Below are 288,358 nucleotides of genomic sequence, written 5' to 3' on the forward strand. Positions count from 1 at the left end.
AGTTCTGGAGGCTGTGAAGGCTAACATGAAGGCACTCTTGGTTTGGTGATTCTGATTTTAAGATGGTACCTCGAACACTGCATCCTCAGGAGGGGAGGAACACCATGTTTTCACATGGTGGAAGGTAGGAGGAAAAAAGACAAACTGGGGTGTAACTTGCCCTTTTATAATGGCATTAATTCCACCCAACCCTCACGGCCTAATCACTTTTAAAGATCTCACTTCTTGGCTGGATGTAGTGGCTCATGCCTGTAATCCCAGCATTTCGGGAGGCCAAGGTAGGTGGATCGCAAGATCAGGAGTTCAAGAACAGCCTGGCCAATATGCTGAAACCCCATCTCTACTAAAAATACAAAAATTAGCCAGGCATGGTGACAGGCTCCTGTAGTCCCTGCTACTCAGGAGGCGGAGGCAGGAGAATTACTTGAACCTGGGAGGCGGAGGTTGCAGTGAGCTGAGATTGAGCCACTGTCCTCCAGCCAGGATGACAGAGCAAGCCTCCATTAAAAAAAAAAAAAAAAAAAAAAAAAGATCCTACTTCTTAATACTGTTAAAGTGGCAATTAGATTTCAATATGAATTTTGGAGGGGACAGACATTCAAACCATATTATATAGCAATAAACTGCGATTTGTGACATACTTTGATCATCTCTTTATTTCTACCATACAAACCGCCCCCCTCTTCCCACATTTTTAAAAATGACATTATTTGTAAGGCATCTACCCATGCGAGGCTATGCAGTCCTCACCTATTGTTTCTCACTACTGCATGCTGCTTTGCTCCATTCAAATACCGCATTCTAGAGGAACTCCCATAGCAGAGTGATTAAGCTCGTAGACTTTAATGTAAGACTGTGGGCTTAAATTGTGGCCTCCCTTCCTGAGTCCGAGTGATCTCATTGTTCAGTTCCCACCTATGAGTGAGAACATGCGGTGTTTGGTTTTCTGTTCTTGCGATAGTTTGCTAAGAATGATGGATTCCAGCTGCATCCAAGTCCCTACAAAGGACTCAAACTCATCCTTTTTTATGGCTGCATAGTATTCCATGGTGTATATGTGCCACATTTTCTTAATCCAATCTGTCACTGATGGACATTTGGGTTGATTCCAAGTCTTTGCTATTGTGAATAGTGCTGCAATAAACATACGTGTGCATGTGTGACGAGTTGATGGGTGCAGCACAGCAACATGGCACAAGTATACATATGTAACAAACCTGCACGTTATGCACATGTACCCTACAACTTAAAGTATAATAATAATAAATAAATTTAAAAAAAAAAAAAATTGTGGCCTCCACTATTTACCAGCAAATCATGAACATCTCGGGGCTCACTTTCTCATCTATAAAATGGAAGTAATAGTCATGTCTTCCTCATAAGTTTGTTGTAACGATTACATGATTTAATCATATAATAAGCAAAACATTTAGAACAACAAGGGGACATAGTAAATCTTGCATAAAATATTATGATTATTACTTATCTAGTCACACGGTCATCAATATGTAGGCTAACTCTGTGGTTAGTGTTATAATAAACACATCTGTCTGAGGACTGCCATGTGCATTTCTTTTTTTTCTTTTTCTTTTTTTCTTTCTGTGTTTTGTTTTTGAGATGGAGTCTCGCTCTGTCGCCCATGCTGGAGTGCAGTGGTGCAATCTCAGCTCACTGCAACCTCCGCCTCCTGGGTTCAAGCGACTCTGCTGCCTCAGCCTCCCTAGTAGCTGGGAGTATAGGCGTGCACCACCACACCCGGCTAATTTTTGGTATTTTAGTAGAGACGGGGTTTCACTATGTTGGACAGGATTGTCTCAATCTCCTGACATCGTGACTCGCCCACCTCGGCCTCCCAAAGTGCTGGGATTACAGGCGTGAGCCACCGCGCCTGGCCGTGCCTGGCCGTGCATTTCTTTTAGATCATGGTTCTCAAAGGTTTTGCATGTAGGATCTTTATATTTTTCAGAATTGTTGAGGACCCAATTAACTTCAGTTTATGTATACTCTATCTACCTATACTTATCAAATTAGAAATTAAAATTTAAATTAAAATATATTTATTTGTCAGTTTATTTAAAGATAAACCTATTGCATGCTGTCATAAATGATATTTATTTTTTAAAATCTGTATTTTTCAAAACTTTGAGAAGGTTGCCGTTGGTTTGATATCATTTTAACATTTATGTTTTAATGTAATTTAACATTATAATGTCTGGTTTAGTAGAAGATAGTTGGACTACCATACCTGCTTCTTTATTCAATCTGTTGAGATATTTTGTTTTGATTGAAGTAGATGAAGAAAGCTGGGACGTATACACATATGTAGTTGGAAGAGGCAGACAATTTCAATTAGCTTTCAGGAAATTCTGTATACTTTTCTTTGAGATAACGCCAAAATTTTGGTAGCATCTTAAAAGTTATTTACAATGTGAAATCTGAAACCATATTGGTAAATCTTTTGTGCTTTATTACGGTAATACTGCTGGTCTATCTTGCATTTTGAATGGATATTTTATTCTTTCCTAATTTTGTAACCTCGTGTATTGGTAGTTGGAAATATTAGTTCCCTGAGTTTGAATATCTTCCAATGTCTGTGTATTTGTATTATATGTATCATAATCATATATCAATTATATAAATAATAAGTTGCTTTTGTTTAAAAATGTCAAATTATTTAAAGATGTTAAATTATTTAACATTGCAAAGAATCAGATGTTAATAGTGGTCCCCTCTGGGTGGTGAGATTATGAATGATTTTCTTTTTTTTCTTTATACATATATATTTTTTTATGCATTTTCAAAATTTTCTACAGCCATCATGCATTAGTTATAAAAGTAGACAAAAATAAATATTAACTGAGATTTCTCCATTAGGCTGATGTGTTTTTAAATACATACATAATTCTTCAACACATGCTTTAAGAATTCTTTGCCAGAACCTCCACCCCTATGCTTTGCCAACTGTCTCAGCATAGAGAGGAAGGAGCTGATCGAGGGCTTGCTTGTAAGCAGGGGCGTAGATGCGAGAGAAACCAGAGAGTGCCACTCATTTGGCATTTTCTACCTGTATAAAACAAGACAAATGTTGTAACCTCTTGTTTCTTTGCCTCAGTTTCCTTAGCCTCATTTTTACCTCACAGGGCATCCAAAGTACTGAAAAAGATACTTAATGTAAAATGCAGCATACAGACCCTGACGTGTTGTGTGCACACAGTAAACACTACAATCATTATGTAGAGCCATGTCTTAAAAGGTATAGAGATGAAGGCTCAGCTGAGGGCTGGAAACCATAAATGTGAAGCACAGCAATTGGGCATAACTCTAAGGCCGTCGTCCTCGATATGCTTTAAACATGGGAGCGGTAGTGACAAAACAAACGATTGGACTTAACATAGAGGATCTGTAAAATGTCCAAAAGAAGCAAGAATCAAAAGTGGCCGTGAGGTTGCCTGTCACTGAGGTCATTTTGTTTGGATAGAGAAAAAGCTGAAGCTAGGAAAGTGATAGGGAACTGAGGTCAGGGTCAAAGTACTGAAGGTCTCAAGGAGGAGAAACTTTTATGAGTTATATTTAAACAATCAGTCAACAGAATGTAATTGAAATATGCCCTTGGAGTGACAACCCAGGCAGTAGTCTACCGTCTCTGCCAAGAGTGCTGCCTGTTAAAGGGGGACTTGGCTCTCTTTTACTGGACATAAAGAGGGTCTTATGGGAAATCTATATGCAGGTCGGTCATTTGGGGATAATGGCTTTATTCTCTGTTGAACATGGCTACCACATTTTTCCTAGTAATAAACATGGCTGCATCTATTCAGAACTTTCAAACTCATCATAGTAAATACATTAAGCAGTGAAAGGGCAGGTTTTGATTTCCACAGGGAGAATTAAACATGTTTTTAAAATTAACTTCTTGGTTTATTTCTATTAAATATGGACAGGTTTCTGTCTGTGAAGTTCACGCCTCAAGATCCGTCAGCGCTGGGAAAAATCACCAAGTTTTTTTCTCCCCAGTCCTCCTAAGATGACAACTGATAGTAAAATGGAGTTAGAAGAACATTAGCAAAAGTCACAAAGTCACTTTGTGCTTCTATTTATTAAAAGCAAGTGGAAGTTGCACTGTTTTTGACTGCGTTACAAGAGTTAAAAAACAGTACTAGAGAAATGAAAATCAAAGTAATAGTAGAAAAGACTGCAGGGTTCTCAGGGTTTATTTCATATCTACCAGGTCACAGAGGATACAAGGCCGAGAGAGTTCGGTGACTTTGCCAACATTACAATTGGAAAAAAGCCAGAGAATAACATCAGATTTCCTTGAATCCAGGATCATTGTGATTATTTTTCCACTACACCAATCTGGCACTCTTCCTTTGCCTCACATAATTACTGATTTGCAAATGTGAGAGAGAGGATACAAACTCTGCTCATTTTTATATTAACAAAGGGTAATACAGTTTTTTTTCAATCGTTTTTTATTGTGATACTAAAATTGTCTGGATATGATTTAGCAAAACAATTTTTCAAATATTTTTAAAGAATTTCTTCAAATCTCCTTGACTGTATTTTGCTGAACACTGTTCTTTATTTAATTGATATATTTAACAACTATTAATCGACTACCTTTTGTGTGTCAAGCCTTCTGGTACATGCCGGAAGTGTACTAATTTGTTCCTGTCCTTACTAGATTCTACACTAGTAGAAGAAACCCGGAAGAAATGAGTATACCAAAATAGTAGTAAAAACAACTAAAAATGAACAGTGCTATAGATAAAATGAATAGGATGTAATATTAGAGAATAATTTATCAAGGTTCCATGTATTAGTCCATTCTTGCACTGCTATAAAGAAACACCTGAGATAGAATAATTTATAAAGAAAGGCCTAATTAGCTCACAGGTCCACAGGCTGTACAGGAAGCATGGCTGGGGAGGCCTCAGGAAACTTACAATCATGGAGGAAGGCGAAGGGGAAGCAGACACTTCTTACACTGCCGGAGTAGGAGAAACAGAGAGAGAGCAGGTAGGTGCCACACACTTTTAAACAACCAGATTCTGTGAGAACTCAGCTGGGAGACAGCACCGGGGGATGGTGCTAAACCATTAGAAACTGTCATCATGATCCAATCCCTTCCCACCAGGTCCCACCTCCAACATTGGGGATTACAGTTTGATATGAGATTTGATCGGGGACATTGGTCCAAACCATATCACTCCACCATCTAGAGTAGTTGGGGAAGACTCTCTGAAAAAGTTAAACATGATGAATAAACTGGCCATAGAATAGTTGAAGGCAAACCATTTCAGGTACAGGAATACCATAGACAGAAGTCTAAACACTTTGATGTTTGTTTTTTTTCATTCTTTATCTAGAGTGTAAATTATTTGAAAATATGTAATCTGTCCATGACTAAATATTGCTAAACCTGGAGCAGGACTGTATTCTTTATTTCTCCATCTATCTTTCTCTACCACCTTCTGAATTATTTGGTTTCCAGTTAGACATCAATGGAGTAAATTCCACATTTATTCTATTTAAATGAATATGTATTGAGCCATGCCCCATGAATCTGTCTTTTCTGTACGTAATGCATTTCAGATAGATTTGAATATTTTGATCAATATATCTAGAGTGCTAGAACAGAGCCCTGAGGACTTTAAGGTCAAAACTTAATAATAGTTAATATGTATAGTGCATGTATGTGTCAGATGTTATACTATGTTATTTATATTTAGTATTTAATTGAGTCCATATAACCAAACCCATGAGTTTTTCAGAAATTAAATAACTTGAAAAGAGTCATATGGCTGATAATCCCAGAGTTGGCCAGAAGTAGTTTTATCATCAATTTATTCAGAATGGAAGGAGATGGTGCACCCAAAGCCTAAGAGCTGTGGCAACTTGCATATGTATTAATATTAACACAGTTGTGAAAAGACGGTGTCAGCTAAAAGTGTCAGCATAGAATAGGGTTAAGAGAGAAATGAATTTTCTCAGTGTGAGTAGTCTGTCTTTCAAGGGAAAGGAGATTACTGTGAACTAGAAGAACTTTTCTGAATTTTCTGTAGTTTAGATGAATAGTCATTTATTTACCCATCATGTATTTACTGCACTCCTATTATAAGAGGGGGTAAGAATTGTAGGACGTGCTGGAAAGAAAAAACAGAAGAAGAGAAATCCCTTCAACAACATAAAATGTATATTCTAGTGTGTTTGGGGAACAGACAATACACACCTAAATAATGAAGGATTTTCATGTCACATGACAATAAGTGATGTAAAGAAGAATAATGAAGAGAAAAGGGATAGGAATATGGGTAATGTTGTCACAATTTGTATATGGTGGTCAGGGAAGGACTCTCTGAAAAAGAGTTAGAGGGAGGAAAGATTTTCCTTCTCTACCCTCGTAGGTTTGATAGCTGAGGCTGTGAAATAAACTGAAAACAGAAAAGTTAACAGGAGAAAAAGAATGTACGTTTCTTAGTTTTTAGTATTATGTGTGCATACATTGCAGAGAAAAAGTGAATACCCAAAAAAAAAGAAAGCAGTGAGATTCTGGAGCATATATACTACATACAAAGGAATATAATATATAGGGGAATACAGGGAAATAGAGGGGGGATAGACAACTTAGGAAAGGGTAAATAATTTTTAAGAAAGGTGAGTGGACTTTGGAGGAGGAAGGAGTGGGAAATATGACAGCTTGTGAAGAAGTTCGTCTGGGTGTGGTGTCAGTCTCTAGTCCCCTCTCCTATGATGAGTCAGTCTTTCCTGGTTGATGAAACTCCTGTAAAAGTGATTGATAACAAGTGTTTCATATGGAGGATTTATCTTTATGTAGATAAAGGGAGTTCAGCAAATGTTTCTCCCTGCCTTTGCTATTTTTCAAGAGCCTTCAGCTAAAAATAATCCATATACTAAAGCAGTATATTGTGAGGTATCATGTTCAGAATTCCTTCAGTGTGTTTAAGAAAACACCTGAGAGACGAGAGCAAGCAATATGGTTATTTGGTAATATTCAAGGGAACCCTGGCATTTAAACTTGCAGAACAGGTGTTAGAATTTGGAAGAAATCCAAGACCACAGCGCTTGTTTAGACTTTGTACAGAAGTTTTATCCTGACTAAAGTCTAAACAAGTGATCTAAATAAGTACAAAATAACACATCTCGTAGATAAGAAAGCATTGTTGGTTATAGTTTAATTTGTAGTATTTTTTTTTCTTAGTAGTTCACGAAATAATGATAAGGCTTCCAATCATTGACATCTTAGATTCAAGGAATTATCGTATTAGGAACAGCAGATGGAATTCAGTCAAGGATAATGATTGATTAAAAAAATCATTTCAAATTAAGGCTAATATCTTTTAAGTATAGAAGTAGACGCAGTAAAATCATTTGTACTTTAAAGGTTTAAAAAGAGGTCACAACAGGTTGGTGCACAATTTCAATCTCATTTCCAGCCCCCTCCTTGGTCAATGTTCTCATACTTCGACTCATCATCGATCTTTATATATTAAAGCAAGGGTGGTAGTTGTGGACACAAGAATGGAGTCATTATCTTCCCATTAACATTAACCAGATGAATTTATGGGATAAGGATGAGCTATACAAGGAAGAGTTTCATTAATTTGGCTTTCAAAATGGCACATTAATGAACAGAGAGAGAAGTCAGAAAAGTCTTTAAATTCTTCCAAGACTACCAAAGTGATTGACCTTCATTATGGTAGATTCCTATAAAAATATAGATACAATTTCTCCCTCCAATGATTATTAATTGAGAATTAATTTAAGGATGAAAAAACTTTCCAAATTTGAACAAAAAGAAAGAGAAATCTGAAAACCTATATTATTTAATTTGTTGAATTTCTCTCTTTGAAATAGCTGAAGCAATTAATTAAAGCTCACATTATTTTGAACTTAGCCAAATATACTTACATTTATATTTGGAAATTATAATTATATCCATGAATATATTAAGCAAATTGCCTAAATGTATTACCTCCTATTTTATAAATTAAAAAACATTTAAAAACATTAAAAAGAGCAAAGAAAAAGATCGCCTAAACTCTATCCTCTTCTCCACCCCATGACAACTCTCTGTGTAATTTTCTGTGCTCCAGTTCTTAAATAAGCTCTATTATTGCATTTAGTTACAACTTTACCATGTTTACATTTGCTTTTTTCCATTTGAGGTTTCACAAATAGTTTTTCCTGCATTATCCCCATAATTATCATTAAAAGTAACTACCTAATATTTTATTATGCTAATGTAGCATAATTTAAATAATGTCAATTATTCAACATTTTATTATTTCCGAGTTTTTACTATTACATAAGCTTCTTTGTGCAGAAAGTGTTTTTACTCACTTCTTTTTTTTTTTTTTTTTTTGAGATGGAGTCTCTCTCTGTCGCCCAGGCTGGAGTGCAGTGGCGCGATCTCGGCTCACTGCAAGCTCCGCCTACCGGGTTCCCGCCATTCTCCTGCCTCAGCCACCAGAGTAGCTGGGACTACAGGCGCCGCCACCTCGCCCGGCTGATTTTTTTTGTATTTTTTTTAGTAGAGATGGGGTTTCACCGTGTTAGCCAGAATGGTCTCGATCTCCTGACCTCGTGATCCGCCCGTCTCGGCCTCCCAAAGTGCTGGGATTACAGGCTTGAGCCACCGCGCCCGGCCTACTCACTTCTTCTGATTACTTTGAAATGAATTACAAAGAATTACTAGTTCAGAAGGTTTCAGCATTCTAATGGTTCTGCTTAACCTTTGGCAACATTATCCAAAAGCATACTAGTAACTTACATTGTCTCCAGAATGTTATATATCTATAAATTGATAAATTTATTTCACTTAACATTACAATCATCTTCCTGCTATATGGGTAATAATGACAGTGATGATGACATCACCACCACTAATAATAAGGTTATCTAGTCTAAAACATGCTGAGGACTCTTCTAAGTAATTTATGTAGAATTTTAATGAACAATTGTAGGTTTTATATTCAAATCAATTTGTATTTGATTCCTTGCTCTTCTGCTAATTAACACTGTGGCCCGGGCAGGCCATTTAACTTTTTTCAGATAAACTTTCCCAGTCATACCACGCAAATAGTACTAAAAATCTTGCAGAATTTTTGAAAAGATTGGTTTTCTTAACATTTGATTTTTTAAAAATTGCCCTTTTAATCTTTCTAGAATTTATTTTAAATATGTTAAAATGTGTGCATCTAGCATTTTCTGAACAATTCATTTATCACATTATCGAGTAAATACTATTCAGTGCACCAATATTTAATGTGTACTTCCTTATATTCTAAATTATCATAATCCACTGTCTATTTCTGAACCTTCTTCAGTTCACCAATATTTAATGTGTACTTCTTTATATTCTAAATTATCATAATCCATTGTGTCTATTTCTGAACCTTCTATTTTTTCATTGATATAATTTTATGCCAATATAATAAATAAGATTTCAGTGATTATTGCATCAAAATATGTTTAATTCTTTGGTAGACTATAATTTCCTTACTGAACTTTCTCCTTAGTTCAGCTACAAATTGGGTTGTTGTCACAGGACCAGGAAAGATTAGGCTCACAGACACTTTGAAGGGTGAGGGGATTATAGGATTTTTTGGGCAAAAAGGAAAACAATACAGTAAAGCGAGAGGGGTTCCTGTTAACAGGTCCCCATTTCACAAATAAAATCCCAGGTTACCACACAGGAAGAGGAGGGGTCTAGGTTCCTTCCCCCTGCAAATGGGGGGAACTTCCCAAGGCTCCACTCTGTCTGTCCTCCCAGTGCACAGGCCGGTTGGAGATTCTCTGGGGAGCCCTTTGTAATTGGCTGTCTCAAAGTTGTCAAGGCTTTATTGACGTGTTCTCAGTGTAGCACAGGTGCAGCAACCTCCGTAAATGAAACTGTTGGGAAGTTTCAGGGGTCCCATTAAAGTTGCCTTGAACAAACTTTTAGAACTCAAATGAAACACATGTCTGATTGTAGCTACAGAATCAACGGAACTATATGGTAGGATGCCTTATTTGAAATCCATGAGGTACGAGTTCTGAAATATTTATTATATTTTAATACAAAATTTGGAACTATATTTAAATTTCAAGAATATAAATATTGATCTGTTGAATCTGAATGTGTCATTCAGAGAAAAGAATGAGTAAATTGTCTGACTTACAAATTAAATCCTGATTTAATTGAAATCCATTCAAATGTAATTAAATATACTCTCAGTGTCATGCTATTTGAATGGAAGATAGCGTTGCATTCTATAACAAAGATGATTCCGTAGATATTTTAAAAACAAAAAAGACAAATTTACTGTAGATGAAAGGTCCAAATTACACATTAAAATTTCGATATTTTAGACATGAGTTCACAAAGTTTCACATTTGTTAAATAATGATAATATAATTAATATTGCTAGCATTTATTTAGGACTTACATGCTATGCGTATTCCCAGTGATTTGTTTGTACTCATGTTATCTTAGAGCAAAGTTATGAGGAAGAAACCATTATTATCTGCATTATACAGCTGAGGAAACAAAGGTTCAGAATAAAATCTAAGAAATTTGTCCCAGATCATACAGAACAAGCATTGGAATCCAGATTTTTTTTCTCTCCAGAGTCTGTGCTCTCAACCATTTTGCCAAAAACATTTAAATCCTTTTACGTTATGACTTTTCTTCTACTTTGCTTAGCAAATGATTTTTATTATCTACAGCTTTGTAAATTTAAACTGAAACCCTTTACAGCATCTTGACTATTCAATTGATGGAACATTCTCTATAAAAGATCAAACAGGGTGCTCTTGTTTAGGATTAAAGAATAACACTAGGAAAAAACAGTGTGTGTAGTGTGAATTTAAAACACAGCACACCTTTCAAATAACTTCTAAAATTAAAAATATGATATATGACTATAAATTTTTGCCTTCGTGTTCACAACACTTTCCGATTTAGTTTCAGACTATGTTTATTTTATGATTTCATAAAAACTTATCAGTAAAGGGCTATAAAAGCTCTAAGATAATGGTTTGACCTTTGTTCTTTCAATACCAAAAGTAAAACAAGCAATACCATCCAGTTTCAATATATAGGCAGGGGGCTGTCCAGCTGGCATTAGCAATTGCAAATGCAGACTTCACCTTTCCAAGGCAAAGGAGGATGGCTGGCTGTGGGAACAAATCATCTTGGAATAGCCTGTGAGACTGCCTAATCATCTACGAATGTTACTTTGGCACCATCTACTGGACACATTAAATAACAACCAACTCACTGTGGATTTGGGAATATTCAAAGCTATTCCCAGAAATCCCTGTGTTTCAGATCTACTTCTTTGGAAGCCCTTTTTGTAGTAGCAATCGCTATCCTCCTGATAGTCAGAATTAATTTCCCAGCCATAACATTCATTTTCTTCTTTGCCTGTTGATTTACTAGCATGGGGAGCTCCAAGTGGCCATGTGTGGGCTCAGCTTCCAGTTTAATGGAACCATATTAAAGTGTTCCTGGTGGAAGCATTCCTCCCTTGGAAACCAAGATCACTAAATTAGCAGAACCCCAAATCTTGGGGACATTAGGTCTCTGACACAATTCCTTGACTCTGTCATTGTAGTATGAAAGCAACCACAGACAATAGTAATGGAATGAGTGAGGCTGTATTATTACAATAAAAGTTTATTACAAAAAGAGGCAGCAGGCTGGAGGTGGCCTGTGGTCCATATTTTACCAACCTCTGATATACATATGATTTAAGTCTCTACAATTTTTAATGACTTGCTCTATGACCTCATATAAGTTTCCATCTCTAATTGTTCAGTGTTTTTGTTTGTGGGGTGGCAGTCAGATGGATACAGAAAGATAAACAAAGATGCTGAATTTCCTAATTGCATTGTTCAATTTGTCTAAATCCCTTATTAATTTGTCTGTGTGCTTGCTTTTTCCATTTGCATAAAGCTGTGTAAAATATTTTGCTATGATTGTGAATTTGTGTATTTTTCCTTGTGCTTTTGGCAATTTTCCCTTTATGTGTTTTGAGAATATGATATGAAGTACACACAACATTAAATTTATTTCAAACTAGTGAATTGAATCTTCATTTATTTTCAAGTGTCCTCTTTATCATGTGTGTAATAATGTTTGCTTTAAATCTCTATTTCCTGCTATTAATAAAGTTATACCAGATTTTGTTTGTTTGGTTTATGTTTGCATGGTGTATGATTTTGTATGTTGTTACTTTCAGTATTTCAGTATCCTTTTCCTTTTCCATTAGTTGGTTTATTGTAAGTCACATATACTTGGTAGTTGGACTGTTGTTTTCTTTCTCTCTTTCTCTCTTTCTCTCTCTCTCTCTCTTTCTCTCTTTCTCTCTTTCTTTCTTTACAAGATCTCTCTCTTTATCACCCAGGCTGGAGTTCAGTAGGGCGAACATGGCTCACTGCAGCCTCGATCTCTCAGGCTCCAGTGATCCTCCCACCTCAACTCCACAAGTAGCTGGCACGTACCACCACTACAGGCACGCACTACCACGCCTGACTAATTTTTGTAATTTTTGTAGAGATGGAAGATTGTGACTGAGATAACAGAGTTAGCTCTAAGAAACAACAGAGGACAAGCTGGCTGAGTGCTAAAACTTCAAGATACAAAGGGTGTTTGAGTATTCAGAAGCTAAACTAGACCCATAATGAGAGAGAAAAGGGGACTAGAACTCAAACAACATACCTAGAGAGACAATTTCAAGAAGCAAGCTATGGAGTAATTCCCCGGGGAAAGAAGGTGATACAGAGGAGTCTCAAGAGATCCAACTAAAGAAAAAAGGGAGGAGGTTAGATGTTTCCCAGAAGGAGCCAGAATTTAGGAAACTGTCAATAAGTTCTATTTCAAAACTTCAGATAGAAACTATTGATAAATTCTCCATCAGTACTATAGGTAGTAACTATGAATAAGTTCTCTTTCAAAACTGCAGGGAGGGGCTGGGCGCGGTGACTCATGCCTGTAATCCCAGCATTTCAGGATGCCAAGGCGGATGGATTGCCTGAGGTCAGTAGCTCGAGAACAGCCTGGCCAACATACTGAAACCCTGTCTCTATTAAAAATACAAAAAATTAGCTGGGCGTGGCGGCGGGTGGCTGTAATCCCAGCTACTCAGGAGGCTGAGGCAGGAGAATCACTTGAACCTGGGAGGCAGAGGTTGCAGTGAGCCAAGCTCGTGCCATTGCATTGCACTCCAGCCTGGGCGACAGGAGCGACACTCAGTCTCAAAAAAAAAAAAAAAAAGAAGAAGAAGAAGAAAGAAAAACTGTAGGGAGAGAATCTATAATAAAAGCAATCAGGGAATGACCCAGTGGGGGACATGAAGCTGCACCACCCAGACCACCTTCAAGGAAGGATTAGGTGCCAGCAGAGAGTCTTTAGCTGCCAGACACTCACAGGGTTGTCTCAGCTGCTGACAGCAGTCTGGCCCAAGGCCACACACTTCTGTCGTGACCTACAGTAAATGACTGGTAGAGGTTGGGTATAAAGACCAGACCACTTCAGTCCAAAACAGGATAGCTCCGATTATAAGGAGGCAGTGGCCTCCTTTGCTCTTCACCTTTTCTTCTGCCCATTGCTGCTCACATCTCTTCCTTGTCGCTGGTGTTGATCCCAGGAGCATTCTCTAGGAAACATCCTACACGCTAAAGTCCATCACAGAGTCTACTTCCTGTAAACCCAACTTGTGATACACCCCTTAAAGAGTGAGATAGCAATACCAAACGTTTGTATAAAGTATGGACAAATGTGAGGGTGGAAGGATGATAAGATCAGTAGTGTATTCATCTGTCTTCTTCAGAGAAATACAATCAATAGCTTATATGTGTATAAATATAAATCTATGTAGATTAATAAATGTATATTTATTAATATATTTATATTTATGTAAATCTATTATAATATAAATTAATAGGTAAATCTAATATAAATCTCTATATATTTATATTATACCATATAAATCTAATAGAAATCTACATAAATATAAATCTACTATGTAGATTTAATTATCTATAGTATAAATAAATTTCTATTAATATAAATTCTAAATATAAATCTCACAAATCATCAGTAAAGAACTTCCTTATATAACCAAATACCACCCGTTCCCCCCAAAACCTGTGGAAATAAAACATTTTTTTAAAAAAGAATCCTTTTTGTGATATCCACAGAGTAGAAACATGAGCAGAGGGAACAACATATTCCCTGGAACATCTCTAGGCCTTTTGTCCTCTTAACCCACTGTACTTAACCATTAGTTCAGTGGCCAAATAAGAACAGGATAGTCCCCTTGAGAGGAAGAGACCAGTACTCTCAGGGCAAGCAGCCTCCACCTTTAAAAGCGAATCACAGTGGCTCACGCCTGTAATCCCAGCACTTTGGGAGCCCGAGGCGGGCGGATCACGAGGTCATGAGATTGAGACCATCCTGGCCAACACGGTGAAAACCCGTCTCTACTGAAAAATACAAAAAAACTAGCCGGGCGAGGTGGCGGCGCCTTGTGGTCCCAGCTACTCGAGAGGCTGAGGCAGGAGAATGGCGTGAACCCGGGAGGCGATGGAGCTTGCAGTGAGCGGAGATCGCACCACTGCATTCCAGCCTGGGTGACAGTGTGAGACTCTGTCTCAATAAAAATAAAAATAAAAAAGCTAATTCCTCCAAAACCAAACACTACTCTTGGACTTTCTTCTAGGCCTATTAGTAACCAGTTTATATTTTCTTCCCAGGAAGCCATGAAATGGGACAGAATGCGGAAGCACCATGAACCCAAAAATGAGTTTCAAGGTGACAGAGAATTGCCTGGACTCTGAGAGACAGGCTCCGGATTTCTAAGGAAATAGTTCTCTAAGAGAATGCACAAAGTATTACCCAAGTGCTTTATGGTATACTGACTTCCCTAACTTGTAAGCGAAGTTAGCAACCCTTTAGATAGGTTAGAAATTTTGTAAAGTGAAGGCTACAGTAACCAAAACAGCATGGTATTGGTGCAAAAACAGACACTTAGACCAATGGGCCAGAATGGAGAACTCGGAAATAAGGCCACACACCTGCAACCATCTTTATTAAGAAACAACAGATGGGCCGGGCTCGGTGGCTCAAGCCTGTAATCCCAGCACTTTGGGAGGCAGAGGCGGGCGGATCACGAGGTCAGGAGATTGAGACCATCCTGGCTAACATGGCGAAACCCCGTCTCTACTAAAAAATACAAAAAAACCAGCCGGGTGAGGTGGCGGGCGCCTGCAGTCCCAGCTACTCGGGAGGCTGAGGCAGGAGAATGGCGTAAACCCGGGAGGCGGAGCTTGCAGTGAGCTGAGATCCGGCCACTGCACTCCAGCCTGGGCGACAGAGTGAGACTCCGTCTTAAAAAAAAAAAAAAAAAAAAAGATGCTGAAAATGTTGTGGAGAAAAAGGAAAATCTTTACACTGTTGGTGGGAATGTAAACTAGTTCAACCATTCTGAAAGACAGTGTGGCTATTCCTCAAAGATCTAGAAGCAGAAATAACATTTGACCCAGCAAACCCATTACTGGATATATACCCAAAGGAATATAAATCAATCTATTATAAAGATACATGCACGATTATGTTCACTGCAGCACTATTCACAATAGCGAGACATGGTATCAACCTCAATGTCCATCAATGATAGACTGGATAAAGAAAATGTGGTACATGTACAACATGGAATACTATGCAGCCATAAAAACGAATGAGATCATGTTCTTTGCAGGGACATGGATGGAGTTGGAAGCCATTATCCTCAGCAAACTAATGCGGGAACAGAAAACCACACACTGCATGTTCTCACTTATAAGTGGGAGCTGAAAGATGAGAACATATGGACACATGGTGGGGAACAACACACACTGGGGCCTGTCTTGGGTGGATGGAGGGAAGGAGAGCATCAGGGAGAATAGCTTATGGATGCTGAGCTAAATAGCTAGGTGATGGGTTGTTACGTGCAGCAAACCACCATGGCACATGTTTACCTACGTAACAAAACTGAGCATTCTCCACATGTACCCGGGAAGCTAAAATAAAAGTTAAAGAAAAAAGTTGATGTTAGACTTCATAAAATTCAAAACTTCTGCCCTTCAAACAACACGTCAAGAGAATGAAAAAGACAAGCAACAGCTAGGAGAAAATATCTGCAAATTACACATCTTATAAAGGACTTATATCCAGAATATAAAAAGAATTCTCTCAAAACCTAATACTAAGAATACAGACTACCAATTTTTTTAAATGAGTTGAACAGACCAATGAAAATATATTCAGGTGCCAAAAAAGCCGTGAAAAGGTATTCAGCATCATTATTCATTAGTAAAATGTAAATTAAAACCACAGTAAGATACCAGTACATACCTATTAAAATGATTGACTTAAAAATAAAAAAGAAGGCCGGGCGCGGTGGCTGAAGCCTGTAATCCCAGCACTTTGGGAGGCCGAGACGGGTGGATCCCGACGTCAGGAGATCGAGACCATCCGGGCTAACACCGGTGAAACCCCGTCTCTACTAAAAATACAAAAAATTAGCCGGGCGTGGTGGTGGCGCCTGTAGTCCCAGCTACTCGGGAGGCTGAGGCAGGAGAATGGTGGGAACCCGGGAGGCGGAGCTTGCAGTGAGCTGAGATCCGGCCACTGCCCTCCAGGCTGGGCGACAGAGCGAGACTCCGTCTAAAAATAAATAAATAAAATAAATAAATAAATAAATAAATAAATAAATAAGAAATTTTATAAAATGAAACCATTTTGATTACATTTATCTGTTTGATCCATATCTCTAGAATTAGCAACAATAGTGATATGTAAATAGTATAGTTTTCTATCATAAAATGTAAATATAAATGGAATAGAAACAAAGGACACTAGCTAAACTCATTGGTAAGTGTGATGCACTTCTTGCAGATCCACCTGGAGTTCTAGAGCCTTGGTGCTGCTGCCCACAGGAGGATCCCACAGGAGATGGGCAGAGGAAAATCAGCCCAGGGAATCCTTCTGCAAATAACCCAACAGATCACACTGGCAGTTGCTCCTGTATACTTCCTTATTCCTGATATCTGCAAACTCTGGGTCTAGAGTACCTTTATTGCTGCCCCCACTTTTAGGAACAGTGTATTCCAGAAATGTACTGGGCTCTTCTTTCTTCTGGGACTTCCTATTGTTTCATATGCCTTATTTTTGGCATATGAAACAACACATATCTATATCTATGTATAAAATATATATTATATATATTATACACCCACACATATACATATATATGCCAGAAATAAAGCATGTATACCTGTTGTTTTGTATGCCAAATTTTGCCTTATATATGTATGTATGTATACGACTGTTTTATCTGCCGCTGTGAACCAGCAACCCTGTAAAAGCCCTGTGCTAATCTTTTCCTCAATAATTAAGGAGTGTTGTGTGTATTTGTGTTTAATCTACAATTTGTGATAGCTACACTCTTCCTGCCACTTAAGATCACGAGATTAGTTCAAACCCTAAATTCATGTCTTGTGAAAACTTCAAGGGTATCTCCAAGATTTCTAGGAATACTCAGTATAGTCATTGCCATAGCCATCTTTATTTTCAAACTCTTGCTTCTACTAAGTTAATACAAATAATATATTAGCACTGTTCCAAACATTGTTTACTCAGATGCCGACTCCAGAGGCTTCCTTATTGTCAACACACACACACATACACACACACACCCACACCCACACCCACACACACCCCTTATTCACACAAGGCCTTTGCTGGCATTGCTGACTTTACTGATGCTCTGGACAGACTGTCTAGGTTGATATTGCTGAAAATTTGAAACTGAATTTTGAACACTGTCCCGTGGCATTTTCTGCCGACAATGGATCAAGTCTTGCACCATGTTTATTATTGTCTTCTCTCTTGCTCCTCTTTCAGTTTCCCTCAGTTTTTCTTCTTTGTTCTTTCCCACATCATCCTACTCATTTCTATCCAGTCCTGGTACATTTTACATTTCCTGGTTTTTCGCTAATCATTGCCCTCTAGTGGCTCTTCAAGGTATTTTTCTAAACAAAGATTTTACTTGAAAACACAGATGCTAGTTTTCAAGATTAATTCTTTTTTTTAACACTTCACTAGAAATAGACTAAGCTAGTTGTAGCAAATTTTTAGATAATATTTTTTAAATGTATTTAAGTTCTTGAGGAATTATAATTATATTAAGTATTTTTTCTACATATTTTGCAAAAGTGGCTTTTCTGAAAAAAAAAAAATTCTATCAATGAACAAAATCAAATAAAAACATCTTCCTTTTGATTAATTAACCTGGCCACATTTCACAGTGATTCATCCTGTTTTGTGTAGTAGAAGAAATCATTTAAAAAGGAGCTCTACTAAGGTTTTTGTTGTTGTTGTTTTGTTTATTTAATGGAACTGGCAACTGACTTTTACTACCTATCTATAAAATTCTGTGGGCCAAAAAAAGCTATTTTATTCTCAATGATCAGGTCTCAGCCAGATACCTGTACACACATAAGTGTGTGATTAAAAGCATTTTTTTTAAAAGCTGTCCATTGTCACCTCTGAGATACATCTCAAGAAGGGTTCCCTTCTTGAGAGGGAATTTAGGGAGGAGTGCTTAGTTTTTGAAGCAGAACTTCCTATTATTTTGAATCTTGGCTTTTCATCCCTCTGTTCTCCAATCAACAACATCCAATATCCACAGTTAAGGCACACAATAGGCATTTTTGTCTAAGGGATTAGTATTCAGGGTGAGCTTGGGGATGGAATATTGACACAGGTGTGATTCACAGAGCTAATGGATGAGATACTGCCAGGCACCACATTACAACATTTCAGTCAACAACCAAACTATGTAACAGCATATATGGTGGTTGACCACATAAGATTATAATACTGCATTTTTATTGTATTTTTTTAGGTTTAGATATGTTTGAATACACAGATACCACTGTGTTACAGTTGCCTGTGGTATTCAGAACAGTCATGTGCTGTACAGGGTGGTAGCCTAGGAACAATAAGCTATACCATAGAGCCTAGGTTGGTAGTTAGTCATTCTACCTAGGTTTGTGTAAGTACACTCTGTGATGTTGGTACAACAACTAAATCACCTAATGACACATGTCTCAGAATATATCCCCATGATTAAGTGATGATGACTGTGTTTTTGACAAAAAGCATCGTGAGAGAAGAGCAAAGAGTCAAGGAGAGTTATTGATCAGTCCTAAAATATACTGAATGCCCTTGACTGTACCTTTTACTAGAAGTTTGATGTCTACAGCTTCTTGAATTAAGGTTGTCAGAGTGAAGTTTGCTTACTACATAGTTAACTGGTTGTTACTCTCTACTGGATTTGATAAATCAGAAAAAAATTCTGCGTGTAAGAATTAGTTGGATTAATAGCGAAACCCTGTTTTAAAGGGTTTTGTTTGTTTGTTTGTTTTTGTTGTCTTCTTTTACAAAATCTCGAAGTACTTATGGTTAGAATGGAAGACAAGGAGTCTTTTTCTGGGATTAGTGTTTAGCTTGCCTTCATAGTTCTTAGGTCTGAAATGAAATGATTTCCTTAGCCTTCTGAAAGCTCCTAAGAAGGACTGATAATTCTGTATAATGATTCTGTATTTATCAACTGCTATTTGTCCTTCAGAAAGCTGCAGGATTATAATATAACAATTCTCAGACACATGTAAAACATATATTGCTCTTTTCTATTTCTCACTGCAAAAACAAATTCTGGAAAGTGTTTTAAACATCATGGTAGCAGACCAGATGATGAGTCAGAACACGAACATTGTCTTTGCATAGAGAAAACTGTAGAATAAAGTAAGATGATATGTTGAACACTGAATATCTAGTTATGTCCATCATCACTGCACTCTGGGATATGAATATAGCTGCCTTGGATTTGCTAGGAAGAATTTTAACTCACTGTTCCTACTGTATCACATTGTAGCAACATATCCTTCACAATCTGAATATGCTAGTTAGATAATGGACTTAAAAATTGAGGAAATAAGGTATAGTCCTCTTCTAATCCTGTTTTCTACAGGGTAAAGAAATATTAAAATAGATTCTTGCACAAATAACTTGAATTAAAGGATGATATCAATTATTTGATTCAATGGATAAACACAGGCATGGAGATATGGAGAGCTGAACATACTGTAGCATGTCCTTTTGTTAACATTGCAAGCTGTTAAACCATGCTGCTGTGTTAAGTCTTTTCTCATTCTTGGGGAAAAAAGCTTTGCTTTTCAGTGTTTGTATTGACAGAATATTGGTCTATTTCCATGTGCGCTCTCATAAGTACAAATAGAACTCTTGAAATAAATGTGCCATAATTCTTGTGGTCTAGAGGGAAAATCATATTTACTAAGCATTTACGTGGTACTTAGGACAATCTTAGTACTTTAGCCCCAACATGGGGATAAATCATTGTTTCCCACTTTACATGTAAAATTATGCAAATTGTATTGGTCCATGATTCTGTACTTAATATGGGATGGATATAGATTTCAGGTATGTTCCATTTCTTGAAGAAATATTAAAGGACCTGTTATATAGGGAATTTAGAACTACTAGCATATGGTAATTTCTGAAAAAGTTCTAAGTAGCCATATAGGTCAAATTAAATGTATATGTACCTGCAATCAGATTACTTATCATTACACACTTGACTTAAGTATTAATAAACAATGAATCTTCAGGTGAGTGTTAAGAAGAATTAATACTCAGTTTATTTGATTTAAAGGTACCAAATAGCCCTCAAAAGTTATGGTGACAGGGCTGGCCAACATAGTGAAACCCTGTCTCTACTAAAAATACAAAAATTAGCTGGGTTTCATGGTGCATGCCTGTAGTCCCAGCTACTCAGGAGGCTGAAGCAGGAGAATCGCTTGAGCCTGGGGGGCGGAGGTTGGAGTGAGCCGAGATTGCACCACTTTACTCCAGCCTGGGTGACAGAGGAGACTCTGTCTCAAAAAAAAAAAAAAAGCTATGGTGACAGAAAAGATTAGTTTACTTTCAGGATATTAGGCTGCCATTAAGATAAGTCATCAGCACTAATGTGATTTTTATGAAATGTTTATTTTTTATGTTTAAATAAATTGTGTCCTAGCATGTCTTTATATGATTTTCCTAGTTAAAAAAATGAAAATTACAGAATATATCAGTAGTTTAAATTTACTTTTGAGATAATTTGAAAACAAAATCAATCTTTGTATGGCATTTTTCCCCCACCTGCTTGGTTTGATTTTTGTTTATTTTATAACTCACGAATAAAAGTGTTATTTAATAACTTCTTGTCATTTTAAGAACATGACTGTAATTAATTTGCTTCACTCAGTTTCTAAGATAACCACTAGTAGAAACAGAAGAAAATAAAACTCAGCCATGGTAGTATCTTGTCTGGGTCTGGGAGAATTTTCTGCAGACTGCCTGGCTGATGGAAGTAAGTGGCCAATGAGTTCAGCTGTGGGAAACAGCAAGTCATCTGTAGGGGAACCCACCCTCAATATTTCAATGTAGATTCTTTCTATTTTTCCTAAGTATCTGCCAGTCTGAGAAATAAAGAGAAAGAGTACAAACAGAGGAATTTTACAGCTGGACCGCCAGGGGTGACATCACATATTGGTAGGTCCATGATGCCCACCTGAGCCGCAAAACCAGCAAGTTTTCATTAGGGATTCCAAAAGGGGAGGGGATGTACGAGCAGTGAGTAGGTCACAAAGATCACATGCTTCAAAGGGCAAAAGGCAGAGCAAAGATCACATGCTTCTGAGGAAACAGGGCAAGGTCAAAATCAGGAACTCCTGATAAGGGTCCAGCAAAGATCACAAGGCAAAGGGCAAAATTAGAATTACTGAAGAGGGTCTATGTTCAGCTGTGCACGTATTGTCTTGATAAACATCTTAAATAACAGAAAACAGGGTTCAAGAGCAGAGAATTGGTCTGACCTCAAATTTACCAGGGCGGGATTTTTTTCCCCACCCTAATAAGCCTGGGAGTACTGCAGGAGACCAGGGCATATCTCAGTCCTTATCTCAACCACATAGGAGAGCCACTCCCAGAGCAGCCATTTATAGACCTCCCCCCAGGAATGCAATTCTTTTCTTGGGGACTTAATATTTAATATTCCTTGCTAGGAGAAGAATTTAGCAATATCTCTCCTACTTGCATGTCTATTTATAGGCTCTCTGCAAGAAGAAAAATATGGCTCTTTTTGCCCGACCCCGCAGGCAGTCAGACCTTATAGTTATCTTCCCTTGTTCCCTAAAATCACTGTTATTCTGTTCTTTTTCAAGGTGCACTTATTTTATATTGGTCAGACACACATGTTTTACCATCAGATTTCATATTGTTCAAGCACATGTTTTACAATCAATTTGTACAGTTAACACAATCATCACAGGGTCCTGAGGTGACGTACATCCTCAGCTTATGAAGATAACAGGATTAAGAGATTAAAGTAAGACAGGCATAATAAATTATAAGAGTATTTTAAGAGAAGTGATAAATGTCCATGAAATCTTCACAATTTATGTTTCATCACCACAGCTCCAGCTGCTCCCTCCATTCGGGGTCCCTGACTTCCCACAACAGCCATCCTCTCTTGATTCTCTGCCACTTTATTCCTGTTTCTAAATTCAAATATCTTTATTGAATAGTCACCTTGACAGCCATTTATCTACTGCGTAGATGCTACTTTGTCATGTCAACATCCAAATTTTAAGTGAACTTTTTCTACATTAAATTAAAGACCAAAATTCCTATTGCACAAATGGGATGGAACCAAGGGCTATCTAAAAGTAAACTGGTGGTGGTAGCTTACTATTTTCTGCAAGATGTAATGTCTACAGGTAAAGCACGAGAAACAGGGAGGGGGTCAGGAAGACCTTCTCTCATGGTGCACACTGGGGATTTTACAGATCCATGTGTGTTCTCTGGTAGGAATGTTAAAATGCCAGAGGTGAACATAGAAAGAGCTCATTTAATTTCTGCAGAATCCAAACAGATAAAAGCCTTCACAGCAATGAAAGAGCATATAAACTCAGCCCATGGTCCACACATATCCCTCTGATTCCAGGTAAGAAGAGGATTTGTACCCCAGTTGAAATGCAATGGACATAAACTCACTCCTCACTTCATGTAACTGGATAAACACTGCATCTGGGAGAGTTCTCCTCATTTAGGAATGAGTGTACTTATAAAAGAGGGAATATTAAAATGTATTATACAGCAACAGAGAACAAATCATGATGTTTCAGAAAAGAGGCAAACTCCAAAAATATTTACTTTAAGAAATGTAGTAATGAGCATGTTTATTATTCTCTTCAGGACACAAGATGCTTCAACATTAATTAAATACGAGAAGAAGACTACAAGGAAAGAACAAGTTAGTATGAAAGTGAATACGATGTAATTTAAAAAGAGATGGATGAGAAAAAAAGTGTTTCTGTATACCCCATAAGTGGAAAAAAAGGCCAATTTAGAAGAATAAAATGTATTTCAGGTAAAATAAATGAGAAGAATGTCACATTTTAAATATTCTATAAATAAGATGGCAATAGTATTGATAGGGTTTGGATCTGTGTCCCTACCCAAATCTCAGGTTGGATTGTAATCCCCACTGTTGGAGATGGGGCCTGGTGGGAGGGGATTGGATCATGAGCGTGATTTCTTCTGAATGGTTTAGCAACATCCTCCCTTGGTATTCTATAGTGAGTTCTCAGGCGATCTGGTTGTTTAAAAGTGTGTAGTACCTCCCTGTTCTCTCTCTCTTCCTCCTGCTCCTGCCATATGAGGTGCTGGCTCCTGCTTCACCTTCTGCCATGATTGTAAGTTTCCTAAGGCCTCCCCAGAAGCTGAGCAGTTGCCAGCATCCTGCTTTCTCTACAGCCTTTGGAACCATTAGCCATTACACCTATTTTCTTTATATATTACTCAGTTTTTGATACTTATTTATAGCAGTGTGAGGACAAACTAATACAAGTGTTGAGAAAAATTCTAAAATTATCAAGGTAGAATAATTAATTTGATATAAAGAATAAAAGAATATTCATACTGGCTTCAGACTTCATCTTTGGGACATTTTTTCTTATGTATCCATTGATAGTTTTTTTTTTCTTTTGTAAATCACTGGTTAATGTTACTTGCTATTTTTAAAACTAAAAGTTTTTAGTTACATAACTGACTCATATATGATGGTTCTTATTTAAAAGTTCAAACAATACTGAATTATAGAGGGAAAAATAAGTCTTTTATCTGTGCAGCACTCATAATAATCATAATTCTTTAGATCAAAGCTAATCACTTTCAAATAATATAATGGGAGTACTAACATGAATCCTTCTGAATCCTTTAACTCTTGGAGATGTATGTTGTTGGATAATACACATACCAATCAACAATTTGCACAAAGATGTCTAGTATAGTATTATACACAGAGGTGAAAAATATTCAAATTTCTGAAAATAAAGTAGTAAAACAATTTTATGAAATGTGGTTTCTTTAGGCTGCCTTAGCCAAGGGTTTAAAACATGATCATATCAGCTCTCACAATCTCTATCTTGTTCTTGTCTATATCTGGTAGTGGAAAAACAGGAGGTGGTCAGCGAAGAATGGGATTCTTGAAATTTAAATATGGAGAAGTTGCATTTTTTATTGATGGGGCCAAATCATTACATACAATGATGAAAGTGAATGTATTAGGTCGGGTAAGAGTTGAAATCACTAGAGAAAAGTTTAGGAAATCAAAGGTCCAGTGATTTGGAAGGATCAACTAGGTCTTACACTTGAAATCACTGAGAATTTTGGCAGGAACAGTGTTGAAAAGACTGACAGTGAGCCAGGTGTTAAATTCAAGACATGAGAGCACTATGAATGGTACAATAAGGAGGCATGGCTGGTGATAGTAACATATCACAATGGTGGGGAAGAAGGAGCATGATCTGGAAGTAGCAATGTTGAGCAAAGAGGTAACTATCTCTCCTCCAGGCCAAGTTGTATGAGGAGGGTAGAAGAGAAAACAATTACTACTCAAGAAAGCTGCCAGGGAACAAGTGTCTTTAGGAGAGAATCTAGTTTCAGACTAGGAAGGTAAGAAAACAAGTTAAGGCCACAGAGGATTTTGCTGTTGAATGACTGCGAGTTCTTAAAACGCAGCAGAAAAGCTCCGAAATGGGAAGGGGTGGGATATGAATCTGTGTAGGGATGTTCATATACATAATGGTGCCTATGGTATGGGAAATGAAAGACGACCTGCGTTTTTAGTAGCGATTGAGGTAAATAAAGACAAACAGCATAATAAGATTGATCTTAATGGTCTTAAGGAAAATATTGAGGAAGCAGCTTTGAGTACAGGGGTTGGAGTTGGGAGAAGAGAGAGTGGTGAGTCTCTCACCAGAACACGGAGATACGGAGCTCTCCTTGACCCCTGCTGAAGAAAGCATGGAGACCAAAGAAAGGGACGCCTTGTCATTACACACCTGTCCCTATGGAAGGAACTCCCAAGTAATCCAAATGAAAGGTTTTTAGTGAGATAAACAGTGCTTTTGTAATTTTACTTCACCTGAGAAGATTAAACTAGGTTTGAAGCTTTCCAGGTTATGTGGCTTGTGGTAGCTGGGGTCTAGGTGTGAGGGAAGAAGTCCAAGAAGTAGCTACCCAGATGGCAACCTGAGAGGAAACCAAAAGCCAACAATAAGCAGAAGTTGTGAATTCTTCGAACAGCTTTAATGTAAATTATTTCCTATGACTTGTTCAGACTAAGTTTTAAACATATGGGTTTACGGATATAGCATATGATTAAATGGAATTTTTATGTTTAAAATGAAATGAGAGGCATACGAATTTATAGAATAAGTATTAAAGCTCTATAATTTTACTCGCCCTTTAAATACAGAGAGGGATGGATGTCTATGTAGATATAAACCTCCCAGTGAACAGATACGTATCAAAGAGATTAAAGGCAGGTCAATTTACAGAAAAGCATTTACATTGTTTAGAGAGCCTATAGAAAGTTATTAGAGTTGGTTAATGGAACACGACGAATCAGTTCTTTCCTTTCATATTACTGATTTTTAAAAGCAAATAAAACTAATCTGATTGCATTAAAATTCTGAATGTTGGGCTTGGCAGAAATACTATATGCTGATGAAGCTTAGAAGGTGATGAAGAAAATACTCCTTTCTCTACTCCCATATCTACCTGAGTTCTGAAGGTAAGAGAAATACAGAAAAAGAGTGTAGACGGAGGCCAAAACACAATTATTGCTGATAAAGCTTGGGAGGGGGATATACGTGGGTACGAGATACAAATGACTTCCAATTATTGGATTCCAAAGTTTAAAAAGCTTACTAACCCAGTAAGAATAGTGCTGGTAAGATTTACAGTACGGGGAACAAAGAGTACCTACATCTTGAGGCCAACTCACTGCCAGGAAGGCCAAGGAAAGGGGAAGTGCTTTGCCTTTGCCATAATAGAATGATAAGGATGGCTTTTTTTCCATATCAGCAGCTGAAGCCCGGGATGTCTCACATTGAGATATAATTTCAGTTATCTATTTCACTGCAGTAAATTACCCCAAGCCTTATTTATTTATACAAACAAAAAATTATTATATCTCATGATTTGCTCCCTGTGATGTTGATGGGCATCCTGTGGTAATATGGAGCTGGTGGGCTGATTCAGAGGTCCAAAACGGGTTCGCTCACAGGCCTAGCCATAGCAAGAATTGTTGGAAGGCTGGGCTTACCTGGGCTCTTTTCCCTGTCCATGTAGTCTTAGAACTTCTCCACATGGTCCTTCTAGCAAGATAATTGTACTTCTTATGTGAAGACTCAAAACTACAAAGGCAAGTATTCCAAGATACAAAATAAAAATGTTCATCTCTTAAGTCCTGGGCCCAGGGACTGACGTAACATTATTTTGGCTGTGTTTTATTTGCTAAAGCAGTCAAAGGGCCCATTTAGGTTCCAGGGGAAGGCATGTATACCCCATAAGTACATGAGATGAATGTCAAAGAATTTATGGTCATCTTTAATGGGCCATTGCCTTCCCTATGACCATACACAAAATACATTCCAACCTTTCCCATGAGCCTTGTGAAGTTCTCATTGCATTATAGCACCATGCTTAGGCCAGGTTTCAAGGGGCTATCATCTAATTCAGATCCAGGTATGGATGAGGTGTTCTGGCCAGTTGACCCTGGTTCCTCTGTATCTCATAAGCTGTGAACTAAAAAGACTCTTTCTACCTCCACACAATGGTGAGATGAAGAAAGGTAAGTGCAGTAGAAGCTCCAGTTCAAAAGTGAAGGGAATGCAGATGCACTGGCTGTTATTGGTCATTAGTAATTCTGACATTCAGGGTTGGGAAGAGGTCTGCTTCCTGCAAATGATTCCCCTTGTTTCTTGCTCCTGCCTTCTGTGCTATTGGTTCTGACCTCTGGGTCCTCATCCACATAGAATGGCCATGTTTTGCAATCCAAGAGCTCAACTGAACAGCTGAGCCATACCCCTGTCACATGTCCAGTGAGGGGGATCAGGGAACTCTCCTGTTTAATCCTTACAGTTTTTGAGGTCTCAACAAAGGGATTTATAGCAACCACATACTTGTGATTTTTATCCTCAGTTTCTTTTAGTGTGCTGGATTTTATATTTGCTGAAGTTGTTTCTTTTCTTTTGGAGAATCTTTTGCTTGCAATAACTGGGGATGAAAAAACGTTTTCTTTTCAACCCAGCAATTTCTGGGCCCTTTATATTTCTTCTAAATTCCTAAAATACAAATTAAAATGGAACAGTTTCTCTCTTTCTTTCCTAGCCTCTCTCCCCCAACCAATGTTGTACTTAATTACAGGAAGCTAGAAAAAGCCTGGTGGCATTTTTCTCATTCTGTCTGCAAAGCTCTCCAACTAAATAAAAAAATTTGCTAGATATCCTATTTAATTTCCATATTACAACAGGGAGCTTTGTGACCAAACTTTCCAATAACCATATCCTCAATGTTTTTAGCATCCTCATTGTCTCATGAAGCCCCTTCCAGCTTTAACGGTCTTCTCAAGTCCTTTTCATCTTCTTCTTGCTATCTTCTCCCAGAGCCAATGTGTTTTGGGTTTTTATTGTGGTAACACCTTTATTTCAGGCACCCAATTTTATAGGTTGCAACCAGGGAAGAAGACTTACCGTGAGTGATGAGGAATCAGGATTTAATATAGGGTAGACAAATCATAGAAGAATGTTACCGCTGCATTTGGTGGTCCGCCTGAAGTTTCTGTAGATCAGTAGGGCCAGAAGTGGAAACACACACACACACACACAAACACACACACACACGTGTGATTGGAGTGACCTAGGACAAACTGGAAACCATACCCACTTCTCAAAATATCCAACCATAATGATGTAAGTGATTTGTAGGCGTAGCTGCTGTGTTTACTACAGAACTGTACACATGCCTGCTTCAGGACTCAGAAAAGCTAAACCGGGAGATCCAGGGGATGTGGAGGAGCTGTGGGCTTGCCTGCTGCCCCACACCAACAATGTGAGCCAGCAGACCAGTAACAAAGTTCTTTGCGCTGCAACACTGCCTGATGCCGTACACACAACTATAAAACCCAATGGTGGCTGCTTTGGGGCCGTGTTCCAATTACCATTTCTCATATGGGTGGTCCTGGCCTGAAATTACAGAGAAGATAATTCTGGAAAACGTAGCACTAGCCTAGCTATATTCACACAGTACAAAATCGCTGAAAATGTATGTGATTTCTTAGAGACGAGTTAATTCATCCCTAAGTCTAAATTTGTTTCTGTTCTTTTTAAAAGCATATCTATTTATGGGGTGCAACATGATGTTTTGATATATGTACACATTGTGGAATGATTAAATCAAGCCACGTAACATATCCATCACCACATGTACCTATATTTTGTGCTGAAAACACTTAAAATCTACTCTGTAAGCAATTTTCAAGTATTCAGTACGTTAGTATTAACTGTAGTCATCATGTTGTACAATAGATCTTGAGTGAAGATCTTAACTGAAACTGTGTATGTACAATTTGACCAATCTTTTTTCATTTCTCCTCTACACCCCCATCACTGTGACCCCTGGTAACCCCCATCCTACTCTTCACTTCTATGAGTTTAACTTTTAGATTCCACACAGAAGTGAGATCATGCAGTATTTTTCTTTCTGTGCCTGGTTTATTTCATTTAATATAGTGTCTTCCAGGCTCATCCATGTTGTTTTAAATAGCATTTCTTTCTATGTTATGGTTGAATAACATTCCATTGTGCATGTGTGTGTGAGTACATATATACCACATTTTCTTTGTTCATTCAGCCATTCATGGACGCTAAGGTTGATTCCATATTTTGGCTACATTTTTTTCAAATGTTCAGAGCGAATAGGATGCTCATGAATCTCACAGCACTGACCCGCCAATTCAGTCAAAAGCCAATTCCTAGTTGTGAGGGTTGTTATTACAGAACCCAGTATTTAGCATTACCAAGTCTATTGCAAGAAACTTGGCTGTAAATAAGTGAGAAAGAGTAGATGGAAAGTAACCTGGTTTCAGCTCTGACAGAATGTTAGGGCTGTTTAATACCAGGTAATCAGTGCTCATTGTATAGATACATAAATTGAAAAATTTAAAGTCATTTAAGGATGTTTCCTAGTAGAAAAATTATTCTGATGAACATATTTACCACATTTTTGGGGAAAATTCACCTAAACATATTCTCTTACTTTTCTGTAAGTGTCATTTGAAACATTGCTACTATCTTACAAAGACTAGACATTTGCAAAGGTGGATGTCTGTCTTTGCAATCCAGAAAACGCTCTTAATTTTCATTTTCTGAAATTTCATTGCTGCACTAAAGGTGAGCTTTGTCAAGGAATGTTTCTTCCATAAGTACAAAGGCATTTTTAGCCTGCAGCCTCTACCCTTTGTTATAGATTTGCTTAGGCCTTATCTTAGTCAATTCAGGCTGCTATAACAAATATGCCACAATTCTGGCTGGCTTTAACAGTAAACATTTACTTCTTACAGTTCTGAAGGCTGGGGAATCCAAGATCAAGGTGCTGATAGATCTGGTATCTGGTGAGGGCCTACTTCCTGGTTTGCAGATGATAACCTTATATTTTCACATGGTGGAGATCAGAAAGAGAGAAGAAATAAGCTCTCTTGTGTCTTTTCTTTTAAGGACAGTAATCTCATTCATGGAAGCTCCATTCTCATGACTTAATGACTTTCCAAAGGCCTCACCTCTAAATACCATGACACTGAGTATAAGGCTTCAACATATTAATTTTGTGGGGACACAAACACTCAGTCTATAGCACACCTACAAAACTTTCCGGCCTTCATGTTTGTTTCAGCTAGGAAAAACTTCCTCAGCAGATTTCTCAGTTGAAGCCGGATTGCTGTTTCTGGTGTTCATAAATCTAGCAGCCTAGAGAGAACAGATAACTCTGCCACATGCTACAGTTCCTCCTCCATTTCAAGTACACATTCACTTAAGACACAGTGGGTATATGCATGTCTACCTGTAATAATTATACCACCTTGACTCTCTCCAATAAGACTTGGTATTTCCATTCTTTAGCCAGAGGCCATGTTGTATGAATTCTAGAGCAGGCTCTTCCTGGTTTCTAGATGCCACAGAGTCACAGAATAAAGCTCTCTACGTAGTAAAATACTTTTTTAACGTAAAGATGTTCAAAGACTATGGGATGTATAGCCCTTTTTTCAGTATTATGTATCAATACCACTTGAAATAGGATTGGTCCATTTTTATAATTGGTAAAGAATATGCATAATGAAACAAATTTCCATGTTACAAGAGCTATCGGTTGAACAAAGATGAGAGAGAGAGGAAAAAAGTGAGAAAAGAAAAAAGAAGAGTGATTTGGATTGTTCATTTTCCTTTATTATTTATTTCTGATGATATATTTACATAAATGTTCAAAAGTATGGATGTTGTTTTATCCTCTTCACCCTGAAGTCTACTGAAAACTAGTAAAATTGGTAAAAGTGTGAATTATATTGTCACAAAGGGCAATCTTTTCATATATATTTTTAAATGAATTGCCAGCACTGTAGATCTTTCACCTCACATTAGAAAAGAGGGGACAGGAATTCAATGCAAAGTTAACTCTTCAAAGTGATTATTTTGTCAGGTTCTTTATAAAATTATTGGTAAGAAGTTATTGAATTTAAAGTATTTTACATCAATGAAATAAAACAAGGAGAAAAACACATTTTAACTGCAACAAAATTTTATTAGTTTAAATGTTTTATGGAAATGAAAAAGCCTATGGAAACAGTACATTATTTGGAAGCTAGAGTAATTAAAACAATGCAGTATTGTTGTAAAGCCAGAGGGTTGAATGGATTAGAATAAAAAACACCGAAACACAAACAAGTACGGATTTACTATACAACTGAAAGATCTCTTTAACCAATTGGAGAATAAATGAGGATAGGCCCTTAACTTACACCACACAAAAACATTAATTCTAGGTAGATTAAACATTTACATGTGAAAGATGAAATAACATGCCAGAGGAAAAGCTAGAAATAGTCACATAATTTAATAATAAAAAGCCTTCCTGAGAAAAATCAAACAAGGCATACACCAAAATAGAGAAAACAGAAAACAGACTTAGACTTGAGTACACACTGTAAATTCTCCAGCTCAAAGATATCTGAACAAAACAGAAAGCAAATGACAAACAGGAAAACTGTATCTGCAAAAATTATAGATGCCAATAATTGTTGCTCTTTCTATATAAGGACCTCGTAAAAGTAATTAAGAAAAACATGAGCCCCTAATAGGAAGAATGGACCAAGAATTTAATTCACATGAATCAGGAAATGATTAATAAACAAGAAAAAAATCAACCTTATTTTCCTCAGAAAATTTCCATTATTTTATAATAAGGCATATGAAAATGTAAATATCAACAAAGTAGCACACTTATTAGATTGGTGATTAGCAAATATTAAAGACGTTAAATATCCAGTGAGGGTAAAACTGTTGGAAAATATCTCATAAACAGCTGGTAGAAATGTAAATTACCATAATCATTCTGAAGAGAAAACCCAGAAAAGCACTATTAAGCAACTTCCTCTAAGTAAAAGATTAGAAGTGACGGAATTGAGATTTTAACAGAGAGATCTCTACCAGCTAGATTTATGATTTTTACTTTACAAAAAATATTTGTATTAAAGAGTGTATTACTTAGGATCCAAATCAAATACCTAAGCAAAAAGAGGGAACGAATTGTAAAACTACGAGGTCTAAGGAAGTCTCAGATGCCTTTATTATTTTCTTTTTTCCTGCTTTCTCTGAATATCAATGTTAATATATTCTGTAAAGGACTTCATGTTTCATTTATCCACAAGATGAAAATATGGCTACAGACAGCTCTTAGATTTACATTTTCTGAATACAGCCACTCATTCTCTTTCTCTTTTGTGTTTTCCAGCAGAATCAACCATGATTGGCCCACTTTGGATTGAGCACCAACACTGACGTATCACTTTTGGCTAGAAGAGGAAGATTGCAAGGAAGACTAGTCTGATGTGGGTCATGTATGCTTAGCTACTTTAGAAATATGTGACCTAAAGAAGTTGTGTCCTTTAATCAAAATGGTTGTTATAATGTCGATCATGGTGAGAGAGGGATTGGTTTGTAAATGAGATTATTTAATGTGAAGCAATCCATAATAGATGTGCAGATATAATCAGATTTCTGAACTTCAAAATGAAAGACTAGTCCCTGAACCATGCTGAATTCAGCAATTCCAACTTGTCAGGTGTCTTGTCAGGCAACTGCTAGGCTCTTAATACAGTCACTCCTCAATTTCAGATTTCTTTAAGCAAGTTTGCTTAAAGTTTGATTCAATAAAAATGGAATCAAGCAAAAACAAAAAGGTGACGTATTTAAAAATAGTTAAGACGGTGACATTTCATTGTCATTCATCTTTGTAAAATGTAGGTTATTTTTGCATTCAAAATGTATTTGCATTGTTTTGCTTTGGTATGGTACTTCTTTTCCTAGGCACACAATCACTTCATTTGTTTTGTAAAAAAATTTCCTGTGTCTATATTTTCTAAATAGTGCATATTATATCAAGAAAACACATTTTCTAAATAGTAGGATAATTTAGGTGGTCAAAGAATAAAAATGCAGTTTTATCATAAAATGGTTCTCTTGCACAGAATATTGTAGGAAAGCCTCCATTTCATTTTCCTGAAGTAAGTTTAATAGATCTGATATTTACACTAAGCTAAGGCAGAATATTTACATAGAGCTTCATCCTTAGTCTAGTAGGCCCAGGATTATATCTAGGAGACTAGTGACAATGAAATCAGTTCTAGCAAGGGCTAATCATCATTTCTGCTAAGCAAATTTTCATTTGAAACCACTTTCCAGTTATTGTAGACCCTGCAGGTAAATCTTTAGTACCGCCAATGTGGTAATAAATATTAAGGGCGCTGGAACAAGTTCCACAAGATTTGTATTCTAGTTTTTCTTTGATGAAAAAAGATGTGTGTTTTGGGCAATTGAACTGCAATTTCCTCATCTCTACGGTGTTATTCTCAAGGCTAATATTTGGAATGCAATAGCCTGAATAAATAGTAGTTACTGTGATTATTAACCTCTTACAGCTTAGTCCCTCATTCATTCACTTTCCTACTCCCAAAATCTAGTAATAAATGTTACTCAATTACTCAGCAGTAAGCAAAGAAAACTTGATTAATATTATTTTCATACTATTGCCTGAAAATTTAGTTCTTTGACACAGTTCAGTGAATTCATCTTTAATGTTCTTCAGAAAAGTACACTATGGTATCCTGCATACATTTTTTTCATGTGGTTCTCAATTACTCCTAGGGTACAGTGGATCAGAATGACTGGCTAAGTTCTACTTGGATGGACTTGGTGAGGGGGAAGAAGCTAGTGTGTAGGTGGCTGGATATTCTCTGGGTAGAAGGTGGAGGTGGACCCAGTTTGCTGGAAAAAGAGGTCTGAGATTTTCATCAAAGTAATGGCCTGTAACTTCCCCTCTTCCATTTTCATGTAAAATTCACAGGCCGATCTTTTGGAGCTTCTTATATTGTTATTTTCTGAATGTGATATTTATTTTAATCAGGTTTTACTTGTATGCATTTATTTGAAAGCTGGAAATTGCAGCAAATGGCTGTTCTGATTTGCATCTTCATTAAGAAAAACAAATTATAGCTCCACAGATCCACAGTTTGAAAAAGAGATCCATTAATTTTTTGTGTCCATGGTTTCAAACACTTGTTTCTTATAATCAGATGTCCTGTAAGATGGGTCCCTTTGGAATCACCACTTGTCTTACAACAGGACCCAGCATAAACTTCTTACCATCCTACAGATGGGTTAAAGAATAGACTTCACTGGAGAAGTTTAGAGCAAGACAAGATAAGGCACAGTTTCCCATTCTCCATTTATTCCCTCAGAGAAGCTTGCTGAAGCTGTGTGCTTGTGGGTTTGTGTGCTATTGCAGAGGCCACTACTGCCTTGAACGTGAAGACCCTGGGCACATGGGAAGTTTCAGTCCCCACTTCTTGTGGGTAGAACTGTGGAAGCCTCTTGTTCCATTGGAAATCGGGCTTGGATTTTACTTTCCTGGCTAGTAGAAGTGGGAGAAAATCCTCATTTCAGCTATTTCTTTGTCAAGAGCAGATACCTGGGTTATTTTCAGAAAGTCTTGCTCCTTGCAAAAAGCTGACAGTTTATTTTCCTTAGAGACTCACTCATCTGTTAAAAAAAGTAATGATAGCAGCCAAATTTCTTATATTACTTTAAAGTATGTCATATTTCTTCAGATTTTTCTTTTTTTTTTTTTTTTTTTTAGACAGAGTCTTGCTCTGTCGCCCAGGCTGAAGTGCAGTGGTGCGATCTCGGCTCACTGCAAGCTCTGCCTCCTGGGTTCACGCCATTCTCCTGCCTCAGCCTCCCGAGTAGCTGGGACTACGGGTGCTGCCACCACACTGGCTAGTTTTTTGTATTTTTTAGTAGAGACAGGGTTTCACCGTGTTAGCCAGGATGGTCTCGATCTCCTGACCTCGTGATCCACCCGTCTCGGCCTCCCAAAGTGCTGGGATTATAGGCATGAGCCACCGTGCCTGGCCAGATTTTTCTTACTTAAATTTTATTTAGTTGGCTTTCACATTTCAAAATGTCTTTAACCATATCTTACTTAAATTCCTTGAATTCCCCCAATATTATTTTCCATGTTTGTGTTATGCCTTTTATTTTTCTGCCTCTAAACTGGTCATTTAAATAATCTCCTCACTCCGGATGTTTCAAAATACCACTAATTTGTCTACATTCAAGTTTAATGTGACCACCTGCATAAAACTTACTTTGTTACCTCAGGTGGAAACGGAATCTGCTTTACTGGAACCCCCTTACTGAGTGCGGTATGTATACTATGTAGAAGGCTGGCATCTCATTCTATGAACTCAGCTAAGGTAAAACCTTCTTTACTTCAACTTACTTTCTGCTTCAAACTCCCGTTCCAATGGCTGAGGTGGGAATAAATTAAGTCAGTTGGAATATTCACTTCTTTCGCCAAGACTGCATCCTCTGCAGGATTACCTAATATCAGAATATAATTACTTATTTTGGTGTAATAAGCCTTCAAGCAGGCATCCGGGAAAACAAACAAAAGAAAAACAAATTCAAAATTGCTGAAGTTGTACTTTTTGAAATCTAAAGATTTTACTTCTTTATATTCTAATGCAATAGTCCATGATCCAATATTTATATTTAATATTAAAAGTAATAAAATTATAAAAGAAAACATAATTGATATTTTGCCTTAATTTTTGATTATAGAAGAGTTTTCCGAGCATAATTATAAAAACCCAGAAACCATAAAAAACACTGATGTTTCACTACATATTCATTGTATGAAAATTAAACTCTTCTGTTCTTGAAAGAAAACAAAAAGCAAACTGGAAAATTTTGTGAAACATACACAAAGAACAAACAGTTAATTTTCTTAAGACCTTAATAAAAAGGATTTTAAAAACAAGTGAATAAGTACACAGAACTTCTTTTTAAACATGACATATGAAAACCAGACAGTTTCAACTCCTCTTCCTCCAAAAATCCAATTACAACAAATATAAAGAATTTTTTAAAAACTATAAAATCACAGGGAATGAAAAAATAAACCACAAGATATTAGAACTTCTTTAGCTCTTTGATTAAACAAACCTACCAAAAATCTTTCTTGATCATTTATCCTGTTTGAGTTATGGTACTACTTCTCTGCACCACTTCACAACAAGACATTTGAGTAAGTTACCTCCTTTTCGCAGTCTTCCCCTTATTTACTTCTATTCTCACTTAAATAACTCCAATCATGCTGTTGTCAGAATCAAGACATTCAAAATGTCTTAGATCAAGGATCATGGCTAAATTTAATGGTCAATTCTCTTTTTTTTTTTTTTTTTTTGAGACTGATTTTCACTCTGTTGCCCAGGCTGGAGTGCAGTGACACAATCTCGGCTCACTGCAACATCCATCTCCTGGGTTGAAGTGATTCTCCTACCTCAGCCTCCCAAGTAGCTGAGAATACAGGCAAGACCCAGCACGCCCAGATAATTTCTATATTTTTTTGTAGAGATAGAGTTTCACCATGCTGGCCAGGCTGGCCTTGAACTCCTGAGCTGAAGTGACCCACCCACCTCAGCTTCCCAAAGTTCTGGGATTATAGGCATGAGACACTGCACCTGGCCAATGATCAATTTTGCGTCCTTACCCCACCTGACTTGTCAATAGAATATGACACAACTCACCGTTTCTTCCTCCTTAAAACATTTTTTCATTTGGTTTCACAGACATCGCATTCTGTTTGTCATTATACCTTGCTGGCTGTTCCTCATCTCCTTGAGGTACAAATACTGACTGGTAAGACCCAGGGCAATCCTTGGACTCATTTCCTTTCTCTCTTCACTCATGTCTTAGGCAATTTCATCCAGTCTCTAGGTTTTAACTACCATGAATATGAAAATAATTCTAATGCCTATATCTTCAACCTAGGCCTCTCCCCTGAATTCCAGACTTGTGTATACAAACTCCTATCTCCTATTAGATGCCTAATATGCAAATTAGAATGAACATGTCCAAAACTCTGCTCCTGATTTTTCTCCAAAATCTGCTCCTACACTGTTTCCTCCATATCAATAAGTAACTTCATTCTTCCAGTTGCTCTGACCAAAAACCTTGGAATCATTGTTGACGCCATTTATTCTACCTTTTGATCCAAGCAATTATCTTTTCTTGGCTGGCTAACTTCAGTGGTCTCAATATTTCTATCCTTGTCACACTCTAACTCTCCACTCCCATTCACAAAGCACCCTCACAAAGAATATATGTCAAAGTCCATATAATAACTTCTAAGGTCCCTTAGTCAACTTCCTGCACCACATTGGCTTCCTTCACTTTCTCCCAGGAATGCTTCCTCCATGGACCTTCGTCTGCTGTTTATTCTGCTTGGAATGCTCTTCCCTCAGCTATCCATACAGCTTACTCTCTCTCCTGCTTTGGCTCTTTAATCCTTAAACCTTTCCCTGCATTATTTCCTCAGCAGGTATGTTATTAAAATATAACTTTATATTTTATTTATCTTGATTATTCTATCTTCCTGATAGAACATAAGTTCCATGAGAGCAGGGATTTTTATCTTTTTTTTTTTTTTTTTTTCTCGTACTGCCATATCCCGAGCCCCTATATTCTCAAGGTGACAGAGTGGTAACTAGCAAGTGGCAAGTCATTTTACTTGTACAGGCTTAAAACTTGATGCCACCTTTCTAAGGAAAGATGAAGTGCAGAACTGAAGATATGAGAAAGGCCGAGAGTGTGTACAGAAAGCTGTCGAACTCCTAGATTACTTCCTGTATTCTTTACAGTCAGGTGATTCCCTCTTTTCTGCCCTGGACTTATTTTCTTAAGTAATGAAGCTTGTCTTGCACTCTCATTGTGCTCTATGTTTACCTATATTATGTTATAGCATTAACCTGATGTCATCTATCTTTCCATCAATACCAGTAGACCAGTAGCTTCTCGAATGTTGGGACCATATGTTTTCAGTAATGTAGCCTCAGCGCTAAAATTAGTGTTCAGAATTACATTCATTCATTGTTGATTGATTTGCTTAATGGATATTGTAAGCAGGAAATAAAGAGAAACTGAACAAGGTCACAATGAGGAGCTAATGACCTCCTAGAAATGTACTTGGGAAGTTAACTAGAATAACTCAGGATTCTGATTGACAAGTTCTGATTGCAGAATGAGTCTGCATTGTTTTCCTTGTGATTAACCTCAGAGGTTGGAATAAAGTCAATGAAGACGTAGTCAGCTTGGGGTATGTGGCTGGGGTGAGGGTTATTTTCCTATCCAGGATGTTACTCTTCTCATATGAAAAGAGAAGCAAAAACAGTATTAGGATTCAAATAGTGTGTTGGACTGATCAACACTATTCACTTAGAGAATGTTTTGATTATGTTTCCCAAACAAGGTAAAGTAGTTGAGCCAACTATTGTTAGATTCAGATTCCTTGCAGTAAAACTTGTTATAAAGGTTTGGGATCAATCTTTCCGAATTTTTAACACAGACAGTACATTAATTTGCATCTTTATATACTGGTTATATTATCTAATTACAATGTAAGTATGTATGTGTTTTTGGCAATCTGCATATAACCTTTGGTATGAAGATGGTATTAGAAGCTCAAAAGAAAATTTTACCAGGAACCAGATAAGAGATTGCTTGCCTTTGCTTGCTATGGTAGGTTCTGCATGTACATGAGGTAATTTTTGTAGGTTGGGAATGATTGATTGTGAATAAATAAACTTAGCCCACAGCTGGGGCATTTTGTGACTTTTTAGAACTCATTTTGACCAGGCAAAATAGAATCTTCACCAACTACCTCAACAAATGTCAGGGCAAATTGGAAAAACCGTACTCACTGAACTTACCTGGGCTTGAGGTGTGGAAGCAAATAGTATCCTTTGTTAAACAAACAAACAAACAAAGCTTTTTGAGTTCTGTAAAGTAAAATAAGGCAGAGATTTATATATTAAATCTCATTTTCCCCAAAATCAAGCCTGGGCTATTAGTTGACTTTTCTTAATGAGGATTAAATTAATGAGAGACGGACTTATGTCTGAAGTTACTGGCTTTACTAGGATGAATAGAAATAGAAATAGAATGTGGAAACTGTAAAGGATCTGAACTTTGACCACACACAAGAGCAGTGGAGATGATACTCCATTAGTTCTTTATGAATCTATATTCCAGGAGCCAACAGTACTACTGTAACCTTACCTTCCTAAGGAGAGGGAAGATGAGGAATCCAACAGCCAAACCATCCTACAAGAACAGCCATTTAAACATGTGCCCTGAACCATATCCACCATGAGAAATATGCCCAGCCCTTAAGCAAGTACATGGAGATGGACTGAAGCAACTGGTGTCACGTCTATCTTTTTATTCTGTTAACATTCCCAGTAAATGGGCCCATTTCCATTTATTTGAGTGACTAACATCAAGAGTGCTTCATTTTGTTGGAAGCATGTAAGTGGTCCAGGAAGGACTGAAACAGCTCTCTGAAGGTCATTGAAGCAAGGTCACTAGACTTGAACAAATGGTCAATACTGAAACATTGGCTAAAACTGAGTAAATAAGTAAATATTTAGGGAGAAAAATTAGCAATGGAAAATGTTGAATTTGCAGTGCTAATGAGATACCCAAGTGGGTATGTTCAGAAAAAGATGTGAACATAGTGTTAGAAGTTTTTTCACCTGGATAATGCTAATAAAAATGTAATAATTCTGAACTCTTTTTCTCTCTTTAAACTCTAAACAGGTAACAAGAAATGTTATATCAGAATTTTATAATAATCATGCTACAACAAATTGCTTATAAAAATTTCGTTTAATGCTGAGATTTCAAAGGTGATACCCTTGTATAAACAGGTACACATTTGAAACAATAACTCAGGATTAGTCACCTCATCAAATTTCAAGGGATTGTTTGGCACACATATCTTTTTGACCAATTTTAATGTTTCTCTTGTTTTGCCACTGCTTGATGCATTGCAGAAACTCATTTAAAAATAAATTAGTGAATATGAGAATATATAAAACGTCTGATTTTGTATATTCTCAAATTCCAAGCTTCTTCTAGTAGCAGCAGTAGATTGGATTTATACGTAACTAAAAATAAATAGATTTCAAGACTGAGGAATTAAAATCAGAAGATTTAAATGATTTTTAATTATGTAGCATTGAGAAAACTGGTAAGTTAAAATTTCATAGGATTGTAGTAGTTTAAAAGTTTAACGGAAGTTTTATATATATTTTTATCAACAAAAGACATCATGCTAAATAGGTGAATCTCCTAGCCATCTGGTTGGTTCAAGTTGGTTGAGTTGTTAAAGTTGATATCTAGATACTCCTGCCTATGCTGGAAGGAGTTACAAGAATTTTTTTTCAGTTCTAACGTTTTAGTTCATGTAACAATATTTCAAAATAATTTTCTTAGACATATGTTTTCCTTAACTGCTAAAGACATTCCTTAATACATATTTCTAAAATGCCAATCACAGTGAAATAATTTAGGGCTAAGGTAAACTTCAGAAGAACTAAAGGAAAGGCTGAGGGGAAGTTAATATGTTGTGTAAGATTTATTATTTTCTAATTACTCAGAAACATATTTTTCCCTTTAGCATGATTCTAAGTTGCAAAAATGTGAATTTTAAAAGAAAAAATCTTGTATTTTCCAACCTAAATTTTCAAAAACATGAATTATAGATAAAGCTACTGTATTAGTCTGTTCTTACACTGCTATGAAGAAATGCCTGAGACTGGGTAATTTATAAAAGAAAGAGGTTTAATTGACTCACTGTTCTGCCCTGCTGGGGAGGCCTCAGGAAACTTACGATGATGGTGGAAGGCAAAGAAGAAGCAGGCACCTTCTTCCCAAGGCAGCACGATGGAGTGAATACCAGCAGGGACATGCCAGATGCTTACAAAACCATCAGATCTCCTGAGACTCATTCGTTATCATGAGAACAGCATGGGGGAAACCATCTCCATGATCCAATTACCTCCACCTGGTCCTGTCCTTGATATGTACGGATAATGGAGATTACAATTCAACGTGAGATTTGGATGGGGACACAGACCCAAACTATATCATTCTGCCCTTGGACCTCACAAATTTCATGTCCTCACATTTCAGAATACAACCATGCCCTTCCAACAGTCCCCCAAAGTCTTAACTCATTCCAGCATTAACCCAAAGTTCCAGTCCAAAGTCTCATCTGAGACAAAGCAAGACCCTTCCACCTATGAGCCTGTAAAATCAAAAGCAACTTAGTTACTTCCTAGATACAATGAGGATACAGGCATTGGGTAAATACATTCATTCCAAATGAGAGAGATTGGCCAAAATAAAGAGGCTACAGGACCCATGCAGGTCTGAAATCCTATAGGGCAGTCATTAAACCTTAAAGTTCCAAAATGATCTCCTTTGACTCCACGTCTCACATCCAAGTCATGCTGATGCAAGAGGTGGGCTCCCATGACCTTGGGCAGCTCTGCCCCTGTGACTTTTCAGGATACAGCCCCCTTCCTGGCTGCTTTCACAGGTTGGTGTTGAGTGTCTGCAGCTTTTCAGGTGCATGGCACCAGCTGTCGGTGGACATACCATTCTGGGGTTTGAGGGACAGTAGCCCTCTTCTCATATCTCCACTAGGCAGTGTCCCAGTGAAGACTCCTGTGGGGCTCCAACCCCACATTTCCTTTCTGCAATGCCCTAGCAGAGGTTGTCCATTAGGGCTCTGACCCTGCAGTAAACTTCTGCCTGGACATCCAGGTGTTTCCATACATCCTCTGAAATATAGGAGGAGGTCCCCACACTTCAATTCTTGACTTCTGTGCACCCACACGCTCAACACCACATGGAAGCTGCCAGGGCTTGGGGCTTGCAGCCTCTGAAGTGATGGCCTGAGCTGTATGTTGATCCCTTTTAGCCACAGCTAGAATGTAGGGCACCAAGTCCTGAGACTGTGCAAAGCAGCAAGGCCCTGGAACTGGCCCATGGAACCATTTTTTTCCTCCTAGGTGTCTGGGCCTGTGATGGGAGGGGCTGCCATGAAGACCTCTGACATCCCTTGGAGACATTTTTCCATTGTCATGGTGATTAACATTTGGCTCATTACTTATGCAGATTTCTGCAGTTGGCTTGAATTTCTCTTCAGAAATGTTTTTTTTTTCTTTTCTGTCTCATCCTCAGGCCACAAATGTTCAAATGTTCCAAACTTTTATGCTCTGCTTCTCTTTTAAACAATTCCAAACAATATCTTTGTGAATGCATAAAACTGAATGCTTTTAAGAGCACCCAAGTCACATCTTAGAATGCTTTGCTGCTTAGAAATTTCTTTCACCAAATACTCTTAATTCATCTCTCTCAGTTCAAAATTCCACAGATCTCTATCTATAGAGAGCATGGACAAAATATCACCAGTCTCTTTACTACAGCACAGGAAGAGTGACCTTTACTCCAGTTTCCAACAAGTTCCTCATCTCCACCTGAGACCACCTCAGCCTGGACTTCATTGCCCATATCACTCTCAGCATTGTGGTCAAAAGCTATGCCACAAGTCTCTATGAAGTTTCACGTCTTCCCACATCTTCCTGTCTTCTGAGCCCTCCAAGTCTCTAAGGAGTTCCAAACTTTCCCACATTTTCCTGTCATTTTTCTGAGTCTTTCAAACTGTTCCAACCACTGCCTGTTACCCAGTTCCAAAGTCTCTTCCCCATTTTCCAGTATCCTTATAGCAGTGTCCCACTCCCAGTACCAAATAACTGTATTTGATACAAATAAATACCTGATACTGGGTAACTAATAAAGGAAATAGGTTTAATTGACTCACAATTCAGCACTGCTGGGGAGGCCTTCAGGAAACCTATAATAATGGTAGAAGGCAAAGGAGAAGCAGGCACCTTCTTCCCAAGGCAGCAGGACGGAGTGCCAGCAGGGGAAATGCCAGATGCTTATGAAACCATGAGATCTCATGACACTCACTCATTATTTCAAGAACAGCATGAGGGAAACTGCCCCCATGATCCAATTACCTCCACCTGGTCCTGCCCTTGACATGAGGGAATAATGGGGATTACAAGTCAAGGTCAGATTTGCGTGTGGACACAGAGCCAAACCGTATCAGCTACAAAAGGAAAATTGTTTTGCATTTTGATTAGCTAGAAATAGACTAATATTTATGTTTCAAACATCACTATATTATATATTTATAACCAAGATTAAAATTCAGTTACTCCCTTCATTAAAAACATATCTTTTTTTTTTTAAATAATAAATATCTGTAAAATGCTAGGCAACATGCAAAAGAAACATCCAAGCATGGCTTTTACTATTGAATTGGGTGGTTAATTCCCAACTGAGTTGCATGACTCCTTCAATTAGCTTTAGTAAATACATATTTTCATCACTCTAGTTTGTAATGAGCTATAAACAAAAATGCTCAAATAAACAACACATTTTATTTTTCTTTTAAAATAAATAAACCAAAAATAGGAAACTTGATTTAGACAATAAGTATTACATATCATACATTAATAAAATATTATTCTATTTACTTGCTCATTTTCATGATTTATATATGTTAATATATCATCTCAAACCTTGCTAGCAAAAGAGGTGAATAATACACACTGACATAGCCAACTTATTTTAATGACATACAATTAATACATGAGAAGAGGCAGGTATCCCTATAAATACACAATTGTATAAAAAGGGAATGATCCAAAAGTTGGTTTCATGAGAATTATCTTTCCTTTGGTATCATTATCATATGTCCTCGCTTTATAAAATAAGCCTGAAGAAGAGTATGGCTCAGAAACATCTTTAGATACTAAAAGAAAGGGGTACTAATGTCTTATTACATCCTCATTAGGAACAATATGCAATCCTTAAATATCTGCACGACTTTCTTTCAGGAAATCCACCACTCCACATTGAATCCCAGCCTATTTGCAGTTGTGTGTTGGTTACAGGGTATAATTAAAGGGAGCGTGGTGCTTTATCAATGTGTTCAATAAGTGACTTTTGATTAACAGTTTGGTGAAATGTCATCATTGGTACTAATAAAATGACAATAGTCTATTTATTGCCAATGGGTCAAAAATATCATGACAAATACAAAAAGTGGTACATTACATTATTTTTAGAAAGCTTTTGTCATTCAAGGCAAAAATTGAACAGCAACCAGAGATAAGTCTTATTATATATTTCAAAAGACAAGATAGCCATGACATTGGTTATTTGATGGAATAACATCTTATTTTTTTCATAAGAGAACTAAGATCAGTATAGGTAAGTTTCATTTGTAGGTAATACTAGTATCTTTTCTTCTTCTTAGACTTTCGGAACTTTTGGCTACATTCATTGCCTCTGTTGTTGTCTGTGCTACTATCACTATCACTTGTTTGCTTTTGCCTCTTTCGTTTATTCATCTGATAAAAGTCAGAGTCACTTGGTTGTTGGTGTGTCCATTTATATGAGGTGGGTCCAGCCTCAAGATCGGGAACATGATTCAGTGAGGAAGACACGGATGCACTACTAGGAAGTGGAGCTGTCATCTGATAAAGGTCAGAGTCACCTGGTTGTTGGTGAGTCCATTTATATGAGCTGGGTCCAGCCTCAAGATCTGGAACATGATTCAGTGAGGAAGACACGGATGCACTATTAGGAAGTGGAGCTGTCATCTCATAGTAAGGAAGCTGCAGCACTGGATTATACGCATGCCACTGCTGTGAAAACAAAAGACATTCATCTACCAAAGCAAATCCAAAAGGTTAAGGAAAAAAGTTAACAGTTTACATGTATTATACAATAGCCATGAATAAACTAAACTGTGTTTTGGTATAAGAAAGACAGTGATCTCTCATAGTAGAAAGGTAGGTGTTTCATTAAAGGGCCAATATAAAGAGTTGAGGTTGTGTATAGCTCACTACAATACAGATTAGTGCTATCCAATGGAAATAGTATTTTGTTTGTTTGTTTGTTTGTTTTGAGACAGGGTCTCACTTTGTTGCCCAGGCTAGAGTGCAGTGGCGTAATCTTGGCTCACTGCAACCTCCACCTCCTGAGTTCAAGCAATTCTTCTATCTCAGTCTCCCAAGAAGCTGGGACTACAGGCGCACACCACCACACCCAGCTAATTTTTGTATTTTTAGTGGAGACAGCATTTCACCATATTGGTCAGGCTGGTCTTGATCTCCCGACCTCAGGTGATCCACCCACCTCGGCCTCCTAAAGTGCTGGCATCACAGGCGTGAGCCACTGTGCCCAGCCCTCATGTAGTTTTAAATCTAATAACTGCAATACAAAAGTAAAAAGAAACAGGTGAAATTAAACAATGTATTTTATTATCCCAATATATCAATTTAAATGATATAATTTTAATATGTAAATAACATAAACTTAATGAGATATTTCACTGTTTCTTCACATGAAGTCTTCAAAATATGAGGCATATTTTATACTTACAGCATATCGCAATCTGAATGCTAAATTTTTCTTGAAAATACCTGATCTGAATTTAGATTACATCAAATTTAGAGTTGAAAAAAATATACTCACATGCCCAAGTTGTTTCAAATATACCTAAAAGTTTTCTGAAAACTGAACCAAGTAGCGGTTTTAAATTTTAATTTAAATTAATTAAAATTAAATAAAATTTTAAAACTGAGCTTCCTAGGTGCACATGTGGCTAACTGCCCCCATATTGTACAGCATAGTTATTTATTGTTTAGACAGAGAGATACTTCCTTTAAAAACAAACAAGCTCTTAACTCAAATTTCTAACTATTCAAAGCAGATTAAAGATTAATAGAGATACCATGAACTTGGGTCTCTCTCCTACCCCATCTCTACCAAAAGATAAAAAATGCTCAGATGAAGACATTTAGAGTTTCAGATGAGAACTGATTGCTTACTAATGTTTTACCATAATTAAGAAAAGGGGTTTTTTTTGTTGTTTTTTTGTTTTTTTGTTTTTTTTTACCAGAAGTTTAAAAGTATCATTTTACAGGAAAATTTTTTTCCGTTTAAAAATTGAAGATGGATATTTAACAAATCTCAACCTCCTGTATACGTTGGGTTTTTGCAAAAAATAACAGTATGTGAGTCAGAAGACCTGGGTTAGTCCTACACCTGTCACTAACAAGCTGAAAATCTTGGGACTGTTGATTAACAACCCTGGACTTCAATTTCTTATTTATGAGGAATTGAAAAAAATAAGTTCCCCTTTCACAATGAAGTCCATAATTAAGATTTCTGGGTCAAAACCAATTTTTGGTAGTCTCTGGAAATAATTTAGTTTACTTGACCAATTGAGAACCTTCATATAGTTTTGTCTTTAATTAAAAAGAGAAATTTACTTTCAAAATCCATGTCCAAAAGCAATCTATTTGGGACTGATGATATTATATAAAAATACTTCACTAAGTGAAATTATTGAAATTATTCAATTCTGCAAACATCTTTTTTTTTTTCTCTCTCTCTTTTTTTTGAGACAGAGTCTTGCTTTATTGGCCAGGCTGGAGCACAATCTTGGCTCACTGCAACCTCCACCTTCTAGGTTCAAGCAATCATGTCTGAGCCTCCCAAGTAGCTGGGGTTACAGGTGTGCACCACCCTACCTGGTTACTTTTTTCTATTTTTATGATGGAGAGGGTTTCACTGTGTTGGCCAGGCTGGTCTTGACCTCTTGACCTCAACTGATCCTGCCCTGGCCTCCCAAAGTGCTGTGATTACAGGTGTGAACTACCACGTCCAGCCACTGCAAACGCCTTTTAAAATAGTCATTTACATTAGAACTCTCTACTCAAATTTCACTTGGACTGCAGTGTGTCGTCACTGCCATCCACCCCTTTTCTGTTGACACCGTGGCCATTTGCTAAGGCGTTAGAAGTGAAATTTAGGATGATGGTGTTAGGGCAGGACAGCACTGGAGGACAGTGCTGGGACATCTTGTGCCTTCATCCCAGTTTAGATTTGGGCACCGTATGTTACAAACAGTCTTCATGTTCTTCATAGTTTGTATCATATTATACACTGAATAAAATGCATATTAAGCTTACCATCTTCTGAAAGGGAAAATATTCTTGAGGTAAAGAAGTATTATGAATTGGTAAACACTGCATGGGAAAGGAAGATCTGCCCACCACCATTTCTTCATTCCTTTGAGGACATGAAAGAAGAAGTAATAAAATCTTAAAATTCCTCTTACAAATGTCATTTTCTCTTAAGAAAAATGTAAGTTCTTCATAATTACAAAGATAGAGAAGGCAAGCTTATCGGACAGCATTCAGTTAAAGAGTAATTAATTACCTTAAACACATACACAAATAATCAGTTATTATTACTGATAACACAGTGACACAGCAATAAATCAATTACTAAATATTGAAGCCTTGATACTTAGAGTCAAATCTGGCTTTCCGATAGAAAATTGCTGGACAGTATTCTATTTATATAAAGATGAATAATACTTAGATATTGAAAGAGCAAAGCAAGTTGTTAGTATTTACAAAGGGTACACTTCAATCTTTTCCAGATATAAAAAAAATTTAAGAAGCCAGAAATTTTCATCAGTTTTTTAAAATGTAACTTAATTTTTTAAAATTTTACCTTAAGTTCTGGGATACATGTGCAGAACATACAGGTTTGTTACATAGGTATACGTGTGCCATGGTGGTTTGCTGCATCTAATGACCTGTCTTCTAAGTTCCCTCCCCTCACCCTCATTTATTTATTTATTTTTTTATTTTTTTTTTTTTGAGACGGAGTCTCGCTCTGTCGCCCAGCCCAGGCTGGAGTGCAGTGGCGCGATCTCGGCTCACTGCAAGCTCCGCCTCCCGGGTTCACGCCATTCTCCTGCCTCAGCCTCCCGAGTAGCTGGGACTACAGGCGCCCACAACCGCGCCCGGCTAATTTTTTGTATTTTTAGTAGAGACGGGGTTTCACCGTGGTCTCGATCTCCTGACCTTGTGATCCGCCCGCCTCGGCCTCCCAAAGTGCTGGGATTACAGTCATTTATTTTTAAAGATACCTTTACTGTTTAACTATAAAAATTATGCTCTTTCCTAAACCGACTGCTAATGCTAACATGAACACATTTGCTGATGTCTTCCACACATTAATTAATGAAACACCTAATTTAAAAACTGTACCAAAGTTTCATGTATACATTTATAAATGTTATATGTGCTTCTATGGAGAGGTTACAAATGCTAGCCAGATTCTATGGCTACTCTTAAATAGTCTACTTGTTAATTTTAATGCTAATATTAGTAATTCTTAGGATAGGAAGTGTACCATGAAGAAGGCTAAAATTAGCACAGGAAGGTGGAGACAAAGATGAGTCAAGGAGAATGACAGGAAGCAGTCAGATGGCTAGGCAGAACCCCATTTACAAGTGGTGAGAGCACTACTACAGAAAGGCAGCAGAAGCAAAAACTCCATTAAGAAAAGAATTAGGTGTCTGTTGTTACAGGAGAGTAAACTGGATAAGCACTGGGTCCTCTGAATTGCTGGTCAGAAGGTACCCGATAACCTTCAAAAAGAGCAGCTTCTATATAACAATGAGTTTGAGGCAAGAATGGGAAGAAAGGATGTGAAGGATGAAAGATTTTTCAGTAACAGAAAGAGAAAAATATAACAGCCTGTTAAGGAGAGAGTGCTCAGGAAGACCAGAACGCATGTGGGGAAAGTGACGGCAAGGAACAAGATGAAAGGTCGAGTGAGGTTACCGAGTGGGGAAGATATGACTCAGTAGCAGAAGTGGTGATATTAGCACCATGATGAAAACAGCTGCAGATAAAACCACTGTCTTTCCTCAGGGGATGCAAAGTTGTCTGCATAGGGGAACCGCATGTAAATTTGGAAGTCTGATGGGCTGACATGTCTCCCCAAAATTTAAGTCCTAAACCCCAGTATTTCAGAATGTTACCTTATTTGGAAAAAGGGTTATTGCAGGTATCGTTAGTTAAGATGAGGTCATATTGGAACAGGATGGGTCCCTAATCCAGTATGAGTGGTATCCTGATAAAAAAGGGAAATTTGAAGACAGACTGTTTTAGTCCATTTTCTGTTGTTACAACACAATACCTGTTTGTTATAACAAACTGGTATCATATAACAAACAGGTACTCTGTTTGTTATGAAGAAAAGAGGTTTATTTCAGCTCGTGGTTCTTCAGGCTGCAGAGTCCAAGATCAGGTAGCTTCTGGTGAAGGTGGCTATGGTTAGCTTCTGGTAAGCTATACTATGTCATAATACGGCAGAAGTCCTCACAGGCAGGAGGAGCTCACGAGAGATGGCCAAACTGGCTTTTACGACAGATCTACTTGTGATAACAAACCCATTTCCTCAATAACCAATTAATCCAATAATCCATGAATGAATTAAAATATACATTAGGGCAGAGCCTTCATGACCCAGTCACCTCCCAAAGGTCCCCCGTCTCCACACTGCGGCACTGGGGACCAAAATTTCAACATATGAACTTTTGAGGGCCACATTCAAACTACAGTACAGATGCCCACAGGAAGAATGCCATGTGAAGATAAAGGTGATCTCTTGGCAATGCTTCTACAAGCTGAAAAACACCAACGACTGACATCAAACCACCAGAAGCTGAGGGAGAGGCATGACACAGATGATTTCTGGTAGCTCTCATAAGGAAACAATGCTGCTGACACCTTTATCTTGGATGTCTAGCCTTCAGAACTATGAGACAATGAACAGCTATTGCTCAAGTACTCTGTCATACTTTGTTACAGCAGCCCTAGCAAACGAATACAGGAAATATTCATAAAAGCAGAAGGTACAAGAAACAACAAGAAGTATAAAAATCCATTTCCAAGGAAGAGCAAAGACTGTTAAAAAAGCACCATTTTTCTCTGTAAATCACTTTGGGGACATGATAACCCATTTTTTTATCCTTTCTTTATAATATCAGAAATATTAGAAGAATAAAGTATTATTAATGAAATGTCATATCCAATATATACACATAACTCAGGTTGTCTACTCTAGAAGTTGTGATGACTTAGGGTGAGTGTACCAAACATAACTAGAAAATATCAGAGTTTTCCTGCTACATTCTAGTGCCCATCTAGTCTTTTCTCTTCCGTCTAAATCTTACCAATAGCTTGTTCCTTTCTAACTCCCAAGGAAGACGAGATCTCTTTTCCCACTTGGTACTAGTAGAAGAAAGAAGCTCTTACATTATATACGTGGCTCGACACACGAGTCTATATAGTGCTTCCCCCACCAAAGTAATACATCCCCCTTTATGCCAACATTTGCGGAACGTTGTATGCTCAGTCTTTTAAGCACCTTGTGTTAATTATAAAATTCAATTCTCACAGTAACCTTTTAAAGTTTTATCCTCATTTTACAGATGGGGAACAGAGTGGTAAAATAACATATCCAGTTCTTGTCTGAATTTGCATCTTGCCTCTGCTACTTTATTAACAGTGTTAACGGACTGTTAATAAACTGTTAACTGACGTTAATAAAGTGGCAGAGCCAACATGCAAATTTAGGCAATCCAATTTCACCACCTCCTTTCCTAACTTCTGATTTCACTGATGTAGAAAAGTTGGGGTGAATGAAGACAAGGAGCACACTGTTTTATCTGGGGTGCAATACTGCTCTGAAAGGTAACCCTGCATATTTGACAGTCCCGAGGGGCCACTCTCCTATGTTCAGAGGGTTGATATAACACAAAGGGATAAAAGGGTCAGCTATTGTTAGTTTACTTGAGAATATTCACTTCTGCCAAAGAAGACAAGAAAAAAAGCAGTATGGACAATATACATGTCTAATGTCTATCATAGACTGTAAACAAGCTAGTAGAGCAATACTTCTCTCTCTATATATAATATCTATATAGAGGTATGTAGATCTATATCTCTACTCTGAATAGAGTATATCTATTCCTCTCCTCTATATATAGATATAGATATCTACATCATACATCTATATGATATATCAGAACATAATATACCCTGACCTATTCTATCAGCCCGTGTAAGTTAACCGGACAGTACCAGAGAGCATGATGAAGCCAAACATTAAAAAAAGAAGAAGAAATGCAAAGAGAATGCAAAGAGAAGCACTTTCCCTTTGCAAGAATGCATTGTTTTTGTTATTCATATTTGTTTTTAGCATAGCAAGAGAAATTTAAAAACCAACAAGTGATACATGAAAAAGCCTGAACTACTTAGAGAGGCTGCAGAAGTACTGCAGTCAGGAAGGGGAGGCTGATACAGCAGAGAGAAACAGGGCATGTGTTTATTAGTGTAACCACAACTCAGCTAGTTGGTCCTTCTGCCTGCTTGCACCTTTTCCTAAGTGTGCTAAGTTATCCAATATCTTTCTTCTTGCTTTTCATTGTTTTTAGAATGGATGTAAAAAAAAAGTGTAATTTGAACATTTTCATTTAGTGTGGGAGCCTTTCAGTTTCATGACCTCTGGGATAGCTTGCCAGATAGTGTACGTGGAGGCTACGATTGCATCAATAACTCAGGCTATACAAAATTCTAGAAGAGTTTGAAAATTAACACAGAGACGTTATTTCAAAGAGTAAAATAATTAATTGAATGGCTTAATGCCAGAAGGCTTAGTTTCAAAGCTAGGACTTTATCATCCTGTAATCTTAAGAACTGGTTAACTTTTGCAACCCCATTGACTCAAATGTGAAGCATAAATAACAGTATCTCTATGATCCATGATGAAACCTTGTATGTCTAAATGATTTAACAGCTATGAAAAGCATGTGGAAAACTATTTAAAAAAAACTACAAATGTAAGTCTCTATCCCCTACTACTGAAAATATTAAGACTGAACTTTAAATGAAAATATTTTCTATCACTTTTCATGGGCTCAGAAAAACAAATATTCCTTAATTTTATCCTATGCCTAAAAAGTAAGGTTTTACAATAGCCCAAAATATATAAAAACTCCTCTTAGCATAAGAACATATTTGCTTCACCTTTAATGAGGAATATTTTTTAAATTACCTGTAGCTGTATGAATTTATCTTAACACAGCTCTCAAAACTTTGGTTAGCTGGTTCAGAAGAGTGAGAACTCCCTTTAAAAGAAACAGAGTAACAGGTTACTTCACGGTGCATTTTTCTTTTTTTTTGAGTTCTAATATTAAACCATAAAATGACTCAAAATATTTTAGGACATAGTAGTGATTTAAAAATTCTATACTCAGAGAAGATATATGCATATCTGACCTCTCAAATCATATTTACAGATTGTTTATAGTACTATCTATCAATGAATTAAAATCAAGCTTTGTCTAAATCAATGACTGTAAATAAGAATGACACTGACATTGGACTTTGTAAGATACATGATGGTTTGTTCTAGACACCTGTAAACTAAAAATGGCAAATAAACAAATGTTATTTGCTTCCAGTGTACAAGGCAGGAGTTTAACCCTCATGGACAAAAGCCAATTCAACCTTATACATGATGTGACAGAACATAATATACCCTGGCCTATTCTACAGACATTAAAAAGTAATGGCAAAGCCTCACTTACTTTTGCACCAACCTAATACCAGGCTGTGTAAGTTAACCAGAAAGTACCAGAGAGCATGATGCAACCATGTATTAAAAAAAAAAGAAAGAAAGAAAGAAAGAAAAAAAGAAAAAAAATGCAAAAAGATGCACTTTCGCTTTGCAAGAAAGCATTGTTTTTGTTATTACTATTTGTTTGCTTTTAGTGTAGCAAGAGGAATTTAAAAACCAACAAGTGATAGATCAGTAAGCCTGAACCACTTAGAGGAGGCAGCATACATACTGCAAGAATTAACAGATGGCCTCTGTTAGTCTCCTGAAACATGAAAGGGCTGGAGTAATGTTATAACATTCTCTGGGCAGCTAAATCACGAATGATCTGTTCCTGACATGTGTGCAGGAGAAGGTGCTGAAGTCATTCATGTCAGGAAGTTTTTTCCACCACTAGGAAGGGTAACTCTACAGTTGCCTTTCGCCACTTTGCTCTTACAGGGGCTTAAAATCCTGGGCAACATGTATAGAAAGGTTTCCCCAGATGGACTAATGCCCTCTCTCTATCTTCCAAAGAGTACGGATTCAATACCATACATTAGCAGTGACAAGATTAGTAAATACTCTTGCTATATAAATGCTACAGTTGTGTGACCCCAGTTCATTTAGATTTGATCAATTTATAAGGGCCAATAGCAACCATCATAGCTATATGCTGGCTGATACTAAAATGAGTATCTTACATTTTATTTTTAGAAAAGATGCTATAGGTTTGTCAAGACTAATTAACTATATAACATTATGAATTAGACATGTGTTCTGAGAAAATTTAACAGTGACCAGATGGTACTTTTATTTTTTATTTTTATTTTTTGGTCTTCCACTATATAGGAAACAAATTGCTTACACCTCTGAGAATAGTACCAACCACAAAACACTTTGAAGATTAATCAGTGACAGGACCTACCAAATCGATACTGCACATTAATTGGTCTTCCATATAAACGAATTCCATTCAGCAAAGCTATGGCATAAGACACCGATTCTGGGTGTTTAAAGCAGACAAATCCAAAAGACTTCGGCTTTCCTTCTCTGTCTTTGCATATAGTCACTTTGGTTAGTGGCCCCGCCTATAAGAAACTTAAAAATTATTTTCTCATAAATCCAAAGATTTTTTTCATACTCAAATAATTCAACTTTAGACTAAAGAAATGTGTTAGCAATATCTTTATGTGGCTCTGCTGATAATGTATCTTTCTAATAATAAATATTACACTTCCTCACACTTTCTTTGTATTTTCTGGCTCACTGGGGAAACATGCATGGTGTTAAGAACAGGAAATTCTAGGTATTAGTTTCAAACTGTAAAAGAAATGGTAGACTATCCTTCTGTGAGGCTTAATAAACCAATTTAGAAAACACATAAATCTAAGATTAAAATACTACTTTGTCTCCATATATATTCACAGTGTTGAATTCAAAAATTAACTGAAATGAGAAATTCAATTTTGGTTAAGTTATCCTCAAAAAAGCTGGCAATGTTATATCATAGTTTAAATTTTCTGTCATGAAGATTACATATCTTTACAAGAATAAATAAATTTATTACGCATTTTGATTTGGAAACTCCATTTGGTAAATTTCCAAAGGAAAAATGTTTAAATATGTTTAAGACTTTTAAGTATATTGCATTATTTGTAAGTGTGAGAAATTAGAGACTCTAAATCTAACAACTGGAGATATTATTTCATGGTGTGTTATTAAAATGGAATAAAATATAAACTATAAATATTCAGATTATATTGACAGAAAAACCTATAATATGCAATGAAGATTTAAAAACACAGAGCCAAATATCATAGAAAATTGTTAATTACAACTAACAAAAAATTACATCACAGCCATGATAATGACGGGAGGAGGCACTTACAAATACAAAAACTGATTTAATGCTGAATGGTTCAGACTTTAATGACTGATTATTTTTCTCTGTAGAGTTGCATACATTAAAAAATTGCTTTTACTCTCAAGAAAAATATTAATGATCATATTTAAAATAATTCTGTATGTTAAGATTTAGTCTTTTCCTTTCATTCTCTGTGCTCTCCCAGGGATTAGCTTCCCTTCCCATCTGGCTTTAAGGACCACCTCATCAACAAATCTACTTTTCCCGCTATGTCTCTTTCATGGAGACATCTCCTGGAGACATCTATGTTTTTGTACTTCAATCTCAACATATTTGAAACTGAATTCCTTATGTTTTCTCCAAATCTCAACTCTAGTATTAAAAGTGCAATGATAATAAATCTGATTTTCTCATTTCCAATCAGAAATTGGAAAGAAAACAGTAAAAGGATAAATATACTGTAATATAAACAAAACTAATAAAATTGGTGATTTTTATACTGATATTAAATAGATGTAATCAGTATGGGACAGAATATGCTTACATGATTTGAATTTTGACATAAATTTAGATAATCCAAAGCATTTTTAAAGATAAAATTCAACATGAAGACTTATAGCAACAATCACATTATCTTATAGTATTTTTTAAACCACAATGAAATACATAGTGTGATAGTTGTCAAGTTTTGCTGGGTGTTGGAAGCCTAAAGTGGAAAAGAAATTCCACTTTGGCAATTCCTTTCAATATCTAGACAAAAATAAGAACTTATGCTTCTTACCTGATCTATTAAATAAAATTTACATTTTGCTTAGGTGGAAGAAGGAAAATATAAAAAATGAGAAGATAATATATAGTCTTGTGGATCCACACAACTGATATTGATCGAGTCCTGATTAACTAAAAATAATGGTTATTGGATAATGCAATCCCACCCTAGTCTTCCACTTTCCTTTTTTTTGAGGCTCAGAGTGAAAGAAGTCTTCTGGAGAAAAACAACTCTAAGTTTACTTTATATTTCTTTCGGTTTTGGGGTTTTTTTTTTTTAACTTAATATAGTAAGTTTTAAATGATACTGAATGAAAAAACTGACATGGATTAGAGCTGATAAAAAAGGAGACACATTTACAAAGATGAATTAAAAGGATGAACCTGAAAGTCTTAAAATCAAAAACAGTTTTCAAATAATAAAAAAAAAATTTACGTCCAGGAAAGGAAACTGTATTTCTGGAAAGAACCCTCTCTACCAAATTGTATCTATAATCAAAAGAGGGTTGCTTTAGTTGTTTAGAGACAAAAGTAAGTCCTTTCACAACCAAATAACCCGTATGACCCATTCAATCCTGAAAATTTAGTTCTGCAAACGACTCCCTCGGAACCTTCCCTTATTCTGATAGGAGGAAGTAACTATTGATTTCTCTTGATGTTAGTCTTATCACTAATAACAGCAGTACCACTAGCAGTAGTAGCGGTAGCAAACAGTGAGTTATTATGGCTATCATAATGAGTATATGAGTGATAAATGAATATATAATGAGTGATAAATGAATATATCACTCATAAATGAGTTAAAATGGCTATCAGCTGTAGCCATTTTACCATTAGGCCATCTATTCCGACAGCCACATTATACTGCAGATCCTATTACTCTCTTTTGACATATAAGGAAACAGAGGCACTGAGGAATTCATTGACAGGCTCAAAGTCACACTGCTGACCTCAGAACTCGCACTCGGAACCACTTTTCTATCTATGTCCCCTTCACTTTTTATCTGTAATTTTAAGTTCTCCCTTTTAGGAAGATGAAAGGGTGTCTCTTCAATTTGTATTCCCAGCACCCTCCTTAGTATTTGGTAATTCCCGATCATTACACGGTTAGCGGAATGGCTGAATGACGGTATCTTTCTGGCAAGTGAGACCTAGCTGTATAGGACAATACGGTAAGTGAGCGTGTACACAGGACACAGCAGGCTTAATCCTAGAGGTACGAGGTCTCAAAGTTTCTGAAGGTCCTCTTGGCATAAATGAAAGGGCCTTGGCCAGGGAACCAACTGATCACAGTCACGGTAAGTTGGCTGCAAATCATCTCAAATCTCACTTCTCATGCTGGAATAAAAATACTCTCCGCATAAAAGGACTTGAAGGAAGAAGCAAGGTGTAAAAGGAAACATTATAAAAGCGACCTCTCTCCTTTTGCGGGATGTCAGCGTGCTTACTACTAGACGAACAGTGACCAGGCGGTTTTCGGTTCTGCCTGAGCACACCCGAGGCCCAGGCAGCCTCTTGAAAGCCCTTAATCAGAAACCGGGGTTGAGGGAACCCCGTCCCTGCCCACCCCCAGGACTCTGCAGCGGGAATGGGGACGGCGGAATGCTCCATCACTTCACTCCCCAGCCGCTCACCTGGAGACAGGTGCGCCAAAGCGAAACCAAATTAAAACCCCTGCTCAGGATGGGGCGGAAGGGGGCCGGGCTCCGGGTGGTCCAGGTGCGCGCTATGCTTCCGGCCCGACGGGCTCCGCCCCTCCGCCGCCCCTTCCCGGAGGACGGTACCTGAAGGAACAGCTCGTACAGAATCTCTTCCCGAACTCGGGCCTCTAAATTCCCCACAAACACGGTCCTGTCGGCCTCCTCCTGAGCAGGGAACATCCTCCGGTCTCGGCCGTAGAATGAAGTAGGAGCTGAGACCCCGCCCCTTCTCCGGCTTTACGGCTCCGCCTGGGTGAGGGGGCGCGGCCGGCGCCGGGAGCGCGCGCCGGGGCAAGGCGAGGTCTCAGGGCCACGCCCCCAGCGGACGTGGGGAACCGCCCACCGCACGGCTCCCTCGCCTGCCGTAGGGCTGGTTGGTGGGAGAGTGGGTGAGAGTAAGAAAGATGAATGCAGAAAGGGCCTTACCCTTTAGCTCCTGGGGTGGCTTCCTTTTTTTCTGGCACATTAATTGATTTTGGATTTATTCAGTCAACATTTTAAATACAATGACTGTAGAGATTATTTAAATTGTAATAACTTCATTGCAGAAGCTCCCAGGCGAATGCAGGGAGATTCATTTCTTTGTGTCCGAAGAATAAAGGAACAAATCACGAAGATATTAAATTATAAATAATTTTTGAAAGAATCGATGTTTGCATGGATGTGGATACAACAGAAAACTAGAATTAAAGTTTATTTTCCTAGAAAGTGCTCCCTAGATGAGTTTTTGAAACTGGTCACAGAGGTTTTAAGTGGACTCCAAAAGGAACTTGAGAAAGCGAATACCAAGGGATATACTGGTGAGACTGAGCAAGTTTTGTGTCTAAGCCAGTTTTTGAGGATGGCAGCTGGGGCTGTGCTTTGTTTCAGGGCTATACTTTGTATATGGTGTACCAGGCTAGAGGCTTAGTTCTTTCTTGGGGATAATTTTGTTTTTAATAAAAGTCTTAAGAACAATAAAATTACAAGGAAGGAGAGAGAAACCTTAGAATCTCAGTACTTTGATAAATCAACTGCCAACTGTTAACTTGGTTTCCTTTCTGAAGCTACCATACGTCTACATAGGACCTTGAGATCATCCCATGAATATCATATAGGTAATCAAAACATTATTTGACCTTTAGTTTCGCATCGTGATAAAATTTCATTTTGAATTGAGGAAGCATGCTTTTATCTGGTCGATGGACCAACAAAAGTCATCTTTTCTAATGAAAAGGTACACATTTTAGGAAATCCTAATTTCTAATTGATCTCTGACATTACATAGTTTTATTACTTTGAACAAGTGATTTCTCTTTGGAATTCGGATTCTGTTTCTTAAGGAATGGATTGAACTAAATATAGTTACTTCATTTAATAGGTATTTTCTGAATGCTTAGTTCATGGAAAACAAAGGTAAATATAAAAATCTGACCTCCTAAAGCTTATATTGTGGGAAAGACAGCCTTTCTACCCTCACAAATATAATATAAATGCTAGTGACTTCGGTAGTTACCTTCAACTGATATAAGTCCTGTCTCCATTTTTTTTTCCTTTTTCTTTGCTTATCATCAGTATAGTTGTGGTACAGTAAGAAGGAGTTAAGGAAACACTCATATTGTAGGCAAATAAATATATGTTGATCAAATAAATGGATACTTGCAAGTCTCTGTTATGTGTAGACCTCTCGATTTATTAGTATTCATTTGCTTCATAAATCTTATCAAACCAACAGATTTCTTCCTTAAATTCACCTCAGACATTTCTTATATGGGAGCTGTATCTTCAGGTTTCACTTTAAACCACTGCATGCATATGAGTGTGTATGCTACAAACCTTTAACTACACTTGTAATTAATGTTCATATTATATTGTTCTATTGAAATTTGCATCCTTATTTGTCTACAAATGTGCATAATTTTGGTGTTCTAATATCCTCTTCTAGCTGTACATAAGTTTATAGTGCTTATAATTCTAGAGTACTTAGTTAATATTATGAACTCTGAAAGTCAGCTCCTGTAGTTAGCAATTTTCTCGGAATATGATCTCAATATATCATTTTTCTAATGTAAGCATACTGTGTTTCTTAACTCATATTGAATGCATGCATGGTAATAAATCTAGTAGGTTAAAAATAATTCACTTCACTTTCAGTATTTACTGGACCGTTAGTCATATATCAGGTTTTAATGGGTTAAATACATGTAACACTCTATAAAGAGCTAGCCTTTCTTCATTTATATCAGGATGTCTGATGTCCCTAACTGAATGAACATATAATAAATGAAAATATATGTATATGTACATGTATACCTCTCTATGTCTATATATGTATAATTAGAGCTTCTTTATCTTCTTTTGCCCAGCCAACTCTTTTTTTTTTTTTCTTTTATTTTGAGATGGAGTTTTGCTCTTGTCGCTCAGGCTGGAGTGCAATGCCGCAATCTCAGCTCACTGCAACCTCTGCCTCCCAGGTTCAAGTGATTCTCCTGCCTCAGCCTCCAAGTAGCTGTAATTACAGACAGGTGTGTGCCACCATGTCCGGCTAATTTTTGTATTTTTAGTGGAGACAGGGTTTCACCATGTTGGCCAGACTGGTCTCAAACTCCTGACCTCAGGTTATCTACCTGCCTTGGCCTCCCAAAGTGCTGGGATTACAGGCGTGAGCCACCGTGCCCGGCCTTGCCCAGTCAACTCTTACTCTCTCTTGTAGTTAAGCCCAGGCAACATGTCCTGCAATGCTTCTCTGAACTCTGCCTTCCAAATTAGCTGGCAACTCCACTTGTGTGGTTCCATAGTTCCCTAGGTACACTTCTGTCATGTCCTTCTCACCAGGAGCTAGTATAAATATTTCTCAGTACCTAGGACAATCTCTGATACACCTGTGGGTGTATAATAAATAGCTGTTGAAATAATTAAGATTAAATAAATGAACGTCTTTACTTTGTATCCCCAACAACAAAGTCTGTGCCTGGAAATCAATAGGTACTTAATAAAAGCATAAATGAATGAACAACTGAAATGGAACAACTGAATGAACAAATGAATGAACAACTGAAATGGAAGGGAAGGAGGGAGGGAGGGAGGGAGGGAGGGAAGGAAGTTGGCCAATTACTATTAAGGGATTTTATTGGATGCTTTTTTAAATTGAACTCATTTTTGTCTTCACTTTTTTAAACCCTTATTTTGTCTTTATTCTGATTTTTTCCTAACCATCTTTTTGTCAAGTAAATACAGTTTTTAAATTGTTTTACATGTATTAGATGTTTATTGTAAATAAATATTTTTAAAATTTAAGGAAATAAAGTAAAAATACTGACAGATTTATCATGCAGAGATAACTATTTCAGAGGAAAACCTTCCAGACTTTGAAATATATATCACACTTTAGGAAAATAAACCACGCTATATAATACTGTTTTTCAGCTTGCCCTCTGCCCTCTAAAACTGTAATGAGGCCTTTTACACCAATAAATACTGATCTATCTGTATCATTAGTTTTAATCCATAGTAGATACCCAATTAGACTAATCTCTCATTGTTAGATTTTATATTGCTTTCATTTTTTGACTGTTATTGGAATGGTGAGATGAACGTCTTTGCTCATATATTTGTGCACATGTGGGCCATTTGCCACATATAAGGACCTTGGATGTGTCTGTAGGAAAGTGTCTTGGATTTCTGTAGGAAGTATCTTTGATGCTTAATTGCTGAATCAAAGGGTAAGACTGTTAAACATTTTGACACACTGACAAATTAATAAAAGGTTGTGACAAAATATATTGTGATAAACAGTGATTTTCCATCTCAATAAACACTAATTAACTTACTTGTAAAGTGCTTGAAGAACGCCTGGTGCATAGGACTCAATAAATTTTAAATCTTCATCGTCATCATCACATCATCATCATGAACATCCCCTTTGAGTTAATGTTTATTGTGAGTGTGTATGTAAGCTACTTACAATCATTTTTTATATCCAAGGAGGACTAAACAAGTGCTTAAATAGATTATGTCTTACTAAACTATTGGAATTTTGTAACTTTGTCATCCCCCAATATTTTCCTGTTTAAGGCAATAAACATTAATAACCTCATCTTTCTCATATTAGCAGTATGTAAAATACATGATAATGAAGAAGCATAATTTTAAATTTTGAAACTCTGTATTATACTGCCTGATATGCCAGTATTTTTCAGTATGAACTCTTTAGAATTGTAAAGATGAAAGTAAATGTGCAAGACTCATAGTGCTGCGTCGAAAGCACAAAGAAAAAAGGAAATTATAAGTGACGGAGGAAAGATTTGTATTTTAATTTATTAAGTAAAGCTTGTTAGGAAAAATTTGTTTTAGGAGGTACGACACATTATCTTTCTTCCCATATTCTGAAATGATGTGGCTTATTTACATCTTTGTTAGAGAGGTGCAACTCTTACAGCTAAGCGCTGTGGAAGGACCTAGATTAGTTTTGGTCTCCAAACAAATTGTAGTGGTGGTATTGTTTTAAAAATGGAAATCTCGTGTAAAACACCCAGAGATCAAACGGTTCAAAATAATGATGGAATTTCCTCAGCAGTTAAATTTTCGTGATTATTTTTAAACTAATACCTCATTTTGTTTGTGAATTTTCTCAAATACTTCCCCAGACCTCAGATTAGTTTATGCAGATTTATAACATATAAAAAACACTCCTGTTCTTACTGTGCTTTTGGAGCTTTAGAGAAACTTGAATTTTTGAAAAATGAATTTAATTTTTAAACTTGTAATTTATGTACTTAGAACAACTCCCAATTTTTCTTGCTTACTAAAAGTCCACTGCTGGTAAGAAAAGAAGATAATTATGTAAACATGTAAAAAGAAAATGCACGCTAATTTTAAAATGGTCATCATATTAAAGACTTTTTTAAATATAATTTTCACCTTTTAGCCTCAAGTGATGAGCCAAAATTTTGAATTTTAAAATAGCCTCTGCTTTGGGGATGTAAAATAACATAAATATGAAAAGCTCATATTTTATACTTGACAGAGCTTGGTGGATATGGATTTCATTACTGATTTATGGTATATAAAGATATCTTAGTTTGTAATCAAAGTGAATATAAACCACAACTTTTTCTGACTCTTTCCATTTCTAGCATTTTCTAACATCACATTTGCACATTTTTCCTGACCGCTTCTGAAATCCTGAGGTTAAAAGGATACAGAAAGATGTAATTAGATTTATCATTCCCTTAAATTCAACTTGTGTAGCTGAAGGTTTGTTTGTGACTTATTACAGAGCCTGTGACTTAAAAATCCTTCCCACAACCACAAGCTAAAATGGGAGAAAACAAACTACCTCACCTTTTCAACCAAGAGGGAGGAGCAAAAATCAGTGAACTTTTACAGTAGAACCTGCCAGCCTGTGACGATCCTACCAAAAAGAAACCTCAGTGAGTTACGGAATTTCCTTTTTGGTGAATTGAGTGCTGCTTTTGCTTTTCTCAGATTCCAAATGAGAGTATACATTTTTCTTTGTTTGATGTGCTGGGTAAAGTCTGGTAAGATATTAATAATTTGATTTATCTTTAAAAATTGCATATAAAATAGTGTGGTCTATATTCTGGGATAAAGAATGTTATGATATAATGGGATAAAAATATGCTATGATTATTGGTACTAATTATAACAAACATTACTATCAAGAAAACTTCTGTGTGTGTGTGCATGTGTTTGTTTAATAAGTTGACATTTTGCATTTTATTTACTTGCCAGATAATTAGTAACTAGAAAACCTTTTTTTTAAAAAAAGATGTAACTAGAGACTAAATAGAAATACTCAAGAGAAAAAAAATTCGGTAATGGAGAAATTAATTCGGTATTTAAAATTATGCCTTAAATATCTTGTTTCAATTTTATTTGTTTCACTAGCTCTACTTTTGAAGAAAATTCTTACTTGGATAAATTATTGATTGCAAAACAAAATAAACATATACTACAACTTTTGCTCTCATTCAGTATGACAAAAAACAAAGCTGTTTTATGGTAATAAGGTAGAACTTTATTCTGGTTTATTGGTGTATAGTAATAAAGTTTATCAATATTAAGACTCGTTTTCTACTTTATGATAAAGTAGAATTACTTGTTCAACTTGATAATTTGTTCTGCTTTATGGTAATAACAGTGACAAATTTAAAATTGAAGATGAATAGTTTTCCATAGGGGTTTTATGAGAGCAGATTATTTCCTTTATGTTTTAAATTTATTTGAAATTTGTTAATGCATACTTGAATAACTTTAAAAATTAACTAGAAATTAACGTTATTTCTTATGTTTTTAATTGGCTATTTGAGATAACCATAAATTCTGGAACTATTTGAATTTTATATTTAAATATAGAATCTAAATAGTACTGATATGCAGTTTATAATTTATATTATTACTCTGAAGTTTCTTGATAGGGATTTTATGTTATTATAATGTATAATAGTGGCATCTTAAGTTGAAAGCCAGAGAAATTTGAAGTCTAGGCCCCAATCTTATGTGTCATTTTTAATGCAGTTATAAACATTTTAATATCATAGTTTACATTAAAAAGTTATTTGGCAGACTTTCTGATATTATTGTTTTGATTAGTATTTAGTCAGTTGCCTACATTTTCAGTTGGGAAAATTCAAACGTAATTGCTTTGTATGTTTCTGTCTGCTAATTCTTGTATAATGGTGATTAAAATACAATAGTAGAACTTTTAGATATTAACAGTAGTAAATAGAAAATAAGTGATTTAAAAAGTTTACTGATCCTCAAATTCATTTTTACCCCATGTAGACTCTATGCTTTCTCTCATTTTCCTTGAATCTCTACTTCATTAAAAAATTTTGTTGATCTTCAGTAGTTTATTTCATACAAGTGTGTTTTATTTATTACACATGCTCCTTTCTTCTCCACTAGAGATTCTGATATATACCTCCAGGAGGGCATGTTTCATGTTTCTCAACATGAAAATCATTTATTACATCTGCCTTTAATAAAGAAATGATATTCTGAAAAGCAAATTAGTCAGGTGTTTTTAAAAATTGTAAGTAGAATAAAATGGGAGGGGAGAGATAGGTCAAAAAACTTTATACAAATATACAGTACATTTGTGTATCTACATATTCAAATTATATGCATATATGCATATTTATTCTTAGTACAGTTGCCAACTTATTGTAACTATTTACACTGAAATTTTTGTTGTTGCTATTATTATATTGCAAGGGTCAGAAATTCTTTTTTTCTTTGGACAGGGTCTCATTCTGTCACCCAGGCTGGAGTATAGTGTGAAGGTCATGGCTCACTACAGCCTCGACCTCCTAGTTTCAAGCAATCCTCTGGCTTCAGCCTCCAGGGTAGCTAGGGCTACAGGCACACACCACCACGCCTGCTAATTTTGTAATTTTTGGAGAGACAGCATTTCACTATATTACCCAGGCTGGTCTCCAACTCTTGGTCTCAAGTGATCTGCCCGTCTCAGCCTCCCAAAGTGCTGGGATTATAGGCGTGAGCCATTGAGCTGGCTGGGAAATATTTTTGTAAATGACCAGATAGTAAATATTTTAGGTTTTGTGGGCCATACAGTCTCTTTTGCATCTACTCAGCTTTGTCACCAAAGCAAGAAAGCAGCAGTAGATAATGCATAAACAAGTCAATGTGCATGTGTGCTAATACAACCTTATTTATGGGCACTCACATTTGAATTTGTTGTAACTTTCATGTCACCAAATATTATAATTTTGATTTTCTCCCAACCATTTAAACATGTAAAACACATTCTTAGCTTGTCAACCAGACCTGACCACAGGACATTGTTTCCCACTCCTGTGTGCTTTGAAAGAGATGTTAAAGACAGATTAATTCAGGTTTCTCATTTCACAGTCGAGGAAAGTGAAATGCAGAATAAAATGGAGTTATTTTTGTAAAGTCACACAACTTGGAGTATGTGGTAAAAATGCAAATTCTTATCCATAGGCTGGAGGTGAAGCCCAAGATTAGCAATTCTACTAAGCTCTCACGTGATGCCCATGGGTACGCAGACCACCTTCTATAAGGAAGTTATAGAACCTTAGAAGCCTGTTTGTAGGGCAGTAATCTTTCTAGAACCCATGGGATCCTGAGCTGACTGCCTCAACAAAATCATTATTTTTCTCTAAATTGTGTCAGTATTTTTCTGGTGTGATCTGTGATTAATTTTTCTTGACTTACTAAAATCAGATGCCCTCAAGGAATTTTAATTTATTGTACCACAATCTCTTTAAACAAGGATCATGTGAAAGAACATGAAATTTGGAACTAAAAGACCCAGTTTCATGTCCTGGTGGCATGTTATCTTGTGCCAAGTCACTTAACCTCTATGAACCTGTTTCCTCATTTCTAAATGCAGTTAATACCTGTAATACTATCTCACTCTATCGTGAAGCTCGAAGAAGGTAATATGAATGTTGATTTGGTCACGTAGAAAGCAATATTAATTAGGTTAGAATAATCCTCTGTGTTTTCTTCCGTGTTCATTTTCTCTTTAATTCTTTTAGATAATTTCCAGATATAAGACTTCTCCATGTGTGGTTCATGAACTACCATATGAGAATTCTCTGGGTTACCCACTTAAAGAGTGCCAATATATCTACCAAATCAGAATTTCTGGGGATGGCCCCAGGAAATTACATTCTGAAAATTCTGCTGTTCCCAGTCATTTTTTTTTTACATCCATTTTTAAAATCATTCTTGAGAATTCCTGGTATAAAGACTTGTTAGACACCCTACTTTATTTTGCTTGTGTAGTCCGATTCATTTTCAACAGCTTTCCTAACATTTGCATACATGAGTTGCTGACTGAATATCTTGTTTTTTCATTAAAAATTAATCAACATAGTTGTGCCTCTTATTTCTAGAGTACGTAGTAATATTTTGATAGATATAATGCATAGAGATCATATCCAAGTAATTAGTGTATTGATATCTCACACAGTTATTTCTTTGTGCTGGGAACACTCAGTATCCTCCTAGCTGTTTGAAACTATATATAATTGTTAACTATAGTCATTCTACATGATGTAGAACACTAGAACTTATTTCTCCTATCTAACTATAATTTTGCATTCTTTTTAAATGTGTGTTTTTTATTGGTTCATGACTACATAACTAATGATATATTTGCCTTTTATTTTGCCTTCTGCCACTAGCGTTCAGGGATTTTAACGTTTTACCTACAGTGTTGTGTCTTAACTGGCTCTGTGGCCATAGAAGCCACTGTCTTCGTAGCATCAAGTGGGTCAATTGTTTCGTGCTTGGAATTCTGCTGGCCCAAAAGGGTCTTCTTTCTTATTACAGATGAATAAACAGAGAGCTAGTGAACTTCTGATAGGGTCTTATTTATGTTACTCAAATGTTTACATAATAACTTGTGCCAAAAATATAGTGCTCATGCTTTTCAGTTGTCACCCAGAAATGTCCTGTGGCTTCTAGTTGTGTGCCTGAGATCATTTAATCTCTTTTAACTTCACTTTCTTCATATATAAAATGAAGAAAAGAATAGGAAATATAAAACAACACTGGACTTGCCATGAAGTGATAGCTAAATATAAACTATTATCATATGATTAATATTGTTGTTGTTCACAAATCCATGTTTTTCCAGAAATGAGGAAAGAGAAGGAAGGAGGTTTTCATGTAGGATTTTTGGGATGAGAATGGGGGTTTAGATTATCAGAAAAAAAAGGGTTAAATCTTTCTAAGATGTATAGGGATTGTAGCTTTTTATGACTAAGTTTTAAGGCTCTCTGTTCTTGACTTGAGTCAGCAAAACTAGTGGTTTTTTTGTTCATTTTGATTACAAACTAAATTCTTTATATACCATAAAATCAATAATGAAAACACTGAAAATTGCAAGACAAACTTGTCTCAGCAGCTTGCCCAGCATGAAAAAGCATTTGAAATCAAAGAATGTTGCAGTAACAGGAGATCATTTCTTTCAACTCCTTCCATTTAAACATGAGAAAACTGAGGCTCAGAGATGAGAGGTAAATAACTTGCTCAGAGTCACAAGAGATTTTTGAGAGAGGCTAGAGGTACTTGAGTCAGCTGTTCACGTGCAAGGCACTATGCCTGCCTCTGGACTGTCTGTTTTAATCTCCTTGCTCTCAATTTCACAGGCATTGTAACTGTAATGGAAATATGTTTCAGAGAGAATGCTGGACAACCTACAATGACTATTTATAACTTCCCCATGTGTCTTTGGCATTTTTAACATTTTTGCTGCTTCTATAATTTGAAACCTAACAAGATTTTCAGTACTACTTCTCAGCTTACCTCTCTGTTGAGGTTACTGCTAGAGTCATTATCTTCCTACATCTTTGGAAATAAAGTACTATATTATGTACCTGCTAGTGAATTTTGAATCACAATAGAGTTACTTAGTCTATTTCTCAGATCCTCAATTTGTTAATTTTTCAAACAGGTACAAAAATTAATACTAATCTTTCTGTTTTAGATATATTCAGTTTTTTGCTGATACCATTCATTTTGGCAATTTTTATTTTTAATTAACTGAAGTCTATTAAATCTATTTTCTCTCATTAAAAAACTAAGAAATGAATATTTTAGATATAGAAAACTAAAAAATATTAAAATAGAGACAATAGAAATCACGCAGAGAAATACAGATAGAGAACACAATTTAATCAGCATCACTGCAAACTACATTTGTGTTGGTTAATATCTTACCCAATAAATATGTGTGTGTGTGGGGGGGTGTGTGTACAAATATATGCATGTGTTTACAGTGTATTATATATATGCTATATCACGGATGAAATATTATATAAATATGGGCTGTATATATAGAAATAGATATTCATGTGGTTAGTGTGTATGGTTTTCATTATCTTCTTATTGTATTTCATTTTACATAATACATGTTTTCTGATGTTATCTTTAGTTTTCAGAAACATAATTTCTTTTTTTTTTTATTATTATTATACTTTAAGTTCTAGGGTACATGTGCATAACGTGCAGGTTTGTTACATATGTATACTTGTGCCATGTTGGTGTGCTGCACCCATCAATTCGTCAGCACCCATCAACTCGTCATTTACATCAGGTATAACTCCCAATGCAATCCCTCCCCCCTCCCCCCTCCCCATGATAGGCCCCGGTGTGTGATGTTCCCCTTCCTGAGTCCAAGTGATCTCATTGTTCAGTTCCCACCTATGAGTGAGAACATGCGGTGTTTGGTTTTCTGTTCTTGTGATAGTTTGCTAAGAATGATGGTTTCCAGCTGCATCCATGTCCCTACAAAGGACACAAACTCATCCTTTTTGATGGCTGCATAGTATTCCATGGTGTATATGTGCCACATTTTCTTAATCCAATCTGTCACTGATGGACATTTGGGTTGGTTCCAAGTCTTTGCTATTGTGAATAGTGCCGCAATAAACATACGTGTGCATGTGTCTTTATAGCAGCATAATTTATAATCCTTTGGGTATATACCCAGTAATGGGATGGCTGGGTCATATGGTACATCTAGTTCTAGATCCTTGAGGAATCGCCATACTGTTTTCCATAATGGTTGAACTAGTTTACAATCCCACCAACAGTGTAAAAGTGTTCCTATTTCTCCACATCCTCTCCAGCACCTGTTGTTTCCTGACTTTTTAATGATCGCCATTCTAACTGGTGTGAGATGGTATCTCATTGTGGTTTTGATTTGCATTTCTCTGATGGCCAGTGATGATGAGCATTTTTTCATGTGTCTGTTGGCTGTATGAATGTCTTCTTTTGAGAAATGTCTGTTCATATCCTTTGCCCACTTTTTGATGGGGTTGTTTGTTTTTTTCTTGTAAATTTGTTTGAGTTCTTTGTAGGTTCTGGATATTAGCCCTTTGTCAGATGAGTAGATTGCAAAAATTTTCTCCCATTCTGTAGGTTGCCTGTTCACTCTGATGGTAGTTTCTTTTGCTGTGCAGAAACTCTTTAGTTTAATGAGAACCCATTTGTCAATTTTGGCTTTTGCTGCCATTGCTTTTGGTGTTTTAGACATGAAGTCTTTGCCCATGCCTATGTCCTGAATGGTACTACCTAGGTTTTCCTCTAGGATTTTTATGGTATTAGGTCTAACATTTAAGTCTCTAATCCATCTTCATAATTTCTTAAATGCTGTATAGTCCCCATCTTAGAAATACATGATAATTTATTTTTCCAGTCTCTAATTTCCATGGATTTAATTGAATCCTAAATATTCTGTATTGAAATGTTGCAATATACATTGATGTTAGTAGTCAATGAGTATAAAGGTAAAAATGATATGGTAATTTTACTTTAATTAAAATTTAGTGATTTTTTTAAGGAGACTAAGCATATGTTAATACATTTATGACCTCTCTGAACATTTTTAGAAAATGTCGGTTTATATCCCTCACCTGGTGTTCAACTATAGTATTCTTTTTCTTTTTTCTCATTTACAGTTTTGTATATCTGTATTAGTTCCTTTCCTACCTTATATTGAAAACACTTCCATAGTTCATTTTTTGTCTTTTGTCTAGTTTATAGTGTTTCTTTATGTACAGATGTTTTAAATGTATGTGCTATGAAACCTATTGGCTTCATGGTTTCTTTGTTTTTATGCTGAAAAATTATTCTTCAATCTGAGATCATATATATATTAACTGTATCCTTCTTCTAGTTTGTATAATTTTACTTTTACATGGACTACTTTAATATAACTAGAATCAAATAATTATCCTAACATTTTTTATTTAAAAATCCATCACCTTTGACTGCTTTTAATTGCCATAATTATTCTAGCTAAAATGGTGTATTTCTGGGTGTCCCCATTCTATTTCATTAAACTGTCTATCAATTTTTGGTTCTGTTTCACAGGCCTCTTTTTAATTGGTTTATTATGTAAACATAATTTTAATCATGGTCCTATTATCTTCAAAATATCATTTATTTTTCTTATACACTTTCTGCCTCTCCTTAGTTATAGTATTGAGACGTTATTTTAGAATTGCACTGCAGATATACATTAATTTGAGCAGAACTTACTTCATGATATTAATGCTTATATTCAATCATGATGTATTTCAGTACTGTATTTTTAAAAATTTCTTTTTTCATTTTTTCCTTTTTTCTCTTTTCCTCTTCTTTCTGTTTTCTTTTCCTTCTTTTCTCTCTCTCCTCCCCAATCTTTCCACATCTTTTTTTAAAAAAACTAGTTAATTTGCAAATCATAGGAACCTAGTTTAAACCAGCTTAAACCCACTCACCCTTCAAAAAATAGGAATTTATTATATCATATAACTGAAAAATTTTGAATTAAATACTACTACATTTATTTATACCACTGCACGTATTAAGCCTAGCATCCATTAGCTATTCTTCCTGGTGCTGTCGCTGCCCCTAACCCCCATGAACAGGGCCCAGTGTGTGTTGTTCTCCCCCATGTGTCCATGTGATCTCAGCGTTTAGCTCCCACTTAAAAGTGAGAACATGTGGCATTTGGTTTTCTGTTTCTGTGTTAATTTGCTAAGGATAATGGCCTTTAGCTCCATTCATGTCCCTGCGAAGGCTATGATCTCATTCATTTTTAAGGCTGCATAGTATTCCATGGTGTATGTGTACCACATTTTCTTTATCCAGTCTATCACTGATGGGCGTTTAGGTTGATTCAATGTCTTTGCAACTGTGAATCGTGCTGCAGTGAACATGTGTTTTTTTAAGAGAATGATTTATATCCCTTTGGGTATATACCCAGTAATTGGATTGCTAAGCTGAATAGTTGTTCTGTTTTTTAGCTCTTTGAGGAATTGCCACACTGTCTTCCACAATGGTTGAACTAATTTATGTTCCCACTGATAGCATGTAAGTGTTCCTTTTTCTCCACAACCTTGTCAGTGTCTGTTATTTTTTGACTTTTTAAGAGCCATTCTGAATGGTGTGAGATGATATCTCATTCGGTTTTGATTGACATTTATCTACTCATCAGCGATGTTGAGGTTTTATTTTCATGTAATTGTTAGCCACATGTATGTCTTCTTTTGAAAAGTGCTCATGTCATTTGCCCACTTTTTAATGGAGTTATTAGTTTTTATTCTTGTAAATTTGTTTAAGTTCCTTATAGATTCTGGATATTAAACCTTTGTCAGATGCATAGTTTGCAGAAATTTTCTCCCATTCTGTAGGTTGTTTAGTCTGTTGATAGTTACTTTTGCTGTGCAGAAGCTCTTTAGTTTAATTAGATCCCACTTGTTAATTTTTGTTTTAGTTGCAGTTGCCTTTGGTGTTTTTGTCATGAAATCTTGGCCTGTGTCTGTGTTCTGAATGGCATTGCCTAAGTTGTCTTTCAGGGTTTTTGTAGTGTTGGGTTTTACATTTTATGTTTTTAATCCCACTTCAGTTAATTTTTGTATATGATGTAAGGAAGGAGTCCAGTTTCAATCTTCTTTATAAGGCTAATCAGTTATCCCAGCACCACTTATTCAATAGGGAATCCTTTCCCATCGTTTTTGGCAGGTTTGTTGAAGATCAGATAGTTGTAGGTGTGCAGCATTATGTCTGGGTTCTCTACTCTGTTCCATTGGTTTATGTGTCTGTTTTTGTACTAGGATCATGCTGTTTTGGTTACTGTAGCCCTGTAGTATAGTTTGAAGTCAGGTAGTGTGATGCCTCCAGCTTTGTTCTTTGTGCTTAGGATTGCCTTGGCTATTTGGGCCCTTTTTTGGTTCCATGTGAATATTAAAATAGTTTTTTTCTTGTTCTGTGAGTAATCTCAGTGGTAGTTTAATAGTAATAGCATTGAATCTATAAATTGCTTTGGGCAGTATTATCATTTTAATGATACTGATTCTTTCTATCCATAAGCGTGGTATGTTTCTCTATTTTTTGTGTGTGTCATCTCTGATTTATCTGAGCAGTGTTTTGTTGTTCTCCTAGTAGAGATCTTTCACTACCCTAGTTAGATGTATTCCTAGGTATTTTATTCTTTTTGTGGCAATTGTGAATGAGAGTTAATTCCTGATTTGGCTCAAGGCTTGACTTTGTTGGTGTATAGGAATACTAGTGATTTTTGCATATTGATTATGTATCCTGAGACTTTGCTGAAGTTCTTCTTTATCAATCTAAGAGGCATTTGGGCAGAGACTATACGGTTTTCTAGAGATAGGATCATGTTGTCTGCAAACAGCAGTAGTTCGACTTCCTCTCTCCCTATTTGGATGCCTTTTATTTCTTTCAAATCTTGCCCGATTGCCTGGGTCAGGACTTCCAATACTATGTTGAATAGGAATGGTGAGAAAGGGTATCCTTTTCTTGGCTGTTTTCAAGGGGAATGCTTTCAGCTTTTATCCATTTAGTATGATGTTGGCTGTGGGTTTGTCATATATGGCTCTTATTATCTTGAGGCATGTTCCTTCAATACATAGTTTATTGAGAGTTTTTAGCATGGAGCAATGTTGAATTTTATTGAAGGCCTTTTCTGCATCTATTGAGATAATCACGTGGTTTTTGTCTTTAGTTCTGTTTATGTGATGAGTCACATTTATTGATTTGTGTATGTTGAACCAACCTTGCATCCCAGAGATGAAGCCTACTTGATCATGGTGGATAAGCTTGTTGATGTGCTACTGGATTCGGTTTGCCAGTATTTGTTGAGGATTTTTGCTTTGATACTCATCAAGGATATTGGCCTGAAGTTTTTTGTGTTGTTGTTAAATCTCTGCCAGATTTTGGTATCAGGATGATGATGGCCTCATAGAATGAGTTAGGGAGGAGTCCCTCCTCCTCATTTTTTCAGGAATAGTTTCAGTAGGAATGGTACCAGCTCTTCTTTGTACATCTAGTAGAATTCATCTGTGAATGCATCTGGTCCCAGGCTTTTCCCAGGTTTTTTTCTTTTTTTGGTTGGTAGGCTGTTTATTACTTCCTAAATTTCAGAGCTCATCATTGGTATGTTCAGGGATACCAGTTCTTCCTGACGTCTGTCTTGGGAGCATGTATTTGTCCAGGAATTTATCAATTTCTTTTAGGTTTTCTGGTTAATATGCATAGAAGTGTCTATAATATTCTCTGATGATTGTGTTTCTGTGGGTTAAGTAGTAATATCACCCTTATTGTTACTGGTTCTGTTTATGTGACTCTTCTTTTCTTCTTTATTAGTCTAGCCAGCAGGCTATTTATTGTATTAATTTTTTCCAGAAAACCATCTCCTTGATTCATTGATCTCTTGAATAGTATTTCATTTCTCAGTCTCCTTCAGTTCAGCTCTGATTTTGGTTATTTGTTGTCTTCTGCTAGTTTGTAATTTGTTTGCTCGTGGTTCCCTAGTTATTTTAGTTGTGATGTTAGATTGTTAACTTGAGATCTTTCTAACTTTTTGATGTGGTCATTTAGTGTTATCAATTTCTCTCTTATCACTGCCCTAGCTGTATCCCAAAGATTCTGGTATGTTGCATCTTTTTTCTCATTAGTTTCAAATAATTTCTTGAAACGTTAATTTTACCCAGAATTCACCTAGGAGTAGGTTATTCTATTTCATGTAATTATATCATTTTGAGTGAATTTCTTAGCCTTAATTTCTAATTTGATTACACTGTGGTATGAGAGACTTTTTGTTATGATTTCATTTCTTTTGCTTTGCTGAGGAGTGTTTTACTTTCAATTGTGTGTCTGATTTTAGAGTATTTGCCATGTGGCCTTGAGAAAAATGTATATTCTATTGTTTTATGTGGAGCTATCAGGTCCATTTGATCCAGTGCTGAGTTCTGGTACTGGATATCTTTATTAATTTTCTGTCTCAGTAATATATCTCATATTGTCAGTGGATTGTTGAAGTCCCCATTATTATTGTGTGGGATTCTAAGTCCCTTGGAAGGTCTCTGAGAAAGAGCATGCTTTACAAACCTGGGTGCTCCTGTGTTGGGTACATACATATTTAGGGCAGGTAGATTTTCTTGTTGAATGGAACCCTCTATGATTATGTAATGTCTTTGTCTTTTCTGATCTTTGTTGATTTAAAATCTATTTTGTCAGAAACTAGAATTGCAACCCCTGTGTTTTTTTCTGTTTTATATTTGCTTGGTAGATTCTTTTCCACCCCTTTATTTTGAGCCCATGTTTGTCACTGTATGTGAGATGGGTTTTTTGAAGACAGCATACAAATGGGTCTTGGTACTTTATCCAGTTTGCCACCCTGTGTCTTTTAATTGAGGCATTTAACCCATTGACATGTAAGGTTAGTATGGATATATGTGGATTCGACCCTGTCATCATGATATTAGCTCGTTACTTTGCAGACTTGTTTATGTGGTTGTTTTATAGTGTCAGCAGTCTGTGTACTTCAGTATATTTTTGTAATGACTGGTAATGATCTTTCCTTTCCCTATCTAGTGCTTTATTCCAGAGCTCTTGTAAGGCAGGTCTGGTGGTAACAAATTCCCTCAGCATTTGCTTGTCTGAAAAAGATCTTATATCTCTTTTGCTTATGAAGCTTAGTTTGCCCAGATATGAAATTCTAGCCTGGAATTTCTTTTCTTTAAGAATCTTGAATAGTGGCTCCCAATCTCTTCTGGCTTGTAGGGTTTCCGCTGAAAGGTCTTCTGTTAGTCTGATGGCTCCCCTTTGTAGATGACCTGGTTTTTCTCTCTTGCTGCCTTTAACATTTTTCTTTCACTTCAACCTTGTAGAATCTGATGATTTTGTGTCTTGGGGATGATCTTCTTTTAAAGTATCTTACTGGGGTTCTTTGCATTTCCTGAATTTGAACGTTGCCCTCTCTAGGTAGGTTGGGGAAATTCTTCTGGATGATATCCTAAAATATATTTTCCAATTTTGTTCTATTCTCCCCATCTCTTTCAGGTACACCAATGAGTCATAGATTTATTTGGTATCTTTACATGATCCCATATTTCTCTGAGATTCTTCCTTTTCATTCTTTTCTCTCTACTCTTGTCTACCTGTCTTATTTCAGAAAGGCAGTCTTCTAGCCCTGAGATTCTTTCCTTTGCTTGGTCTATTCTGCTGTTAATACCTGTGATTGCATTATGAAATTCAATCACAAGTAGTGTGTTTTTCAGTTCTAGCCAGTCAGTTACATTATCATCTATATTGGCTATTTTGTCTGTCAGCACCCGCAACATTTTATCATGATATTTAGCTTCCTACTTTTCAAATCTTAATGCTACATTAGAATATTAAAAAATAATACATAGTGTGATAGCAGACACTTTTTATACTTTTTAATTTTAATGGAAATATGCACTAGTGTTTTATCATTAGTATGATTATTCCAATTGGCATAAAATAAAAAAGCATTCTGTTATTTTATTAAGTTATACTTCTATTCTAACTTATATTTAAAATAGTATAAATTAATTTTTTGTTCTTATGCTCTGTATTTTTGTGATTTGGGAATTTTGCCTTTAGATTGTTGTATGGGTCGGAATGACATATCTAATTTATCTGGGTGTGTGTGTGTGTGTGTGTGTGTGTATTTGTCCTATCTTTATGTTTGACATTAGGATTATTCTAGCTTTTAAGAATTATTTGTTGAACTTTATATTTTTCTATTATTTGAAAAAGTTTTGGATCTTTAAGTTTCTAAAAATTAATTTTATTGATGTTGAGTATAAATACAATAAAATGTACACACATTTAAATGTACTTTGATTATTTTTTGTTGTTGATGCTGAGATAGGTTCTTCTTCTGTTGCCCAGGCTGGAGTGCAGTGGTGCTACCATGGCTCACTGAGCCTTGATCTTCTGGGTTCAGGCAATCCTCCTACCTCAGCCTCCTGAGTAGGTAGGACCACAGGTGTGTACTACCAGACCTGGTTTATTTTTCACTTTTTTTTTTTTTTTTTTTTGTAGAGACATCGTCTTACTACCTTGCTTAGACTGGTCTTGAACTCCTAGCCTCCAGCAATCCTCCTGCCTTGACCTCTCAGAGTTCTGGAATTACAGATGTGAGCCACTGCACCAGGCCTAATGAGTTTTGGAAAAAAAAAAAAAAATAGGTGCATCATACTTCTTATGGTATATAACAACCATAAAGTCAAGATATAAAACATTTCCTGCACCCTTAAAATTTAGCTTTTTGCAATTAATCCCTTCCACACCTCTGGTTCTATATAACCCATACCTTCTTTATGACACTATATTAAATATTTCTTTTGTAGAATTTCATATACATGAAAATTTAAAATATGTGCTTTTTTGTTTCTGGAGTCTTTTGCTCAGCATAATGCTTTTGTGATTCATCCAAGTTTTTGCATGCATAAGAAGTTTATTTCTTTTTATTGCTGGGTAGTATTAATTTATTACAATTTAATTACCCGTATACGTCTTGTACTTCTTGATTGACTTTTTTTTTTTTTTTTTTTTTTTTTTACAATTTAGTGTCGTTATATAAAAACAAAACAAAACAAAACAAAAAAACACTATGAACTTGTAAATGTAGTAAGGACACGTTTTTATTTCTCATGCGTTAACATCCGCAAGTTAATTTTTGGGATCATGTAAGTGCATAGAACATTATAAGAAATTAACAATAATTGTATCATTTTGTCATTTTCCCCAGCAATGTACAATGGTTTCAGTTGTTTTACATCCTAGTTGGTTTTGTCAGTTTTTAATGTTAGCCATTCTCCTGGATATGTAGTGGTAGATTATTTTGGTTTTAAATCACGTTGTTTTGATGACTAGTGATGTTGAGTATCATTTCTTCAGCTTCTTAGACATTATGCCATCTTTTGTAAAATGTCTTTAACTATTTTGCCAATTGAAACATTGAATTTTCTTATAATACGTATACATGTTAGTCTAGATACAAGTGTTTTTCAGATACATAACTCTGCATATTCATATTTTTAACAATGTCCTTTTGGAAGATACGTATTATTATGTAAAACTCTAATTTATCACTTTTTTCTGTTTCATGCTTACTGTGTATCTTATATTAGAGTCCTTTGCCTATCCCAAGATTGTTAACATTTTCCTTAAATATTATATACATAGCCTGTCCTTTGTCGGAGAATGAGGCTGAATGAAAGCAAGCAGAGCTTGGAGAATAAGAGAAGGAGGATGGCTCTACATTCTCTTTTATTCTAGACCTGGTTTAGTGCCATTTAAACTAAAGTCTGACCATTCTAGGGATTCTGCTGAATGTTCCTACTGTTTATTAAGGTCTTCCTACTTTGCCTAGTTGGAACTTCAATCTCTCCTAGTCTAATGTAACCTCGAAAATTGTTCAGCTTTCAGCTCTTTGTGGTTCTATCCCATGTATGCAAAGGATCATATCCAGCAACATATGGATCCAGTAACATCCAGATATAAGCGACCCCTATGCAGATTTCAGAGGTTTTCTTCTGCCTGGTTCCTTCCTCTCTGGCACTTTGCCTTTCAAATTCTAGTTGTCTCAGACTTCCCAGACTCTGATGTTTCTCCCCAACTTGACAAGACTGCTATACTCTGATTAACTGAGCCCTTTTTACGCAGCAGTCTGGAAACGACCTCCAAGCAGAATGTTATGAGTTTATAGGGTTCAAATAAATTGCTTCCCTTTCAGCAATCACAATTCTATGTTTTTTGTTGTCCAGTGTCTAATTTTGTTCGCATATATTTTACCACTGTTCTCGTTGTTTACAGCAGTAAGGCAAATCTGGGATGAGGGGATGAGATATCTGTAATGACAGAAATTGGATTCTGAATGTTTTGTTTTGTTTTCTTTCAATTGTGGTCAAACACAGAGAAAAAATTATGATTTTAGCCATTTTAAAGTTTATAGGTTAGTGGCATTAACTGCATGCACACTGTCATGCAACCATGATCATTACCCATCGCCAGAATTTTTTAACTTTTCAAACTCAAATTCTGTACACATCAACTCTATGCCTATTAAATGATTCCTCATTTCCCGTTTTCCCTCAGCCCAGAGCAACCACAGTCCTACTTTCTTTCTCTATAAATTTGACTGCTCTCGGTATCTCATTTAAATTGAATTATATGGTATTTGTCCTTTTATGTCCAGTTTATTTGCACTTGACATAATGTCTTCAAAGTTATTCTTATTGTAGTATGTGTCAATTTAACCTTTTCAAAGCTGAACAATATTCCATTCTAGATATCTACCAGATTTTGTTTATTCATTCACCTGTTGATGGATACTTGTGTGGCTTCCATCTTTTAGCTATTGCAAATAATGCTTCTATAAACATGGGTATACAAATATCTTTTCCAGTTACTGTTTTCAATTCTTTTGGGTGTATATACAGAAGTGGAATTGCTGGATAAAATGTTAATTTTATTTTCAACTTTTGAGGAGCCACCATACCATTTTCCACAGCAGCTACGCCATTTTATATCCCCATCAAGAATGCACAATGGTTCCAATTTCTGTACATCCTTACCAACAGTTGTTATTTTCCATTTTTTTTTGTGTGTGTGTATTTTTAGCAAGTTATCATAATAGGTAGGAAGTGGCATCTCATTATAAGTTTGATTTATGTTTCCCCAATTATTGGTGATAGTGATATTGAGCTTCTTTTCATAAGCTTAGGGAACTTTTGGATATCTTCAATGATATGTCTATTTAAGTTCTTTGCCCAGTTTTAATTGGATTGTTTGTGTTTTCGTTGTTGAGTTATAGAAGTTCATTATAATATTCTGGAATTAATCCCATATCAGATATATGATTAATAAATATTTTCTCACATTCAGTGGGTTGCCTTTTTACTTTGTTGATAATGTCCTTTGATGCATAAAAGTTTTAATTTTGATTAAGTCCAATTTACTCATTTTTTTTGGTTGTCACCTGTGGTTCTGTTCTTGTAGCCTTCAAGAAATCATTGCCAAATCCAACGTGTGAAGGTTTCACCCTTGTTTTCTTCTAAGAATTTTTACTGATTCAGCATTTTAATATATTTGTCTCTTGTAACAGATTTTAACTTAGTTAATTTGCTTGATATTAGTGCAGCATTTCTGCTCGCTTTTTGTTACATTTTGCATTGAATATCTTTTTTCATTCTTTAAGTTTCAATGTATATGTCTTTAAATCTAAACTGAGTCTCTTGTAGATAACATATAGTTTGATCCTGATTTTTATTCATTCTGCCAATATGTTTCCAGTTGGGGGGGTTGTTTAGTCTACCTACATTTAAAATTATCATTGATAGCAAAGCACTTATTTTTACCACTTTGTTATTAGTTTTCTGTATGACTTAACGCTTTTTGTCCCTCATTTCCTCCACTACTGCCTTTCTTTGTGTTTAATCGATTTTTTTTTTTTTTTTGGTAGCAGTGTGTTTTGATTCTCTTCTCATTTTCTTAAATATTCTATAGATGTTTTCTTTCTGATTACATTGAGGATTACACATAATAGCCAAAAGTCATTATCTTTTTAAAATTGATACTGACTTAACTCCAATACCATAACAAAATTCTCTACTTCTTTACAGTTCCACCCTCCCCTACTTAATTTTACCGATGACACAGATTACATCATTATATATCGTGTACTCATTAACATTAACATGCATTCATAATTATTTTTATGCATTTGTCTTTTAAGTCTTGTAGAAAATAAAAAGTAAAGTTACAAAGCAAAACTGTTTTTATTTGTCATATATTTGTCTTTACCAGAGAACTTTATATTTTTATATTTTTGTATGACTTCTAGTTACTTGTCTAGTGTACTTTCATTTAAATGTGAAGGACTTGCATTAACATTTCATGTAGAGTGGGTCTAGAGGTAAGGAATTCCCAGCTTACGCTCGTGTAGGAATGTTGGGATGTTTTAATTTCTTCCTCATTTTTAAAGGATAATTTTGTTGGATATGGAATTCTAGGTTGACAGTTTTTTCTTTCAACATTTAAAATATATATTTCCATTGCCTTCTGCCCTGCAAAGTTTCTGCTGAAGAGTCCACTTACAATCTTATCAGGGATTCCTGTAAGGTTTTGTTGTCTAGAATCTTATTTTTCTTTCTATTCCTAAATCTAGCAGAATTGAATCAATTTAATGTTCAAGAGTTTGACAATACATTAGTGAACCTTTTTTTGTATCATTTGATAACTGTTTTGTTGTTGTTGTTTGTTTGTTTGTTTGTTTTGAGACAGAGTCTTGCTCTGTTACCCAGGCTGGAGTGCAGTGGTGTGATCTCGGTCACTGCAGCCTCCACCTCCCAGGTTCAAGCGAGTCTCCTGCCTCAGCCTCCCAAGTAGCTGGGATTACAGGCGCCCACTGCCATACCCAGCTAATTTTTGTATTTTTGGTAGAAACGAGGTTTTACCATGTTGGCCAGGCTGGTCTCAGGTGACCCACCCAGCTCGGTCTCCCAAAGTGGTGGGATTATAAGCATTAGCCACCGCACTCACTGTATCAGTTGATGACTTGTTTTTATTCTCTTTACTTGATATTAATTTTGCTGATGAAATCGACTATATGATGTCACAGTGATGCCAAAATAAAATAAAACTCTTAACCTTCAGTGGGATTTGATGTTAAGCAGCTATTACTCACACTTGTGCAGTCATATGGGAGGTGGTTAGGTAACTCTGTTTTTCCTGGTTCAGTTCATGTCTGGCTATTGAATGACTGTCAGTCAGCTGGGGTGACCAGAACCTAGCACACTGGAGAACTTTACACTATTACACCTGTCTTTCCTTTTCTAACAGGCCAGACTAGGGATGCTTTTGTGGTGATAGCAGAGGTTAGAATGTCCAAACCCACATGCACAAGCTGATTTTAAGCCTCTGCTTGCATTAAGTTTCCTAAGGTTCTATTTTCTAGGGCAAGCCCTACATTTGTGTCCATATCAAGGAGTGGAACAAGTCACCCCACTTATGATGTAACTAAAATTTCCAAGAGAAATGAGAAGGATTCAGGAGTGGTAAACTGGTGCCATTACTGCACTATAACACACCAACCTATTTTATTTTTATTTTATATAGAATACATTTAGTTCTCTATTTATTTAAAATTGCCTGTGTACCTCCTTTAAATATCTTGTTACTTTTTTAAAAAAATGTTTATTTTTATTTTTTGCTTTTTAATAGGGTACATAACTGCTCACATATCATATATATTCTTTTCTCTAGTGTAATATCATCATTTTGTTTCATTCTGCTTTATATATTTCCATTTTCACTTCTTCTTATATATATATATGTACTGTTTGCTATAACTTAATATTTTCTAGTGTGTAGAAATTTATGTGTACTATTTTACATAGCACAGCATTTAACATTTAAGGTTTTTAATATCTTTTTTAAACCTCTACTTATGTATCTATGAAAGTCAAAAAATAATAATCTTGCAAATCCCTCAGTTGATGAATTTTTGCAACAAGCTTACTTCCTCTGTATTTTTAACTTACATCTCATCTTGTTAGTATAATTTGGAAATACTGTACAAGAATGATTTTTGATACCGCATTCATGTTTTACCCAGTTTCATAAATTTAAAATCAATATCTAATTTTATTCCATACTCACTTCGAATCTTTGTATACCGAAAGTTTCTCTGGATCTTGTCTTTGATAAATCTACATTTATTTAATAGTGACAATGTCAGGGACTTTACTATGCTTTTTATGAGTGGTGTACTTTAGGAAAGGTATAAAATTATTAGGGCACAAAACATTCCACTTGATGACATTTTTATCTATCTCATGTTTTATTTTAAAAAAGAGAATTATGAAGTCATTAGAACTTTATTCCTTCATACAATAGAAATTTGTAACTTGGATTTTCTGCCTTGATATTTTTAGGGTATTTTTCTCTTTCATCGAAATCCAAACCAGTTTCTAGGAAGTCTCTTGGTGAGTCTGATTTACCGATTTTATCTAGATTATGGTGAGCCTTTTCCATGTGCAAATCCCTGTATACAATTACTTCCTTAGTTGTTGTAGCTGCTACTTTCTCTTACCCTCAAATGATTACCACCCCACCTCAGGGAAACAGCAATCATTTTTAATTTGAATAAGCAGACCCTGTCCTCTATCTGTGTTTCCCTTAATAATTTTAATATCTTTCTTTCTTCAGTTCTTACTATAAGAAGAGCTTTCCATGGTTTGTTATAGCATTTATAATGCAGATTTTAATTTTGCAATTGCATTTTAACTTTTTCTGAATTGGAATATTTCATTACTGTGTTTTTCATCTGATCCTATTGTTGTTTTCTTAATTTTTTTTTTTTTTTTTTTTGAGACGGATCTCACTCTGTTGCTCAGGCTGGAGTGCAGTGGCACAATCTCGGCTCACTGCAACCTCCGCCTCCCTGGTTCAATGGATTCTGCTGCCTCAGCCTCCCGAGTAGCTGGGATTACAGGCATGCACCACCATGCCCAGCTAATTTTTGTATTTTTCACTCCTGCTCCGGTTTTTGAGATGTAATTTTTCTTGCATTCTAATGAAAAATACTTGTGTATCTGTTAATAGATAATAGATATCTTTGTTGATTGTATTAGGTGATGATTTATTTCTGTTATATTTATCACCAGGATCCTACTGGTTTATTCCTCATTACTCTTTCTAGGGCCAGGTAAAATTGACTTTAGCTTGGAGTGGACCAGGACTTTGGATGTATTGATTGGTACTGATATGTATTAAATTCTTGTCAGAATTCCAGGTGGTGGGAAGGTGGATGTATAGATTTCCCACACAATTTGCACAGTGTAGCTTGCTTTCATATTGTATTGTGTTTCAATATATTTCTCTTCCTCATTCTCTGATATTTACAACAAATGAAATAATTTTTCCAAATATCTCTCAGCTGTTAATATAGGAATGGAATGCAAGTCCTGCTTCTCCTTTATTGCCTTCCTTATTTTTCTTCATCTAATCAATTGTGACAATACTGTGAATATACTTGAAAACTAGAATTATTGTAGGAAATGCATATTATCTCAGTATTAAGTTTTTCTGGGATAGATTCTTTAAAGTGGAATTACTGGCATAAAGTGCACTAATACTTTTGTTAATTTTTGGTATGGATTGAAAAATTATTTCCTAAATATTCTTATCAAATTAAAGTGCTAGAAGCAGTATGAACATATACTATCATCTGGAAAAAAAACACTATGGGGATTATTTGCTTATTGTGAAAAAAAAATAGAATCACAAAAATCTGTGAAAAAGAAAACAAAAGGCAGTCATCATTTCATTGTCTACCAATGACTCTTACTATAAATCTGGTTTAGTTATTTTATTTTCTGTCCTAGTTCTTTCTAGGGTAGATAGATAAGTATATAGAGCAATATGTAGACAGATAGTTAATAGTGATAGAATGTACACATGGATGAAAATACTATAAGGATGAGATTTAAGATGTTTTACATTTTTGTCCCATTATACATAACCCAGTGATTAATGTCTTTACACTTATTACAAATGGTAAGTCCTAGAAAGAAAATTAAGAAAAAGATTTGTTAAGTTTATGTGTATAGTAAACACACACATGTAAAATTTCAAAGGAATGTTGTATCAACTTATGATCTCAACATTCATGTTATATTAATATTTATTATTTAATTTTCTAAAACATTTTAAATTTTATGAGGAAAATATTACTTTATTGTTTTGTATTGATGACCAGTTAGGTTAAATATATTTTATTCTAATGCTTATTATACAAGGACTATTCTGTAAAACTTTTGTTAAAGTTTATGATCAATTTATCGACTTTGATTAGTACCCTTTGCACTTTATTAACAATCTTACTGTTTTCACTCACACCATTATTGTTACATTTTGTACAGATAAAAATCTCTTCTTAAATTTTTAACCAATCACATTTGTATTTTCCATTACTTTTAGTTCAGAAAATCTTTTTAGATAATTAATGCATTACCTTAAACATTGCAGTTGCTCAGTAAATAATGTTAAAGGGCTAATGAAATGAAGTCTTCCCACACTCCACATTTAATTCTGTTCTTTGCAACAGCAACAGGAGTAAAATATTATTCCAGTACTTAACTTGATTGACATTTTCTTATTTCAGAGAATGAAAGACCATGCCTTGAATTCTCTCATCTAAGTATAAAGGATTCCTTCAGAGATTTATTTATTCCAAGAATAGAGATAATTCTGATGATGTATACAAGGAACAACCTAAATTGTGCTAAGCCACTGTTTGAACACAATAACTCACTTAATGTTAATTTCAACACACAAAAGAAAACAGTCTGGCTTATTCATGGATACAGACCAATGGGCTCCATCCCATCATGGCTTCAGAACTTCGTAAGCATTTTGCTGAATGAAGAAGATATGAATGTAATTGTAGTTGACTGGAACCGAGGTGCTACAACTTTTATTTATGATAGAGCGGTTAAAAACACCAGAAAAGTTGCTGTGAGTTTGAGTGGGCACATTAAAAATCTTTTGGTAAGTCTTGGAATTTTATGTATTATACATGCTATACAATATACAGTGTGCTACATTCAATACCCCAAAGTGATAATAAACGATATACTTTTCCCCATAAGCATTAACAATTACTGGTTTAATATACTAATGTATGCAGCCATCTTTTCTTTGTCTGCCTAAATGAATAATTCCATACCTAGAAATATCTTGTGTTATTTGTAAAACATTATATTAAAATTTAGTAGTTATTATGTTTTATTTAAAAATCTTCTGAGATTTCTTTTAACACTACCTATACCAACCTCAGAATAAAATAGTTATCCTATGTGGGTGGGGGAAATAAACTTTACAATTATTACATTCTTAAAGTATCTTTAAAAATATATGGCTAAAATATTGGCATATAATTAAGTGTGAATCGGTAAAAGTAAAGAAAAAATCCTTTTTTTTTTTCTTTTTTTTTTGAGACAGAGTCTCACTCTGTCACCCAAGCTGGAGTGCAGTGGCACGATCTCGGCTCACTGCAGCCTATACCTCCCAAGTTCAAGTGGTTTTCCTGAGTAGCTGGGATTACAGGTGCCCACCACAATGCCCAGCTAATTTTTGTATTTTTAGTAGAGACAAGGTTTCACCATGTTGGACAGGCTGGTCTCAAACTCCTGACCTCAGGTGATCCACCCACCTTGGCCTCCCAAATTGGTGGGATTACGGGCAAAAAATCATTTCGAAAAGTAGCATACTTCTGTCACCTTTGGAGGCAGACCTCAGATTCATTCGAGTCTGCTCAGGATTTGAATGGATCAAATAAAGTTCAGGCCAGTTCTATGTTATCTGTATTGTGAATGATTTTTGTTTACAAAGTCAACCCTTTGGGAGATCCATGTCTATCCTAAAAGAAAGTAGGTAGTCGTGGGTACTTGAGAGAAGGAAGGGTGCTATCTGGTTTGGGGGCATTATTGGGCTTGAAATTTGAACTTGAGTTGTGTTGTGCTGAACTTTCCAGACTCTGCTAAAAACTGAACAAATAACAACATTTCCAAGAAGCAGTTATGTGTAGTGGCCAGGGGTCAGACTGGATGGGTTCAAAGTATATGTCCATCTTTTATCATCTGTAATTTTGAACAATTACATAGCCTCTCTGTGCTGCATTTCCTTATTTGTAAATATAGAATAACAAAATGTTACCAAAATATTTATATGAATATTGAATTAATATATATGTGCTTAATCAGTGGGTGACATTGAGTCATCGTTGAGTAAGATCAACTTTCATTATTATTTTTACACCCCCAAATTTGGACAAAACAATACCGTTGCTGTAGACAGAGGAGATAATTGATTCAACCATCCCCACCAACAGACTTAATTACATCACTGATTTTTCCTGATGTTACTGGTGTTTTCTCAACTAATAAATATATGCCTCAAAGTGTGGAGAATGTGAATGTTAAATAGAAATATTTAGGAAAATTTGTAATATTAGGTAAAATTCTAACAGTGCCTTTGCTTACAGAGGCTTCGTATTACAGAGGAAGATTTAAATGACCAGCAGCACTGGAGTCTTGAGAGATACTCCCTCCTATTTTGGGGCATGGCTGTGAGATCTGAAGGAAATCATAACCTTGTGCCTTGAAAGCCTGAGTGTAGTTTTTCATTAGTGGCAAGTGCTCCACATCTTTCTGTAAGCCATCAGACGTGTCACTGTGTGGGCTGGACCATGATCTGCCCACAAGTCTCACACTAGCTCCCGAAGAGTGTGGTGAAAGTACACTCTCATGTAGTCTCCTAATTCCCTTCCTGGAGCTGAGACTAAGAGGTATTCAGAGGTCGGCCTTGGAAGATTGGACGCATCACTCCTTAGCTGGTGATCAGGGGAAGTCACCTAAAATCCATGAAATTAATTTTATCATCTCTGAAGTGAGAATCATTATTCAACTTTTGTGAATCTTCCTAAGGTTTTTGACACAACCTGATCAGATAAAACAAGAAAGCAAATTAGCATAAATTTTGGAGTGAGACCTAGGCTTGTGTTTTAGTCCATTTGGGCCGCTATAACAAAATACCATAGGCTAGGTAGCTTATAAACAACAAAAATGTATTTCTCAGAGTTCCAGGGTCTGAGACATCCAAGAAGAAGGCATCAGCAGATTCAGTGTCTGGTGAGGGCCCAGTTCCTGGTTCATAGATTATGCCTTTTCACTGTGTCCTCACATGGTGGAAGAGTCTAAGTAGATCCCTCAGGTCTCTTCTATCTGGGCACTAATCCCTTTCATGAGGGTTCCACATTCATGACATAATTCTCCCAACCCACAAGAAGGCCTCACCTCCAAATATCATCACCTTGAGGATTAGAATTCCAACATATGAATTTTAGGGAGACACAAACATTCAGAATCTATCTTTTCGTCTTATGAATCTATGTGGCTTTGGGAAAGTCATTACTTCTGACACTGTTTCCTTAATAAAATAGGAATTGATCCAATGTTATTTATTTAGCATTTAATAGGTGCTGCTGACAGTTTTAGGCATTAGGATAAAAATGAATAACTCATAATGAAGTTGGAAGTATTAAATACGAACTTTATAAGGCCCATATCGAGGTAGCTAACAGAAAGTAAACACCTAGTAATGTTGATTATTATAAAACACTTTGCTAATTAATTGTATTTTGCATATACTGTTCTGCATGAGATGATACAATTTTAAAATAAAAAATTAATATTGAAAATGAATAAAGAAAAATCAAATATTTTAGGCAAAAACTGAACAAAGATATAGTTGTTTTGAAATTGTAAAGTCTCTTTCCCTATATCCTCAAAATGAATTAAGCCAGAAAAAATAATGAATTTTAAAATGTTGATATATGAGGGAGGCATGATTCGTTATTACTTGAAATGAATACTGTAATATTGCCTTTTTAATTGCAGAAGCATGGTGCATCTCTTGACAATTTTCATTTCATAGGTATGAGCCTAGGGGCTCATATCAGTGGATTTGTTGGAAAGATATTTAATGGTCAACTTGGAAGAATAACAGGTAAAATTATTTTTATAAAATTATTGCTTTAGCATACTTTTAAGTCTCAGAAGTTACTTTGCTAATTTTTTTTCTTTTTCCTTTTTTTTTTTTTTTTTTTTTTTTTTTGAGATGGAGTCTCACTCTGTCGCCCAGGCTGGAGTGCAGTGGCCGGATCTCAGCTCACTGCAAGCTCCGCCTCCCGGGTTCACGCCATTCTCCGGCCTCAGCCTCCCGAGTAGCTGGGACTACAGGCACCCACCTTGCCCGGCTAGTTTTTTGTATTTTTTAGTAGAGACGGCGTTTCACCGTGTTAGCCAGGATGGTCTGGATCTCCTGACCTCGTGATCCGCCCGTCTCGGCCTCCCAAAGTGCTGGGATTACAGGCTTGAGCCACCGCGCCCAGCCTTCTTTTTTTTTTTTTTTGAGACAGAGTCTCACTCTGTTGCCCAGGCTGGAGTGCAGTGGTACAATCTTGGCTCACTGCAACCTCTGCCTTCTGGGCTCAAGTGATTCGCCTGCCTCAGCCTCCCGAGTAGCTGGGATTAAAGGCACCTGCTACCACACCAGCTAATTTTTGTTTTTCTTAATAGAGACAGTGTTTCACCATGTTGGCCAGACTGGTCTCGATCTCCTGACCTCAAGAAATCTGCCCACCTCGGCCTTCCAAAGTGCTTGGATTACAGGCGTGAGCCACTGTGCCCAGACACTTAAAATTTAGTGGGTACAATAATTACTCAATAGAAATTATGTACAAACATTTATTATTTTCTATGTTATATTTAAATATTGGCTTTGTTTTAGTTAAACTCTGAAGTTTTGTTAAGCTCTCAACAGAGCTTAAGTTACCCAAATGGAAATGGGAGAAAAATACCTATTTCTGTAGTCCCAGCTAAATTTTAAGGACATACTATCCTAAGAATACAGAAGTAAATGTGACCCATTGAACAAAAATACTTTATGTATTAGCTAAGAATATAACTATTTACTTAGTTATTACAAACTGATGCATTTCAACTCTCTAAAAATTTTTACTTGAATGCTACAAAGGAAACAGGGGTTGTATCCAATTTGAGGGGCTCTGGGTCCCCCTTCATATTTCTATAACAAAGTTACTGCATCCAGAAAACTCGGTCATCTAATAAGGCTGACATGGATTTTCATTCTTTCCTCTATGAGTGGTAGTGATTTTAGGAATAGGAGGATAATATTCCTTTCAACCAATTTACCTTTTTTATTTTGAAAAAAAAAGCAATTATTCATATATATGGCCATAAAAGACTTATAATAACTTTAAGTGTTGATAAAAGAAAATAGTGTCTTTAGTTAAGTTTCAAAGAAGGAGGAGAGAGGTGAATAACATATAGATAGTTATCTTTGCAAACCTTAAGCATATCCTTACTCTGATTAGTTTTAATGTTAACAAACATGTGTGAAAACATTAACTGAATGAATGTAGGAGGGTCAAGAAGTAGCAGTTTAGCCAGGATTTATTTCTACAAAGTTCCCTAGTGCTTAAAGCCCATTCTATTTCAAAAACCACACTTGCTCAATTTGTACTTAAATTGTGTTTACACATATTAGTCTAGTTTGAATGGCCCCAAATACCAGGCAATCATCAGGGACTAAAAGGCCACCAAACATGGAAGTTCTACATCAGAATAATTTATAGGAAGATAGATGATTCTGTCTCATTCAGTCAAGTGGGTTAAATAAAATGGGGATAATAGAGGTGTTTGAAATGGAAAAACATTATATTTTACTTTCAAATATCTTTTTAAGATGATTGTTTCTTCATTGTATAGATGTTCTCAAGAAACTGAATTTTATCTTCTCTCTCCGCTTTTTGACAGTTCCCAGAAACTCATGAGCCTAGAATTTTTATTTAGAAATTAGGATATCCCAGAAATAATATTCACACTCCACAGAATTTAAAATATATTTTCCTTTTCTTAAGAGTGTGTGAGAAAGTCTTATGAGAAATGGATAAGATAACATGGTTTATCCCATAGCCCAAATTATATTTGGCACCTGAAAAAGCTTTTCAGGTCTGTCTACAGATGACTCCAGAGTGAGCTAGTAAGGTACAGAGTTCAAGAGAGAACCAGATGGTATTCATTATTTTTTTCCTTCAGGAGAAATAGTTGTAGTTATTATTAAATGTAAACTACTATATTACTCCTAATTCAGTCTCACATAAAAATTCTCCAAAAAATCCTACAATATTTTGTTGTGGCTTAACTTGAAAAGTTCTGAAGGTTAGTATTATTATTCAAATAATGAAGTTACCTGCTATTCATCCACTTTCATTTGTTTTTAGATATGTTTTTGGATAGGTTTAAACTAAAAGTATAAATGCTTTTTATGTTTATAATGTAGTAATAATGGAAGTATGCAATGTAAGGAGCTCTGTAGACTTGATTAGACTGGTAGTTTCTTTCTTGCTTTCCAGGTCTTGACCCTGCTGGGCCAAAGTTCTCCAGAAAACCACCATATAGAAGATTGGATTACAATGATGCAAAGTTTGTGGATGTCATCCATTCTAACTCCAATGGTAACAAATCAGGATTTATTACCTAATTATTTGAAAATGAAAAGGAAAATGTAGACCCTGGGCAAGGGGAGAGCATAAGAAGAAAAAACATCATGGATAAAATGATTTTAAATCTGTAATTATAGAATGATAATATTTCCCAAGTAATATTTCTTAGGGTTAGTGATTTCCTGCATTGTCAAATGGCACTCTTTGACTTCAGTTTGCCTCCTTCAGGTTTCAAGATGTGTCATGTCATCCTAAAACACTGAAATAAATAACGAAGAGTTCATTCTGTTCATGCTGTTGACAGTTTTATTGATTTGATCACATTTTCCCCCATGTTTAACGTTCCTGTTGTATTTAGGATACCATTCTCCCCACTTATTTTCTTGCTGTGATATATATCAACTAGAACTGAACACAGCATTTCAGCCAAAAATAAAGAATAGTCTTCCTTAAATGTAAGGAAATAATTTTTCTGTTGTTTTTAAATTATCTTAGCTGAAAATCTCTAACAGGGTATTGGATTTTTGGCCAGAGTACAATTGAACAGACACTTTTAAGAAACAGACTGTCCTCATGCCTTTCCTGATTTGAATTTGTTGATACTAATATTTATTGAGCACTTCCTATACATTAGGCAGTGTTTTGAGTGCTTGTATGAATTAATTAGTGAATCCTACTAAATTTCCATTAGATAGATAACAACTATCATTCCCTTTACAGTTGAGGAAGCCAGAATAAAGGTTGTAAGGTCAGTAAGTGGCAGAGTCAGAATTTGAAATCATATGTTTTGATTCCAGATGATGCACTTAACCAGTATATTATTCTTATAAACTGAATCAGGAGAGGATATGGTGCTGAGATAGAGACAAGGGCAGTGACACTAAGATTGCTCCTCTGAATTAATCTTGTGGTAATCTATACTACCATACTAGGGTGGGTGTGTGTGTGTGTGTGTGTGTGTGTGTGTGTGTGTGTGTGTGTGTGTGAAATACGTAAATGCCATAGACGCAATTTTTCAACCCCCATGACTACATGTCAATAGACTGAGACTCCAGTGGTAACAATTCTGCTCCTTATTTGGAATCTATGTTCACCTACTTCTATAAGCAGTCAAAACCAAAGGAGTCATAGTTGTAGTGTTATCCAAACCTCTCATGTCTTTATTATCTCTAACTCTTTATATCAGCTTGGCACATCCACATACAATACACCTATTGGCCAATTAATCTGTAATCTCTTGTCTGAATTTTTTCTGAAACTCTAACTTATTGGGAGAACCCACCCCCAATATTTCAATGTAAGTTCATTCTATTTTCCATAAGTGTCGGCCGGCTGAGAAATAAAGAGAGACAGTATAACGAGAGGAATTTTACAGCTGGTCTGCCGGGGGTGACATCACATGTCGGTAGGACTATGATGCCCGCCTGAACCTCAAACCAGCAAGTTTTTATTAAGGGTTTTAAAAAGGGGAAAGAAGCCAAGCGCAGTGGCTCACGCCTGTAACCCCAGCACTTTGGGAGGTGGAGGCGGGCAGATCACAAGGTCAGGAGATTGAGACCATCCTGGCTAACACGGTGAAACCCCATCTCTACTAAAAATGCAAAAAATTAGCCAGGCGTGGTGGCGGGTGCCTATAGACCCAGATACTTAGGAGGCTGAGGCAGGAGAATGGTGTGGACCCGGGAGGCGGAGCTTGCAGTAAGCCGAGATTGCACCACTGCACTGCAGCCTGGGCAACAGAGCAAGACTCCATCTCAAAAAAAAAGGGGGAAAGAGTATAAGAACAGGGAGTAGGTACAAAGATCACATGCTTCAAAGGGCAAAAAGCAGAACTACTGATAAGTTTCTGTGTTCAGCGGAGCACGTATTTTCTTGATAAACATCTTAAACAACAGAAAACAGGGTTTGAGAGCAGAGAACTGGTCTGACCACAAATTACCAGGGCGGAGTTTTTCCCCACCTTAGTAAGTCTGAGAGTACTGCAGGAGACCAGGGCATATCTCAGTCCTTATCTCAACCACATAAGACAGACATTCCCAGAGTGGCCGTTTATAGACCTCCCCCCAGGAATGCATTCCTTTACCAGAGTATTAATATTCTTTGCTAAGAAAAGAATTTAGCAATATCTCTCCTACTTGCACATCCGTTTATAGGCTCTCTGCAAGAAGAAAAATATGACTCTTTTTGCCCAACCCCACAGGCAGTCAGAACTTATGGTTGTCTTCCCTGTTCTCTAAAAGTCACTGTTATTCTGTTCTTTTTCAAGGTGCACTGATTTCATATTGTTCAAACACACATGTTTTACAATCAATTTATACAGTTAACACAATGATCACAGTGGTCCTGAGGTGACGTATATCCTCAACTTATGAAGATAACAGGATTAAGTGATTAAAGTAAAGACAGGCATGAGAAATTATAAAAGTATTATTTGGGAACTGATAAATGTCCCTGAAATCTTCACAATTTATGTTCCTCTGCCACGGCTCCAGCCGGTCCCTCCATTTGGGGTCCCTGACTTCCCACAACACTAACTTCAATTCTGCCTATGGCCTTTTGACTTAGTTCTTCATACTTCTTATTATTTTTGTTTGTATTTTTTACTTATCCTAATGAACTGTTTTGGATTTTCTTATGTTCTCAACATCTTTTGATGATGCAACCTATCAGATCTAACCTGCCACTAGAGGCCACATAGTTGGAACATTGGATTGATCTTTATGACTATCACAAATAAGAAACACAGATTTTTGATGCTGCATATGTACCTGTCCTGAGGAATTTCTGAATGATATGCGTGGACTCAGCACATACCTGGTGAACTGCCTTTTCCTTGAATACTAGACAATGACCACATCTTCTACTTGCCAATAATCCTCATTTTTACTCAGTTGTGAGTGTTCAAAAAGCCATGTGGCCTTTCAAATTTGTGGATTAGATAATTAGGGCATACATTCTTGTTGAGGTATTGGGGAAAATTATGAGTCCAATATCCAAAAGATAGATGCTTTTGAAACCTTCATATTGGGTTTGCAAAACATCTCATCTGTTATTCTTGTCTGGAACTCGAAAGGACATTACAGAATCATAGGTAAAGCTGAACAAACCAGCCTTCTTATGGTCGGCAGGAAGCTTCTAGTTATCTGAGTTGCCTCCGCCAGAATCACATTTACTGAGTTTTTGTTTAAGTAGATTCTGAATTGCTAAAGCTCCTAGTTATCTGACAGAAGCAAACAATAGCCTTCTTTGTAGGAAATTCACATAATTCAGTGTCAAATTAATTTTACAAAAACAGTTTAAAATAAATGTTTAGCATCCAAGATAGCCAGGCACACTTGAAGCAAGACAGCATGAATGAGAAAAAGCAGAAACAACAGTAAATAGACAAGACCCATAGGCCTCCAGATATTGGGATTATTATACACTGGCTATAAAAAAGTGCTTATTATTAAGTTGGTGCAAAAGTAATTGTAGTTTTGCTATTAATATTTTCAAAAAGGTAGAAGATAAGACCGAAAAATTTAACAGAAAATTAATAAGTATAAATTTGATCAATTATATTTGACGAAAATAATGAAATTATTCTTACCCTAAAAAGTAAAATAATTGACTTCCATTAAATGGGTTTAACAGAAAATTAGAAATGGGTAAAGAGAGAGTGAGCAAGTGAACTAAAAAGTAGGTGAAAAGTAAATTTCTAGACTGAAGCAAATGGGTACCAAAGAATAGACAATATAGACCAACAGTTAAGAGATGCATAGGATAGGCAATGAGATGGTATATTACATTGTCTTAGAATTCTGGAATAAAACTGCAGAAAAATGGAACAGAGGTTATATTTAAAGAGATATTTTCTCATAATTTTCCCAAACTGAGTAATATAATCAATCCACAAGTTCAAAATGCCCAATTAAGAAAAATAATAAAGATTAATCTCCATTTAGATGAATGATAGTGAATTGCAGAAAAGGCCATCATCAAACCATACAAGTTTATTTAAATAAGGTGAATAAGATTGACCAGAGTTACAACTGAGTTCTCATCAGAAACAATGGAATATAGGAAACAACAGAATGGTTGCTTCCATATGGTGAAAGGAAACAACTGCTAAGATAGTATCCCAATCTGTTTCAAGAATAAATGTATTTTGTTTCAGGTAAATTTAACTAGTTAAATCTAAGCATATGCTGATGGCATAAAATACTGTTAATAATTTTTTTATGGATTTGAAATATAGAGAAAATTAAAATAAGCTAAAATAGCATATGATTTTGGGCAATAAATGAATTTCAAGCTTTCTGTGTTCCTTTCATTGTATAGAAAGAAGGTGAAAGTGACCTTCAATAACTGAGGTTCATAAGTATAGTATTCATGTTGAATCTTTAGGGTATCTAGCAAGAAAAGAATAAAAGAGTACTTCCAAGCTAATGAAGGACAAAAATTGAATAAACTTTTTATGAAGTCAAAAGAAGGTAAGAAAAGAAAGAAAGAATGCATAAAACAGCTAAAGCAAATAGAAGGTAGATAATAAGATAGTAAAATTAAACACAACTATACAATTGATATAAATGGACTTATGCTCTAATTAAAATATTGTGGTTGTCAAACTTGATTAAAAAGACAAAATCCAACTCTTATTTATTAAAGACATATATAAAAGCAAGGAAGCAAAATATTTGAAAGTAGAAGGGTGATAAAATATATGCAAATATTATCCTCCAAATGGTGGTAAATCTATATTAGACAAAATTGATTTTATCATACAAACTAATAAAAATATGGATGGACTTTAAAATAATAAAACTTTGAACTCACAAAGAAGATATAGCAATTCTAGTTTGTATCCATCTAATAACACAGCTTCAAATACGTAATGCATTATTAACAATAACACATTACAAAAAAAAGGCAACCGCATAATCATAGTGAATAATTTTAATTAACACAATTGATCTCATAGACATTTATAGAACATTACACTTGAGAACTGCAGAATTTACAGTCTTCTGAAACACACATGGATATTTTACCTAAAGTTCACCATATACCGAGCCTTAAAAAAATGCTGAAACATTTCGATATACCTAATGTAAATGACGAGTTAAAGGGTGCAGCACACCAACATGGCACATGTATACATATGTAACAAACCCGCATGTAGTGCACATGTACCATAGAACTTAAAGTATAATAATAAAAAAAGAAAAAAGAATACATAAATAAATATAATCAGAGATATGAGGGCATTAGCCAAATGTAACAAACAAACAAAAAAGAATTGAAAGCAAATAAAAATGTTTGGATCTGAAAAAAACAATATTCTCAAACATTTCAAAGTGTAGAAATCATAGAGTAATCTTCTCTCTCTTTAATGCACTTAATCCAAATAAATAACAAAAATATAACTAAAATCCATACATTTTTGAAAGTGAAAAATCACACTTAAAAATAACTAATGAATACAATAATAAATAACATAAATATGAAATATTTTGAATTGAATATTCACATTATTGCATATTAAAACTTTTTGGATTCAGCAAAAGTCACGTCTAGAAGTTAATGTATAGTTTTGAGTACAGCTATTTTAAAAGGCTGAAAATCAATCACTAATCTAATAATCTTGAAAAATTAAGAATTAAACAACATAAACACACAGAAATGAAGAAAGAAGCAAATATTAAACATACCAAATAAATTAATGGAATAAAAATTATGAATTGCAGATGCTTTAAAAAGCCAAAATTTGCACTTTAGAAAAGATAAAAATTAATTATTATTTTAAAATTTATTTATATCACTTTTGCCTTCTTTCCATACAATGAAAGGAACATAGAATGCTTGAACTTCATACGTCTCTTCTAAAAATAAATTCTTGGAGAGAAAAAACAGAAAGAACAAAAAGAGAAGACACAGCTAGTATCAGTAATTACGTGGTTCTGTTTCCGTCAACTGGATTCTGAAGCTGAAAAAAAACCTTGCACTCATGTAAAACACAAAAATTATTTCCTTGTGGTATGCATAAATGTGAAAGGAAAATAAATGGTTTATGAGCAATTATTTTTAAAGCCTTCATAACACTGGGATAATGAATAATATTTTCCCAAAGTACACAAAAATCTCTAACCCAAATGAAAGCATTAAAATGTCAGATTATATAAAAATTGAGAATGTTATAAATACTTTAAGAATGTGAACAGCAAGCCATAAAAAAAAAGCAGGAAAAGAGATAAAGACCCACTATCAGTCAATAATAAAGACAAAGATAACCTCGTTAAGAAAAAGTCAGGACATTAGGAAGGATACATCTGAATAGGCAATAAACATATAAAAAGTTCTTAAAGTTAGAAACAAATATAAATTAAAACCCAAATAAGAAGCCACATGCTTAAAATTCAAAAGTTTGACAAGAGCATTTATTGGCAAAGATATGGTACAACTATTCAGCATTGTGTATTAAATCAAAGATACTCATATTCTATAACAATTCCACTCCTAGGTATATAACCAACTGATGTACCTTCACATATGCTTTAATATATGTGTTCAAAATGTTCACAGTTTGAACACATTAGCCCCAAATTGGAAACAACACAAATGTACCACAATAGGAGAATGGAAAAATAAATTGTGATACGTTCATACAATGAAATACTATATGACAATAAATTACTGTTTGTACACCTGACAATGTGGATTAATAGCACAAACATAGTAATAATCTAAAAAGCCAGAAACAAAATCATACATAAAATATGAGTAAGTTCATATATTTTTTCAAAGGGGAAATCTAAACTATAGGGTTTTGGGAGTCATCCTTAGAAGGTAAAGAAGAAAAACAGGCTGGGTGCGGTGGCTCACACCTGTAATCCCAGCACTTTGGGAGGCCGAGGCGGGGGGATCACCAGGTCAGGAGTTCGAGACCAGCCTGGCCAGCATGGTGAAACCACATCTCTGCTAAAAATACCAAAAATTAGCTGGGCATGGTGGCACGTGCCCGTAGTCCCAGCTACTTGGGAGGCTGAGGCAGGAGAATTGCTTGAACCCGGTAGGCAGAGGTCACAGTGAGCGGAGATCATGCCATTGTACTTCAGCCTGAGCGACAGAGTCAGACTCCGTCTCAAAAAATAAAATAAAATAAAATAATATCAACAAATGATTTTATTTTAAAAAAGAGGATGGGTTAGCGATTAGGGGACAGAAAGAAACTTGTGACTGGGTAAGGGCACAATGGAGGCTTCTAGGTGCTATTTCTTTACATGAGTGTGGTAGCCCCATGGCTGTTTGCTTTATAATAATTAGCCTATAGATTTACGTTGAATGTTCTTTTTCTGCATGTGCCTTATATTTTACAATAAAAGGAAAATTAAAAAGTCATAGCTGCTCTCCCCACCCTTCTTGAAACCAAGAGAATGAATGATCTAAACAGACCAAGCTGCCCCCCACCCATCTGATAAAAGGGAAATAGCATGCCTGAATCAAGGGCTGCTTGTAAGTTAATGACAAATTTCTTTTTTTTCCCTCTGATTCCTAAGGAGCGCTGTTGGTTTGAGTCTCCTTCATTGGCAGATTGGAGAAAATGACAGTTCCAAACTGGAAACCCCTAGTCTTGGAAATCCATGTGGAGTTCAAATATGAGGAAATTTCACAGATCTCTAACACTGTTAATTTTTTTTTTCTTGTTTTTAAAACTCCCCTCTCCCCAGCCTCAGTGTACATGCCCAGTGTTCTAACGTGCTACTAACAACTCATCAGAGGTTCTGTTACATCCTAGAACTAAGTCGAGTTGCAGCATCTAAACCCTTATTGTCAGAATCATCTATTTATCTTTGTTTTATACTAAATCTATGACTGATCTCTTTCATGAGTTCACTGTGTTGTAGGAAATCTTTTGTGCCCCAGATTAAAGCATTGTAATCTTATATGGCAGCACAATTTTATATCAAATCACAGTCCTGAGTATTCTGGGCTTGCTAGCCCTTTTCACTGTTAAGGCTTCTCTGAGTTATATGCTGGTAACAGGCTCAGAATCAGTACATTCGCCGGTGCCCCAATGATCTACAGGGCTACACAAGCCCTTGAATCAAAGCTTTGAGTTTCATGTCACTCTGACTCAAACTGCTCCAGCCGAGAGGCAGCTTAGTTTTTAGATTTTTTTCCAGTTAGTGCATCCAGCACCAGCAGATCTTAAAAATTATGACCCAAAGTGAAAGCAAATCATCACACTGATTGAAAAGGCTCTGTAGGACTTGGCTTCCTTTGCTCCGAAGCTCCCTGTTACACATTAGGCTTCAGCCACGCTGGCTTCTTCCTCGAGCATATTCACACAAATATCCACTGGGCTCACCGCCTCACATCCTTCACATTTTTGCTCCACTCCACCTTCTTCAAGTAGCAAATTCCTTAACCAAATAACTTAAACATGCAACTACCACCCTCACTAGACCCTTCCTGTCCTCTTGTTCTACTGAACTGTTCTCCGTAGCACGTATTATTGTTTGACATACTCTGTATTTACTTGTTTATTATGGTTTCCTTCCACTATAAAGTATTTGTCACTGCAAGTCATTTTGCTCTATTTCTTTTTTCACTTATGTGTTCATACCACAAAAAACTGTGACTGACCCATAGTAAACTGGTGACTGGCAAACATGTTACATTAATGAAATATACTTTTCATGAAGAATTTATAGAAGTAAACCTTCTCTTTATAAAAACACTTATTTTCAATTCTAATATTTAAAGAATAACTTTGAATGGATTTTATAGGATATTTTGTTTTGTGCAAGCTAGTCACCCAATTATATACACATGATGATCCTTGGTGCTTTTCTTCTCAGGTTTAGGCATTCGAGAGCCCTTGGGACATATAGATTTTTATCCAAATGGAGGAAGGAAACAACCTGGCTGTCCTAAATCAATTTTCTCAGGTATACTGATAGTATTTTTGAATGAATTATATAATATTTGAAATGACGAAAGAAAGTAACTTACTTTCCCCTCTTCATCTGTAGGCAGTGTTTTGATTTCATCACCATTGCCCATGACTCAGGAGAGTTATTGGTTAACAGTGGTTTAATTTGACCATGCTCAGTTCATAAAGGTTACCAGTAGACGTCCATTTGGTCATGGATGAGACCTCTTATATTATATTTTTAATAATTTTAGTTCATCATTTTGAACATTAGGAGAAGTTGTAAGTCACTGTGAGGAAGCACACGTAGCTAAAGTATCATATAATAACACTTTGATCTCAGGATTTAATGTTAACCATCACAATATTACTGTACAAAGACAAATTTAAAATCTCTTGACACTTGATTGTTCTGTACATAAAGATAGCCGAGCAGCTTCCCCAGGTGTGGAATTTGGTTCACGTCAGAGCCATTGCAAGAAATGTTCTCAGGTCCACAACGGCAGCTGGTCAAACAACACGTGACCAAAGGCCACTGTAGCTAAAGAAGTTTGGTGAAAAGCATGAGGATGTGCAAGGTTGGAAAAGGGGTTGGAAAAGAAAAGAAAGGTAATAAAGTTTTAATGTCACCTGGTTTCATGGTCATCTTTGTCATTAGGTGGAAACGTTAGGAGTACAGGATTAGAAGGAAAAGATGTGTACACTAGTGATTAAGTATAGTAGCACTGTGTAGAGCTTGTGAAACACTGAAATGAAACATTTTTGCTGTGTTAATTATTACTTTAAAATTTTATTATAAATCTCATGCAAAAGACATACTACATTTAAGTTTTCATTGGTACTATTTGTTTAGTGGTTTGACATAAAACTGTATTATAGTCAGTAATATTCATAAGGTACATAGTATTTAGCAAAACTTCATCTTTACTTTGTTTTTAAATGTACTTGAACATGGATTAATACATCTACAGTTCTTTGCTTTTTTTTTTTTAACTCTTAAGGAATTAAATTCATTAAATGCAACCACGAGAGAGCAGTTCACTTGTTCATGGCATCTTTGGAAACAAACTGCAATTTTATTTCATTTCCTTGTCATTCATACAAAGATTACAAGACTAGCTTATGTGTGGACTGTGACAGTTTTAAGGAAAAATCATGTCCTTGGCTGGGTAAGAGAGATTATTATAGTTACTATCACTCTTATTTAATATGAATAACATAATTTTTAGTATTTTCTGCTGGAAGCTAAACTGTGTACTCTGTTTACTTGTTAATACATGACCATTTTATGGAAAAATTATCTGTAGAGATGTGGTACAGAGTAAATATATCATTCCCTACTAAACATTTTTAATATATTTAATGAAAGGAACATAATCAACTGCCTTTTTATGTTCAGTATAGTGGGCAGATTAGGTGGCTTTATAATGATCCTTGTTTCTGATGTACATCTAACTATCATCCAACTATATTTTCACTTAAAGAAAGAAACTTGCACAGTCTTGGCAACACCGAGGTGTGGTTTTTTTTGTTTGTTTGTTTGTTTTTGTTTTGTTTTTTGGAGGTCTTAGGAACAAGTGAAGAGATATGAGCCATGGTTAGCTTCTTATTTGCTATCAGCAAGTAGACATGAAACATGGTTACATGGTTCACACCTTCTAAATGGATAAAGCTTGCTAAGAGCAGTTCAGTATTGCTACTTCTGATAACTAAAACCTGCCAATAGGAAATTATAGAGAAAAAAATCCGCATAAAAATATAATATTGGAACTGGAAAGAATTTCAGAGGCTGTTTACTCAGGGTTTTTCAAAGAGAGCACCAGATCCAAGCATGCCGTGAGCATGTAAACATCTGGTCAGTATCGTGGCAGAATTCTCCAGAGATGTTTCCAAAGCCAAAGGGGTTCAAGGAATGGGTAGTGATTACAAAGGCTAAATTAAACCAAACTCTGAAGCACGATTAGCACACATTGAGAACACCCTAGGAAGGGGATGCACCGTTCAGGCATTGCCAATTTGATTTTTCTCATAGACCTTTCTGTCTGTAAGACATCATGTGGGATTAGTTTTCTTCAGACCTCCTGTTGTGGATTGCTTTTCTGGTCCCATCCTTCTTCCATGTAATGAGAAAATTGTAACCCAGAGTGAATATATAAATTACGTAAAGGCATAAGTTAGAACTTGAGTAAAACCTCTGAATTCTTAATTTACTATTCTTTCTACCATATTCAAATCTCAAATTTGGAGGTAGCAATACGGGAACAAAGAAATACATGAAGCATATTAAATATATATTAATATAAAGTTTATTTTATAAGTATTTTTTATCAATATATCAACATATTATAATAAATATGCTACATGTACACATAATATATTTATCTGAAATATGTATATTATATGCACAATATATAGTACATGTAAAGTATACCTATACATATATATATTATATATATAATGTATGCACACGCATGCCATATCTGTATGTATTATACGTATTGGAGAATTAGGGAGCTATACTCATGGAGCTATATTGTATGTTTAAGTTTTATGTAGTCAATTTACTCTGCTGAATTTATTAGAAAGAATTACAGGTAAAATTCTGAATTTATAACAGTAAAACTTCTACAAATGGACTATAGCCATATGGATGGAGTATGCTAAGCTCTGATAAGATTTTGAGGGAGCAGATTTATTTGTGAATCCTGAATTTAAGAGTTGTTATTGTAATCAAAATAAATGGAATGCTGCATTATTTGAAAAAATGCTTTTTAAGCTATCAAAATCCACGATGATCATGATGATGATTATACACACTGATCTTTTAGTTACTTTAGTGATTTGACATTTTTGTTACTTGATGGAAATCCAATTTCTAATGTTCTATTTCTCAAATCTCAGGTTATCAAGCCAAGCTATTTAAAGATGTTTTGAAAGAAAGGATAAAAGGAGGACCTGTTAGGACCACTGTGTTTTTGGATACTAGTGGCATATATCCATTCTGTAGTAAGTTAACACTTTCAACAACTAAACACATTTTTTGTTTTTTTTACACTAATCTACATTTGATTCAAAGTGTTCTTTGCACCCACTCAAATTCCATCATGTTCTTTCAGGCAAATTTAAAATTTGCTATCGCCAGTGGGACAAATTCAACTAAGGACTTGATCTTTTTTTAGATAAAATGGAGAGACGCTTGGGTAATATTTTCACAAAGAAACAATCAAGGTTGCACTCCTTCATCCTAAATTTACATATTGCCCTTTTCACCTCTAGAGTTATTTTGGCATATAACATTTTAAGGAGCCATATATATATATTATATATATATATATTTTATATATATATATAGTATGAACACCTATTTGGAAACCAAAACTAGATTATTAATATATAAATATAAAAAAAGGACAAGAAAGTAGCAATCCTCATAATACATTCAGAGTTAGACAAGAGGAGAAAACTTGTAGAACAAGAGAGAATCTCATAGAAATATAATAAATCATTAGATTTATAAGGAAGTATTAAAGCAAAATTATTCTGTTTGGAAATGAAAAACTAGAAGTGGTTTGCAAATAAAATGAGTCCTTTTATGTGAAGAATCTTATGGAGGAAGTTTCGAATGACTGTCATTAATTTTGATTACTGAGAGATAAGTACTTAAAATAGATTCTCATAAAATATTTTAGGTCAGTCATTTTTAGTGTCTTCCAGTCACAGTCACTACCAACTTCAATATATTATTCTTCAAACATTAGTGATGTGTCCTATCAAACAGAATTGGAGCTGTCCATTTTTCAAATTAAAAATTTTATTGAGTTAATTTTATTGAGTTAATTTTAGATTTACATGTTGACATAAGAAATAATACACAGAGATACTGTATGTACTTTAATTTCCTTAAATGATAACATTTTGCAGTGCCATAGAGTAGTAGACATTGGTACAATCCACCCATCTTAATCGGATTTCTCTATACATCTGCCTGTGTGTGTGGCTATATGTGTATTTGGCTCCATACAAAATAGTCACATTTCTAGGGCTCTGTATCTACCACCACAGTGAAGATGCTGAACAGTTCATCACCCCAAGGAATCTTTGTGTTGTGCCTTTATAACTACGTACCCCATCCCCCACCTGTTGGTTTCCAATCCCTGGCATCCATTCATACATTTCTAGAACTTTGTTATTTCAAGATTGTTATATAAAGAGAATCATCCAGCATGTAACCTTTTTAATTGACTTATTTTTTCATTCAGCATAATACCCTAGCGGTTCATCCCTGTAGCATGTATCAATGATTCACTATACTTTTAGTCACTGAGTAGTATTCCACAGTAATATATCCAGAAATATGATATAGATATCACTATATATCGATCTATCTATCCTTAGGGATAGAGATATATTCCCATGGAATACTACTCAGTGACTAAAGGTATAGTGAATCATTGATACATGCTACAGGGATGAACCTCCAGGGAATTATGCTGAGTGAGATAATATATATCTCTCTATATATATAAATAGAGAAATACATATATCTCTATATTATATATCTATATTATATTAATATATTATATGTAATTATATATAATATGTAATATATAAATATAGAATATATCTATATTGCATCTATATATTATCAATATCTATATAGTAGACCTATTTCTATATGTAATGTGTAATATATAGATATTATGTCTATGTATATATAGTATACATATATAACATATATATCATATAATAGATATTATATATCTATAGATAAAGATATTACTATCTACATATATTAATGTATATTATATATAACTATATATTACATATATATCTATAGGGATATATATCTATATATAGATACTATTTATGGAATATACATATACATTTCCATAGATATAGGATGTACCACCATTTGTTTAACCAGTCACCTGTTGAAGAGCAGCTGGGATGTTTTTAGATTTTGGCTATGACAAATCAAGCTGCTTGAATATTGTGTATTAGTTTTTGTGTGAATATGTCTTCATTATCTGTCATGAATTCCCAGGAGTGTTATTGCTGGGACAGAAACTAATTGCACATTTAGCTTTGAAAAAATTTGACCTTTTTTTTTGGAGTGACTGTACCTCTTTACATTATCCCAATTAAAATATAAGTGATCTAATTTTTCTGATTTTTTTTTGAATTTGGTGTCATTATTTTAAAAATTCTTATGCATTCTGATAAGCATACAGTAATACTTCAGTGGTTTTAGTATTCATTGCCCTGATGACTACGAATGTTGACTATTTCTTCTTATCATCTTTGGTGAAATGTGTATTCATGTCTTTTGGACATTTTTCAATTGGGCTTTTTTTCTAAGCTGTTGACTTTTGATAATTCTTTATATAATTTCTAAACTAGTCCTTGTCAATATTTGATCTACAAATATTTTCTTACAGTTTGTAACTTGTCTTCTTATCTGTTTCACAAAAGCATTGGCAGAGAAAAAGTATTAGTTTTGATGAGGAGTAATTGATCATTATTTTCTTTTGGTATGTATCATGCTTTAGGTGTCAAGTCTAAGAACTCTGTGTTGAGCCCTAGGTCCTGAGAGTTTTCTCCTATAACTTTTTTTCTAAAAATAATATAGTTCTATGTGTTACATTTACATCTGAAATCTATTTCTATTTAGTTTTTTTATAGCTCCAGCATCATTTGTTGACAGGTTCTCTTTTATTAAGTGCTTTTGCATCTTTATCAACAATTGGTTAAAATATATCTCTGATAGAGATATATAATATAGATATCAGTATGTATCGATATATTTATTGACATATTTTTTGTACCTGTTTGTGTTGGGTCTATATTTTGATCTATATACTTTTTTCATTTATGTATGTGTTCATTTCTTTTTCTAGTACCAAATAGCATTTAATTAATGTAGCTATATAGTAAGCATTAACATCACGTAGACTGATTATTTCCTCTTCATTCTTCTTTGTCATGATTATTTTAGATCTTCTAGTGTATGTGCATTTCAATATAAATTTTAGCATAACCTTGTGTATATCTGCAAAAATTTGTCTGAGGTTTCAACAGAAATTACATTAAACATATCTTTCAGTTTGGGGAGAGCTGATATCTTTACCATGCTGAATATTCTAATTCATGAATATGATATGTCTTTCCATATACTTTGATTCTTTGATTTCTTCAGTCAGCATTTTATAATTTTCAACATACAGATCCTGTGCATCTTTTGTTATGTGTATACCACATATTCATTTTGGTAATAATTCTAAAATGTATTTCTAAATTTTGGTATCTCCACATTCATTGTTAGTATATAGAAATGAGATTGCATCTGTTGTGTTGAATTTGTTTCCTGGGAACTTGCTGAATTCATTTATTGTTTCTAGGTTAAAAAAATAGATTCATTGGAATTTTCTACGTAAGCAATTATGTTTTCTGCAAATAAGAATGCCCTTATTTCTTCTATTACAATGTTTGCATTTAATTTTTTTAAATCTACTTATTGCAGTGGCTAGAACTTCCAGTGCTATTTTGAATAACAGTAGTAAGCACAGATACCTTTGCCTTAGAGAAAAAAAAAAAATCCAATCTTTTGCCATTAAAGCGTGATGTGACTTATAGTTTTTTTTGTAGGTACACTATAAAATTGAGTTAGTTCCCCTCTATTCCTAACTTGCCAAGAATTTTACCTCATAAATATGTGTTGGATTTTGCCATATGCTTTTTATGCATAATTGATTATGATCATATAATTTTTTCTTTAGTTTGTTGATATGTTGAACTACATTAATTGATTCTAGAATGTTGAACAAGCTTTGCATTCCAGTAATAAATTCTACTTGGTCTTAGTGCATATTTTTAAATACATTGTTGAATTTCATTTGTTAATATATTGTTGAGAATTTTTCTAAGTCCATAAGAAGTATTTGTTAGTAGTGTTCCTTTCTTATTGTCTTTGTCTGATTTTGGCATAAGAGTAATAGTGTATTCATATTACTATAGTAATACAACGTCATAAAAAAAAGTGAGCAAGTTTTCCCTTCTCTATTGTCTGTTCTGGAAGAGATCATACAAGATTTCTGTTAATTCTTTAAATGTTTGGCAGAATTTTCCAGTGAAACCATTTGTGTCTGGAGATTTTTTGGGAGGAAGTTTTACTACAAATTTAATTTATTTAATAACTTTAGGACTACTTGGATTATCTATTTCAGCTTGGTTGAAGTTTTGTAGTTTGTGGTTTTTGGGGAATTGGTCCATTTATTTTAAGGTGTTGAATTATGAGCAGCAGGTTTTTAAAATTATCTTTTTAATGATTGCATTATCTTTAATAATGCCTTTTGTTTTATTCCTAACAGTGATTTGTGTCTTGATTCTTTTTATTTTGTCTGTCTTGCTAGACAACACGGTTTATTGATTTTATTGTTTTTTATTCAAGAATCAGATTTTTAATTTTCTATCATGTTCTTTTATTAAATTTCATTAATTTCTGCTTTGTTCTCTCTCTCTCTCTCTCTCTCTATATATATATATATATTTCTACACACACATATATATTTCTACATACACATCTTTTCTTCTACTCTATTTGGGTTTATTTTATTCTTTTTCTATTTTCTTGAGGCAGAAACAAACTATTGGCCTCAGATATTTCTTCATTTCTAATGTAATCATTTAGTCTATGAAATTTCCTCTTGTACTGCTTGAGCTGTGTCTTATGTGTTTTGATATATTGTATCTTTTTTATTCTGTTCTATGTATTTTTTAGAGAACTCTTCTTTGACCATGGGTTGTTTATAATCATGCTGTTTAATTTCCACTGTTTAGAAATTTTCCTTTTGTCTTTCTGTTACTGATCTTTAGTTTAATTTTATTATGGCTAAAGATCAAACTCTGTATAAATTTTTTAACAATGTCCTGAGGTATTTTTAGTAGTAAAGGATTGATTTCTTTAGGCTCATGCTTCATGGGTACTGGCAATACCCATTCGCATTTTTGGGTATAAAATAATATTTTGTTGGCTGATCTCAGACATCATCGTCATTACAGCATCAACTTAAAGTAAAAAATTCTCCTCTAAACTCAACAGGTCCAAAGTTCTAAATCTTGTTGTCTAATTCATCTAAATCAGATTTGGCTAAAGCTGTGGATATAAGTATTTGGACATAATTTTTCTTCATCTGTGAACCCGTGAATCTCAGGAATCAAATTACCTCCTCCTCAAATACAATGATGAGACAGGGATACAATACCAGTTATAGGCATTCTTGTTCAAAGAGAAGAAAAGTAGAAGAAAAATAGAGTCAACACTCCATGCAATTTTTAAATTCAGCCAGGCAAGCTCCATTTGATTTAAAGACCTGGGAATAATTCCCTGTGGTTCTTGGCTCTGCTCCCTGGGTTCATGGCTTCACATGTTGATCTCTTAGAGTCCTTCCCTCTCTCTTTCAGCCCCTTCTTCTTTAAATGTATAAATGGTAGCATATGCTTGCATCTGAGTAGTTTTTTCATCTTGCTTCTTGTTTGTAGAAATTTTCCAGGCCTCAAAACTTTCCCTCATTTTATACTCTGTTGCTTGTAGTCCAAGTTGGCACTATTTATACCACTATAACCTTCACCAAAGTCTGGTGGATCTCTGTATATGTCACAGAGAGTCATTCATTAAAAAAGAGACTCCTCATATCATTTCTAGATGATCCTGCCTCTATTATTGGCCTCTGCTGAGATGGCTAAAGGAATCTGTGAGTTATATGCCTAATATTTTCAAAGACCCTTTTGTGTGACTAAATGCTCTGATTTTAAAAATCTTTCTGAGGGAAAAGGTTGTCCCAGCTATACCCTCAGCTTTTTCTCTAGAGCTTCATTTCCCAATAATAAATTTCTTAACTTGAGCGTCTTTAGTAAACTCGCTAGGCTGAGGATCTCCTCAAGTCAGGATTCTTTTTAATTTAACAGTTTCATCTCAATTTCTGTCTTTCCTCACACAATTCATGATGAGCACCAAGGAGAAATCTGGCCACACTTTCAACCCCTGACTTATAAATCCCCTTGGTTCAATTTCCGATTTCTTCATTTACAATTTCTGCTTCCCACATAAATTGCAGTATGTAATTCCACTAAGCTACCTGCCATGATGTAGTGAGGATTCTTTTTCTACCAGTTTCCAATAATATATTTCTAATTTCCATCTGAGTCCTCAACAACAGCAAGATTAACATCCTTGTTCATTCCATTAGACATCCATATTTCTCACCAACAGCCTTTTTGCAATGTGGATTTTCTCTGCCATGTTCCTTATTTCCTCCTGTGTCCTTACTAGTACATTTCTACTAACAGTTTATTCAAGGAAATCTAGGTTTTCCTATTATGTTCCTAACAATTCTCCCAGCTTCTTCTCATTTCTAATTTAGAAGCCACTTGTCCACTTGTACATGTTTTTTATAGCTATATCACATCATTTGCATCAAAATGTATATTGATTTCCTATAATGACCCTAACAAATTACCACAAATTTGGTGGCTTAAAACAACACAAATGTATTATCTTAAAGTTCGGTAGTCCAGAAGTCTAATACAGATGGAACTGTGCTAAAGTCAAGGTGTTAGCAGGTGCATTCCTTTCTGGAGGCTCAGGGGAGAATATACTTTCTTAACTTTTCCAGCTCTAGAAATCGTTCGCATTCCTTGGCTTGTGGCCTTTTCATTCACGTAAGTGGACTGAGTCTTCATGTTATATCATTTTGACCCTTCCTCGGCACCACATCTCTTTTTCTGATTCTCTTCTTTTGTCTTCCTCTTCCTCTTTTAAGGCCCCTTGTGATTACATTGGGTCCACCTGGGTAATTCAATATAATATCACTATTTTAAGAACAGCTGGTTAGCAACTCTAATTTTATTTGCAATCTTAATTATCCTTTGCTATATAAGATAACGTACTTGTAGGTTCCAGGGATTAGGACAAGGATATATTTGGGGAGGCCTACAACAATTACAATATGCATACATTATTTATCACTGTTTAGCGATTCCAACATTTAACCATTTCAAGTAAAATGTGGAAACCTCACTTCCATGTAGGCCCGTTTACATTCCCCGCTTTTAATTATCATGATTTTGAATATCAGATTGTGTAATAGTTTTTGTTTCATTCCTTAACATTTACAAAATCAATGAGAAAAAAACCTATTGTATGTACCCATATTTATTCTTTTCCCATTGTTCATTCTTTCTTCATAATGATTCATGATTATTTCAGCAATTCCTTTCTGTATGAAGAAATTACTTCTGAAAATCTCTAAGGATAATTCTGCTAGTAAGATTTGTTTTTTACTGTTTCTTTGTCTAAGAATGTCTCTGTTTCTCCTTCATTCTCAAAGGACAGTTTTGTTGGATGTAAGATTTGAGGTTGGCAGTTATTTTCTTTCAGCACTTGAAAAATGTAATATTTTCTTTTGACCTCTATAACTTTCAGATGTGAAATCCATATGATTCAAATTGGTGTTCTGTAGGTAATGCATCATTTTCTTCTGGCTGCTTTCAAGACTTTTATTTCTTTGTTTTTACTTTTGCAGTTTTATTATGATGTGTCTTGGTTAGAATTTCATGAGGTTTATTATATTTCAGGTTCACTTAGCTTTTTCAATCTGTGGGTTTTTTTTTTCACCAAATTTAGAAAGTTTTCAGCCATCACTCTCTTCTCTTTCTGACACTCTAATACCACAAATATTACATCTTTTATTATAGTCCCACAGATCCCTGAGGCTTTGTTCATTTATTTTTCTCCATCTTTTTCTCTCTGTCATTAAGATTGATTGGCCCTCAAGTTCACTGATTTTTTCTTTTATTATCTCCACTCACTATTGAGTATATCCTGTGAGTTTTGTATCTGCAATTATATTTTTTGTTTCTGTAATTTTAGAAGTCCAATGCACTATTCATTGCACCATGGAGCCACCTTTGCTTCTGTAATTTCATTTTTTCTTTTACAACTTTTTTTTCTTTGCTGAGGTTTTAATTCTTTTCTCATTTTTTCAAGAGACATGTTAACTTTGAATCATTATTGTGATGGCTCCTTTAAAATAAATGTCAGATAATCTCAGCATTGAATTTATCTCAGGGTTAGCATCAGGTAATTTTCTTAACAATGTTATGATTTTCTTTGTTTTTGGTATTTTGGGCAATTTTTGATCATATCCTGGACATTGTATCTCTTGTGTCAAAATCTGAGTTCTATTTAAATCTTTTATTTTAGCAGGCAGTTCCCCTGTTAGGTGTTGGCTTTAGATAGCCTAAGGCTATGATTTTTAGTTGCGTAAAACTTTCGGGGCTATCATATTTTCTCAGTAACTAACTTTTTTTTTTGCTTTTTATGCATTTATACATGAATATAGATCTTGCTTCACAAACTTTTATCGGACTCTCTCACAGCTACAAGTTATCTCATAGAGCCTTTGAATCTTTTTTCTTCTTTTCTATCTTCAATATTATATCCTGTAGTATTTTACTTCCATTTCTCATTTAATAATACATATTAATTATAAATAGTATCATCAAATACTTCCTTATATTTACCAATTTCAGTTGTCTACGTTTTGTCTTATCCTTTCATTCAACTCCTTCCTTCTGGGTTTAACTATTTTCTTGCCGAGGTATATCCTAGTAGTAGCTTTTCAATAGTAGTCTCTCTCAGTCTTTTTCTTTTTCTTTTCTTTTTTCTTTTTTTTTGCCTTTCCTGAAAATGTCCTTATCCTTCCCTCACTCAGGAATGAAAAGATAGGTTAGGACAGAATTCTATATTGAAAGTTTATATGCTCAGCACATTGAAAATATGAATTCTCTTGTTTTCAGATACATTTTTTTCATTTATCTTCAATCTAATTTTTCCATGAAGATAATCTATCATTTCATCAGACTGAATGTATTCATTGATTTATTTTTTTATATTGTTATTTTCCAGTCTCAATGGTTTGTTCGAGTCTGGATTAAAAATTAATTTAAAAAAACTATTTGTGCTATTTCAAAATAGAGATTCATGTCTATCTTTGATATAGAAAACTCTCAGAAATCAGCTCTTCTTCAAAGTTCCCCTTCAGAGCAAGTCAGATTTTCTTTTTTCAGAACCATATTACCACAATCCTGAAGCATTTTAATGTAAATTTGTGGGAGTCTTTTAACATGTAACTAGTGTAAACTTAAATTTCATGTTTCCTGGAGTTTTATTTAATCTCAAGAAACAATTTATGTTTTCACCTAAGACTCACACTGAAAAAGTAGGAAGAATTTTCCTAGTTCCTCTTTCAATGGTGGGTCAGGGAATTTCAATTATAAGGTTCATGGCTCTGTGCAGGGAGCTCCATTTCAGCTTTGTCCTTTAACATCATGTCCCCTGTTCCTGCATGGAGGTTGACAGCTCAGCCTCCATCTTTGTGCCACAACAGGCTCTGAAGTCCCAGAGGGGTCCAGGGCTTCAGTTCTTCTGGCCTTGGTGCTAATTTCTCTTTGTTTCTGCTTTCTGACTTCCCCTTCCTTCTTCTGAGTTGGTTGCGTATTGAAACATGGATTGTACACGTAGCATTTTCATGTACTTATAGTGGGAGGGTGGCTTAATCTGTAACATCTCAATATTCTATGCTGTCAGAAATCATCTGAGCAAGCCTGAATGCCCATTTTTATGGGCAAGGTGAATCAAAGTACCTTGCCTAAGGCTGTGAAGTAACTTCAAAGTGAGAAGTGCTTATTTATACCTCTTATGTCAGAAATGGGGAAAATCCAATTATAAATCCATTGTGTTCTAGGAGGTGGGTGCACCAAACTTGGGATAACTCCCATAGTCAAAATTTCCTGTACAGGCCTGGCAACATATAGAAGTGAGTTCAGCATCCTTGCCTGTGAAAGACATACTATACCAAAGTTTAGTAAAGGCAATTTGAATAAGAACTGCTATGAACTTACCTTATATATGTATATATTTCACAGTCATTCTTGAACAGCCAGTGAAATTAGGAATTACGTTTGGCAAGCAATAGCTGGTACTATTAATCAGATAATTAAGAAATCTTATCATATTTACCTTAGATCTGCTATTGAAAAGTAAAAGTTGCTTAATTGGCCTAATTTCTGGAAAGTTTTGGTTTTCAGACCAGCTAGTATTTAGGAGCTATTTGTTCAATACTTCACCATAACCATTACTGGCTAGCAGGCTTTTTCATCTCTCATGTTTAAGAGTAATCAAAAATTGACAAGCAAAAGGTAAAATATATTACCCATTTACCAAATGAGTCCTCTCAATAATATTATTTGCATATGTAATATGAGCCTAGATTATATATCTATCTATACATACACACACATATTTATACACACACACACACACACATATATATATATCTGAATATGTACCAAAACCAAAAAATTAAAAAATAATGTGAGTTGCATTCTACATTTTTATTTTGTAGCCTATTATTTCATTCTCAGTATAACTCTTCCGGATAAAACTGTGATGGATGGCTTTTTTTCATTTAAATTATTAAACCAGCTTGGAATGATTGAAGAGGCAAGGTTTTATAAGTAAGTAAAATTTACTATTTTCCTCTCTCATGTATTCAATGTTTGCTTTCTTCAGTATCCCATCCAACAGATAATTTAAAGAGTATAGTTTATTTTTAATCCAGAGAGTCTTAAAATGCTAAATATTAAAAGGATCTCATGTGTTATATTCTAATTCCTTTATTTTACAAAGAAAGATAACATATGTTAAAGACGCTCCCTTACTCTAAACAACTAGTGACTTTAAAAGTTATAGGAGTATCAGGAGATGGAGACCATCCTGGCTAACATGGTGAAACCCCATCTCTACTAAAAATTCAAAAACCTTAGCTGGGCATGGTGGCACACACCTGTAGTTCCAGCTACTCAGGAGGCTGAAGCAAGATAATCGCTTGAACCCAGGAGGTGGAGGTTGCAGTGAGCCACGATCATGCCATTGCACTCCAGACTAGGTGACAGAGCAAGAATCCGTCTCCAAAACTAAATGAATAAATAAATAAATAAATAAAATAAGTTAAAGAGTAAAAGACGACTTTGTTTCTTTCTCTCTCTTTTAACTCTCATTGCAGTGTTTTTCCTAACCGTATTGCCTTCTAACTCTCTCCAGTTTTCAGGCAATATCATGTTCACAGTGATGTGAATAAATGTTTAGCGACTTCTGTAAATAGAGTGACACAATTTTAGTGTTTCAGGGAACTATTCCCACCTACAAGGCTCCCAAATAATAGGGGAGGGTTTTGTTTTCTTCTCCATCTTTTATTTAACTTTTTATGTATGTACATATGTATGTGCAAGTGTGTATGCATATTTTTAAGGTTATATAATTATATAAAAGAATGTTCTTGGTTTCAGCTGGTTGAATATATATTTCTGTGTTTAATAAATTCTTAAACTAGAAAATTATTTTTTTTCTTAAATAAAAGAATGATATAAACTGGCACACTACTATATAGTTGTGGTTTCCAACCTGCTGTGCTAGACTTCTAACTAGCCATTAAACAATGAAATGATTTTCAAAAGGCTCACAGGCACCATATCTAGTGATTAAAAGAAATATCAAAGTGTATTTTGTTGTGGATAGAGCAATTTGGCTTAAGTTTTGACTGGTTATTGAACACATTAGGATTTCAGGAAGCATGGTTGGTATTTCCAACATTTACTGCTGTCACAGTATAGGTAGTTACAGTGCATGAATTAGCTAATTAACTAAATTATTGTGTGATGGACCTTGGACCTTGAGAATACAGTGACATCCAAACTCTGTGAGCCAGGAGAAGGTCCCTGACTACTTATTTATTTGCACATTCACCAACAATGGCAGTGAAAATATTTAATGTTACAGTATTGTTAGCACAGGTAAAATCTGAAACGATATTAAAATATAAAAAGTAGCCATAGCTCGTAACAGTAGGTAAACCTTTCAAACGTTGGAATCCACAAAAAAACTAATGATAAGTTCTCCATAACGAAAATATAAAATACCTGTGTACTGAAGTAACATAAAGACCATTCCATCATGGGATGCCATGATTATCCTTAGCAATAATATCCTGGGTTACAAGTCCTGCAAAATTTTTAAAATTTTGGATAAACATATGTTTAATATTAGATTGTGTAAATGTAATTTTCTTAAAGTTAATAAAGACATTGCAGATGATTTAACAGTTGTATAGAACTGGTAGTGAAAGAGTAACAATTATCCGTTTTCCTTTCCCTTTTTAAACTAACCTTCAGTCACCCAAAGAAGATAAAATAAATTAAACAAAAATTCCAATCCAAATTCTTGACTTTCGTCAAGACCCATCTTTTATTGAGAGAAACTTTTTGGCCCTTTTCACCTAATTTTGAACACTGAATGTTTTAAAATAATAACTGACATTATTCCATAATTGTTCATTACTCTAAATTGCTTACAATTGTATTTATGTATGTATATACATATACATTCACACAATATCTATTGTTTGTTCTTATCAAAAACATGATTTTTGGCTATTAAATTGATTCAATTACTTATTCAAGTTATTCAGCATCAAACTTATTCAGGTATTTCTCAAAATAATGAGAATCCAAACTGATACAGACAGCATTTTGTTCCCAAGAAAGTCACAGAATGCTGGAGACTCATGCATAATTGCAGCGTTTAGTAAAATGTTTTATAAAAGAAGATCACTTAATGTACTGTTGGAGCACAGAGAAGAATCAAGGAAGTATTTGAAAGCAAGGCAAAACAGTCAAGGAACAGAAAGGATGTAACAAAAACCTAGAGATATGAGAGTACCTGATATAGTTTGGCTGTTTGTCCCCACGCAAATCTCACCTTGAATTGTAGTAATCCCCACGTGTCAAGGATTGGACCAGGTTGAGATAATTGAATCATGGGAGTGGTTTCCCCCATACTATTCTCGTTGGTCCTGTAGGTTGCAGAAGACAAGAATTAGGGTTTGAGAACCTCCACCTAGATTTCAGAGGATGTGTGGAAATGCCTGGAGTTCCAAGCAGAAATCTGGTGCAGGGGCAGAGCCCTCATGGAGAACCTCTGCTAGGGCAGTGGGGAAGGGAAATGTGGGATTGGAGCCCTATACAGAGTTCCCACTGGGGCACTGCCTCGTGGAGCTGTGAAAAAAGGGCTGCATTCCTCCAGACTCCAGATTGGTAGATCCACTGACAGCTTGCACTGTGCACCTGGAAAACCTGCAGACACCCAATGCTAGCCATGAAAGCAGCTGGAAGAGGGGCTGTACCCTGCAAAGCCATGGGGTGGAGCTGCCCAAGGCCATGTGAGCTCACCTGTTGCATCAGTGTGTGCTGGATGTGAGACGTGAGTTAAAGGGGATCATTTTGGAACTTTAAGGTTTAATGACTGTCCTATTGGATTTCAGACTTTGATGGGGCCTGTAGCCCCTTTGTTTTGGCCAATTGCTTTCATTTGGAATGGGTGTATTTACCCAATGCTTGTACCCCCATTGTATCTAGGAAGTAACTAACTTGCTTTTGATTTTATAGGCTCATAGGTGGAAGGGACTAACCTTGTCTCAAGTGAGACTTTGGACTTGGACTTTTGGGTTAATATTGGAATGAGTTAAGACTTTGGGGACTGTCAGAAGGGCATAATTGTGTTTTGAAATGTGAGAAAATGAGATTTGGGAAGACCATGGTGGAATGATATGGTATAGCTCTGTGTTCCTACCCAAATCTCACCTTGAATTGTAATAATCCCCATGTGTCAAGGGCAGGACCAGGTGGAATCCTGGTTGAATCACAGGGGTGGTTTCCCCCATATTATTCTCTTGATAGTGAGTAAGTTCTCAAGAGATCTGACGGTTTTATATGGGGCTTCTCTATTTGCTTGATTCTCATTCTTCTCTCTCCTGCCACCATATGAAGTAGGTCATGTTGCTTTCCCTTCCGCCATGTTTGTAAGTTTCCTGAGGCCTCTCCAGCAATGCAGAACTGTTGAGTCAGCTAAACCTCTTTTCTTCATAAATTACCAAGTCTTTGGTATTTCTCTGTAGCCACATGAGAACAGACTAATACAGTATCTAAATTCAAAAATTGCACATGAACACAGGCCTAGAACAGATGTTTCAAATTTGTTCAGAAGGCAAAGAAACTGTTGGTCTTGAGTTAATTTACAAACATTATACTCTATGTGGAACAGCATGAAATAGTGATTTTTATTCAGATACTTGGATTAGTGCATTGTCATGAAGGAATGTAAAATATGGGAACATATACACATGTGTTATAATCTGTCCACCTAATCTTGGCTAATGGGTTTACTGTTTTTCTGTTAATAATTATTTGCTAATAGTCATTCATCATTTAACAATGGGAGTATCCTCTGAGAAATGCATGGTTAGGCGATTTTGTCATTGCTTGGACATTATAGAGTGTATTTACACAAACTTAGATGGTATAGCCTGCTACACATGTAGGCTATATGGAATGTAGTGTAGGTTTATAACCTAGAAGCAATAAGTCACAAACATGTACAGCATGCTACAGTATTGAATACTGGAAGCAATTATAACACAATGGTACATATTTGTCTATGTAAAAATATCTAAGCATAGGAAAAGGTACAGTGAAAATATAGTGTCATAATCTTACGGGACCGCTATCATATATTAAGTCTTTTGTTTACAAAAACATCATTATGCAGCACGAGTATACATTTAATTATGTTTTGGGATTTAAATTGTCTTTAAGATGCTACAGGAATCAAAGAATTTTAAATGATCTTTTATTTTCCTTGGTAAAATGGAAACAGGAATATTTATTCACTGTAGAAAATGTATAATATTATATAAAATAGGAATCACCTATAATTATACCATCCAGGAATACCTACACTTTGCATTTGGTTTATAATCATTCTTCCCCTTCCTCCTTCTTATAGACACATTATTTTTTTATTTAGCAAAATTAGGATCTGATTGAAATGTGTTCTGCATCCTGATTTTTTATACTGAATGTTATTTTTTCTGTGATACTAATGATTCATTGGACCAGGCATATTAATATGCCAGTATAGGATGCTAAATGGGAAATATTAATATTGGATATTCTCAGGCTCAGACATATGAGTAATGCAGAGATTAGAGGGAACAAGACATGAGATAGGAGGCTACAGAAGTAGTTACTTTGATAATTCATATGAAAGATAATGTGAGCCTGGATCCAAGTCAGTGGGAATAAAAAAACAGGCTAAGGGGGATTCTAGAGGTTTTGGGGCTGTAGAACAGACGTGTTGTGTGTTTGCATGGTTAATTGAATAAGTGAACATTAAGGAAAGAAACCAATCTAGAGTGACTTCAAGTTTTGAGCTTTGTGACTATTTAAAAAGTATAATGCTATTCTATACTGAGCTAAAAGGTACATGGAGAGAATCCAATTTAATCCATTCATTACAAATTATTGAGTTCTTCTATAGACCAGGATCTGTGCTAGGAATAGGGGATACAATTCTGGACAAATTAGATGTCTGCTGTTATATAAATTAGATGTCTGTAGCAGATAGATTTTTAAATAATAATAAAAATAAAACAATGATGCCCATCATTCTACTATTCAAAGAATTTTTAATGAGCATCTACACTGAGCCAGGCACTGTGTGAATTGCTGCGGATACTGTGGTGAGAAAATCAGTCATAGTCTTACCTTCATTAAGCCCGTAGCATAATGAGACATATAAGGATAGTCAAATAATTATAAAATTATATAAGTAAAATCTGCTCATGAAAAACTGTCTTGACATAAATCATAGTGTATATAGAAAATTAAAATAGGGGATGTAAATTAGTGGGGTGACTAAAAGTTTCTCTATTGATGCTTATATTGGTCGAGTCCTAAATGGTGAACAGGAGTCATTGCCCTTCTGCATTCCAGGCAGAAGGACCAATAAATACAGAAAATCTGAAGCGTAGAGAAGCATGACCGACTTCAGGAGCTGAAGGCCATTTAGTATGTTTAAGAATAGAGGTTGGGGCCAGGCATGGTGGCTCACACTTGTAACCTCAGCACTGTGGTAGTCCAAAGTGGGTAGATCACAAGGTCAGGAGTTTGAGGCCATCCTGGCCAATATGGTGAAACCCTGTCTCTACTAAAAATACAAAAATTAGCTGGGTGTGGTGGGACGCACCTGTAGTCCCAGCTGCTCAGGGGCTGAGGCAGGAGAATCGCTTGAACCTGGGAGTTGCAGTGAGCCGAGTTTGCGCCACTGCACTCCAGCCTGGGTGACAGAGCGAGACTCCATCTCAAAAAAAAAAAAAAAAAAAAGAATAGAATAGAGACTGGGAAAGCAAGAGAGAAAGGAGAAATGTAGAGAACACTTAGATATATCATAGAAATTAGAACTCATAGGCCATGTTCCAGAATTTATATTTTGTTCACTGGGCACATGAAAACCACTGAAGTATTTTAGTTGTGGTGGTCAGGTTGAGGCCACAGTTGGATTTTTCTTTTGGAAAAACAATTTAACCACAGTGGATTGGAGAGATACAAAGCAAGATGCTGTTGCAGGAATATAGACATGACACAATGGTGTGCTGGGCTTGAAGGTTTATCGTTGAAATGGAAAAATGAGGGATTCAAATCAGTTTTGATATTTCAGAGGTAAAGTCAATAGAAATTTCTGATAGATTGAATGTGGAGGTTGAAAGAAGGGTGCTATCAAGGGTGAATCCTATTTATTTGACTTGGGTAATAGGTGGTGGTGCCATTTAATACTCTGAGACAATGTAAGTTTTAGTTTTAGGTTTTTTTTGTTTGTTTGTTTTTGTTTTTTTGTTGGAGAAAGTGTTGGAGAAGATAAGTCATTTAGATTTGAACCTAGTGAACTTCAGGCATCCTTCTGATATCCAAATGGACATGGTGAATGACAGTGGATACATGTAACTAAAACTTAGCATACAGGCCTTAGCTGAATGTAGAGATTTTGTAGTCATGAGCAAACTGTTGGTAATTGAAACCACTGCTGTGGGTGTGAGTTTGTATGGGAAGATAACACATTCCTGTCTGGATATGCTGAATTTGAATTATCTCTGAAAAATTTAGATACGTTCATGGAAAGACATTAGTGATACATCTAATGACATTGTAGTCTGTGAAATAGAAAGTGGTAACCCTGCCAGGAGGTAGCAGAGATGGACTTTGAGCAGAATGATCATGTCCTCTTTTTGGTGTCTAGCTGCTGCAAGGAATCAGAAAGAGAGCAGAAAAAAATATGAGATGGCAGGGAGTGCTGGGTGCCCCACTGGTTGCTCTTCAGCTGTTCTCTGTGTGATTGTCACCTTTGATTAACCAAGTTGTTCTTGACTCAAAAGAGAAACTTCCTTAAACTGATTTTTAAAAGAACTTTTGTTTCCTTCACTTCTGTCCTCTTCTTTAGTCCCTTCCCTTTCTCCTCCTTCTTCTCCTCCACCTCCACCTTCTTTTCTTCCTATTCCTTCATCCTTCATCTCCTCCTCCTACACCTCTCCTTCCTCCTTCTCCTTCTTTTTCTCCCCTTTGCCATCAGTTTTGTCTAGTGAGAAAAAGTGCAATAGAGTAGCTGGAGTTCCTCTTGGGGTCACGAAAGCCCATATTGAGATAAATGAGTCCAGGGACCCACATTTCTGGCACATAGGGATGAGAAATTGAGCAGAGCAGTGAGGAGCGTTATTAGCTTTGTGGCTTTGGGAAAGACTTTTATATGCTCTGATGTTCAGTTTTCTTATCTGTAAAATGGTAATACTCATAGTACCTAATAAAAGAGTCTTTCAGGTAGTTAAATGAGGTTAAGTTTGTAAAGCTTAATTATATTGTAAATGCACAGAAAATTGTACTTATTAAACACTGTATTTCTGTTTTGAATCTCAGGCCTTTATAAGTTATTGTTCTAGATCAAAAATATTTGATAAAATATTTTTAAGTTATCTTTTAATCATCTAGTCTATTTAAGGAACTACGATAGTTTTTAAACGGTCTAAAAAACACATATAGGATGACTTCTCTAATTCTAGTCAAATGTACAATCTAGACATCTACTCAGAAAGACATGTCACTTTTTCCCAAAAGAAGCATTTTCAAAATAGTTCTATGAGGGAATGCATTTATTATTATTTTGCATTTATTATTTTGTTCTGTTATAAATTACTTTTAATTATTTTAATAAATATCCAATAATATTTTGTTTGGCCTTCTCCCCATAGTATTGTTCTCTGTGGCCTCCCTTATTAGGATTATATTGATTTTAGAATTGAATTATGTTTCAAATTATTAATATGCTAAGTGTATCAAATTTTCTCTCTAGAAAGAACAAACCACTTTGTAAACTTCAAGAAATCAAGATTCTTGCTCAATTTTACAATGACTTTGCAAATATTTCAAGCATTGGTTTGACGTATTTCCAGAGCTCAAATATGGAGTGTTCCACATGCACATACAAGATCCAGAGTCTCATGTTAAAATCACTTACATATCCAGAAAGGTAAGAAAATTAAATTTTGATTTCAACGTGTTATCTTTTAAACTTGAAAATATTGCTTTGTTAAGTAATGGTTTAAGAATTCATGTATTCAAATATCTGTTTATTGTGTATTTCAGACTATATTTTACATAAATATTAGAATCTCAAAAAGGTTTAAAGGTTTTTTTTTTTGGCTTTAATAAAATTTACTTGGGAATCTCATTGTCTAATTAAAGAAAAAACACACACAATCATTTCATAGACACAATAAAGATAAAAAACAAGTAATACCTATGCCTGCCTTAGAAGTTTACCAGTAATTTCTTTCATATACATACATATTAACAGAGTGGTGAGAGTCCTTTTCCACAATTTTTTAGATGAGGGTCAATGTCTAAAACTCTCTAAGAAAACATATGGTGACAGAAGATAGACTTTATCGTGACTTCCAGCAATATCTTCTTTCTCTTAACTTCATTGCTGTTTACTTAGGAAGACAGAAAAGCCCACTTTAATCTGCTGTATCTAAGATCCTATGGATCACTTGAGATTCAACCCCAAGAATACACTGACAGGAGTGAGATTCTCAGATGTTTACTATAACAGCGCGAGGAGAAGCTGACACTTTACATTGCCGTTTTATAGTCACATGTCTTGGTTTGTCAGTATATCACAAATATCTCCATTCCTATTAAAATGTAACACAATCCTGACTGGGCACCATTTTCTTGAAGGCGATATGCTCTAGAAGTGTTTTTCTTATCACATTTAATATGCTCTTCTCAGTTCTACATCCTCACAGAGGTTTTCCCACTATCCTTGTTCCACATGGTATAGATGTACATGTTTGCTGTAGAAAAATCTATATTTCCATTGACAACACCCTGTGAAATCATTAAGAACTATTAAAAATCTCTTTTATAAGTTGGTCATCTGTCAATCTGCATGTATGAGTTGTCCAAACAGTAAGCATCAGCTGAGAGCCTATAGAAATGGGTGTGTAGATTGTTGGGAATCTCTTTTTTTTAGTTGACTGTGGTGCTTCCTCTTTATTTCTCTTTATGTTCCTGTATTTATATATATTTATTTCCCAGTTATCTTCTTGTCAATGTTGAACATAGTACACAAAAACCTGTGGAGAGTAAAAATAAAAATAATAAATGTTAATAATATACATTTAGATGAGGCCTGTATCAATAGAAGAGAGTTGGGAAGTCATTTTATAACTTTTGTTGTGATACTATTTAGTTACTGAAAAGTCAGTAAATCAGATGTCACTAAAATGGCAAAAATCTAGGAGTAATTGTATTGTTCCATGCCTTTGATTGAAATACTTAGATTATCTATAATCTATAACTATACTTATATAATACACAATTATTATAATCTATAATTAAACCATTGACCTAATATGCTGATATTTTTGCTTATTTCCTTTAGGTTAGTTTATGTATTCATTTATTTATTCAATGTTGTTTCAATTTGTTCTATTTTTTAATTATAATTTAAGTTCTGGGATACACATGCAGAACGTGCAGGTTTGTTACATAGGTATGCACATACGATGGTGGTTTGCTGCACCCATCAACCTGTCATCTACATTAGGTATTTCTCCTAATGCTATCCCTTCCCTAGCCCCCCAAGCCCTGACTATTATTTTGAAGATACAAAGCCTCCACTACACATAAGAATGGAAATTATATTTGTAGTCTACTAAGGCTAGGCTGTAAAGGGGCCAGGAGTTTTGCATCATTGTAACAGGGGTTGTTGTTCCCTAGTTGCCTTATTAAAACCTTCTAAATGTAAAGTTGGAGTATAAATAGAGATGTCTAGAAGTTATAGTGCATGCTTTCTTCCTGGGATTTAAATGTAAAGAATTTATATTATCCAGGGATAAAGTTTTCTCCCTATGGTATCATAAATACAAGAGAATTTCCTTCTCAGTCCAGAGGCGGCACACATTGTAAATCTTGGCCAGACATCAGAAATTTAGCTAAAATATTTGCATATAAAACAACCTGTAAGCTCAAGATGAGAAAGAGAAATTTAGTTCCATTCATGTGGACAGTAAAAAGAACCAAGGATAATCCACCCTCTGTGTACATGGGCAAATGCCAGGTCAGCTGCCACTTTCATCATTTAAGCAGAAGTGAACAGGAAAAACACAACAAAACAACGACAAAATGAGGCCTAATGCAGCATAGCAATGCAAGAAGAAAAAGCATAACAATCAAGATTTAGAAATATGGTTGACTTTTTAAAAGATTTACAACAGGAAACAGAAGAAAGTTCCATAAAGCATTGCTCAGTGTTCTCAATGGTATTTAACAAAACAAAAATCCATATAAGAACTGATGAAGAGTGAGATGATGAGACAACTGATTGCCGTTAAAAGAAGGTTGACTGAGTTTAAAAAAAAACAAACAACTAAAGTTATTTGGTATCAACATCAAAGTAGTAAATAATAGATTTGACCAATAATGTAGAAAATATATTTATTGATAACTTATGGAATAAGGAGATACAAAAATAGAGAAAACAGGGTCTTAGGGTGAAATAACTGAAATGCAATATTGTGGATACCTAATGTTGCTGAAGAGGAGACACAACAGAAGAACTAACTGCAGACGTAATGAAAAAAATTCCCCTTCAACTGAGGAAAAGAAGACACAGATCTCAAATGGAAAGGATGAACCAAAAACCGGGAACTAAAAGAACTAAAAAAACAAACATTTAGGCCTATTCTTATAAATTTTATTTTAAAACTTTGATGATGAAGAGAATTCTGCAAATATTCAAAAAATTATCAAGGGAGTAGAAGATTCAATGTTGTAGCAATAGCAACTCTTGTTAAATGCACCTACAAGATTCACATGACTCCAGTCAAAATCTAAGGTAGATATTGCATGGTTCTTCCTAATCAATTTGGAGTTACAAATAATAAGATGAGCCAAATGGTCTGAATAATGAATGTTGTTTACAGCTTTATGAAACAGTAATATTCCAAAACAACAATAAAGATATTTGATACTTGAGGAAGAATATAATGGAATAAATGGAAAATTCCAAAATAGAATTTTGTAGATAAGAATAGCATTACAGAAAATGATGCCAGAATAAATGGCAAGTGAAAAAGACTTTGATATGCATTATATCAAGATTAATTTTAGATATGGTAAAGTAATAAATGTATACTGGTAAACAAAAAAAATGGAAGAAAATCTAGGCAAATGTTTATATTTGCGCAATAATGAAAGCCAAGACAGAAAACTGAAAGGAAAATATTACGGTTGCCTATAAATATACAAAATTAAAACTGTGTGTCACAAACAGAATTAACAAAATTAAACTGAAAAAACTTTTGTAATGTATATGACATAGATTGATTTAAATTATTTATATATAAATAACTTTTACAAAAATATTTTTAAAATACATTCTAGTTGAAACATGGAAAGAAATATCCTTCCAGTTGTTTAAGCCAAGAAACCTGGGTTCATCACAGACTAATCTTTTTCTTCTCACTCATCATCCAATCGTGAAATCTCTTTGTTCCTACCTTCTGAAAATATCCAGAATTCTTCACCACCTGTATTACTACAAACTCACTAAGTTTTATCGTCTCTCCTTGAATTATTAAAATAGCCTCTTAAGTGTTCTCTTGCTTTTAGCTTTGTGTCCTATAATTTGTTGTCAGTACAAGTGTCCAGAGTGACCCTTTTAAAAGTGGGTTATGTCACACCTCTGCTCAACAATCTCAAAAGTCTTGCCTTCACACTTCAAATAAAAGCCAAAGTCTTCACAATAGCTTACAAACTCCACATGACCTAGCTAGTATCTCCACTGCCTGATACCTCCCAATCTCAATGCCTTGACTACTGTACTTGTAAACTTAGCTATATCCCAACAGCCTTCTTTGCTGTTCCTTGAACACACCGGGTAGTATTCTCCTTAGAACCTTTGCACTGGATGTTCCCTCTGCCTAGAAATTTCTTCCCCTTGAAGCGCCGATGGCCAACTTTCTCACCTCCAAGCTTTTGCTCAAATGCCATTTTCTCAATGAAGCCTACATTTATCATCCTGTTTACAGTTGTGAGCAGCAGCTCTACCACTCTCAATCGTCTTACCTGGAATTTTTTGTTGTTGTTCTATAGCAGGACGAGCTGCAGACAAAACTCCTCAGACACCAAGTTAAAGAAAGAAGGGGTTTATTCGGCCGGGGGCATCAGCAAGACTCCTGTCTCAAGAGCCGAGCTCCCCAAGTGAGCAATTCCTGTCCCTTTTAAGGGCTCACAACTATAAGGGGGTGCGCATGAGAGGGTCATGATCAATTGAGCAAGCAGGGGGTACGTGACTTGGGGCTGCATGCACCGGTAATTAGATCAGAACAAAACAAGATAGGGATTTTCACAACGCATTTCTATACAATGTCTGTAATCTATAGATAACCGATTAGGTCAGGGGTCGATCTTTAACTACCAGGCCCAGGGTGTGGCACCAGGCTGTCTGCTTGTGGATTTCATTTCTGCCTTTTAGTTTTTACTTTTTCTTTCTTTGGAGGCAGAAATTGGGCATAAGACAATATGAAGGATGGTCTCCTCCCTTATTCCCCCCCTTTGAGACGCTCACTCAATAGTGGAAGTTCTCACTTTCATTTTTACTACCCATGTCTTCTAGCAAGACAGATCGATAGTGATTCACATAGTACACTTGTGCTGAAGCATTTTGGTGAACTAAGGTAGCAGTGAGGCTTTTTATCATTTGAAGAAGTACAGGTAGCAAACAAGGGAGTAAGCAAGTTCCTGTTACTATTATAACTCTTATTATAAGAGTTTTAAATCCTCCTAGCACTGGAAACCATTTTCCAAGCATGGCCCCAGGATGAAATCCATGCCACACTTGCACAGTCACATGTGCCAGTTTTGTCATATCTCTAACTATGTCTTCAACTACTTGCCCTTGATTATCTATGTGTAGGCAGCAATTAGTAAGGTTAAATTTCTCACAGACGTCTCCTTCAGCTGCTACCAAGTAGTTGAGAGCTAATCTATTTTGATAGATAGCATTTCTTATCTGAGTTTCTTGCCAGACCAGAATAGACAAAACTCTGCTGGCTTTATTAGTGATTATTTTTAAGGCAGCTTGTAACCGTATGATTCGGTTGATCATGTAAATGGGGGTCTGTTATCCCCATGAGCCGTCTTGTGCCTAAGTAGCAGGCCTATAATATTGTATGATTCTCTCAGGGTGCCGTTTATCATTTTATCAATTGCCTATAGCTATGCTTCTCTTTTCGCGGGAAGCACGGACAGGGAAGCTCAGGAATTTGCCTGTTTTTATGGGCAGTAGGAAGAAAGATGGTTTAATAGTGCCAATAACACAACTACCTGCCCACTGGTCAGGTAATTTGGCATAAGTTCTATGTCCACATATCCAGTATAATCCAGTGGGGACTGTCCAGTACCAGTGGGACTCCGAGTGGGTCCACACAGTTTGCAACTTTGGGAATTTACTAAATGGATTTCTTTCTGTGTGATTTGAACTCCAGCAAGTGACTGTTTTTTGGTACCATTATACAACTTCTGTCTCAGACAACTAAGTCATCCTACTGGGTGAGTGAATTATTTTCCTTCTCTAGCTATGCAATATTGTCCAATAATTGAGGCTTTTAGGACCCAGAAATTATCAGGGTCATTCTTTTGAGCCAGGAATTCATCAGGAACTGGGTCTGTAGGTACTAATTCTCTGGCTTCCCATGGCCATTGATCTCCTACTACAGTTCCTCCACATACATAACATGAAGCGACATTGAGAGACTGGGCTACATGCTCGGCTAATTGCAAAAACAAATTTCTTGTTTTTCCTGGAATTTCTGGTACTGGCACATTTAGTTCATCATAGAAAGTTTGAAACACTGGCTCAGGAGAGCTTTTGTAAACTTCTCCTCGAACCAAAATATTTACTCGAGGATCCAGTCTGGCCCCATCGATTCCTAAGGTCACATGCTCCTCTTTTTTCCAGCAAGGATCAAGGGAATTGATTATTACTAGCTCTAATGGGTTACATTGTCCTTTAGTACAGGAAGGGCCATTTTTTCCTTTCTGAAGGTGGACTGGATCCTTTTCACTTTTTTTTAATCCAAGTGGCCTAAATGACACAAGACTAGTATTTACATTTATTTCCACACGGTCTTAATTTATGACAGATGTATTTATTTTCTGCCATATAGTCTCTTTTCTAATTAAGAGAACCACATCTTATTTATTACTATTAATGACAGCACAGGCATCAAATTTTAAGGTAACTTGTTTGGGCACCTCTTTGTCTTCTGTTATGGCTAACACTTTAGCTCATATCATTTATGAGCTCCCACCTGTCCTCAGTCCTTAATCTTATTTTAAAAACTGTGGTCATGGGAGGCTCAGATGGGTCAAAACACACATCAGGTTGGTCATTTCATGGGCTACATACCTTGCGTAGAATAACGTTATACAAGCAAGTTATTTTTACAGTTCTAGTACACTTATAATAACCATAAAATAATAGGACTGTAGCAACCTTTTGTCCTACCTCAGTAACTTGATGTATACACTGAGAATAGTCCTCAGTCTGAGGAAGGTCAGTCAAAGTCCTTACTGCAAAACTCCAAATTTTAAGGAAAATGAGTCCCGCGATGAGTCTCCTCATGCTTGGGCCGTGAGTGGACCAGTCAGCTTCCGGATGTGACAGGAGCAGGGCTTGTCGTCTTCTTCCGAGTCACTTTGCAGGGACTGGCGAAGCTGCTCCCATCCATGTACCACTCACAGTCTAGTGATGTTTAAGGATGGTCTTGGAGGTTGGGCCTGCTAGAATAAACTGAGTCCAAAACCTCTACACAGTTATGTTCAACTGGGCTCTCTGATACTGGGAGCAAAGTGGTGGGGTTTAGGGTGTGGCAAACTTCAATGGTTATGTGGGGATTTTCACATGGCAAGCTTTGGTACTTGGTTAATCTAGCACTTGTTAACCAATGATGTCCTTTGGTAGTCATTAAAGTTACCATAGCATGGGGGGCCTTTATATTCAGGTTTTGCCTAAGGGCTAGTTTATCTGCTTCTTGTGCTAACAGGGCCATTGCTGCTAGGGTCCTTAGACCTGGGGGCCAGCCTTTGGAAACCCTGTCTAGTTGTTTTGAGAGATAGGCCACTGGCCTTGGCCAGGGCCCCACAGTCTGGGTTAAAACTCCAACTGCCATTTTTTCTCTTTCTGACACATAGAGTGTAAAGAGTTTTGTCAGGTCAGGTAGCCTTAGGACTGGGGCCGACATGAGTTTTCCTTTTAATTCATGAAAAGCTCGTTGCTGTTGGTTGTAATAGATGTAGTTTATCTAATCTACATTTTTATTAACTGTTACCTACCAAAATATTGACTCAAATCCTGCAGCTCTTTGATTTCAAGCTGTAAATTGATCTGGTATTCCTAGTGGGACTCCAGTTGTGTCTAAATAGACATGAGAGTTGAAAGACCCATAAGGGGCTTCTCTCACTTTACGATGTCTTATTTTTTTCCTTCTGGTTAATGAAATGCCAGGGTGAAAGGGATAGCCAATTGGACTAAAGTCCAAGTGACACTCCAGTTATTCGGCAGAGTGCCTACTGAAGGTCCACCACAATACCACCACACATCCACTCAGGGATGAACAAGGGCTGACTGACTGATAAGCTCTTGAAAATTCTTAAGGTCACTGCATCCTTTCAGGTCTCCAAGGAACGCTAAGTTTCCTCTCTGTCATGAGAGACATGAAGTGAACTTAATGTTGGGAGCTAGAGGCTGGATGGCCCTCGGGGGCTGACCCGCAGGGTGCCGGACTTTGGGATATAACAAGAGAGCTTGGCATGACTTATTACTCCGTGCTGTAGAATCCTGGAAAACAGCTACCATGCAGCCCACACCTGGTCAACTGCAGGACCACCTTAGTGGAAAGGGGACAATCTGGGCCTCTGGCCTGCCATGTGCACAAGCATAACAATTGCTTTTGTTTAATGTGCAGATGGAATACTTGATCCATTTTCACCAGGCATTTGCATCATGGTATCCTGTCTTAACTGCTAAAGTTTGTTTTAAGTCTTTAACTTCTATGATCCTCTAGTAAAATGAATATATGATTTTAAGAAATTACAAAAACCAGTTGGGGCAGTCCATCCTTGCTCTTTAGTGGTCCACAGAACATTGGACTAACTATGACATGAAAGCTCTACATCGGGGGGCAAGACTCCTGGTTGGCACAGGGGTATTTATCAAAATCTCCCAGGATTAAATGGTCCTAGTTTACTAATGCCCAGTCTGAGGAGAGTCAGGAGGGACAGAAGTACTTTTCTGAAGTAGAAAGGTATCTTTGACTTGGCAAGTCCTTACATGGTATAACAAAGAAAGCATTAAATGCAATAGCTTGAGGCAAAATTGACTTCATTATGTTAATAACCAGATGGTCAGCAATAGAACGAGGAAAGAAGAAAGAGTAATAGAACAGATAAAAGAATTAAATTTTTCTTAGCTTTAGTTTGGTAGGGTTTTCCCCTGGGACTATGGTGCATGACTCTGGAGGGGATGGCACTTTCTTGACTTGGGTGTGATAAGTCCATCTTTTTTTTTTTTTTTTTTTTTTTTTCCTGTACAAAGAGCAGTCTTGGTGGTTAGCAGAACAAGGTAGGGTCCTTCCCAGGCTGGCTTGAGTTTTTCTTCTTTCCGCCCTTTGATGAGAACGTGATCTTCAAGCTGGTGCTGGTTTATCGGAAATTCTAGGGGTGGTACATGTGCTAAAAGACTTTTAGTTTTTGAGAGAAAGGAAAGCGGAAGACAAACCAAGTATATAATTTTTAAGAAATTGACCTTTTGTTTTAAATGTGGGGACCTTGGCAGTGGATTTGATAGTCCTTAGTGCCTTTTTACTGAGAAATTTCCTTTAGCACCTAATTTTATTAGTTTTTAAACCAAAGAAAGCTAAATATCATTTTACATTTAACAATTTCTCATATGATTTTTATATCAGATAATCTAAATTTTATATTAGTGTGGTATTAATGTTAAACCTAATTTGAATAAAACCTTGTAGATATATTTATCTAATTTTTAATGTTTGACTATAAGGTAAGATTTTGTAGACACTTTTTAACCTTTTATAATTTTTGCTAAAGAGCAGGTTCGTGCTTTAAGAAAAACTTGTTATGCTTTTACTTTAATGTCCAGTTCACAGAAAAACTGGATGATACTTCTTTAACTTTAGCTAATATGTTTATACACAGAATTTTTTTACAATTAACGTTTTAAAACTTGCTTAAACCTTCAAAACAATAATTTTTTTTAACTTTTAAAAATTTATTTATTTATTATTTTTTTTTTTAGCATGATGCCTCCAGCTTTTTTTTTTTTTTTTTTTTTTTATACTTTAAATTCCAGGGTACATGTGCACAAAGTGCAGGTTTGTTACATATGTATACATGTGCTATGTTGGTGTGCTGCACCCATTAACTCGTCATTTATATTAGGTATATCTCCTAATGCTATCCCTCCCGCCTCTCCCCCATGCCACAATAGGACCCGGTGTGTGATGTTCCCCTTCCTGTGTCCAAGTGATCTCATTGTTCAATTCCCACCTATGAGTGAGAACGTGCAGTATTTGGTTTTCTGTTCTTGCGATAGTTTGCTGAGAATGATGGTTTCCAGCTGCATCCATGTCCCTACAAAGGACATGAACTCATCCTTTTTTATGGCTGCATAGTATTCCATGGTGTATATGTGCCACATTTTCTTAATCCAGTCTGTCACTGATGGACATTTGGGTTGATTCCAAGTCTTTGCTATTGTGAATAGTGCCGCAATAAACATATGTGTGCATGTGTCTTTATAGCAGCATGACTTATAATCCTTTGGGTATATCCCCAGTAATGGGATCACCGGGTCAAATGGTATTTCTAGTTCTAGATCCTTGAGGAATCGCCACACTATTTTCCACAATGGTTGAACTAGTTTTCAGTCCCACCAACAGTGTAAAAGTGTTCCTATTTCTCCACATCCTCTCCAGCACCTGTTGTTTCCTGATTTTTTAATGATTGCCATTCTAACTGGTGTGAGATGGTATCTCATTGTGGTTTTGATTTGCATTTCTCTGATGGTGAGTGATGATGAGCATTTTTTCATGTGTCTGTTGGCTGTATGAATGTCTTCTTTTGAGAAGTGTCTGTTCATATCCTTTGCCCACTTTTTGATGGGGTTGTTTGTTTTTTTCTTGTAAATTTGATTGAGTTCTTTATAGGTTCTGGATATTAGCCCTTTGTCAGATGAGTAGATTGCAAAAATTTTCTCCCATTCTGTAGGTTGTCTGTTCACTCTGATGGTAGTTTCTTTTGCTGTGCAGAAACTCTTTAGTTTAATTAGATCCCATTTGTCAATTTTGGCTTTTGTTGCCATTGCTTTTGGTGCTTTAGACATGAAGTTCTTGCCCATGCCTATGTCCTGAATGGTATAACCTAGGTTTTCTTCTAGGGTTTTTATGGTTTTAGGTCTAACATTTAAGTCTGTAATCCATCTTGAATTAATTTTTGTATAAGGAGTAAGGAAAGGATCCAGTTTTAGCTTTCTAAGTATAGTTAGCCAATTTTCCTAGTACCATTTATTAAATAGGGAATCCTTTCCCCATTTCTTGTTTTTGTCAGGTTTGTCAAAGATCGGATGGCTGTAGATGTGTGGTATTATTTCTGAGGGCTCTGTTCTGTTCCATTGGTCTATATCTCTGTTTTGGTACTAGTACCATGCTGTTTTGGTTACTGTAGCCTTGTAGTATAGTTTGAAGTCAGGTAGCGTGATGCCTCCAGCTTTGTTCTTTTGGCTTAGGATTGTGTTGGCAATGCAGGGTCTCTTTTGGTTCCATATGAACTTTAAAGCAGTTTTTTCCAATTCTGTGAAAGAAAGTCATTGGTAGCTTAATGGGGATGGCATTGAATCTATAAATGGGCAGTATGGCCATTTTCACACTATTGATTCTTCCTATCCATGAGCATGGTATGTTCTTCCATTTGTTTGTGTCCTCTTTTATTTCGCTGAGCAGTGGTTTGTAGTTCTCCTTGAAGAGGTCCTTTACATCCCTTGTAAGTTGGATTCCTAGGTATTTTATTCTCTTTGAAGCAATTGTGAATGGAAGTTCATTCCTGATTTGGCTCTCTGTTTGTCTGTTACTGGTGTATAAGAATGCTTGTGATTTTTGCACATTGATATTGTATCCTGAGACTTTGCTGAAGTTGCTTATCAGCTTTAGGAGATTTTGGGCTGAGACAATGGGGTTTTCTAAATATACAATCATGTCATCAGCAAACAGGGACAATTTGACTTCTTCTTTTCCTAACTGAATACCGTATATTTCTTTCTCTTGCCTGATTGCCCTAGCCAGAACTTCCAACACTATGTTGAATAGGAGTAGTGAGAGAGGGCATCCCTGTCTTGTGTCAGTTTTCAAAGGGAATGCTTCCAGTTTTTGCCTATTCAGTATGATATTGGCCGTGGGTTTGTCATAAATAGCCCTTATTATTTTGAGATACGTTCCATCAATACCGAATTTATTGAGAGTTTTTAGCATCAAGGGCTGTTGAATTTTGTCCAAGGCCTTTTCTGCATCTATTGAGATAATCATGTGGTTTTTGTCTTTGGTTCTGTTTATATGCTGGATTACGTTTATTGATTTGCATATGTTGAACCAGCCTTGCATCCCAGGGATGAAGCCCACTTGATCATGGTGGATATGCTTTTTGATGTGCTGCTGGATTCGGTTTGCCAGTATTTTATTGAGGATTTTTGCATCGATGTTCATCAGGAATATTGGTCTAAACTTCTCTTTTTTTGTTGTATCTCTGTCAGGCTTTGGTATCAAGATGATATTGGCCTTGTAAAATGAGTTAGGGAGGATTCCTTCTTTTTCTATTGATTGGAATAGTTTCAGAAAGAATGGTACCAACTCCTCCTTGTACCTCTGGTAGAATTCAGCTGTGAATCCGTCTAGTTCTGGACTTTTTTTGGTTGGTAGGCTATTAATTATTGCCTCAATTTCAGAACCTGCTATTGGTCTATTCAGGGATTCAAATTCTTCCTGGTTTAGTCTTGGGAGAGTGTAAGTGTCCAGGAAATTATCCATTTCTTCTAGGTTTTCTAGTTTACATGCGTAGAGGTGTTTATAGTATTTTTAATGTAGGTGAAAATGTACATTCTTATGCTTCCTTATAATCCTTTTACCAAAGGTATATTTTACTTTTCTTATACATCTTGAACATAAACTGTTTTTTTTTTTCAATAGTTTTATATTCAGGAGGCCTAGTGACTTCCAAATTATACAATTTTTTGCATGCATTCTTTTTTATAGCATTTTTCTCTTTCATGACTTTCACAGACAATTCTTTGACATGCCTTAACTTTCTGAATTATTACAATTATTTCTTTCTTTAAACAACAAGTTAATTTATTTCAGGACAAGAATTTACAATATAATACTGTTTTTCTATAAATTCCACCCCTTCTTTTTTTTTCCCCCCTTTTTTCTTTTTTTTTCCTTAGGATACTTCTGAACTGGTGAGGGGTGCTTACAATGAGGTTTCCTATAAAAGTTTTTTTTTTTTTTTTTTTTTTTTTTACTTTGTTGTTGTTGTTGTTAGCAAAGCAGTTGCTGCTAGAATGCATTTGGGACATCTGTGAGTTACTGGGTTAAGGATTTTTGATAGGAAGGCCTCAGTGTTTTCGGGAAACACCCTTGTTTTCACTGACAACAAAGCGGTATTGGAGTCTTACAGGGGTAAGGACAACACCTTCAGTTATCAACTATAGGTTTTAAATTTACCTTGGCTTTTAAAGGAATAGGGTACACTTTTTTTTTTCTTAACTACTTGTGTATCTCTCTCTTTCTTTCTCTCTTTTTGTCTCTCTTTGACTTTCCTTTTGCCTCTGTCTCTTCTTCTCTCTGCCTCTCTCCTTCTTTCTCTCTCTCTCTTTGACTCCTTTATCTGTCTTTTCCTCTCTGTCTCTTCTCTCTCTTTGCCTCATTTCCTCTTTGTGTCTTTCCTTTCTCTCTTTCTGCTGGTCTTTACTTGCCTCCGACAGCTGCTTATGCTGCTGTTCTCTCAACCACTGTTTGTTGGGGGCGGGGGACCTAAAACCAGCTGTAACCAAGTGTCTATGTATGGGAATTGGTCTGAGTTCCCTGCCTTACAGGTTACCTTGTGCCTTACCTTTGAAACAAGGGGCCTGTCCAGGCTTCCTTCTAATGGTCAACCTACCTCTAATGCTGGCCAGTCTATCTTACACAAAGTTTTAAGTTTTCCTGGTGTCATAGTACTGCATAGTATCCCTTAAATTCTGTGTTTTTTTTTTGAAAATTTTCAACATAGTTTCTAGTAGCGTGGGCTTATTTGTGCCTGGCCCATGCTTCTTCAAGACAAAACACCATGCTCATACCACACGCACACCACAAAAAAAAAAAAAAAAAAAACGGGGAAAAAGGGCACACACACACACTTTTGCAGTTTGTACCAAACCAAAATCAAAACCACAATCAGAATATCCAGAAATCCAAGCCAAGTCAAAACCAAAACCAAAGTATCAAGCAATCCAAATCAAGTCAAAAACAAAAACCAACGTTCCAGTACAGGAACACAGTGGGTGATCAGGCCATGCTTCCACTCAAATGGAGTAGGCAAGTTCCCAAGACCAATCCTGTCAAGCAATTCAAACCAAGCCAAAACCAAAGTGCTGATAAAGGCATGCCATAGGTGATCAGGCCATGCTTCCACTCAAATGGAGTGGGCAAGTTCCTAAGACCAGTCCTGTCCAGCAATTCAAACCAAGTCAAAACCAAAACTAAAACCAAAGTGCCGATAAAGGCACGCCATGGGTGATCAGCCCAGGCTTCCACTCAAATGGAGTGGCCAAGTTTCAAAGACTAATCTTACCAAGTTTTAGATGTCCAGACTCCAAGTGCCCATTCCTGCCCAGTGTTCAGCCACTGCGTTGATCCTCCATGGGGGCCTGACACTCACTGCCCTGGAGAGGTGTCCTACCAGGGCAAATGCCTACCCCAGAGCGCTCTCAGGATCTGCTTCAATGGGGCTGGTCAGAGTTCCCTGCAGGGATGTTCCACAGGCCAGGCTTAAGCCACCTAAGGAGCTGCCTCGGCCATCTGCCATTCACCTGGCTTCCCAGTCAGGGAACCAAGAAATGCAGCAGGACAAGCCGGAGACAAAACTCCTCAGACACCGAGTTAAAGAAGGAAGGGCTTTATTTGGCCGGGGGCATCGGCAAGACTCCTGTCTCAAGAGCTGAGCTCCCTGAGTGAGCAATTCCTGTCCCTTTTAAGGGCTTACAACTCTAAGCGGGTGCACATGAGAGGGTCGTGATCAATTGAGCAAGCAGTGGGTACTTGACTGGGGACTGCTTGCACCGGTAATTAGATCAGAACAAAACAGGATAGGGTTTTTCACAACACATTTCTATACAATGTCTGTAATCTATAGATAACATAACCGATTAGATCAGGGACCGATCTTTAACTACCAGGTCCAGGGTGCCGTGCCAGGCTGTCTGCTTGTGGATTTCATTTCTGCCTTTCAGTTTTTACTTTTTCTTTCTTTGGAGGCAGAAATTGTGCATAAGACAATATGACCCGTGGTCTCCTCCCTTAGTTTTCATAGGAGTTATTATCGGTACTGTCCTCTGTACTTATGTTTGCTGCTTATTGCTTGTATCTCTGCAGGTAGAAGGTAAGCTTCTTGAGGATATTGAGTCTATGTATTTTCTTCAAAGACTTATTTCAAGTGCATTGAACTGTGCCTGGTACATATTGAGCACTAAATGAATAGTTGTTGAATGAATAAATGCAGAAATAAATACATTGGCATGGAACAATTTTAAAAAGAAAGAAAAAATGATGAATAGACATGTTTTTAAATGCTTAACTCAATAGTATTGAAATAAATTAAAATTAAGACAATGAGACATAATATATCTCTTCCCAAATTGGAAAAAAAGTATTTTGTTGAAGTTATAGTGAGATTGCCATCTTGCTTCTCCAATTGTAGGTATATAAAATTGTATACATATGCTGGAAATAAGGGAATAAAATACATTAATAATCCCCACTAATAATAAAATACATTAATATTACAATTTATTGTATACAATAAATTGTATACTGGATACAGTATACAATTTGGAAATAAGTAAATAAAATACTCTAATAATCCCCAAGTGTTAATACTTCTGGCCCTATCCTCTTCTGGAATTTATACTTCACAGACACAACAGAAAGTAACATTTAAGAGTATCAGCTTTGGAACCAGAGTATCCTGGATCAAATTTCAGTTCAGGTAATTACTAGCTTTATCACCTTGAAAATATGATTAACCTGTCTGTGCCTCATTTTCCTTACCTGTAAAATGGGAATAATTATAGTTTATTTTGCAAAATTGTTAAGAAGATTAAATAATGTAATATTTATAAAGAATGTAATATATTGCCTGGCATATAATAAGTGTTATGCAAATGTTTGTTAAATAAATAAAAGGAATGATCTAAAATGCACGTATGTCGTTCTGTAGAAGACATTTACAATATGACATACTAAAATTATAAATAAGTTGCTCAATAATAGGGTAATTTATAAATGATTATGGAATAGCTGTAATATTAAATGTTATATAATCATTAAAATTGCAGAATTATCACAACATAATAATGGCTAAGGACAATATTTTCCAAATATATAATAAATATATAAATATTCCATAAATGGAGAAAATTAAGTGACTTTTTCTTATAAAAATATCTTGATAAAAAAATTAGTAAAATGTATATGGATACCAAAATTTTGCAGCTTTAGTTTGAGTGCCTTGCACACTTGTTTTAACTCCTATAGTTATTCAGCTTTAATTGGATTTAATTCAATCATTTCCAGATTCTTTTAAAAATATTACGCTGTTCTTTAGATAAATGAGAGCACATATTCACTGAAGAACAGCCAAAAAGCTGTCTTTAAATTAGAGAATAAACTCAGACAAGCCAATATACAGTTATATTATTTGTCCTGAAATCTTTTATTTTTCTATCTACCTATCATCTATCTATCCAGTTATATTATTTGTCCTGAAATCTTTTTTACATTTTTTAGTCTTTATTTTTATTTTTTAATATATGTTTAGAGGGTTCTGGTGCAGATTTCTCACATGAATATATTGTGGAGTGGTGAAGACTGGGCTATTAATGTGCCCAAAACCTCAATAATGAACATTGTAATCAATAGGGTCTGATATCTATGAAATCCCTCAGGTTTTGTTTCTCTGGGAAAGTCTTTATTTCTTCTTCAGGTCTGAAAAGTATTTTCCCTGGATATACTACTGTATGGTAAACTTATTTTTTCCCTCAGCACTTTAAATATGTCGTGCCACTCTCTCCTGGCCTACAAGGTTTCCACTGAAAGTCTACTGCCAGGTGGACCGGAGCTCCATTTACATTTTATTTGTTTCTTTTGCTGCTCTTAGGATCCTTTTTTATCCTTGACCTTTGGGAGTTTGATTATTAAATGCCTCGAGGTAGTCTTTTGGTTAAATCTGCTTGATATTCTATAACTTTCTTGTACTTGGATATTGATATATTTCTCTAGGTTTTGGTGTTATCCCTGTTTTTTGTTATTATCTGGGATCTGTTATTATCCCTTTGAATAAACTTTCTACCCCTATCTCTTTCTCTACCTCCTTTTTAAGGTGAATAAATCTTATATTGCCCCTTTTAAGGCTATTTTCTAGGTCACGTAAGCATGCTACATTGCTTTATATTCTTTTTTCTCTTCTGACTGTATTTTTAAATAGCCTGTCTTTAAGTTCACAAATTCTTCTTTCTGCTATATCCATTCTGCTATTAAAGGGCTGTGATGCTTTTGTTAGTGTGCCAACTGCATTTTTTTTAGCATCAGAGATTCTGCTTGATTCTTTTTAATTATTTCAATCTCTTTGTTAATGACATCTGATAGAATTCTGAATTTCTTCTCTGTGTTATTTTGAATTCCTTTTAGCTTCCTTGACACTGATATTTTGAATTCTTTGTCTAAAAGGTCACATAGTTCTGTTTCTCCAGGATTGTTTACTGGTGCCTTATCTAATTCTTTTGTTGATGTCATGTTGTCCTGGATGGTGTTGATGCTAGTAGACACTCTTCAGTGTCTGAGTATTGAAGAGTTAGGTGTTTATTGTAGTCCTCACTTTCTGGGCTTATTTCTGGTCATCTTTCTTAGGAGAGCATTCCAGATATTTTAAAGGAATTGGGTCACAACTTGAGTGTCGTGATCTAAGCTGTTCCTGCTTTAGGGAGCACCCCAGGCCCAGTAATCCTGTGGTTCTTGGAGACTCATAGAGGTACCACCTTGATGGTCTTGGACAAGATCCAGGAGAAATATCTGGATTACCAGCGGAGACTCTTGTTCTCTTTCCTTATATTTTCCCATACATACAGAGTCTCTCTCTGCTCTGAGCCACCTAAATCTGGGGGTGGAGTGACACAAGCACACCTGTGGCTGCCACCACCACTATGACTGTGTTGGGTCAGACCTGAAGCCAGTAGAGCACTGGGTCTTGCCCAAGACCTACTGTAACCCCTTGCTGTAAACTGCCTATGTCCACTCAAGGCACTGGTGTTCTACAATCAGCAGGTGGCCAAGCCATTCAGACCTGTGTTTTTCCTTTTAGGGTGGTGAGGTCCCCCAGGCCCTGAGTGGATCCAGAAGTACTGTCCAGGAGTCAGTGACTGCAGTAAAATCCTTAGAAGGCTACCTGGTATTCTACTGTATTGCAGTTGAGCTGGCACTCAAATTACAAGACACAGTCCTTCCCCTATTCCCTCCCCTTTCCAAAGACAGGGGAGCCTCACCCCATAGGCACCACCACCCTTGGATAGAAGAAGTACTGCCAGACTACCACTGATTTTCCCTTAAGTCCCAACACCTTTACAGTCAGCTGGTGGTGAATGCTAACTAGCCTGGGACTCACCATTCAGGGCAGTGGGCTCCCTCTGGATCAGGGCAGGTCCAGAAATGCCATCCAAGAATCAAGTCCTGGAATTGTGAACCCCATGAGCCCACTTGGTGCTCTAACCTCCTGTGGCAGTTTTGGTCCTTGAAGCCAGCAAATCTCCAAGGCTCACCAAGACCCTTCATGTAGTATCTGGGTATTGCTGTTGGTTATTCAGGGCCCAAGGGCTCTTCAGTTAGCAGATGATGAATGCTGCCAGGACTGGTTTCTTTCCTCAAAGGCAGTGGGATCCCTTCTGGGCCAGAGCATGTCTAGACATGTTTTCTAGGAGCCAGGGCCTGGAATGGGGCAGAGGGGGCCTTAGGACTCTGACTGTTGCCTTATCCTGTTGTGGCTGAGCTGCTATGCTAGATGCAAGAAAAAGTCCTCCCCACTCTTACCTCTCTTTTCTTCAAGTGGGAAGAAGGGGTATTTTTTTGGAGCCAGGAGTTGTACAGTCTGGGGTTAGGGAAGGGGTAATGCCAGAACTCCCTTAACTTCCCTAACTGATTTTTCAGTATGTCACGTGGCCCCTCAATCTATTGCCTCTGGGCCCAGTTCAGCCCTAGGACTCGCCTACAAGTTGCAGTCCTGAAGGCCTAGATTGCCTTTCACGTTTACTTAGAGGCAAAGAGTACTTTGGCCCTTAGTGGTGAGGTCATGACACTCAAGTTTAGACCACTGGGGTTGCTGTTTCCCCTCTGGCAAGGCGTGGTTTAAATGCTCCCTCCGTGGGCTGGTGTCAACTGAGTTTGGTCTGGTTTTTCCTTTTGTCCTAACAGAACAGCACAGAATTCAATGCCTCCCAATTGCTGTGTTCTCCTTCCCCTAACACCCAGATAGGGTCTCTGCACCATGCTGCCACTCCTGGGGATGGGGGAGGAGAGGTGTCAGTGACTCAGGACTGGTTTTTCTAACTCCTCAATTCCTCTTTTAGTAAAAAGAAGTTAAAAACTAGGTACTATGAGTGCTCATCTGATTTTTTGGTTATGAAGGTTTTTTTTTCCGTGTAGATACTTGTTAACTTGATGTCTTTGCAGTGGGGAATGGTGGAGCTTTCTATTCCACCATCTTACCCTGCCTCCCAAAATCCCACTATGCTTTTGATTTGCATTTCTCTGATGATTAGTGATGTCAAGTGTTTTTTCATATATTTCTTGGTTGCTTGTATGTCTTCTTTACAAAAATGTATGTTCATGTCCTCGCCCACTTTTTAATTGGATTATTCTTACTCTTTTTCTTGTTGAGCTGTTTGAGTTACTTATAGATTCTGAGTATTAACCCTTTTTCAGGTGCATACTTTACATATAATTTTTTCCCATCCTGTAAGTTTTGTTTACTCAGTTGATATTTTTTTCTGTGTAGAAGCTTTTTAGTTTAATTAAGTCCTATCTGTCTATTTGTTTCTTTGCATTTGCTTTTGAGGATTTGACCATATATTCTTTGCCAATGACCAGAAGAGTTTTTCCTAGGTTTTCTTCTAAGATTTTTTTTTTGTTTGTTTGTTTCTGGTCTTATGTTTATGTGTTCAATTTATCTTGATTTAACTTTTGTATATGGTAGGAGACAGGGGTCCAGTTTCATTATTCTGCCTATGGCTATTCAATTTTCCTCTACTATTTATTGAATTGGGTGTCCTTTTATCAGTGTATTATTTTGTTGACTTTGTTGGAGATCAGTTGGTTGTAGGGGTATGGCCTTATTACTGTGTTCTCTATTGTGTTTCATTGATCTGTGTGTCTGTTTTTATACCGGTACCATGCTGTTTTGGCTACTCTAGTCTTGTAGTATAATTTGAAGTCAGGTAATATGATGCCTCCAACTTTGTTATTTTGCTTAGGATTGCTTTGATTATTTGGGCTCTCTTCTGATTCCATACAAATTTTAGATTTTTTTCTAATTCTATAAAAAGTGACTTTGGTAACCCAACAGAAATTGTATTGGATCTACAGATTGCTTTGGGCAATATGGTCATTTTAATGATATTTATTTTTCCAATCCATGAGCATGGGCCATTTTCCATTTGTTTGTGTCATCTATGATTTATCTCAACAGTATTTTGTTGTTCTCCTTACAGAGTTTTGTTTTTGTTTTTGTTTTGTTTTTTGACAGAATATCATGCTATCATCCAGGCTGAAGTACACTGGCATGACCACAGTTCACTACAGTCTTGACTTCCTGGGCTCAAGTGATCCTCCCACCTCAGCCTCACAAGTAGTCTGGACCACAGGCATGCACCACCATGCCTGACTATTTTTTAAAATTATTTTTGTAGAAATGCGTTCTCCCTATGTTGCCCTGTAGAAATAGGTTCTCCCTATGTTGCCCAGGCTGATCTTGAACTCGAGCTCAAGCACTCCTCCAGCTTCAGCCTTCCAAAGAGCTCATAGCCTCTCACAGTGGCATTAGCCACTGTGCTTGGCCAAGAAATGATTTATCTCCTTGATTAAGTACATTCCTAGGTATTTTAATGTGTTGTAGCATTGTAAAATGAAATTATCTTTTTAGTTTTGTCCTTGGCTAGATCATTATTGGTGTATAGAAACACTACTGATTTTTTTATGTTTATTTTCTATACTGAAATTTTTCTGAATTCATTTATTAAATCTAAGAGTTTTTTTGGTGGAGTCTTTAGAGTTTTTGAGATATAAGAAAATATCAGCAAACAAATAAATTTTACTTCCTCGTTTCCAATTTCTGTGCCTTTTATTTTGTTTTCTTGCTTGATTTATCTGGGTGAGAACTTACGTACTGTGTTGAATAAGAGTGGTGAAAGTGAGCATCCTTATATTTTTCCAATTTTTAAAGGAAATGCTTTCAACTTTTCCCCATGAAGTTTGATGCTGGCTGTGGGTCTGTCATTTATTGTCTTTATTATGCTGAGATATATTCCTTCTATGTCTAGTTTGTTGAGAATTTTTCTCATGAAAAGGTGTGGAATTTTATCAAATGCTTTTTCTTCATCTATTGAGATGATGTCTTTCATTCTATTTATGTGATGTGTCATATTTATTAATTTGCACATGTTGAACTGTCCTTGCATCCCTGTGATAAATTCCACATGATCACAGTGTATTATCTTTTTAATGTGCTATGGCATTTGATTTGCTATTTTTGCATCTATTTTCTTCAGCAATATTAATCTGTTAGTTTTGTTGTGTCTTTATCTGGTTTTCATGAGGGTGATACTTGGCCTCTTAGAATGAATTATAAATGATAGAATTCTCCCCTCCTTAATTTTTGGAGTTGTTTCAGGAGGATATATATTAGTTTCTTGTGTGTTTGGTAGAATTTGGCTGGAATCCATCTGGTCCTGGGCTTTTTGTTGTTGTTGTTAGATTTCGTTATTGATTCAATCTTGCTACTCATTTTTGGTCTGTTTAGGTGTTTTATTTCTTCTAGGTTCAGTCTTGGGAGGTTGTATGTTTCTAGGAATTTACTCACTTCCTCTAGGTTTCCTAGTTTGTGAGCATATATTTGTTCATAATAGTCTGTCAAGATCTTTTGTATTTCTGTGGTGTCAGTTGTAATATCCCTTTTTTCTTTACAGATTGTGTTTATTTGGATCTTCTCTGTTTTTGGTTAGCCTAGCTAGTGGTATATCAATTTTATTTATCTTTTTGCAGAACTTTGTGGTTTTATGAGATTCTGTAGTGTTGCCATTTTATTCCTGTATCTCCTTCCTTTCTGTGACTGTTTTATAAGAACTATGAGTTTTATATTTGTGTGTTTTTGTAATGGTGAATATTGACTTTTTGTTTCCATGTTTAGGACCCCTTTGAGCATTTCCTGTAGGACCTGTGGATTGGTGAAAAATTTTCTTTGCATTTGCTTGTCTGGGAAATAATTTACTTCTCCTTCATTTATGCAGCTTATTCTGGCAGAATATAAATATTTTGGCTAAAAGTTGTTTGTGTGTGTGTGTGTGTGTGTGTGTTTTCAGCACTTTGAAAATGTCATTCAATTCTCTTCTGGCTCGTAAGGTTTCTGCTAAAAAGTCTGCTGTTATTCTGATGGGGCTTCCTTTATAGGTAACTAGACACATTTCACTTGCTAATTTAAAAATTCTTTCAGTTTGCCTTTAGGCCTCCTAAAGGTAATATGCCACAGTGAAGTCCTATTTGCAATGTATTTGCCTGGGAAATAGTGGGACTCCTGTATTTGCATGTCTGACTCTCCTGTTGGACTTGAGAAGTTTTTATCCACTTTCCTTAAGTAGGTTTTCTAAGCTTTGTTATCTCTCTTCCTCCTTTGGAATACCAATAATTAATAAGTTTGGTCACTTCATGTAGTAAAAGATGTTAAAGTCTCTGTTCTTGTCTTTTTTTTCTTTTTTCTTTTTTTTTTTTTTTTTTTTTTTCGCCTGACTGGATTATTTTAAAAACCTATCTTTGAGTTCTGAGATTCTTTCTTCCTCTTGGTCTAATTTATTGTTGAAGCTTATTGAAGCTTTTGGAGGTATTTTGTATTCCCTTAAATGAAATTTTTACTTCTAGAATGTATGCTTTTTTTCTTTCAAAAAACTTTGTAAATTTCTCATTAATATCCTGAATTGATTTTCTGATGTCTTTGTTTGAGTTTTCAGATTTCTCTTACATCTCATTGAGCTTCTTTAAAATCTATATTTTGAATTATTTACCTGGCATTTTGAGGAATTCTTTCTGGTTGGTATCTATTGCTTGAGTACTGTTGTGGTCCTTTGGTGGTGTCAGATTTCCTCAGTGATTTAAGGTAGTTATTAGTTGATGTTGTGGCAAAGTTTTGATGGGGACTTGGATGCTAAATGAATGAGGTTTCAGACCCCGGTGGTGGCAGAGTGGGGTAAATGTGCCTGTTTTTAGGCCCCAGAACAGCTTATACTGGCCCCAGTGCTAGTTGGTCCTAGAGGGCTGATTTTGGGGCCTCCAAGTCGCTTGTTTAAAAGTTAGTAGTGGAAGTGGTGAACCAGCTTTGTGGGAAGACTCTCAGATCTCTGAAGGCATGTGGATGATGACAATAGTGGTGGTGGAGCAATGCACTGGGACACAATTGGTCCATGTTGGTGTTCCTGGTAGCTGTGATGGGTTGGGCAGGCTAGACCTCAGTCCCACAGCTGCTGGCATTAGGGCAGTAGTTATTGTCTTAAGTGTGCTTCGAAGAGCTTGATCTCTCCATCCCTCCTCTGGCTGGTTAGCAGCTGCAGCTGCATCCCCTCAAACTTGGCCCAAGGGTCAGGCACAGCATATCATTAAACTCTCAAAATGATGCCAGGTGTGGGCTTGTGACCAGAGAGGGAGGGGCTCTACTCAGGAGTGCAGAATGAGCATGAAACTGGGCAGTGCAGTCTGCTCAAATCTTGGTCTCTCAGCAGCCCATAGCATGGTAGTGGGTATTATTCTAGATACATGGAGCAGAGAGAGTCTGGTTTCCTCTTCCCTCCTTGGTTAGGTGGTGGTTGTAGCAATGTCAACTTGAACTTGGTCCACAGATGCTAAAATATTTCATATTTCACTTTTTTTTTTTCCTCTCCCTCTCTCTCTTTTTCTTAGACAGAGTCTTGCACTGTTGCCCAGGCTGGAGTACAATAGCACAACCTCGGCTCACTGCAACCTCTGCATCCCGGGTTCACACAATTCTCCTGCCTCAGCCTCCCAAGTAGCTGGGGTTACAGGTGCACACCACCACACCGGTCTAACTTTCACTTCTGTCTTAAACATTATGGCTAAACTTTGTGAGAATGTGAGGATTGGGACTCTAGAACTCTGAAGAGTGTTTAAAAGTAGCAATTTTTTAAAAAACTAACTTTACAATTTTACAAAGTTTGTTCATCCATCCTAAAATTTCTCCTCCACTGTCACTCTCCACCACCCCCCTCCCCAATTTTTCCTGGGTCCTCAGATGATGCTGTCCAGGTTCAGATAAATGTTGAAAAGTGATACAAATAAGGAACAGGAACTTCAAACCAAATCAACAGTGAGAGTAGTATATGTATGTTTTTCTATGTTGTGTGAGTTGTGGCTCACTTAAGAAGAAACAAGTTATTTAAGGAAGGTGAGAAATAAGCTTTTAAAAAAAAATACAATTAGAGTCATTATTGAAAATAAAGATTATTATACTTAGGTATTTTTAAAAAATCAACATTTTACTTATATTAAGGGATATTTTAATTCACAATCAACTTTTAAAATTATGATTTTTTCTTTTTTCTTACTTCATTCTTCCATCACACTAAACTGTTTTTATTAATATTTTTTTCTACAGTTACATTATGTAAGAATTTTAAAATACAAATAATTAAAATAAATGATTCTCTCTTTAGTTTGCCTAAAAGTTGTCATGACATAATTCTAGGTGGTAATTGTATAATTGGGTACACAACTTAATTAAGAATTTTTTAGTTTGAAATCCTGAAAATTACAACACATATATTTTCACTAACTGTTGTGGGACACAATTATAGTTATTACCCAAGTATTCAATAATCAATACACATCTTAACAAAATTTGATTAAGATATATTGCAAATATATAAAAATACCTTCAATAATTCTCATTCATAAAATGGTTGCTTTTCTTTCTATATTTGTCTTGCCATTCTGTATATTTATTTTCAGTGGCATAATATATGTAAAGTGTTTAGTTAATATTAGGTGCTAAATCATTTCTTCTCATTTTTCTTCCCTTCCCTGATTGGTCCCCAATTTGACTTTCATTATGCCTTCTCTTATCTATAAATACACAGCTCAATGAACAGACTGACCATGTCATACTTACATAAAACATACTTGTCTATTTTGTTGAAACAATTCATCAACAAAATTCCTTATTCCAAATAATTCTATGAAACTATGCCTCCTTTTCTAACTATATAAATACTCCTAGATTCTTGAAAAAATATATTATTACTACTTTCTAAACATCTTGTTCAAACTCTTTATTCACTTCTTCTACCCTTCTCAGTCTGAGAACTACAATGATCAATACTCTCACCCAGGAGAGTTGTTGAGGATATAGGAAGGCTTTGAGTACAGTTGACTAAGAAAGTTAGATAATAAAATCTGTGTTGATTGCAATTTTACCTCTTAAAGTAGAATTTATCTTTACAGTTATCTACCCCAAAGTGAATTTAATTATTTCCTATAGAGAACTAATATGTAAGCAAGGAATTTTTAGTTTTCTCCAAGATGCATGCCTTGGATGACACACATGATTTAAGATATATTGTGTACCTAACATTGATGATTTCTTTGACTATTTAGGCATCTTTAAGGATATATCCTTGATAATTATTTTATATTAGTGAACTGCTTTCTAGATGAGTAACAGTAGAAACATTTAATTAGTGTATACTACATTACAAATGCTATTTTTTTCAGTCCTTGCAACAAATCTATGAGCTATCCTCTCTATTAGTTTAAGAAATAGAAATCCAGAGTTGATACATAGGCTAAGGTTTCTCAGCTCAGAAGCACCTTTGCAATGATTTGAAACTAAAACCTTCCTTGGAGTTTTTAATTTGTCCTTGTTTTATTTTTCTTTTGTTTTTAGTTATTATTATTTTAAAAATAACATAGGTTTTTCAATAAGAAATATAGTCAATTATTCCCATTGTGGAAGATTTGGAAATTTTAATTCATATGTAATTCTACAACTAAGAGATAGTAATTGTTAATATTTTGTTATATTTACTCATAAACACACGTTACAGTTGAAGCATGCATTTAATTTTTTACATTATATGACACAGTGTCTGTGTGTATACATCATTCAGCTGACACTGCAGTATCTTCAAGGCTCATTATTCACATAGAAAACAAGGTGAACACAACGTTATTTGTGCTATGTTATATCACGAACTGGGTCGTAAGCATTTTTTTCTAAGTTAATGGCTGCATTGTATTCTATCTTTTGTGGATTATTAAATTTAATTAGTCCTTTATTATTGGATCCTTCATTTTCCCAAAGTTTGTTTTACCATAAACAGTTAATATCTATGCATATGTAACTATCTTCATTTTAGACAATTTCATTTTTATATATGCATAGAAGAGACATCAAGGAGGAGGAACATTTTTACATCTTCTATCTCGGGTTATGATATTTACACCTTGGTACAAAATGTTGGTGAGCACACAATCATTGTTCTCTGCATACATTTCTTTTTCTTAGCCACTTATAAAGAGAAAGGAAAGGGAAGAGACAAACAGGTCTGTCCATATTTTAGTTGTCTTACTGTCTTCTTAATCATTTTTACATAGAGAAATATTATATTTTACTGATTCATATGTTAGGTAAAAAAAGGTGAAGTCATTTGGATATGCAACAGAGCAAAATAAAACAGAACAAGTATGTAATTTTAATTTTTATGTAAAATTTAAACATGGATAAACTATGAAAATTTATTAAATTTATGAGATCTGGATGCACTTGTTTCTACTCTGGGGAAAAAAGTACTAAAATACATTTCGTAGTTGTTGAGCAAAACTCTTTACATTCCGTGCTGGCTGGAGATGCTAACAGATGTTTGGATGAATGTATGCTTAAGTTTAATTACCTACATCATTGCTGAAACCATCTATCTGCTTTTCCTATTTAGATCTGTCCATACAGATAATGTGCAATTAGTGAGATTTAGTACTTCTAATTATTGGGCATGTGAGTTATAAAAATGTGATGCCTTATGGTCCAGATTAAACTATGCGTGCACTCAACAAGTAATTATCTTTCCATAACAAACTGTGATAGAGACAACAACAGAGCTCTCCTTCTAGGTTCTTCCAGTAGAGTAGGACCTCTGACCTTAGGCTGAGAGGGATTATGCATGACAGAGATGACCTGAGATGACTTCTAGAAATATTGGGTTAAAGTTACTTTCAAAAATTTTATGTAATAGTAAAATTTATTCTTCTGTTGTATAGTTCTATGGATTTTTATATATACAGAGAGTTATATAATCACCATCCCAATCAAAATTTACATTTTCATCAATCACAAAAACTTCCTCATGCTGCTTTTTGTGTTTCAAGTCCACCTGCTGGCAACCACTGTGCCCAATTTTGACTTCTCCAGACATACACATAGAATTAGAGTTGCTCCTCAGTATCTGTGGCAGGTTGGTTTCAGGAACCATGTGTATATAAAAATCCACAGGTCCTCAAGTACTGATATAAAATTATGTACTATTTCCATATAGTTTATGCATATCCTCCCTTATACTTTAAATTATCTATAGATTACTTACAATATTTAATGCAATATAAATGATATTTAAATAGTTGCTATACTAAATTATTTAGAGGATAATGACAAGGAAAACAGTCTGTACATGTTCAATACTGGCACAACCATCTATTTTTCCTCCAAATATTTTTGATCTGCTATTGGTTGAATCCATGGATGTAGAATCCATAGATACAGAGGGTTGACTGTATAGCATGAGGTCTTTTAAATATTGTTTATTTCACTTAACCATATACACATAACATTTATCTATGTTGTTACTTATGTCAATGGCATGTTATTGATGAATAGTATTCTACTGTATAGATATACTACAGTTTATTTATCCATCCACCAGTAAGAGGACATATGGTTTGCTTGCAGTTTTTGATGTTTATAAATAATGCTGCTGTTAATATTGGACATATAGGTTTTTAAGTGAACGTAAGTTTTCATTTGTCTTGGATAGATATTTAGAATTGGAATATCTGGGTCATAAGGTAAATGTGTGTTGAACTTTATAAGAAACTGCCAGACTCTTTTCCAAAGTGACTGTACATTTTGCATTCCTACCAGCAAAATGTAAGAGCTCCATGGTCTCCTAAACCCAAACCGCACATTCACCAGCCTTTTTTTAAAAAAAATGTTTGGTTTTCATTTTATCTTTTCTAATAGGTGTGTAGAGGTATCTCATTTTTCTTAAAATTTTCATGTCTCAAATGAAAAATGATGATGATCTCTGCCATTTAATTGAGAATATTTACATCTTTTAATGTAATTTCACTACTGATATAGTTGGGTTTAAAACTATCATCTTGGCCGGGCACAGTGGCTTATGTCTGCTATCCCAGCACTTTGGGAGGCTGAGGCGGGAGGATCATGAGGTCAGAGGGAGACCATCCTGGCTAACACGGTGAAGACCTGTCTCTACTAAAAACACAAAACACACACACACACACACACACACACAGACACACAGACACACACTACAAGCATGGTGGCACGTGCCTGTAGTCCCAGCTACTCGGGAGGCTGAGGCAGGAGAATCGCTTGAACCTGGGAGGCGGAGGTTGCAGTGAGCTGAGATCACGCCACTGCTCTCCAGCCTGGGTGACAGAGTGAGACTCCGTGTCAAAGCAAAGCAAAGCAAAACAAAACAAAACAAAACAAAACACTATCATCTTGCTGTTTTGTTTTCTGTTTGGTCCATCAGTTTTTTGTTCCATTTTTCCTCATCGTCTACCTTTTCGGATGAACCAAGTAGTTTCATGATTAAATTTTTTCTCTTTTGTCAGTTTGCTAATTATTATTCTTTGTTTTATTATTTTAGTGATTTATTTAGGGTTTATAACTTTACTTTATTACAGTCTAACTTCATGTGAGTTTTACCACTTCACATAAAAGATGAGAACTTTACAGTAGTATACTTACATTTCTCTCATCCCAGGTTTTGTGCTGTTCTATTGAAGAGATATAAATAATTAAGTGAACGCTTATTTATTTGCCCAAGGAGTTACCATTTCTAGTGCTTTTCAAACTCTTATGTACATGTGTATTTTCATCTGGTATAATTTAACTTCTGATTGAAGGAGTTTCTCAAACTTGTTTTTTTGTAGTATAGTGCTGGTAGTGAATTTTTCAACATTTAATGCCTAAAAATGTCTTCAAGTTATCTTCACTTTGAAAGATAATTTCTCTGGGTATATAATTCTAGTTTGACGTGTGTTTTTTGGGGTTTTTTTGTTTTGTTTTGTTTTGGTTTTTTTTTTTTTTTTTTTTTTTTTGAGACAGAGTCTGGCTCTGCCGCCCAGGCTGGAGTGCAGTGGCCGGATCTCAGCTCACTGCAAGCTCCGCCTCCCGGGTTCACGCCATTCTCCTGCCTCAGCCTCCCGAGTAGCTGGGACTACAGGCGCCCGCCACCTCGCCCGGCTAGTTTTTTGTATTTTTTAGTAGAGACGGGGTTTCACCCTGTTAGCCAGCATGTTCTCGATCTCCTGACCTCGTGATCCACCCGTCTCGGCCTCCCAAAGTGCTGGGATTACAGGCTTGAGCCACCGCGCCCGGCCTGTTTTGGGTTTTTTTTGAGGCAGAGTTTCACTCTTGTTTCCCAGGCTGGAGTGCAATGATCTTGGCTCACTGCAACCTCCACCTCCCAGGTTTAAGCAATTCTGCCTCAACATCCCAAGTAGCTGGGATTACAGGCATGTGCGTGCCACCATGCCTAGCTAATTTTTGTATTTTTAGTAGAGACGGGTTTCACTGTTGCAGGACAATCAGAGATAAGTGAGACTGAACAGAGTTCAAGAAAGGTCTTTATTAAAAGGTGATCACCTGGCTCAGTTGGACTAGTGTCCAGAAAAGTCTGAGCCCCAGAAAAACAAAGCAGCCACCTTTTAAGCAGTCAGTGGCCAGGAGCTACTGGATGCAAGAAGGTAGGTAGGCAGTTGATCAGTCTTTTACATTTGTTTATACTACGTGTTACACATCCCTGGGAAACCATGTTTCTGTATCAACCTTGTAACGTTGTAGCTGCACTAGGGAGGTGAAACAGGAACTCACTGAGCCTTAAGGAATGTGAAACTAGCAAGTACAGATAAGCCTCGCTGAGCACAGAAGGAAAAACAGGCAGTTAGTATTCTACTGGCGGTGGAGGAAGGTTGCTACACTACACTTAGCTTTTGAAGGAAAAAGTAAAAATGTCTTGTTTGTCTTTGATTATACTTGTAAAATTCCTGAATTCCTTTTTCATCCCCCCCTTTGGTGCTCGCTGTAAACGTAGATTAATAAAGAGCACCACAGCCGTCTATCTCTTTCTGTGTAGGCACATATTCTTCCCAGGGGATTGGTTGGTATTTTTGTAGTGCCATCATTTTGGTGGTAGTTTTTTGGTCTACTGTTGCTTCAAGAGTAGACTGAATGCTTCTGATAAGGAGAGGTAAAAGACAAGGCAGTATGAGACCTCCTCCAATTAAAGCTACAAAACCAATTATCAAAGTTTTAAAGCCTCCAAACCACGAGAACCATCCTCCAAAAAATGAGTCTGGGCTCCACTTGGACCAAGTCCAGATTGGGACATGGGCCAACCTCCGCATTCTGGCAGTAATTTCCATAACAGCTCTTCCATTATCATTGATTTGTAAGCAACAGTTGGTAAAATTAAGCTTGCCACAACTCCTCCTCCTGCGGCTAGGAGGTAGTCTAATGCTAGCCTATTTTGGTATAAAACATCTCTCATTTGAGTGACTTGTATGGCTAACAGATCCAAGACTCGGGCTGTCTCATTAACTATGATCTCTAGTACTGCTTTGCAATCTTACAATTGAGTTTTACATGTAAATAGGGGTGCTGTAGCCTCATGATCCATCTTGGGCCCATGCAGCTGGCCCATAGTATTTGATAATTCTTTCAGGAGGCCATTCGTTATCTTTTCAGCTACCTATCTTAATGTCCTTCTTTATGTTTGTGGTTATCTTTTCTACAGTACTTATCTGAGTAAAGATGTTTCTTCTGGTCCTTTTTCTTTCTTCAGTATAGACCGGGTAACTTAAATCTTCCCCTTGTTTCAGTGGGAGCAAGAAGAAGGATGGTCTTATTGTCCCTAACACACAGGCTTTGGTCCACTTCTCGGGCAATAGTTGGTAGACTTTTGTCTTACAGATCCAATATAGTCCTGCTGGTGCTCTCCTAACAGTTGGAGTGTCTAGTTGATACTACAACTGATTCAGCGTTGGAAACTGAGAGAGAGGATTAAAATCTGGTACAGAGGAATTATCTATGAAGCTTCTCCACTGGATCTTGTTCTTAGACTCTTCAAAATATTGCTGACCTAAACAGGTTGTATCTCCTACTGGAGTTTGAAAGTCTTTTTCTATCATGCTATGCAGCATCTTCCAATGATAGCGGTTTCTAATAGCCAGACACTTGGGTTTGCATTGAACCTTGTAACAAATTCCAGTATGGTAAAGTTATTTTGTGGCATTAGTTTTCTAGCCTCCAGGGCCATTGGTTACCTATACTGGTACTTTCACATACGTAACATGAGGTGACTCCAAGATTAGTAGCAATACTTTCAGCTAGCTGAGCGAACAGGTTCTTGGCTAACATTGGTGGAATCTGAACTTTTGGCTCCTTGGGGTTAAAATATTTATTGAAGGATTTGAAAAATCTGAACCGTGACATTGGACTGACTTGAACTTTAGCTCACTGAGTCTTTTTAATAATGACCAATGGAACACCTAGGTTTGCTCTTTCTCAATCAAAGCTTAGCTCTCCTTGATGTCCTTTTGTCCAAAAAGGCATGTTTGACTTTAATATGGTCAGATTAAGGGGGTTGCATGTGTTAGTCACACAACAAATCTTTACTTTTTGGCTGGCAAGCAGAGCTACTCTCCCTGTATATAGGTGTTGGTTGAACTCATGTGTGGTCCATTGAAAGTTACAATCAGGACATTCTTCTTCTGGTTCTCCTATTATGGTCTTAGCAGCCTTAGTGCTGACTCTTTCTTGTCCTAAGTTCTTGCAAACTTCTCCTAGATTAGGTTGCTGAGGTGTGCAGCCTGACAGGCATCAAAATATATAGAAACAGATTCTTTATGTGAATAAAGGAATACCTGTGTTTTGCTTTTGAGTTTCCCAGTTCCAACGTCATTAGGATTGGCATATGTGGGTAACAAAGGTTTCCCTATTTGTATTTCAAACCAGAAGTTGTAGGGTAGGAGGCCTGGATCATAACATACTTGTGGTTGCCCATGACCTGGGTCACAGACAGAGTAGCTGGTTTGCTTATAAACACAAGTCCCCAGGGGAGTTCCTGTACACTAATAATAAGTTTGATATAACAGGGTTTTTGTTATACCTTTACCAGACCAACCTTCCACTATATAATGATGACAATTATCTTGGTTTCCTCCTGTGCCTTTTAGCATTATTGTCACTAGTGTGATCAAGTTTACACTATGCACGGGCATCCTCCTGGGCAACAAGTTTGATAGCAATTGCAAAGATAGCATGACAGCAAAACAATCAGTATAAGCGATAGTATAACTACACTTGCAAATTTAATTCACATTTACTTATCTGGCACCAACTTCCTCAGGCTTCAGCCATGTGTAGACTAGTCAGCTTCTAGTTGTGTGACTAGCACAGGGCTTGACGTTTCCTCAAGCTTCATCCGTGCATTGATCAACCAGCCTCTGGTGTGGTTGGAGCAGGGCAGTCATCTTTTCCTGCTGTGCCTTGGTTCCTCCACAAGGTCAGTCCAGTTGGATGATCTGGATCTTGCTGACTCGTCCACTGATCTTGAACTGAGGCTGCAGGTTTTAGTCGGCTATGATGGATTCAAGGTGTAATACTTGCAACTTTAACAGTGGTAGGGTGAGACACGATTACAATATAGGGGCCATCCCATAAGGGCCCGAGGGTGGTAGGATTCTAGCGTTTAACCCATTCAGAGTTACCAGGTTTAAAGGGATGTGTTGCATCTGTAAGGCTAACAGGTATTCTTTCTCTTACGCACCCTTGAACTTCTTGCATTCCCTCACCTAATGCCTGCATTTGTCTTCTTAGGGCCAGTTCTCCAATTTCCCTTAAATTTCCTTTTACCTGAGATGTAAGTGGGGGTGGTCGGCCGTACACTGTCTCATAGGGTGAATGGTGAATACCCGTTTAATTTAGTAGGGGTACACCTGACTCAGAGAAGGACCATGGGTAATACCTGGTCCCACGTTAAATGAGTCTCTTGGCAAAACTTCTTCAACAGTTGTTTCAGTTTCTGGTTCATTCTCTCAACCTTTCCAGAACTTTGTGGGTGATAGGCTGTATGCAGTTTTCATTTAATCTTCAACATCTGAGTCCGTTGCTGTACTACTTCTGCCACAAACGCTGGTCTGTTGTCTGAGCCTAAAGTTAGAGGCAGTCCAAATCTAGGAATAATGTCTTTTAATAATATCCTGGTTATTTCTCATGCCTTTTCTGTCCTGGTGGGGAATGCCTTGACCCATCCTGAAAAGGTGCAAACGCTAACATGTATCATAGTCTCCAGCCTGAGGCAGCTTGGTAAAGTTTACAAGTAGGTTTTCACATGGCACTGCTCCTGTTTCCTGAATTCCTGGGTCTGAGTAGGCCCTTGCTTTAGGTTATTCTGGGTGCAAGTAACACACTGCTCACAGATGGCTCGAGTGATGGCGGTTAGGTATGGCACATAGAAATATCGCCCTATGAGAATTTCTAAAGCTGTCTTCCCCATGTGTGTTCCTTGGTGAAACTGCTTTATAAATTGGTGGGCAATGGCTTCTGGAATGGCAAGCCTCCCGTCTGACAACTTCCACCAGTCTCCTTTTTGATAACTCCCATTTTCCTGTGTGAACCACACCTTCTCTTTGGATGAGTAGTTAGGAGTCTCTGCAAAGGGAGGCTCTAATAAGGGCATAGCATAAGTCTCTTCTTCCTTTGTTATTTCTGTCATTGCAGCCCTTTTCACTTCTTTGTCTGTTTTTCTGTTTCCTGTAGCCTCATCACTTCCTCCTGTTTGATGTCCCTTACAGTGGATGACTGCTACTTCCTTTGGAGCCCATACAGCCTCTAGGACCTGCTGTATTTCCTTCTTGTTCTTTATTTCCTTTTCTTCAGTAGTCAACAGTTCTCTTTCTTTGTAAATGGCTCCATGAGCATGCAAGGTGGCAAAAGCATATCTTGAGTCAGTATAGATATTCACTGACTTTCCCTTTGCTAGAAGTAGCAGTCTTGGGAGAGCTATTATGACTTCCGTGCTGAGGTTCCTACCGCTAGGGGGCGGGCCTTGGCCACCGAGCTTAATGTGACTATGGCACATCTGGCCTTTCTGACACCCTTGGATGTGAAGCTGCTTCCATCAGTAGAATATTCAACATCTGGGTCTTTTAAGGGTTGATCCTTTAAGTCTTTCTGGCTTGAAAAGACTTCATCCACTGTTTCTACATAGCAGTGGTACCCTGGGGCACATAATGGGGGCTTCCCATGTTCCACATATTCTATTGGTAACAGTGTGGCCAGATTTAGGGTATTCACAGTCTCTAAGGTGATGTATGGATTCTCACATAGGAGCCCTTGGTATCTCAGCATCCGACCGTTAGAGAGCCAACGATGTCCTCTCTGTTCCATCAGGGTGACAACTGTGTGGGGCACCTGAATTATCAGCTTCTGTCCAGATGTGAGCTTGTTAGCATCCTCAGCTAACAAGGCAGTGGTGGCCAGTGCCTTGAAACAGGGTGGCCATCCCTTAGCCACAAAGTCTAGTTGCTTGGACAAATATGCTACCGGCCAATTCTATGACCCCAGCGTTTGCACTAAGACTACTGTAGCCATTCCTTTTCTTTCATGAACATAGAGGTAAAAGGGCTTTGTCATGTCTGGCAGCCCTAGTGCTTGTTCCTGGATTAAAGCTTTCTTGATTTCCTTGAAAGCCATATCCTGTTCTTTTCCCCAAGGGAGGGGCTCCTTTCCCCCGCCTTTCATTGCCTCATGTAAAGGTTTTGCTAGGACCCAGTAGTTGGGGATCCATGTGCGGCAGAAACCAGCTGCCCCTAGGAATTCCTGAATTTGCCGCCTTGTGTCTGGCTGAGGAATGCTACAGTCTCCTTTTGCTCCCGCCCAACCTCATGCTGCCCTTGTGAGATGAAAAAGCCAAGGTACTGAACTTCTTGGCCACAGATCTGTGCCTTTTCTTTGGACATTTTATAGCCAACTTTCCACAGCACTCAAAGGAGACTCTCTGTTCCTTGGATACATTCCTTTCTGGTGGGTGCGGATAGCAACAAATCGTCTATGTAGTGCAGTAAGACTCATCGGTCGCTAGGTGGCAAGAAAGCCTTTAAGTGTGAGGCTAGTGCCTCTTCAAAGATAGTTGGAGAGTTTTTAAATCCTTAGGGAAGTCTCTCTCTGTCAGTCAAAGGCAAAAATGTCTCGGCTTACAGGGGCTAATTGGATGCAGAAGAACACATCTTTTATGTCTAAGCATGTGAACCAAGCAGCACTAGCAGGTACTTGTCCAAGCATAGCATATAGGTTAGGCATAATAGCATGCAGTGTAGCCACCATCTTGTTGACTGCCCTTAAGTCTTGTACAGGCCAGCAGTCAGTAGAAGGTTTTAACACCAGCAATATGGGAGTATTCCATGAGGAGAGACACCTCTCTATTATTCCAAATTCAAGGAGCCATTTTAAGTGCTTTGCAATCCCTTGGTTAGCCTCTTTGGGAACGTTATACTGACAGATCTGCACCAGGTAGGTTCCTCATAGTAGCTCTACTATGACAGGTGCTTGATTTTCTGCCAGCCCTGGGGGATTGTCCTCTGCCCAGACTCCTGGTAACTTAAGAATTAAGTCTGTGGAGAGTTTTTCTCCTTCAGCCACACTGTATCTTTTTCCATACTCCTGGCAACTACTTTCATAAAGTCTCCATTCCTGTTTTGGGGATTGTGTTAATACCATAACCTTTCTTTGCCTTAGGCTTAAGGTCATATCTCCACTAAAGAAGATCTGAGCCTGCAGATTTTGTAGTAAGTCTCTTTCTAGTCGTGGCACTGGGCAGTTTGACAAATATAAGAATTTCTGTTGGACTTTTCAGTCTCCAGTCATACATCTCTTTGATTTGAAAAAAATGTGTCTTTTCTGTGATACCTGTGGCTCTGATATTAGCATAGTCTTTTGACAATGGCCCAATTGTTTGAGTCACAACCGAGCGTTCTGCACCTCTGTCTACCATAAAGTCTATTTTTCAGCCCCCTACTACCATTGAGACCATATGCTTCTTGGGGCCTAATGAGATGGAGCCCGGTCTGTCTCAGTCTTCAAGGTAGTCATTGGCTTCTGCTAGCCCAATTAGATCCATGTTGGATCTTACTTTGCCTTGCCCAGTGGCAGAAGGAGGCTCTGTCCAGTCATTCTGTCTCTGGTTGTTGCCCTTATCCTTTTCTTTCTCTGGACATTAATCTTTCCAATGCCCTCTTTGCTTGCATCTCGCACATTGATCTCTCTCTAGTCTAGGCCGACCTTCTTGACCTGTCCTTGTCTCCTGATCTGGCCTAGCTTGTCCTCTACTGTGACCACATCCATGACATGTTCACATCCTCTTGCAAATCCAGCGTCTCTTTCAACCAGGGCTGTGGGCAAGAACTCTGCCTTTTCCTTCACTCTACACTTGGCCTCCCACTTTGCTTTTTCACCTTGATTTACAAACACTTGGGTTGCCACCTGGGTAAGCTGGGGAATGTTCATACCTTCAAACCCCTCCAGCCTCTGCAACTTTGCTTAATGTCATCTTGTGCTTGACACACAAATGCTGCATTAACCATGCACTGATTCCCTGCTGCTTCTGGGTCAAAAGGTGTGTAGAGTTAGTAAGCCTCACAAAGCCTCCCATGGAACTCACTGGGGCTTTCATCTGGTTTCTAATGAACCTCTGAAACCTTTCCAATGTTTGTTGCCTTTTTCCCTCCATCCTTTATTCCTTGTATCAGAGTCTCTCAGTATCTCAGAAAGTTTAGCAGTCCTTGGGCCTAATTTCAGTCTAAACCTAGATCAGTTTCTACTGGTAAAGTCTGTTGTGCATACTGTTTGACATCTGCCATGCCTACTGGGGTGTTGCTTTCTAGCCACTTATTAGCCACTTGTATTACTCTGCAGCGTTTTTCTGTATTGAACAGTGACGGAAGGAGCTGCTTGCAGTCAGCCCAGGTTGGGTTGTGAGTTAAGAAGATGGACTGCATTAGATCAATAAGAGCCTGGGGTTTTTCCGTATAGGAGGGAGTATGCTGTTTACAGTTGAAAATGTCTGTAGTAGAGAAGGACTAATAAACATAAAGCTGTTCTCCTCATAAAGTCGTTCTCCTCTTTGAACCTCATTTTGTGCATCTAGATAGATCTGTCCTCTAGTTTCTCTGAGGGGCATCTGCATGGCTTGAGTGCGTCCTGGCCAGAGACAGGCAACCTCATCCTGGAGTTCCTCCTTTGCTTTATCGGGCAGTGGCCCTGGCTCTTCCTTACGTGGTGAAGTTTGGGGGGTATTCTCCTCTGAGTCTGACCCTCTATAGGCAGCTGCTGGAGCGGCTTTCTGCCTAAGCCTTGCCGGAGATAGATAAATTGGAAAATATAGGGGGTGGAGTCTCTAGTTCCGCTGGCCTGGAGGAACAGGTTTTTCCTGTTTTCCTTGCTGCTCTTTCTCCTGGGCCTGTGCTTTGTGGGTCTTTTCTATGGTTCCTTGTTTTGTTTGAGCCCTTAGAGACTTACAGTAATCTTCAAAGCAGGCCTGTAGTCATTTTGGACAGGTCTGAATCACACACAGCCAGGAGTCTATGTATGGGAACTGATCAGGGTACCCAGGCTATTGTCTGACCCCAGTGACCACCCAAAACACTCGGCCAATTATTTCCCTATCTATGGTTCCCTCAGCTGGCCACCCTACATTAGAGGGCCAATCTCAAAAAGGGTTCTTAGCCTCTGCGATGTTAACTTCATTCCATAATCACCATCAAAGCCTTTCTTAAAGTTCTTCCACATACATTCTAATGGAGTTGGCTTCAATGCTTTTTCTTCCATTTCCTCCCTCACAACACACTTTCACTCTCACTTTCACTCTCAGATTCACCAGACCGAGTCCTATTATGGGAGGTCCGGGCCCTGCTTGGTCAGGTCACACCCAAGTACAGCTGTGAAGCCATGACACTAATCCTGTTGGCCTTACACAGTGACCTAGGTCTGGCTCATCCCACACTTGCTTCGGAGGACACAGTCTGCTCTAAGAGATCTGCATCTCCTCCATCACTCCCCACATTGGCCTCTCCTGAGACCATCTCTTTCACACACTGTCACACACCTCCCCTACCCTAGGACTCCTCATCGGATGAAACGAGCCTCTCCCATGTCCCAGGTGAGCCTAGTTAGGCTCCCACATTCACACACATACACACACCACTCCTACCCCAGGACTCCTCATCGGACGAAACGAGAATCTCCCGTGTCCCAGGTGAGCCTAGTTAGGTTCCCACATTCACACACATACACATACCACTCCTACCCCAGGACTCCTCATCGGATGAAACAAGCCTCTCTCGTATCCCGGGTAGGTTCACACACACCCACACCCAGTTGGAGTGGCAAGCCACTCTTGTCACCCTGCCAGGAAGCTCTACCTTGCTGCACTTGCCACTCTTTTGGCTCATTTTCTCCCTTTTTCCAGTTCCAGTGTGAGTGGGGACACGAGGTTCATCCAAATTGGCAAGCCACTCCTGCCGCCCCCAGCTGCTCTGGGTTGGATAAATGGTCATTCCCTGGGAGGTGATCAAGCTCCCCTTCTGTCCTTATGGGACACACTTTCCTAGGGACCACCCTTACTGTGGTTCAGTAGTCTGCCTGCGCGCTGCTCCAGTGACTCTCCTGCAACTCCTGAGTGGGTTCCGTTTGCGTTGTCAAGGGAAGACTCTAAGACACGGGAGAGCTGTTCTCCTTCTGGGCTAAGTCTTACCCAGTGGTGCCAAGAGTCCCAAATCTCCCACATCCTGGGGCTATAACCCATAGTCAAAGGAGACAAAAACCTGCCATCTCCAATCCCAGATGAGCCCCCAGAAATGCTGTGGGACAATCAGAGATGAGAGAGACCCAACAGAGTTCAGGAAAGGTCTTTATTAAAAGGTGATCACTGGCTCAGTTGGACTGGCATCCGGGAAAGTCTGAGCCCCAGGCAAAGAAAGCAACCACCTTTTAAGCAGTCAGTGGGTGGGAGCTATGTGAGGCAGGAAGCGTACTTACAGAAGTGAGAACAAAGGCAGTTGATCAGTCTTTTACATTTATTTATACTATATGTTCCACATCCCTGGGAAACCATGTTTCTGTATCAACCTTGTAACTTTGCAGCTGGTCTAGGGAGGTGAAGCAGGAACTCGCTGAGCCTCAAGGAATGTGCAACTAGCAAGTACAGATAAGGCTTGTTGAGCACAGAAGGAAAAACAGGCAGTTAGTATTCTTCTCTAATTTAGACTACGGGTGGGAGGGGGCAGGGAGGTTGCCACACTACACTTAGCTTTTGAAGGAAAAAGTAAAAATGTCTTGTTTGTCTTTAATTATACTTGTAAAATTCATGAATTCCTTCTTCACTACCATGTTGGTCAGGTTGGTCTATCAATTCTTTAAGGATGTTGTTTTGCCATCTTCTACCATGCACTGAACCTAATGAGAAATCTGTTGCTATCCTTTCTTTGTTGCTCCAAAGATAATCTACTTTCCTGCTTGGCTCGTTTTAAGATTTTTCTCTGTCACTGATTTTGAGCAATTTTATTATGACGTACCATGCTGTATTTTTCTTCATACTTCTTGTTTTTTGAAGTTTGTTGGCTTTCTTGGAACTGTGGGTGACATGGTTTGCCCATGTCCCCACCCAAATCTAGTTTCTCTGAGGGGCATCTGCATGACTCAGGCACGTCCTGACCAGAGACGGCCAACCTCATCCTTGAGTTCCTCCTTTGATTTATCAGGCAGTGGCCCTGGCTGTTCCCTATATAGTGAAGTGCAGGGGGTACTCTCCTCTGAGTCTGACCCTCCGGAGGCAGCTGCTGGAGCGGCTTCCTGCCTAAGCCTTGCCAGAGAAGGGTAAATTGGAACATAAGGGAGTGGAGTCTCTAGCTCCTCTGGCAGGGTCTGTGGGACAGGTTTTTCCTGTTTTCCTTGCTTTTTCTCCTGGGCCTGTGCTTTATGGGTCTTTTCTATGGTTCCTTGTTTTGTTCGAGCCACTAGTCTTAACAATAATCTTCAAAGCAGGCTTGTAGCCATTTTGGATGGGTCTGATTGTAGTTCCCATAATCCCCACATGTTGTGGGAGGGACCTGGTGGAGATAATTGAATAATTGATTCACTGTGGTGGTTCCCTCATCCTGTTCCTGTGGTAGTTAGTTCTCATGAGATCAGAACTTTTTTTTTTTTTTTTTTTTTTGAGACGGAGTCTTGCTCTGTTGCCAAGACTGGAGTGCAGTGGCGTGATCTCGGCTCACTGCAACCTCTGCCTTCTGGGTTGAAGCGATTCTCCTGCCTCACCCTCCCAAGTAGCTGGGACTACAGGTGCATGCCACCACGCCTGGCTAATTTTTTGTATTTTTTGTAGAGACGGGGTTTCACTGTGTTAGCCAGGATGGTCTCAATCTGCTGACCTCATGATCTACCTGCCTCGGCCTCCCAAAGTGTTGGGATTACAGATGTGAGCCACTGAGCCCGGCCAAGATCTGAAAGTTTTTAAAGTGGCTTCCCCTTTGCTGGGCACTCATTCTCTCTCCTTCTACCCTGTGAAGAGGGGCCTTCTGCCATGATTGTACATTTCCTGAGGCCTCCCAAGCCATGCTGAACTGTGAGTCAATTACACCTCTTCCTTTATAAATTACCCAATCTTGGGCAGTTCTGTATAGCAGTGTGAGAACAGAATAATACAGTGGGTTTATAGTTTTCATCAAGTTTCATCTAAATTTCCAGCCATTTTTTTAAGTTTTTTTCTGTGTTCCTCTACAACTTCTCCTTTTGAGGATTCCAATTTTAAGTATTTTTGGCTACTTGAAGTAATATCTAATATTTGATAGTACAACAGTGTGATGATAGCTTTGTTAATTTTAAAATTCTATTTTCTCTTTGCATTTTATTTTGAATAGTTTCTGTTGCTATGTTATTAAGTTCACTGATTTATTTCTGCAATATCTAATCTGCTTTTAATCTCGTAAGTGTATTATTCATCTCAAACATCATAGTTCTCACCTCTTCGTATCTCTCATGTCTCCACATCTGAAGTAAAGGTATAATAACTGTTTTAATGCATTTATCTGCTGAGTCTCACATTTGTGCTAGTTCTGGGTTGGTTTCAATTGGTTGATTTTTCACCTTATATGGGTCCATTTTCCAGCTTTGCAATGCTTAGTAATTCTCAATTACATCATAGATGCTGTGAATGTATCTTATTGAATGTTCTATATTTTGTATTCCTACAAAATGTTACTGGGGTTACACCTTTCAGGTCCTGCTTTCAAAATTTATTAAGCTAACTTGGATAAGTGCTCAGTCTAGGTGTAATGATTCCCACTACTTAGAGAAGACCCTTCTGTGTGCCTTATCCAGTGAACTATGAATTGGGTTTTCTCACATGGCAGGTGGAAACAGGCACTATTCCTTTCCCTGGTTATTGCTGGAAACCTTATCCAAGTAATATTTTAAAAGAATATTAGGAATAAGTTACGTTGCAGAATACAAAATCAATATACAAGAATTAATTTTTCTTTTTTATATATTTAAATGTTTCTTTATATTCATGAAAAGATTCATAAGATATTGCCTGGTGAGAAAAGCATGATGTTTTATAAGAGTATGATTCGATTTTTAAAAACAAAATACATGAATATGTATAAATACTAATATAACATTCTCAAAGATAGCTTTGAAAATGCAATATAGCAAAGTATCTGAAAAATAAATCAAGAACACAAATATATTTACAATAGCTATACGATGATAAGATACCTAGGAATAAATTTAACCAAAAAGGTTAACAATTCTTACACAGAAAACTGTAAAACAGTGATGAAATAAATTGAAGAAGACACAAATAAATGAAAGATATCCCATGTTTGTAGCTTGGAGGGGTTAATATTGTTAAAAATGTCCATAATAACCAAAGGGATCTACAGGTTTAATGAAATCTCCATCAAAATACCATTGAAATTCTTCAGTGAAATAGAAAAAAAATCTTAAAATTTCTATGAAACCACAAAACACTTTAAATAACTAAAGCAATCTTGAGCAAAAAGAACAAAGCTAGAGACATCACACCAAATAACTTCAAAATATATTAGAAAGCTATAGTAACCAAAGTAGTATAATACTAGCATAAAAACAGAGATGTGGACCAATGGAACAGAATAGGGAGCCTAGAAATAAATTCACCCATTTAAAAATTAATTTTCAACAAAGGTTCCAAGAGCACACAGTGGAGAAAGGACAGTCTCTTCAATAAATAGTGTTGGAGTGGGTACACATGGAAATACAGGGGGAAATAATCAATACTGGGATTCTAAAAGAGATTACAGTGGGAGAAGGATGTAGATTAAAAAATTACCTACTGAGTACAACATTCACTATTTGGGTGATTGGGTACACAGGAAACCTAAACTTCATCATTACACAATATATTCTTGTAGCAAACCTGCACATGTACCCCCTGAATCTACTACTTTAAAAAAACAAAATAAAAATAAATGGTGTTGGAAAAACTGTATATCCACATTCAAAAGAATAAAATTAGACCTTTATGTCATACCTTATACAAAAAAAAAAAAAAAAAATCAACTCCAAATGTACTAAAGACTAAAATCTAAGACTTGAAACTATAAACTTGCTAGAAGAAAATATAGGGAAAATCTTCTTGATATCAGTCTGGACAATGATATTTTGGATATGACCTCAAAAGCACAGGCAACAAATGCAAAGATAGACAAATAGGATTACGTTAAACTAAAAAGCTTATGCTCATCAAAGGAAATAATTAACAGAGGTAAGAGACAATCTACAGAATGGGAGAAATTATTTGCAAAGTATATATATGATAAGAGATGAATCTCCAAGATATATAAGGAACTCAAACAACTCAATATCAAGAAAACAAATAACCTAATTAAAAATTGGGCAAAGGATCTGAAAAGACATTTTTCAAAAGAAGACATACAATTGGCCAACAGGTATATGAAAAAGTGTTCAATGTCACTAACCATGAGGGAAATGCAAATTAAAACCACAAAGAGGTATCACCTCACTACTGTAAGAATGGCTATTACCATAAAGACAAAAGTTATAATAAATGTTGGTGAGAACATGGAAAAAAGGAATGGTTGATAACTACTGATGAGAATGTAAATTAGTATAGTTGTTAGGAAAAACAGTTTGGAAGTTCCTAAAAACATTAAAAATAGAATAAATATATGATTCAGCAATTCCACTGCTGGGTATATATCAAAGGAAATTAAATCAGTATGTTGAAGAGATACCTGCACTTCCATGCTTATTACAGCATTAGTCACTATAACCAAGATAAAAAATAAACCTAAGATTTCAATAGTGGATGAAGCAGTAAGAAAAATATAGTATATATGTGTGTGTATATATATATCACCTATATAGAGACAGATAGATGATAGAGATCTATAAATTGGAATACTATTCAGACATAATAAAGATGGAAATCCCATCATTGGCAACAACATGAATGAACCTGAAGGACATTATGTTAAGTATAATAAGTCAGGCACAGAAAGACGAAGACTGTAGGATTTCACTCACATGTGGAATCTGAAAAAGTTGATCTCATAGAAGCAGAGAGTAGAATCATGGTTACCAGAGGCTGGGCAGTTGGGAGGGGAAGGTGTTAAGGAGATGTTGGTCAAAGGATAGAAAATTACAGTTAGATAGAAGGAATGAGTTCAAGAGATTTATCATGATTTATCGTGCTGCAAAATATTATATTCCTGAAAAATGCAGAGTAGGTATTGAATGCTCTTGCTGCAAAATAACTATATTAAGAAATGTGTATTTTAATTAACTATATTTAACCATTCCACAATGTATTTATTCTTCAAAACACCATGTACACAATGAATACATATAATGTTATGAATTTAAAACAAGCAAATAAATAAAAAAATGAAGTCAAATTTAGGGGCCTCTATATTAATGGCAAAAAAAAGAGAATACTAAATGGATAGATGTGGTGATAGGTTGAGCAAAAGCCTTAAGGAGATTTTTGAAGTAAAGAAGCTTATATATTTTTTGTACTTTGATATAATATATATGGATTAAAATAGAAAACTAGATTGTATTTGAATTTTAAAAAATTTTATTACTTGATTTCTTTTTTATTATTTTAGATCAATCTTATACTTTATCAATGTAATGTGCTCATTTTTGGTAATGTGTGGTAAGCATAGCATTAGAAGTACAAATTCAACATGCATTTTGAAATTAGAAAGATAAATATATAATATTATTTTCCCTTGGTAATTCAAAATATATCACAAAATTATAGTGTTTTTATTTTTATTGCCTGGGAGAAGGAACTATTAAACATAAGATAAAAAATATATCAAAATTCATGACAGTGACACTAGATGAACTTTTACAATGTAAAAGGACAGCAAATTATTTTTTCTCAGAGGTTTTGGTAAAATTTAACATTGATAGGCCTTGTGTACCTGCCTAAGCTGTTTTGTAAAGCTTGTAGAGGCTTTGTAAAATATAGAATATTTCAAAAAATATGTATTTATTATATATGTATGAATAGAAGATAATTCAATGCTATGCTAATAAGGTCATGAGCTTTTAGTCAATTGTAGAAAAAAGAAAACACACTTGTCTTACTATTTTATTATAAATATGTGAACAGTGCTGCAGTGACTTGGCTTCTTGGGAAGCTTGAAATATTAAATATAAAATCTGTCCAAGATATAGAATACTTTAGGACTTATTATTTCCATTTTAGTAGGTGGCATAAGAGGATTGATTAAGTTGCTTCGGCAAACTTTGTCTATGCGATTCACCCTGACTCTCTTCTGGTGACCATCATGATGGAAGGAATGGCCTGGATACTGAGTTGAGTTCAAGTTTCAACTGCATCAGTATCTAACTGTACCTCTCATACAATTAAGTTTTCTCATACAATTGAGTTTTCCAATAAGGCAGTGAGAAAAGAAGTTGAAACAGATTTTTTTCTTTCTTATAAGCATTATGTCTATTTCATCCCTACACAGCCAAATGAGATAGAATGGAAATGATCCCATAGATTTGTTCCAACTCCCTACATTTTGGGAACTAGCTAGTTACAGGCATGGACTATTCTAATATTTATGAGAGAAGGACATCAACTCTGTTTTTTACTAATAGTTATTTTTTTGTTCTTTCCCTTTTTCTCTTTCTCAGACCACCTCTTTGCAGGTATAATATTGTACTTAAAGAAAGAGAGGAAGTGTTTCTTTATCCAAACGCGTGTACACCAAAGAAAACATAAGATGCCTTCTTCTATCAAATGCACTTGTTTATGAATTAACGGACTTGTAAACAAAACAATGCAATCAGTCTTTCTTTAATAATGCACTGTTCAATTTGAGATTCAGGTATTTCTATTTCTTAAAAAAAATTGAGAATCAAAAATAAAGAAAATAAAAAATGCATACAGTTAAGCATTCCAAATACATTCTGAAAGTTGTTTTTTTCTGTCTACTTTTTCTGCTTCCTCATTTAATACTTATCATTGACTATTTACTAATAATGAATAAATGTCTTTTGAAAAATAGGCAAGTTTAGTGAATACTTCACTGTTTTAAACAGAAAATTTATTTTACTACTAAGGTAAATAATGAACACATTATTTTATTTGTAAATTTTCATTTGGAGAAATCACTTGCATTAATGTGAACCTAGTAAACATATACACTTATATAATCATCTACTTGGCATCATTTTTAGTCATTTGTAAATAATGGCTTTGTTTCTATGGAGTACAATAAATAACCTATGGGTGAAATACTGGTTCCATTACTTATTAATGGTGTGATCTTGAGTAAGTTAATTTATCTCACCATATCTCAGTTGCCCAAGTAATTTTTGTGAAAATTGTTTCTAATAAAGTATTTTGAGCAGTGTCTGTTCATAATGACAATAATAAAATGATAGCTAACTCTTATGTATATCACTGTGTTCCTGGAACTGTTTAAATGCTTTATACATATTAATTTATTTAATCCTTATGAAAACCATATGCAGTTAGCCATATTATCTCCGCAGATGCAGAAGCCAAGAGACAGAGGCCAAGCAACTTATCCAGAATCATGCACAGGACCAGAATTCAAAACTAAGATGTCTGGGTCCATATTCTTAACTCCTATGTTAAGTGAATCCCCTAAGTTCAATGTGTGTTATCTGTTACCTTGATTTACAAATGATCACATTCAAAATCATAATCTAAATGTTCTTAGCATTCTCTAATTCCCGTGTTCAGTCCAGTAAATTCTAGTGCTGAGCTCTCTCTCACTTGTGTCTGAATACCCCAAGGATTTATGTGTGTTTCTAACACTCTGCCAACCACAGTCACAGCCTTTGTATTTTGATTGCCCGTTGAATTAGTTTGCTTGAGCTGCCATAACAAAATACCACAAACTAGGTGGCTTAAGCAGCAAAAATTTATTTTCCCACAATTCTAGAGGCCAGAAGTCCAAGTCAAGGTGTCAGCAGGCTCGGTTTCTTATTGACATGGTTTGGTTCTATGTCCCCACCCAAATCTCATCTTGAATTGTAATCCTCATGTGTCAAGGGAGGAACCTGGTGAGAGGTGGTTGCATTATGGGGGCTGTTTCTCCCATACTGTTCTTGCGATAGTGAGTCTCATACAATCTGATGGTTTTAAAAGTGAGTTTTCCTGTGCTCACACTTCACACTTCTGTCTCCTGTCACTTGTGAAAAAGGTGCCTGCTTCCCCTTCTGCCATGATTCTAAGTTTCCTGAGGCCTCCTCATGTGAGTCAATTAAACCTCTTTCCTTTACAAATTACCAGTCTTGGGTATTTCTTTATAGCACTGCGACAATGACTAACACGCTTATGAAGCTCTTCTTTTTACTTTGCAGATGGCTGCCCTCTTGCTGTGACCTCACATGGTCTTTCCTCTGTATATGCACATCCCTGGTGTCTCAGTAAGTCTATATTCCCTCTTCTTTTAAGGAGACCAGTCAGATTAGATTAGGGCCCACTCTAGCAGTCTCATTTTAACTTAATCACCCACTGAAGGGTGATTATCTCTTCCTATCCTATCTCCAAGTATAGTCACATTCTGAGGAATGAAGGGTTAGGGTTTTAAAATATGAATTTTTGTGGGGACACAATTTATAACACCTGCCATGACCTGTTAGTATCATAATGATGTATTTTGATAATAATCCACTTGAAGATGAATTGGGGCCATTGTTGGTGCTCACCTGGAAGTAGGTGAAGGTGCTTCAGGTATTAGAAACAGGTTCTACACAAAAATACATTCTACTTTTTCCCTTGGGATTTAAGCAGTGCTGCCTGTACCTCTACTGTCTGACAGATTTTCATTAAAACAGTTTCTTCAGTTTACACTGCAGCCCTTCCCTCCACAGTCCTTGAGGCCAAGAGGTGAAGACAAGCCTGGCCAACATGGCGAAACCCCGTCTCTACTAAAAATACAAAAAATTAGCCAGATATCATTTCATGAGGCTGTATTCCTAACTACTAGGGAGGCTGTGGTGGGATAATCACTTGAACACGAGAGGCAGAGCTTGCAGTGAGCAGAGTTCAGGCCACTACACTCCAGCCAGGCTGATAGAGCAAGATCCTGTCTCAAAAATAAATAAATAAGTAAGTAAGTAAGTAAATAAATAAATAAATAAATAAATAAATAAATAAAATGAGCATGAACATAATTTATCTTTTGTATATTTCTCTATTGTTTTTTGCATCAGGTTTCAATCTTTTTTAGAAACTTTTGCCATTTTAAAGATCTATTCCACACTCTTCTGCCAAATTCTCACTGCCAAAACCTTAGCTTTCTGAAGTTTTTTATTTTAGTTCCTGACTCCTGTATAGCACTTCTGAACCAATCTAGGGCCTAAAGAAACTTGCTAAACTGAAGGCAGTAATCGAGGCCTGGCTGACTTTTTCATCTGCTGATTGCAGAGCCACAGTGCCTTGAATGAACATAGACAGCTGTTGTAACTGAGCAAGTTACAGAAAACCACCACACGCTGAGACGAATCCAGGAATCCTTTATTAGCTGGCAGTGGAGAGATGGCTAGTGCTCAAAATTCTCTCGGCCCTGAAGAAGGGGTTAGATTTTCTTTTATACTTTGGTTTAGAAAGGAGAGCAGGGGGAGTCTAGTTAAAACAATCTTACAGAAGTAAAGCAGGCAAAAGTTAAAAGGATAAATGGTTACAGGAAAGCAAACAGTTCCAGGTGAAGGGGCTTTAAATCCATTACAAGGTGACAGATGCAGGGACTTTGGGTGCTATCAACTGGGTGAATTCTTAGGAACTGCAGATATAGCTTGCTACAGTATCTTATTAGTTAATTGCAACCTTGGATGTGCTGGGAGTCTGCTTGCACAAGTTAAGTCTTTGAGGAAGGGGGTGGGCAAGGGGCTGTAAGTAAAGGAGCCAAGATGGAGTCTGTCTGGCTCTCTCAGCTAAGGGGGAGTCAATTCAGGTTAAAACAAGGTTGGGTATTACACAGTAACCAGGAAACTGATGGCAGGCCTTGGGTGAGATCAAGCCCTCTGCTAGATTCAGGTCTGACCCAGTACAGTCTTAGTGGTCATGGCCACAGAGATGTTTGTGTCACTCCACTTCACTTTCGTGTGTCTCAGAACACACACACACACACAAACACACAGAAAGACTCCATTTGTTTGGGAGAAAGTAAAAGAAGAAGAGCCTCTGCTCGATAATTCAGAAAATTCTGGAAGACCATGTTGTCCAAGACCATCAAGGTAGTCCCTGTGTGAGCCCGCAAGAACCACAGTGTTACTGGGCTTGAGATGTCCCCTAAAGAAGAAAGAGCTTAGATCACAACACCCAAGTCCTTTTGAATATCTCTAAAGCCTTCCCAGGAACAATGACTACTCTCTGGGGAGAATGCATTTTCATTATCAAGGCTTTTAGGCTTTTAATTAAGAAACCAAAGAGCAGTGTCTGGAGCGAGGATGCAGGGACTCTGCGTGACCCACACGCTTGCTCCTTTCCATCTGGTGCAAAAGACCCTGGAGTGCGAGTGCAGTGCCTGCTCTGAGTCACCAGCACACTCGTCATTTTACATAAAGAACTCCGTGAGTCTGTTCCAGGACTTTTTAGCCTAGACCTAAAAATTCTCAGCCCAGGAAACCCTAACCATTTTAGGAACCTGAGGGGTGAGCCAAGGGGATCTCACAGAGTTTGGTGCTGGCTGTGGGGCCAGAAAAGGGCGGCTGGGGCTTCCCGCAAGCACTCCTGGGAAGCCGTGCACTGGCTGGAGGCTGGTTCTGCCTCCTGTCCTCGGTTCATATGCCCAGCCATGAGGGGAGCCCCCCATTCAGGAGCGGTCTCTGGCTCCAAACGTCCATGTCCAGGCCCCTGGTGGGGCAGCTTCTACCCCACAGAGGCTGGGAGTGGAGACAGCCTGGAGCTCTAGGCAATCCTGGCAGCCACCTGCTTCCCGACGTGGCTGCAGACAAACTCCTGCTTCCAAAACCTGGCACGGGTTGTGTGAGGCCTGGAACGCGGGAGGCGCACTTCGCAGGGTCCCTGGGTCAGATGTAAAAGCAAGGCTAACAGCAGGAAAATTGTTTAATTACCCTCTCATGGTTATCAAGTAAAATCATAGTCGCTTAGACCTATGTGTGACTGGAAGGATACACATTATAGAAGTGTATATAAATGTAAATACATACATGCTTATTTTCCTTTTATTTACCTTACATATATGTGTATACGTGCATATGTATAAAACATGGATGGTAAACCATAGTTAAGATTTCAAATCTCAGTCACAAAGATCTCAGAAGCAAATTACTATCCTTAAATTCTAAACAAAGATGTGACATTTTACATTCTTACAAATAAAACGTTCTCTATTAGCATTTTACTTTAAAAACTAAGAACGCATTGTACTCTCTCAATTTCCATTTTAAATAATCACTTTCACTGATTCTATAACTTGCTACACCTTGAAGATTTCCAACAATAGCAGCTCATTAGTTTAAGCATTAGGGAGTTTGTTTTTAAATACAACCACTGATTAAGAAAAACTGCTCTACAGGACTTTCGCTATTTTAAAGCGTAATGATGTCTTTCTCTCTATACTCAAGAACAGAAAGCTGCCCGTGCAGATGCTTCCAAATCAATTCAGACGAGATGGTCTAGAAATACAGTTTAAGACAATCACATTTTCAAGGGCAGAAGATCAAGACCAAATCCAGGATATTCTGAAAGTGTCACCTTATATTTAAATTATTTCATATATTTGAAATGTGGGTGGAACATGACATCCTTAAAGATAACCAAATAATGCATCACAGCCCTTAAAAACCCATAGCATATCTCTTTTGTTTTAAATACACTTAATTTTGTCACATTTTCATTTTATAATTTCAAAATTTCTAAAGCTCCTAAAGCCTCAAATCGAGATAGAATTTGACTTTGGCAATTCCCAAGTCACAAGCAGGTTGTATGTCCACAGCTATTCGGAATGTGATTTCTGATGGAAGCTTTTAGGAACGCACATGAAATCCCTCTGGACTGCAAAGGCTGACTCAGCGTGTCTCAGAGTGAAAATACATACATTTGTGATGGACAACAGAACAGATACTAATTACTGAAACAACAGGAAAGTCTACAGCACTTCTCATACATAACGAACGCAAAGTGTTTGAAGAAAAGTCTTTCCAACTGAAAATATCCGAGCTGATTGGAACAAAGAAGCTTCTGAAGAAAATCCTGGCTGCTTTATCAGAATTTTCCTCATCTGCAAGTGAAAATGAACCTCCTGCTTGCCCACTGAGGACAGGGAGAGAACAGGGTGGGATAACAGGCCTTCAAATGCTTCACAGGGGGAGAAAGGAAGACGGGCCAGCCCCGTACACCCATCAGCACACCCACACCAGCTGTGCAGATGACTCAGCTACCTGCGATGGCTGGGCATCTCAATGAGACAGCCGGGCACGGGTGACCTGCCAAGCGACAAGATGGCCAAGTTTGGGCGGAATCCCTGGAGGGTGGTCACTCCAGGGCCTCTCAGGTCTGTGCCCAGGAATCTGCATTTCCAAGTAGCCCAGGTGAGCTGCTGCCCAGAGGCCCTCACCAGTCATGGCTCACACAGGCAGTGGAACTCCGCACGCCTGCTCCTCCTGCAATGCCTGGCGTAGATTTTCCTTAATTGCCGACACCGTGCTCCTCTACGCCTACTCTCACCATTGGTCCCGAGTTTACTGAACTGGTCCCGAGTTTACTGAGCTTACGAACAGAAAAAGAGAAGGTAACTACAAGAGAAAGCATCCACCTGAAACAGGACTGACCGGGGCTTGCGTCAGCGGACACAGCAAACGCAGCACATATCTGTGCATGGCTCATCACTCACAAAGCCCACAGCGGCGCAGTTTCCACTCGGAACGTCCGGTGGTTGTGGGCAGGGAGAGCACAGCTGTTTCTATGCTGAATACTTAAAGGTGTGAATTTTATTACATATAGAAAAATGTGTGTTTAGCATACAAATGTGTGCATTTATGTTAAATACATGAAAACACATAATCCAGGTGTTTCGGTTCATACCACTGTGGAGACTTTTCAGTTTCTTTTCACACAACTGCCCAGCTGGGGCCCAGAACCAACACCCGCCAGCTGTGTCACTGCATCTGCTGTTTTACTGTCACACACCAGCCCTACCCCCCCCCCACACACACACAAAAGCCATGGCAATTAATAAAAAATTAATTTTACGTTATTAGACACAACTTGTGGTCCTCTTTGAAGAGACTGCAGCACATGAAGGATTTCAAATACAAGTATGTTCTGGGTCTCCTGATCTCAGGACCCGTCCACACTGGTGGCTTTAACAGTGCTTCCTGGAAACTTCCGGAAGGCATGTGTGTCATGTCTAAGAGCAAACTAGAGTTCACGCCTCAGCACGGTGTACCTCTTCTTTCTTCCATCCCACGGGCACCGTCTTCTCCCAGGGAGCTCATGCTGTGCTCTGAGGCTCTGTCCCACCTGACAGAGCCTTGGTCCCTGGTGCCATTGTGGAGAACCAGCCTCCATCTGTCCAGGTGTGTTGTGCAGAAACCAACCCATCCAAATCTGTTTAAAAACCACACATTTGCAACGCCTATAGGCCTCGAAGGTGGAGGCAGACAGGATAAGGGCAGCTGTTGTGGGGGCTGAAGATCAAGGGCATCTGTCTGGTGATTGATGGGCGCTGTCTGCAGTGAGTCACCGCACATTTAGCGAAGCTGTCTGGCTCCTCACCTCCGCCAAACCTCCACCCGTCGCGTCTGGCCTGGATTCTCTGATGCCTGCACGGTCTTCACCTGGTTCATAACTCAGTTCACAAAGGCCCCCGTACCGTGGCAAGGATGGTGGTGGTCGCACCTGTGGCCATTTATCCTCTCTGCGTCTAGCTCCTCTCCCTGACACAACAGTACCTCTGAAGTCACAGCCTGGCTTCCCAACTCTCGCCCGTCCCGGGCTGCTTGGCGGGTTGCTCTGCTGCACACACCTCAGCAAATACTGCTGATTAGCCAGAATCACCCAGAAATCTCTTAATGTTGATTCTGGCTGCTTTTGTAATTTGTAATATTTGTACTTCTGGTGTGATCTGAGGAACAACAAATTTTAAAATTAGCGAAGATGTGGTTTTTATTCTCTCCTTTCTACTTGCAACCTTGAAAATTCAAGAAGCAGCAAGGGTTTGTTGAAAGTAACTTCCACCAAATAGAACCTATTACAAATGTACTACAGAGTGTCAAATAACCACACAGATGTAAAATAGAGATGCAGACACAGATATAAAATCCAATGGTTAAACCCAATTGAGAAATGCTCGCCAGTTTGTAGGACTTCTAAAACTTGACATAAATGTTGGCAAAGGGATAGAAGATGTTATGAGATGAGTGAGATGCTTGGCCTAGGACCACAAGCTCTCTCCTTTTTACAGCAGAAAATCCATAAGGAAGTCAAATCTGAAAGAACCGGGTACCGTTGAATGACATAATCAGTGGTCCTTCCCATCCCTGGGCCAGCTGCGGTGAGTGCAGCCAGTCGTTCACCAACATCCATCATCCATCCTCCAGGCCATGGCTACACTTTACTCCCAGTTCCCTGCCATTATGTAGATTAGGTAAATCATGGCCACTCTCACCTTAAGCCTCCTCCCGCCAGCGTGGCAATCACCCAGCCCCAACCACAGCAAAGACGGCCGTGTCCTTGGTAATGCAGAGCAGGGGTCTGGAAGGAACCTGGATCCCTGAATACCTCATGGAGCAGTCACCAGCCTGGAACATCCTCCCTCATGGGTTTGCAAGAGAGAACACCTCTTTGGTTCCTCAAGCTAGAATACTGCAGAGTCTCTGGTCACAGCATCTTTACCTACCTTCATCAGGAGCCATTCATGCTCATCAAGACATGAGAACAAAACTGCAGTGGCACAGTCACACACACCCAGAACACAGACCACCTGCTGCTCACATTCATTGTATTAACACCAAAAAGCCACCGTGGCGGATATCCTGGATGTGGACACTCAGCAGCATTTTGCTGGAGATGCGCTTTGTGTGTTTATCGCACGACCATCTTGGCATCAGGAGGGGCTGCGCAGATGGCAGCTGGGCACGTCACAGGGAGTCTCATTCACTCACTGGACTCTCGGCCAGCTCCCAGCATCAGCGCCCGCAGGGTCTTCTCCTCCGGGAGCACTGCTTGGATGCCACAGTGTCCTGTGAATCCATACAACCACGCTGTGTGCCCCAGGAGCTTAGAAAGTACCACTGCATCAATGCGTCCACAGGTGAGGCCAGGGGCAGAAGCCAACCTCAAGCAGATACGGTCCTCCGTGGGGCTGGCATCCAGGCAGGAAGGCGGCTCAGCAGCTCTCCTCTTACTGTGGAACTTCCTAGGTCCCCACATGAACAGAACCTAAATAACACGCAACAAACAACAGGAGCGAGAATGCTACCAGCAGCTTCTGAGATGAGCAAGCTGGGCTGATCATGAGACACCTGACGGGGACGGTGCCAGAGCCCCTCCCAGTGACCTGTGAGGACAGCGCTGCCAGCTTCTCCCCAAAACCAGCCCAAGTTGATTTAGACTCGAGGCTTCCCAGGAGTGGTCAGATCCATTCAATCCCACAGTCTGAACCTTCTACGCCATCTCATGGCCCTCATCTCACAGATGGAAAGCAGGACACTACACCATAGACCCGGCCCCAAGCCCCCATTCCTTCTTCTACACCACACACCAGTACAGCGAGCACTTAGGGACTGGGCATTCACGTAAAATACTGCTTAACTAAAACTTCTGATTTAGAACATGTTTAATTCCTACTCACAGAGCTGAAAGTGTTCTGTCCTAGGAGGCGGCAGCTGTAATTAAGCATGAGAGAAGAAGGAGGGATCAGAGTGGTGCCAAGTACTAAATATTCCTCTAAATCTATTCACGTCGCCACGCTCCTGTCACCTGCTTCATTTTCTGTCCTTAAAAGACACAATAGTTACTTTTCAAAATAAACAACCTGTTTAACTGATGCTTAGCTATAAAGTAGCGAGCTACGTATCCAAAAGGGAGATATGGGAAAACAGAAAGTGTCTACAAGCGGTTGGGTGGGAGGGCAGCTGCAGCAGCACCTGGCTCTGTTCCGTTGTGAGCCAGCCACTTGGGCTGGACAGCTCAGTTAGCCACTGAAATTACCTCATCTAAGTTTTGTTGCAGTTTCTTTGATAAATTATCCCTCCTGCTATGAAGAGTAAGGTAGATGGCTTTTTTTTTTTTTTTTTTTTTTTTTTTTTTTTTTTGCATCAGAGTCTCGCTCTGTCACCCAGGCTGGAGTGCAGTATTACAATCATGGCTCATGATTGTAATACTTGCGGCCTTGACCTTCTGGCTCAAGCAATCCTCCCGCCTCAGCCTTCCAAGTAGCTGGCACCCACAGGTGAGTTTGATTTCTTTGCTAATGAATTCCTAATTCGCTGCGTGGCAGGCCTGTCAGGGCCATCTGCCTGGATGTCTACCTTGCCGACCGGCTGTGTGGTCTCTAAGGTGGATGCACTCTGGTTGCCTGGACTCTGCATGCGATGCTTAGTCTCCAAGTCTGCCACTGTCTAAGGGACTGACAGCCCAGAGCATCCCAACATTCCACCGCAAGCCGGGCTTTATTCCACAGGGCGACTCTGCTTCCTGTGATGAGATGCAGCCCGTGAGCACAGATCAAAGGGTGTCAGCAACTAACACATTCCCCAGGTACTAAGCAGAGGACCAAGGGTTTAGTTCCTTATTTGCTATAGGCTTGATTCAAAACAGCTTTCTGGGATCCTGGGAACAAACATCTCTAACTGGTGAGAATCCTGGCTTTAGTAACGGAAGAATCACCTAATGCCCACTTTGTAACTGCTGTTCTCATCAGAACTTGAGGCCAAAGGGAAAAATAAAAGGGGGGCCAAAATCGTGACACCCCAGTTTGCACAAGGCCAACCAGCCTGCTTGACGGGGAGAAAGGAGTAGGATTTTTAAACTGCAGAGTTTTAAAAACATGGCTGTAGGCTGGGTGCACTGGCTCACGTCTATAAGCCCAGCACTTTGGGAGGCCGAGGTGGGAGGATTGCTTGAGGCCAGGAGTTCAAGACTAGCTTGAATAACACAGCAATACTCTATCTCTTTAAAAAGAAAAAAAGATTATTAAAATAGTAACAAAAAGGTTAATACAATAAATTACTATGTCAACATGGCACCTCCTGCTGTCAGACGAGGTGCACTCTCTGTGGCTACGATGAGGCCCGGAGAGAAATGTAACTGGCATCACAGGGAAGAAGGTCGACCCCAAAGCCCCACGGCACTAACTCCTGTACAGTTTGTTAACCAGCATGAAGTCTCCTCCGCAATCAGACAGAAGCCAGGTTTAGAGGAATGCTGCCCACGGGACCTGGGTGGACTCTCGACGCCGGCCGACCAGACAGCCCCACCCTGGGAACCTGCTGGCAGCCCCGACTGGACAGAATGGACTTGTGAGTGTCCTTTCCCACCACAAGCTGCAGACCCTGAGCCAGTCCTGGCTGTGACTGAGGCTGCGCATAAACGTCTGTGCCCAATGGCTCACCTTTGTACATGACACGCTGAGTCCACCTCATTTCAAATGTTACGCTCACCCCAATGCGAACATGGATGTTACAGGTTAACTCACTGTGCGTGTGCTAGACTTTCCCTGTAAGTGTTCAGACATTCCACGAACCGGATGAAGAAATCCCACTTTCCCTGTAAACGTTCAGACATTCCATGAGCCCGATGAACACACACAGCGAACAAACCCCGGAAGGTTCAACGCCGCGGCCTCCTCCCCTCCTGAGGGGTGCGTGCTTACAGTTCCCCCAAGACCACATTTCCCAAAGCACAGACTGTTATTCTGAAAATAAAACCTCCTTTTTCCTTCCTCTGTACATCTCGTGGTCATGTTAACAACTATTGTTACAAATGCAGAGAAATGGGGTATCATCCGTGCTGGTCACCGAATTCCTAGCACCAAAGCTTCAGGGCCCCCTAGTCTGAAGGAAGCTTCTATCGCCCTAAAGCCAACTCTGGAGATGAAGGCCGAGCTGGGGAAAGGCTGTGTCACCCACAAATCCACACCACGGGGCCTTCTGCAGTTGTGTGTTAGAATTCTTGGCTTGTCCTGGGGTTTGGGGAAATCAGGATGCAAGCAGATACCCCACGCTCTGCCACGGGACCGTGAAGTCTGCGGAACCTCAGGAACACGGACAAACGGCTGCACGAGTCCCACAGGCCAAGCCTCGACGAGCGCCCGTGTCAAGAACACAGACACACCGGGAGGGGCAGCCGATGCAGGCAACGCTTGCAGCCCAGCACGCAGCAGCGTCTGAGTGTGGGGGTCTCTGGCCAAGCTCCACCACAACTGCCATATTCTGTGGCAAAATTTTAAAAATAAATTTTAACTAGTTATGACTCTAACTTGTTTTACAGATAAACAGAACACAGGGTACCAACAGGCTCCAAAATACTTCGCCTAGAACCAAGTCTAGAGTGCAGATGGCTGCTGCTCCGAGTGTGACGAGTCCCCTGTAGTGCCATAAATCCTAGATCTAGGTGACTAAGTGCTCTTCCTAAACCAGAAGGTACCCTGAGGCTCTGAGGGCACCCTCTGTCCCCAGGCCAGTCCATCAGCCCCGGCAGAAGCTTCTAGAATAAGAGCCTGTGGATTTTTACTGGACGGATGTAAACCAGGCAAAGTCACAGGGGCTCATCCTAGAAGCCCATCCATTTACCCACTCATGCCCTGGAGAGCCCTGCCCCCAGCTCCACACCCGCAGTCACGCTGAACCACAGGAACTGGCTTCTGGGCCCTCAAGCCACTCGCTGTCTCCCCTGGACAGACCCTTCTCAAACCATGAGGCCCAGAGTAGCCTTAACAGGTGGTCCCAGCAGAACTGGCCACTGCATGAATTGATATTATTTGTGTGCGTATGTGTGTGGTGGTTCTTGTTCTGTCACTCAGGCACAGTGCACCATAAGTACAGTGGTGCTATCATGGTTCACTGCAGCCTCAACCTGCCAGGCTTGGGTGATCCTCCAGCCTCAGCTTCCCAAGTAGCTGGGACCACAGGTGCACATCACCACTCCTGTTTAATTTTTTGTAGAGTCAGGGTCTTGCTATGTTGCCCAGGCTTGTCTTGAATTCCTGAGCTCAAAAGTAAACTGCCCACCTCAGCCTCCCAAGGTGCTGGGATTACAGGTGTGAGCCACTATGCCCAGCCTAGAATTGGTATTTCTTAAACCTGAATTTGACACATGAACCTCACTTACATAGACATCAGCACACTCTCAGAGCTCGAGGGTTTTTCTGAATCTCGATTCTGTCTGTTCAAGGTCAATATCTAAGAAAGGCTCAGAACTGACCCTCCCTCAATGAAGCCTAAGGGCAAATGTAGCAGCATCTCAGGGTATGAGGAGACAAAGTAAGAAGGGTGGAAAATACACACTGAAATTCTAGTGTTAGAATCATAATCACCAACACTTTAAGAGGCAATCTGCTTTCCAAAACATGTAGCTGCTGGATTAACTTCAAAGTCACCAGATTCCACAGGCAGGAGCTCAGAGGGGCCTAGCTTTCTAAGGCCACATAGCCTGGGGCAGCCTAACAGCCTTGGGGCAAACTAAACAAAGGCTTTGTTCTCTCAAGGATGAAGGTGCTCAAGAGTCCTTCCAAATAGATTCTTCTTCTAAGTAAGTTAGATGCCTCCTACAACACTGTTTAGAGTGCCAGTGTATTCAGAAGCCTGAAGTTGAAAATACATCTCAGGACACCAAAATCACTAAGCTAAAGGGACGTCAAGGTGGGGAACAGCTTAGGGCAAACCTGCCTCCCATTCTCTTCCTAACAGAGACAGCTACTGGGGAAAAAAAGCCACGTACCTCCCTCACAACCGGTCCACAAGGAAATTCCTCATGGACAGAGGACAGAACTCAAAGTCACCATCTGCACATGGAGATAAATGCGGATCTGATGGCTTCCTCTGGAAAGGTTCACCAGAAACGCATTTGTCTGATCTACCTGTGACCTGGAAACCCCTCCCCGCTTCGAGCTGTCCCTCCGTCCTGGACAGAACCAACGTACATCTCACATATATTGATGTCTCAGGTCCCCCTAAAATGTGTAAGACCAAGTTGTGCCCCAAACACCTTGGGCACATGTCCAGGACCTCCTGAGGCTGTCACAGTGTGTCCTCAACCCCTCCTGAGGCTGTGTCTTTAACCTTGGGAAAATGAACTCACTATGGGCTGAGAACCATCTCAGAGACCCTTCTGGTTTGCAGGAAGCGTTCTCTCCTGTGAGTATAACGATGAAATCATGTGGAATTACAAAATGCCACTTTAATAAAGGGCGAAGGAATTGGGGTTCGATGTGCTTAAAAAAAAAAAAAAAGAAAAAGTAACGTTTGTCAATAGACCAGGAAGCCCACACCCCCTTCTGCAATGAAGATGTCAACTGGGACGAGGGGATCCTCCTGCGGATGCAGCAAAGGCTACCCTCTGACCCCACTTCCCAGAGTCCAGGCTCCTGCTGCTCAGGGAACAGCAACCCCAGCTTCAAGGGGCTCAGGCCTCCAAACCCAACTCCTACCCATGCTGGAGAATCACCCCAGGGACTAGCGAAATGGCAGGTGCAACTCTCACCTCATCCCCTTAAAGGAGAAAAGGCACCTTTCTGCTCCTCTTCCTGCTGGTGGGAACAGGGGCAGGAGCTAGAGGAGCAGGAGTCGGGCGGCAGGAGGGAAGCAGCCTGGGTCCCTGCTAGTCACAGATGGCAAATGCCAGCCAGCCCCGACCTTCACATTGCAGAGAAGAAATCTTTCTCTTTTGTCAGGTCCCTGTTAGAAGTTCGCACCCATTCCTTTAAAAAAAAAAAAAAAAAAAAAAAAACTCAGACACAACATGGGTGTTTTGCTGACAATATTTCAGTTATTTGGGTCCTTGGGTCAAATGACGCCAAAACAGGGAACTGAACCCTGTTATTCAGGAAACCACCTTCCAAGCCCCATCTACCCTCCCAGGCTGTCACCTTATGGTGTTTGTCTGCTAGATGATTAACAACAACTGCTCTTAAGAGCTAGGTGTACAGAACAGACAAGAAGTCAACTCGGGTTGAGGGGAAGCAGGAAAAGACCCCTCTCTCTGCAGGATAGTGGAGGAGGAACTTTCAGCACCTGGGTTTGCGGGATGCTGGATCTTTGAAAGCATCTATCACAGTTAAAGTACGGCCAGACCCTCGTCTGCCACAACCTATTCAGGCGAAGGTGGCACCTGCCCTAGAGACCCACAGCCCTGTGCGGGGCTCAGCTGGAGCTGAAATTTCCTCCCTTGGTAAGAGTCAGGGCCAGGGATGGTGAGAGGAGAGAAGAGGCAGGCCTGAGGGGCACTGTGGAAACTCCATGCCATGCTAACTCTCGTCTGACGTGCTCCAGCCAAAGCTATGCTTCTCGGAGGGCATTTCCCTTCACACATCCGAAAATCATCAACGTCTAGTCTCCCCACAGAACAGATCGTTCACCAGGAGGCAGACGCTTGGCTGTAACACGTGGTAATGAGGGACACGCCTTCGTGCCCATTCCGTAGTGTTTCCTGTTACCTATTTTACCTTAAGCTATAAAGTGTTCCCGTTTACACTCTGCAGTGACACGGACAGCAAAACTCATGAGATTCAGTGTGATCCCACATCTGTCACTGCTGACCTCAAGTTCTTTATTTGTTTGTTTTGCTTCTAGAGTTTGTAATCTATCCCTGGGTTCCAGGCCTGTGGATTCAACCAACCATAGATCAAGAATTTTTTTTAATGTGTTTGTACTAAGCATTCAGACTTTATTATTCATTAAACAATACAGTTTAACAACTACTCGCATGGCATGTCCATGGTATAGCTGTTACGAGCAACCCTGACGTGACAAAGTCTGCAGGAGGATGTGCGTATGTCATACGCAAACATGATGCCATTTTATACCAGGGACCTGAGCGCCCACAGACCTTGGATTCCATAGGCAGTCCTGCAGCCCACCCCCATGGGCACTGTGGAATGGCTATAATAGAAAATATAGAGGTTTTAAACAGTTATGTACTAAGTCTAATCTTTTCTTAAGAAATTACTGTGTATCATGTGTATTATTTAGAAGTCCTTCCTGGCCCAGAGACTTAACATGTTCTTATCTTTTGTCCACTGATCTAGTCATTCCAGTAAGTTTATTGAACACAAATCAATTTTATAATTAAATTCTTACAGGAATCACACTCATACTGTAAGCTGCTTTGGTTTTTAAAGTGAAATAACCAATAGTTTTGCAAACCAGCTATATCATAGAATAACAGGATAAAGCAGTCCCATGACATGCAAAAACATGGGGTTTCAAAGCTAACCAGTAATAAAACACGTTACAAACCCCTAAATATGAAAATGTTTTACACCACAACAGATATTCCAGAAAAAAACAAGGTGTTCAAAAAAGCCCTTTGCAGAAAACCACTTCATTGTTCACACGGTTTCCAGAAGCTTGTATTTGGCAATGACCATGAAACCAGAAGGAGCATCCGCTGCAACTACTGCTCTACTGCTATTGCAACACAGAATATTAAGGCAAAAAAAAAAAAAAAAAAAAGACACAGCACATTTCCTATTGATGAGAACAGGTAGAGTGTTACAAAAATGAGTGTGTTCTAAAGTCAACAGTGTTCAAATTCTAGGTCTCTCACAGACACTAGACGGTAACCGCCAAAGCTTATGTACTTGGCAACGTTCAAGGAGACAAAGTTCAGAGCTGTCACAATGCAGCACCATCCTCACGCGATTATCTCAGGCAGGTTTGAGGGCAAGTGCCCCCGTCACAGCGGGAAAGCTGCCCAGCCCGGCACTTCCTGAGATCATAGACCTTCGCCTTCCCACGTCTTCAATAGCTCCTTTACACTGGAAACCAGAGATCAAAACCTAAAACACTTACTCAAATCTCAAGACAGTCTTGAGAGCTCTTCTCCTTGCCCTTCTCTTACTGAAAAAGCCTATTTTGCAAGCAATCTGTTGTGCTTACCAGAGCTGGGGCAGGAGGAGACCTAGTGTTTGGTAGACTGAGTTTCAAGCGTGGGGAGACCAGGAAGTTCTGGAGATGGATGGCGGTGATTGCAGCATGACAGTGTGAACACACTTAATGCCATCAAACCATACACTTAAAAATAGAGTGCTATGTAATTTTACCACAATAAAAAGACTGAGAAAAGTCATCTATAATTACTGTCTCCAATATCTTGCATCCTGTAAGGTGCATTTGCTTTTGGAAATCCTCAGAGCAATCATGAAAGACAATACCCTGTCATCTCTGATAAAATAAAAATTGGGGCATAAATTATATTATAGTTTGGGTAGAGGTTGAAAAAAGTGGATGAAAATTTTAATGAGCCCTTTTTGCCTGCACTAAACTTAATCTTACAGGTGAACATTATAATATATATAGAGTACCTACCAGCTATCTAATTTACTTTTTACGCAATGTATAAATCCTAGCCTATTGTTCTTAATGTCTGAACCTAAAATAACACAAAAACATGCAAGAGAACAAAATAAGGAATAAATGTATGGAGACAGTGACATTATCAAGATGGTGGAATAGGGGGTCCCTACTTTTATATCCCCCTGCAGGAATAAAAACTAGTCAGCCATCCATCTACCAAAGTAACTTTATGAGAGAGCCAGGCACAGTGGCTCATGACAGTATCTCCTCCATTCAGGAGCCTGAGGCAGGAGGACTGCTTCAGGCCAGGAGATCAAGAACAGCCCGGGCAATATAGCGAGCTTCAGGATACAGGGCATTATAAAACCTTGCTAAAACCCAAGATTGAGAAGAGTCATTTTGAGAAGGCAAGGCCTTTGGTTAATAAGGTGTCAAATTATCCAAAGCAATCTGTAAGTTAACTCAAATCCCTACCAAAATCCCTGTCTCACTTTTTATAATAATAGAAAATGCAAGTCTACAAAGTAGGCTGAAAGGCCAAACCAATCATGAGGAATAAGAAAAAAGCTGGGGACATCATCCCTGTGACCCACACAAAACAGTTCAAAAGTCCCTGTTGATAGATGACCTGGGGAAACCCTGCTAGGTACTCAGTGGAGCCACACTCACCCACACATCTGCTATTAGGCCCACCATACAGCAGAAGCCTGCCCTAGTGCCTGCTCCACAGAACAAAGCCCTGAAACAATCCAGTCTGCCCAAAAACATGACAGGATTCACAACCACAAGTGCTCCTGGTAACAAGCCCACTAAAGGTAAAACCCACTCCAGATTCGGTAGCCACCTTGTGACCCAGCTACAAGCCTTTTTACTGCAAACCGAGTAAAGATCTCATCAGCCTTGAGACCCAACAGATGAAGATCTTTACCTGCCAAAACCAGTTTATAAAAATGAAAAGAGGTGTTTGCTCCTTCAAATGCACAAACACCAATGCAAGTCTATATTATGCCCATTCTAATGGTCCTATTTTAACATAGAACTGGAAGTCCTGCATAGAATAATTAAGTCCTACATCAAATAATTAAGCAAGAAAATCTAAAAGATCCAAATGGAAAAGAAGAAAAAAAGTCACTGTTTGTAGATGACATAATGTTATGCATAAAAACATAAATAGTACATTTAAATAGTGCATTTAAGCTAATAAATGCACTCAGTAAAGAAGCAGAATATACAATTAATATACAAATATCAGTTTTGTTTCTATATACTAGCAACAAACCAGTAAAAAAGAATAAAAATCTCTTTTACAACAGCAACAAAATAGTAGACTTCTTAGCAATAAATTTAACCAGTGCGGTGAGTGAAAGATCTTAACAATAAAAAATAAAAGATATTGATGAAAAAAATTAAAGAAGATACAAATAAATGTAAATATATTACATGTTTATGGATTAGAAGAATATTGTCTAAGTGCCATATTATCCAAAGCAATCTGTAGATTAATTCAACTTCCTATCAAAATTCCTGTGCCACTTTTTACAGTAATAGAAAATAAAGTCTGCAATGTACATAAAACTATAAGAAATATTGAATGACCAAAGCAATCAGGAGGAATAAAATGAAATCTGGGGACATTATACTTTATTATTTAAAACTACATTTCAAAACTATAGTAAACATAAGATAATGGTATGTTTATAGGAACCAACACGAAAACCAGTGGAACAGAATACAGAGCCCAGAAGTAAATCTATGCATCTAAAGTTAATCTTTGACAAGGGCACTATGAATACGCAATACAGTGTAGCCTTTTCAATACTTGGTGCTGGGAAAACTAGACACTCGCAAGCACAATAATAAAATTAGATCACATTTCTTATGCCAGACACAAAAATTGACTTGAAAAAGACTTAAATTTAATAAATCCTTAAGAGAAAATCTTTAAAAAAGTGTATGAAAAGCCTCCATGATACTGGCCTTGGCAATGATTTTTTTTAAAATATGATATCATAAGTATAGCAATAACACCAAACAAAGTTGTAGTGTATCAAACTGTTGTGCACAGCAAAAAATAAGAAAATCTTTAAGATGGGATAAAATATTTGCAAACCATATATGATAAGAGGTTAGTATTCAAAATATAGCAGAAAGTTACACAAATCAGAAGCAAAACAATAATAATAATAATATCCAACTAAAAAATAGGCAAAAGACTAAATATTTTTAACAAACATATTCAAATGGCCAACAGTTGTGTAGAAAGCTGCTAAACATTACTATTCATCAGAAAATCGCACATCAAAATCATAATGAGATAGCACTTTACAGCAGTGAGACTGGCTAATATCAAAAAGAAGAAATACGACAAGTGTTAACAAGGATGTGACAAAATATTTCTGTACAGTCTTAATAAGTTGTAAACTGGAAGGGTCATTATGGAAATTAGCATGGAGGTTATTTAAAAAAAAAATAGAACTATTGTACAATCCAGAAATTCCACTTCTGTCTATAACCAAAATAAAATCAGTATCTCGAAGAAATATCTGCACCCCTGTGTTCAATGCAGCATTATTCACAACTGTCAAGGATATATTTTTTTAAAAAAATGACTTATCTGTAGATTCCAAATGGATTAGGAAAATGTGGCATAAATAGACAACCGAACATTATTCACCCATAAAAAAGAATGAAATTCTGCTCTTTCAACAACATGAATGGATCTGGGTACATTATGCTAAGCAAAATAAGCCAGACACAGAAAGACAAATGCTGTGTGTTCTCACTTAAATGGAGAATCTAAAAAGCCTGAATTCATAGAAGCAGAGAGTACAATGGTAATGACCAGGTCTGGAGGTAGAAAAAATGATAAGGTGCTCAAAGAGTACAAACTTTCAGTTATAAGATAAATAAATTTTGGGGCTCTAATGTATAGCTTTAAAATGTAGTTAATAACAGTGTTTTGTATGCTTAAAATTTGCTACAACAGTAGGAGACCTCAAGTGCTGTCACTACAAAAAACAACCATGTGAGGTGACATAAATGTTCATCAACTTAATTGTATTAAACATTTTATAATATATAACTATCAAATTATTATAATGTACACAATACATAATTATGCAATTTTTATTGGTCAAAAAATTAATGTTATGTATACATACATATATACACATAAGTGTGTATATACAAGTATGTACAACATATACATATATATCAATGACATATGTTGTTATGACACATACATATCAATGACACAGTCCTAGTAAGCTTCAAACTAAACAAGAGAAAATTATAAAATGATAACTATTTAAAAATCAGGAAGCAAATGGGAATTTAATACATGCTCAGCAATGTTCTAACTTCCTCAATGGCAAAGTACATGTTTTAAATGTAGAAAGTAGATACATTAAATCATAATACAGTTTAGGAATTAGGCACAGAGTGTTTACAGTATTAGCCTTAATACATACCAAAAAACTTAAAATTTTGAAGTAAAATAACATTAGGTTTTATTATATGGGGCAGATGCTTAGTGTTCTGATAAAATTTTTGAGTATGAATTCCTGTAGAATCACAATTGAAACCTTCATAGGATATGAAATTATAAAGTAGAAAATATACAACATCTGGATGTGGTGTTTCTGGGATTTCTAAACCAAATCCCACTATCTCCACTATTCTCACACATTTTAGACAAGACTCAAAATGGAAATTAGAAAATGTTTAACATACAGTTCCTTAAAAATCACAGACAGCCCCATGTCCTCAAAAGCAATAAAAGAGCAAGCAGCCAGGTCCTCCAGTCCCTTGTAAGCCATGCAAAGGTCTTTGATTTTGTTTGTAACCTGGAAAAATGATCGTTGAAGGGGAAGTCCAGTCCTAGAGAATTGAAGAGAGTGGGACAGAAGATATCTGTCTCTATATGACAGCAAGAGAAAGAAACCAGGGCTTCTCAGAAACCATTTCCTTTGGAGCATAGCTTCCCAAACCACACTTTAAGATCTATCTGGCTTTCTCCTTGACTTTTGGACATCTCATCTGTGTCATCTGCTTTATTCACTCCCACCTATTTGGATGTTTGGCTACTATCTCCTGTCTCCTCACAGTTTGGGGCTTTTTCTTTTTCTCAAGGTAGGTGATAAGGTTTAGCTTAGAGAACAGCCAAGAACTCTGTATTAGAAAAAGTAATATGACTTCTGCTGTGATTTTCCAATTACTACTTAGTACTGTGCTCAATGGAAAAAACAGAACATTATAAAATAGTCTAAAAATTTAATACCAAATTCTGTTTCCTCACAGAAACGTTATGATATTTAAAAACCTTTCTAAATTTGTGGGTCCTTAGCTCCACGACCCAGTGCTGCTGAATCAAAACTTGGAGGTGGTTGGCTGGGCATTGTGGCTCACACCTCTGATCCCAGCACTTTGAGAGGCCGAGGCAGGCAAATCACTTAAGCCCAGGAGTTTGAGGCCAGCCTGGGCAAAACGGGGAGACCTAATCTGGGGCGTAGGGGGAACCCGGGGAAGGTGGTGGTAATAGGAGGTGGTAATGCAATTATAAAGTGTGGACAACCATATTTTGTGCCTCTGAATTTCTGAAGTTACCACTAACCTAAAATTAAGGATACAGATCAACTGAAGAAAGAAAAAGATTTATGTCAAGATGAAGCCTCCTCGTGGGGGTCCGCAGCTGCAGCACCGCCAGGCAGCATCCCACCTCTTCCCCCTGGCTGCAGCCCCACAAGGAGCCCGGCTCCAGCCGGGGCGCTGCGGCAGGTACTCGACCCCGAAGGCGCAGGCGTGGGTTTCCTGCCGTCCAGGGTATCTTCCCAAATTACCTAATTCAATTCATTCATCCAGCGCCCCCGCAACCGTCCAAACCGGAGGAAGGGGCAGCGGGTCCCACCGTCTTGGAGGAAGACGCCAGCCAAGACCTGCGCTCCAGAACCCGTGGGTTGCTTTCCGGGGGAAGTATATTGTCTTCGCCCGCCACGAGGAAATCCGTCCCTGTGCACCCGGTTTCCCATTGCCACCGACTTCGTGTAAACTGCAGTCCCGAGGACAAGAGAGAGACCCAGGCCTCGGGCTGTGGAAGCGCTCAGCGCCACGGCTCCCGCCGGACAGACGCGCGCACTCTACAAATCTTGGGGCCCACAGCACCAAGGAGACAGAAAGAAGCAAACAAAGGAAGGACCCTATGAAAGGCACCCCCAAAACAACCAACGAATCCAAGAAAAAAACACGTCTCAGGGCTCCGTTGATTTTCCCGCATGGGGGGCCCTACCCCCCTGTTCTAGCCCGGCCCAAGCACCCTCCACCCTACCCCGACCTGCTCAATGGGGCGCTGTCTACCTGAGCAGAGCCTCCCTCTGCAAGGCTCTGTCGCTCTTGCTCTCCAGTTCCCCCACCCTCTCCCTTTCTCTGCTTCCCCATCCACCTCGCGCTCTGCTGTCACCCTCTGTCTCTCTCAACCCCTCCATCCATCTCTCTCTCTCTCTCTCTCTCTCTCTCTCTCTCTCTCTCTCTCTCTCTCCCCCCCTCCCCCCCACCCCTCCGTTTCTATCTCTCCATCCCGGTCTCCCTAGCTCTCTTTCAAGCTGTGTCTGTGTCTTTGTATGTCCGTGTGTGTCCGTGTTTGTGTGTCCGTGTGTGTGTGCCCGCGTGTGTCCATATGTTCGTGTCTGTGTCTTTGTGTGTCCGTGCGTGTGTGCCCGCGCGCGTGCGCCCGTGTATATCTGTGTGTGTGTCGGGGTGGGTTTGCTAGTGGTGGTGGTGGTGGGGGGTGTCTGGGTGTCCCACAGCCCCTCTCTCCCGGGATCAGGCTGCCGGCACTAGTGCCAGTGCGGGGCAAAGCAGAGCCTCCCCACCCCCCTGGTCACTGGCCGGGTCCTCTTGGGGACAAGCGACGGTGGTGGGGGCGTTGTGAGAAAAAGATCCCGCGGGTCTGGGCCAGCTGGGCGTCCCCGGACAGCCCTGGCGGCTCGGGGTGGGTGGGGCAAGAGGGGGGCCTTGCAGGAGGGGAGGCGAGGGATCCAAAACATTATTTCCGCGGCAAGTCGGAGGACCCGAGGGGATCCCAGGACCGTGACCCTTGGGCCCTGACGCCTCGGAGCACACTTGGTCCTGGGCCGGCCCGATGTATTGGAAGCTAGGGAGCTGGAGAGCCGGGGAAGGCCTGGAGCGTCTGCGAAAGGGAGGCCGCCCGGAGAGCACGGAGCCTGGGCAGGGGATGGAGGCATCACGGCCTGACGACGGATTCTTGTTTCCTGCAACAAGAGGAGTCTCCACCGTGGCCGGTTTGGAGACTGGAAAGGAGAGCGAAGACACGGTGCTGCTTTTCCACGCTTCCCTGGAGGTTTCTGGGTCCCCACAGAGCTCAGGAAACAAACTGTCAACATGATCACTCTTTCGGGGGCTGGAGACACGCGAGCAACAGGCCCCCTTGCAGAGGGCAAAGGAACGTGGAACCCGAAACCACGCTTCAGTCGGCCCGAGTGCGACTCCTGTGTGGCTGGAACTATCCGCCTCGCGCTCTGTTGCAGGCTCGACGTGGGGCTGTGTCATCTGTGAACCCTGTGGATGAAAAACGGGCAACCACCGGAGTCTCGGCTCATTGCTCTCTGGGCATTTTGCTCATTCCTTGGGAGACGAAATTCGTTTGAATCGCTCCGGGATGAAGTGACCCGGGCTGGCGATCCGGAGGGGCCAGTGAGCGCCCCGCAGGCCGACATGGCTGTGAGCCGGGCACTCAGCCCGCACTGGGCACCCAACATTTTCCTGGAGTGCTGGGTCCTGTTGGTCCTGGAGGCAGAAGACCGCCTTTCTCTCTGCCTTCCTTTCTGTTTCTTGCTCCTTTTCTCCTTCTGTCCATCCTTCCCTCTGTTCTTCCTTCTCTCCCTCTCTCCCTCCCTCCCTCTGTTCTTCCCTCCTTCTCTCTCCCTCCATCCATACCTCCCTTTCTCCTTCCTTCCCTCCCTCTCTTCCTCTCCTTTTCTTTCTTTCCCTACCTCCATCCCTTCCAATGTCCCTCCGTTCATCCGTGCTTTCCTCCCTCCGTCCTTCCCTCCCACTTTGTCTCCGTTCCTTTCTACATCTCTGCCCGGCTTCCCTCCCGCCTAGAAAGGGCAGAACCACGGTTTGCGCGAGATCGCGGGGTCTACATTTAGTTGCCGGGCGCTCCACGTGATGCCGAGGAGGCTGGCGGGGCACGGGTGGGCGAGTGAGGGTGGAGCGGGGAGGCAGAGGAGTCCAGCTGCGGAAAGGAGAGCAGGCCTGGAAGCTGCCCGGGCTTGTGTTTCCGGGGGTGGAGGTCTCCTCCTACCCCACTGAGGAACGGTGCGCGCGGATGGGCTGAGAGCTCTGCCTGGGCTGGTCCCAAAGCCTAGCCGGCTGCCTGCGGACCCACGTAAGTGCAGTAGATGGCCGATCTCTGGGTACCTGGGCGGGCTCTGATCCCCGGGATGCTCAGGAAAGAATGACAGCCCTCCTCTGTATGGAGTCTCTCGCCGGACCTGGAACTCAGAATCCTAGACAGGTAAGCTGGAAGGGAAGAGACGCCTCTCCATACCGAGCCAGAGATTCACCGCGAAAGAGGGGCCACCGCCCTGCCCCCACCCCGTCCCAACCCCGCGTCCTAAAGCTCCTCCAGCAGAGCCCGGTGTTCTTCCTGGCTGAGGAGTGGTTCCAGCGGAGCGGGCTCTTCCGCATCCTTCAGCTCTGCCAGTGGCTCCGTTGCTAGAAAAGGTTGTGCCTTTTGCTGAAATTCTGGGGTCGACAGGAGCTTATATAACAGGGCTGATGCGAGTGCAGATGAACGCTCCGGCTCCTGGAGCAGTTGGGAGGGCGCCTGAATGGCTTGCATCTGCTTCTGCCACGCAGAGGCCTCCGTGGGCACGGGCTGCGGAGGTAGATGTGCCTCGACTTCGCATTCCCACGCGCCCTGGCGACCCGTGGCCCCTGGGTCCAGCCCCAATACGGACTCATGTGGAACGCGTGCGGCGCGAGTACATCTTGGCCCTGTGACTCAGCCTGAGCGGGCCCAGGCTGTCCCATTGAGCAGGCGCCCAGAAGGCCGCCGGGCTGCGGGTCCTGAATCTCCTGCCATCTGTTCGGGTGCGGAGGTCCCCCAGGCGTCTGAGGGTGGGACAGCAGGGCTGTTCCACGTCCTTCAGCTTCCCCAGTGGCGCCGGATCTAGCAAAGGTTGTCCCTTTTGCTGAAATTCTAGAGTCGACAGGAGCTCATCTAACAGGCTGCAGGGGAGTGCAGACGAGCGCTGAGTCTCCTGGAGCGGTTGAGAGGGCGCCTGGATGGCTTGAATGTATGCTTGACGCTCGGAGGCCTCCGGGGTCGCGACTCCGGACTTCGAGGTGCCCCGTCTTCGGGTTCCCACGCCGCCCTGGAGACCTGGGGCTCCAGCCCCACCAGGAATTCCGCTGGGACGTGGGTGGCGCAAGCGCACCTTGGTCCTGTGACTCAGCTTGAGCTGGCCCAGGCTGTCCCACTGAGCACGCGCCCAACAGGCTGCTGTGCTGTGGGTCCTGGTCTTCCTGTCATTTGTTGGGGGTACAGAGGCCACCGAGGAGTCTGAGGGTGGGACAGTTCCACTTCCGGAGGAGCCAGGGCACCGAACACAAAGCCCCGAGTGCAGGGGCAGGTTGGGAGATTCCTTCTGCCCGCGCAGCCTGGCTGGGCTGCAGCAGGGGGACGGCCTTTGCTCCCTGGCTCACGGAAGCCCCCTGTGGGAGAGCCCCAGGCGTGCAGGGCATGTGGGGTGCGGGAAGCAGCGTTCCCCACGCCTGGGTGTGGGTGAACTCAATAGAAGAGGGAGGAGGGCGACACCTGCTGGGGTATCAATAACCACAGTGGCCTCAAAGAGCTCAAATGAAAGGAGGAATTGCACGTCTCTCGAGTAAGTCCAGAGCTAGAAATGATTAAGCTTGGTGAAGATGTAGAATTGTCACCGCTAGAGAGAAGTCAACGCTTGGCTTCAAAACTTCAAAGGATGGGCCGGGCACGATGACTCACGCCACCACTTTGGGAGGCCGAGGCGGGTGGATCACAAGGTCAGGATATCGAGACCATCCTGGCTAACACGGTGAAACCCCGTCTCTACTAAAAATCCAAAAAAATTAGCCGGGCGTGGTGGCAGGCTCCTGTAGTCCCAGCTACTCGGGAGGCTGAGGCAGAAGAATGGCGTGAACTCAGGAGGTGGAGCTTGCGGTGTGCTGAGATCGCTTGCCACTGCACTCCAGCCTGGGCGACACAGAGCGAGACTGAAAAAAAAAAAAAGAAGGAAAGAAAAGAAAAAAGAAAAAAAGGATTGTTGCTTATTGACAATTCACCCAGCTACCCAGAAGCTTAGATGGAGATGTACTTGGAAATTAATGTTATTTTCGTGGCTGCTAATACAATTATCTATCCTTCAGCCTGTGGATCAAGGAGTGATTTTGACTTTCAGATCTTATTATTAAATAAATAAATGCATTTTGTAAAGGGATAGCTGTCATAGACAGTGATTTCTTTGTTGAACCTGGATAAACTGAATTGAAAATCTTTTGGAAAGTATTCACCATTAATCCTTTCATGATATTTCAACCTCCTCCCAAGAATCACAAATGTCCTTAATAGCAATCCTTAAATGCCATTAAGGACATTTGTGATTCATGGGAGGAGACTGAAATATCAACATTAACAGGAGCTTGGAAGAAGTTGATTCCAGCCCCCCTGGATGACTTTGAGGGCTCAGGATGTCAGTGGAGGAAGTTCCTGCAGATGCGGTAGAAATCGCAAGACAACTAGAATTAGAATTAGAGCCTTAAGATGAGATGAAATTGCTGTAAACTCATGATAAAACTTGAACAAATGGGGAGTTGCTTCTTATGAATGAGGAAAGAAAACATTTTTTTGAGATGGAACCTACTCCAGGTGGAGATGCTATGAACATTGCTGAAATGACAGCAAAGGATTTAGGATATTCCCTAAACCTGGTTGAGAAAGCAGCTGCAGTGTTTGACAGGGTTGATTCCAGTTTTGAAGGAAGTTCTACTATGGATGAAATGCGATCAAACAGCATCACATGCTACAGGGAAATCTTTTGTGAAAGGAACAAACTTCATTGTTTCAGTTTAAGAAATTGACATGGGCACCCAACCTTCAGCAACCCCCACGCTGATCAGTCAGCAGCCGTCAATACAGAGGCAAGATCCCCACCAGAAAAACATTATGACTTGGTGAGGCTCAGATATTCATTAGTATTTTTTAGCAATTAGGTATTTTAAGTTATGTGCACACTTTTTAGACATAATGCTATTAATTACTAATTAATTATTAAATAGTCATTAGACGACAATATAGTTTAAGCATAACTTTTATAAGCACTGGGAAACAAAATGTTTGTGCAACTAACTTGATTGTAACATTTGCCTTATTGCAATGGTCTGGAACCAAACCCACACTATCTCTGAGGGGTGCTTGTAGGTTTTTTGTTCTTTGTTTTGAGATGGGGTTTCGCTCTGTAGCTCAGGCTAGAGTGCAGTGGCATAATCATAGCTCACTGCAGCCTCAAACTGCTGGGTCAAGTGATTTTTCTACCACAGCCTCCGGAACAGCTGGGACTACAGGCATGCAGCATTATTCCTGGCTATTTTTTTAAATATATATATATATTTTTTTGTAGAGACGGGGTCTCACTATGTTGCCCAGCTGGTCTTGAACTCCTGGGCTCAAGCAATGCAGCCACTTCAGTGTCCCAAAGTGCAGCCATTACAGGCTTGAGCCACTGCACCCAGCTTGTCTGCAGTTTTTAAAACAAAAATGGCCGGGTACGGTGGCTCAGGCCTGTAATCCCAGCACTTTGGGAGGCTAAGGCAGGTGGATCACGAGGTCAGGAGTTCGAGACCAGCCTGGCCAAGATGCTGAACCCAATCTCTACTAAAAATACAAAAATTAGCCGGGCGCAGTGGCGGGCACCTGTAGTCCCAGCTACTAGGGAGGCTGAGGCAGGAGAATCTCTTGAACCCAGGAGGCAGAGGTTGCAGTGAGCCGAGATCCTGCCCCTGCACTCCAGCTTGGTGACAGAGCAAGACTCCATCAGAAAAACAACAACAACAACAACAGCAACAAAACACCATAATTTAAAAGATTAAAAGTTAAGGTAGATTTTTACAAATGTATATATCTACCATTATAGTATCATACAGAATGGTTTTACTGCTGCAAAGATTCTCTGTGTTCTGTGTATCTGCCTCTTCCTTCCCCTCGGTCCATGGCAACCACTGATGTTTCTACTGTTCCCACAGTTTCACCGTTTCTGGAATGTCATATAATTGGAATCGAATAGTACGTAGACTTTTCGGATTGGCTTCTTCTCTTAGCAACATGCATTTAAGTTTCCTAATCACTAGTTATATTCATTTATACTAATTTATGTTGATTTAACATATTAATTTTGACTAAATGGCATTAAAGAAGGTTTGAGGAGTTTGTGTGTCACATTCTGGATGAGAGGGCTCAATAATATTAACTCTTTAGTTTGCTGTAAATCATTTAAAAATATGCTCAAATTCCAATAAAAATACCAAGAAAAATATTTTTGAACAAGAAAATGTGATTTTAAATTGATCTATTGAACACACATGACAGCCAATATTATAAAATGTACTATAAGATATTAAAGATTATTATTACCATTCAAAATTAAACAAATTTGAAATGGCACAAAAATAAACACATTAATGAAAGAGAATTAAAAACAGAAATGGAGCACAATTTTATCTCGTAACAGGGTGGCATGTTAAATCCACAAAACAAGAGCTATTGTTCCATTTATGGTATTAAAATATTGGGTAATGATTTGAAAATATAAAATGATAGAATTGAATCACGGTCCCGCATCTTGCATAAAAGTTAATTCCAGTATTAAATGTAAAAGAGAGAGAGAGAGAAAAGAAAATTAGCTCTGTGTGTGTGTTTTATGACCTTGAGAATGAATGTCTTCTAAAATCAAAATTTCAAACAGAAACCATATAAAAAGGAATAATAAACCTAATGTACCTAAAATGTAAATTCTTACACATTTCAACACCAGGCAAATAGCACAAAACAAACGGGAAATTTTTACAACAATTATGTTACATAAAAGTTAAAATCCTTACGATATATATAATGTATAAAACAGTATGATTACTGCTATTATTAATACCATTATGATTATCTGGTCTTCCCGCACACCAGTCCTCTTCAGGTGCCCGGTGGTGAAACAGAGCCCTCCCTCTCTGGTCACAGTGGAGGATCCAGCAGGAACCTGAGCCCAGACAGGCTCCAAACCCTGAACCCTGCCTAGACTTATGAAGGGTGTGAGCCAAGCCGGGACCTCACACTCCCTCTTGCAATGACGCAGATACCCACTCACGGCAGAGATTCGGTCCCTCTCTGGAACAGCTGTGTAACAATTATTGCAGAAACTTGTTTCTTATGTTCCCAGACACATGGAGAGAGCTGATCTGGAAGACTGATGTCCACATGCCAAGGGAAACACTCATGACACACACGCTGCACACACCACACCATGTGCACACGCACACACCCCAGACACCATACACACTGCAACACACCATGTGCACATGCACACACCACACACACCACACCCACTACACACGCCACACCATGTGCACACGCATACACACACCACACACACTGCACACACACCACACACACGAACCTACTACACACATACCATGCACATACAGCACCACACACACACCACACCCACTACACACACACACCACATACACTGCATACACCACACCACAGACAAGAACCTACTACACACACATCACACATGTACAGCGCCACACACACACCACACACACATCAAACACACACCCCACACATACTCCCCACACACTGCACATGTACATATAGCACTACACACACAGAGCAAACACACATATCACATACACACACCACACACTGTGCACACACACACCACACCACACACATCACATACATACACCACATGCATTCAACACACATGTCAAACACTACACACACTGCACACACACAGCACCATACACAAAACAAACACACACGTCACATACACCACACACACTGCACACACACATCACACACACACACCACACCACCCATAGTACACATACACACCATGCACACATACACCACAAACACAGCACATACACACACCATGCACCACCCACAGTATTCATACATGACACTCATAATACACACCACACACACATATACATACCCCATGCACTTACTACACATGCAGACCACACACACACCATACATACACATCACACGCATACATCTGCACACACCTCACAGCATACATACAATCCTCACTTTTAGAACTTAATTTGGTTTTTGAGGAGCCTGGATATTAAAATATTTTACTGGCATTTGAATGAGCCAAGAAAATGTGGATAAATACACATGCGTAACACAAGGGCACAAGTGGCACTTTCAAAATCACAACATTAGATTAAACAATGTAAATTTTTATTGTTTTTTAAAAATCAAGTCTTTCTCATCTTACTAGAAACTATTTACCAGAGTAAACTAATGAGATTCTTACTGAGGTCAAAAGACTTTTTGGAAAAACTTCTCCTTGATGAAATTGCACTTAAAACATCACTTCCATCGTGAAGTATTTCTTTAAGATGTTCTTGGTCCCTTTCCTGTTATATGGGATTGTCAGTTCAAATTTTAAAAGTGACTTTGATATGTTTTTCATCTATTATTTTTAAAATGTTGAAGGGGTTTTTAATTCTGCCTTCAACAGAGATGGACACACCTCTGATTATGATGGAAAACTGAATACGTTACTCCAACAGTAAGGAGTGAACACATTTACTCCATGCAAAATCTATATTACCTGCTTTATAAAGAATAGAAATCTAATTCTCACTATGAAGGCAGATAAAAGTAATCCCTTCAACCTACAGATGACTGAATCATTTACCAAAGCACTCAGACTTTAAACAGTATTTATCAAATGTGTCTATATTTCTACACAGATTCATATGAATAACATGTAGTTTAAATCTTTGCACATTTTATGCTTTTAATGAGTTGTGATGGTCATTAACATTTTTATCACATTTCCCCAAAGGTAGGTTAATTACTGTTATTATTTTCAGCTAGAAATACAAAATGCATTTTCTGTTTTTGATGACTTTGAAACATAGCTCTTGGAATATAATATCTGTGTATAATATCTGTGGAAAGCATGAAAGTAATATTCAAACAGTATGCATTTTTTCCAGAATGAAAATGTCCTCTACAATAACATTCACCTTTTTTTCCTGATGGGCACATAAAAGTCCACATTTCTAACATTGCTGGACGTTATTTACATTAAACTTTTGCATCAGCTTCAGATTTTGCAGAAACTGGGCAAGAGGCCACAAGGTACACAACACACACACACACACAAAATACACACACACATACACACACAACACACACACATATACACACATACACACAATACACACACACAAAATACACATACACACACAATACAAAACTTGTATTATTATACTTACCTAAGTGTCTAAAGAGGTGGATATATATATTAGATTGCTCCAGAACAATGATTTTTATGGGGCCTATTGGAAAGTATGACTGTAGTTTGAGTGAGATGCCTGTAAGAGATTCAATTTGGCCACTATTTATTGAGTATCCAATGTTGAAAATACTAACAGAAGGCTCATGAGATAGGAATTTTCATCTAAATCTATTGGAAATGTGCTACTAGATGCTGTAGTAAAATGACTGGTGTGGTAATTGTAAAGCACATCTAATATCTAAACCTTTGTTTTTTACCTGAAATCCTTATGGGGGTGATTGTGTATGTCAATTTGAATCTTCCCATCAACAAGATAAATAAATAAATAAATAGCCAGCCTGCCTAGATAAATTAGTTCATCTTTTCTATATTTCGAGGGCAGTGCTTCTCTTCCTTTGACAGTCACAAGATTCACCCGCGGATCTCCTTAAAATGCAAAACCATAGACCACACTTTGACTAGCTGGGATAAGGGGTCAGAGCATCGAAATGAGTGTGTAGGTAACTGTGCTGAGATTCTACTGCTCATTTGGGCACTGACTCACCATACAAACAAAGCTTAGGACCTCTAGTCCTTGTCCTTGCTGGCAAAGAAATACACATACATAGGATGTGACTATGCATATGGAATATCTGTTGTGTTCTGGACATTGCTCTAGACACTAGAGATAAGGAATCAAATAATCCCTTGTCTCTATCTCAAAGGAGCTTCCTACACGGTGTCTTCTGAGTTCTTTGAAATTAGATTCACTTTCAGATTTGATTATTATATTTATGATTTGATATTTTCATTGAACCCCATGATACGATAATTTTTTCCAGACTCTGATGGTTCTAGGCTTTTATTACCTTAAGGTATGTCACTTCTATGTCTTTTTTGGTTCCATATGAATTTTTCTAGTTCTGTGAAGACTGATGTTGGTACTTTGATGGGGATTGCATTGAGTTTTTAGATTGCTTTTGGCAGTATGGTATTTTTACAATATTGATTTTACAATCCGTGAGCATGGGATGTGTTTCCATTTGTTTGTATCTATCAGCAGTGTTTTGTAGTTTTCCTCGTAGAGGTCTTTTGCCTCTTTGGTTAAGTATTCCAGATATAATTAAGATTTTTGTCTGCAAAGATTGTATGCAATTGACAATTATAGGAATATACTATTATAATTATAGGAATTATAATATTCCTAAGGTTTTTATTGCAGCTATTGTAAAAGGGGGTGAGTTCTTGATTTGATTCTCACCTTGGTCACTGTTAGTGTATAGCAGAGCCACTGACTTGTGTACATTAATTTTGTATCCTGAAACTTTGCTGAATTCATTTACCAGTTCTGGTAGCTTTTGGGATGAGTCTTTAGGGTTTTCTAGGTACACAATCATGTCATCAGCAAACAGCGACAGTTCAACTTCCTCTTTACCGATATGGATGCCCTTTATTTCTCTTATCTGATTGCTCTGGTGAGGACTTCTAGTACTGTGTTGAATGGAAGTGGTGAAAGTGGTCGTCATTGTCGTGTTCCAGTTCTCAGGGGAAATGCTTTCAACTTTTCCCCATTCAGTATAATGTTGGCTGTGGGTTTGTCATATATGGCTTTTATTACCTTAAGATATGTCCCTTCTATGTTGATTTTGCTGAGGGTTTTAATCATAAAGGGATTCTGGATTTTGTCAAGTGCTTTCTATGTCGATTTTGCTGAGGGTTTTAAGCATGAAGTCATGTTGGGTTTTGTCAAATCCTTTTTGTGCATCTATTGAGATGATCATGTGATTTTTGTTTTTAATTCCGTTTATATGGTGTATCACATTTATTGACTTGCGGATGTTTAACCGTCCCTGCATCCCTGGTCTCTCTTCAGATCATATACATCTTTCACCTTATGATGGTTAATTTTATTTGCCAAGTTGGGTTGCCTGATATTTGGTTAAACATTCTGGATGTGTCTGTGAGGGTGCTCCTTGATGAGATGAACATTCAAATATGTAGACTTAGTAAAGTAGTTGCCCTCTCCATTGTGAGTGGGCCTCATCCAATCCATTAAAAACCCAAATAAAACACAAAGGTAGAGGAGGACAGAATTCACTCTCTTTGTCTGATGATTTCAGAGCTGAGATGTAGATCTTCTCTCGCCTTTGAAGTCAGACTTGGACTTCAACTTATGCCATCAGCTTTCCTGGTTCTCAGGACTTTAGACTTGGACTGGAACTCCATTATTGGCAGTCCTGGGTCTCCAGCTTGCTGACTGCAGGTCCTTGGACTTCTTAGCCTCCATAACCACATGAGCCAATTCCTTAAAACAAAGATAAATAGGTGGGACTTAATTAAACTAAAAAGCTTCTGCACAGTAAAATAAATAATCAGCAGAGTAAACAGATAACCTATAGAGTGGGAGAAAATCTTTGCAATCTATACTTCTGATTAAAGGACTAATATCCAGAATCTGCAAGGATCTCAAACAAACCAGCAAGAAAAAAAATCCCATCAAAAAATGGGCTAAGGACATTAACAGACAATTCTCAAACGAAGACATAGAACTGGCCAAAAAACATATGAAAAAATGCTCAGCATAACTAATTATCAGGGAAATGCAAATTAAAACCACAATACAATACGATACCACCTCACTCCTGCAAGAATGGTCATAATCAAAAATCAAAAAATAATAGAAGTTGGCATGGATGTGGTAAAAAGGGAACACTTTTAGACTTTTTGGAGGGAATGTAAGCTAGTACAACAGCTATGGAAAACAGTGAGGAGATTTCGGAAGAACTAAATGCAGATCTATCATTTGATCCAGCAATCCCATTCCTGGGTATCTACCCAGAGGAAAAGAAGTCATTATATGAAAAAGATACTTGCACACACATGTTTACAGCAGCACAATATGCAATTGCAAGAATTTGAAACCAGCCTAAATGCCCATCAATCAATAAATGGATAAAGAAAATGTGGTATATATATTTATCATGGAATACTACTCAGCCATAAGATGGAATGAAATAACACATTAACAGCAACCTGGATGAAACTGGACACCATTATTCTAAGTGAAGTAACTTAGGAATGGAGCACCACACATTGTATGTTTTCACTCATAAGCAGGAGCTAAGCTATGAGGATGCAAAGGCACAAGAATGATACAATGGTCTTCGGGGACTCAGGGGAAAGGCTGGGATTTGGGGGGTGGGTGTGGTGAGGGATAAAACACTACACATTGGGTACAGTGTACACTGCTTGGGTGACGGGTGCACCAAAAATCTCAGAAATCACCATTAAAGAACTTATTCATGAAACCAAACACCACCTGTTCCCCAAAAACCTACCAAAATAATAATTAAAAAATTTATCTCCCAAAAACCTATTGAAATAAAAAAAAATTAACCACAATGATCTTAGGCATTGGGTATGGGGGCCTTAATGGATGGGAGCACTGCACTAACATTACAGCAATCCACTGTGAAACACCATTTGTAATTTACAGGTTTAAGAACAGACCAAATTCTACTGCTAAATGTTGAAGCAGTGAGGATAATCACCCATTCACTAATTAATTATGTCTTATATAATAAGTTTTATTTATTTGAAGTCATGTTGTAATTTATGTTGGACCATATTTGCTAATTTATCAAGATGGGGAGTCTAGGCACCATGGCTCACGCCTGTGATACCAGCACTTTGGGAGGCCGAGGCAGGATTGCTTGAGGCCAGAAGTTAGAGACCAGCCTAGGCAACACAGCAAGACGTCACTTCTATAAATTTTTTCAATTGGCTGTATTGGTGCATGCCTGTAATCCCAGCTACTTGGAAGGCTAAAATGGGAGGATTGCTTGAGCCCAGGAGCTCGAGGCAGCAGTGAGCTATGAATGTGCCACCACACTTCATTCAGGCTGGGTAATGAAGCAAGATCCCATCTCTAAAAAAATAAAAAATTAAACATAAATCAAATTTTTTTAAAAAAGTAGAGGGAGTTCTGTAAGGTTACATTTGGTGAAGTCAATGTGTAAGTGCAAATGATTTAATTTCAATTTGTTACTCATTAGGTCAGAGCATCCAGGTCCCCTGTGGACAGAGGTTTCTATGACTACGGGAAATTTAGGCAAGGTAACAGATGTGAGGCATAACTATGTGTCTTCTATTCTATACACAGTTACTCTGCTAGGATTGGGGGTGCAATGTTTAAATTTAGTGGATCCCGGGTGTAACAAAGTTTGAGCTCCAGTATTGATTAAGTTTGTGAAGGTATGCCAGTTGGTAGATTTCAGCAGATGTTAAAATTGATTCAGAATATATACTGGAGAGTTACAAATACCAGTCAGCACCCTGTTATCTTTGGACTGTATTAATTGTTTTAGCAAATAGTAAATTTCCAATTAGGTCAGATGACAGACTTTCGTTTTAATTTAAATTTTGTTTTTGTGTATATCCAATTTCCTTCCTTCCTCCCTCCCTCCCTCCTTCTTTCCTTCCTTCCTTCCTTCCTCCCTCCCTTCCTTCCTTCCTCCCTCCCTCCCTTCCTTCCTTCCTTCCTCCCTTCCTTCCTTCCCTCTCCGTCATTTTTTTGTCACTGGATATAGGGAAAGTTGTTCTCTTTCCCATTCATATTTATAGTTTTTTTTTTCTTTGAAAGAGAGCCAAATCAGTATCTTCAGAGTTAAGGTCCTCCTTTCAAGCAGATTGTGTGGTTTAAGAACCCTGGACTTAAGTCAGGTTGAGATTTCTCCCTTCTCTGTGCCTTAGGGGTACCGCAGATGTCTTTTCCTATAACCCTGGGAATTAGATCTTTGTTGCAGCAGAACCATGTGACAGAGTGATGCAGCACAACCAGCCCACAGTTCAGGGGTCAGTGGATTGAAACCATCCTCTGCTACTGCTCCATCTTGTTCTTCCGGGACTTCCCTCCCCCTCCACTTTTTTTCCTTTTAGGGTTTTGAAGCTTTAGTAGTATACACATTGCCTCATAATCAGTCAAAACTCCCTTTATCCCACATCATGGATTAAAGAGAACATTGCCGAGAGCCCTTCAGTCTTCTAGAAGGACTTTATCTGATAGGTCCTTTTTCCATGGTTTAGAATAAAAGAAGCAATAATTAGAAATGTCTCCCTCATAATAGGCTGTACAGCAAATTCTACTTTAAAGGCTGTTGTTTGTGTCTTTAACTGTGGCTGCCCTTAATGTTTTTGTCATCCACAGACAATTGTTGTCTCATTTTGTTCCTCTTTAAATGATGGTTTTATAATCAGCTATAAAATTTAACAGATGCTCTTAAATGCAGGATTCTGATTAATAATGCTGGAGATTGTGACATTAGAATAGAGGAAAAACTTTCAAATAGAAGAGTGAATGGTGTTTGATCTACTTTGGACTGTATTTTTATAAATGTTATTAGTATGTGTTCCAAAATTATTGGAAACTTCTATAGAAATGTAATCCCCAGTGTCAGAGCTGGGGCCTGCTGGGAAGTGGCTGGTCCATGGGAGCAGTTTCTAATGGTTTAGCATCATCCACCTAGCACTGCTCTCATGATAGACTTCTCATGAGATCTGGTTGTTGAAAGTGTGTAGGACCTTACCGCTCTCTCTCTTCCTCCTGCTCTTTCTGTGCCTTCCACCATGATTGTAAGTCTCCTGAGGCCTCCCCAGAAGCTGAGCAGATGTCAACATCATGCTTGCTGTACAGGCTGTGGAATTGTGAGCCAATTAAACCTCTTTTCTTCATAAATTACCCAGCCTCAGGTATTTCTTTATAGCAGTGCAAAAACAAACTAATACACTAGTGCTCTTTTTTCTTTCTTTCTTTCTTGCAGATCCACATTTCATTTGTTATTTTTGCCTAAGAGACAGCTTTTTAAAATTTATTGTAGTGTTGATCTGCTGGTGATTAGTTCTTTCAGCTTTTTTATATGAAAAAGGCTTCATTTTGTATTTGTTTTAGAAAGGTATTTTAGCTTCCCATAGAATTCCATAGAATTTTCAGTTGACAGGCTTTTGTTCTATTTTTCAGTACTCTTCTGTTTTCTAGATTAAATCATTCCTAGGGAAAATTTTTCTGTCATCCTTATTTTATTTTTAGCACATAAGACATCCTTTAAAAAATCCTGTTGTGTCTTATTTTAAGATTTTCTCCTTATCTTTGGTTTTTTAGTGATAAGTGGTTTGATAATGAACTACATTCATATAGTTTTCTTCACATTTCTTGTGCTTGAGGTTATTTGAGATTCTTAAAACTGTGAGTTTATTGTTTTAATCAATTTTATAATTTTTCCTACTATTATTTCTTCAATTTTGTGGGGCTTTTTTAGCATCTTTTTTTGTTTGGTTTGGTTTGGCTTTTTTATTCTCCTTTGGGTATTCCAATAACATGTGAGTTAGGCTACTAAAAGTTGTCCTACAGCTCACTGATCTTTTTTATTTTAATTGTAATTTTATTTTTATTTTTTTAATGTGTAATTTCTTTCTGTGATTTATGTTGGGGGGTTTCTACTGTGTTTGCAGGGTTGGCTTAGTGCAACTCTGTGGCTTTCTTGAGACATTTGAATAGTACAGAATTTTATTTAAAAATTTTAACCAACACATTATGTTTACTCATGATTGAAGGCATGGCTCTTGGCTGTTCCTCTTTTTTCTGCCTCACTCTTACCAACGTAGATGACAGAGCCTTGCAGACTCATCTAAGCCTTGTGAGACTCCATACCGTGTTTAAAACGTCATAACTGTTTTTTTGGTTACATATTATAGAGTCATTATTTAATTCTGAATCTAGCTTTAAATTTTTGTTTAAAGTAGGATTTTTTTTGTTCCCACTTAATGCTATTGAGTAGGTATACTTGTGTTGCTGCTTACTTGAGGACTAATAACTGTAGTTGGCCATGAAGCAAAAATCACATATTTCTAAATTATCCTTTTAAAAGATCCATTAAATTGCCTGTAAATCACAATGTAGACCAAAGTATTTATGCAGTACTTTAGAGACTCTTCATACCGACAAATATCCAGGTTTATCTCTAGTAGAAAAGAACAGTTGAGTACCAAATAGTTTGCATTTTATCACCTAATGTGCATCAAAAATAAATTTTTAAGCATGAGAACACTCAGAGTAGTGTGATGTTCATACTATGAGAGGCATTTAGGATGTGAAAGTGAGAAAACAAGGTTTTGTGAGTGTAGTCTTGGGATTACTCACTGTGTGCCTTTCAGCCACCTCCCTTCTCCCTCTCCTTTCATTGCTTTCTTCTCCTTGATTTTAAGTTGATTGTTGTATATGTATAATGGAACTCCCCAGGGTCATATTGTTTCAACAGCACATTATGAAACAAGTACTTTTAAATTCACATTCAAACACAGAGTCAAAGTAGAGGTTCTTCTTTGAATGAACCCTACATTGCCTTTGGGGGGTGGTCATCATGTATAATTTTTAAAATTTGTTAACCTCTGAAGCTAAAATTCATTTTTTTGTATTAAGTCTAATAGATTTGAAAACTTAAGTGTAGATTTTTTTAAAATGTTCAGTAAGGGTATATTTATACGATTTTTGTCACTGCAATTTGATTATTTCATTCATTGCTTTCTTTGTAACACTATTTCTTCCAAATATCATGCTTTCATTGGTTTTATGAACAGATTTATACTTTAGAGTGTGAGCAAGGAAGTACAAAAGAGGCTTCAGAGACTAGAGGGTCAGAGGGCAAAAAGAAGAAATCCAACTCCCAGCTCAGGTCAAAAGGGAAGAAAGGCTGGTATTGAAAGAAATCCAAGAATGACTGTGTCTGCAACTAGCCCTTTTCTGCAAAGTATTCATGATGTTTCAGTTAAAATATTTGTTCTTATGATGGTCAATAATATGAATAGTTATGCTTTGTAAAAGAATTCTTACAATTAATGGATCATTCTAAATTATTATATGTTTAGTTGCTATAGTAAGATGACGTCAAAGATTTATTGCCTGTTAAATGTTTCTGGGATCTTTGCTTTATTTTTATATTATGATCTGTGCTTCCAAAGTTGAGCTGTAATTTTATTGTTTATACAAATGTAGAATAAAGCTTAAGTTTGGGGAGAAAAATAAAAGCCAGAGTTTTCCTTTCAGCTCTATAGAACAGTCATTCATTTCTATAAATATTCTTTATGTACCTTTCCTAGTTCCACATTTAAAAAGATAAATGTGGGGATCTACACAGGTCTCAGTAAATAATAGTTGTTGATTAATAATGCATTTATTATAAAGCTTGAAGTTTAAAGTAGAATTTTGCTCAGCCTGCATATCTTTTATGGTCAGGCTGCTATAATTATGTAATACCCAGTTAAATTTCAATTTCAGATAAGTAATGAATATTTTAGTTTAAGCATGTCCCAAATATTGCATGGGATATACTTACACTGAAAAAATTATTTGTTTATCTGAAATTTAAAATTAACTGGGCATGCTATATTTTCTGTGGCAACCCTGTTTTATAGAGAACAGAGTAACTCAGCTAAATTTTAGAATACTTACCCTTAATCTGGTGTTCTAGGTCTTTACCTGTAATTATTATTATTATTTGGAGTCAGGGTCGTGCTCCATCACCCAGGCTGGAGTGCAGTGGCACAATCACAGTGCACTGCAGCCTTGAGCTTCTGGGCTCAAGTGATTCTGGCACCTCTGTCTTTGCCTCCCAAGTAGCTAGTACCACAGGTATGTGGGCCCAGCTAATTTTTTTTTTTTTTTTTTTTTTGTAGAGACAGGGTCTCAGGCTAGTCTGGAACTCCTGGGCTCAATCAATCCTCCCACCTCTGCCTTCACCTCCCAAATAGCTGAGACCACAGGCACATGCCACCACCATACACAGCTTATGTTTCATCAGGTTGGTGCAAAAGTAATTGCACCACCCTAATCATTCTTTGTGGAGACAGGGTCTTGCCCTGTTGTCTAGGCTGGTTTCCAACTCCTGGGCTCGAGTGACCCTCCTGCCTGGGCCTCTAAAAGTGCTGGGATTACAGATATGAGCCACTGCACCAAGTTACTTTGTATAATTTTTAACATAAACATAAGTATTTTGAGAAGTAGAAATGTTAAAACCCTTGGAGGAAAATATAAAGTGTACAATAGAAAAAAAAATCAAACAAATATAACAAAAAATTATCAAAATTTTCAGAGGAACAAAACAAAATCCAGTTTTTACAATCTTCAGGATTCAATCCCATTATATCAAACATATAAATAAACATATTCAAAGAAAAAGGCAATCAATAGAGACTGACCTCAAGATGACCCAGATGTTGGAATTAGTGTGAATTTTTAAAGTAGTTATTATAATTCTTACCAAAATAAAAACTCCAAAAACCCTCATAATAAATGGATAGGAAATCACAGCAGACAAGAAGAAACTACAAATAATAACAAAGGTTCAAGTGGAAATTCTAGAAGTGAGAAAGTTTTCCAAGTTAAAAAATATAATCAGTTGTTTTCAGGAGCAGCTTGGAGGTGGTAAAGAGTCAATGAACCTAAAATACAATTGAAGTTATTCAGTCTGAAAAATGTGAGCAGTCACAGGTTGTGGTGTGTGAGCTTTTCCTTTGGTTAGTGCTTTTAGGTAATCTTGGTTTTGATAAGATTACTAGACTGATCTGTCAGGGGCTAAGCCATAGTTCATCTTGGTTTCAGTAGTGGTTTAAACAAAACTCATGATATCCTTGTGTTCAAGATGGAAGAAGAGTGGACCAGATGACAATATTTAGATGCAGTCATTCTTAACCTCTTGTTGCTCTCCCAGTGGTCTAGCTGGGGTTTGTATAAAGCGGAATGGGAGAAACAGGGATGGAGACTCCACCTACCCTCTCCATTTGTCCACTTGTCCTCCTTCACTAGTGGATAAAGTCCGCGGGAACAGGCGATGTATTATTTTAAATCTGTATCTTCTGTTGTCAAGATCTGTAGTTAGTTCTGCTCCCTGGACTGGGGTCAGGAACCGAAGGAACATGAGGGTGAACGAGGTGACATGGAGTCCAAGAATACACTGTGCCTACATGCAGAATGTTTGTGCCAGGAAAACCAGTCAGCAGTCAGATGGTCTCAGACACCAAGTGGGAGGCAAGATTCAGTCTCGTGAAGGCGGTGATCCTCAATGTGTGCTTCCTATCGCTTGCTTCCGAATGACCTGGAGTACTTGTTCACATGCAAATGTGGAGCCCAGTCCTAGACCTGCTAAGCCTGTGTCTCCACGGATGGTCTCAGCAGTCGACACTGGAGACCTGCTAAGCCTGCGTCTCCACGGATGGGTCTCAGCAGTCGACACTGGAGACCTGCTAAGCCTGCGTCTTCATGGATGGGTCTCAGCAGTCGACACTGGAGACCTGCTAAGCCTGTGTCTCCACGGATGGGTCTGGGCAGTCGACATTGGAAATGTGCAGGTCCCTCGGAGACGCTTATGTAGATAAATTTGAACTGCTGTGTTTAAGGGTTAGGGAGCTGTCAAAAGCAAGGAATAGACCAGGCCCTTGGGTGGGAAGATTGCACAACCTTGGCACTATTAGCGTTCTGGGCAGAACAGGATTTTGCCACATGCTTCAAAGCATCCCTAGCCTCTACCCTCTAACACCATATCCCAGATGTGAAAACCAAAAAATGTCCCCTGGGAGGCAAAATAGTCACCAGCTGGGAACAGGAACCACTGCTTTGCGGGATCAGAGTAGTTACTTTGTTCCCAATCCAAGGATCAGAACCCAAGATGAGACAAAGTGCAGCTATCGGAACTGGAGGGCCAAGCTGAAGCTAGACCTACAACAAACGCTCCAAAAGCTCCTTTCTAGGCCTGATCCCGTGCCTCAGCTACCGAGCTTGTACAAATGCCATGTAACTCTAGATCTGGTGACAGATGGAATCGAAAGGCTAGAACTTGATAGGGTCTTTCAGGTTGGGCCAGCACACAACATGGACTTTTGACAACATCTAGATGCTTGAACCAACCTCAGTCCTGAGGCAGAATTTCCCGTGACATCTGATACACAGCCTGGATTTGGAGCACCCACTGGGATTAGATGCCACGGGAAGATTGTGTTTAGGAACTCTGAAAGAGACAGGCTTCAACAAAGCAGACCTAAGCAACACTTAGCAACTGAACTTCTTCAGCTTCCATTCCAGCCCACAAGGACAAAAGCTTCCCATACATATCCACTGTGGCTAACCCGTCCTCAGTAGGGAGTTTCCCCAGCATTGATCTCCCCTCTGTTCTGAGCCTACTTGCTCTTTTGTAATGTTTCCACTTTCGGTCCCACTCCCTAACAGATGATTTGTCCTCTCCGCCCAGCCCCCTAGTTCTGATATTTGGACTGTCTGTGATCTGGGTAGTACTTCAGAGGTAGAATCAAAGCCTTGTTGATTGGATTGGGAATTTCTAACTTCCTATTAAAGGCACTGATCAAGCATCTATTGTATAAAGTAAAGACTATGATCCAGTAAGACAGATTCCACAAGCAGTGCAGGAAGAATTGGTTTCTAGTACACTGCATGCTTCAGGACAGGAAATCCAGAAAAAAATTCTGTGGTACATTAAATGTGTACTATAAGTTTCATTTCCACGTGCAAAATTGTAGTTAGCTAAAAAGTACATCCATGAAGAATCTTGATTAAGCTTGTTTCATCCTGGTTAAACTAGTTACTAAACAATAATTTCACAACAACTCAAGAACTCTGTAAAAGCATTTCCTCTGAGTATTTTATTCAGAACAAAACACAAAAAGATAAGGCAGAAACAAAAATCCCTGTCATTTGCAGTATCTGTCGGCTTTCAATTTGGCTCTCCTAAGCAAAGAAAAGTAATAAAATTAATCTATGTAAAACATGCCATATATATTCAACTGCTACTAAATATAAAAAGCTTTAAAACTCTGTGGTCAATTTTGGTTATTATATTACCACAACACTTATATTAAAATATGTATACTTTTAAATTTGGTTTCTATAAAAAATGGATTCTAATCTTATAAAAGTTATTTCCTAATAGTCAATAAACATTGCCTAAGGGCTTTTTCAATCCACAATAGCAATTTTAATTATTCTGGAATTTAAGGGTGCTCTAAATTTCCATTCAACATGGTGAGAATGCTGTATTATTAGACGTGATAAAAGTTACAGGACACAGAGCTTATTCTGTTTTAGAGTCCACATCCTGATTGTATTTTATATCCTCTTCTTGATTTCTTCCATCTAGATATGTATTCATTTGCTCAGCTGGAAAAAATTCTTAACATTATGTACTGACTTTAGGTATGAAGTGTACCAGCTAGTTAACAGGAAATATGTAATTAAACATTGCCTTATCAAGAAATGTAAAAAAAGGGTAAGAGTAACTTTGCAACATAGGACTTCAATGAGCGGCTGGCAATTATCAAAATCTGGCACTTAATTGATTTATACTTGTCCACTCACAGCTAAACGTCTCTGCCTGTTTTCCTATGTTGTAAATCTAGGACATTACTTATCCACATAGGAAGAGTAATAAATGTTAATAATGTGCTATGATAAACATCCTGCACTCTTCCAAATCTTACAATAAAACTGCTTCAATTTCACTTGTTTAGCTTTTAGATTTTTAGCTGATCTATTCTTATTTTAAGGAACCTGAACTACTCTAACAGAATCCACATAATTTTTATATTAGTCAAACAGCTTCTTTCTAACTCTGGTTCTAATAGTTATAAAAAGATAATGATAAATTTATGAAGTAGGTACAGTCAAACCTTAATTTCTTAAAGTATATACTTAGAATCGGTTGTAATTTTTAGATATTCTTTCTTGACAGTCTTTTCCCAAACTTATGATGTCCTCTCAAAGTAATATTGCCACATTCATAAATTAGAAATAAAGACAAAAATGTGAAAACTATAGTAATTTAAGGGAACACAGGTTTTCTACACACCATTTCTATTGGCTACTGAAAATAGCGGAAATAAGTAAATAGCTACCTGTCCAGAAGCGTCTCATGCAAAAATCCATCTTTCCGAGCCTTTTTAAGAATTTTACTGTCTTCTTTACTTGTTTTAAGTTTGTGGTCTTGGAAGCTCTGAAATTTATTTCTGCAAAGAAAATATCTTCATTGAAAAATACCTCAAACTCTGATTATACATATTTACTATTAAATTTATAAATACTGCTAATTTCTTTTTCACTTATTAAAAAAGTCTAACTGTAGGCCAGGCACAGTGGCTCATGCCTGCAATCCCAGCACTTTGGGAGGCCAAGGCAAACAGATCACCTGAGGTCAGGAGTTCGAGAACAGCCTGGCCAACATGGTGAAACCCCATCTCTACTAAAAATACAAAAATTAGCTGAGCATAGTGGCGCATGCCTGTAGTCCCAGCTACTCAGGAGGCTGAGGCAGGAGAATCACATGAACCTGGGAGGCGAAGGCTGTGATGAGCCGAGATCACGCTACTGCACGCCAGTCTGGGCGACAGAGAGAGACTCCATCTTAGGGGAGACAAAAAAAAAAAAGTCTAATTGTATTTTTTTTTAAATAAGCTGGAGATTTTCAACAACAAAGATGACCTCCGTGACCCCTTTAGGGCTGCTCATTGGGAAGAACCACAAGGCCCCACTTCTATTAGGGCATGCCGGCTGGAGTCCTCCGTGTCCTGGCCATAGCACAGCCTTTGACTGGCATCACACCCATTCTATGAATGAACAGGGAGACGATTAACCCGGATGATGTTAAACCTAGTTAACCCGGATGAAGGTAGACCTAGTTAAGAGTGCACCTGCGTATTTAAAAATGATTCCTATTCTCTTTCCCCTGTAGTAAGTATGAGGGGATTTTTCTCTTGTATTTACTTCAAGAACCTGGTTGAGCTTCTGGTGGTACAACTCAAAAGCATGAGACCCATATGCATAGGCCTCCTGGAGGTTTTAACTCTCAGAGGTGGCCACACCTCACTGCAGCAATTTGTCAATTCCAGTTCAGGTTTTCCAGTCCCAGTGTGGGTTCCTTGGAGCATTGTGCTCCAGTGTACAGTGATTCTCCGCTTTACCTCTTCAGCCAATCTGGGGACAGTGGCTTTCCTGTGACCTCACGTCTTTTGCAGGTTTAAGAAGAGCTGCTGATTTTTCAGTTTGCTCAGCTTTTTACCTGTGAGGAGGGAGTGACAATTCTCAAGATTATTGTGTACGGAACCTGAAATTCCCCAACTCCATTATAGTAAAAAGTGTCTTCCCTTCCTCTGGCTCAAGAATTAAAAATTTTCTTTCTTTGACACATTGTAATTTGATTCCCTAAATATTTATAATTGTAGATTTAAAAACTCGGTCTTCTGCTGTATCAGACATCTAGACTGGCACTTTCCAACAGAATTATGAGAGTCCTGTCATAGAACTTGAAACCTTCGTTGTAGCCTCATATAAATACATAAACAGGTACAATTAATTTTACTAGTATATTTTTAACTCAAAATGCTCATACTATACTTTCAATAAGAAATACAAATAGGCCGGGTGCGGTGGCTCACATCTGTAATCCCAGCACTTTGGGAGGCCGAGGTGGGTGGATCACGAGGTCAGGAGATTGAGACCATCCTGACTAACACGGTGAAACCCCTTCTCTACTAAAAATACAAAAAATTAGCCAGGTGTGGCGGCAGGCACCTGTAATCCCAGCTACTTGGGAGGCTGAGGCAGGAGAATGGCATGAACTCCTGAGGCAGATCTTGCAGTGAGCCGAGATCACGCCACTGCGCTCCAGCCTGGGCGACAGAGCGAGACTCCGTCTCAAAAAAAAAAAAAGAAAGAAAAAAAAGAAAAAAGAAAAAAAACACAAATAAAATATTTTCTATTTTTTATATTAACTGGCATATCTTTCAGGCAGCAAATCCACTTCAGATCGGGCGTACTTCATGTGCTCAGCCGCCGCATGTGGTGAGTGACAGAGACCATCCTGCATGTGTGTGCACTTTTTACTGCCTTTTTCTTGACCACAGATTCTACCTCCAGTTTCTCTATGTATGCAGTGATTATTCGCTGAATATTACACATTGTGGGTAACATGTTGAGCACACTCAGGATCCCTGACCTTCCTCTGAAGCTTTCCAGCTCTTGTTTTAGCAGGTAGCACAGTCACTGCTGGGTCATCGTGACATGGGCAGGCTTGGATTGATTCAGCTGCTGGTGTGGATCTGTGGAGAGCTCCAATCCTGCACCCACTCCGATCTCCCCCTCCTGGACGTGGTAGGATGGCCATGCTCTACCCACACCTGAGCTCTCTCTGATCTCCCCCTCCTGGACGTGGAAGGGTGACCATGCTCCGCCCACACCTGAACTCTCTCTGATCTCCCCTTCCTGGATGTGGTAGGGTGGTATGCTCCACCCACACCTGAACTCTCTCTGATCTCCCCCTCCTGGACGTGGAAGGGTGGCCATGCTCCACCCACACCTGAACTCTCTCTGATCTCCACCTCCCGGACGTGGTAGGGTGGCCATGTTCCGCCCACACCTGAGAGCTCTCTGATCTCCCCACTTCTGGATGTGGTAGTGTGATATGCTCCACCCACACCTGAGCTCTCTCTGATCTCCCCCTCTCGGACGTGGTAGAGTGATATGCTCCGCCCACACCTGAGCTCTCTCTGATCTCCCCCTCCCGGACATGGTAGGGTGATATGCTCCGCCCACACCTGAACTCTCTCTGATCTCCCCTTCCTGGACGTGGTAGGGTGGCCATGCTCCGCCCACACCTGAGCTCTGTCCAATCTCCACCTCCTGGACGTGGTAGGGTGGCTATGCTCTGCCCACACCTGAGCTCTCTCCAATCTCCCTGCCCCTCCTGGACGTGGTAGGGTGGCCATCATGCTCCGCCCACATCTGAGCTCTCTCCGAGCTCTGCCTTCTGGACGTGGTAGGATGGCCATGCTCCTCCCACATCTGAGCTCTCGGCGCCGCGATCTGCAGGTGTTCTCCAGAGGGCAGGTGTACTGTGGGTGTGTCTCATTCATTCTCCTGCCCTCCCTCAGGTTCTGGCTGGCACAGCTGTGGTCACAGACTAAAAACACTCACCTCATCCGTTTTGTACAGTTTTACAGTTGTTTTTGGCAGATGTGTGATTTGGGTCCCTGTTCTCTCATCATGGCTAGAAGAAGTTTTGGCAAATTATTCTTGTATCTTTACTTTTGAAAACTAAAGGAAAGTTTCACCTATAGAATATTAGCGTTGCGACAATCCTAATGAGAGTTTCTCCAGAAACTATGATCCAGGTCAGCAACCAGTCATTTCATAGAAGATAAACTTCAAGAACATTCTCTGAAGGGCAATGAAGCTGAGTAAGCTCTAACCATTGTTACCAAATACCAAGAAAAATAGGTAAGAAAATGCAGCTAAGATTTTGTTCAAGTAATAAACATGCAAACTATCACTAAGCACAAAATAGACTGGGAGTAAAACATTTTTATGATATCGACATTTATGATTTTACAAACTGCCCCATGTGATATCAAGAGGACTCCTGATGAAAATTTACAAAGGATGTTTTATGGTTTATATAAAAATGCTAATCAAATAAATCCAAATATTTCACAAAAATAACATTTCAAATAATATTCTTTTATATTTTGCAGACATCTGTACAATGAGGTTATTCATCACGCATGACCTAGTAACATTTCTCAGCAGTTGGATTCAATACAAGAAATAAGCAAATAACCGCACTACTTCTTCCATTTCAAAGTCATTTCTCTTATAAAAAGTGGTCAAGAAAAATGCCTGTTGCCTTAAATACTGGTTAATGCCAAAAATTTGCTTTAAAATATTTCAAATGGGTTATCCTTTTACGTCCATGTTGTTAGTTACACAAAGAACACATACAAATACAATTTTTTTTACAATAAGTTTTGGCAAATTATAACCATAAACTAAACAAACAGGATTAAGCATACTATTTTTTGAGATAGGGTCTTGCTCTGTTGCCCAGGCTGGAGTGCAGTGGCACAATCACGGCTCACTGCAGCCTCAACCTCCCTGGGCCCAAGTGATCCTCCTACCCCAGCCTCCCGAGCAGCAGGGACCACAGGCACACAGCACCATGCCTGGCTGATTTCTGTATTTTTTGTACGGATGGGGTTTGGAATGTTGCCCAGGTTAGTCTCAAATGCCTGGGCTCAAGCAATCTGCCTGCGTTGGCTTCCCAAAGTGCTGAGGTTAGAGGCATGAGCCACCACGCCTGGCCTAATCATTTTTAAAGAGTCCCGATTTATTATCGTTATCTTTTTCTAATTGAGATGGGGGTCTTGCTCTGTTGCCCAGGCTGGAGTACAGTAGTGCAATCTCATCTGACAGCAACCTCTGCCTGCCGGGCTCAAGTGATTCTCCCACCTCAGCCTCCCAAGTAGCTGAGACTACAGGTGTACACCACCAGGCCCAGCTAATTTTTTGTACTTTTGGTGAAGACAAAATGTACAAAAGGTATTTCTGTACCTTTTGCCATGTTTTCCAGTCTGTTCTTGAACCCTTGGGCTCAAACTATACACCTGCCCTGGACTCCCAAAGTGCTGGAGTTATAGGCATGAGCTACAGTGCCCAGCCCTTAATTATGTGCTGTGGCTTGATATTAAAATAAAGAAAGGGAGGAGCCCAAGGGAGCACGTTGGCATTCACTCCCTTGCATGCTGGTACTGTGTTCTTTACATGAAGAACATGTTATGTGTCAGTGAAAAACAAAAACAACATAGGAACACCCTGTCTCTACAAAAACTTAAAAATTAGCTGGCTGTGGTGGTGTGCACCTGTGGTCCCAGCTGCTTGAGGCTGAAGTGGGAGGATCGCTTGAGCCCAGGTGGTCACAGCTGCAGTGAGCCAAGAGCTGTGAACATGATGCTGAATTCCAACCTTGGTGACAGAACAAGACCTTGTCTCAAAACAAAAAGCAACGAAAACCCAAAATGATGCACTGTTTAAGTTCTGTCCTATAAATTTCAGTACCTTCATTTGTAAAGGTACGTAAAGGTGAAACTCAGGAGCTGCTTGGAATAATGTGGGCATACGCTTGACCTCAGCTCTGATCTGAAGCACATCCTTCTGTCTCACTGCTTGCCAAGACTAAGCTAAACTTCAAAAGTAAAAATACTCCCAAAAATGTTGTACATTTTCAACTATTCATATTGTACCTTAAATTTCTCTTGTATTGGAGGAAAAACATGGTGTCATTTAAAGTGATATGTAGCTTCAACGTGGGATGTAAGGTGATTCAGGTCCTTTGAGAAGATAAGCTTGCAACAACAACATGAATAGTGTTGGAATCAAAATCACAGAAACTAAACACCAAATAACGTAGGTTCAATCCATATTTCTAACAAGTATCTGGATAACCAAACTTTCTGCTTTACTTGGGTGTGAAGATCATGAAATGTAGTCTATAATTATCTGGGCAGAGAAAATAGAGAATTTGGTTAGTTATGTAAAATTCAAGATTAAATGAAAGCAGTATTTATATAACAGAAATATAAATTGGCTATTACCTTCAGTAATTTAGATCAGGGGTTGGCAGTTCTGTGCACCAAATCTGGTCTGCTGTTCTTGTAAATAAAGTTTTATTGGAACACAGCCATATGCACTTGCTATCAACCATGGCTGAGGGCATAGCTGAGTGGTTGTGAGAGATCTTATGGCCTGCAGGAACTAAAGTACTATCTGGCACCTTGCAGGCAAAGTTTATGACCTTATTCGGGTAACTGCCTAAACTGTCCAATTTGCTCGTTCTAAAACAATCCAACAATACAGCACACTTATCTGAAGATTTGAGAACACGCATGCACCAGCCTAATCAGAAGAAAAGTCCAATTCCACCCAGAAGGCTGCAAACTCTTCCCTTTTCCCTACAAAGAATTAAATGAATAAAATTGTGTGAGATTTTACTGGTGTCATATGTATGAGTCTTGATGAAAAGTTAAAAACGTGTATTTATACAGATACATAATAATGTTACTTTTCCCTCCATGTTTAACTCATACACTATTTTTGGACTTCTGATTCACGAAATCTGCATTTCTGCACCATGATTTTGAAGGTAAAAACCCGACTGCTGGGCTAGTGGTCAATTCTGAGGCACCCAGCATGTTCAGGAGGCAGCATCGAGGAGCGTGTCCCTTACCTGGAGGGGTGTAGGCGTCCATGGAGGCCTGCATGACCGGGAACCTGCGTTTGGAAGGCACAGGCACCGCCATCTTCTGCTCTTTGTGTTTGGCCAGAGCCGCTTGGACAGCTTCTGTGTGGACATCTGAAACAGAGACAGCTCAGTCACTCAGTTCTCAGCTGAGGTCCCAGAGGCCAAGCTGCACCCTCCTCTCTGTCCCTGCAGCACGGTTCATCCACCTTCTGAAACTCACCAACAGATGGGTGGGCGAGGAAAGAAAATCAGTGTTTACAATTCCAGTAAAGACATTAAAATTTATTCACAGACTTTTAATTATTCATTTTATTACTGGAGAATCCATATCCACAAGCAAACACTGGTTGTAAACTGCGCTGAGATTTTTCTTTTTAGGGTGAATGGACCTTGATCTTTGGAGATTCTTTGTAGGTCACACGTTTGAGCCTCCAAATCCTTTCACTGTACCACTGAGAGGCGTGTGCACACCTCGCACTCCAACTCACACAGCCACGGTCGCAGCTCAGCTGAACAACAGCCATAGGCCAGGACTGTGTTGGCTATTGATATGGTTTGGCTGTGTCCCCACCCAAATCTCAACTTGAATTGTACATCCCAGAATCCCCATGTGTTGTGGGAGGGACCTAGGGAGAGGTAATTGAATCACTGGGGCCTGTCTTTCCTGTGCTATTCTCGTGATAGTGGATAAGTCTCATGAGATCTGACGGTTTATCAGGGGTTTCCGTTTTTGCTTCTACCTCATTTTCTCTTGCTGCTGACATGTAAGAAGTGCCGTTCGCCTCCCACCATGATTCTGAGGCCTCCCCAGTCATGTGGAACTGCAAGGCCAACTAAATCTCTTTTTCTTCCCAGTCTTGGGTATGTCTTTATCAGCAGTGTGAAAATGGACTAAAACAACCATTAACACATTTTGTGGCTATTAACCCATTACATTAATTCCACACATTCACTGAATGCCTCCTCTGTAAGTCCCTACGGGCTGGGGATGCAGTGGTGATAAGGCAGACAGTCTCAAGGCATCTCAAGCAGGCCACTTACTAATGGATGAGACAGGTGATAGATAGGGTAGAGAATTAAAGCAGAGACAGACACAGCGGCAACTCCAAACTGTGAAGCCAGGGAAGAACCCCTTAACACAAAATCAGAACAACAGGAATGAACCATACCGGCTGTCAAGACGAGAATCTTCGAGACACAGGCAAAAATCTGCTCAAAGGCCCTAAACTGTGAGTGAGAACAGTGTTAGCAGAAAAAAAATACCACCACCAAAAATGGCCGGTATGAGTGAAGACGGGTTGGGGGAGAGGGTCCCCAGGACAGGGAAGTTTTCTCTGAAGCTGTGAGAATGATCCCACTGAAAGGGAATCGGACGTGGCTTTCTGGCTTAAATCCCCCACGCTGTCACCTGAGACAGGACCCAGACCTGCCCATCATGCTTGTGGACGTGATGCCCACAAGCAGCTCATCACACTGCTTGGTCTTGGTCAGCCTTTGCGCATATATCTCTCCCTAACTAGATAAAGAGCCTGGTCTTCTGGCCACTATTTCTAATTCCCAGGTCAAAAACCACTATGTGACTGACTTGGCTCATGGCCGAAAACTGAAGGGATCAATGAGGTGACAAGTCCACTCACTTCCACAAATCACTTTTTGTTTCGCATATTCTCCGTTTTAAACTTTTTGGATGTAATTTCAAATACACAGAAAATCTGCAAGACCAGCGTAGTGAATTCTCACATAACTTACCAGGCTCAACTTAGGCCCAACTGCTCCTGTCTTACATCACTGCTTTCCCCCTCTCCCCCATGAATTTTCTAAGTCAAATGAAAATAAATTTCAGATACTATGTCCCTCCATACCTAAATGTTTCAATGTATTTCCTAAACACAAGGATATTCTCTCACATTCAATTTCCTCAAGATCCGGAAATTAAACTGTCATATACAAAGTTCACTTTCAAATGGTGTCAACTGCCTCCATAATTTTCTTACTTTGTCTTCCTATTTTAAGATCCAATCCAGGATCATGAATTGATTTGTCATGTGATTTTTACCCTTCCAGAATCCAAGTTTCTCAGCTTTTGTGTTTCTTGAAATTAGAAATGTTAAAGAATACAGGTCAATTATTTTACAGCTTGTCCTTTATTTTGGTATCTTCCGGACTAGACTCAAGAGTATGCATTTTAGCAGGGACACCGCAGAAGTCTGTCCTGTGTGACAACGTTAACATCGGCAACTCAGTGAAGGTGGTGCTTAAGTTCCTCCAAAGCAAAGATGCTACTTCTCGCGTTGCAATTAAGATTTGGGAGGAGAGACCATGACACTATGTGCATATTCTGTTTTCCATCAATTCTTCACTACTAGTTTTAGCATCCACTGATTTCCTGTCATTCCTTCTAAATCATTAGATCTTCCATATTCACTTAAAAATAATTATTTTATCTTTCAGCATTCATTTACATATGTCAATATGTACTCATGGAGTCTGGCTTGGTGGGTTATAATTCATAGTTACAATGGTTTGTTTTGTTGCTCTACTGGTTCCAGATTTGACACTGGATTCCCCAGCCCTTGGACCAGGGCTCCTTCTAGTGAAGAACGGTGTTTGGAAGCTAAGACTGGGCACTGGGTGCTGCTGGGCACTGCCAGCAAGTAGAACACACAACATGCGTGTACATGCATGTACACCCACACCCATCCACAGGCACTTCTGTGCCTGTCTACGTCTGTCGGGAGCCACCAGCTTATACTGGTACCTCCTGCTGCAACCCAATCCCACATGATCCTTTCCAGGCTTTGGCCTTTTCTTATTTCTACCTCTCTTGCCAAGAAAGAAACCTGGTTCCTATAACACTCAATATATTCACTAATTTATTAAGTTTATTTGCTTAAGCCTGGAGATACAGAAATGCTTTCAGAATTTCTATCTAATACCACTGTGAAAAATCTATCAAGTAGAGTTCAGTGTTCATTTGTAATTATTTTTTCATTGTGTTTTTGGAAGGGAGGGAGCACAAAGTATACACAGTGAAATGTTCAGATCTTAAGTACACTTGGTGCATTTTGATAAATGGAAATCTAGTACTCTAATCAAATCTTTTGCCTCAAAGTTCCCACAAGTCCCCTCCCAGTCAATCCTGGCCCTCAAGAGACAGCCACTGTTCATTCTCAAGGAGTGTTCTTGGCGCTCTTCCATCACCCGAGACTCACATAGCTTCTCCATCGTCACATGGACTCCACGGCATGGTGTTCACTCTCTGCTCAATTCAAGGCTCCTGGACCTCATCCCCGTTGTCTGTTTTGGTTTCACTATTTTGTACGTTTTTCCTGATGGGAACTAGGACAATGTATGAATATATCAGAATTTGCTCATGTTTCTCCAGATGAGAGAGATTTATGCTGTTTCCAGTTTTTGGCTATGACAATTTACTCTGGAGATAATGTGCATTCTTTTACAAGGACACACATTTTCATCTCTCCTTGGTGAACATCTACAGCGTACCTGCTGGGCCATATGGAAAGTGTACACATTTTAAAGAAACTGCCACACTGTTTGCTAAAGTGGCTGTGCCATTTTAAGTTTCCATCAGTCTGAGATCCAGCCTGTCATATCTTCACCAGTACCTGCTACTGTCCTCCCTCTCCACTCTTGTGAAGGGGAAGCTCGTGGGTTTAAGTTGTACTTACCCAATGACTCCCTGGCGATCACCTCTCATGGGCCACTGGGCATCTGTATACATCTGTTGCGAAGAGTCTATCTTGCATGCTTGCAAAATTCACACCATTTCTGGTTGTTTGTACATTTCCTAAAATGTTCTAAATAAAGCCCTGTGTCTTCTGTAAATCAAATATCTCACCGCTTCTAAGTCTTTATGCCTTTTAGTTCCGACTCACTTCACTGACGAGGGCTCCAGTGCATGCCATGCGAACCTGAACCACGGAGAATGGCCATGCTCCCGACACCCCTGACTGTGGGCAGAGCGCCCCGGTTGCCACCACCGAGGAGGGGGGTCAGCTCTTGTTTTTCAGGAATGGCCTTTATCAAATGGAGAAAGTTCCCTTCTGTTCCTGGTGTGATAGGAAATTTGTATAAGGACTATTAAATTTCAATAGATGTTTTTCAGTGTCTACTGAGAGGATAAAATGGGTTTTCTGCTTCATTTTTTGTTAATATGGTGAATTACATTGATTTTTGAATGACGAGCCAAGTGTGCAATGCAAAACTACACATCATGAGAACAAATTCTAAGTGGTCATGGTATTCTTATCCCTTTTACATATTTCTGGGTTTGATTTAGTAAGAATTTGTTAAAAGCTTCGGCATCTGTATGTCAACAAGAGTGAAAGGCGTGAGATTTTGCCTCGCCTGCAAACTAACAAGGGAGCCAGCACCAGCCCAATGCGCTGACAGAGCCGGGACATTTCCGGGCCAGAAACAAAGGGCTTGTCACACACAGTGGGGCAGCAGGACTCACTCACCCCTGTCGATATTCAGGATCACACAGTGGGGCAGCAGGACCCACTCAGCCCCGTCAATACTTAGTGACATCCTGTACCACTTAAAGGACTTTCAAGCTCATCTTATGTAACAAAAGTTGACTTCTCCACCTCCCTGTACAAAGACAAGATGTTATTTAGGCAAAACAAAATTAACGATCATGTAAAGAACTGCTTACATTTTTCTCTTCTGAGAAAATGTGTTTTTAGCAGCCATGGCTCTCAAGGCACTCACTTGCACATTATACATAATACTGCTTGTGGCCAAAGTCACGGTACCTTCCTACTCTTAAATAATTTATCAAGAGTCCTGAAAGGTGAGCATTTTAAAGAGAAAAGTGGTATGTGGCTTATCTCAGGCTAAGGAGTGAGTAAGCCGGACTATTCTTGTGAAATATGTGATTTTTCTAATTAGAGAATCTGAGAACAAGGTATCATTGTGAGTCTGTTATCTCCGGGAAGGAGTGAAATGGGTGCTGGGAAATTGAGGGAGCCTCGGAACGGGAATCTCACAACCTCAAATGGGGAGTCCGGCAAATGGGAAAGCAGTCGCTCTGATTCACGGACGTTTCGGAAAGATTCACGTCCACTCCGTGCTGCGTTTGAGCGACTTTTCTTCTTGTGACGTGGACCCCACAGAAGAGAGGTCCCACGTAGACATTCAGCATTTGTGAGGGTCTGGCACCGTGACTCACTTCTACAGATTTAACATGTTTATGTATAAATTACAATGGCTCAACTGGATAAAAACTGATAACAGTTATGGATCAATTCCCTCATTTCTCACTTGGGCCACACTTCCTGTTTCTGCAAGAACATATCACTTGGCTGGAAGACACGATGTTGACATTGGAAAGAAAAAGGACCTTGTATAAAAATGATGCAGAGAATTCTTCTCAAAGGCCACTGTGACACACACTTTGTTGGTGACCAGCTGTCTACCAGCGGCAGCGAGAGAGACAGAGCTCCACGCGTGAGCAGCCACAGCTCCTGTGACCCACACCAAGACCCCGAGGGTGACGACAGGCCAACCAGCAGCCTTGGAACGTACACTTCCTTCCCAAAATAGCTTCCCAAGAGACAACAAACAGTGATAATTGCAGGCATTTATATGACGGGGAAGCAAGAAACCCTCCCAGTCCTGTTCCTTCTACACCACATCCAGAACAGGCGTACACCCCGTGTAGAAAGCTCCCGTGGCCTGAACAGATCATTTGATTCTAATTCAGATTGACCTAATCTCTGCAGTGCAGTCCTACAAACAGATTTTCAAAAAGTTACCAAACCACTACCTCAAAACTCATGCTTTCTCTGCTTCGAAAGAGGACATGTGACTCAGTTTATACGGCCACCAGAACACACACAGGGGATTATCCTATTGCCCTTCAGTGTCCAGAAGAATCATGTGGTGTCTCGTGGTAAAAACAAAACCACAAACACCACAATCCAGCTTTTCAAGTTGCAGTGAGTTTTACAGCCTCTTTCTATGTCATCTTCCTTTTTGCCCCAAACTGGATATTCTTTTTACTTTCTCCTTATTTCCTGAATATAATTTGATCAATATAATGAAAGTGCTTGTGTTAGAAGCAACTTTACTTAAAAAGAATTGAAAGAACTACATCAAAATATTAAGAGTGGACATTTCAGGATGACAAGAGAACAATATATTGTTTTTTGTTCATTCTTTTCAACATTTGCAAAGTTTTTGCCTTGAGTATAGTCACTTTTGCAATCAGAGGTTAGAGTGCTTGATGGAATGAGGCCATGAAGCACACACACCACCCAGTTTCTAAGACGGAGCAATCTTTTGGGGAAGGATGGAGACCCAGGGAAGGTTCATCTTAAAGCAATGCAGGTGTTTTTTCCATAAAGGCAAAAGACATTTTTAAAAGTGTTTGCACCATACACAAGTCTGCTAAATTTGGTCAAAAAACAGAGAAAACAGTAACAGAAGAACACTTTAGCCCACAAGGAGACCAGCACCCGCAGCTCGAGGCCACTCCAGAGGACGGAGAGTAGTTTCCTCGCAGCTGACCCACAGGATGGGGTAACATGAGCAGGAGGGAAACACGGGGACCACAAAGACATCAGACTGTGGACTGCACAGCAAGAGACAGCAACACAAACTAGCAGAGTAATTAAAAACTATTGTAAAAAGATGTCCACATTTTATTTTAACCTAAAATCAGTGGCACAGAGACACTTCAAAACATCTATAAACAGTATCCCTGAAGATTCCGTCAGACTCTACGCTGAACAATGTTAAGACGAGTAACAATAACAGGATAGCCTCCCCACATTGCGTGATGGAGTCTTCTCAACACAGACCTTTAGAGCATGCTAACCCCATCACCAAAACACAGCGAATACATGGAGAAGGGACAACCTGTCCAGGTGTGAAGATCAGCTTCTGAAGCACGCAGTGTAATTATGGCTGAAAGCATTTCCTGCGACACTGAGTGAAGTGTTTGAGTCAGAATCTACCTCCATGTGCTAAGTTGTTGCTGTGTTTAATAATCCCAGTCCAACTCAAAATATCCAAGGCAGAAAGCAGCATCCAACCACGAACACCTAAAATACTGATTAAATGGACAGCACTTTGTGGAAAGGCCTTTCCCAACATGACACCTAGAGGGGACAAGGAGGCAACCCATGCCACGATGGCCCCCTGGTTCCTCTCGCTGTTCCTCCTGCGTCCTCAGCACAGCCGTGTGCTTTGCTAGTGCCCTGCTGCAGAGAAAACACCCCATGCGGCTACTGGGGAGGTCTTCTCTTATGACATCCAGCTTAGAAGGCCGCATGTCCACTGGCCAGGTGGCCCAAATCCCACAGGTGAGGGGAGAGATCTGACCACAGGGTGCAGGATGGACCCATCTCCTGTGAGAGCCAACGCCAGTGGGTCACAGGGAGTCCTGGCCAGTCTGAGGCCCCGGTGCGAGGAAGGGGGCAGTGTTGGATGAACACACAGTGATGGAAAGGGTATGAGCTGAGAACAAAGATGTTTACAAAGCTCTGAATAAAACCCAAATCATTCTGAGAAGAGCTCATAAGATGAAGAACTTTTAGGAAAATATAACATGGGTAAACAGGTTGCTACAAAACAAATATTCCCTTGAAAACACAACATCCTTTTCACAAAATGAGCCGATAGATGAAATCCAGCAGCTGTGCAGCATCAGAAATCCATGAAAGCATCTGACCAAGTGCCCTCCAAAGCCTTAATTACAAACGCCCTGAATACAGTTTTACCCGGTCACATGAATGAGACACCGGATGAGAGGCCATGGACTGGAAACAATGAGAAACAGAAATATCCTGGGTAAAGGTACCAGGCAGGATTGCAGAGGAGTCTACAGACATGTGCGCGGACATCACCAGAGTAACAAGATTTGCTGGTCATGCTGGACACACAGACAGTGTCACGGACTCCAGCAAATGCCTGAAATACAAATGCTTAAAAAGATAGGGGAAAATCATCTAGAAGCTCAGCAGTTAAGACAGAGGGCAGTGACTTTCTAGTATTTCTAAGTATCTTTGAGGATGAGCACCGAAAGTGTCAAGGATATTTCCACCTACGGAGAGGCCGGGAAGTAATGGCTTGCAATTTCACATAAACAGAAAATGATTTTAGCCCAGGTGCGGTGGCTCAAGCCTGTAATCCCAGCACTTTGGGAGGCCGAGGTGGGCAGATCACAAGGTCAAGAGATCGAGACCAGCCCAGCTAACACGGTGAACCACCGTCTCTACTAAAAATACAAAAAATTAGCCAGGCGTGGTGGCGGGAGCCTGTAGTCCAAGCTACTCGGGAGATTGAGGAAGGAGAATTACGTGAACCCAGGAGGCGGAGCTTGCAGGGAGCCGAGATCGCGCCACTGCACTCCAGCCTGGGCAACAGAGCCAGACTCTGCCTCAAAAAAAAAAAAAAAAAAAAAACCAAACAAACAAAAATAAAATGATTTTAGCTTGGGATTCTAAAGCGACATTAATGTGCTATCACAGCAAGGAGAAAACAAGCAGATGCATAAATACTGAGTGAGAAGGGGATGAGGGAATGAAAGGGGTACAGCTGGATTCGGGGCTGTTGAGGCAGACACAGCATGGGGGCTCCATGGAGAACACGTGGCCTGCGGCTGTCTCAGGCAGAGAGGGCTCTTGCTGGAGAAGCTCCTACAAAGCTGTCCGGGCTGGGGGTGAGCTGCTGCTGCCATGCAACACAGGGGCCAGAAACCCCAACAGGAGCAGGACCTGCTAGAGCCCTTGTGCACGGCCCTGGGACTAAGAAGTGAAACCACTATCCTGACATGCCTCTGCCACACTTCACTAACACAACTGAACAGAATTTGCAGGGCTCAGATCCATGGTTTCTGAAGAAGGTAATAAAGGGTGAATGTGGAGCTGAGAGGCAATAAGTTGATAGAGGCACATTTGGTGACCCCAAAAGAGGCAGATCTTTCTCGTCTTTTCTCTCTGCTGTGGCTGTTTATGGTTCATTCCCTTTAGGCCTTTAAGAACCCAAAAGCACCCATCTATTAAGAGAAGGGATTATTCAGGATCAGCTTCATGCAGCATTGAACAGATCACTATTGCAAGTAAAGAATTTGTTGGTACTTCTTACATTTATAGTGTTAGATAACTTGGTTAACTAAAATACATTTTTTAATGGCATTTCTTAAAGTACTAAAAATGGCAATAAGCTACATAGTATGTCACATGATGCTGGAGAAATAAAAAATATCTTCTCTGGCAAGAGTTTATTAAAAGTTCAACATCATGGTACACACATTACGTAGCCATTCCGTATGTCTCCATCTTCTGCAAGCACCCCTTCCTAAAATAATGAAAATGAAACATTCGTTTTTCTTTCCATTTAATTCTGCAAGCTGCGATTCCGTCTCACTGAGTTCAAACCCCAGCTCCTCTCTGACCTTGGGCCAATTACTTAACCTATGTGCTCCCGTTTCCTTGGGTGCAAATTAGGAACAGTGAGTCCCTGCCTGAAGGGTGTCTCATATGCATCTGTCTGCATATCTGTGTATTCGTTATTTATCTACCTGTCAATCATCCATTAACAAGCAGGAACATGAGAGGAAATCAGGGTGACATTGACATCCTAGTTGTGCGTCTGCACAGAGGATGGTCTCTGGTTCTGCAACCAGGGTGACTCTGAGATGCTCAGCTTATGCACCTGCACAGAGGATGGTCTCTGGTTCTGCACCCAGGATGACTCTGAGACGTCCAGCTCATGCACCTGCACAGATGATAGTCTCCAATTCCACAGCTACTTCTCTTTAGGGAATCAAGCTTACTGTGTGTAGGTTACAGGTGGTAGAATTTGCCTTAGCTATTCATTTATGGTGTAGAGGATACTATGAACAGTTGGGTAGACAGTCCTTGAAGTGTCATTTATGTGAGATATAATGGAAAACACTATTATTCCATGTATGCTGTTGTAGTTTTTAAAAGTTAGGTACACATTTATGAGATGGAGTTTTGCTTGTTGTTGCCCAGGCTGGAGTGCAATGGTGCGATCTCAGCTCACCACAACCTCCGCCTCGTGGGTTCAAGCGATTCTCCTGCCTCAGCCTCCCGAGTAGCTGGGAATACAGGCCACCTGCCTGTATTCCCACCTGTATTCCCACCTGCCTGTATTCCCACCTGCCTAGTGGGAATGCGCCACCATGCCTGGCTAATTTTTTTTTGTTAGTAGAGACGGAGTTTCTCCATGTTGGTCAGGCTGGTCTCAAACTCAGGTAATGCGCCCGCCTTGGCCTCCCAACGTGCTGGGATTACAGGCGTGAGCCATCGCGCCTGGCCTCATCTTTGTTTTTAATCGATGACTGATTGGCATATGGAGCACACCCCATGGCCTTTGCATTGGCTGTGAAGTCTCAGGTGGTTCTCACTTTCTATAGAGCCAACATAGAGCATTAACCTTTATATGTCATGGAAGCCACCCTTCAGGAAAGCAGGAGGGGTATAGGGGTCATTACAGGGGTTTCTTATTCTCTATTTCCTACTGTTACAGGAATCTAGTTGTGAGTTCTCTAAATTTAGATATAATTTACTTTCTCTTGTAGTATATGCTCATGTGATTTTAACAATAAGATGTGAGATAAGAGGAGCTTATGTTAGTCCATTACTAACAGACATATTTCAGAATTTTGTCTGCTTTTCTTTCTCCTGAGCTGACTAGGAACACTGGTCATTCATGAGGAAAGGGCTGTGGCTCCTGGGGAAACTTGGCAGCTCGAGCTTTGTGACTACTCATCTTGCAGTAGGGCTACTGTGGTTGCTTCAGTGACTGAAATTATATATATTTTATTATACTTTAAGTTCTGGGGTACATGTGCAGAACGTGCAGGTTACATAGGTATACGTGTGCCATGGTGGTTGGCTGCACTCATCAACCTGTCATCTACATTAGGCATTTCTCCTAATGCTATCCCTCCTCTAGTCCCCCAGCCCCAAGCAGACCCCAGTGTGTGACGTTCCCCTCCCTGTGTCCATGTGTTCTCATTGTTCAACTCCCATTTATGAGTGAGAACATGTGGTGTTTGGTTTTCTGTTCTTGTATTAGTTGGCTGGGAATGATGGCTTCCAGCTTCATCCATATCCCTGCAAAGGACATGAACTTACCCTATTTTATGGCTGCATAGTATTCTGTGTTGTACATATGCCATATTTTCTTTATCCAGTCTATCACTGATGGGCATTTGGGTTGGTTCCAAGTCTTCACTATTGTGAACAGTGCTGCAATAAATATACGTGTACATGTGTCTTTATAGTAGCATGATTTATAAGCCTTTGGGTATATACCCAATAATGGGATTGCTGGGTCAAATGGTATTTCTGGTTCTAGATCCTTGAGGAATTACCACACTGTTTTCCACAATGGTTGAACTAATTTACACTCCCACCAATGGTGCTTCTCCACATCCTCTCCAGCATCTGTTGTTTCCTGACTTTTTAGTGATCACCATTCTAACTGGCATGAGACAGTATCTCATTGTGGTTTTGATTTGCATTTCTCTAACAATCAGTGATGAGCTTTTTTTCATATGTTTATTGGCCGCATGTCTTCTCTAGCGAAGTGGCTGTTCATATCCTTCATCAACTTCTTGATGGGGTTGTTTTCTTCTTGTAAATTTGTTTAAGTTCTTCGTAGATTCTGAATATTAGCCCTTTGTCAGATGGATGGATTGCAAAAATTTTCTCCTGTTTTGTAGGTTGCCTACTAACTGATGATAGTTTCTTTTGCTGTGCAGAAGCGCTTTAGTTTAATGAGATCCCATTTGTCAATTTTGGTTTTTGCTACCATTGCTTTTGGTGTTTTAGTCATGAAGTCTTTTGCCATGCCTTTGTCCTGAATGGTATTGCCTAGGTTTTCTTCTAGGGTTTTTATGGTTTTAGGTCTTATGTTTAAGTCTTTAATCCAACTTGAGTTAATTTTTGTATAAGGTGTACAGAAGGGGTCCAGTTTCAGCTTCTGCATATGGCTAGCCTGTTTTCTCAACACCATTTATTAAATAGGGAATGCTTTCCCCATTGCTTGTTTTTGTCAGCTTTGTCAAAGGTCAGATGGTTGTAGATGTGTGGTGTTATTTCTGAGAAGTCTCTTCTCTTCCATGGGTCTATATATCTGTTTTGGTACCAGTACCAAAGCATTTTGCATTTCAGTATCATGCTGTTTTGGTTACTGCAGCCTTGTAGTATACCTTGAAGTCAGGTAGCATGAGGCCTCCAGCTTTGTTCTTTTTGCTTAGGATTGCCTTGGCTATGCGGGCTTTTTTGTTGTTGTTCCATATGAACTTTAAAGTAGTTTTTCCAATTCTGTGAAGAAAGTCAATGGTAGCTCGATGGGGATAGCATTCAATCTATAAATTTCTTTGGGCAATATGGTCATTTTCATATTGATTCTTCCTATCCATGAGCATGGAATGTTTTTCCATTGTTTATGTCCTCTCTTATTTCCTTGAGCACTTGAGCAGTGGTTTTGTAGTTCTCCTTAAAGAAGTCCTTCACATCCTTTATAAGTTGGATTCCTAGGTATTTTATTTTTTGAAGCAATTCTGAATGGGAGTTCACTCACGATTTGGCTCTCTGTCTGTTGTTGGTGTGTAGAAATGCTTGTGATTTTTGCACATTGATTTTGTATCCTGAGACTTTACTGAATTTGCTTATTAGCTTAAGGAGATTTTAGGCTGAGATGATGGGGTTTTCTAAATATAAAATCATGTCATCTGTAAACAGAAACAATTTGACTTCCTCTCTTTCTATTTGAATACCCTTTCTTTCTCTTGCCTGATTGCCGTGGCCAGAATTTCCAATACTATGTTGAATAGGAGTGGTGAGAGAGTGCATCCTTGTCTTGTGCCAGTTTTCAAAGGGAATGCTTCCAGTTTTTGCCCATTCAGTATGATATCGGACATCACGGTCACCCTGATTTCCTCTCATGTTCCTCTTCGTTAACCCAATCTTCAGGTCCTATTGCTATTATCTTTTGAACATTTCTCAAATCTCACTGATACTGATTTTTTTTTTTTTTTTTTTTTTTGGAGACACAGTCTCACTCTGTCGCCCAGGCTAGAGTGCAGTGGGGTGATCCCGGGTCACTGCAACCTCCGCCTCCTGGGTTCAAGAGATTCTCCTGCCTCAGCCTCTGGAGTAGCTGGAATTACAGGCATGAGCCACCACACACCCGGCTAATTTTGTATTTTTTGTAGAGATGGGGTTTCACCATGTTGGCCAGACTGGTCTCGAACTCCTGACCTCAGGTGATCAACCTGCCTCGGTCTCCAAAAGTGCTGGGATTACAGGCATGAGCCACAGTGCCCAGCCCCGACAGACATCTCTTAAGTACACATCAGTTTCAGGCATTCAGGGTTGTTTAGACTCCCTCACTTTCAAGCTCAGGCTCCATGCTGCTGCTAAAGTGATCTTCAAACCCTGACTGGCCCTCACTGGCCCTTTACCTAAAATCTTCAAGTAGTTCCCCATCATCTTCAGGATGAAGTACAAATTCCCAAGCATGATGCTCAAGATGCTATAACCCGGCCCCTCCTACCTGACTTCTTGCCCTTCCCCAAATGTGTCATGCTCCCTCATCTTCCTTCAAAATATAGAAGCCAGGCAATATTTCAGGTGCCTGGCCTACACGAATGAACAAAACAGAGATCCTGGCCTATGTGGACCTCGTATTCTTATGGGAGTAGGTGAGAGGTAGGGAGGTGGATGGTGGAAGAATGGCTGAGTAATTGGGTAAATGAATGAGACGTCTGATGATAGATGGATGGATGGTGGACATAAATGGATGATTGATAGGTAAGTAGATGATTGGTGAATGCGTAGACAGATATAGAGAGGTTGATAAATGAATGACTGACAGGTAGATAAATAACGAATACACAGATATGCAGACAGATGGACAGAGTGTCGTGTGGTTATAACAGCAATGGAGACATGAGTCAGGGTGGGGAACGGGAGGGATTGTGTATAAAGAGGTGCCATATTTCACAATTTTACAAAAACAGGAGAAATGAACCATACTTCTCACGTTGGGTCTGGCTTCCCCTTCAGAGCAGAGCCTGCAGTCTCTGAGCTGAAGTGTCGGTCTCCTCCACCCACCCTCCCACTCTCAGCCACCCCCTCTGCCCTGTGCCTCTCTTCCCCACGCCTTCCTGCCTTTGAAGAGGTGAGGTAAGGTGCACGGGTGAACAGAAAACGCACCCAAAGCCAAGAGATCACCATCTCCTGCTACACCCACCTCTCTCAGGCTTTTATCGAGAGAGAAGAGCGTGAGACAACCACAACCCACCACACTTATCTCGTAGAGTAGCTGGGATTGTGAAGATGGCACGATCCAAAGGTAAACACAGGGTTTATCAACTCCACTGCAGCATCGTGGAGAGAGAATGTAGGAAACAGACGCAATGGTGACTGACGTGGATCTCCTCTCCTGTGTGGTAAGATGTCAGGCCAAAGGTAGGCTTGCATCCTCCTGCGAGGAGCGGCCCCATGTAATCGTCAGCCATGGGGCAGCCTCCCTGAATTTCAGTTTCCTCATCTATAAAATGGAAGACAAACCCCCACTGGCTTCCATGAGAACTGAAGCTATATGAACTCACGCCTGTGAGCACGTCTGGGTGTGTTGTGTGTTCAGACAGGGCGCCCGTACAGCGGCATTGACACACAGTGAGGGAAGCGTTCACCGCAGGCTGACAGCACGCGGGCACCTCCACACTCCTGAACTCGACAGGGGCCTCCGAGACACCCACGTGAGTAAGAGAAGGTCTCAATATGTGTCAGGGCTTAAGACAGCTGTGAAATAATGGAGGTTGGATTTGGGAGCAAATCCTCCTTTGTTCCATCCCCACACGTTTTCCTGGGGTCAATGCCTCCTTGGAAAAGGCAGCAGGGGGCGCCGTGGAGGTGGCACCGGCTTTTCATTCAGGCTCTCAGCTGCGACCTTCTCGTTTGCACGGGTGACACTCCCCGAGGCCATAAAACCTCTCTAGAAAGAAGAGCAGAGCCAAGAGGCCAGGCAGATGGTGACTGAGGAGGATGCAGAAGTGGCTGATCACATGAGCCTGTGTGGACCGAGAGATTTGTTAGGGCACGACTGACTCACAGCCTTTCCTCCACCACCGGGTGAGTTCCGAGACTCACAGCCTTTCCTGCACCACCGGGCGAGTTCCGAGACTCACGGCCTTTCCTCGACCACCGGGTAAGTTCCCAGATTCACAGCCTTTCCTCGACCACCAGGTGAGTTCCATCATCCCTTAGACTCAGTTTTTTCTTCTGACACAGGAGACAACAGTCACAACTTCACCTGCTTATCATGAAAGCTCCATGTGACAACAATGTGAGAACGCCAGTGAAGGGCATTTGAAAAACAAAGGGATTCATGAATGGGGTCCGTCACCAGCGACCAACCCCCTGCCCTCACCGGTGCCCTGGGAACTACACAAGAATTCACAGGTAATTTTCTTTTAAAGAAGCAACTTTAACCTACATGTTGGAAAAACTCTTTCAGAGTAATTCAAACATCAATCACAGCCTGAGTTTTTGTTGTTTTTCAGATGGAGTTTTCCCCTGTCTCCGGGCTGGGGTGCAGTAGTGTGATCTCAGCTCACTGCAACCTCCACCTCCCAGGTTCAAGCATTTCTCCTGCCTCAGACTGCTGAGTAGCTGGAACTACAGGTGCCCGACAGCCTAAGTTTTCTGTTGCTAAATTAATGAAATTTCAGCTGGCCATGCCCAGGTAGCAGTGATAACTCAGGCTCCAGACAGCCCTGTGCAGATGATATCATAAAACACGGAGGAAAAACAAACAGGAAACACATGACAATGTGTGGTTTTCGTTTCTGTTTAGAAAAGTAGACCTGGAAAACAAATCACTGAGGGTAAGGAAAAGAAAAAACTATGCTAGCAACCACGATTAAAAAGTTATTTAACAGTGATGCCTAAAAATGAGAAAAATTTGGCATGAGATTATAATCTTTTTAGTTAGTATGAAATTCTGAATAGTGGACAACATGGGCTTGGAAACCACGTGAACAGCTATTTACCAGACACTGGGGTCTCCCAAGAGGGTGTGTCTGCACACAAAGCTGGAGGCCCATCGTGTGCTGGAGGCCCACACCCACCGCGCTTCTGCCTCGTCCAGTAGTTGGGCACAGGCACCCTCCTGGCACAAGTGGCAGATGGACGTATTGTCACACCCTACCCCGTGCTTACCTGACCCATAGTGCTCATCTCGTGACCCTGAAAACCTTCAGCGGTGGTAGCAAGAGGCAGAGGAAGGAGTGACAGGAGCCTGGCGTTCTTGCAGCAAAGCTTGGTCCACCCCTGGATTTCGGGGAAAACAGCAGAGTGAGGTGTGGCTGTGCTCAGCAGACTCTAGCAAATCATTCCCTCCATCCCCACAGCAGAGCCAGAGCTACCCACGGGACTGGGCATGGCGGCACCTCAGAGCCCACAGACAGGAGGGCCAGGACTGAGGGGGAAGCTCTCCCACAACCGGGGAGACCCCTCCTGCCTGGATGCCACCAAGGCCCCTCTCACAGCACAAGGGTCCACTGACAGGCAGGGAGAGACACAAACTCAGCCACAGGTAGCAACTGAATTCCTGGGAGTTACAGAAACAGGGCCCAAGACACAGACTCAAGTTATGACCTTTCATGTAACAAATATACAGAATAGGTTGTATAAGTTCTTAAGAAAATTTCAAAGTTATTATTAAAGCAATTTTTAAAACAAATCTTACAGGATAATTTAACAATATAATTCAGGTAACCAGGACATACCATGAATGTCCAGCTTTGCTCATTCCAAATTACTCTCTGGAAACTTACTCCATTTGATGCCAAGTGTTAACAGATTGTATTCGACTATGAACTACAATTATTTGATGAATTACAAAAAATGTTAATGTGGTCAGATAAAACGATTTAATGGTATTGGTCAAAACACTGACTTGAATCCACGTGTCACAGTACTGGTTATACTCAGGTAACAACAGGGTGGCAAGGAACACAACTAGACGAAACTAAGCCCCCAAAGGAAGGACATCATCATCACAGTTCCATGAAGAACTGCTCTGATATCGCGGGAAAAATGTCAGCCCCACAGTTCCATGAACGACTCTGAAACCACAGAAAGGACATCATCCACACAGTTCCACGAAGAACTGCTCTGAGTCCACGTGAAGGATGTCATCCTCACAGTTCCGTGAAGAACTGCTCTGAGACCACGAGAAGGATGTCATCCTCACATTTCCATGAATGGCTCTGATACCACAGAAAGGATGTCATCCTACATCATCCTCACAGTGCCATGAAGAACTGCTCTGAGACCACAGAAAGGACGTCATCCTACGTCATCCTCACAGTTCCGTGAAGAATTGCTCCGAGACTGAGCACCAATCAATAACAGATACTTCTTCAGAAATAGATCGGTAATATTTGATTGAAAGCAAACTAGAAATAAAGTTTTAAGTTAATAAAAGAAATATTTAGTCCCTGGTTTTCCACGATGGGCTCTTATGACAGCTGTAGAGTCTGTGGGCTTCATATTCCTCTTACTAAGGTGGTTTCTGCATGTCAGCTTTCTATGGTGCATGTGCAGACCCTACGTATCAGGCTGGCGAGTTCAGAACTAAGTGAAGCACAGCTCCACACCCCGCCACCGCCCCCCACACCCTGCCACCACTCCCCCATCCCATCACAGTTCCCCCATCCCGACATTTTGTTAAGTCTCACGTGCTCTTCTTTCAGCAGCATCCAAATCACCATCAGTTCCTGAGCAACAAACTGCTGCTACCAACCTCTTGCAGTCATCATCTACAAATGATCTTTTAAAAACGATCTTCAATTACCTTTTTATCAAACAGATGCATTTTAGGAAATCAAAGAGTGTTATCAAGTCTCATGTGAAAAAGTAGTTATCTGGCACTTACGTTCATAAACATGGACTTACCACACGACTTCCTGAATTGTCCTTTAGACACCACACCTTACGCCACTGTGGTCATCATGTCAGGGTCTGCAGTGTGCTATAAATACCGTCCTATCTTATGCTTTTCAAAGATTCTGGAGTTAATACTTTTTATCTATTTTCCATGATCCTGGCTTTCAATGTGCCTATTGCCAACCCTTTCACAGTTCTTCCGCAGAACTGAAAAACTCTTTCCCATAGTTTCTTGCCCACAATGAAACACTGATAACCTGGTGAGAATCTCTGTTTGATTTTCTGGGAAATCCTCTTGGAGCCCCGCCCCCATCCCCAATGTGCTACTGTCACTGGGCCGTGCCTTTCTTTCCACTGGCCGTGCTGCTCACTATGTTGGTCACTCGAAAGGGGGAGGGAAGAGGGAGGGAAGGGGTGGTGGGAAGGGGCGGAGGGGAGTGGAGGGAGGGAAGAGAGAGGGGGAGAGGGGGAGAAGGGGAGAAGGGAGGCAGGGAGAGAAGGGAGGGAAGAGGGGAGGGGGAAGGGGGGAGGGGGGAAGGGAAGGAAAGGGGGAGAAGGGGGAGGGGAGAGGGAGGGGCTGGGCATGCAGCCTTAGCCTCCCTCCAGCTCTCACCCACAACCCCTGAACATCCATGGTGCCCTTCAGATGCTCCCTTTTCTTCATATGTCTCAATCCCTTGGGATCCGTCTCTTCCTCTGCCTACACTCCTCCTGGGGTCAGCACATGGCCTGCCTGGACACTGTCCACAGAAGGTGCTTTCTGCCTAGAGCACTGTGGCTTCCCCTCCCCACTGTGCCCAGGGCGGTCTTCCCTACGGTGGTCTGTGAGGGCTCTAATGGTTTCATTCCTCTGCGTCCCGATGACCACAAGACAAAGCCCCCGACTCCTTCACCGGAACCGGATCCCTCCGTGGCTTCCTGTCCGGCTTCCTTTCCAGTTTCCTGGCCCTATCTTCTCTCGTGCCCCCAGACTGCAGTCAGATGGAAATGCCCACCATTCCCAGGTCTGAGCCCCGACCACCATGAACACTACTTCTTCAGATGCTCTCCCCCACATCAACATCCATGTACAAAAGGAGGGAAGCAAAGAAAAGAGCCATTTTTATTAAAACTTCCATTACTTCCAGCACCTAATTAAGTAAGGATTCCCCAGGGAAAATTCGTAACAATAGAGTACTGTCAACTGAAAAGCCCATCAATTCCAGGTTAGCAAATAACTGCAGGAGGATATTTCCTTGATACTGTGAAAAAACACACAGTGGACAACACGGCAATCCTCACGTCACCCTCAGAACAGGGCATGCCTGGGCTGCCAACAACACAGCGGCGCTCCACAGGCTGGGAGTCCGGCAACACGGACGCCATGCAGTTATTCAGGATGTTAAACGCTCTAGAAAAAAGTCTACTGCATTTCTAAACTTCTCAATTTCCACTGATTTCTAAATTCAGATAGAGAAACACACTGAAAATCTTGATTTTCAACATATTTTTAAAAGAAATCATCACGAACGTGTGGAGAAAAACTTACATTTTAAAAGTATGTAGGATTTAAGATGAGAAGGCCCTGCTCCAAATTCCCATCTTATTCTCAACTAATCCCTTGACCCAGCATGCTGAGGGTGCAGACACATCCAAATTCCCATCTTATTCTCACTCATCCCGTGTCCGGGCGTGCTGGGGCAGTGACACCTGCCCCAACCCTGTGAATTCTCACGCTGTCCTTTGTTCTTGTTGTTTTATTTAGATGGAGTCTTGCTCTGTTGCCAGGCTGGAGGGCAACGGTGCAATCTCAGCTCACTGCACCCTCCACCTCCCAGGTTCAAGAGATTCTTCTACCTCAGCCTCCTGAGGAGCTGGGATTACAGGCACCCATCATCACCATGCTGGGCTAATTTTTGTATTTTTTAGTAGAGATGGGGTTTTACCATGTTGGCCAGGCTGATCTTGAACTCCTGACCTCGTGGTTTGCCCCCCTCAGCCTCCCAAAGTGCTGGAATTACAGGCAAGAGCCACTGTGCCCGGCCCCATGCTGTCCTCCTTTCTATCCATCTTCCATGAACCCAAATCTTTGTTGCAAATCACTATACATTTTCTTAACAACCCTTTTCCTATTATAATAGTTTAACTCGATTTGGGACTCAAGCATTGGAAATTGCCAGTGATCCGGGGTCAGGAGTGTCTGACGTCTGCGTCTCATCTGCCAGCCTGAACCCCAGTCCACACTCACTGGATGAGTCTCATCCGCCAGCCTGAGCCCTGGTCCATGCTCGCTGGACAAGTCTCATCCGCCAGCCTGAGCACTGGTCCACACTCGCTGGATGAAATGCCAATCTCACCATCAGGGCTGGGGTTTCACGTTTCTGCACTTTGCTTACACCTCAGATTTTTCACAAAACCCACATGAGCAGTTCCAAAGTGGGTGCTACCCTACCCACTGGAGACACACCGCATGGCGTGGGCTCAGCTGCACTCCCTCCCTAGCAGCTGACATCTGGGAGGAGGAACGCGATTCACTCAATATTGCTGAAAAGACCAGGAAATAAATGCACAGATCAAACAGACAAGTGTGTGTGACAGAACACGTCTCCAGCAGCTGAGCGTGGTACCCTGGGAACACGGCTGACTTGGAACACAGGTGGTTCACCTTTCACTGCAGCAACTTGGTCTAGAAGGATTCATGCTATGTCACAGGCAGAGCAATCTGGACACCCACATTTCCCCTCCTGTGGGATTGAAGTTTAAAGAACCTCACCTTGTGAGCTGCTGCATGGCCTAACCACTAAGTGGAGGCAACCAGCCAGGGACAGGCCCCCGGGACCTTCAGCCCAGGTGAGGAGGCGGTCCCTACCCCAGTACGTGCCATGCAGGAAAGGCTGCCCTGGGGTCACCAGACTGTAACTCTCATAGCAGCACCCACTGTGCACCTGCCCCGGGAAAGCACAGCTCTGCTGACATGAAGAATCAGAACAACCAACGGCTGTCCCAGGCAAACAGGCGGGGCCAGCCAGCCACGTCTTCTAAAGACGACAAAACAAAACAGCATTTATGTGCTTAAATATAAGAAAGTTTCTCATTCCATATGTAACCAAAGAGCAAAATTCACAAATGCCGACTCCGGGGCACCTCCTCCTTCATGACTGTCAAAGCCCAGTGGGAGAATCTGCAACAGGTCCTCAGAGGAAGCCCCCTCCATGGGGACAGGGCAAGGCAGTCACTGCAAGCAACAGCACTCAGGCCAGAGCAGCTGTTCTTATGAGAACATGTGATCCAGTTACAGGATCAAACACTAGGATGCGAGCCAAGTCCCGAAAAGATAATTCCACGGACTGGACAGTGCTGAGGTACATGTTACCCTCTGTCATTCCGGTCATTAGTTAGCACTTACATGTTACCACCTGCCATTTAAATTTATCCAAATCAAGAATAAAAGTAAAACTGGCCCAGATAGACGCCTGAGGCAGTGGAAGGTCTGCGGTGCCTGTTTAGGGCGTTACGTGGATCTGAGCATCGTATGGTGGTGTCTGCCCTCAGGGACACTGCACATCCATCCTGGTATCACAGCGGGGATGGTCACCCAGTGTTGGGGGGAAGCAAGCACTGCCCCGGCCCGCCCCCCTGGGCAGACTCAGCCCCTCTGTGCCACACCCCAGCATTCATTCAGTGAATACCTGCCCAACGTCCACTTTCCGTGAGCAGGCAGCCGGGGCCTCGGGCGACCTACGTCCTGCTGCTGTGGAGACCGAGCATTTAGTAACCACCGCCCAACTACGACTGTGGCATTTCAGGGACAGGACGACGTGGAGATGGGAATCTGGATGGTCTAGACTGAGGGATCAGGGGAGAAATCCCTCAGGATGGTACATCCGAACTGAGCTTTAAACACTGCCTGGACATGGCTAAGGGCATGGCCTGAGCAGAGTTCTTCATGTCGACAGCAGCATGGCCATCGGGAGCCCTGGCAGCCGGGAGTGGGGAGGAACTGAGGTAAGTCCAGGTTTGTGATCAGAGTCAACAGCCGGACAGCACAGTGCAAGCCTGCAGGCCAAGGCAGTCATCAAGGCCTCCGGTGGAAAGTGTGGGGCTTCAATCACTGACCCAGGAGGCCTCTTCCCTGAGGAGGCTGCTCACGCGACCCCACTGTGGAAACTGTGTGGCACAGACTGACCCCCTCACAGAATCCTTGTAACTTGCACCTGGGCATCAAGCTGTCCGGCTGTTGAGGGAAAAGCAAGCTGGGCTTGGAGAGGAATACTGGATCTTCGTAAATCACCCAGTACCGGAAACATTTCATGGACAATCAGGTAAGAAGTTGAGAAAGAGGAGTTGTATCTGAGGAAGGAAGGCTCCACTATTTATAGCCACACCGAAGTTTTACTCTCAATCTCCATGGCCTGCATCATAAAAGCAGTGAGGCCTTGTTATCCCAGTCAACGATGTTATTAAGATATCCCTGAAAAGGATGCAAGGCAGTGGATTCCATTTCCTATGTTTGCAAGTTTGACTGGGCTTAGAGACTGATGAGGGACGGGTTTGAACCACAGAAGGGTGAGTGCCAAGTGGGCAGCTTCCCTAAGCCACGTCTTCTCCCTGAAGATGATCTTCCGGCCACTCTCTCTGACCTGCCTTTCACTGCACGTATAACTCACATTTCTTCCTGGCTCCTGGCACTCTTTTCCTCAGCTAGATCTAGGCAGCTTCTCAGCACTACACTCACTTCTGAATTCCGACCGGAGGCCCCATAACAGATGCTGCCCTCCTGAGCAGCTGGGACGCACCTGGCTGGCCCAGGGAATGGAACCCCCATTGGAGCTCGTAATTCTGCATCCCAAACAACATCCTAGAAACACTTTTAGAATAGTCTCTGGAGACATAGGAATGTAAATGTTAAGAAAAAAAGGGTGGAAGTTAATCAGAACACAAACCCCTTACAGGCAAAAGTGTGCAGCAGCCCAGGGGAACAAAAAGATGATCCTGCAACAAAGGAAGTCACGTCCCATGGGGCCAACCGAGAAAGCAGCCTCAGCTTTGGAAACGTCTGCGTTCCTCGCTGCTTCCCAGGACAGGAGCACATGGTGCACGCTCATGCAACACCAGCAGCATCTCCAAATGAAGGTCGGCAGGGAAACGCAGCCTCGCTGGGGCCCTAGCACCCCTGTCCTGACTCCCCCCATCCCGAGTCCCCCCATGTCCTGAGTACCCCCCAGCCTGAGTCCAGTGTCTGGGCCTGAATCAGGCGGCCCGGGCGGTCCCTCCTCCTGTTTTCCTCACATTTCTGGCAGACAAATTCAGAAATGGACCTTGTGGCTAACACCCAATGCTGACGTCATCAGCTCTGCCACTGTCTCCTGAGGGCACGAGGGCATCAAGCCAGGGGCCTGGAGAGGAGGAATGCAGTGGAGGCCAGGAGATGAGGCGGGGTGTCCTCTTCTGAGACCCTGATGGCCAATTGTAATAATAAAGTTTGCCTCTATGACTTGATTTTACCTATTTTTTTAAACAGGTTCTCGCTCTGTCCCCCAGGCTGGAATATGGTGGCACAATCACAGTTCACTGCAGCCTCGACTTCTTGGATTCAAGCAATCCTCCCACTTCAGCCTCCCAGATAGCTGGGATCACAGGCACGCACCATCATGCCTAATTTTTGCTTTTGTAAAGATCGGGACTCCCTTTGTTGCCCAGGCTGGTCTGAAGCAATCCCCTCTGCCTCAGCCTCCCAAAGGGCTGGGTTCACAGGTGTGAACCTCCACACCCGGCCTTGTGATTTTAAAACACATTTTGAGGTGTAACCCTGAACATGAACCTGAAACTTCAACCTGCATATGATTTTTTTCATTCTGTTGGAAAATGCATTGAACTCCTCTTTTGCCTCATGAAAAATTACTATATTCACAATACTGTCCACCAAAGTAATTTTGACCTTTGAACAGAATCCTTACCTCTAAGAATATACTCTATGATTAACTGGTTTTTCTATTTCAAAATCCCTTACGTTACTCTTTGGAGATGGAAATCTCAAAATCACTCCCTCTAGCAGATCTCAGAGGCCAAGACTCATCTGCTCACCCTTTAATTGGGTCTTTGGCTATAAGACGAAAATCTGTAGAAGACCAGTGACTTTAAGAAAAGTCCAGAGTTAGAGCCCTGCCATCTCATCCCCACCCTCTGGCACAGGAAGCCAAGCCCGGTGGCGAGGGTGCTCCTTAACTCAGTCAACGACAGATCCTGTGGCTGGCGGGGCCAGATGGCCGACACCAGCACCAATCAGCATCTTCTTCATTAACGAGACATTTCCTAATCAAGCGTTTCAGTCACAAGGACTTGAAGCCACCACAGTGTTTTTGTAAAAGGAGTGATGAAGGCCAAGGGAAGAAGCGAAAGGCATGAAACCTGCAGAAATCCAGGAGAGGAGAGAAAGATGCTTGTGGTGAGGCAAGAATCCACACGTTAAAGCCACGAGCTCACAGATAGCAAGGGGGCCACGCAGCGGCCGCACCTTTCCTGGGCCCAGCGCGAGCACAGACAAAACCACCCCATCAAACTGTAGAGGCCCTTCCTGATCACAACTCCAGCGCACACAGCATCCTCACTCGGCCTTCATTTTCTTGGATCTATTGTATTGTTTTCCAAGACTGATCAAACCATAATTCCTAGAAGAGTTAAAAATTCAAGCTTTAATAAAAATATAGCAAATGAGTGACAAGTTATCCTGCCGTACACACAAGGTGGTCAGCTCGCTTTTCCTAGTGAAGGGCGGGCACTCTCGGGTGCCACCTCTGTCTCCAGCAACTCACAGCTCACGACACAGGTTCTCTTCTCCCCGACGGAACACAAGGCCGACGTCTGAACACGGAGCCGGGAACCAAATGACACGGACCCTGCATCCACCCATCCACGAGTGTCCTTGATGCTAACTAGCCAGGGGGGCACCGTCGACAAAGGAATGGTTTCTACAGAAGTGTCGAAGCTTGCCAGGCACTCCACACCCGCAGCCATCAGCTGCCCACTACAAGACTGCTCTGCCGCTTCTGGAAATGCCTTGTTAACAAGGCATTGTTATGTTTGGACATTTTACAAAAATGTCCAAAATCTGAACCACACAAACAGCCACATGCGCACGTGCACTGGAGCTCAGGGATGAGTCACCTCCAATGCTGGCTGTGAAGTCAGGTTCACTCTTTTCCCTACACACTGCGACGCCTGTCCCACCATCAGAGAGAAAAGTATCTGGTTTTGAGGAAACATGATCAAAACAGTCTGTAGAGGAAACAAGATGCCAGAAGCCTGGAAGTTCTGTCCAGGCCCATCAATCACAGGAGACCTGGTTCACTGGCAGATATCCCCCTCCCCAGCCCTTCCACTTCAGTCCACTTGAGAGCAGAATTACAGAGCAAGAGGCATCCAGCTCAGCGGGCCTCGGCCGACCTGAGCTCCGCTCTCCTGCTGCTCCGCTCTCCTGTTGGTTCCACCTATAAGGGCAGAGCAGAAATCCCCCCGTTCCACACGCTCGGCCTTGGGATCCCCTGAAAAGGCAGCAGCAGCCGACCTGCTGTCCGCCCCATGGTTCCCAGTCCTGCCTTGAAGGTGGCTGCGTGAGGAGGAAGCTGCTCCGCCCCTTCCGCCCTGTGCTCAGCATCTAGAGTCACCCACAGAGCCTGCTCCCTGCAACTGAGGAAACATCCCGGCGAATAGGAAAGAAAGGACCAGAAGCAGATGGAACACAGCTGCACCCAGGATGACGACGGATGAGCAACTGCCCGCCACACAGCCGGACGCGCCCTCAGCACCAGCGACGCGCCCAAGGTCGCTCTCATGGCCTCTCCAGCAACGCGCCTAGATGGCTCTCCCAGCCCCTCTAGCACTGTGCCCAGTGGCTCTCCCGGCCGATGGCCCCGCTGCTCTGGCATCCTGGTTTTGTGGTTGCCTTGCACAATTCTGTGATCAGGTCCCATCCTGAAAGCCCTGTCTACACCCAACATTCAGCTCCCAAGTCACTAATTTCTCAATTGAACATTTAAGCATGGGGAGCTGCTCCTCCTCAATTTTCAGTTGATGCCAGCATCAAAGAAAACTGACGTTGAACGGTCCCACTTCGGAAAGCTCAGATTTCCAAGGCCCCCAGCTGGAGGAAAACAAGCGCGTTGCTCCGGGCCATGGCTCCTCTCCCCAGGGAAGTCACCCCGGCAGGCCTAACTGGACATGTCTTCTCACGTTCCTCACCATATAGACTCCACAGCGAATCTCAGGATGGGGAAGGGCCAGACACGAGGAGGAGCCTCTACTTAAGAGCAGACATTTTGCTGGATTTAAATCGAGCCTCCAATCAATCAGCAAAGCAAATTTTCAGACAAGACTTCAAGAAATTCTACCTTACTCTCACCTCTCAAAACCTAGGAGGTGGGAAAGGGCAGCACCACTGAGTAACTTCCATGGCCTGCACTTCCCCCAAACCAGGGTCTGCAAACTAAGTCTCGAGGCTGAGCCCAGCTTCCAGGCCACTCCTGGAGACACATTCTGTGCTCAGGACCTGCTCCCTCCGGAGCTGTAAGGCAAGACAGAGCTCTGTCCAGCTCTTCACAGGAGGGTTTGCCAGCCCATCCCCAAAGAAGATATTGTTTAATCCTTATAACAACTTATTTTACGGATGAGAATTTGAGGCACAAATGGTACTTACATTCCTCACTCAGGACCACAGATCTAAGACAAAAGTCTGTCCATCTCCAAAACAGTATCCCATTAAAACCACACCCAGAGTTTTACACTCTAAAGCTGGCGCAGTGTCCAGAGGCCACAGCCCTGGCTTCCTGGGCCTTCCTCGCATACTCACACCCCTGTATGTCTTCCTGACTCTGTAACCTGCCTGGAAAGTGCCCTTGTCCAAAGGAAACACGAGTCTACTTCCCGCTTTGCCCTCTCCTAGACCCTGCCCTGCATGGATGCCGCCTCTGGGTGCCCACAGCACAAATCACACACTGTAGCTTGCATGATGTTGTGGATGACTGTTTAAGGTTTATTTGTAACACAGAAGCACAGTTACCCTTAAAACCAGACAACGTACCAAGGTCCCATAGAACTGTACCCCAACCCCGTTGTCTTACGAACTGAAGCCAGGGTGCTCCTGCATGTACCACGTGTACACAGATGCCTGTGCCTGATGCAGAGAGACCTGCAGATAAGCGACTGGCTGGGCAGATAAGTGACTGGCTGGACAGATAAGTGACTGGCTGGGAGTGCACTGAAGACCTGGGCAGATGAGGGGCGATCATTTAGAGCAAGCATGGATATGCTAAGCCCCTCAAACCTGTTAATAGCCGAGGTGCTGACTAGGACTTATCTCCAGTAACCTGGCCCTGCCACACTGGGACCGGGGAAGGGGCCCCAACCTTAAGCCCAGCTCTTGTTCAGGTGGATTTCAAAGGCAGACAGGGTCACTGAGAGCAAGTTCAGACCCAGGGAATAAAACTAGGGACCCCTCAAGCAAGTGCAGACTCCTGCCAGTCTTCACAGGAGATGTGGGTTCAGCCGGGCCCTCCCTCCATCTGTACACGCCGGGGACCCCTGCAGGCAACGTGCACCAGCTTCCCTGACAACCGCCTCCCTGCTCATGAATGTCTGGGGCAAAGGTGGGTTCACAGCCAACCCCTGCCCATCTCAGGAGCAGGGCCCATGGCTGCTTCTGTGTTCTCATTCTGAGACCTGTGACCACCAGCCCTTGGCTGCTCCATCAGACATTATACGGTACTACTTCAGTAAGTCCTATGACCCCACAAATCCAGGATGCATGAAGAGAAAGTGACTGCTGCTTAGTAATTAATCACATAAATACTGCAGCTTTCACTTGGGCCTCGTTTGGTAACACTGTACATGCCTAGGCTGTACGTGAGAATCTCCAAATGCCATAGAAATTATCCTGAACTTTATTTCTTCATTCATTCTTTCATCCCTCAAATATTTAATACCTACTGTGTGCCATGCAATGGACAGAGCACATAAAACAGAAATCCTACACACAACAGAGAAAGAGCACATGGAACACAGACATAGTATTGCCAAATGTTTGCTGCATAAAAGATTTAAAAAGTTATATTTTAACTTAAAACCTTTTAAAAACTGGAAATAAAGGGATGCTTAATTCAATGACTCCAGTGATTTTCTTAAATGGCCACATCTGGGTAAGCAATGGAAAACAAAACGGGACAGGCCAGGTCCCATCAGGACAGGAATGACTGCGCTGTCTCCTGCCATGGGTTTCAGGCTTCAGAAGATGCTAAGATCTTTCTATCATCCTTAAAGCTGCATTTTTTTCTGACAATCTTGCTTTCTAAAATAATGGCTCAGTCCTGAAAAGGCTTGACATTAATTTAAGAGGTCTGAGGTTTTCTTTTGGAGTGGAGGGGGCAAATGATCTACCAGAAGATGTATGTAATAAGATCAAGTTATTCCAGAGCAGTTTGTACACACGTTATGACTTTCTCTGAGGCCAGTGAGCTGCGGGAATCCCTCCAGGAAACACTGAGGTTTCCTGTGCACTAACTCACATCGAGTCAAAAATACCGAGTTGCAGGGAGGAAAGCAGAGATGATTCCTGGTGCAACATGTAAATGTGATAAGATTTTGATGGTTTCACTAGCTATTTAAATAACAATGTTGATAGTACAAACTTTAATTTGTGGAAACATCCTTTCTAAATGGTCTTGCCCAACCTTTATTAAGTGGCAATGATTAAGAATATTCTTTATTTAGAATGCAAATAAAGTAGAATGTATGCAGTCCTATACTCACTGACATATTATGAGAAGTAGAACTTGTCAAGATCTCTGCTTTGCAATACCAACTCCTAATAAAAGAATCATTGTTCAGTTCGGGAAGGGGAACATCACACACCGGGGCCTATCGTGGGGAGGGGGGAGGGGGGAGGGATTGCTTTGGGAGTTATACCTGACGTAAATGACAAGTTGATGGGTGCTGACGAGTTGATGGTTGCAGCACACCAACATGGCACAAGTATACATATGTAACAAACCTGCACGTTATGCACCTGTACCCTAGAACTCAAAGTATAATAATTAAAAAAAAAAAAAAAGAATCAAACCTCCGTTTATGTAAGCATGTGTATATTCAAGGATTTTTATTATAACATGTTTATGAAGAGACATGCGTTGGTACCATATATCCCAATTACAGAGGGAAGATGAGAATATCTGATCAGAGAATTTGGCGGGGGGGAACCTTCTTTCATTTAAAATGAAAAAAAGGTCAATAATCAAAGTGCAAAACTGCTTGAAGAACATGATCGTATTACAAGGTAACTTGCAGAACAAAACAGTCCAGACAGGCAAAAGGACTGACACAGAGAAACCCGAGTGAGTGAAATTACATTTAATTCAATACCTGGGCACCGCAGTATCCATTCACTCAGGAATATGCATTACGCATCGACTGCAGGCCAGGCACTGTCAGGTATGTGGCAATATCAGAACACAAAATATGAAACCTCTGTACCCTCGTGGCACTTCAATTCCTGGTCAGGTACACTGGCTCATGCTTGTAATCCCAGCGCTTTGGGAGGCTGAGGTGGGAGGACCACTTGAGACCAGGAGTTTAAGACCAGCCTGGGCAACATAGTGAAACTCCATTTCTACAAAAAAAAAAAAAAAGATTAATCGGGTGTGACAGCATGCACTTGTAGTCTCAGCTATTCAGGAGGCTGAAGCCTGGGAGGATTGCTTGAGCCTGGGAGGTCGAGGTAGCACTGAGCTCTGATTGCACCACTATACTCCAGCCTAGGTGATAGAGACCCTGTCTCAAAAACATTCACATTCCCACGTGATAATTTTTACAACACCAATATATCATGCAACCATCTCCCTGGTAAGCTCAATTGTTTACTGGTCTAGGCACAGAACGTGAAGATATTATGAGGCACATGCAGGAACTAAACCTGCATGAATTTTTATCTTTTGCTAAAATGAGATTTGAGTGAACTAAATAAAACCACCATGAGTGTTCAAAGGAAAATACTTTTCAACTGAACTGAAACAAAAACTAAAATCTATGAAATGCAGCCAAAATAATGATGGGAAGTAAGTTTATAGCATGAAAAGCTCATATTTGAAAAAACTAAGGTCTCAGGTCCATAATCTAAGCTTCTATCTTCAACTCAAAGCCAGGAAAAATACATCATAATGAGCACAAATCAAAGAAACTGAAAACAGAAACAAGAAAACTCAAGTCATACCAAAAGCCTACATATCAAAATTCCCAAGGAATCTACAAAAGTCAGTCCTAGATCCAACACCTGAGTTTAGCCAGTGGACCCAAAGAACAGTGGGCATGGAAGTTGCCTGTCTCTACGTCAGGTTACAGCTCAAAAAGAATAAAAACATTCTGTTTATCGTGCTGGTCATGCGAAGATTTGGAAATTGTTGGTAGGAATCAGTGTCAATTGCATACAGTTGACTCTTGTACAACACAAGCTTGAGCTCTGCGGGTCAACCTATATGTGGATTTTTTCAATCAAACTCGGGGAGAAAATACAGTGTTCTGCCATGTGAAACGCATGTCGGAGGGCTGACTCTTTGTACATGCAGAAAATACAGTGTTCCTGCCATGTGAAAGGCGTGTCAGAGGGCCGACTCTTTGCACACACAGGTTCGGCAGGTCCACCTGTGGGGCTTGAATGTGCCTGGATTTGGTGTCCATGGGGTCCTGGAACCGACTCCCTGAGTACAGCGAGGCTGGCCCCGGGACCGGCTCCCTGAGGACAGTGAGGCCGTTTCTAGTAGCAGGTGGTTTATTTTATGTTTTCCCCCTGGCTCCACACCCCATTCTCAGGGACATGGTTGTCACAGGGGGACCAGCTGGAGCAGGGGAAGAGTGGAGGGCACCTGGTAGAAGTGGCCGTGGATTCTCTTAGGAACAATAATCGTGGCACCTACCATAGACGAAGATGTTGTCAGTCTGCGCTCTTCTCTTGTTGGTCTGGGGCATGCAGTGGCCGTGGGCTGGTTTGGTCCACAGCCCCGGTCTGGGGCATGCAGTGGCTGTGGGCTGGCATAGTCCACAGCCTCGGGCACTGTGGTCCCTGACCCTGAAATTGCAACCGGTGCTGTGTCACCTCGAGCCAGCTGTCTCCTGAGGGAAAGGGAACAGGGAACAGCCTTCTCTGCGTGGCCTCCCCAGTACCACCCACCCCCAGGACCTCCAGTGTTGACCCTGCTGGGGGCTCCTCTCTCCTTGGGGGACCTTGTCCCAACAAGAGGACTCCATGGGCTGCAGTAGTTGTCGAGCTATTTTCTCTTCTGGAACTGGGTTGCTGGCAGCTAGCTCCCAGATGCAGGAGGAAAGGCTCAGGAGTGCCTCACTAATAAGGAATTGTTGATGTGAACTTTGGACAGCAAACACTGCTTACATTTCCTTTTCCATTTTGATGCGTTAATGGTGTTCAACAACACCGTGACACATGGGGATGCGGGTGGTGGGTGACCCTCCGCAAGGGGGCCATGCACCTCTTTGATAATAAGAAGGCATGCTTCTCTTACTGCAAATAAAAATTTCAATGGTTTTCTGCCAGAAAGACCCTGTCCTTTACGTAGGATACATAGAGGATCATTTGGCAAGTGATTGGGGATTTGGGGTTAAACTAAAAATAAATTAATTTCATTTTATAGCACTCTGAACACATTTGAGTTAATTATTCATTGAGAATTTGAATAGCACACACTGTTCTGACTTCTGATTTCCCCCTAATGAATGGCATTTGCTGTAACATGACAAAACCCTGAGTCTTAGAAATATTGGGTAATGTGAAAAAAGGAAAAGTTGGTTCTCTGTTGTTTTGCTTTAAGGAAATTATATTATTTTAGAGTCACTTAGTTTTCTCCTTTCCAATAAAAAAAATTGCTTCCTTACTACCTGAAAATTCGTGAAGGTCAAGGGGACACAGGCTGCAGTGCATTAAAAGCCACCATCAAATGTGGACGTGCACCCAGTTTCCCTGTGTTCTCGCCCATTATTAAATGTGGACGTGGACCCAGTTTCCCCCTGTTCTTGCCCACCATCAAATGTGGATGTAGACCCAGATTAACCCTGTTCTCATCCACCATCAAATGTGTACATGGACCCAGTTTCCCTCTGTTCTCATCCATCAACAAATGAGGACATGGACCCAATTTCCCCGTGTTCTCACCCATCATCAAATGTGGACGTGGACCCAGTTTCCCTGTGTTCTCGCCCATCATCAAATGTGGACGTGGACCCAGTTTCCCCCTGTTCTCTCCCACCATCAAATGTGGACGTGGACCCAGTTTCCCTCTGTTCTCGCCCACCATCAAATGTGGACACGGACTCAGTTTCCCTCTGTTCTTGCCCACCATCAAATGTGGATGTGGACCTAGTTTCCTTCTCTTCTCGCCCACCATTAAATGTGGATGTGGATCCAATTTCCTTCTGTTCTCGCCCACCATCAAATGTGGACATGGACTCAGTTTCCCTCTGTTCTTGCCTACTTTACCACCATGGCTCAATTCACATTCACTCAGGAAAGGAAGAAGCATTATTTTTAATAGGCATGAAGGCAGTTGTTTTTAACCTAAGGAACAGGACATAATTCCAGCAGTGGAAATTACCAGCCGAGTGTGTCTGTGTGAGGTGTGGAAGAAAAAAAAAGGATTTTAACTTCCCCCTCTGTGAGTGCCCACCTCCCCCAGTTGAGAGTCACAGATTTAATTACTTTAATTTTGAGCTTAAAATAATTTGACAGCCTAATAAAAACTACTACAGTCCTATAAATTTCTGCTTGTGTGTTTGGTTTTTCAGTTGCTTGGCTTAATATGGTAAATGAATGCATTATGAGTTGTTAGTTTAGTAATTGCTATAAAAATTAATGTATGTTATAACAAAGTGTTATAAAGTTAATTTAACAGCAAAGTAAAGTTAAAGCTGCATTGATTTCTCACTGTACTTGTGCTTAACGATGGCTCCATGAGGCAGGAGCTGTGACCCTGCAGGCTGGTGGGAGCAGGTACCACCTGGCTGGTGCGGTTGTCCCCCGTCCCCTCTTGCTGCTAGGCAGCTTTGCAGTTTCCAGGTTTTGGGGGAGTTGAGGCAGGTGGTCAGTAAGAGATGGTGGGGAGTTGGGTGGTGCAGGTTGGCGTGGGGTGGAAGGAGGCATGGAGAGCCTGGGGAAGGCTGGACAGCAGCTCCGGTACCTGCACAGGGGGGCAGGGTGCGGCGGCACGGGGCAGTGAGTAGCTCCCGGAAACAACTCTTGGGGTTTTTATAGACGAGCCTGTCTTCAGCTCTGCACCACTTTCCTACTGAGTCCCGGTGGAGGGTGGAGGCGTCGAGCGCTTGTTTCTCCAGGTGAGGGCCCATCGGACACAGCCAGTGTTTCCTGGAGGCCCCTCACCTGGGAACGTGCTCCTGCTCTTCTCAGAACAAAACAAATCTTAGTTAAACTTTACACGTCACCTTTCCAGAAGGTGTTTAAGTCTGTGTGCCTGTTAAGTCACCTAACTTTAAAGAGTAATGATACAATATGCTTCTTTTTAGGAGAGAAAACCTAGCTGATTTAAAAGATAAAAATCAGAGGTTGGGGTCGCAGCATTTTGGAGGAGACTTGGTTTATGTCCTAGTGGGCAGCAGTGTTTCCTTAACTATTGTGTTTGCTCTATTATTACATTACAGAGGTGACACTTCAAACATAGGGAAATGGAAGGCAAAACAGCCCCCCCATTCAGAGATAAACGTTATCAACATATTCATGCACTTCCTTCTGCTGTTTTTGCTGTTCACTTTTTATTTTAAGACCATGTTCATAGGGTGGATATATAATTGTTTATGGTGACTTTAAAAGCATCTTTCTTGTTAAGAAGAGTATTTTTTCATTCTGGAAAATTCAGACAACATGTTTTGTTTAAAAATTAGTGATAATACCACCATCAAGTCATCAATGTTTTTATATATTTTCTTGGTCTCTTTATGGACTTAATATATACAATTTAACAAATTGGAAATAACATAATTTTCTGAGTAAAATGTTTCTTGGCATTAGAGATGGAGCAGGAGAGGAGGCACAGGGCTTCCCGCTGGCTGAGGTCCTCCCAGGGTGTGACCAGCAGCCTCCCAAGTTTAGGGTCTACATGGAGTAGGATTTCTAAATCACCTTACACCACACCCCCTGCAGCCATGTGCCACTTTGATAAGGGGGTGTACTCTGATAGATTTTTCAAGACAAGACTTTGCTGGATCTGAGGCTGTTTCAGTTGCTTTTGGAGATGGCAGCTCTGGGACGTTCGTGCGAGCTCTCCCTCAAGACCCCACGAATGCCACGTCCTCGTCTTTTGGAATCCAGTGTTGTAGAGGAGAAGTCTGAGGCCAGTTTGATTTTTGCTTCATGGTAGGAACTGATGCTTTCAGGCTTTTCCCCTTTATTTCCATAATGAAGATGATGTCCCACCTCATCCAGAGGTGTCTTTGTTGTCTTGTCAGGAATGTCCAGCCCTTAGGTGCCTCTTCAGGTCCTCAGTCCCTTTCTCAACTCCCTCACAATCCCCCTCATCTCATCCATCTTCACTGTAACTCTATTATTTTTTTCATTTTTGCGCTCACTTTCCCATGCATCTTTTGTTCTTGTTTCACAGATGCCCATGCCAAACCTTATGTCTGAGGCTCGGGGGTCATGTTTCATTCTGTCTGCCTCTGCATGTACTTTTGAGAAGTGGGGGCAGAGGTTGCCCCCCAGGTGCTGTTTCAGCTGGACCTGCCCAGACTCTCTGAAGTGGGGACCTCGGGCAGAGTCCATGTGGCTCTCTGGTGGACCATGTTGCTGAACCCTATGTCTGAGGTTTGGGGGCCGTGTTTCATTCTGTCTGCCTCTGCATGTACTTTTGAGAGGTGGGAGTGGGGGTTGCTCCCTGGGTGTTTCAGCTGCACCTGCCCAGACCCCCTGAAGTGGGAACATCAGGCAGAACCCATGTGGCTCTACAGTGGGCCGTGGTACTGACAGAGCAAGAAGTCACACTCCCAGGATGTGCCTGCAGCTGTGGGCACATCTGGGATTATGACAGGATCATTTCCTTCTCTAAAATACATCTCAACTATTATCCAGAGGGTTGGTTGTAGGCTTTCAACAGCTTCACTCTTCTTAGTGACCAGGAGACAATTCACTAAACAGAGTTGCTATCAGGGTTTAATTAGGAATTTCTGTGAGAGGCTGGTGGGACAGCTCCCTCTGCAAGCCTCCTGCAGCCTCCCAGTCCCCACTCTTCGTCCCAGCCACCTGCCTTGGTCTGTGGAGGCTGCACATTCTTTGTTCTCCTGAGGGGCTCCTGGACTTTGGGACAGCCTTGGCAAGCTGATGTGTAACTCCCAGTCTCCTCTCTCTTTAAGTAGGGAATACGCTCATGGAATCCTGATCTTCTAAATTGTTTCATCTTTTTAAAACAGCCACAGCTTCCTGAGCCACCTTGTGTCTGAGTGTGAATCACTTGTTATTTTTCACTGCAGAATGAACAGAACTGGAATCGTAGGATTTAGAGGGTGATGAAAAGACAGAGGTTAGGATATTCCATTTTTCTCACCTCTTCCTTACACTTTTTCCTTAAATGCGCCCCTTGTACATCTGCGAAGTTCTTCCCAATTCTGTCACGTCACTCCACCCTCAAGTGGAACATTTGTGAACAGTAACAAGTATTGATGTGTGCAACTCTGCAACCCAGCTGGAATTAATGCTTTTTATTTATCAATGGATGGTCATCGGATGGCCAGAGGGATTCCTTGTGCATTGCAGGAGTCCCCGTGCCTGCTTGTGAGTGACATGCACATGGCGAGGGCTAGGGAATCTCAGCCTCTGTGATTCGAGTAGTGACATCGTTTATACAAGGCAGGTGGACGACTCTTTGAGCTTGGCATGCTCCTGGGTGGCACAGCACAGCTGACATGGAGTGGGGCAAGGACTTGTTCCATGAGCTTCTGTGTTTTTTTGTTTTTGTTATTTTTTTGAGATGGAGTCTCTCTCTGTCGCCCAGGCTGGAGTGCAGTGGCACGATCCAGGCTCACTGAAAGCTCCTCCTCCCGGGTTCACGCCATTCTCCTGCCTCAGCCTCCCAAGTAGCTGGGACTACAGGCACCCGCCACCACGCCCAGCTAATTTTTTTGTATTTTTAGTAGAGACAGGGTTTCACTGTGTTAACCAGGATGGTCTCAATCTCCTGACATTGTGATCCACCCACCTTGGCCTCTCGAAGTGCTAGGATTACAGGCGTGAGTCACCGTGCCTGGCCTGTTTTTGTTTTTTGTTGTTGTTGTTGTTGAGACAGAGTCTTGCTCTGTTGTCCAGGTTGGAATGCAGTGGCATGATCTTGGCTCACTGTAACCTCCTCTCATTGCAACCTCTGCCTCCCAGTTCGAGTAATTCTCTTGCCTCAGCCCCCCAAGTAGCTGGGATTACAGGCATGTGCCACCATGCCTGGCTGATTTTTGTATTTTTAGTAGAGACAGGATTTTGCCAAGTTGGTCAGCTGGTATTAAACTATTGGCCCCAGGTGATCCGCCCACCTTGGCCTCCCAAAGTTCTGAGATTACAGGCGTGGACCACTGCACCCAGCCCTGTGTTTGATTCTTAAATCTTCTTTTTCTTTTTAATATTTCTCTTTCTGGAGGGCCACTCAGTGGATATGGAGGAAGAGATCACAGATGGCCGTATTACATTTCTTTCTTAAGTTAGCCTCCCTTGAACACTGCTATAGGGTACAGACGCATGAAGGGCTGAAAGGGTGGTTGGGTCCCAGTAAGTGTGAGCGTGGAGCTGGTCTGTGAGACCCCGGTGCCAGTGAAGGCACCCATGTGCGATGGCCTGGGACGGGGTGTGCAGAGCCCTGACCATGGCACACATCCTTCAGCTTTGCCATTTCAGGCCATTGCTCTGGTCATCAGTGAGCAGAAGCTCTAACAGCAGTGATATTTATCATTAGCTGTGTTGGCCAATGTGTTAGGAGGGTGAACCTGTTTGACTTAAGCTGCTTGACTGGTTTGCATTTAAATAGACACCTGGTGACCTGATGCCTGGACACTTGCTCTGTGACCTGCCCCACGTGGCTTCTCCCTCTGCTATGCTTTAGATGAAATGGGCGTGTTTAGGGTGGTGTGGCCCTAGACTGGAATGCATTAGAAGTGCAAACCCTGCCCCACCCCAGACCTGCCCCACCCCACTGTGACTTTTGGAAGCAGAGGCCCAGCATCCTTCACCTGCCCTCCAGGTGGGTCTGACGACACCGAGGTTTCAGAGTGCTGCTTTGCTGGCACACCAGCAAGTCCTGCTTAAAGAGGCCAGGATCTGAAATGGCAGGTTACAAAATTGTATAGCAGAAAAATGGAAACGTTTCCTTAGAATGGGTGTAGGAAGAAAAAATGATTTCCTTCACCGTATCTGGAAAAGATTTCAAATTAGTAGGCACTATTTGGAATTATTAGTGGTCTCCTGTATTTCTTATCTTTTCTTATTTTTTTTGATACAGGGTCTCACCCTGTTGCCCAGGCTGGAGTGCAGTGGTGCAATCTTGGCTCCCTGCAACCTCTGCCTCCTGGGCTCAGGTGATCCTCTCATCTCAGCCCCCTGAGTATCTGGGACTACAGGCACAATACCACACCTGGATAATTTTTGTATTTTTTTTGCAGAGACGGGGTCTTGCTCTGTTGCCCAGGCTGGTCTCGAATTCAAGCATTTCTCCTCCCTCAGTCTCCCAAAATGCTTCTGTACCCCTGCCCCAACAAGGAAGGACAAGAGGTGTGAGCCACACTCTCGGCCTCCTGTCTTTCCTTGTTGGATCAGGGATGTAGAAGCATTTGCCACAGCTGACTTGAGTACATCTCGTTTTGCTTTGTTTTCCTCACAGGTAACCTGGCAATGCTGTGCAACTGGACAGCTGTTTTTTCGATGGACTGGCAGAAAATCAAGCTGAGACCCGGCTTCCTTTCTCCCTGGGTACTGACCAGGTGGGAGAGGAGGGACGTTATCTGAGTATCATCTTCACAAGGGCTGGTGGGGAAACGTCAACTTGAAGGTGCCTGGGATCTAAGGCATGGAACCCAGCAGTGCAGCGGAATGTAGGGGATGTAGCCTTGGGAGCAGAGACGTGCAGGCCGGTGCCCTCGTTCCTGGCAGGGTCCGAGTGCAGGAACAGGCTGGTGACCCAGCCGAGGTCACAGAGCAAACTGCCAAGACCTGCCTGGATGCATGGCTGGCGGCCGTGCTGGCCCCAAAACTGCCCATTTGGGGATTCCCTGCAGTTGCAGACCCACCTAGGGGTCTGGAAAGCATCCCAACCATGACCTCAAAGAACGAGGTGTTGCCTTGAGATTCTCCAAGGTGAGGGTAGGATTTTTTTTTTTTCAATTAGCAATAATTTGTTGTGAATGATTTTGGACCTATTTTCCACTTCTTGGTATAGGAAGAGAGACAGAATAAAAAGTCTCAATATGCCAGATGCCATGTAATGAAGTCGTGGGGTTAACATTGTTGATTATTACGTAGCATCACGTTAATTGGAACATATTCACACATGTGCACAGCGTGTGCGTGTGCCCAGTCTGATGAGCACGTTGGGATGGGGTAGCTACTGGTTCATGCAGCCCCTCTGTGTGAGGTTTTCTCTGTGGCTTGCCCAGCACCCTTGCTGCTGCCTCTGTTGGAGTTCAGCCTTGACCGGCCTTGCTGCCACCAGGTTCTGGAGGCCTGTGCACCCTCTTCCCGGCACGCACCCTCTTCCTGGCGCACACCCTCATCTCCCCGATGACCCTCGTCCTCCCTCCTATCCACCCGGGGTCTGCTGTGTGTTTCTACTCAGGCCATGCCCGCGTCTTGCTGTGAGCTCAGTTTATTGAGGTGTGGTGAGAAACCAACAGAGGGGAGCAGTGTCCGAGGCTGTCAGGACGGGAGGGAGCCTTGGGCATCTCTTTCCCAGCTCTGGCGACCCACTCTTCGGGCTGTAGTGCTGGGGAGAGAGGTGAGTTCTAAAGGTAAGGCCGCCGTGATTTCCTGAGTGTTAATTATCTAACACTGGGCCATCTGCCGTGTTGCCCCATCGAAGACCACCTTTAGAGACAAAGTAAAGCCTCTGGTGGCCATGGGCGGGGTGACCATGCCTGTCTGTGGGTCCTGTAGAGCCTACCCTTAGCCCCTCCAGCCGTGGGGATGTTCAGGCACTTGCTGCCTGTGGGAGGTGTGCGTTAGCCCAGTGGTAGGTGCGGACGCCTGGAGGGACAGGCACAGGCCCACAGGCATGGTGGGTGTGGGAGATTTCACCACGTGGGGACCTGTGGAGGGACAGGCACAGGCCCACAGGCATGGTGGGTGTGGGAGAAAGTGCGCAGAGGGCCCAGCAGATGCCCTGTGGTCAGCGGAAGCCGTGAACACAGGCCGGGCTCGGGAGACACATTTGGAAATGCACTTTAAGCAACATCAATGGATAATGCTGCCATTTGGCTTCCTCCCGTGGTCCAAAACACGTTCTAGAGATGCTGCTGCTTTGTGTGTACCTGAGACAAGGGTCTAAATGTATTAGGGCCTTGATGTAATCTGTAAAACAGGCACAAAATGCCTATTTCAAAGAGGCAGTGGACAAGAAAGCGTGCTCTCTTCAGTGCAATGAGAAAGCTTCATTGTCGTAAGCAAAGTAAAATGCCTCCAAGGTGAGCTTGCCATGCATTTAATGACCTTGGACACGAGCTTCCTAAACCTGCCAGAAAGTGCTTCCAGCGTGGCTTCATGCAGTGGCTTCAGTGGAGAATGTGCATATGCGGCTGATACTGAGAGCTGGGCAGCACCCTCCTGACCTGACGGGTCCCCGTGTGTGGACCGTGAGCTGGGCATCCTGACCTGACGGGTCCCCATGTGTGAACCGTGAGCCAGGCAGCACCCTCCCGACCTGATGGGTCCCCTTGTGCCCATTGTGGGACCTCCGTCACTCAAGCAAGTGACACGCATCAAACTGAATGCAGGGAGGAGGGTCCGGTATTGCGTGAGGGCTCTGTGTCTCATCCTTCTGAGGCCTTCTGGGAAGCCAGGAGGGCAGTGGGGTCTTCTGTGTGTTTCCTCCTGGTGGCTGTGGATTTGTAGCAATGGCTTTTTGCAAAAGGGCCCGGAGGCGGAATCAGAGCCTGTCCTGGAAAGGATGACGCCTTCGAGGGCACCTCTTTCCACCACTCCAGTGCTCCTGTGATTTTCAATGTGTACACCCTGCAGACTTCAGCCTGCTAGTGTCCTGGGGGAATACATACCAGGATTGCTCCAATGCCTGCAAACCTGAAACAGGAATTTCTCTGCATTAAGTTGGTCACCAAAATGGGAGGTAAGGGGAGAGGGGAAGGAACTTCTTGGCCTCACCAGCCCTTTTCTTGAAACTCGTAGTCAAACTTTGTCAAATTCTAGGTGATAGTGTTTCAGGTGATGCACTTATGTATGTTATGTCTTGTTTTCTGAGTATGGTGCTTCGAGAATTTAAATATTAAGGGAAATTGCCATGCACAGTTGAATTGGCACCATAATTTGACTCTCTGTAAAGCCTTTTGGTTTCCTGTTAGAGTGACTTACCATTTTTTGAGTTAACTGAAGCAAACTCTACTGTCAGCATGAAGGAGCCACTGTATAGCTAGGACGTCAAATTAAATAGAATTCTCCTAAATAGAGTGTGTTCTTTTCATAAATTTTAAAAGTTCATTTATTCATCAAGCACATATTGAGTACTTATCACCCTGGTTGCTAGTCATTGTTCATATATATTTTTAAGGAATTACTTCCACCTAGCTCTGAAATAACATTGCATTTAGAATTTAGCCCAGAGGTGATTAAGCATGAATTTTTCACAGCAGTCTTGTTTTCATTTTTACTTGAGAACATGTTCTCAGACTCGGTGCCCAGCTGACATTACCATGCGTTGCCTGAGGCACACACCTGGCCGGGGCTGTGTCTCTGGGGCTTTAGAGCAGGAAGGAAGGGCTGCCAGGCGTCTGGCCCTTCCACATTTCCCTGGGGGAGGGATTAGGCCTTGGGCAGGAGTATTGGCTTGTCTTACTGGATTAGCTGATGTCTCTCAGTCAGCTCTGCCTTGGTGTTAAGCTCTGGACTGACTCTGACCTCTGAGTGGCAGAGGAGAGGACGGTGATTTAGAACCAGCCAAGCAGACCGGGGCACCCAGCAGGTCTCAGATAAAAAGTGGTGGCAATTGATCTCTTGCCCTTTTGGGAGAACTGTGTGGATTGACTCAGACCTCTTTCTTTTGATTTTATCTTGAGACTTTGTAGGAGCAAAAATGCCTTTTAAAAAAATTAAATGATGGGCTTTTGTAATGTTTGTGTCTCCCCAAGATTCATGAGTTGGAATCCTCACCCCTGAGGAGATGGTGCTAGGAGGGGGAGCTTTGGGCGGTGAGGAGGTTGTGAGGGTCTCATAAATGGGATTTGTGCCCTCAAAAAAGGGACCACAGAGAGCTCCCCCGCTCCTTCCCCGGTGTGCGGACCCAGTGAGAAGGCGCCCTCTATGAACCAGGAAGCCCTCACCAGGCAAACCTGTCAGGCCTTGGCTATGGACTTCCCAGCCTGAGACTGAGACTGAGAGCTGTGAGAAATGAACTTGTGTCATGCATCAGCCCCCGCCCAGCCTGTGGTGCGTTGTTAGAGCAGCCTGGGTGAACGAAGGCAGGTCGTGAATTTTCTGTCACACTTTTTGACTTCAGATACTTTCTAGGGAGGTGTCTCGGCTGCCCGCGGCCCCTCCAGACGTTTCTGATTCGGGGTGTGGTGCTGGTCACGGCCGCGCCGTCAGTGACCAGGAGTAGGAGTATGCGCCCCTTGTGAACCAGCAGCCTCACCCGGAAGCTGCCGAGAAGCGTTTAACAGAAGGCGATCGCGCCTCGAGACTGAAACTTCCTGTTTACAGGGAATGGAGGTGCATAGTAGGGAATTTAATGATGGTCCAAGAAACAGATGCCTCTGGGATAGGGGACATTCTGCAGGACAATGGCCCCGGACTCTTGAAAAGTGAAGATCACAGATAAAAGGGGTGTGAGGCTGTCCCTGACAAAGATGGGGAAGGAGAGTCACTCGGCACAGTATGTGGCCCAGACGTTTTCGGGACGATTGTGCTAATTGAACATAAACTGGACAGCGATGCCCTGAAATCGTTTTTGTCTGCTGATGATGGTACTGCGGCTGCAGAGGGGCCCTTATTCCTAGGGGATGCATACCTGAGGACTCGGCGAGGCAGCAGGAGCCTCTCACCTTCAAGTGGCTCCAGAGGAGAAACAAATCTGTCTCTCTGTGTGATCTACAGAGAGAGTGAGAAAGCAAATCTAACGAAATGTTAGCAGTTGTTGGAGCTCCACGTGGAGAAAACTTGGCCACTTATTGTACTGTTCTTCCACTTTTTAAATATGTTTGAACATTTTCATAATGAAAATGTGGGAAAGTAAAAATAAATCTGGAAATTAGAATGGAAATGAGTCCAGCCAAGCGCTCTTGGGTTCAGCCGGGAAGAGCCTTCGACCCGTTGGTTTTCTCTCGACTCCTCATGGGGATTTCCTCCTCCTGGGTTCACCACCTAGTTTTCCTTGTGATAAAGTTATTTTATACATAGCTATGAGCATAGGTGATGCTGAAAACACACGTTTAGTGTGGTTTGTCATTAAGAATTTGGAGAACTGGCTAAAGAAACCACTTGTACAGATTTGAGATGAGCACTGCCTGCCTCAGCGTCTGTGGTAACAGCCTCACTTGGGTGCAGAGCTTGGCAGAGGTTTGAGTGACTCTGTCTGGATGGTCTTCTGTTGGAGGACGAGGTTAAGCGTCACCACCGAGGGCCCTGTTGAGCCTCTGGGCTGGAAGTAACTTCCCCCGGGCTGGTAAGGCAGCCTCTGGGGGCCTTTCCTGACAAAGCCCTTCTCTGAGCTGCAGTTTGGCCACCTCTGCCCTCGCCTCCCCAACTGCAGGGCCTCGAGGTCTCACTACCTCCAGCCTGAACGCCCAGTCCCCAGGAGCAATTTCCTACCTTCCCTGGGTGCTCAGGATGCCAGGTCCCAGGGCAGTGCCTGCAACTGGGCCCCTCCTCCCGGGCTGGGGGTAAAGTTGGCCATGGCCTCCTGCTGTGTCCCACTGGCCACTTCACCACAGCTGCAGCCCACACTGGGTGGCCGTTCCTGCTTCTTTTGGATGAGAAGATGCAGGCCTTCACCGAGGCCCCCATGGGGCCCTCAATGGCCCAGAGACCCGGCTTCCTGGCCTCGTCCCTGCTGGCCCCAAGGCTGTGCCACTTCCCCCTGCCCAGCCCCTGGTCTCTGTACAGTGTCTGTCCAGGATATCTGTCCATCCGTCCTTGATATTCTGTCCAGACGCGGCCACTGTCATCCTAGTCTGTGAGGGGTGAGCAGAGTCCTGGTGCGGCCGATGTGGAGACGCTGATGGACTTCAGTGTGCAGGGGAGTGAGTTCCTTCATATCTACAGCCTCTGCGCAGCCAGCTGGGAGTTCACCCCATTCACAGGTGGATGTGCCTTGTTTTTTGGCCCAATAGCCTACATTAAGTCAGAAGAATCACAGTTCCCTTCTTTTCCGGCTTTCATGACTGTCCGCTTCCCTCCTCTGCCTGGGGCTGAATGGTGGGGTCTGTCATGGGTTTGTGGAACCCTCTGTTCTTGTGCAGCTACCAGGGACTGTTTCCACAGGAGGAGTTTGGGGTGAGTTCCTGAGCGAGAGTTGGGAAGACTGACGTCTGCGTAAACCTTGCTTGTTCGTGGTTATTCCTCTCAGTCTTCTTAAATTCTGAAAAATGGGAAGCCAGTTTGAAATAAGGATTTAGGTATGGATGAGTGAGGACAGAATGTTGATCTAATTGACTTTACGTTGTGTGTGATAATCTCTTTCTTTCTTTCTTTCTTTTTTTTTTTTTTTTTTTTTTTTTGATGGGGTCTCGCTCTTTTTGCCCAGGCTGGAGTGCAATGGTGCAATCTCAGGTCACTGCAATCTCTGCCTCCTGAGTTCAAACAATTCTCCTGCCTTATCCCCCCAGTAGCTGAGATTATAGGCGCTCACCACCACACCCAGCTATTTTTTTGTATTTTTGGTAGAGATGGGGCTTCGCTCTTAAGGATATTGTTCATTAAGTATTAATTAGTGGCCTGCCATTGAACTAATGTTAGTGTAGTACTGACATCATCAGCTATAGCAGAAACTTACTTGGCATCCCTGGAAAAAAGGGCAGGGAAGTGTAGTGCCCTGAAACCACGTCATTCTCCAGTGCTACTTCCAACTCTGAGCTGCTGGTCGTTATGAGTGGACCTGCCCTGTCCAAGGTAGTTTAGTGAAGCTGCCTTGGACAGGCAGGTTAAAAGTAACAAACCGCCACAAAACTCAGCCAATAAAATGTCAGGAGAGACTTGGGGCACCAGGAAGGGGTGAGGCCTGTCTCCCTGTGTGCCATCTGTGTGGAGCCTCAGTACCTAGGGGACAGCATTTACACAGAGCCCCAGGTCTTTATTAGCATTTCCCTGAATAAAATGTCACTTGTGAGCTGCGGACTGGGAGGCTCTTTCTGATGATTAGGTTTTGCAATGCGGGATCATTGGTAGGCAAGGTGGACCTGAGGGCCATAGGATCTGGAGACTGTCCAGTGCTGCTTTCTGGAAGGCGGCCAGCCTGCTGGAGGGGGATGACAGGCTTGTCCCTTCAGCAGTCAAGACACCAAAGAGAGTCTTTCTGAGAATGAAAGAGACAAGCTTTTAAGGAAAAAAGCAGTTTCTCTCTGTGTTTGGGAGTTGAGTGCATTTTCCTGCATTTATTCAGAGATGTTCCCAGGTTCCCACCACATGCCATCGCCCCGCTATGTGGTAGGGTCACCCCACCGAGTACCTAATCCAGGTGGGTAGAGTGAGTTTTTCTTCATACTGTTTTTAGTCAGTTTTCTTAATCTAGTCTGTTACTGGGATAAGTTCCAGAGTCGAGCAGTTTTAAAAACAATCTTTGTACCCTGGGTAGAGAGCAGTCCACCTGTAACCAGTTTGTTCCTGGAGGTGCTGCAGTGGCTTTGGTTACACAAGGGCCCCGTGGCTCAGGATGGGCCAAGAAAGGAGTGCGTGAGTAGTGGGCACTGGCCGGAGGCAGAGGAGGCGTGGCCACCTGTGGCTCGAACTCCCCCCACCCACTCTACCGCACTGTTGGGACATGAACACTCTCGCCGTGGATGTTTTCTCTGAATGCTCAGTGCCCAGGCTCTTGGGTACACAGGCGGCCCCAGGGTTTATTTGGAAAGGGTGTCAGGAACAGTGAAGTAACCCATGTGCCTAAGCTTTGATTGACATGAAGGAATGTAGAGGCTGCTGAAATCCTGGTCATTTTAGAACAAAATATTTTATTAACAGTTTTCCTAAAGAAAGAAATCATTAAAAAATTGATCCCTGTTGAGGTAGAAGGATCTCATCCTCATGCTCCTCAGTTCCTTCCAGAATCAGCTTCGAGTTCAGCTGCAGAACTGGTTCTGGTGGTGGCTGGAGCAGCCCAGGCAGGTGCTGTCAGTTCTGAGTTCACACCGGTGCCCGTGTGGTCTCCAGTTACGGTGCTGGCCATGGAGTCTGAGTTCACGCTGGTGCCTGCGTGGTCTTCAGTTACAGTGCTGGCCATTTGCACCTTTCTGGGAAGTTAGAAGGAGGATCATTTTGTCACCTCTTTGTCCTCCCACACCTAACCTATGCTGGGCCACAGTGAATTCTTCCTTTTAACTGTTTCTCTCATTACGGGCAACACTGGTGTTTTGTGGTCCATGTTTGTCTTTCTGAAAATTGATTCTGTGTTGCTTTATAGAATCACGTGGTCTCTTTTATGAATTTTCCTTAAGAAAATAGTCGTGCTTTTATCTCTTCAATCTCAACTCTGTTCCCTGACACAGGCTCTTGCCAGCTCGAAAATTAAAAGTAATCTTTGATTATACGTAATACTTTCTAAAGTTTTCAAAAGTTTATCAGCATGTGGGTTACTGAACATTGACTGTTTATTTAATGGAAAATTACATTCTAAGTAGAGTATTAGAGTGAAAATGGTCTTCTGATTTTATTAAAATAGGTAAAAATATGAAAATGCCTTCACCAAACTTCATGCCTGTGTATCATGAAAACATTAAGCTGCTCTCTGCTCCAGGGAATGTATGAGTAGAGTATGTGTTTGAAAGTGTCATTCCAGTCTTAAGTTTTAGGTATTCTTAAAGGGGTTGGCTGGAGAAGTGACATTTAGCATTGAGTGAATGTTTGATAAAGATTTGTCTCAATATAAAAATAGTTGAAAACAATCTTTAGTGTTTCCTGTCAGGGTTCACCCATTAAAGAATGGTTTTGTAATAAACACATTAAGAGTGTTGGCACCCAGAGGTGCCACCCTGCCCACAGTTTCATCATCTACTGTCACCAGGCAACACGCCCAGTGTTTAGCTGCATGTCAGATGTAGCCACGGGGCCACACGACATCCCTGTGGACAGATGTGCTTAAGCAGATTAATGAGGATGGAGACCAACCGCTGCAGAACTGTAAGCCCCCCAGGGGTTGACGGAAGCCTGGGAACACCCGAGACACCAGAGTTGCTGCTGCACTGGGTGGAAGAAAACCACTCTGGAAGAAACCATTCTTTATGTTTTATAATTGCCTTTCATTTAGTTAAAGTACTTAACAGTAGGTATAGCTATAATTACAACCGTTTTTAAAAGTATATGGAAGAATGTTTAAATGTTTAATTAGAACCACTTTTTTTAGTTTCATAGAGAATTTTTTTTACTTGTCAACGAGGATCTTTAATTATTTAAACCAAAAGAGAAAAACAGACCAGAAAAGAAAAACAACTAGTAAAGCTCGGAACTGCGAAGGTGGCATCATTCCGTTAGTCTTGGGTTTTCCTTCTTGGCTTTGTGACGTGGTCAGAGTCCTTGTCTTTGATTTCCTACCACAAATTGTTAAAGTTGGAAGTGAGAGTGGAGATGAGTTAGTCCAACTTTATTCTTTCACGGATGAGAACTGAATTATCTTCAGCAAGGTGGGTGCAGGCCTGGTCCCTGGGGGTCACTGTGGGGAACAGGCCACCCTTGTGGGGAGCCAAGTTTGTCGTCACTGGGACAGATCCCAGGACACTTCCCCAGCTGGCCGGCCTCTTCCTAGAACCCCACACATTGCAAAGGATGGAGTCCAGATCTATACCATAAAGAAACGAGGGTTGTTACAGAAAGCACCACGATCTCAGCTGAGTGGTTCTGAGCACCCCAGTGTTGGGGCACCTCAGCATCATGTGTGGCTCAGGCTGTGCCCAGCAGGGAGGCCAGCCTGATCGAGCTGTGGTCTCCACCCTGAGAGCGAGGGCTCTTTCCCCCAGCGTGGGTTAAAGCACTGTGTGTCCACCTGTGCAGTGGCTGGTCCCAGTGTGCCCTGGAGGGCAGAAACCCTGGGTCCTGCTGCTGGTCCGGGGCATCTGCTTCCCCTTCCTGCAGTTCCTGGGAGGGTCTGTGTGTCCAGGGGGCTCCCATCCCTGCCTCAGGACCACAGGTGAGGGGTCAGGATGGCCCACTTTGGAGCTGGCCCGGATCTTGGTTCTGTGGATCCTCGCTGTGTGGCTCTGGAGCAGTTCTGTCCTCAGGAGAGGGATCCTCACAGCCGCCTCTTGGGGCCATGAGAATTAATAGGACAACCTCCGGGTAGCTGCGTGGGGCCAGCCCTGTGTCTCCACCAGTTCCTTCCCTCTGTGCTCCCCACCACTGTCATATCGCCAGCCTTTATTTCCTCTTCCTTGGACCCAGGCAGCGAGTGCCCCGCTGGCCTTGGCAGCCCCTTCTCTAGTCTGTCCTCAAATCACTTCCTGACGGACAGCCCTGACTAGCCATTTGTGTGACCAAAACCCCACAAAATAGAACCCAACTTTCCTATTAAGCTGTGCAGAGCTGTCCCAGCCCCACTTCCCACAGGCTGGCCTCATTCGCCATGGGATCCGTGGTTCTCACCTGGGGCTGGGGGTGCCCCTGGCATCCGGTGGGGAGTGTCAGGGATGTCCTTCCAGGCCCAGTACAGTCCCCCAGCCGGTGGCCGGCAGACAGCAGCACACAGCCTGATGTCCCTGTGGCTTCCGGTTCCCCAAGGCCAGCTGTGCTTTGCTGCCTCTTCATCCTCTCAGACAGGTGCTCTCTCTCCACCTTCACTGGTTAGCAGTGTTCCATCCATTAGAGCTCAAAGCACTTCCTCCCAGCAGTGTAGCCCCTTCTCCTGGCCTGCCGTCTGCCTGTGCCCCCCGGTCTGTGCCATGTCCTTGCGGGCCCACCAGAGTGAGGCTCCCAGGGACGGAAAGGTTCCTGTTTGTGTCTCTGTCTCACCTTCTCTGGACCTGGCACAGTGCCCTTTGCAGACAGAGATCTTGGGTTGATTGTCAGCAAAGCAGACAATCTATATGGCTGTAAATGGCTGTGAACATGCTTGATTGGGGTATTTTAAAAATAATTGGATATGTAAACATTTGAGTGTGACATAGGTGGATTTCTGGGCTAATGGTCTTGTTCTTCAGGGAGTAACCACAGGCCCATCCACAAGAACCATTTCCAGCTGATTTATGGAACGCTGTTCTACCTGGTTAATTTTGAATGTTATCTCAGCCTGAGAGGTAGGTCAGCATGTGATGACTGGTTTGAATCCTAATCTGCTCCTTAGGAGCTGCACCTTCCATGCCTCCATTTTTTCCTTGGTTAGTTAGGGAAGGTATGAGCTACCTCAGAGTTGTGAGTGAGGCCTGCATCGAGTGACTGCATTAAAGGGCCAAGAATTGCACCCAGAGTGTTGATATTTAAAGACCTTTAAACATTCTGATGCTACATTTTAGTACCTGGGTAAAACAGCAGTTATTACAGATGCAGACGCAGACCCTCGGTGAGGTGGGGCGCTGATGGCAGGAGGTGGATCACCGACCCTGTAATGAGGGCGTGGTCTGTTTGAGGCTGAACAAAGTGCATGTCGTTGTGTGTACCACGGAGGTCCCTCTCGTGAAGTCCTAGAACGGTCCGTGTGGCTGAGCCATGCGGTCTGTCCATGATGTCCAGCAGGAGCAGAGCTTTCGGGTGCAGCCTTGCTCTTGTGTGCACGGCCCTCAATGGTCTCAAAAGTCTGAGGCTTAAAGCAGGCTTGGGGTTTCCTTATACCTCCTGGGCATCTAATTTGCCTGGCAAACATGTTTTTCTTGGGTGTAAAGGTGAAGGAGTGGGTGACTCTGGTGAAAGTGTACTAATTACTGCACTTCTGGGTCAGTGGCACTTGGCTCAAGACACTATCTGCCCTGGGTGGACATCTCTGGGGTGGTGAGAACCGGTGGCTAGATATCACAGGGTTGCCAAGAAGATGCCAGCTTTTTCCTTTTTCCTCAGTAACAACACCCTACTTTGTTTAGGGAAGCAGCACACCCAGCTGAAAATCCAATTCTCTTGCACGGTGGAGCGGCTGGTGACACAGGTCCAGATGCTGGGATGCTGATGGGGGTTCCTGGAGAGGGAGGTGTCGGGAGGCTTTCCCGACCCATAGCAGCCCTGGACCCTTGTCTGGCCTTCTTGCCCGGGGCAGAACACCTGGAAGGAAAGCAGTTCCGGGGCCCGAGGGTCAGAAGGCGGAGTCCTGGCGTGTAGGGCAGGCCTGGGCCAGGCTCCTCGGAGGATGTCACAGAGCTGCTGCCCATGCAGGGACCACCCACCTCTGAGCCCCATGCAGATTTTCCTCCATAGCTGAGCGAAATCCTGGTATGGCGAGTGAGGCAGTCAGAGGCACCTTTTGTGAAAGGAGGACAAAGCTGGAGGGAAAGAAGTTTTCCTAAAAGGCACAAGGTGCTGATTCTGCATTAGGGATAACTCCTAGGAGTGTGGTTGCTGGTGGGTGGAAAACTGTAGCCAGAGAATAAGTGGGAATGACCCTTGCTGGTATTTAACTGATTCATTCACGAATGGTCCGAACAGTTCTAGTGAAAAGAACATTTTGGACACAGAAGTTTTCATCCTGCCTGACAATCAGCGTGACCGTGGGCTGTTCCATCCTTCCTGGGCAACAGAGAGAGGGTCTCAGGCCCTTCCAGCCCTGTGCTGGCATTTCCCCAGGGTGTGTGTCCCATCCCAAATAGGCTGGAATGCCTCTGGGTACAGCTGAGCCTCTTGAAAAGGGAAGAGTCATATGACGTGCTCTGGGTGAACAGGAAAATGAGGGGGGACAGGGAGAGGGGCCTGGAGGTGAGGAGGATGGTGAGCAACACTGGGGACAGGGGACGGAGGGTAACACCGGGGACAGGGGATGGAGGGTAACGCCACTTCTCCATGTGCCTTTGGGGGATGCTGCCACCTCTCACACCCCAGAGTGAAGTCAACAGGATTCTGTCCCCAGGAGCCCCAGGGTCTGGCAGCTGGGATTGGCCTAGCATGAACCACCGTTCACTGGCTCTGCACCCTGGGACAGGCTCCCTGGTGTTTCTGCCCTGGTTTCCCATCTGGACAGTTGGACCATGAGTGTCCCCGTCATAGCTGCGCCCAGAGCCCTGGACTCCAGCGTGTCGTCGGCACTCGTTAGCGTTTCTTTTGTTGTGGTCCGCAGACAAAATGGCTCTCTCTTTGTGTGTTCCCAGCCCTCCTGCTCACTTTACCTTCTGGGAACACTTTTTACATAGCTTCATATGTGGGGAGGACTCGAGTGATTAATCGAATGTTTCATCAGATGCGGTTCTTCTGTTTCCCAGTTTTGACACAACATTTGGTGAAATTTCCAGGGACTCCTGTGGTCAGCCTCATGGTTTCACTCTGTCACTTTCTAATGCAGTATTCTTTGGGAGTCTTTTAAATTAAGCGCCATCATTTAAAAATAAGTTTCATAATATGCAATTTCAGGTTAATTCTTTACCTTTGTGTCTCAGGCAGTGGCTTCCCACCTGTGAGTAGTCAGAAAGGTTCACGCAGTTTTCCAGGGTGGCCTTTGCATTTCCTGGAACTATTAAAAGCTCTCCAGCCATCCCTGTCTCATGGCTCAGCAGGTCCCTTCAGATGTGTCAGCCAGTTGTGTGCCTGCATGTTCAGGATATTTGTCAGGGGACTTCCTCAGATCAGAGCAAGACAGACGCTCACCTCCTCCTTGAGACTTTGGAACCCACCCTGGAGAGACTCCAGCCATGTCCAGAGGGGCCGCCCGGGTCCCTGCAGGCTGGTGGGAGTGACTTCTGAGCCACTCGAGACCCCACTTTGTGTTCCTACACCCCACAAAGCCACTTAAAACACCATGTTCTGGTGCCATGTGCCTCTGGAGTGTGGCACACAAGCCTGGACGGGGATCTGAGCAGGCGCTGCCTTCCTCAGGCTGTGCTTGTGTTTTGGGACCCCTGGAGCACTCGTGGCTGTGATTCTCACTGCTGTCTGGGCTCCCCTAGAGGGTCTCACCCGCAGCCTGAGGGCTACATCGGCAGCCATGGAGGAGCCAGCAGGTCCGGCGTTGGTCCTACTCAGTCCTTCTCGACTTTGGTGACAGAGGAGACAGCAAAGCTTCAGCTGGGAGCTCCAGGCCTTCTCTGCTTGGGGCCCTGGGACTGAGATAGCACAGAGCCTGCCATCCATGTGCTGGGGGCCCCACCGTGTGGCTCCGTCCTCTGGTCAGGGGCCATGCCCTTGGGCTGGGCAGCTCTGGGTCCTGGCACTCAGGGGCTCAGGGTGGGTCCTGGATGCAGAGAGAAGAAGGATGGCAGTTTGAGCCCAACTATGTTGGCTTCATCTTCTGCCTCTTGTCCCTAAATAAATTTGCAAAGTTTTCCAGATGAAAACTCAGAAGGGATTTTTAATGACTGTAATCTGTGAATACCATGGAAACCAAGTCTGTCCACCTCTTTCACCCATCTCACTTCTTCCTGTTGGGGCTGATTTTGGCAGCGTTCATAGGGGCATGGACGCAAGGGGAGGTGGCCAGCCCTCAGCCCTGCGTCCCTCCCCTCCTCCCCTCAGCGCCACAGCATTTCGGTGTCATCCCCTTCCCTGCGTGTATTCTCATGAAAACCAAGTGCAGCTGGAGGGAGATGCCTGCGCCCACTCCCGTGACCTTCCCGGCCAGCCCGGCCACAGCGGCCCTCGGCAGGCATCTGTCTGGTGCTGCCTCCATGCCACTCCCGGCACCTGACGCTCGTGCTCCTGAATCTTCATGCGTGTGTTCCGTGCAGCCACCTCACGGGTTCCCTGGGAATGGTGACAGTGTCTCACGCCGGTCAGAATGCTCGTCTCTGTCCACTGCATAGTCCATCACAGAATCATTCCTCTGTGATTATTTATGCTTTTTCATGTAGAACTGGAATAAAGAAAAAGTGATTTTAGACATTATAGCCATCGGGCTGAAGCCAGGTAATTGCATTAGGGAATTAAATGTGAGAGCATTTGAGCTTCTCGAATTCTAATTCCACATCTTCATATCCCCATCACCCCACACCCAGTGTCTAACACAGCTCTTGGTCTAGGAGTTTCTTGATAAATGCTTATTGAATTGAACTGGACTGAGCTTAACATTCCCACCCAGAGTTAGAAGCCAGTCCCTGAGCAAATTGCATTTAGAACGTGAGTTTGACATTACTGTGGTAAGGGGTATCCTACGTGTCATAATTCCTAGTCAATATCAGGTATTTAGTCAAATAGATTCAAGCATAGAGAGGCATTGGCCCATCTGGTGAAAGGGCAAGGCATGGTGCTTTAGGTCCAGGTCCCCAATATCTACTATGAAAACAAAACTTTGTCAACTCCAATTACAGCCCTGTCCTCAGTTGGTCACTGTTTACATTAACAATTATAAACAGCTTGAACTTGCTGTCCTGAGATGCAACACACCCTCCATTCTCTCTGCAGTGCAGCTGCCTTTGTGGATGGAACATGCCCCTCCTCCCTCCCTCCCCCTCCTCTCTCCCTCCCACCCCCCTCTCTCCCTCCCTCCCCCTCTCCCTCCCTCCCCCCTCCTCTCTCCCTCCCTACCCCCTCCTCTCTCCCTCCATCTTCCCTCCTCTCTCCCTCCCTCCCCCCTCCTTCTTCCTGTCTTCTCTCACCTTTCTCCCCCCACCTTCTCTCCTGGGCAAGGGGCAGAAGAGAAGAGACCTCCAGAATCTTCTGCTTCATCCAAGCTGCTTGGGGGCAGCATCGATAGCTGCAATTTGACAGCCCCAGCAGGTGCCTCAGGGCAGCCTTTCTAATGGGAATCCTGGAATCATGTCTTTCCTTAATGTGTCCTAAAGGCTGGAGGACATGAAGTGAAACAATGCTCCACTCTCAGTCCTGTGATTTTGTGTATTTGTTGGACTCACTTTGAAATTAAACTAAATTATACACAAGGTAGAGCATTAAAAAAAGAGAAAATAGGCTATGGTGTTTGAAAAACGAACAAAACCATTTGGGTTTGTTGGTTTGTTCTTAGACCTTCACAGGCTCCTAGGTCACACGCTTCAGTTTCTCAGCGAGTGACATTCTCTCCGGAAGCCATGTCAGCCTCTTGTTTGATGATGCCAGCCACAGCAGAAAGAAACACTCCGTAGGCCCCATGCTCAGCACCTTGGCGTGAGCTCCTGCCATCTTCTGTTCACGCTCATCACAGCTCTGTGCAGTGGGCGTCCTCCTGATCCATGTGGGAGGATGGAGGATGGAGGCGGAAGGGTGAGTGATGGCAGGATCACATAAGGGGTCTCTCCTGAGTAGGGAGTGGAGCCGGCCCAGGACCTCAGTGCCCATCATGTCCTTCCTCGTCCTCCTCTGCCTCTCTGTGACTGTTTGACTCAGGCTGCAGGGACAGACGTGAATATGTGCAGAACATGTGTGCACCCTGGGGGTGTGTGCTCATATTGGCAGGGAGGGATGTGAGCGTGTACAGAGCGTGTGTGCACACCTTGGAGTTGTATGCTGGCGTTGGCAGGGACAGATGTGAGCGCATACAGAATGTGTGTGCACACCTTGGGGATGTGTGCTGGTGTTGGCAGGGACAGATGTGTACAGAGCATATGTGCACATCTTGGGGTTGTGTGCTGACGTTGGCATGGAGAGATGTGAGCATGTACAGAGTATGTGTGCACCCCTGGGGGTGTGTGCTGGTGTTGGTGGGGACAGATGTGTACAGAGCATGTGTGCATACCTCGGGATTGTGTGTTGGTGTTGGCACAGACAGACATGAGCATGTACAGAGCGTGTGTGCACACCTGGGGGTGTGTGCTTATGTTGTTTTGTAAGCGGCAAATACGTGGCCCGTGGCATCGGCTGGCCCTGTGCCCATGCTGAGTCCGTCAGTGGCCCTCAGGTTGGGGTCTCCATCTCCCCAGACAGCACTCGAGTGTCTTGAGGTTTCAGGTTCTTCCTCTCCAGGTACTTGGGCCTCCTCAGGACCAAACATCAGAACCAGACAACTGCAAACTACAAGAACATTCAAATACATCTTCAGTAGGAAAAACAAAAGTAATTGGAATAATTTTCCAACATGACCCCGTGGTTAAGCCGTTAGATACTCCAGCCAACAGATTGAGTCACTTTAAAATTCACACCAATTAAAATGGTTTTGAGAATTGCAGAGCTTTACTGCTAAACCTTGAAATAACTGAAGCGTTCTGCTCCACTTGCTTACAAACTAGGGTTGAGGATAACTTTCAGTCCAAAGTAGCAACCTTCTAAATCCAGCTTAGATGCAAGGCTCCCACTGACACAGGAAGAGACAGTGGCCCTTGTTTATTCTCCTGTGTTCAGATACTTTGTCATTTTTTTGTATCCTGATTGTCACATCTGCTTTTCCAATTCAAACTAAAGGGAGTTTAGTTCTGTTTTGGAGAAGCTGTCGTTAGTGGTTTCTTTTCATGGTTTGCTTAATCTCTTAAGTCTGGTGCTTACATTTACCCAAATAGACTTTTCTTTAGTACGACGGTGCCATAGCCCAGGGCTTCTCCCTCCATATCTGCTCCCCAGGAGGCCCCCTAGGAATGGGCGCTGGAGATCCAGCCCCTCTCCATGTGCCATTTTCTTTGAGTCCAATGTAGGTTTGGCTCAGAAAAGAAAACAGGCCTCCGGGTTAGGTGCCTCTGACGGCTTACTTGTGAAATGTTTAATGATAAGGCGCCTTCCAAACTAATTTTGCACATTGATAGTTGTAGCTTGAAGTATCACTGCAGTCATGAGAACAAGAAACACTCCCATAAAGTAGATAGGCAGAAAAAAGCCATAAAATTTAATAAAGTGCAAATAAAATGGTGTTGTAAGAATGTATAGTGGGAAGTGCTCTCAGTCCAGCCAGATCGGCTGTGGCGTCCTCCTGTAAATACATTCTGCCACATGTGGCCCTGATTGCAATCACTACTGTGAATTGTGATCCAGAATGTTCTTGGGGGCTGATGCCTGGACTGTGCCACCAGCTGCATCTGATTAGGCGTCACGTGGTGATGTGCTTAGCGCGGCCAGCTGGGCTGAGGGGTGGCCACCCATGCACTCATCACGTGCAACCATTATTCTGGTGATGGAGTTGCACGCGGCACGGCTGGTCCACCTGGGCTAAAGTACTGGGAGCCCAACCGCGGGCGGGCGCCTCCCGACATGGGAGCTGCCTTTTTTATCCAGGGTCTTCTGGCGCTACAGGCTCTGGCCGCTGGTCCCTGGGCCCACGGGGAGGCACCAAAGGGCTCTGCTGGGCCATGGAGGTCCCCGAGCAGGTGGTCACTCATTGCTGTGGAGTGGTCCATGGCCCGTGAGTTTATTCCCGGGGTCGGTGTGGGCGAGAGTAACCAGTTCACAGCTGGGCACGTAACCCTTACACAGGTGACACTAGTTAAAGTGGAATCTATATTAGCTCGCACGGGAGTGCGTGAGGGGCTGGGAGGGTGGGGGAGGCTTGGCCCTAGCACTAGAGCCCAGGCTACTAGACGTTCTGCATTTCCTGTTGAGGGGCCGTCAGAGTCACTGTGGGTCCTGATGACAGTGGGTGCCCTATGGACCAGGGGATGCGGAAGCCTCTAGAGGCTGTGGGAGGCAAGGAGACGGTCACTTCCCCGGAGCTAGCCCTGCCAACACCTCGATATTAGCTGGTGGGACCTGTTTTGGACTCCAGCTTCTAGAAACGTGAGAAAAGAAGTCAGTGTTTAGGGCGCTAAATTTGGGGTGATTTAGTGGAAAAATAGAAAACTAGCCCACGAAGGTGCACGCATTGAAATGTGCTCTGTCCAGGTGTTCACAGTGGCATGAGGGGGACAGCATCAGGGTTCTGGGAACTGTGCAGTTTTACTGAAGGAAGGGGGCTCGCCACGCCTTTCCTCATGTAACTGACAGTATGTATGCCTGCCACACCACCCAGGAGACAGGGACTAGAACTCTCACTTTATTTCTTATGGGAACCAGGCCACAGTCAGAGCACGGTGAGGGCTGAAATGAGCTTCCTATAGCCTGAGCTGGGAAGAGGAATCGCAAGTAGTTTTGGTTTTTCTACACAGACCTGTCCTTTCAGGTTTTGTTAAGTTCTAGAAAAAGGAAGAAGCCAGGCACACCTCGGTGAGGGACAGTGTTTCTGGAGGTGGTGCGGCTTCAGCCTGAACGTGGCCGTGTGGCTGAGCAGTGCGGGAGGCCTCTGGTCTGGATGGGTTTGTGTGGACCGAGGCCACGGGGCATTGTCCCATATGCTTATCCTGATCTAGCAGAGGCTCTGTTCCCAAATAATTATTCCACAGTTTCAGAGCCTGTAGCTGAGTGATAGTCTTTTAACTTTGTTGCATAAAAGCAAACAAAGTATGTCTTGAGCTTCTAAAAATCCATTTAGTAGTCATGGCTGTAAACTCATACATGGGGCTTTGGGATGGAGTGAAAACCACCGTCACCTGGCGTGGACGCTGCGTGGTATTTTTAGCGGGGTGGCCTGCTCGTGCCTTGAGCTCCGTCTGCAGTGTGAGCAACAGCTGTGCATTAGAGAAATGTGGGCAGGTCAGCTTGCTCCTCCAGAGGTCTGCGGGCATCCAGATGAGGGGCCTGGGATAAGGTCACGTCAGTGGGAAGGAGCTTGGTTGTGTTAGCAGATATGTCTGCCTCTACAGGCCTGCAAGCCAGCCAGAACCCAGTTTTCCTTTGGTCATCTAATGCCAGAAAAAAACCTGTTTCTTAGAGATTCTTGTAATTTATATTGATGAACCATTTGACCATACATAAAATGTTATAAATGCATGAGGCTTTACCATTTGGCAGATGTGTAACTCACATGTTATGATTGAATCAAACTGTTGAAGATGTTTGTTTCACTTGAGGTTTTTTAGCATTTTATGTGCAAACCAAATGCCAATAGCATTTTGAAAGAGTATTTTGGAATTTTAAACAGAGTGGGACAGTGATGGGTCTCTGGGATGCTGGTGAGGTGGACGTGACCTCAAGCTCTTGGAGCTTGCAAGCAAGCAGGATTCCTAAATTGTCACACCTGCAGTGCTGGAAGTCAAAGTGGATTTCTGTAAACGAGGTATTAGTGCAATAAGGAACAGATGAGTGCCCTTGGAGGGCAGTTTCTGAGCCTCCCAGACAGACCAGGAGGAAGTGGGGTGGGGGGAGTTACCCACCAGAACCTGGATGGTGGAGCTGGGTTTGCTGGTGACCCTACGTGGCAGGTCATCACATGCAATAAGGAACAGGTGAGCACCCTTGAGGGTGGTTTCTCGGCCCCCTTCGGAATCGCAAGTGGAAGACGCCCCAAGGTGTCAGGGAGTGGGGGTTGGTTATCCACTGGAGCTTGGACGGTGGGGCTGGGTTTGCTGGTGGTCCTGCATGGCAGGTCATTACGTGCAATAAGGAACAGGGGAGCGCCCTTGAGGGTGGTTTCTCGGCCCCCTTCGGAACCGCAAATGGAAGACGTCCCAAGGTGGGGGGTCTCTTATCCACCGGAGTCTGGACGATGGAGCGGGTTTGCTGGTGGTCCTGCATGGCAAGTCATTAAGTGCAATATGGAACAGGTGAGTGCCCTTGAGGGCGGTTTCTCGGCCTCCTTCGGAACTGCAAGTGGAAGACGCCCCATGGTGGGGTAGGGGGCCCCGGTCATCCACCGGAGCCTGGATGGTGGGGCTGGGTTTGCTGGTGGTCCTGTGTGGCAGGTCATTACGTGCAATAAGGAACAGGCGAGTGCCTTTGAGGTCGGTTTCTTGGCCTCCTTCAGAACTGCAAGTTGAGGACGCCCCAAAGTTGGGGGGGTGTCAATTATCCAATGGGGCCGGGTTTGCTGGTGGCTGCTGTGTGGCAGGTCACTGGAGTGGGTGATGGGAGGTAAGTGGAGTGGGAATAGAGGGCGCGCCCTCCACAGCTACTGCTGGGAGTTGGTTTTGGTGGCAGAGAGGGCATAGAGGGATTCCCATCACGGGCAACGTGGCTGGGGTCCCATGTGTGCTGGACGCTGAGATGTGGCTATATGTGATCTCACTCTCCACAGCCGCCCTGGGAAGTGGGTTCAGTTACCGTTCCCACCTCACATTTGAGAAATCTCGGGCTCACATCACAGCTGGGTAGGGTGGAACTGATGTCTCAGGCAGGACGTTGGCCCCAGAGCCCAGCTCTTACCCCCCCCCCCCAGCTATTTTCAGTCCACCAAGCTTGTAGAGAGGTGTGTACGGTGGTGGGGGGCGGAGGTCATGCATTTCAGGGGGCGGCTGAGAAACCAATACAGTAAAGGGGGTCAGGAAATAAACCAGGCAGGAGACACAGGCAGTGCTTGGGAGGTCTGCGCGGGGTCTGGGTGTGGTAGGGGGCACCTCTGGGCCTGTGAACCCCGTTCTGTGCTCCCGGCTTGCCCAACCTTGGCCCTCAGCCACATGCTGCATGCTTTAGGTGAAATCTCAATCCCTCGTGTGGTGCGGGCATCTTTTCTCCTGGGCTTTGCCTCTCCTTAAGTCACGGAGTCTCAGTGGGGATGGTGGGGTGGTTGGTGGTCCATGGAATTTGCCCTCCACCTCCCCATCCTTGTCCTGTCTGGCCTGTTACCTGAATCTGTGTCTCTTCAGAGCCTGCAAATGAGTGGAGTCCAAGGGAACCTCTCACTGACCGGCCTCTCAAACTTTTTTATTCATCAGAATCGTGTTAAATGCTGGTTCCTAGGCACCCCATTAGACTCTCTACACCTGCCTGGCATGGGTAATTTGGGGAAGGTACAGAGGGTTGCTGGGCTGTTCCAGGGGGGAATTTGCATTTGTAGAATGTCCACTGTGATCCTTCCAGCACTCTACTTTCCATGCACACATGGCATTAAACCTGGAAGACCTCTGGGTGCTGTGCTGGTGAGGAAGCCCCGGCTGGATGAGGGGCTGCTCGGGCTCGGACTTGATTCCTGGGCTGGGGGCTGCAGGCTTATTCTGTTCAGTGGGCCTGCTGATGGGATGCCCTGGGAAGTCCTGCTGTGCCCTTGGGGGAAGGTGCAGAGACAGGCTTAGGAAATACCATGGATTTAAAAATTCCTACTGGAAAATCTTTTATGAGCAAATTAATTTGCATCTGACTGAGGACAATCATTGCTTGAATAATTGGTTTGTTTACAGAATTGGTCCTATGAACAATAAACAGATTAAAGTTTTCATTCGTGCGTTGTCTATAACGGAAATAGGAGCTATTGCCGCAACCTAAATTGGTTTTAAATTTTGTATCAGATTGCGGTCCAGATTACAAACGGCTGCTTGATAATCTAATTGATAAAACGGAGGAATTTAGCACTTGAAACCCAGAGTGAAGAGAACAGAATTGCTTTGGGTTCTCAAAAGCATGTGACTCAGGGGTGACCTAGCGTGAAGAGAAGTGGCTGGAGTCATTACACTTGAGATGATCTGCCCCAGCTTCTCTCAGCTGTCTTCTGGATAAAACAAAAGAGTGATAAATGTGGGAAAAATTCAGCACTGAGTTCGTCTATGCCCTGAGCTTCTCATAGGCTCATTAATGTGACCGGGCTGTATCTGTGAAGCCTCCGTACAGGCACAAATGAATTAGGCTAGAGTAAGGCGGCCGGCGACCTCTGGCGTCTGGGCCGCGTGTCATTTCCTAAAGCCCTTTCGAGTGAAATGACAGTCGCAATGTCTTGTTCTGAGCAGTGTAATCTAATGTATGACATGCAGATTTTAAACCAAAGCCAAGAAGCTTGGGGGGAGTGGCTATCTTCCAAGGGATTTTCTGTGCTGCCATGGATGAGGCATGGATGTGTCATCTGTCGGTGAGATCCGCTGGTGAAGGGGCTAAGAAAACCCTGGAGGCAGCTGTGGGGGTGGGGGGGGTGTGAAGCTACATCTCTTCTGGCATCCCAAGTAAATGCATTTTGTAAAACTTGTGAATTTGACCCTGACCCTAATCCTGAGTGTTGAAGTCTGGTGCAGTGTCTTGAGCGCTCTTCTGCATTGAGGGTGAGTGACTGTAAATGACCAATTCCTCAGTGGTGAAAGTTCAAATTTAGCGTTCCTGAGGAAGCCAGACCTCATAGTCATCCGTGTCTCTATTGTAAACACTGCGACCACTACACGGGTGGCTGCAAGTTTCCAGGCCCTCCTTGCAGAAGCAGCCGCGTGGTGCTTGGTGATTTGATAACGTCAGCCACCTTCTGAATTCTGTGTAATGATTATCCTACAAGGAAATGGATCTGGTTCCTTCCCCGATCATTGGAAGAAGCAGCCCACCTAGGGACTGCACCATCCTCTGCACTTTCACAGAGAAGCCTGTGTTTGTCTCCGAGGAGTGTTGTGTGTCATGGGAATCGAGGGAATTGCCTCCTTAATTCTTCCTCCTTTTGAGGGCTCAGGCAGCTCTTCCTGTTTCACCCAGAACAAGCAGCGGATGGTCTCTGGCTGCTGTGGGACCAGGGCTTGTGTTTCACCCGGGACGAGCAGCGGGTGGTCTCTGGTTGCTGTGGAACTAGGGCTTGGGGTGCGTCATCACATCTGGTGGTGGCCTGTCCAGGTGGGCATCTTTGTCTTTTGCCTGTTGGCTGAGGCAGTTGTGATGCCATGGGGGTCACACTTGTGTCAAGGCCAACCCAGTTCTTCCCATGCACACCTCTCCTGCTGGAGTGCCTTTCCTCATGATGATGTGTTGAATTAGCGTGGAGAATGCAGAGAGGCTCTGGGCCTCTCCTTCCCATTCTTACTCCCTGGAGCTGTGATGCCCAACAAGGGAGCCCATAGCCAGAGGCTCCTTTAAATTTAATTAGAATAAAGATTTGATTACATAACTAAACACATTTGAAAAGAACTTCACAGATTAAATTTCAGATTCAGCCCTTCAGGCCCAGTGGCCATGTTTCAGGGCTCAGCAGCTGTAGGTGGCTGTTGTCTTTCTGTGTTGGCTGAGCAGATTGGGACGTTTCCAGTTCAGGCAGTTCTCTTGCATGGCTCTGCCTGTGGTGAGGGCACCTTGGCTGGAGAGCCTCGTGGGGGATCCCTTAGGCCTCTGGCTGCAGCCAGGCTGCACGGTCCCTGTGCCCCAGGTCCTCTGCAGACCCAGATGGATCCCACCACAGAGCCGGCACTTCTAGACTTGGGTACTGTGTGCAGACAGCAGAGGGACATGTCCAGGCCTTGCAGGGACTGGGGTGACTGGCCTCCTTGGCCAGGTTCCTGTCTCCAAGTCTTCATGGGAAATGCATCCACCATCCACACTGTGCACCGGAGGAAAACTGCAGGCTTCTCTATGGATTCTCTATGGATGGTGAATTGAGATCATGCAGAGTGACTAGGCTTGGGCTCCTGGCCAACATGGAACCTGATGATACCTTTAGGTGGAACCTGACATGCCTCCGTGTGTACATGGCAAAGAAAATGAAGGGTTGTCAGCTTGAATCCAGATGTGTGCCCGTTTTGAGGTGGAAAGTTCTGGGAGTATTGGCCGTTGGTGACTGTCCTGCCGTGGAGGACTTTGAATGCAGGCACTGGTTTATGATAACCTTGGTTTCGTGGTCCTCTATGTGGGCATCCCTGAATATCCCGGGCTGGAGGAAGGCAGGGCAGACGGGAGGGTGACAAGAGGTCAGGGGTTTCTAGCTGTGGGGAGTGATGCCATCAGATGGCTGAGATCAGGAGGGTGGTGGCTGGGGGACCAAAGCGGGGATGCCTGGAAATGCCATGTTTCCCGGGGCATGAGGAGGACCTGTTGAACTCTATTCCTGGGCAACAGTTCTTCCATTCTCAGGAATCTGTGCCATTATAATTGAGTAGCAAATTCTGTAACTGCTCTAGTTACTTGCTCTTAAGTCCCCATCCCAATTATGAATTAGCAACAGTGATAATGATTGAGAGATAAGGAATCGCAGATATCCAGGGTGAGAGGAATGCAGTTGTTTGCCTGGTCAAGCCTTGCCAAGAAAAACCAGTGGAACTAGTTTTAGGTGCCTTGAGTTCCCTCCAAATGGGATTCCTTAGCAGCTTGTGTCCCCACAGCTGCCTCAGTTCCTCCCGGGCCTGGCAGGCACATTCCAGACATTCACATCTCAGCTCAGATCCAGGCAAGCACATTATTTATAGAAAATCGCACTGTGCTCTGATTGGCTTGAGCTGATGTTTTCTAGGTGGGAGGTGGAGGCTGAGGACCTGTGAGGGACTGTCTGAGCATCTTCTCATTGACTTGGAGCAGGTGCATATCTGTTCTTCAAAAGTTCTAATGGGATGAAATTAGAAATATGGATTTTTAAAATTCACGTGTTATGAACTCTGTTCGGTGGTTTCCTCTGAAATGAGAGTGACTATTTGTGGATGAGGCAGTCAGCCTGCGGCTCTCCTTAGAACTGTCCTAGACCTCGATGCCATCCTATGGCCTCTTCCTGGGTGTGGGGTGCTCTGCTTGAAGCAAAACCTAAAGGAAAGAACATGGTAAGTGTGCATCACTACTGCAGCCAGCTCAACGTACTCACCCACTGGCATGGGGGCCGGATCACTTAACATTTTAAATGCATTTAACAATAAACCAGCAAGTCAGCCAGTGCTTTCTGTAACCAAGCTGCGTGGCTCATGGGAACCTGACACCTGACTTTTTGGAAGAGAATACTTCCGTGGAGTGTCAATATTTGTCTCATTTCTTGAGGTTTTGTTCAAATCGATGAACGTGTGTAAATTAGGATCTTTTTGTGTAAATCGAGCCACAGAGCTCTGTAGGCACAGTCAGGGGAGTAAACGGCTGTGAAAGATGTCACCTGATGTAAGCCATGGCCAGGCACTTTGGAACCTGGGATCCCATCTCCAGCTTTTCAAAGGACACAGAGGAAGATAAGATGCTGACGGGAGAGTTCATATTTTGGACATCTCTGTTCTTTTGAAATCAAAGTGCAAAGAAAAAGTTTTGCCTTGAGGTCTTACCCCATGCTTGTTTTTCTCCTGAGGTTTTAAAATTTTCTTAACTGTGCTTTTTCTCCCCCTATCCTTGGGGAACTTCTATCTTCATATCTTCTTAAAAGATATGGTTAAATTCAACACTGAAATTTAAAAACATGCTTTCATATTATTTTTCTTTTAACTGATATATCTGACATTGGTGAAGAACTAAGTGGGTGTATTGGTTTATTTATTTATTTGAGACAGTCTTGCTGTGTTGCCCAACCTGGAATGCAGTGGCACGATCTTGGCTCATTGCAGCCTCACCTCCTCATTCACACCATTTTCCTGCCTCAGTCTCCTGAACAGCTGGGATTATAAGTGCCTGACACCATGGCTGGTTCATTTTTGTATTAGTAGAGGCAGAGTTTCAATATGTTGGCCAGGCTGGTCTTGAACTCCTGACCTCAGGTCGTTCGCTCACCTTGACCTCCAAAGTGCTGGGATTACAGGCATGAGCCACCACACTTGGCCTGGGCTACTCTTGATTGTAACTTTAACAGGTCCCTTTAATAAAAACAAAACAGAACAACAACAACAAAAAAGCTGTCTGAAAAGTCCCAAAATTAAAGAGCTCACTTGGACAGGGATCTGGACACCAGTTAAATGGCCCAGCACAAACCATAGTTACACGGGCCACTCGGCCTGTTAGATCCTTAGGGTATTTGAAGTCGTGGGGATATTTGCATTTCTGCCTCTGGATATCGTGTTAGTACAAATTCGGCTAGTGTTTGAGGGCCAGGCTCAGATCTGGGAAAACAAGAGCCCCTGCCTCACAGCACTTCTCTTCTATGTGTGTGTGTTAGGAAAATGGAAAACATAAGATTTTTTTTTCAATGAGATGGCAAGATGAAGGAAGATGGAAAAACAAGCTTAAGATGTTTTCTTGTTCAGAAGAAAAGTGCAAGGAATGCTCAGCTTTGCTGCTGCTGAAGGAGGCCCCTGGCGGAGGCTGTTTCAGAGGTGGGATTTCTCTGAGAAAGGTGGTAACAGGCAGATAGGATGCCCCATTTCGTTTGCCAGAGATGGGGAAAGTTAGTATCCCCAAAACAGCCTCAGCATTCTGGCAAAGGCTTCGGAAAACCAGCTAGGGTGTGGGACCTTGTTGGCTGCTGCTTAGAAGGAAAACATTGCTGATCCTGAGGACTGTACTGTTCTTCCACTGCTATAAAGAACTACCTGATGCTGGGTAATAAGGAAAAAAGGTTTAATCGGCATACAGTTCTGTGGGCTGTACAGGCTTCTACATCTGGGGAAACTTACAATCAGGGTGGAAGGTGATGGGGAGGAAGGCATGTCTTCACATGGCTGGAAGGGGAGAGAGAGTGAAGGAAGGTGCCGTGGACCTCCAAACAACCAGATCTCAGGAGAACTATCATGAGGACAGCACTTGGGGGATTGTGCTAAACCATTAGAAACCACCCCCATGAGTCAATCACCTCCCACCAGGGCCCACCTCCAACACAGGGTTACAGTTCAGCATGAGATTTGGGTGGGGACACAGTCACACCATATCAGGCTTCCTATTCTTCTCCTGCACATGCTTTGCAAATGGTTCTGTCATTGGTTTTTGTTTTTGTTGAAACAAAATATATGTACATATTTTCAGAGTGCCTGTGATATCTTGATTCATCCCTATATTGATGAAATCTGGGTACTTGGGATGTCTTTCACTTTAAATATTTTCTTTTCCTTGTGCTGGTAACGTTCAAGTTATTCTCTCCTAGCTATTTTGAAATATGCAGTAGATGACCCACTGCCATCCCCCTGCTGATTTATCAATAGTAGGTCTTGTGCTCCCATTAGGCTGTGTGTGTGTGCCTGTTACCAGCCTCTGCCCATCCTGCTTATGAGTGGGCTCTGCTGGGCCCTGTTGGCCACCTACTCTTGGCCTCCATGAGATCCGCTCTCAGCTCCTGCTTATGAGTGACAACATGCGCTGTTTCTTTGCTTGGCTCATTTGCTTAACGTAATGTCCTCCAGCTCCATCATGCTGTCGTGGATGACAGGGCTCTCCGCTGAGTGGTGGAGTGTTGTTCCTGTGTATGTTCGGGCCACGTTCCCTTCATCCCCTGTTGACAGGCACTCAGGTGATTCCAGACCTTGGCTGCTGTGGATGGTGCTGCATTAAAGCTGGGAGCAGTCACTGGCTTTATACTCGGGGAACATGAGCCACTTTGATGTTCTCAAGCAGCCTATCCTCCATGCCCTCCGTGGAATGCCACATTCCTTTGTGCCCATGGCTTCCACTAGGGTGAACCTCTGGGGAAGGGGCTTTGAATGAATGCTTGGGTTTCTGTCTTTAATTGGTTCCCGGCTGCACTGACAAAGCGGGGGTCCCAGTGATCCTGGACACTGCCTCACATAAGGTCCAAAGATGCAGTTAGGTTCTTTTTTTAACTTAAAAAAAAAAAAACGCTTTTGACCTGGTTAAGCTATAGCATTATCAGTTAGTGTTTTTCATATTGGAAAGGTATATATTTTATTTTCTAAGAAGGAAAGAAATCCTGTTAAATACTCTAACCACAGATTAAATCATGTCAAGGAAAGAGGTACTATTTTTGGAGAAAATTACCCCTTCATGTCAAAAATCAAGGAGATGACTTACATCGTTTAATTGTTAATTATGAAATCTTAAGTGGTTTTGAGAAGATGAGCTGTGGATACTGCAAGACACGAGACTGATGCTGATTTAATGTTAGTCAGCCCTGACAGAATGTGGCTAATATTTAAAGCTTGCTCCAGTATTATTTGATAGATTGTAAGTTAATGTAAAGATCTGTTTGATGCTTTTATTTTACAAAATATTATTGAGAAAAAGTTTGACAGCCAAGGAACAGCCTTCAACCAATTTCTTCCTAATTTCTATCACCAGAAAAATTTGTCCTGTTAATTCCAGAATTTACTTTTGGAAAGTTCCTGTAAGGAGAGCAGAGGTATTAGTGGTTTGAATGGTGACTTGAATTTAGGTGAAGATTGTTAAATATTTCATAGTCATGTTTGTCTTGGTGGTTTTAGCAATTTTATATTAAACTTAGAACTGTGAGTCAAACCAAATGTGTTCTTTTGCTTTTGTGATACTCTTTTGCTTGTATGACTATACTGGTAAAGAATAAAATGTGTATAGGGTATTTTTTCTGTGTAGATATTAGGATTTTTAGGGGAACAAATTAATCATTCTTCTAATAGACATTGTGCTGTGTGTTGGGTCCTTTGTATATTAGTTGAATCACTATAATAACCACTTGAAAGTAAGTTTCTATACAAGATCATTTATATGCTGACTTGTGTTATGCAAAATCCTTCATCCTCTAAGAAGACTAAGCAATGGGTTGGAGGGGAGGTTTAATCACCCATTAGGTCTATTCAGAATGCCCAGAATGGAAGGCAAGTATGGATTATGTTTTTGAAGTTGAGTGTGTGTGTGTGTTGTTCACTCCTTTTTAGGTCCTGGGAGGGAGGTAAAGCAAAGATCAGATTTGCTGATGAATATTTGTGCATATTGTAGTGGAGAAGTCATATGAGTTGACTGCACCTGCGTACTCTGATTTTGGTTTCATTAGCGTCCATAGCCACAAGGCTCACCCGCCTCTGGGACCCACCCTGAGGGGCTGTGTTGAGGGTTATTACAGAGTCGTGTGTCTCAGCGAATGGGACAAACGGCCTTGTGGGCCTACTTTGGCTTTGTTTGAACCTGTAGATTGTTAAACTAATTTTAATTTAACAGTTTGAAGATTATAAATTGTGATTCTTGTCTAAAAGAGGTTTCTGTTGTCTCTGAAGACAGGAGCCACAATACAGATGGTCCCTGGCTCACAATGGTTATATTGTTGATATTTTTTCAACCTTGTGATGGTATGAACTAGTCACACTCGGTGTATTGTTCGGCCCGAGATGGGCTGTCTCTGGATGAACCTGTTGTAAGTTGAAACTATTATGTCAAATGCACTTTCTATTTAGGACATTTTCAGCTTACGCTGGGTTTATAGGAACAGTTTCATCCCATGGTAAGTCAGGGAACATATGTGCTCATAAAAGTAGAGACGATCTCATAGATACCATGAGATATAATGTCTCTGATGTTACAGAGATACGATCCAAACAATCAAGTGGGACTTGTGGAAGCCTTGGAGGGACTCACATGGGCGGCTCCTGGAATGCAAATGTGAGTGCCACTGGTTTCTGGATGTAGCGTCTGTGCCTTCTTAGCCCAGTGGGTTATCAGCTGCTCTCGAGGGCAGAGAGGTCCAGCGTTCCTGTGTTTAGGTGTTTGAGCTGCCTTAAGAGGCTAGGTCAATTCTCACTGGTGTCTTCAGGGTTTTAGGCCTTCTGAACAAGCAGGAGGAAGCACGACTTTGTAGAGCTTTGGAAATCTCAACGGACTTCAGGGCCATCCCCCTTGGCAGGAGAGAGCCCCACTGGAGGTGAGCAGGGTGCCATGTGGGCCTGTGCTGGGTCCAGGCATGTACGGACGTTGTGAGGGCCACAGGACACAGATCGGTCTTGGTTCACAGCTGGTGTCGATGGCCACGCAGCATTTCTGGCAGCTACATGAGTGCGGGGACATGGGTTTTGGGGTGTATATCCTGGCTGCCTAGTTGCTTGGAAGACCCCTATTCAGATCCCAGCCTGAGTCACCGTGACAGGCCTCCATCTTCACACGTCATCCAGAAGCCGTGGCGTTGGTCACTGCCCACCAGATGTCAGATGTGCGTGTGTGTGTCTTCCCTGGTCTCGGAATGGGTCTTGTGTTGAGGTGATAGTAAACGTTCTTTAAGAGGGGTTTTGGATTTTTTTGTTATTGTTTGCAAGAAGGTGGCAGGGAGTGCTTGAGCAGTGAGACCCCCTTCCCAACCAATGAGATTTCAGATCACAGCAGGTAATTATGGCAGCAGGGCTGTGAGATCACCTTCCCAACCAATGAGATTTCAGGTCATGGCAGGTAATTACGGCAGCGGGGAGGGTGGCCGAACCCTGAACTGTGACTGTGGCTGGTGTGTTGCCCAGTGGACAGAGAGTGCTGGGGCCTTGGTGGTCCTCTGTGGGGTGGGTGGAGCACATGAGCTGGGTGCTGCTGGGCCGTGGCTGGCCCCCCAGCCCGGGGTTTATGCAGGAGTCTTTCTGAAGACAACTTGGAACCCAGAAAGCAGCACGAGGAGAACGGGTTTGTGGGTTTCTGTATCCTTGGTGCTTCCCAGTCTCAGACGTTGCGCAGGCTCTGAGGGGTCTCACCAGGAAGATTTGCACCGTCAGTCCCTGGGGTGGAGTGGGGCTGCAGCAGGTCTTGCAGGAGGTGGAAGTAGGGGTGAGCGTCTCATAGTGGGACCTTTCAAATGGGCCCAGCAGGATGCATCTGTGGAAATGGTGCCACCTAACACAGGGCTATGGCCAGCAGGGCCTGAACGGCTACAGCGGACTCTGTTTCTGCTTGCTTGAGAGTCTCTGCACGGTTTTCCTTGGTTTGTTTTTGTTTTTGTTTTTTTCTTTTTCTTTTTTTCCTGTTTGGAGGATGCTTCCCCCTTTTTTGGGGTTACTTAGCCTTCTGAGCTTCTTTGTTATGATAAAGCCCTGAGAAGGCATTTTTATTGCATAATTATGTTATCCTGGTGGCTGGATAAATGACCTGCAAATGTGAGTGACTCAGTAGCTCTGAGGGTGTTTGATATCCAAGACAGAGGTGGGAATGAAATGTTCAGGGAGGGGTCAGAGGATCTGTTCTCTGCTTCACACTGGGGCCCTGGTTTGCTGACAGTCTTCACACTCGATCCAAAATGGGGATAATGAAGTCTCACGGATTCAGCTTCAGCTGAGAGCTGCCTCCAGCACAGTCTTGTGTGAGTAACAGTTTATAGGTTTGGTGCAAAGGGCGGGCGTCAGTTGATCTTATTTGTGGTGGTGCTTATGGTGGCTTTTCCATAAGGAATTTAGACTTTATTAGCTTTGGCAAGGGAATCCTGAGTGACAAATTGGAAGAATGTTTCAGGAAATTCTGGAACCTGCAGTGAATCTGGAATCTGTATGAAATTGAGATTTGCATTCTCTTGATTTGCTAATGCTACCCCGAAACCCAGTAGTTGAGATAGTCGTAGAGTTTCAGTTGTGCTGCCCCATTTCCCCATTTTAAAAGGAACGCGTTGCTTTCATCTAGAATGTTCTGATCTCTAAGTGCTGCCGGTGGAGTGACCAGCTCTCTACATCAGAGAGGAAGCCAGGGCTGCGCTCACGGCATCGTGGCAGCTGGGAGCTGACCCTGGACCTCAGGCACTTGTGATACCGACCATTTTCTGTAAACTCCAATAGTGCAGTGGTCTCCTGGGCGCTTTACAGTCTTCTGAGGCTTTTGATGTGTCTGCACTTTATAGATTTTTCAGAAATAGATGGCCTTTTCCGACACCCTTGAGCTGAGTTTTGTCAGGCTGGTGTGGGAAGCACCACACCCACATTCTGACAGGGAAGACTCTGGTGCCCAACTGAGATCAGAGTGGAAATTTGTGTTTCCTTCCCTCCAGTCTAGTCCAGCTGCTCCCTGCTTGGCCAGAAGAAAATCATGCTTATCCAAGTCATAGGCAAACCCCCTAAATCAAACATTTGTCTTTTTTCTTTAATATACCCGTTTAGTTTATGTGGGACAATAGATAGAGAAATGTCTTTTAGGGGAAAATTAATTTCTTTAACTACAGAGAACTTTTTGGATAAAAACTGTAATCAAAAGGCTATTTTGTAATAAGATCTAGTTAAATACTACAGTTGAAAGCTCCTTATATTTGATCTTAAACTTGGTCCCAGTGTGCGTGTCCACACGGTCGTGCTCATGACAACAGGCTCAGCTGTGAAATACAGGCACACGGTATATACTTTTTGGTTGCTTTTTTGAAAGTCTTATTGCTTGGGCTCTCTGACTCAAATGTTGAATTATGTTGATTCGGTACAGAATGTTCATCCCTCCATCTAGGGTCCAGTCTCTTTCAGGGAGGAACCATCTTCCTCCTCTTTGTCTCCTACAGTATTGTATATTTAATAGTCAAATATTTATAGGCTACATGGGTGATTGATCTGTTCATTAGGAGGAAAACAATGCCAATTTTTACATCATTATAATGGACTTGTTAAATGATTATGTTAGTAGAATGAAGTTTACATGGCAAAAGAGGCTTTTCAGACGTGACTGTAATGGACAGTGAGACGTGGGATGAGCCTGGGTTGTCCAGGTGGGTCCATTGTCCTCACATGTGCCTTGATGAGAGGGAGTATGAGGGTCTGTCTCAGAGGAGGAGACCTGAGGACGAGATGGAGGCCAAGGGGGGTGTGGGGCTGAGGGCAGGCCTGGGGGGGGGGGCAGGGCCAGGGGCCAGAGGGCCATGGGGCCAAGTGTGGGGCAGGGTCTGGAGGGGTGCAGGGCTGAGTCTGGGGCAGTGGTCGGAGGGGTGTGGGGCTGTGAGCCAAGCTGCATGGTGGCCTCTATGAATTGGGAAGACTACAGGCAGGAACAGAGCCTACTGACTCCTTGACTTCAGCCCTGGGGCTCCTGACTTCCAGGGCTGAGAAGAGGAGGTTTGCATTTGTGGTAATTTGTTGCAGCAGCAATAGGAAGTTAATGCATTGTATCTGTTCTTCACCTCCAACCCTTTGAAAAGTAACCCTGTTGTATCGGCCTTTTGTGTGCTCTAAACTCTAATGAGATGGTTTGTAGGAAATAATGGACACAAACGATGGCAGAACAGAAAGTTGGACAGAAGCAGTGTCTTCTGTGGTTCTGTAGTTTGGGTCTGTGAAGTTAGATTTCGGTCACAGACTGTGGTCTTCTTCAGCGTATACCTGGAATACTTGTTCAGAGCTCCTAGGGGAGTGGTCTTTAACACATGCATTAGGATTAAAACTTTAAGCACATCAGGGACAGACTTCCTGAGTCAGTGTTAGGTGACCTTTGAATAAGAGTTGGCATGTAGTGGCCGGGCGCAGTGGCTCAAGCCTGTAATCCCAGCACTTTGGGAGGCCGAGACAGGCGGATCACGAGGTCAGGAGATCGAGACCATCCTGGCTAACACGGTGAAACCCCGTCTCTACCAAAAAAAAATACAAAAACTAGCTGGGCGAGGTGGCGGGCGCCTGTAGTCCCAACTACTCGGGAGGCTGAGGCAGGAGAATGGCGTGAACCCGGGAGGCGGAGCTTGCAGTGAGCTGAGATCCGGCCATTGCACTCCAGCCTGGGCGACAGAGTGAGACTCCGTCTCAAAAAAAAAAAAAAAAAAGAGTTGGCATGTAGAATGTGCCCACTTTATTAGTATGAACCAGTAAATTTTTTTTTTTTTTTTTTTTTTGAGATGGAGTTTCGTTCTGTCACCCAGACTGGAGTATAGTGGCGCAGTCTCGGCTCGCTGCAACCTCCACCGCCTGTGCTCAAGTGATTCTCCTGCCTCAGTCGCCAAATTGCATGATTTATTTTCCTGTTTTATATACTTACTATATGAAAACTCTGCAAACTTTATTATTACAAATGACATGCCAGAACTTGCATATGAGAATCCAGCATTTTCTCATGCAAATTAGTAGTGATGTGGAATTCTTGAGCTGGTTTGGTTTTATAAGACATAGGGCAGATTCTTTGCTTAATTTCTGTGGAGCTAACAATTGTTAATCACCAAGTACCCTTACCTCCCCTAACAGCTCAAGTGAGGGGTGTTACCCCTGCTGTCATGTTGAGAGGTGGGACACTGAGGCTTTGATGAGCAGGTGACAGATTACTGTCCAGCCCCACCCACCACGTAGTTTCCTGCTGTGGCTCAGCTCTCTTCCTGTGAGAAAGGATAGACACCTGGTGCTGGGTAGAATTCCTTGTGAACCCCCTTTCCATCCTCCAGGGAGTTCTTGCT

General features: G+C 40.5%; 2 protein-coding genes and 1 long non-coding RNA gene across 4 annotated transcripts; 1 reads left to right on the forward strand and 2 right to left on the reverse strand.

The window, feature by feature from the left end:
* Positions 1-43,630: 43,630 nt before the first annotated feature.
* RBM11 (RNA binding motif protein 11) lies at positions 43,631-57,297 on the reverse strand. The gene is made up of 5 exons (XM_001083260.5): positions 57,172-57,297; positions 53,681-53,843; positions 52,210-52,282; positions 47,259-47,358; positions 43,631-44,924 (listed from the first exon to the last, which is right to left on the reverse strand). The coding sequence occupies exons 1-5, from the start codon at positions 57,265-57,267 to the stop codon at positions 44,511-44,513; spliced, it is 846 nt and encodes a 281-aa protein (XP_001083260.1). The 5' UTR covers positions 57,268-57,297; the 3' UTR covers positions 43,631-44,510.
* Positions 57,298-62,440: 5,143 nt separating this feature from the next.
* Positions 62,441-166,021, forward strand: LIPI (lipase I). 2 transcript variants are annotated; one of them, XM_028845411.2, is made up of 11 exons: positions 62,441-62,606; positions 81,846-81,896; positions 84,077-84,462; positions 87,372-87,480; positions 89,912-90,013; positions 98,842-98,931; positions 99,917-100,084; positions 101,817-101,921; positions 112,379-112,490; positions 120,265-120,441; positions 165,651-166,021. In XM_028845411.2, exons 1-11 carry the CDS (start codon positions 62,561-62,563, stop codon positions 165,736-165,738), a joined length of 1,434 nt encoding a protein of 477 aa, XP_028701244.1. In that variant the 5' UTR covers positions 62,441-62,560; the 3' UTR covers positions 165,739-166,021. The 2 variants fall into 2 exon arrangements, with proteins under 2 accessions (XP_028701244.1, XP_077852021.1); XM_077995895.1 differs by lacking the exon at positions 81,846-81,896 and having other exon boundaries at positions 62,451-62,606.
* Positions 166,022-208,727: 42,706 nt separating this feature from the next.
* Positions 208,728-212,225, reverse strand: LOC114676846 (uncharacterized). Its single transcript, XR_003727939.2, has 4 exons — positions 212,092-212,225; positions 211,058-211,155; positions 209,996-210,106; positions 208,728-208,832 (listed from the first exon to the last, which is right to left on the reverse strand). It is a non-coding gene; the product is annotated as an uncharacterized LOC114676846 (long non-coding RNA).
* Between the last annotated feature and the right edge of the window lie 76,133 nt (positions 212,226-288,358).

Source organism: Macaca mulatta, chromosome 3, assembly GCF_049350105.2.
Source record: "Macaca mulatta isolate MMU2019108-1 chromosome 3, T2T-MMU8v2.0, whole genome shotgun sequence".
NCBI classification, from domain to species: domain Eukaryota; kingdom Metazoa; phylum Chordata; class Mammalia; order Primates; family Cercopithecidae; genus Macaca; species Macaca mulatta.

What these genes read in the sequence shown, in the direction of transcription:
- LIPI (XM_028845411.2), top strand. Translation starts at nt 62,561, where the DNA reads ATGAGAGTATACATTTTTCTTTGTTTGATGTGCTGGGTAAAGTCTG. An exon ending in TCCTAAATCAATTTTCTCAG is followed by an intron (nt 98,932 to 99,916) that starts GTATACTGATAG and finishes TTAACTCTTAAG; the next exon opens with GAATTAAATTCATTAAATGC. An exon ending in GAAGAGGCAAGGTTTTATAA is followed by an intron (nt 112,491 to 120,264) that starts GTAAGTAAAATT and finishes TTTTCTCTCTAG; the next exon opens with AAAGAACAAACCACTTTGTA.
- RBM11 (XM_001083260.5), bottom strand. Translation starts at nt 57,267, where the DNA reads ATGTTCCCTGCTCAGGAGGAGGCCGACAGGACCGTGTTTGTGGGGAAT. An exon ending in TGTACGAGCTGTTCCTTCAG is followed by an intron (nt 53,844 to 57,171) that starts GTACCGTCCTCC and finishes AGTTTCTTATAG; the next exon opens with GCGGGGCCACTAACCAAAGT. An exon ending in TAATGTGCAGTATCGATTTG is followed by an intron (nt 52,283 to 53,680) that starts GTAGGTCCTGTC and finishes TTTCTTTTAAAG; the next exon opens with GGAGTTCTCACTCTTCTGAA.